At 43.5% G+C, this 288,358-nt stretch overlaps 5 protein-coding genes and 2 long non-coding RNA genes across 10 annotated transcripts in view; 2 read left to right on the plus strand and 5 right to left on the minus strand.

Annotated features, from left to right (window-relative positions):
• The first annotated feature begins 18,075 nt into the window (after positions 1-18,075).
• TRPC5 (transient receptor potential cation channel subfamily C member 5) lies at positions 18,076-196,471 on the plus strand. Of its 2 annotated transcripts, XM_053374135.1 has the most exons (12): positions 18,076-18,711; positions 19,294-19,415; positions 62,909-63,307; positions 111,459-111,980; positions 139,824-140,160; positions 148,140-148,279; positions 156,265-156,587; positions 166,870-167,065; positions 182,791-182,997; positions 184,242-184,283; positions 193,677-193,766; positions 195,126-196,471. In XM_053374135.1, the coding sequence occupies exons 3-12, from the start codon at positions 62,930-62,932 to the stop codon at positions 195,855-195,857; spliced, it is 2,967 nt and encodes a 988-aa protein (XP_053230110.1). In that variant the 5' UTR covers positions 18,076-18,711; positions 19,294-19,415; positions 62,909-62,929; the 3' UTR covers positions 195,858-196,471. The 2 variants fall into 2 exon arrangements, with proteins under 2 accessions (XP_053230110.1, XP_053230109.1); XM_053374134.1 differs by lacking the exon at positions 19,294-19,415.
• LOC128406606 (uncharacterized) lies at positions 191,181-206,914 on the minus strand. Its single transcript, XR_008328537.1, has 4 exons — positions 206,811-206,914; positions 205,801-205,911; positions 198,049-198,138; positions 191,181-191,580 (listed from the first exon to the last, which is right to left on the minus strand). It is a non-coding gene; the product is annotated as an uncharacterized LOC128406606 (long non-coding RNA).
• Positions 206,915-218,183: 11,269 nt separating this feature from the next.
• On the minus strand, positions 218,184-225,018 carry ALG13 (ALG13 UDP-N-acetylglucosaminyltransferase subunit). Its single transcript, XM_053374143.1, has 4 exons — positions 224,833-225,018; positions 222,236-222,398; positions 221,022-221,160; positions 218,184-219,067 (listed from the first exon to the last, which is right to left on the minus strand). Exons 1-4 carry the CDS (start codon positions 224,911-224,913, stop codon positions 218,959-218,961), a joined length of 492 nt encoding a protein of 163 aa, XP_053230118.1. The 5' UTR covers positions 224,914-225,018; the 3' UTR covers positions 218,184-218,958.
• A 25-nt stretch (positions 225,019-225,043) lies between these two features.
• LOC128406605 (uncharacterized) lies at positions 225,044-264,265 on the plus strand. Of its 3 annotated transcripts, XR_008328535.1 has the most exons (4): positions 225,140-225,404; positions 250,524-250,574; positions 257,364-257,457; positions 263,681-264,265. It is a non-coding gene; the product is annotated as an uncharacterized LOC128406605 (long non-coding RNA). The 3 variants fall into 3 exon arrangements; XR_008328536.1 differs by lacking the exons at positions 225,140-225,404; positions 250,524-250,574 and adding an exon at positions 225,044-225,130; XR_008328534.1 differs by lacking the exon at positions 250,524-250,574.
• Positions 240,248-248,434, minus strand: SERTM2 (serine rich and transmembrane domain containing 2). Its single transcript, XM_053374144.1, has 2 exons — positions 247,833-248,434; positions 240,248-241,136 (listed from the first exon to the last, which is right to left on the minus strand). Exon 2 carries the CDS (start codon positions 240,603-240,605, stop codon positions 240,327-240,329), a length of 279 nt encoding a protein of 92 aa, XP_053230119.1. The 5' UTR covers positions 240,606-241,136; positions 247,833-248,434; the 3' UTR covers positions 240,248-240,326.
• On the minus strand, positions 264,266-275,019 carry LOC128406601 (epididymal secretory protein 4-like). The gene is made up of 6 exons (XM_053374142.1): positions 274,849-275,019; positions 273,187-273,314; positions 269,733-269,800; positions 267,825-267,917; positions 265,666-265,767; positions 264,266-264,477 (listed from the first exon to the last, which is right to left on the minus strand). The coding sequence occupies exons 1-6, from the start codon at positions 274,942-274,944 to the stop codon at positions 264,458-264,460; spliced, it is 507 nt and encodes a 168-aa protein (XP_053230117.1). The 5' UTR covers positions 274,945-275,019; the 3' UTR covers positions 264,266-264,457.
• Positions 275,020-283,263: 8,244 nt separating this feature from the next.
• The window catches only part of LOC128406600 (epididymal secretory protein 4-like), a 9,150-nt gene continuing 4,055 nt past the window's right edge, over positions 283,264-288,358 (minus strand). Inside the window, exons 4-6 of the mRNA XM_053374141.1 lie at positions 286,705-286,797; positions 284,546-284,647; positions 283,264-283,387 (exon numbers count right to left, since the gene is read on the minus strand). Coding sequence (XP_053230116.1) covers positions 283,368-283,387; positions 284,546-284,647; positions 286,705-286,797 — 215 coding nt within the window. The 3' untranslated portion in view covers positions 283,264-283,367. The remainder of the gene's footprint in view (positions 283,388-284,545; positions 284,648-286,704; positions 286,798-288,358) is intronic.

Here is a 288,358-nt window from a genome sequence, read left to right on the forward strand (position 1 = left end):
AAATGTGTATAACAATGCTTATATTAGTGAAAGTAACATACAGAAATGCATTACACTGGCAAAATCCTAAATCTGTATGTTTGCATACAAAAAAGGTACACATAAATGAATAGGCTGTAGCTTAGTGGTAGAACATTTGATTGCATGCAGAAGATCCCAGGTTCAATCCCTGGCATGTCCAGGTAGGGCTAGGAATGCCCAATATCTGAAAACTTGGAGAGCTGCTTCCAGTCAGTGTAGAAAATACTGAGCTAGATAGACCAGTGGCCTGATTCAGTATAAGGTAGCAGCCTGTACTCCTGTGAAAATGGACAGATCCATCCATCTCTTGCCTAGGTTCACATCAAACCCCCCAATGTTGTCCATTGGAATCCAGAGTGCTATATATTTTGACACAGCTCAGGTCTGAGATTTGTTTGGAGTAATCATTGTACTTTGTTCCAGAGGAGTGGCTTGAAAGTAATGACCTGCTGAGAAGCATTAAGAGGAGAACATTTGGAAAACTCATCTCTGCGACAAACAACCTGGACCTTCAGTGTGTGTGTGTTTGTGTTTGTTTGTTTGTGTGTGTGTGTGTGTGTGTGTGTTGTCCACTAGCTTCTCTCTGAAGCAAAAGTTATTAATCTTCAAATGCTCAGGAAATGTTCAGTGGGGGGGATGAAAGGGAGAGGGGAGCTTCTGGCAATTACTGAACTCTTACAGCATTTTAGAGTGGAGAAGGGTAATTATTGTCACTCTCCCCCCCCCTTCCTGCTCTCTCAGCGTGCGGACGGAACATTCAATTGAGTTTTGTTCCTTACTAAAAGCTCCCTTTATAATTTTAGTATTATGTTGATAAATGCCAGTAATGAGATGGTATGTGCTTTATTGCTGGTGTTAACGCTCAATTTCTGTCTGATGGTTTAATATCAAAGTATAATTTCTCCCCATTATTTAAAATGAGCATTTCAAAAGGGGGCTTTTGCAGCTCAGCTGTTCTTTTCAAAATGAAATGCACTCTTTGGCATTGTCTGTCACCTTTGCCTTTTGTCCTGTGCTACAGAGCGGTTGGCGCTTGCATTCACCAGGAGGATGACTAATCAAGTCATTTCGCAGCAGTGGCCCTTGGAAGGCTGACCCCCAAGGTGGCTCCACTCACAAAGCCTCAATGTTGACAACCAAATGTGCCGAATGAAAAGGGGGAGGGCAGGGGGAGAAGGAAAATTATCTCCTGTGACCCAGGAAGGCTCTTTCCTTTCACAGGAGTGAGCTGAATAAATGTTGTTTCTTTGCATTAGGGAGAAGACAAAGAAAAAAGACATAAAGGTGGGATTGGTCCATGGGTAGGCAAACTAAGGCCCGAATCGCCTTCTCAATCTGGCCTGCAGACGGTCCAGGAATCAGCATGTTTTTACATGAGTAGAATGTGTCCTTTTGTTTAAAATGCATCTCTTGGTTATTTGTGGGGCATAGGAATTCGTTCATTTTCTCCCCAAAATAAAATCTGGCCCCCCGCAAGGTCTGAGGGACAGTGGACCGGCCTCCTGCTGAAAAGGTTTGCTGACACCCTGGATTGGTCAAAAGAACATCCCTTCAATGAAAACTGTCATGGTGGATATCGCCATTGCAATGAATAGACACCTTCCCTCAGCCTTGGTGCTGCTGCCTGGGCAGGACTTTGGTGAGGGAGATAGATGTCCAGTGCCTCTAAGGAAAAAAAAAAAGACTGGCTTAATGTTTTATAAATAAGTGAAGTAATACACATAGCCATCTAAAAACAATCTCTCAGAAACCCACTGATACCCTAGTTAGTTATTTTAGGAGTATTTATATCCCACCTTCTGACCAATGTTTTTGAGGCACCTTACAATATATTTGAAACACAACAAAACAGATAGTGATGGACCAAGATCATTTACTTGGAAGCTGGCAAGTGGTTATCAGCATAGTTTTGCAGTATCAGCAGCCTTGGATCTGAAGGGGTTAGGTCAAGAATAGAAAATAACTCCTCCAAGTCCATCTTCTGAGCCTTATATTGGTGTAAAAGCAGGCCTCTGAATTCAAGTTCCACTCTTGATAAAAGGTAAAGGGACCCCTGACCATTAGGTCCAGTCGTGGCTGACTTTGGGGTTGTGGTGCTCATCTCGCTTTGGCTGAGGCATTGACTGAGGCATTCACTGAGGGGGCTGGCGTACAGCTTCTGGGTCATGTGGCCAGGATGACTAAGCCGCTTCTGGCGAACCAGAGTAGAGCACGGAAACGCCGTTTACCTTCCCGCCGGAGCGGTACCTATTTATCTACTTGCACTTTGACGTGCTTTTGAACTGCTAGGTTGGCAGGAGCAGGGGCCGAGCAATGGGAGCTCACCCTGTCATGGGGATTCAATCCGCCAACCTTCTGATTGGCAAGTCCTAGGCTCTGTGGTTTAACCCACAGCGCCACCTGCGTCCCTTTCCACTCTTGATAGATGTTACTTAATTGTTTAGCTACTGAATGTGATAGGGACTTCGAGAACTCAGACCTACCTCTTGATTTACCTCCAAACCATCACCAACTTCAGTTTCTTTGCTGGTAGGTCCTATCTGCCAGACAACAGTCAGAATTCCTGTCACCACTAACCCAACCAGTGTACCACTGTGTGTGTGTGTGTGTAGAGAGAGAGAGAGAGAAAGAGATGTGGAAACGTAATTTGTCAATGGCTTCTATATGGAAAAAAAATAATTTGAAATGGGTTAAAGGTTTGACCTCTCAGTGGAGGTGTTTTTTTTCCTGGCGGTGGGGGGGGGGTGTGAGGTGGGGAAATCTACTTCAGAACTTTTATGTTTACAGCTGTCTATTTTACTTCTTTTCTTTTACTTCATCACAAAGTGCACAGTTAAACTATGGAACTCCCTCCCACAGGAGGCAATAATGGCCATCAGCAATGATGGATTTAAAAGAAGACTAGATGGCTACTAGCCATGATGACTCTGCTCTGCTTCCACAGTTGCTGGAAACCGCAGGAGGGGAGAGTTACTCTTGTGCCTGAATCCTACTTGTGGGTAATGGACATCTGGTTGACCACTGTGAGAACAAGATGCTGGACTAGATGGGACACTACCCTGATCCAGCAGGGTCTGCTTATGTTTGTACTTCCACTTGTTTACTCTCCGTGCATTGTTTTTTATTAATTTGCACTGCAATCACATACAGAGGAGGGTATGAACTGTGAGGCATTGGACACTTGATCTTGAAAAGACATATTGATAAGCTGCTTCTGCTGATGTAGCAGGACCAATGGCTTCAAGTTACAAGAAAGGAAATTCTAACAAAACATCAGGGAGAACTTTCTGATGGCAAGAGCTGTTCGAAAGTGGAACGTTCTCCCTTTGAAGATGGTGGACTCTCCTTTCTTGGTGGTTTTTAAGCAGGGGTTGGATGCCCATCTGTCACTGATGCTTTAGCTGAGATTCCTGCATTGCTGGGGGTTGGACTAGTTGACCCTTAGGGTCCCTTCCAACTCTACAATTCTATGATTCTATAATTAACAGCTGAGCCAACTGACTTTAAAACTATTCAAAATAAAAACAAATTTAAACAGACCAAGGAGCTCAAAAACAGCTTTTTTTGTTGACATCTTAAACTGGCAACCTCAGAGGGTACTGCTTGTTTTACAATCCAGCCGGCTCTTGTTGGTAAGCCTCTATATCTAAGTTAACTCCATCCCTACAAGCTGAGACATTTTGTTTGTTCTTCTTCAGACAATATGTCTGCCGTTTCTTCCTCATCTCCATTAATCCTGTAAATAGTTCCTGCGTGAATAAAGCCATTGAACTCCAAAAACTGTAAGTCATTATTCCATCCTAATGCACCCAAGCTACAAGGTCTGTTAACATGCCTGTTTTGGTGCACCTACACAAATCTGCCCTGCCCATCACCTTGCTTCTCCCTATTTCCCTTTTTATTAAGACAGCAGTGATGGTGCTTCTGGGAAATTAGCACTGTGACTCTGTTCCATTGGGCAAGCCACTTCTGCTTACTTCTAAAGTTTCCTTCGAAGGCTGGAAAATGTCATAGAATCATAGAATCATAGAATCATAGAATCATAGAGTTGGAAGAGACCACAAGGGCCATCGAGTCCAACCCCCTGCCAAGCAGGAAACACCATCAGAGCACTCCTGACATATGGTTGTCAAGCCTCTGCTTAAAGACCTCCAAAGAAGGAGACTCCACCACACTCCTTGGCAGCAAATTCCACTGTCGAACAGCTCTTACTGTCAGGAAGTTCTTCCTAATGTTTAGGTGGAATCTTCTTTCTTGTAGTTTGGATCCATTGCTCCGTGTCCGCTTCTCTGGAGCAGCAGAAAACAACCTTTCTCCCTCCTCTATGTGACATCCTTTTATATATTTGAACATGGCTATCATATCACCCCTTAACCTCCTCTTCTCCAGGCTAAACATGCCCAGCTCCCTTAGCCGTTCCTCATAAGGCATCGTTTCCAGGCCTTTGACCATTTTGGTTGCCCTCCTCTGGACACGTTCCAGTTTGTCAATGTCCTTCTTGAACTGTGGTGCCCAGAACTGGACACAGTACTCCAGGTGAGGTCTGACCAGAGCAGAATACAGTGGCACTATTACTTCCCTTGATCTAGATGCTATACTCCTATTGATGCAGCCCAGAATTGCATTGGCTTTTTTAGCTGCCGCGTCACACTGTTGGCTCATGTCAAGTTTGTGGTCAACCAAGACTCCTAGATCCTTTTCACATGTAGTGCTCTCAAGCCAGGTGTCACCCATCTTGTATTTGTGCCTCTCATTTTTTTTGCCCAAGTGCAATACTTTACATTTCTCCCTGTTAAAATTCATCTTGTTTGTTTTGGCCCAGTTCTCTAATCTGTCAAGGTCGTTTTGAAGTGTGATCCTCTCCTCTGGGGTGTTAGCCACCCCTCCCAGTTTGGTGTCATCTGCAAATTTGATCAGGATGCCCTTGAGTCCATCATCCAAGTCGTTGATAAAGATGTTGAATAAGACCGGGCCCAAGACAGAACCCTGTGGCACCCCACTAGTCACTCTTCTCCAGGATGAAGAGGAACCATTGATGAGCACCCTTTGGGTTCGGTCAGTCAGCCAGTTACAAATCCACTGAGTGGTAGCAAAGTCAAGACCGCATTTTACCAGCTTCCTTACAAGAATATCATGGGGCACCTTGTCAAATGCCTTGCTGAAATCAAGGTAGGCTACATCCACTGCATTCCCTTCATCTACCAGGCTTGTAATTCTGTCAAAAAACGAGATCAGGTTAGTCTGACATGACTTATTTTTCAGAAATCCATGCTGACTATTGGTGATCACAGCATTCCTTTCTAGGTGCTCACAGACTGTTTGCTTAATGATCTGCTCCAGAATCTTCCCTGGTATTGATGTCAGACTGACTGGGCGGTAATTATTTGGGTCCTCTCTTTTCCCCTTTTTGAAAATAGGGACAACATTTGCCCTCTTCCAGTCTGCCGGGACTTCGCCTGTTCTCCAGGAATTCTCAAAGATGACTGCCAGTGGTTCTGAAATCACATCTGCCAGTTCTTTTAATACTCTTGGATGCAGTTCATCTGGCCCTGGAGACTTGAATACATCTAGACTAGCCAAGTATTCTTGTACTATCTCCTTAGTTATTCTGGGCTGTGTTTCCTCTGCTGAATCATTTGCTCCAAATTCTTCAGGTCGGGCATTGTTTTCTTTATCGGAGAAGACTGAGGCAAAGAAGGCATTGAGGAGTTCAGCCCTTTCTGTGTCCCCTGTTTGCATTTCACCATCTTCTCCTCTGAGTGACCCCACTGTTTCTTTGTTCTTCCTTTTGCTACGAACATACCCATAAAAGCCTTTTTTGTTGCTTTTAACCTCTCTAGCAAGCCTGAGGACATATCAATATACTTAAGGACATATCAATATCTTTGCAATGCAGTTAACTGAATGCCAGGTTTTTTTGGGCCATGTGTGTGCATGGGAGTGATTAGAGCATAGGAGATGTCCTCTATCTTCTTGTTGTTGCAAATTGGTATAAGCACGTTTGGCATCTTACTCTCATGGAAAGATTAACACATGATAAGTGGAATGTGAGTGGTCAAACTACATCCAATCAATTTCACACAGTATTGTTTTTGTTCCTATCTTTTATAAATACTTTTCTTGAGAACTCATGGCCTCTAGCTATCCAGGCAGATAGTTGTTTTACTTATTGTTTATCTAATCTTAATGCATACCACTGTTTTCTCAATCATATTCTGTAGTAACATATGCAGCACATGAACTCTACCACAGCTCTTTCCTTCCCCTACACAACAGGTGTTTTGCTAGCATGTCTAACCTAACAGTGTTAACACTTGGAAAATTAACTTTGCAAAGATTAAAAGGACTGCATATATCCACCCCACCACCCAGATAGGTGCCCATTTATTTGTTCAGGTCTTGGGCGAATTTAATACCCTCTACTTAAGGACATATCAATATCTTTGCAATGCAGTTAACTGAATGCCAGGTTTTTTTGGGCCATGTGTGTGCATGGGAGTGATTAGAGCATAGGAGATGATGGGTTACTCATTCACCACTTCCTCTCCTAATGGGAAATTTGTTCCCACGGCTAAGAGGCTATTGAGTTTGCACCTACTCTGTGAGAGAACTATCCCTTTGCAATTTATGGAATACAGTTTAGATAATGCAGTGTACACCAACACACACACATGCACACAGTCAGATGCCTTCGTATTTTTAATGAAGTAATGAAAGGCAGGAATTTAAAGAAGGCAGTTTCCCCCATGCATAGAGATCCACTGCTTGTGGAAACTACAATGGTTAAATTTCTGCCTGAGTACAACTGCTAAAGACACAGGACCTCTGCTGTGGGCAGATAGGAAGGTGTAGGGAAGTGGGAAGCTTGGCTATTCTGGATATAATATGAACATAATAAGCAGTGGCTAAAATGGAAGTCCTTAAGGGTTCCTGACTAAGTGATTTCTTACATTTAGATGCCATGCAGCTTTTAGCTGAAATAAAAGTGATTGCAATCATTTTATTATCATCATCAACGTAGTTTAAGCAAGTGGACAATATTTATTCAATGCTCAGTTCTGTTTCATATTTGCCATTAAGTGATTCTGGAGTAATTTAGTCCTGAATGGCTGTGTCTGAATGCAGATGAGATCCTTCCTAAATTTTGCCATTGTAAGTCACCTTCCCTATCTTAACATTTGGTGCTATTGCATTAACAAGGTGCCTCTCTACTGATGTGAGGAGGAGGAGGAGGAGGAGCAAAGATTTGTGTTTGCTCTCTCTTCTCATTGAACATGCTGTCTCAGCTGTTTAATCAGGACAAATACAAACCATGTACACATATCTGGGTTTTCTCTCGTCTCTTGTCTATGGTGTGCTAAAAAAGAATAGCAATTGATGGTTTAGACAGCTTCTATTGCAGAGAGAGAGGTGTCCTTATGTAACTGTCCTTGAAATAAACTCTTATTTAAGGCAGCTTTATAGTTATACAGTTGGTCAGTGCTTTGGGATTGGGAGAAGCCCAAGTATATAATTCAGTATTGTTGTCTCTGGGCCTAACTAGATGTCACACTAAGGAGACATGGCACAAATCCACTTTTCTTTCCTTCTTTCCTTTTATTTGTTTTGAATTTTATTTATTGGTATTTAAAAATATACAGAAAAACATACCCATGACATAATATACTGACAATATAATGACTATAATATACTGAGATAATACAACTGCTTAATCTAAAAAAGAGCAAAGTCAGAAGGAAGAAATATACAAGAAAAGGAGAAATCTAAAGAAGCCGAAAGCCAGAGAAAAGGATAAGAAAGAAAAAACTAAAGAAAGATAGAGTGAAATAAAAGGGCTTCCAGTTCTCTATAGCTACATATGATATTCATTCTTTAAGCCCCAACCATTCTATCTTCTATAAACCAATATTTTTTCAATCTTCAAATCCAGATATTACAAGTTCATTTTCTCTTTCACACAAAAAGTTCATAAGAAATCTCCAACCCTTAACAAATGTTAGTACAGTCATACCTCTAGTTGTGTTAGGTTCATGGAGGAACTGTTAGATCCTCTTTAGGTTCAGTCAGTCAACCAGCTACAAATCCACCTAACAGTTAACTCTCCCAGTCCATCTTTTACTAGCTGCTCCACAAGAATGAAGGATCCCATTGTTGAATTAGCAAGACAAGTGTCATAATAGTTTCCAAGAATGAGTTAGTATAAGAAAGGAAGCTGCTATGTGCCAGAAAGCAAATGGGTGAGCCCCTATCCCTCACTGGTTGGTAGTGAGAAAGACATGGCCAGTGTCTGTGAATCCAAGGGTGTGGATATGAGAGAAGCAAGACCCAGGAGATTGAGGTGGCATGCAAGAATAACAAACCACTGTGCTGAAAGAGGCTAGTAGCATTACCTTAGCTAACATGTTACTTAATGCGGCTGACCTCAATTTCTACAGCACTCTAATGATTATCACCAGATGATTCCACCATATCCACCATCCATAGCTACATTAATTATGAACTTGCAGTAATTAAGCTATTACAGTTAATGTAGCTATGTTGGTGCCATTAAATTAAAGCCTCGGCTGTAAATAAAGATGGAGTGATGGAATGTAAGAGGGTGCTGACAAGACTGGGATGTCATTAAAAAGGAGAGGAGGGGAGGGAAAGCACTCCTGCATAAGCCAGAAGTCTTGGCTTGAAACATTTGTCTGAAAGATGAGCTCGTGTTTTGTGGTTTTGCAGTTTCTAGAAGCCAGATATTCAAAGTGAAAGGAAGTGGGGGAAATCTGTAGTGAGAATACTGTTGTATTTGCTAAAGTGCCTATTAGCCGTCATCACTTCCTCTAAAAGCAAACTCGGCTGGTGAATGCCAACAGAAATAGAGCGTGGTATGGGACCTCTACAGGATTAGACTTATTTTAAAAACTAAGGGAGTATCCCTCCCTGGGGAACCTCCCCCCCCAAAAAAAAACAGTCCAAAGAGGACTAAGCACACTAAGCATATAAAAATGTTGAGTATCAACAGAAAAAGAGAACAGAAAACTGAAAAAATTGTTCTCTAAATAGGCTCACTTCTGCTAGCCGGAGGGGATATGCAACAACAGTTTCTTGCAGGTCCCTCTTGTGACAGCTAAAGAGGACCCTGGTTTTCAGTTGCGGCTTTACAAGTGAATACAAGTTGCTGAGGATGGCTATTTCCTTCACGATCCCTCCTTTAGCTTTTCCTGTAGTGTGGACTCAGTAAAATGCTTTACTTTTCAAAGGAAAATGGTTATGCTATGCTACTGTAACGAGATAGGTGCAAAGGGGAGAGACCTTTTGCCTGTAATTTACTGTAGCCCAGAGGGACTTCCAGAAGCTGGTTATTTCTGGTTTGTAATCAAATTTAGGATTGTACAACTGATCAGTTTGAATCCCAAACTGAATCAGGCCGATTTGTACTGAATTTGGATCAGGTCAAGACAGCTACAGATTACTACAGAATGGGTCAAGAGGACTCAAGTTGATTTGTAGCCCGTTCCAGAGCTCAAATTATATCTGAAAAAGCCAGACAAACTGTCTCCTAGGCGTTGCAATTATTAATTACAACACCATATAAAGAAAATGTGAAACTGAGGCTGGGGGGTGGGTGGGTGGAATTGTCTCACTGAGAGCTCTCTGTTCCAATCCAGTGCTAGAATCTCACCCAACAGTCTCCATTCACAGTGCTTGTGTGTTGAAGTTTTAAAATGCTGCAAGCTCACACTGCCTCAACTCTAGCTATCTCTTAAAAAGAGTTAGGTGGCATTTGTTCAGCTTGTGTTTTGTTTCCTTCACAGTATGCTACCTAAGTAATCCCAGTCCCACCCTTATACTGATAAAAAGTAGATGTTGATGGTATCTTATTATTAGTTATTTAATCAGTGTTACTCTCCTTAATCCTTCCTTCCACCAATTTTGCCCTTAGTTTTTCAGGTTTGGTTTGTGTTTTTAAATAGCTGTGTTCTGTTTTATTTGTCTGCCTTCATTACTGCTTCATCTTGTGTCTGAAGGTCAATAATTCAAGTGAGTACATTGAACACAGGTATATTATACATAGTCAGTACACAAGCAGCACACACAATGTAATATTACATACACCAGTGCTGTACAGACTTTTAAAATTATTATTAAGAAAAAGGGATCTCTCTCCAGAACATAAGAAGAACCTGCTGGATCAAGTCAATGGTCCATCTGCTCCAAGATCCTGTTCCTAGACCCTGTTCCCCGTGGCCAACCAGATATCTGTGGAAAACTTATAAGCCGGACCTTAGCACAAGAGCCCTCTCCCCTCCGGTGGTTTTCAACAACTGGTATTCAGAAGCATTTCTGCCATCATGGCCAGTAGCCTTCAAGAGCCCTCTCCTCCTTATTTTAAATGTGGAAGAGGCCCAAACACAAGAGTCCCAGATTTCTCATTCTGTCTTCTCCTCTATAATGACAAAACATCACAAAAGAGGTCAAGCCCTAAAAAACAGACAGAGGAGTCAATTATGTCTGCAACAGAAGCTTTGGAAAATGTCTTTTTATCTCCCTTGAAAAAAGAGAGTCCAGTCCTTCATTATACGGAAGAGGAGATATTGTGTATTTTAATTAGATCACAAGAATCACTGGGGAAGGGAAACTGCTTGGCTGTCAAAAATATTTTAGTTTGGAAGAAATTATTTAAACTTCAGGACAGGGAGAGTTCCATAAATCCGGTAGAACTCTAAAAACAAAACAAAAAAACCCCAACCTTTGTTTTATATCAATATATCAAGATAAAAGCTGGAAACCAAACATCAATATCTTATAAACAAACAAACAAACAAACAAACAAACTATTCCTTACCTTTCTGGGGCTTGCTATCTTAGCCTAGTTCTCACTGAGATGGTCAACCTGTTTGCTCTTTCTTATGCTTTGTACATGCCTTCAGTCAGGGCTCATCCACACTCTCAGACCCTCCAAGTGCCCCTATTTTCCAAGGATGTCCCTGATTTAGAGAAGCCGTCCTGGTTTCTGATTTGATCCCAGAATGTCCCACTTTTCCTTAGGATGTCCCTGTTTTCATTGGAGAAATGTTGGACAGTATGGAGTTATCCAACCCCTGAGCCGTCTGAAGGCAATCCTGTATAGGGAAGTTTTTTTAAAAAAATGTTTAATGTTTTATTATGTTTTATATATGTTGGAAGCTGTTCAGAGTGCTGGGGCACCCCAACACGATGTGTGGGGTATAAATAGTAAAATTATCATTATGGAATGAAACGTCCCTATTTTCATTAGAGAAATGTCAGAGGGTATTGCACTCTGTCCTGCGATTTCAAGTCACAGGCCCAAGAGGTTTTCCCCTTTTTCTGCCGCTTTCCCCAAGAAAACACAACTGTTTACTGTTGAATTAGAACAAACATCAATCACGTTTTCTACAGATAGATGTTTGTTCTGATTCAGCAGTAAACAGAAGATTTCCCCTGAAAAGTGGCAGGGCAAACATTAAACTTCTCTGACCCAGTGAGTTGAAATCCCTTGAAGTGGATGGGCCCTCAGTATGGTTTGGTTTCTTAGGAAAAGAAAGAGAAATAAAAGCTCGTGAGATCAACTTTTTGGTAAGAATAAGGCAACAGAGCAAGTAAAAAGGCTGGGGCTCCCTGTTCCGTCTTGAGATTTGTTGGTGGCACAAACCAACTTGGGAATGCCAGAGTCACTCTGATTTGTTATTTAGGGTAAGCACAGAGTCAATGCGTGCCTCCAATAGGTTCTGTTCAGCACTCATAATTTTCTAAGTAGTTTAGAGTTTAAATATGAAGCTCCAAAAATGGGTGCTAATGCTGAGTGAATGACCTGTATGTATGCTTCCAATTCTATCACAGGAGGAAAATTCTGAAAAGGCTGAACTCTCACGTTACTTTAGCTCAACAAGGAAGGTTTTCCTCTTTTCCATGTGCTATCCCTTCACTATTGACAAAATATTTTATTTTTGCAGTCAAGAGCCTGCTAACATCTGGAGGGCACTTCCTATAACAGCACCATGTTGCTTACACCTGCTTGAAGAGGGTAGGAATCAAACCAGTGGAGTTCAAATTAGAAGACAGAAGATTTCAGCTAAACATTTGGGAGAATCTCCTGATAGCATGAGCAGTTTGATTGCAGAACAGAGTTCTTAAGAATAAGGAGAATTGTCCTTTATTAAATGTTTTTAACCAGAGATTGGATAGTTACCAATCGGGGGGGCTGTAGCAGCAATTTTTCTGTTTTGGCAGGTGCTTGGACTATATGGTTTTTGAGGTTCTTTTCACTTCTTTATTTCTGTGACCCACTTTTGTTATCACTTTAGGTATGTTTCAATCTCTTATCTAGGGAACTGTCTTTCTTCCTTAGAATCTTACTTTAGTCAAAATCAAAGGTAGCCTGAACATGAGAAAAGGTGAGTCATCCATCTCAAGCAACAGATTTTATATGGCATTAAGGCAGGGGTCAGCAAACTTACCACACCTCGGGCCGGTGTCTCCAGCGCCAATCACACGGCGGGCGGGGGAGCACGTGCCCATACGCATGCGCACACACTATTTCCGGTGCACTTCTGGGTCGGAGGAGCACCAGAAATAGCTTGTGTGCCTGTGCACAGGACTCCTCCAACCCGGATGTGCACCAGAAAAATGCATGCGCATGCGCAAATAACACTTGCGCATGTGCACAAGCTATTTCCGGTGCTCCTCTGACCCAGAAGTGGGCAGCCGTGCAGCGCAGTGCCGGTAAGAGCGGGCGGCGGCAGTGGGCAGCGGGGGTCGCTGTGGGCTGGATAAACGAGTCCCTCAGGCCTTATCCGACCCGCAGGCCTTAGTTTGGGGACCCCTGCATTAAGGGAAGCAGAGTAAGAGGCAGGTAGATCATCCCTCTTGGGTTTAATTCACAGGACATCCTCCTGCACAACGGAATGATTCTCACCCAAGTTAATTTATCAACATGACAGAGGTAGAGGCTTGTTATTTATAAAGAAAATTCTTTTAACAAAAGTTTTTTTGGGGGGGCAGGCAAATGCTCCACTGATGTTTAATGATGAAACAACTGATTTGGAAAGGGATAAGCTTCTGCCTGCTGTTCTTAAACTGACTCCTAAAATCACCTGCTCACATATATTTAGAATGAGCTTTGTACCTCAAAATAAAAGGATTAGACTTGCTAATCCCTAAAAGGTAAGAGAAAGAACAGCAAGCTTTGGAATTTTGTATATTAACATCAGCCTTAGCCTGTGTTAAATATAGAGGCACATGAAAGCTTGTGTATAGCATGGCTAAAATATCCCACCTGGGATGGAACAATGATCGGAGCCATGGTCATTTTAATTCTGGTTGGTTCAGACATACTTTAAACTTCACTGGAGGCTGACTGAGTCAGAAATGATCCATCAAGCAGTGTTGGAGTGGACCAATGTTCTTCAACTTTGGACCCCAGAAAGTGGTAAATTACAACTCCTATCACACTCAGCCATTTTAACTACTGGACAAGGATGGTGGTGGTTGTAGTCCAGCTTCAGGCGACCCTTGGTTGAAGAACATTCGTCTATTCCAGCAGTGTTTCCATAGGGTCTGAGAGGGTCTTTCAAAAAACCTACTCCTTTTAACTGGAGACACCAGGGTTTGACACTGGGACCATATGCTTGCAAAACATATACTCAGCCACTGAACCATGTCTGCTCTGCTCCATTTTATATAAAGTAAGGGGTTGGGCTGGGTACATGTAGGTATCATGTTCCAACTTAGAGCCTCCAGAAGGGATGTGGCTCTTCAGATGTTGTTGGGCTCCATCAGCCCCAGGGATGATGGGAGCTGTAGTCAAACATCCTCTGGAGGGCCACAGGTTCCCCATTCCTGGCCTACAAGATAGGGTACTTCTAAGTTTTACCTGGGTCCAGGCTAATTCATGGGAGATCAGCACCATGGTCAGCTCACTGCCAAACTGGGTAAGGAGTCCTTCTGTATTCAAGGCACCAAAGATTGGCAAGCTTTAAATGTTGTTCCAGCATAGGAAACAGCCAGCTGAGAGCTTAAGTAGTCCTGCAGCCAAGTTCATGTTCCCCTCGTAGTGAGCTAGAAATTTGCCCTGAAGTGCAGAGAAATGTGTATGTGTGTGTATAGGGTTCGGTTACACCCACCCACACGTCCACTTTGGCATAAAAATAAGACACCCCCTCCACTTCCCACTATATACATGAATGGGTCAGATATACAAATAAGCAAACATAGCTACCTACGTCACATCTAATATGTTTCTGGGTATGTGTCTAAATGCATCTGTGCATATTTTCCTACCTCCCCTGACTTACCCTCCTTTGCTAGTTTTCCTCCTCTAGAAACTAAATTTTAAAGAACAGCGCTGAACATTTTTTTCCTGTTCCTCTCCCCTCCTCCAACCATATTCCATTAATTAATAAGAAAACATATTATGTTAAAATTAGGAAGGGAGAGAAAGAAATTCATTGGAATGTTCATGGGTGGAGTGTGGAGCTTTGTTATTTTTCAAGCTGAGAAAAGGGGTTGTGAATGTTCTTTCATTGCTGTTGTTTATTCAACAAATCATCTTTTTTTGGGGGGGGGGTCTGCATTGTGCAGCCTTTTTTTCTGTGTCTTTGCTCACCAAAAACCCCATGACTTCCTGCAACGGTGTGAAAGCAAATAGGTTGTATACATTGAAGCCCTGACCTGACACAAGCACTATCCTCAGCTGCCGTAACGTAAGCTCAACCCACTAACATCTGGAGCAAATTCTAAAGCACCATGTAACTGAGGGAGAAAAATGGAAGCTTCTTTCAAAGGGGGCGGGATGGGAGACAGATTTCAGCACAATACAACATAACATCCAACTTACAAGTTAGACGTTAAGATCTTCATGATTGGACAGAGACCAATCTTTTGCTTATGGCATGTGCATTGATGGTGCAAGCATATATGTGCAATTATTATTATTTTTTAAATTTTGTACAGGGTTGTGGCTACTTGGCAAGTAGAAAGGAAGAGGCATTCATACAGGTGGGAAAGAGTCCCTGCCCTGCAACAAATGGAAGCAGATTTTCATGATTTCATACAAGAATCTCTCCCAGCCATGCCTGGAGATGCCAGGCACTGAACCTAGGACCTTCTGCATATAAATGGATGTTCTACTACTGAGCTACATCCCTATCCCCAATAAATCCTTGTTTCTCAACATATCATTATTTTTAACATATATTTTAACATATCATTTCCAACAATCATTTAACATAACTTCTTATCTTATACAATATTTTAGACTTCCATCAACACCTCTGAAGATTTTCCATTCTTTATCACTTGTTCTGTATTTCTTTCTTAATTTCTCTATTACTTTTAATTATCCTTAACTAATAATGCTTTTCAAAATCTTCCTTGCAATATTTCACAAAGTCCTCCTTACAGAACTTCTTGCAATCCTACTAGCGCAATCTGTTTATCTAATATATCCTTGTTTCTCAGAGGCAAAGAGGGTACTATTCCCCTACTTATACCTAATGATTTATGATGCCCTCTATAATTTCATGATTTTCACAGGAATAACATTGCATTCATTTTCTTTTTGGTCATACCCAAGAGTTAAATCTTCATGAAATGGTTTTGCCTCCAAATTGTCAGCAGACCTGATTCTTAGAACACTTAATCTGCATAGCTAAGTTGGGTTTAGAACTGATTACATGGATACCTGGAGCCAATTTACACATTACATGGGAGACCCATGATTAGTGTTTAAAAACAACACACCCCTGAAAATGCAGTTTCAGAGTGGGGTGGATGACTGAAAAATTAATCAAAACAGTATTGTTCTGAAGGGGGTGCTTAACCCTTCTCCCAAGGCCATAACTGTAATCATAATTGCCCCACTTGCTTTCCCACCTGTAAGAAAAATATGGCTAATCTGATTGCAAAAATGGCACTCAGGGAATGAACTCCACCTCCCTCCAAAACTGCTTCTGCAATCAAATTTCCTGCCTTCTTGCATTTCAGTGTTGTTGGGATATATGCAAAAGCATTTGGAGACCAATCAAAGTGTCTAAGCATAATGTGGTTCTTGGCATGAAATCTATGCAGCTGAAATGTTCTAATTTTCTTGTTAGATGTAGAGAGATTTATTTTCCCAACGTGTGGGGATAGTACAGTAAACCTTTGAGCCCAGAATTGTATTTGCCACATTGCATTTGTGTCTTGAGCCTCAGAGGGAGAAATTATATGCTACTGGCACCACTCACCCAGACGTCAAATGATACTGTGAATAGGGAGCTTAAAGGTCCCAAATACCAAGTGGTGCATGAAGCTTGATGGCAGCTGTGGTGTAGTTCTTTGGTGTGAAGTTTGTTGCTGTCAGCTGCTAAAGTAGTGTGAGCTTATTAAAAAAAGAAGAAGCAGAACCTATTGTGCTTATCTTCACTTATCATTTCTCTGAGCTGATGAGCTGACTTAGGGAAACATGGAAGGAGCTGCTGCATTCTTGCAAGAGTCGAGTTCCGAGTGGTTCTGTCCCTCAGCATCTTTGAGGAGCTCACTTCCAGGGTGCCAAGTTTTTGCTGAGCACGAAACCTTGTTTGCCAGTTTAACTGCATCCTCCTGTCAAGAGCAAGTCTCTCAGCTCAGAGGTAGCTTCAGAACCAAGGTGTACCAGACATCTGCCAGAAACTGCACCTAAGCAAAACTGTGAACAGAGGTTGGGAAAATGATTACCTGCCTGTTACGGAGTCAGGTTGCTGGACCATCTATATCAGTACTGTCTTCAAAGTGATGAACAGGGTTTCAGCTAGAAAGTGGGCATTTCCAGCTCTTCCTGGAGATCACAGGGATCAAACCTGGGACCTTGTGCATAGAAAGCATGTCCTCTACCACTGCTCTAGGGTCCTTCTCCAACTTAAAAGATGTAGATTTTCAGCTGTGCTTTTGAGAGAAAACTACCTTGACTTCATGGGGTATCATGAGTTTTGAGTCTCACCTTTGGTTCAAATGCAACCACTTTCTCAAGCCAGGAGGCAAATTAAGCAGAACAGAAGCTTTTCCTTTGCTGCTTTCATCTAGTTCCAGGAGCAGGTTAATGTCGTGGAGAACAGAGGATTGCAGAAGAGGGCATAGGCCTCTAAACATAACATGCTGATTTTTCTGATTGCTACTTCTATCATAGACCTGCTTTGTTAAGACCCAGAGTGGTGTATTGGTTAGAGTGCTAGACTAGCACCTGGGAGTCCAGGGTTCAAATTCTCACTCAGCCATGAGACACACTGATTGACTTTGGTCACCACTTCTCAATTTACCTTACAAGGTTGTTATAAGAATGAAATGGGGCTAAGGGACACCAGATATTATTGTGTTGAAATCCTTAGAGGAAAGGTGAGATATCATCACCGGCTTAAGGCCTTGGGCATTCAGGTGCCCCTTCCCAGCTTCTTATGAATTCACTTATATTTTCATTTGTGCAGCTGGCTTTGAATTGTTCTGATCTGCTGGTTTTCCCTCTGCTGTCTGTTTCCCCTTTTCTCTGTGTGTTGATTTTTTAAAAATTGCATTTTGATACTCTTGCTTCTGGTCACCTCTGACTTCTTCAAGAATGGAGGGATGGGGGATGTGGTACCCTCCAGATGTTGCTGGACTCCATGACCATTGGCCATGCTAGCTGGGGCTACTGAGTAATGAATGCCAACAACACCTGGACGGCCACAGGTTCCCCACCCCTAATATATGGCTTCCCTTACACAGACACACACCAAAACCAATAACCATCCCCACCTGAATAACCCCTGCTACCCACACCAGGAACCTAACATGATCTTCCTTTTCTTTTTAAATGTTTTGGGCTGTGGTGGCTTTCTGGGGTATGTGGGGAGTGCACTTTAAAGGACTCTTAGCTAAGCGAGGGTTGTGGATATGGGCTGGGGCTTGCAAACAGTCTCTTCCTCCCCTCCTGCCCGAGCGCACCCCCACCCCCACCGTCGATGGCGTTTTCCAGAACCCCGTGAGAGAGAAGCGAGCAAAACGATCGAGAGGGCTGGATCCCAGTCCAGGCGGAGAAACGACTAGTGTGGCGGGGGGTCGTCTCTGGTGGGGAAGAGGAGCCAGCGAGCAGCGGCGGCGGCGGCTGCTGCTGCTGCTGCAGGCGAGACCGCTAGTCAGTTTCGCGCCTCTCTCCCCCACATCTGCTAAGGTGGTGACACGGATCGCTCGTCTTCGGGCGAGAGGGGACGGGAGTCTCACCAGCAACCCTTCGCTGCTCTCTGCTCCCCATCACACCCGGAATCCAGGAGCAGCAGCGGAGGTGGCGGCGGCTGTGGAGGAGATTTGGGATTGTAGCCAATCCAGAGCGCAAAGAAGCGGAGGCTGCGTCTGCCTGACAGCCCCCCATTCATCCTCTCTCTCCCTCCCGCACCTTGTGCCCGCTTGGCTTGGGACCTGGGTTGGAAAATGAAGATGCCGTGACGTCTAAAGGTTGGTTGCCCGATGGGCAAGTTTGGTGGGGCCAAGTAAAGGAGTCCGGTGTAAGAAGGAGCCGCGGGACTCTTCATCCCGCACCTAGCGCTCCTCCGTCTCCCCTACCCACCCCAACGGCCACGGGGGCTGGATTATTATTCCTGTTGTTGCATCCCTGCCAAAGAGGAGCGTGCCTCACCCACGAGGGAGCCTGAGGATCACAGTCCGGATCATGTAGAGCCCCAATTGTTTCTCGCTTAGGTGAGTCTGCTGGAGCTCGAGGGGTGCGAAGGAGGAGGAGGAGGAGAGGGGTCGTGTGTGGACGGAAGCAGTGGGCTTTGAACCCCTTTATGGAGATCTGCTTTGTCTGCCATGAATCTGATCTATGTGTGCTCCGTGGGCTGGAAAGGAGAGCTAAATGTTGGGGTCATGGTGGGGCCGTTTAGGGATGGTTCAGGCTTAGTTAGGGGTACAATATAGGGAGGGAAGGAGGAGCCCCCCTCGTCTCTCTCAGATCATGTGTCTATCCTCGTGGAGCTCCTGAATCTTTAAGGTCTGGGAGCAAAGTCAGCCACAGTCCAATGCTCTTTAAAGAGCAATGGTGCAGACAGGTGCAGATGGATTGCAGCTGAACCCCAAGAATAAGCAGTGGAACCTGGTGCGCACCGACCTGATATCTCATTTCTCTGTGCTCCCCCCCCCCTGCCGTCCTCGAAATCGCACCTCTGTATATGGTGCACAACAAAAAAGAAGGCAGGAGGGAAGGGGTGGGTGACACTACCATTCCCAAGGCAGACAGACCTTGTAGGAAGCATGTTTCTGTTTTGTTTTCTTACTCCAAAGCAAATCCATCTTAATTCAACCGGACTGACTCCCAAGCAAGTGTGCAGAGGATTTACAACTCCTTTAACAGCGCGATCCTATGCATGTCTTATCAGAAGTGAGTCCATTTGAATTACTCCCAGGTAAGTGGGGATGGGATTGCAGCCAACATCTGCCCTTATGGAGCAGCTATGTTTGACCTGGACTGTGGTACAAAAGCAACACTTTGCTTCGTGGGGTTGCACCTTGAAATAAAGGCTGTTGTTGTGGTCTCCAAAAGAGAGGAGGGGGAAAGAATCGTGCTGCTTCACATGTGACTTTGTTTTGGTGCACACTTACATCATTTATTTTGTAAGTGTGCATCCTAAAAATGTAACGTGTGGATGAGATAGAACATGTGTTTGGAGGAACAGGTGCCGTAAGGATGCATCCCTCACAGACAGAAGACTGGGTGCAGAGCCCTGCCAACTGGTCCAACAGCAGCCCTTGATTTGCTTTTGTACTGCTTGCAAAGGCCCTTGAGAAGAAGCCCTCTTTGCTGCTGAAGATCTCTGAAAGGCCATCTAGGGTAAAAGGGACAAGATTGGCTTGGTTTTATGATTTGCTCATACCCTCGCAAGGACCTGGGCTTCAAAACCAGCCTCTCTCTCCCTCTCCCTTTTAAAGACCTGGTATGATTGCTTTCTGGGCTTCCCCCGCCCCTTCTCCCAGGATACTGAGTGCCTCAAGTCTCCCTCTCAGACACTGTTTTGCCCTCAGAGAACTGTAAATCCAACACCTGTCACAGCAAAGGAAGCGGGATGGAAGGGAGGCTGCAGGTCTTTCCCCCTCTCCCTTTGATATGCATGTAGCCAGATAATATGTTGAAGCAGGGAAGTCAGCAGGGAAGTGAATGTGACTTCTTCACCAGGGCACTCTCGCTGCTGCAGCAGTTAGAAAAACCAAAGTGGCCACGCATTGCCAAACTGGCCTCCATTCAGGACAGCTCAGGAGGCTGCGCAAACTTGCAAAGGTGCCAACTCCTTTTTATTACCAGAGAAGGGGCAGGGAATGGCGAGGTCTTAAATCTAAGTGACAGTGTTTAATTTATAGTAGGCTTAACTGTGCGCTCAATTTTTGTTTAATGTGGTGTGGATTTTATCCCTGGTGCAGGTTAATTGCCAGTATAAATACACACCTATATTTATACAAGTGAAGAATGAAGGGGGGGTGCATTTTTAGTGTTTTGTCTCCCTCTGTGTGAGAGAGAAACACACACACACACACACACACACACACACACACACACACAACCATTGGAATCCAAAAGGTAGACATGATGTCATTGGGAGGTATTCTGTGCTCTAAAGGTTGCACATCAGATGCAGGTCTCTTCTTCTCTACCCTCGGTTGCCAGCTGTTCGGCCATTTGTGAGCTCCCCTGACATTTTAAAATGCACACACTACTTTAAGATTGCAAGGACTGTTCACCTCTATTTGATTTCATGATACATGGGATTTAACTGCTGCCCTCTGATGCTTCAACAGTTTCCAAGCATTTGAACTCCTTGCTAGTGTTATTGACACAGATGATTCAAACACGTAGGCTCTTGCTACCAGTGCTCTTATCATAATTGGTGCTCTCTTGGGCCACTTGGAAACTACACGGACTTCTTTTTGTGTCCCAGGCTGAATCAAAAGGGACATTGGCCTGAACTTTATTTGCTGTTCTGCCTATTTCTACTGTTGCCATCAAATCTAGTTTTGTCTGAGAGCCTTTCTGGAGCAGCAGGAGGCAAAGTAAACATTGCATCAGGTGAAATGTAAACCAGACATGTTTAGTGCAGTGTCCAAGTAGTGGTAATGGAGTGGAAAGTTTAGGGGGAAAGTGTAGGGGTTCATTTTCTGTAGATCTGTCAAGGCCACAATATCTGTTTTCTCTTTCCAGCAAAGATTAAGACTTCCCAAGTGACCTTTGGCAAATCTTTTGTTTTTCTGATGCTTTGCTATTTCTCCCCCTGCAAAATTTTTGTTGCCGTACTTTGATGCTGGTTTTCTTAATCATCTTTCAAGAAAACAAAAGAAAACATAGCCAGTTTCATGGGATATTTTTCTATCCCAAGTGATTTCCAGTGTAGTATGAAATTGATATGGAGTAGCATGAAACTGACACATGAAGTTTAGGAAGGGGGTTCTCTACCCCAAGCCAATTCAAATGTTCCCACCAAAGACATGTGTGTCATGTCCGATGAATGGCACTTATACCCTTCTTTGGATCAGATTTTGCTGGAAAAACTACATGGGGCTTTAAACATAAAACACCTAAAATGGGCTGACATTATCTGGGGCAAAAAACGGAACTGAAGGTTCAGCTGGTTTTCTTATAATTTTTTTGGTAAAGTGGCTGAAATTCAGGGACATTGTATATTCCTGTGTAGTTGACAATAAACTAGGATGCAGAATGGATTCCAAACTCATTTTCTTGGAAGAAGGTTTTAAGAGAAGTGCTGTATAAATACAAAACATGCTTACTGCTGATATCAAGCTGCAGCAGAAGCCACTATGCTGTTGATTTCTTTCCCTAAAGCCTGAAATAAAAGAATCCAAAACTTGTACCATTTTTCTATATATGCGGATCTACAAGGGCTTGGAAATTTAGCTTTATTATACTGAATAAAAAAGCACAGGGAAGAAAAGAGACACGTGCTCATTTGTTCTCTTTCTGAATATTCACATCCTGTTCTTTTAATTTGAAGTGCTTAAGTAGTAGGTAAAGGAAACATCATTATTTTCCTTTCAGCTCACCTAATGAGCACTAACTGCATCTATATATGAGAGCAAGTACATGGTTCTGTTGACACAAACATGGGCTCTTCATGTCCCCTCTCTTCTCATATTTTGATTTGCAATTATTCTTGGTTATTGTTGTTCCTCTCACTATGCCAACAATAAATGGATGAGTAAGTTATCAGGGAAATGTAGCCCACATAATTTAAGATATTGTGTTGCACACATATTCCCCATAATGAAAGAGCCCAGGTGTTGGCTTGGTTTTGAGCTGTGGAAAAATAAGACACCAAATTGTTATAATGCATCCTGCTACTGCTATTGATTTGATGTGCGGAAGATCTAGAAAATCTGGACTGCAGAATCTTGGTGCTTTCCTTAAACACTCACTTTGTTTCTATCTCAGGGGATTAGAAATTTGTTTTCCAAGTTCAGCTTCCCTTTGCCCTCTACTTGAAACAGATGATCCTCCTCCCATCAGCTTGGAGCCAGGAGGGGTATTTTTGCTCCTGCATTTGTGATTAGTTTCGGAGGCACCATGAAACCCTCCAGGCTGACAAAGAGGGTAAGGGGTTCATCCCTGTTTTTGTTACGGGCTTTGGAAGTCATCCAACTGCTCCCAGGTGCTCTGGGCTTTCGAAGTGATATGGAGTGGTTTTAACATGAGATCAGGGAGGAGACCCTACTCTTCACCCTCTTGGCAAAATTTGAGCAGAGTTCTTGGATAGCTACTAAGACTAATCCAAAATTGTGGGTCATCACTTTAAATATGTATTTGCCACACACATTAAAAATTGTAGGCTTAATATTGAGGGCATTGGGAATGCTTCCATTTTTTGGCCTTGGAGGGGAAGGGTGGGATATAAATTGAATTAATTACAATAACAACAACAGTAACCAACACCACTGCTTTCCACTTTGTTGGTTTTAAATTAAATTTCCAAACGGGGGCTCTTCCCCAAACTTATTAAACTATGTAAGAGAAGACAAAGGTTGCAAGCCTTCCATACAAGCAAAGTTTCACCTTTATCCGAGTAATTAACATATTTAGTCACTATTTCTTGAAATAGTTTTTTAAAAATGAATTCATCAATTCTATCAAAGTCAATTGTCATGATTTAGTGATTTTTCCATGACTTGTAAAAACTGTTCCTCTACCAATGTAGCATTTGAAGATTCCCAAGGCTTTGCTAGTTCTCTTTTAGAAGCTGTCAATAAATTTGCCACCAATTCCATATCTCCATGTTCCTTGCTGCATAATTTAAAATATTGCATTTGATCCTTCAGGAGATATCAGTTCTTCCGAAGCAACATTTACTAAAAATAACAATGTGCACACACTTATTCTTCATGAATGGCTTGTTTCACATATCCTGAAAAAGAACTAAAATGGAAATGAAATGAGAAAGAGGACTCTTTTCCCCAATCTAATATTTCCCAGAGTAAGGATGAATATGATTTTGCAAGAATTTTCATTATGTGCTCTTTTTTCTTGTACTTTAAGATATGGATAAATTGGCCAGTCTATCAATTTTTAAAAATAGAATTCCATGTGCTTAAGCAAAACTAGAGTGAATATTTGAGCTCTTGCAACAGTTAAACATAGCTATTCTGTGTTCGTGAGTATATCCTCTTGCTTAAAAGCATTAATTAGTACCTTTCTGGATAGGCTGGAGCGGGGGACCTAATCTAGCATTCTTCAGTAGAATGTCCTTGCAGCCAGCAGGCATTTGGAGATCCATTGTGAACCTGACCCTGATGAACACCACCTGTTTATTTGTCTGCCAATCCCCCACAATATTTTTTTTTAAATGTGCCCCAAATGGCTCACAACAAACCAAATGAACAAAAGTAAATGGAAAAATTAAAAGAACATCAAGAACAATTAAAAATAATCACAATATCAACAAATGCAGAGAAAGGGGGCTGTATCTAATGTTAGCTTTACTCCAGAGTAGACCCATTGAAAGTAATGAATATAACTAACTTGGCTTCATTAATTTCAAGGGGTCTACTCTGGAGTAGGGCTAACATTGGATACAATCCTAAATCCACACAATGTTATATAAAACAATACAAACAAGCCAGTCTAATTCAACAGCTTCAAACTGAATGGGAGAGAAAACATTGCCTGGCACACATGTAAAACGATAGAATACAACAGCTAACCACACATCTCACTTGTGAAGTCCCTCCCAGGCTCTCACCTGGGTCTGCTCTCCTAATTACTTCCCCTTCTTTCACTTGCGGAGGTAAATATTGCCAGTACTCCTTCAAGTCATACATACCCTCACAGTTTTTATATTCTTCAATCCCTCTCTTGCTACAACCCTTCCAACACTATCCTCAAGGCAGTTCCTTTGATGAGCCCCAACTCTATCTTGAAAATTAAAGCCCCAATACCACACTCTTATGAGCTGGTCCTGTAGGGCTACTGTCTCTAGCCTGGTGGTTCAGCTTGAGGCAGGGATGAGCAAATCTGTATTAGTTTCTCATTTCCCCCAATCTTCAGTTCGGTTTCCCATATATTTGTTTGAGAATCCTTTTTATATATTAAAAAAGTACACGTGAAAATTCATTTCAGTATAAATAGTCTCTTAATATGCACATTTTGCCTTTAAAAAATGTGCAGAGCAACTCCTCATAGTATAATGCATTATTCTTTCTACTGCATGCATTCCATATGGACACTTTACTTTAGCATGGAGAAGTACATTGCAAAATTTGGAGAAGTGCACATTTCAGACGTTGCCGGTGTTTATGTCTGCGTATTGCTTCAGAAAGTGAGACTTAGGTGGGCTCACTTTTGAATGCAAACTGAGCTGAATTTCTCCCCATCCCTAATCCCCAACTGTACATGAAGGGAGCAGCAGTTCAACGCTCTGTTTTTCAATCAGGATTCATTGATAAAGTATCAATGAATTCTGATTGACAAACAGAATGTTGAACTGTCAGCTATCCGAAATATCATTGAAGATATCAAATAGAGAGCCAGCCGAAAAACCAGCAGGGAAACACAGCCAAGAAATTGAGATTCAGTCTAAAATATTCCAAGTGCCACAATATTCTCTCGCAGATACGCTACTTCAGAATTCATTGTAATGTGCTAGCGGGAGAGGGTGTTGAATGACTCAGATGAATGTAGCTCGGAGTAAACAAACATGTAAATCATTTTTGGCTACAGAGAAAGGGAGCCAGGGGAGAGGGGTGTGTGACCATATTCAGGGAGAAGGCACTTGTGGTGATATGATCTGCAAAGTGTCCCTCAGTTTCAGAGAAGCCAAAAAAAAAAATCATTCTCAAATATTCAGCAGCCAGTGTCCTTTTCGTTTGCAGTTGGGATGTTGGTGCATCTTCTTCAAAAAGCTAGTTGTTGGAAATCACACACTCCACATGAAGCAAACACATTCTGGTCCAGGTTTGAATTCCTGGATGCTGATAGGAATTGGTGGTACATCAAGGTCAATGTCCACAGGCCAGTGTATCCCCCACAAACAACCACCCAGAGGGCAGTACTGTAGTTGATAGGGGCAGAAGCAAATGGGCTTGGCCTCAGCACCTGAGCCAGCCCACTGCGGCTCTCACTAGCTGCCACAGAATCCTTTCTTCTTACTTTAAAGCATATATACCTTAGAATGTACACTTTATAGATTCAGTGTGGTTTAGTGGTCAGAGTGTCAGACTAGGTCCTGGGAGACCCAGATTCAAATCTCCACTCAGCTACTCAGCTCACTGGGTGACCTTATGCCAGTCACTGCCTCTCAAGCAAACCTACCTCACAGGGTTGTTGTGGGGATGGCATGAGGTGGGGGAGAACCTTGTATGCCACTTTGAGCAACTTGTGAGAAAAGGTGGAATATAAATGCAATAAATAAATTAAAAATAAATAATCAGGGGTAAACAGCCTGCGTGTATGGCCATATATGCAGTATTATTATTATTATTATTATTATTATTATTATTATTATTATTGTCCTTTTAAAACACCTTACCCTTTTCTACAACAAAATAGTGCTTTTTTGAGTATCAGTGCATTTACCAACAGGGCAGCAGAAGCAAATCCCAATTTATTTCTATAGTCATGATGGTACTCTGTGTTAAGTGAGTTTATAATGTGAAACTGCACATGCTCAGAGAAAAAACAGTGTTGATGAACTGCTCTTTCTGCTCCAATGCATCAGGGGTGTAAAAACAATTGTAAAGCATGATACAACCAGGAAAGTGGGCAGGAAATGAGAGAAATATGAATTGTGTGCTTCACGACTAAAGCAATAACACACGACCATCTAAAGGATAAGGCAATTAGATTTCCTAGCTGCACCACTGATGGGAACGAACTCTTCTTCCCTCCCACATTCAGACTTGGGCAGTCTTTGTTTCAGTCTTTGCCAGGTGGGAGAAAAGCATAGCCAAAGTGGATCTCCAGGTCTTCAATCCCTTGAGGCCAGGCATGTCCAAAATCCATTTCGGGACCCTAATCCAGCCTGCTGGTCAGTTTAATCTGGCCCCTGTAGCAGTTTATCTCCTGGGGTAAAATCCCTTCATCAAATCTGGCCCTCTTTGAAAATAGTTTGGAGACCACTGAGGCCATAAAGTGCATGCAGCCCCATCAGTTATATGTAGAGCCAGGTAGGGCATTCCTTAGGGCATTTGTCTGGTGGACCATTCATGGGTTGTGGGCTGATACAAGGTGGGTCACAACAGGAACACTACTACTATGTAAATATATGGTAAAAGAATAAGAAATGAGTCTACAAATAAAAGCTTGGGTTAAAAGTGGGCCCTGGGTCTGAAAAGGTTGAAGGTACCTGCCTCAGGGTTACTGTCATGGCCAAGCTGAGAAGCTGCAGTACCCCATCTGGCCACTATCAGGGTGGCACTGCGATCCAGTGAAGATTAGGCCAGTACAGTGGTACCTCAGGTTACAGACGCTTCAGGTTACAGACTCCGCTAACCCAGAAATAGTACCTCGGGTTCAGAACTTTGCTTCAGGATGAGAACAGAAATCATGCTCCAGTGGCAGCAGCAGGAGGCCCCATTAGCTAAAGTGGTGCTTCAGGTTAAGAACAATTTCGGGTTAAGAACAGACCTGTGGAACGAATTAAGTACTTAACTCAAGGTACCACTGTAATTCCTTTAGGCTGCGAGCTGCTTTGATGTCACAGTGAGTAGGGTGCATCACACAATCCCAAGTCATTGTACACATGACTTGGCAATGGTGTACAAGAAACTGAGCCAAAGTCAGCAGCCAGACTCTGCTGGCAGAGTCCCTAGTTTGTGTTTCTTGGTGGCTTAACAATCTAGCTACGGAAAAGATAGAGACTTGCTACCTCAACTGTTCCTCATAAGGCTTGGTTTCCAGACCTGTAATCAACTTGGGTAGGATTGCCATATTTTAAAAAGTGAAAATCCAGACACAAAAGTTGTTGAGTTTTTGTTTTTTTCTGCCCAGGCACTATTTCCGACAGCCAAATCCCAGCTATGTCTAGGAAATTCTGGATGTATAGCAGCCCTAAACTTGGGTGCCTTCCTCTGCTCACCTTCCAACTTGTCAACATCCTTCTTAAATTGTGGCACCCAGAACTAGGCTGAGTATTCTAGGTGTGGTCTGACCAAGACAGAATAGAGTGGTACCATTACTTCACTTGATTGGGACACTATACTTCTGTTGATGCAACTTAGAATAGCATTAGCCTTTTTTGCTGCTGCATCACACTGTTGACTCAGGTTAAGCTTGTAGACCCTTTTCATATATACTACTGGTAAGCCAGGTGACCCCCATCTTATATTTGTGCAACTGGTTCTTCCTGCCTAAGTGTAGAACCTAACATTTTTTCCTATTGAGTTATTTTTGTTAGTTTGGGCCCAGTTCTCCAATGTGTTAAGGTCACCTTGAATCCTGATCTTGTCTCCCGTGGCATTGACTATCCTCCCAGTTTGGTGTCATCTACAAATTGAATGAGCATCTCCTCAATTTTTTCAAACAAGTTGTTTATAAAAATGTTGAATAACAACATGTCCAGGACAAAACCCTGCAGCACCCCACCCATCTCTAAGTTGTTAACAAGTTCACCCACCTAAAGGTATCAATACAATAAATATCTCTAAGCAATGTGCATAACTATTTGAGCCTGCCCAGGTGCAAAGATCCTCAGCTGAGCACCTTCTCACCAACAGACCTCACCACCTTTTGATAGCACAGATCCCTCTGGGTGGACCTATTTTGACCTGAAGTGATGTGCTGCCGAATCCTAGGCTAATCCAAATGGGCCCAGTTCAGTTCAGGATCTGGAATTAAGCTGCATCAAGTGCCCTGCCCAGAGGCTTCCCTGAGGTTATTTGTTGTTTATTACATAACTGAGATGATGTCACTGTGTCAAACTTCTTTTTGGTAATTGCCCTATATATTAGTAAATTTGTGTACTGATTTCTGATCTGTTGACCTTAATGAATGGATGGTGACAATGGTATGGAATGGGCTCAATTTAGACTATGTCTGCAAGGAATGTTTTTTCTTTGCTGCCCAGGAGCATGGCTATGGGAGGCATGTGCAAGAGACTTGCCACAAAGCATGTCTGCACTTCAGAATTTACCACTGCATGATGGTTTGGATCGTCAGATGGGAGGGGGAAAGCAGAGAAAAATGCCATGGCAAAACAGAATCTATGTCTTTCCAAGACTCACACAGCTAGGTAGCTTTTTATTTTATTTTAAAAACTGATTTGTTGGTACTAATCTATAAACTACAATTAATTATCTGTTTAAAAGATGTAAGCCAAACACATGTTTTTACAATATGGCAAAGCAGTTGTCTTAGGAATTAAATCAGCTAAGAAACAAAAATGGAACAAACCCATTCATAGTTTCACAGCTGAAGCAACATTGTGCCGTAATGTAATAATGCAGCTATTCTTACAACTGAATCGGGTACACATGAATTGGCAGTAAAGACCTGCTTTTTTCTAATTTGCTTTTCCGCAACAACATTATGATGTTAGATCCTGAAACCAAATCCTGTGCTGAAATTTTTCCTGTTGCTTTTTTGGGGGGCAGGGGGGATGTGTGACCGTTCATCTCCCTATTAATGCAAAAACAAATTGCACTCAAGAATGATAAAAGGAGATAAAATTTCAGAGATATTTCTCAGGTTATATGCAAGGGTTTTCATGTACCTAACTTACATTTGAGGGGGCTGGGGGTAATTGTGAGTGTCCTTCCTTCCATTCTACAAATCATTTCACCAGTGGTCTGCACATTGCAGGCTTCCTGGGTACTTATGCTTCGATCAAAGCCCAGGGGAAGACCTAATGAGGCGACTTCTCCCATGGGGCTTTTTCAGATCAGGGAGTTCAGGCAGCTTAGGAGTCTTTGGGGTGTTGGATAAATGTTTACTGGAAAGAAAAATATATAGGCTGCCCTTGCCCACCCCATAAAAACAAGGTGAGCTGAAAGCCACACACTGAGCAGAATTCTAAAGTGTCCTGAGACGCAGAAAAAACGAAGTTGCTTTTGCAGGGGAATAAAACCTTCAAGAAACCGGAGGACAGATTTCAGCAAAGCAGTGGATGAAACAGCAGAGAAACAGCACTGCCCAAAACAGCCCTAGGGCAAGATGGCTAATGTGCGTGCTGTCCTTTGCAGACCTTTTTTATTATTTTTGCTAGCCGTTCTATATTGATCCCTAATAAGCCTGAAATGCATAGTGTAAAGCACTAGGATAGGGTTCAGCAACTGGAGGCTCCTAGGGAGCAATCTGGCTCCCTGAGGATCACACGCTTGTTTTCCAGTTGTCAATGCAAATGCGGCAGCTGCATGCTGGGAAGGAAAGCAACCACAAAACTGGCAAATACACAAAAGGCAAGGGTGTGTATGTGTATGTGTGTGTGTGTGTGTGTGTGAGAGAGAGAGAGAGAGAGAGAGAGAGAGAGAGAGAGACTTCAGGTGTTTGCAGTTAAATTGATAACGTCCCATTCGTTCGGTGAGAATCACTGCTTAAAATATGCCCGCGAAGAAGGACCTGTTTCAAAACATGTTGGGACTGGGGGGGGAAATTCACTTGAAGCGCCTGGAGATGTTTTCCCTACTTTGTTATTTTTGTATGTAGGGGAGCTATGGAACTATAACTTGCTTAATTAATTAATTAATTAATTATGCCTGTCCTGGGCCCTATGTTGTTCAACATCTTTAAAAACACTTAGATCCACGATCTCCCTGTGTAAAGCCCTCAAGTTCTTTAAATCAACGAGATCACACAAATATGTGAGATACAGAGGGGGCTATTCTTAAGAGGGAATATAAGTGCCAGGGTGTGTTGAAAGCTTGGTTCTGCATTTTGTGTTGATGTTAGATGTGTGATGGTCAGCAATTAGCCTGAATCAGCTTTTCCAAGTCTTGTCTATCTTCTGCATTTCAGAATGGTGTGTGTGTGTGTGTGTGTGATCTCCTCCTGCTTTCTGAGAAGTCCCTCAGTGACTCTAGAATGATAAGTTGATGTGGAGCAGAAGATGCTCCAGCACCCGTGATTCTATGAGCAACTGGTGCTTCCTGTTCCCCTTCCAAGATGACATCTTGACTTGGTTGCTCCATCACAGCCAGACTACTGTTAGGAGCATACATTCCAACCTGATCTGAGGTCCCAGATTGGCCTGGGTTGATTCCAGAAACACCTAGTCCAACCTGGATCTTGTCCCAAATCAGTTCAAGGATGGGGCTAATCTGGGGCAGATCTTTAAAGCTTGGGCAGGTTCAAAATAGACCTGTCACAATCATGAAAATAGTGAAAGGTGGCACGGTCCAATTTTTTTTGGGGGGGAGAGGGTGGAATGACAGGTGGATAAGGAGTGTAGAACTCTCCCCCTGCCTGATCCTTGATCCCTGCAGCTCCTCTCTGCCAACCAAATGCGCTTTTGATATCAAGGTCTAAAATGAGCACTTGGCATCCTTGACCAGTTGCCAGGGTTCCAGTAAAATCTGGTGATGCCTGCTGTGGCTCATTTAAAGTTTAGATCCAATTTTTAATTCCCTATGGTGCCCCAGTGTAGCATTGCTCCATAAGTTGCAATGGGAACTAGATGCTACCATCTTGCACTACTCAGAAAAGTGTTGCTCTCCACTACCAGGTAAGCTCGCCAGGGTCCACTGATGCAGAGGAGGAGCCACTGCATGACACTTTGCTCAGGACTCCTTCAAATCTGGAGTCAGTGCTGCTGGTATTGCTCTGGTTAAGCAAACACTACCCACAACGTGAGATCAGCCTGTGCAGAAGTGTGTGTGTGTGGGGAATTCTGTACCCCTTTTGTTGTTGCTAAAACCAAGCAGACACCACCCTTCCATTGTATCACTTGTTTATGCAACTGGGGCAAATCATTGTTTATACAAAAGGATCTGATGCCTTACCGTCCTGAGCCACATAAACAGTGAAGCTTTCGATGTTAATTAATTAATTCAGAATTAAAACACAGTTCTGCTAAGTGCTCAGTTATCTGAGGAGTTCTGGCATCGGGCAAAAGGAGGTGATGGATGGAATGCTTTGTCCCTATGACACTCAGATGGTATTAACACTGTTAGTCCCGGCTTAACTTTGCAACGGGTATCTGTAAAATCTGAGTTTGACACAGATAGGCAGGTGCTGGTCAGATGGGTCCCAAGGCAGCATGCATGGTCATGGATGTCCCAGAGGTTGGGTACCAAATCAAGCAAACATGAATCAAGGGTCAGTGGCTGGAGGCATGGTGACAGATCAGCTTGTGGTTAGACACCAGATTAAGCTGGTAAAGGCAAAAAATTGTTCAGAGTGAGCAGTTGGCTTGGAAAGAAAAGTTTTTTATGGCTTGGCAAATCACCATTGGTTTGTGAGGTCAGTTGAGCATCTGCACCGGGGGTAAGACAACAGGGATTGGTCATGGTTCAAAACATACAAACCCTTTACACTCTAAAAGCAGGATCCTTTAATTCCTCCAGAGGCACATTCAATGGATTATAACCTTCAATCCTGCTCATTTTACCTACTGCATGTAGAATGTTTGTCTCAAGTGCCCCACTCAGCCCAAAAAAGATTCAAGATCTGTGGTCAGAAAAGGTTTCATTGTCGCAAATTTAATTTTAAAAATACTTAAACATACTTGAAAAAGACCAGGGAGAATTTTTCTCTGTGCGGCGGGTAGAGTTTATTATGATTTGCTTCTTCTTGCTGGTTGTGGGAAATTGCAGGAAAAGGAATGCCCCCCCCCAACTGCTTTATATTCACAGAGGAAATTCAGAGGTCAGACAATAGAAAGTTAATAAACCATGAAAATACTCGTTGTCAGCATAAGATGTCAAAACATACCAAGTGAATATTTTTATAGCAACAACTTATACCTATTTGGGCAAGGCTAGAAGTGTGGCGGGGGGAGGGTATGAAAATTCATTACCTTGGTTATCAGTAAATGCAAATGATTAGATGTGGCATAGATAAATTCAGTTTACAAAAATGAGTAGGACTTGCAAGCAAGGGGATTTTCACATGGTGCTGGAAATGGGGTGGGCCTTTGTCGTTATTGTTGTTCTTCGATTTGCATTTTCTTGTCTGCAGTTTGAATAGAATGCCAACATACGCAAAAAGGCACGGCCAGATAGAAATTATTTTCCTTCTGTTCCATGTCCACAGTGTTCATGCCACCACACAAGTAATAAGAAGTGGGGGAGGGGGTTAACTTAGTTAATGGTTCTAACCATATGGCTTTTAAACATTTTGTTTGTTTGTTTTATTTAGAGCACTTTTACCCCTCTCTTCAGCAAAAAAGGCTTCCCACAGGCTTACAAGCTAAAACCCCACAACACACAAGGAAAAGGGGACAGAGAGGGAAGAGGAAAATCAAAACCAAAGCTCAGGCACCAGTCTCTGAACTGTTGCTCCTCTAATGCCCAGTTGGCCCAGTTCAGGGGCAGGAGGTGCCTGATGGAGCTGGGCTCTTCACAAATGTGATGGAGCGAGCCTTCTGCTTCCTGTCTCTCCCACTGAGGCAGTCTGGGGGAATGAATGCCTCCAGATGACAGCTGAGGGGAGAGCAGGCCTCTCCCACTGATGGAGCTGATTCTTACTTATTTAATGAAATTTTAGCCCATCCCATATCAGGACCTTTTATTCTATAAAGAAGATAGTTTTAAGAAATGAGACTTAGGAATGCAGTGGTACCTCGGGTTAAGAACTTAATTCGTTCTGGAGGTCCGTTCTTAACCTGAAACTGTTCTTAACCTGAGGTACCACTTTCGCTAATGGGGCCTCCCGCTGCCACCACACCGCCACCGCGTGATTTCTGTTCTCATCCTGAAGCAAAGTTCTTAACCCGAGGTACTATTTCTGGGTTAGCGGAGTCTGTAACCTGAAGCATCTGTAACCCGAGGTACCACTGTATTGATTCTACTATATTCCCATTTAAAAAATACTGAGGCTCAGACTTTGAGTGGCACATTTCACTGATGCTGCACTTTAAAGTATTTGCTTAAATTATCTACTATCTTTATTTATTTGTTTGTTCATTTCCCTTTTGAAAAATAAACCACAGGGCATTCAATCCAGATTGGGGCTGTGGTGCCTGGAGGACCCATAGGGGACTGACTACATTCTTCTGCCCTCAGATTTTGCCGAAGTAGCTTCCCCTACCCCCACTTCAAAATTTGAGGTGCCAGAGAAATTCTTCAGTGTCAGGTTCAGAAAAGGAAATCAGAGGCTTCTTTTAAAGCCCACCTCAAAGGAGAGGAAAGCTTTAGAAGTTTCTAAATCCTTCTCCATCTTAGATTAAAATCTGAGCAGGAAGAGAATTGCTGCTTTTCCTTGGACTTTTTTAAATTTGACAAAGTAAGAAAAAATTAAGAGGATGCAGGAGCAGAAGAAGTTGTTGAGAGGAGGGAGCCTAGAGAACAGTGGATTCAACAACACCCCAAATTTCTTAGCTGAATCTAGCAGTGGAAAACTTCACCTGTATCCCTTTCTCCAGTCTTCATTATATTAGTTCTTCATGAGCAACTGGGTAGACTCCTGCCTGCAGGCTTTCAACTCACTCTTTTTTATTTTCCTCCACAAATTTGTATTTTGGTCAAATTAGAGGTGGGAGAAAAGCAGTTCCTAGGGGAATGTTTCTCCTGATTGCCATAAAGATGAATCTTTTCTGCAACCTCAAGCCTTCTGATCTCAGCAACTAATCAGGCTGGATATATCCCAAGATACATACATCCCAAGAGCAGGGCCCTTCCCCTGTGGCTATAACCCTGAGGATGGGGAGAGAGTAATGAAGGGAGGGAGCTACATGAAAAGGGAATTCAGTTCACATGGGAAGGCGACTCAGAGGCCACCAGTATTTTAATTTTTCATATTTCAAAACACATAGCTCATTTTTAATCTAATGGAAACAAATTAGCATTGCAAATCACAGCAGTCCTTCACAGAGGCGTAGGAAGGTCAGGTGGTATCCGGTGCGGAAAATTTCTTGTGTCCCCCCCCCCCCCCAATTTTTATTTTTATTTTTTGCCTGCAAAAATGGTTTTAGGTTATTTCATATTTTCTTACAAAGGAATGCGGATTCTGGGCCTCTGATAACAAGTAGGCGACTGTGGACAGATACTTAAATCTACAGGATGGATTGTGTTTTGGCTTGTGTTATTTTATTTATATTTATTGTTTATTTATTTAATAAAATTAATTTTAAAAAACCTGCAAAGTGGTGTACCAAAACAAAAAACAAAAAAACACCAGAGCCAGTAAAATCAAGAAAAATTAACAATCTTACTTTAAAACATACAAAAGCTAAAATATTAAGATTAAAATTACTTCAACTTCCTAAGCATCTAGGTATCTACCTAGGTATGCTTGCCTAAAGAAGAATGCTTTTAGCAGGTGCCCGAAAAGAGTCTAGCAAAGGCACGTGCTTTGTTGAAATTTCAGCCTTCATGACATAGGAAAACAGCCAAGTAAATAGCTATTTTCGTGGAGGAGGGTCAATATATTAACTGATATGCATGAAATTTCATATGTGGCTATATAATCCCTAGTGTAGTAAGATAAGACCTTTGGAGCAGGTATTTTAAAATATATATATATTATGAACCACCCTAGTAGGGCAGTAATTGTTCCTTGATAATTTGTCACCTCCCTCCATGATGGCACCTGGGGCATACCGCCCCCTGCCCCCGTTTCCTATGCCCCTGGTCCCTTGTGCAACAATCCTGTGATAAAGCTGAGGCAGGAAGGTAAACGGCATTTCCGTGTGCACTCATCATGTCCTCCATGCACCAGTAGCAATTTAGTTATGCTGGCCACATGACTCAGAAAGCTGTTTGTGGACAAACGCCGGCTCCCTTGGCTTGAAAAGCAAGATGAGTGCCACACCCCATAGTCACCTTTGACTGGAGTCCAGGGGTCCCTTACCTTTACTGAATCAGACCACCTGCCCTCTGGCTCAGTATCATTTCCACCAGGGATGGGGAACCTCTGTCCTATGTGCCAATCTTGACCTCCCAGGCTTCCCCATTTGGCTGCAAGGACATTTTGGGCAAGCCATGCCCACCCACCATACAACAGATGTCATGGGGATAACAGCAGGCCTTTGTTGAAAGTGTGGGGCTTGCCCAAAGCCCACTTTGCGCAACTCCCTAAGCACCCAACAACTAGCTGCACAAAATGGGGCATCAGCGTTAATCAGGATGGCTCTCCCAGCACATCATCCAAGGCAAAAGAAGAATGATCTTCCTTAGCACTGGGCTCAGGTGTGCAGGAGAGCTCTGTGCACTCATGTCCAGTGCTAAGCAGTATTTTGCCCTCCTATTGGCTGAGTTTGGGAGTGCTAGACTTTGGAAGTGCTAGAAAGCTCCCTGCAGGAAGATCTCTGATTCTCCCCAATCTTGGCAGGATTGCTCTCACAAAATCATAGATCTGTAGAGTTGGAAGGGACCCTGAATGTTAAGTTGTGGGTGAACATATCAGACGACACAGCGATTCTTCAAACAGCTCTTGTTTATTCACTGGCCAGGACAGAACTGAACTGAAGGGTTCAGTCAGCTTGCTTATATAGAGCTCCAGTACAATGTAACTGTAGCAGTACAATGTAACTATCCAATCACTGAACGTCACTTTTGATCCCTTATTTGCATAACTATCTACAGTATCCCCCTGCTGGCCCAGGGTGAGAACTTCAGTACATAACACTAAACATCATCTAGTCTACCCCCCTGCAATGTAGGAATATCATCCGCCGATATTGGGTGGAGTAGGGATCCTGCTGCGCTCTGAGCTCAGGTGTGCTTCATCATTAAGCAAGTGGGAGGCAGTGCCACTGCTGCTGTCCACTCACTTAAATGAGAAGCAGAGCAAAAGCCTGCTTGAAAGAAGCTCTCTCCAAGGGAAGGAAGAGGATGCTTCAGAGGGCACTTTGCAAAACCTCTGAGGGAATTTTGGCAGATGGGTGGCGCCACCCATTTGTGAGTCGTGATGTCATGATGGCATCATGTGATTGACAGGTAGACAGTCACACCACCTACCTGTCACATTTAGCCTGCAAGGCTGATTCTGAGAAGGAGCTGGTCTGTGGAGCCAAAAACAATTCCAGCCCTTGATCTATACTCACTGGCAGAAGCTCTCCAGGGTTTCAGGCATGGGGCATGAGGTCAGGGACTGACCCTGTGAAATGCAGAGCTTGTGCTCTGCCACTGAGCTATGACCCTTCCCCAAATAGGAAGTCCACTGATCCATCTAGTTCAGCAGCATCTAGAGCAACTGGCAGTAACTTCCATTGCTTTCAGACAGGCAGCCTGACCTGGACATGGCAGGCATTGAACCTGGAACTTTTTACATGCAAAACAGATGCTCTGTCACTGAGCCACAGCCACCCTCCCCCATTCTCATCCCCATGTAATCTGAATTCATTATGCACTGGACTGGGCAACAAAAGTGTTCTCATCGTTCCTCCCTCCTTCTTTTTTCCTGCCTTATTTTTGAGGAAGGGGATTGCGAAACCAGGAGTGGGTATCAGTACTTCAGAAAATCACAGAAACACAGGGCCTTTGAAGGGTTCAGAAAATGATCACATCCAACCTCGCCAGGGTTCTTATTCATCAATCCCTCCACAAGTTTAACTCACATAATCTCATACATTTCCAAGGGAGTTCCTCTTAACTCAGTAGAGTTAACTGAGCAGAATTGGACCCCAGAGGCTCAGTTCTGCTTTCATTAGCATCAGTGCAAATTGGGAGTAACTGGTTAGATTTTAATGGGGTTTCTACTTGCATTCGAGAAAATAGGACCCAATCTAGTGCAATTAAAGAGTTTAGCCTCTTTGTAGCTGGGCTGATGAAAAGAGCCTGCATTCATCTTGTGGTGGATTTTATGTGCAGCATTAAAAGGAAACTCCAAAGTGGAGGTGCGGGGAATGGGAAGCCAAATTAACTTCAAAAGTTGTATTGAACAGAGTTATTTGCTAAATGTGTGTGGATTTGCAATTAGCAGCATTTTTGAAATGGAGTTGTTTGAAATCTAGCAAACAGGAATCCGATAAGAAACAAAACAAAATGACTCCCACTTTTATTTCCCTCCACAAATTTGCATTTTGCTCAAATGGGAGGGGCAGCTCCTTAAAGGAATGTTTCATTTCATTGTGCAAAAGCCATTGAGATGAATCTTTTCTGCAGCCTCAAGCCTCTGATCTTCTTGCTCATATATAACTAATCATAAAAATGATCAAATAGGAAAGTGCAACTGTATGTGTGTTAATGGACAGCATTTTCTAGAGTGGATTAATAATTCAATCTACATGAAAGCTAAAGAAGAAACCAGGGCTGGACTCCTGTTAATGGTGCTGCAAGCACCCCACTTCTAGTAATTTGGAAATTTAAGTAATATTTATCCAGGTGCCATGTAAGGCAATTTCCCTCACTGACAATGCATTAGGACACAGATTAAAGGTAAGCAATAGGAAAAGGAACTCTGCTTTAAATTTATTATGTTTATTGTTGGACTAAAGCAAATGCATTTCCTACTCTTGAGCTTCTAGTTAATGCATGTGTTCCTTTAAACCACATGAGGGCATTGTTTGTATAGCAATCTAGCCAGCACTTGTTCATATGTCTCTTTGTCTAAGTTAGCTCTACCCCTAAAAGCTGAGCCATTTTGTTTGCTGTTCTCTCCAGACAAGATGTTTCTCTCATGTCACCACTCACCCTGTAAATATTTCCTGCATGAATAAATCCTTTGAACTCCAAAAACTGTAAGTTATTATTCAAATTTAATTCAGCCAAGCTGCAAGGCCTGTTAACAGCTGTGAGCATAAAATGAGACTGACCCAATAATGATCTCCATTATTAATAATAGGGATGAGGTGGATCTAAGTAGTTAGGAAATGCATGGAGATTTTAAAAGAAAATACAAATAGTTATTTTGCCTTCCAGTAGATGGTCAAGTCTGACAGGAACCCAACAGGGCTGCTACACATTAATGTCTCTTTTCAGTTTCTGTGCATTTCTTCGTAGTACACACATTTTCCTGGTGTCTGAATGCAAAGCAGGAGTTGATTATGTAGCGAACCTAGACACATAAGCATGCCTGAAGGATTTGCAGTTTCATGGTAATACATAACGCTTACAAGTAGAGTCACCTTGGTTTCACATTTATCAAGCTTATGCAAGCTCCAACCTTTTACCACCCTGCGACAGAAATGTCATCCTCATTTGTCTGAAGGTGACAAACAAATTGCTTGACAGTCTACAGTGGAAATTGTAGAGGCTAGCCAGAAAGAAGCCCAGTGAAAAAACAAACAAAACATCTTTGAGCATTGTGCAATGCCAGGTGATAAGACAATTCCAGGTGCACAGAGTTTGTTCAGAGAAAGGAACACTCTTTTTAAAGGGGGGAAAAACTTACAGAGAAATTTCTCCACCCAAAGCTATGAAATCAGGATACATATTCCAGTCAGCAAGGAGCACTGTCTGCTTCCCAGGGAATAAAATTTGCAAACATATTCCATTTCTCCTTTGGGAATAACCTGCCAATTTATTAACCTCAGTGATTTAAAAAATGTTAATTTTTAAATCATCGTCATTATCCATTCCTTCAGAGGAGCTCATTTTTTTAACAGTAGCCCTTGGATACAACTGATGTGTGCGTGCATGTGTGCCAAGCTGACATTATGAACTGAATCAGCTAATAGTGTACTTGCTAAATTGTGTGTATCATTAGGTTTGAACTGCACATACTGTATTCAGATCACAGCGCTCATGGTCTGAAAATGTCATAGGAAGCTGTGCTATACTGAGTCAGATCAGTGGTGCACCTAACTCATTATTGTCTACACTGACTGGCAGCAGCTCTCCAGAGTCTCAAGAAGGGAGTCTTTCTTGTCCCCACCCAGAGGTGTGCCTCTGCATACAAGGCAGATGAGCTATAGCCTTTTCTCTGAGCAATTCAGATCCAAGTGTAATTCTGTTAGAGTTCACAACATTGGACTCTGAGTACAAAAGCAATATCAGGTATTTTATTGATGAAAACACCAAGTCATCATCACTACCTAATATTTTTGCATAGCAAAGACAATTCAGATGATATTGCATGTCCAACAGTGTCCCTAAAACACAGTTGCAGGAATGCTGAGGTAGCTCATAATTCTGATCATTAATGTGACTTCTATGGTTCCTGTTTATTGCAAGCTTTGTGTAGCAGGAGAAGGAAGTGTGGGAAGTGTCTTTAAGTAGGGTGGGAAACCTCCAGCCCATAGGTATCACCAGGCCTTGAGTCTATTTTGGTTAGGCCACACCCGTTTGCCCTACCCTTGACATGGTATATGATATCAGGTATGGACAGAAAGGTGCCCATTGGGACTGGTAGGGTGAAAGGCAGAGACGCCAATAGCAGGTGGTGTCAGAGCCAATGACAGGCAGAGCCAACTCACTCTAGTCCCCATCCTCCTCCTCCCTGCTGAATTATACAAAGGCAACACTAGTAAGGAGGAGGAGGAGGAGGAGGCTGACAGGCAGTGCTGACATCCCTGAACTCATTGTTGTCAGAAAGATGGCAGGCAGGTGAGTGGTGGGTCAGTGCCCCATTCACAGTAATGGTCCAACCGTCACTGAGTGTGGGACAGCTTGGTCTAATGGGGGCATCATGCATGGGACCATACAAGCTCTGACAATCAGCAGACCATCAGGGCTTCCATAACCTGCATGCAGCTTTGTTCCGGGTGGCTTTGCTAAATGAGTCTCCTGGTGTCATTGTGCTTTCAGGTGATCGGCAGGGTAGGTGGCCCCACCTACCTGTCAAATTGGCCCACATGGGCTGGAGGAGGGAGAATTGATCTGGCTTGCCAGCAGGATTTAATTCCCCACCCCTAGTCTTTAACCTTTCTCCCTGAAGTTGTACAGGTTGCTTGGATACTAGCAACAAAATGAATTTCCATCAGTTAGCTTGAAAGCACGTTTCTTTTTTGGTTTCTGGTTTAATGTCATTTGCTCAAGACAAAAAAATAAAATAAAAATCAACGGAAGGGCAGCCTTTCTTTGAGGCAATGGTACCAAGTGCTACACAGAAAACAGTTATAGCAGTATAAATAACAAGGCAGAGCTGTAAGAGGTAAATTTTAAATTTGGATAACTTTTGCTTTATTAGTAATTTCCCCTCCATTCTAAAAGGGATCAATGCAGGCACCTTGGCCATAACTGCAGTAAGAGAATGCTAACAGCAATTGCTTGTCAGGTTTTTTCCTGGTCCAACTCAAGGTGCTCATATTGATGTTGAAAGTCCTAAACAACTTAGAACCCAAATAACTGAAAGACCACATCTTTCCTCCAGGACTCTCCTATTTACCTCAGTAATATCCACATTGATTGGCAGTGGCTTTCCAGGGCTTCAGGCAGAAGTTTCTCCCACCCCTACTTGGAGAGGCCGGGGACTGAATCTGGTGTCTTCTATGTGTCAAGCAAAGGCTCTACCACTGAGCTGTAGACCTTCCTCTTATTTATTCTAGTGTGCTGGTGCTTATCTTTGGAGCCCTGCATGCAGCGGTGCCAGGTAACCCAAAGGAATGCCAGCTGCCACATCAGCCTGCCAATTCACTGAGATCATCACCACAGGCCTACCTCCACATCTGCTCCCCTCCCACCTCTGGTGTGTGGTGACTGCCCTGTGTAGGGAATTCTCTGCTTAATAGGCTGTTTGATGCCTAACTTTCCTCCATAATATATTCTGATACTGGAGCTCTTGCAAAGTGAGACAGCTAAGCTAGGGATTGGGGAGGGGATTAGATTCAGTTTACATCTAGGTGAATTTATCTGATTCACACTTTTCTGAAACAATGCATAAAGCACAGCTGTTCTTAAAAATTTGCACTTCTCTGGATTTTGCGGTACAGTTCTGCAGCTAAGAAATGTGCACAAAAAAGCATTCATTGGGGTAAAGTGTACAGATAAATGTATATATTGGTGAAAATAACGTATACAAATTCATTATACACCTTTAGGTGCCAGGTGAAAATGGTCCTCTTCAACCAAGCCTATATTCTTTTAAATGTGTTTCTGGGAGGTGTTGGCAGGAATGGGGTCATTGGTTTGTTTTCTTCTTGTTTTTATCATGTATCTTGTGTGTTTTATCTTGTATTTTTATGCTGTGATTTGCCCTGAGATCTATGGATGAAGGGTGGTGTACAAATTAAACAAACAAACAAACAAACAAACAATATAGGATTCCATGGTGTTGAAGGTAAACAGGTTTGCTTTTATCTCCCAGTTGGATTGTTTGGTTTTACACAACCATCCTCATTGCTTAATTTAGTATCCAGTATAATGATTTACTCTCAGCCTGACTGTTCTACCCGCATATTTTATTTCAGGTTCATTGAACACAGATTTATGTTTTAACCTTCTCTTTGTGAAGAAGTCTAGCTATCACCATGTTTGGGAAATAGTAGGATACCTTCTCTTCCTCAAACACTTTCAGTGTTTAGTTTTGCCTCAATTTTCTGGCAAGATTCATTATCCAGATTAAGTAGAAACTGGTCTCATATCTGATTCCTTTCATGAATCTGTATTTCTGAAATAAATTAGTGAATATTAGACTATTATTTCAGTAGTACATGCAAAAATGGTTGCTTTTTCAATAGCTCTCACTTGTCCTCGTTGCAATAGGTAGGCAAATGTTACTGCCTGTGCTGCATTGTGATGGCATCCTGTCCACTGCCTGATGCAGTGAACAAGGTGGGGTGGGATCACCTAGGTGAGTATTTCATGAAAAAGGATGAGGTTTCAAGAGGAAAGGCATTAGTTGCATTTATATGGCACTTTTATGGGACGCGGGTGGCGCTGTGGGTAAAACCACAGTGCCTAGGACTTGCCGATCGTATGGTCAGTGGTTTGAATCCCCGCGGCGGGGTGAGCTCCCGACGTTCGGTCCCAGCTCCTGCCCACCTAGCAGTTCGAAAGCACTCTTAAGTGCAAGTAGATAAATAGGGACCGCTTTACAGCGGGAAGATAAACGGCATTTCCGTGTGCTGCGCTGGTGCTGGCTCGCCAGCTGCAGCTTCGTCACGCTGGCCACGTGACCCGGAAGTGTCTTCGGACGGCATCGGCTCACGGCCTCTAGAGCGAGATGATCACGCAACCCTAGAGTCGGACACGACTGACTCGTATGGGCAGGGGTACCTTTATATGGCACTTTATCTTGTCTCCATGACTTCTCCCTGTTAAATTCCGAATTATATTTGAGACTGAACCTGCCTGCTGCTGGTTACCTTAGCACATGTGGTTTCATTCACCATCTGGGCAAGACCTTACAAGCATGCAAAGGGAAAGACAAGCATCAAAACCATGCAAATAACACAACTTCTCCCTGCTCTCCCTCCCCCACCAATGTCTGTTTAAGATAATTAGACACATTTATCCTTCCCAGATTCAATGCTCACTGTTTATTTGATATACAATAAATGTTGATGAGTAGAAGGCTCATTTCTGGCTTACATTTCTTGGGGAAAGCAGATACCAGAGCAAAGAAATGGTGTGCAAGTAGTGCAATAATGAACACCTTGAGCAGGCATGCATTGGAACTTAAGCTTAGGCTTAGGCTATTGCCTAGTTCTCAATTTTTTCTTTCTTCCCTATAATAGAGAGCAGTTTCTCACATTTAAAAACAATAGTTAGTCCTGTAATAATTCTTTAATATCTGTGTCAGAGGGTGGGGTTGTATTTCAGGGATACAGCACCTCCCTTGCATGCAGAACATCCCAGGTTTCATCCCTGACATCTGCATTTGAAACTCAGGAGAGCAACTGCCAACCAGTGCCAACCAAACCGGGCTAGTGGTCCAACTTGGTATGGGGCAGCTTCCTATGTGGGACCATTCCAGGTGGTGTCTCTTTCCAAGGTGTGGTGGATCATAGCTGGATGTGGGGCTTTTTTATGGTGACACCATAGTTGTGGAATAATCTCCCCAGGAACACTTTGGTGGCACTTACTTGATTGGCTTTTTGTAGCCCAGTGGAGGCAATTCTGTCATGCCAAGCTTTAAAGGGTTTATGTATTTTATCCTAGTGTTGTGGGAAGAACTCTAGGGGGTATTTTTTTGCTTTGTTTTCGTTCTTGTTTTCAGTGGCGTAGCGTGGGTTGTCAGCACCCGGAGCAAGGCAAGTAATTTGCGCCCCCTTACCCGTGGATTTGCGCCCCCTAACCCTAACCCCCAGGTGTTGCGCCCGGTGCGGCCGGCCCCCCCTGCACCCCCCACGCTATGCCACTGCTTGTTTTTATTGTGTATTTTGTGTTTTTGTCTTTTATTTTTTATCCTGTTAACTGAGATCTACAGATGAAGGGTATACACATAAAATAGTAGTAATAATAATTTGTACCCCACCATCTGACTGAGTTGCTCCAGCCACTCTGGGTAGCTTCCAAAAACAACAACAACAACACAGGGAGACATCAAGCATTAAAAAAAATTCCCTATAGAGGGCTGCCTTCAGATGTAAGAAGTTAGATAGGCACCATTCCTGCTGAGGTTGTTTTTTTAAAAAAAAGATTTTAATTTCTTGAGGTTTTGAGGGCTTAAATTGATGCTTTACATTTTTATATAGTGTAGGTCTCAAACCAGCTTACCAACATACTATATAAAATGTAAAAATGTAAAACGTCAGTTTAGCCCCCACAACTCAAAACCTTAAGAAATCTAAAAAAAGGAAGTAAAATATCTGAAAAGCATTAAGGATGGAAAGACTTCTTGTTACAAAACAATTTTGACCAGGTACCTGAAACTCAGTGTTAGGGAGCATTGGGAACATTTTTGGGTTCACTTACTCAAAACTTCTCTGTCCCTTACTGCAGTTAGGCCTGAAGTGAAAAGGGGAGAGCAGCACGCAGTGGAGGCTGGTCCATGAGAGTGAATGGGGCACTGCCCCAGCATCCACAGTCTGTTCTCCACCAGGCCCCACCTGCCTGCCTTCTTCCTTGAAAGCAGCCTAGCAGGTGGTTCTGCCTGTCGGCTAACTCAGTGCTTTCTTTTCTTCTTTAAAAAAAATGTTTAGGGGTACTCTCATTTACCTACTCATATTGAAATACTGCCCCTCAATGAGGCCAAACTTAGATTCACAAAATGTTTAGGGGTATGCGTACCCGTGTTCCCCCGGAAAAAAGCACTGGTCCTCCTTATTAGTCTCAGTGCTGCAGTTATTGAACTCAGCAGGCAGGAGGATGGGGATAAAACTAGAACCAGTTGGCTCCCCCTGTCACTGGCTCTGGCTCCACCTACTGTTTGCGCATCCTGCATTCTGCCCCACCAGTCTTCGGTCCAGCAACACTTAAAAGTTTTAACAGGGAGAGGTGGGAAATGGTAAGTACCAGTGTGATCCTTAGCACCCTTAAGAATACACAAGTGCCATTGAAAACAGAATCAGCAAGTTAGCGGGTGCAGGGGTTTAGACACGAAGAGTTTTGAACAAGCGTAGTGCTTTCAAGTATTTTCTGGATGTAATAAAAGTGGAGAAACTGCAAAGCCCTATTTGTGTACAGGACAACAGTCTTGTTAACAATGAGCTAAACTGCCTTTGTTAAGAGGGGGAAGGAAGGAAGGTAAGGCTGTGAAAATTTATTTAACTGAAGGTGATTTATTTTAGGGATTTATAACCTAATCCTTCAACATGTTTTCAGAGCATCTCATTTAAATCATTGATTGAATTCACCATGGGGGAAAGACCACTTTAAATCAATGATTTTAATCAAGTTTCCCCCTTTGTGATTCATAAGGCTTTTCAACAAATTTGTGTACCAGTTGGCTCTAGTAACAGTTTTTTGTTTGTTTGTGCTAAATAGAGTTTTTCTGAATCATTATTTCGGAATCTCCGATCTTGCATAATCATGCATATCTTGCATTCAAGAGGCTTGTGACTTATATGAGACAAAGGGAAAGGTACTAAATTAAAATGCAATCTTATACCCACTTATCTAGGAGTAAGCCCTGTTGATCCTGGCAGGACTTACTTCTGAACAGATATTAGCATTAGTATTATCAAAGGTATTTTATATACTGCTTTTCAGGTATCTCACAATTGTGCAGTTTGCACAAGATTATTAGAATAAGCATCATTTTATTTTAAAATCACAATAAACTGGAGAAGACAATCTGTTTGTTTAGAAGAAGCTGCTACTGTGTCTTCTTCACTCCCTGCAAGATGGTTCTGCAGAGAATGGTGGCAGTTCACAAGGCTGTTTCTTTTTCTTCTCACCTCACCCCACAATATGGTTCTGCAATCACTGCAGCAACATGATTAGAATTGTACTCATTAGTGGATGTCTCTTTACAGATGCACTGAGCAAGATCCCAAGACTAACAACACAACTTTATGCATGTTTCCTTGAAAGCTAGAGCCACTGTGTTCATTGATGCCTACTCCTAGATCAGTGTTTGAGGTTTGTAGTAAAGGTAAAGGGACCCGTGACCATTGGGTCAAGTCGCGACCAACTCTGGGGTCGCGGCGCTCATCTCGCTTTACTGGCTGAGGGAGCCCGCGTACAGCTTCCGGGTCATGTGGCCAGCATGACTAAGCTGCTTCTGGCAAACCAGAGCAGCGCACGGAAACGCCGTTTACCTTCCCGCCGGAGCGGTACCTATTTATCTACTTGCACTTTGACGTGCTTTCGAACTGCTAGGTTGGCAGGAGCAGGGACCGAGCAACGGGAGCTCACCCCGTCATGGGGATTCGAACCACGACCTTCTGATCACCAAGTCCTAGGCTCTGAGGTTTGTAGTAGGCATGGGTTAATTTATAGATTTTTTGCATGCAAAATGCATCCTCTGTCACAGAGCTATGGCCCTTCTCCATCTGGAGAACCATAAATACGCTGTCTTTGCATTATGGGCAAAGTGTTTATCCAAGTGTTTAAAGAATGGTGTGGATGCTGGAGTCATCAGAGACAGTTCACTAGGATAGTCTCTCTCACTGCTCACTGCAGCCCTTCATCAACCTGGTGGTCTTCAGCCACATTTAGACTGCAGGTAAAGGCTGCCATACTGAAATGAATGGGAGTTGCAGAAGAACACAGCAGTGCAGTGCCAGGTGTATTGTTCCAGGGTGCTCCTCTTTATCCCAGCAGAGTTCATGCTGGAGATTTTCCTGGAACGTTAATTCATCTGTGTTTTCAGAAAAAAGCATCTGAGATCTTATTTCTCTCTCATTTTCTCCCATCACTTCGATACAATGTGTTGGAATCTATAGGTGAAGGACTGTTATGAGGACTTAAGTCCTATGTTTGCATTTTGTTTTCCTGAATGATTAGACAGAGGGTGCCATATGAATGTGTGATGTCAGATATTATTCTTGTTGCAAAGCATAGTGGAATCTCCTGTTTCTTTTCCCCTGTACAAACATGTTATTGTGTTGGACAAGCAGCAATATTATTTGGGGTCTTTAGTAGGTTATTAATAAGAAGCAAATCCCACACCTTACCCATTTTCTTGTGTATAAGCAGCATTATTAAATGCAGGCCTTTCTCTATCTCTTGGCTGATGCATCTCTTGTGTGGCATTTATTTTGATTGCAAAATTCCCATCCTCAAGTCTTGAGATCAGCATTTTATTATTCTACATAGCTCTGTGATTTCCCTTTCTTTATACCTTCCTGTGAACCTTCAAAACCTCATAACTTTCTGATTTAAGCTTTTATCTGCATTTCCATTTGAATTGTGGTGATGCATTTTGGGCTTGTTTGATGCTGTTTTTTGGGGTTTTTGTGTGTGTTTTTGAAAGCAAGAAACTCACTATGGCTTTGATACTGTTAAAAGGTAAAGGTACCCCTGCCCGTACAGGCCAGTCTTGCCAGACTCTAGGGTTGTGCGCCCATCTCACTCTATAGGCCGGGGGGCCAGCGCTGTCTGCAGACACTTCCGGGTCATGTGGCCAGCGTGACAAGCTGCATCTGGCGAGCCAGCGCAGCACACGGAACGCCGTTTACCTTCCCGCTAGTAAGCGGTCCCTATTTATCTACTTGCACCCGGGGGTGCTTTCGAACTGCTAGGTTGGCAGGCGCTGGGACCGAGCAACGGGAGCGCACCCCGCCGCGGGGATTCGAACCGCCGACCTTTCGATCGGCAAGTCCTAGGCACTGAGGCTTTAACCCACAGCGCCACCCGCATCCCTTGATACTGTTAGTTAAAGACAAATGTTGATCACTGGAGGCTTGATTCTTTCTTGTGTTTTTTAAAGAAAGAGCAGCAGGGAAATCTAAGTTGTCCACTCAGAGCAACCAAGGCTATCATTTTGTGGAAACCCATTCGCGTGAGAACCAGTAAAGGTTGTCTGACTTGGGTCTAGGATAAATATTGGTTGTGCCAATCAAAACATCAATCATTTTCAAAAATACAATGCCATGGTGGATGTGAGCTTGCAAGGGCTTTCATGATGGGAGCACTGTCATGTATAGGCATTTGCTGCATTCTAAATAACAGTGATGCTTCTGAAATGTTCTCATTCAAATTTCTCCCTGGATTTTAAGGTTCAGAATTACCTGGACTTATGTCTGACTTAGATATGATGCATTAGGAATTCCATTTTTTCCCATTCTGTACATGTACACAATATAATTTACTCTATTCAATTTGGCCCCTTATCACTGTGTACACCTGCATTTGTTATGTAAACACTGCCAAAAAAATAAGCAAACTTGATGCAGTTATATGCAACATTGCATGAAAATCATTTTTGTACAATCTTACCAATGCATATGGTCATTTGTTGTTGTATGCATGATTGCAGCAATATTCTTTTTGTGCAGTGTTTGCTAATGTGCAGGATTGCATGGACAATTCATTTTTTTCCAAGGACCACCTGTCCCCATATGAACTGACCAGACCCTGCAATCATCATATGAGGTCCTACTTTATGTGCCTCTGCCATGAGAGGTTTGGAGGGTGGCAACATGAGAATGGGCCTTTTCTGCAGTGGCTCCCCATTTGTGAAATGCTCTCCCCAGGGAAGCTTACCCGATGCCTTCACTAGAAGCTCACCTGAGTCAGGTGAAATGTTCCTCTTCAGCTAGGCTGAAACATTCTTTTAAAATGTTTAAGGGAAAATGGAGTTATGGGTTTGTTTTGTTCTTGCTCTGGTTTTTATTATACATTTTGTGTTTCTGTCTTGTATTTTTATGCTGTGAACACAGATTGGAAAGGGAAAGAGGCAAATGTCAATGCTATTACATTACAGATGTGCTTGCTGTCCTAGGTTCTTTCAGCGGGAAAGGCAGGAAAGAAAATGAATGAATGAACTGATCTGAAAACTCACAAGACTGTTCATAGTTCATTTCTGGAAGATAAAAACTTGTACCACCAAATTGCAGAAGACCATTGTGAATTTGAGGAGGCTTAGGTGGTATGCAGCAATACTCCTTTCATTTCTAGAAATCCTGTGGGCCTGGGACCTTTGAATGGTTCTGTCTTTCTCTTTTAGTATTCCATATGTAATATGTTGAGATGGCACCATGTGGGAGTTTAAGATAGGCTTCTGCCAATCCCATGCTGGCACCTGAAATAGGGAGCACTGGCTGGTCTTAGAAGTTATTTATGTGGGATGCTTTCCAAGTCTGAAGTAGTTTTTCACTTTAATGGGAATGGATGTGCCAACCAAACACCAGATGCAGCTTATACAGCCCCAACAGTATATAAGCCTTGAGACCACCTCTGCTAGAAAGAATCCCAGCATATGTCCTAAACTGCAGAAAATGCAGTCTACTGGCCAAGCTCCAGCTCCTGCTTCTGGAGCCAAGTCCATTGTTCATCAGCAACAGCAAGGTGCCATTGTTTTTTTCCTATAAATTCCTTTCTGTTTGCTGTTTATTTACAATGGCCAGTTTGAAGTTGAAGGGCATGAACTTAGTGAGAAATGACTGCCTGGTTGTCTTGTGTGCTTCCTCAATCATGGCTTTACTTTTGGAGAGAGATTATATTGCTGGTGCAGAACCCCTTCTTTCTTGCAGGAGGTGACAATTAATCTTTGCTGGTAACACAGGGTTAGTGTACTGTTATTTACATTAGGTATTAAAATATCAGAATATTTACCAGCGATAACTGCTTCTTCCAACAACCAATCCAGGAGCTGGCACAATCTGACAGCTTCCTCCTCCTGAATCTCAGTATGGTAATCTTAGAATGCAGCAGAGAGGAGGATGGGGGCAAAACCAGAATTAGTTGGCTCTACCTGTCACTGGCTCTGGTTCCATTGACTTTGGATCTTTCTGCTGCTTGCCCTCTCAGTTCTAATGGACATCAGCCACCATTGGATCATATGGCTAAAGTTTAGAGCATGCGGCGGGGCATGACACCAGCCACTACTGGATAGTTTTGTATCCAAAATAATTCATATCTAAAAAACAAAGAGGGCTGATTGTGGTCCCCCAAATGTTGTTGGGTGCCCATTAGGCTCAGTCAGAGATAGTGGTGATGGGAGTGGATATTTAAATGATGTGAGTGGATATTTAAATGGATACTGCATATTTGTAGCAACAAAGTGTCATCTGGGAGGGGGACAGAAAAATATAGTTGGGACAGGAAAATATACCATAGTTGGCCCCTTGAGGACATGACAAAATGATTGTGACAGTACTTCTTCCTTCTTACAGTTTTTTAAATTCAAATATTTCAAAAACTATAAACCCTTCCAGTAACTTACAAAAATAAATTTGAAAGCTTAAAAACCAGAAATGAAGGATAAAAAAAGGAAGCAAACCCATTAATAGGACTATAATTCACTAAAATTCATGTAATTCTTTTTTCATCAATTCACTTAGAGCAGTGGTTCCCAAACATTTTGGATCCATACCCCCTTTGGTCCCATAAACATATCCCCAGTATTCAGAATAGCAGTTTGCACAACCCACTAAGGAAGATAATAACACAATAAAATTGCAAACAGTAACAATTAAATGCATATTTATTCGAAATTCAGTCAAACCTATTTAGTTTAATTAATTCCACAAAGTCGGTGAACCTTATCCAGTGATATCAGCTTTTCAAAGTCTAATAGCCATGTATACCTCCAGCACCCCCTGCCACCCCCTTGGCTCTTATTAGGTAATCCCACCACTCCCACCACTCTGCAGTACTGCCCAAATGGGAAGCGCTGAGCAGGAATATAAATACATAAATATTTGCTATGAAATCTGGATTTATAGAATACTCTTTTAACTTAGATGTGGCTTCAGATATGGTTTCCTTCAGCTTGTCTATTAAATTAGGTTGATGGAAGAGCGCCATACCATTATAGGGAACAGTTATTACATTTTTTAACAGTAGCAAGACGAATGAATGCTAAGGCATGGAAAAATACCAACAACCTCAACAAACTGGACATAATCAGGAAGTAATGAGAAGAGCTGAATGTAATAAAAAGTATGACTGTGTTATGAAACAAAGATAATTATAATGAAATAGTGGACAAATGGAGGCTGACATCAGGGAATGGACTGCCTCTCAGTGGGAAAGTGCATCCTTTGCATGCATAACATTCCAGGTTCAATCCCCAGCGTCTCTAGGTATGGCTAGGAGAGAAGACCACAACATAAGATCCTGGAGGGCTGCTGCCAGTGAGTGTGGACAATGTTGAGCTACATGGACCAGTGATCTGATTCAGTATAAGGCAGATTGCCATATTTCTATGTTTCAGGAAGGACCATAGCTCAGTGGTAGAGCATCTACTTTGCATGCCAAGTTCGACCCCCAGTGTCTCCTAGTAGTCCGCCGCCTGAAACTCTGGATAACTGATGGCAGTCAGTATAGACAGTACTGAGCTGGTTGGACCATGGCTTGACTCTATAAGGCAACTTCCTCTATTCCAAGAGCAGCTGATTAAAAACAGAGGGTGGTATTGAACTGAGTTTTGCTCTGTAGGCAGGGTTTATTTGTGTCCCGAAGCTTTCCTGAAGAAAACTCATTGTTTTGCATGGAATTGGAACAAATGTCAATTCTCAGAAAACATGATAGATGTTTGTTCCAATTCAGCAGCAAACAGTGGGTTTTCCCAAAAAACCCTTCTCAGACCCATGTCTACAAATCACAGATCCGTGCCTAGAAATCATGACACAAATGGAAGTGTTGATAAGCCCTGAAATGAATGAAACTATTAATTTCAATAGGTTTGTTGGCATACATCTGTCTCGAGAGACAATGGAGTGTGCCTCTGGGGCAGTGTGTGTGGAGGTCCTGGGCTGCACAGATGACAAGGCCCCCCTCTCGGCCAAATCAATGTGGTCCAAAGGAAAGCAGACTGATACATTTGGTACCAGCTTAGCTGGATTGCCCTTAGTCCTAACTCTGCGTGATATCAGCCAAGGTTTACTACCAGGAGAAGGGGTGGATTTTCCACTGCTAAAAGAAATAGTGGCAGTCCTTAAAGATAGACACCCAGTTCTGCCAGCATCTTACCAAGTGCATTTACTGAAATAGCAAACCGCTCAACATGCTATTTGTGAACTGGCAGATGCTACATTTTGATGTCTGCTCCAGCCTGTTTACTTCAGCTTGGCTGCTCACTCAATGTCCCAGTAGGCAAGGGGAGTTGGCAGGGGGTAGGAGGGGGGAGGCTCTTGTGTATCAGATTCTGACTTTCCTTTGGTGAGGCAGATGGCTTTCATCATGTATGAGCAATGCATTTCTGAATCAAAATACATTATAAAGATGTTTCTTGTATGTTATCAAGAAGCGTTAGGGCTGATGGGCTCCACCAGCTATCAGTCATCAGCTGAAAGGAATCAATGAACAAGATAAAATTGGCTTTGCTGCAGAATTTGATAAGGAATTGCACGGCGACACAGGAATCTGTTTCAATGTCTCTGTTCTGTTCACCAGTAATATCAGTGACGGAAAATGTTTTGGCATTGTTGTTCAGGCTAGGGGGCTTTCATGCATGCATCTTGGGTTGCCACAGATTTGACACTTCTGCAAACTGTGGTTTGTGCTCCAGAATATATTGGCTGATATATATATTGCAGTGTTTCTGTCTTCTATGCTGCAGCTAATGATGGGATGCCCCATGGCACACTTTTTTTGTGCCCCCTCTGCGTGGTCAACATGAAGACCAAACTCCCAAAATGTGTAGTTGTTTCAATTCATTAAGTGATCATATAGAATAGGGATCACCAGCCTGGTGCCAGCGAAGGCCTTTGCTGGTGCTCATAGATGTGCACTGGGATGGCTAGCTTCAATGCTTTATTTATTTTTTAAAAAATGGCAGAGCAGTGCAGAATAGTTGCTGGAGCAGCAATGGGTCCTTGCAGTGCTGGTTTGGTTGGTTTAGGAGGATGTTTGATGGTAGAGAGGGAGAAGTGGCAAAGGTAGATTCCCTGCTCACCTAATGGCCCATGCTGTTTGCTTCTTGTTTGCTGCCTGCCTCCCATGTGAACTTGGTGGTGAGCACTTCAATACCCAATGAAGGAGCTCTGTATGTGTTTGGTTGAGAGAGATGCATGGCAGGAAGGGGAGCTATTTGTGTAGAAGGTGTGTTTGTGCAAAAGATGGGGGGGTATGTATGAATGTGTGGTCTGTCAATATGTGTGTTCTGTGTGCTGGGGTGCAATCTTGAATTATCATTATTTTTGGCGGCGGCGGAGGGGGAGGTAAGTCCTGCCCTGCATAATTGATCCCAACATGCAGCACATATACATCATTTGAATGACAATGCCCATCAACTTGGGGGGGGGATGACCCCCTCATATATTTTATTGGGTGTAAAGGGATCTCAACCCCTAATAGTTGGCTCCTTTGTGTGCTGGATGGAGAAGTGTGTGTGTGTGTGTGTGTGTGTGAGAGAGAGAGAGAGAGAGAGAGAGAGAGAGAGAGAGAGAGAGAGAGGTGGCAGCATGTATATAATGTATGCTTTGTGAGATAGGGAGAGATAATAATAATAATAATAATAATAATAATAATAATAATAATAATAATAATATATTTATACCCCCCTCCTTGGCCAGACCCGGGCTCAGGGCAGCTAACACCAGTAAAATTACAATAAAAACATAATAGAAAAAAAACCAATTTAAAATACAGGTTAAAATACAATTTAAAATGCACACTCATTTTAAAAGTATGACTAACACCCACAGCACTTTCTCGAAATTCAAAATGTGCCCACAGGCCCCACAGGGTTGGCAACTTCTGATATAGAAGCATCTTCAGCAGTGGGGTATCATGACCCCTGATTATGGAAGGCCCACCTCTGTGAGGTGCATCTCCATCATTATTTGTGCTAAGGGTAGAATTTAAAGACACTCTTGTCCACCCCAGCTTTTGGTAGTTGAAGGATATTGTTGGGCAACTGTGAAGCTATTAGCTGTGAGGTTTTGTTTTTTTTTAAAAAAAATTCTAATTACCTTTTAAAAATGTATTGCTTTTCTGTTATATCATGACATACTTTGGAAGAAGGAGGGGAAGTATATGTTCTGCCTTCACTGCATTGTTGGAGGCAGTGGGCAGAGTGCTCTTGTGCTTGGATTCTGCTTGTGGACTTCCGCTTTTGGAATAGTGTGTGCAGTTCTGGTTGCCTCACTTCAATAAGGATATTGTGCAGTTGGAAAAGATCCAGAAAAAGGCAACCGAACTGATTAAAAGGATGGAGAGATTCACCTATGAGGAAAGGTTGCAGCATTGAGGTTATTTTGCTTTAGAGAAAAGGCGATTAAGAGGTGACATGCTATAAATTTGTAAAATTATGTCTGACACAGAGAAAATGGATGGAGAAGTACTCTCTCATAACTCTAGAGCTTGTGAATGTTGAATGAAGCTGAATATTGTTAAGATAAAAGAAGGTCCTTGTCAGGGTGCTGTCAGTGGCTCCTGGCTGGTTGACCAGGAAAGTGTAAAGGCAAGGAAAAATTTGTTACAGTCCTTCTTTATTTCAAACTTTAGAGAGAGGCTATAGAACCCAGCCTCTTGGATAATGGCATTGTCCCAAGTGAATCTCTACCCCCGTCTCTCCTACTTCCTCATTCTCATCATCTCCTCTACGGGTGCTGCTATGTTCCCTCTGTCTTTGAGCAATTTGTTCTCCTACTTTTGAGGCTTGTCAGGTTCCGGGAGATGGAGGGTCTGGAATACTTTCTAATGACAACGCTTCAGCCAGCTGCCCTGGCTCTCCCATGATTTCCCAACTTTGCCCCCCATCTGCCTCTGAGCTGCCACCACCCTCAAGCCCCTGTTGCAAATCTTCCTCTTCCCTGGAAGGGTCAGGCTGGGGAGGCTGTCTCCACCATTCCTCCTCTGCCCAGTCCCTGACAATCCTTCACACAGCACGTAGCTAAAACACAGAGCTCACACCCACAGGAAGCAGTGATGGACACAAATTTGGATGCCTTTAAAAGAGGATTGGACACATTCACGGAGGATAAGGCTATTGATGGCTACTAGCCACGATGGCTATGCTCTGCCTCTGCCACTGGATTCGTTAATGCTTCTTAATACCAGCTGCTGGAAACTGCAGGAGAGGAGGGTGCTTTGCTTGAGTCTTGCTTCAGCAAACTCCTCTTATGTTCTTTTCATGGGTGTAGCCAGGATGTTTGTTAGAGGGGCAGGCCTTTTGTAAGAGGGCTATAGGCCTTTTCTTGGGGGAGGGACAGAATCTTAGTTAGCTATGTATTTTTATTTTTATTTTTTTGGGGGGGAGCTGCCCCTCCCTGCTCCCTCCCTTGGCTATGCCCATGGTTCTTTGTATAAAAATCTAATAATCAGAGCAAAATCTTAATGCTTTAAAGTAAGCACTGAGGTTCACTAACCATGGCAAGGTGAAAAATAGTGGCTGCAGGGGGTTGGCACAGATTCAATTGATGTCTTGCAGAGGAGTCAATTTCCACTTGCACCCCATGAGCCACACACTGAGAACTTGCATATAGAAGTGCAAATCTACATCTGAATTACTACGGATCAAGAGTCCTAACGCACAGCTCTAAAATTAAGCAGCAGAGCTGAACAAAGGCATGCCATTAATACTCTTACTTTACAAATGAGGAACACTGAATCCAAGAGAGAGAAATGATTAGCAAAAGGTCAACCATCCCAGAAAATAAACCAAATTAACATACTATTCTTTAACTACTAAAGTAGGGAAACTTTGTAGCTCTATTGCAAATCACCCAGGGACCTACCAATAGATCCCAATATACACCCCCCCACACACCTATGCTTTACAGAAGAGTTTTTCAAGCTTTCATCCTTCAATGAATCTTTTCCACATTGGCTGGTCTATCTTGTGGGACGGAGCTATGAGGCCTCCTGCAACTGGCATTGCTGCAGCTTACCTGGACTGGGCTGGAGCAGGGGAGGACTTTTGTGAGGTTGGGGTGCACAGGCACATCAACTTGGAGTGCTGCATTGGCTCTGCTGGTGTGCTTGCGCATTCCAAACTTCACCAAATCCCTGCATTGTCTCAGCCCAATCCAAGAAAGCTGCAGCAATGCCAGTGTCCGGAGGGCAGTTCTTTGCCTCCTCCCTATCACACAGGATGCTACTGTAAAAAAACAAAAAAACGATCCGTTTCTTGAAATAAATAAGAATACAGTAACCACATTCTGTGTAAAAATTCACCAGGCTGTGGTTCAAATGTACCACTACAATCAAGGCAATTTCATAAGCTCCATAATTTGGGTTTATTTATTTCTTGAAATTTCCTTTTCAAGATTTATACTAGAAGCATCAAAGGTGGCTTGCAGGAAGATAGCAATTGCAGGGGAAAGGGTTTTAAAAGCATAATTACAACAAGTGAGAGAGTCCATAGAATAATTTGCAGCAAGTGTTGGGGGGGGGTAGCACTTGCTCCTAACGGTCTTTAACACCTTTGTATTTATTTGGCTTAATATATCCTAAATAAAATCAACATATAAGCTCTGGTTACACAGTTCTTTTTTATTTTTAAGAATAATAAATCTTTTAAAAAGCTTTTTAAAAATGATCAGGAGGGTGGAGTGGTTCCCCTATGAAGAAAGTAGCAGCATTTGGTTTTTGTTTGTTTTTGTTTAGAGAAAATACAAGTAAGAGGTAACATAATAGAAGTTTGTAAGATTGTGCATGGCCTGGAGAAGGTGTTTAGAGAAAAGTTTTTTTCTCTCTCTTTCATGACACTGGAACTTGTGGACATCTGATGGAGCTGAATGTTGGAAGACGCAGAACAGATGAAAGAAAGCATGGCATGTTTCAAATTCTGAGCCCACTGTGGGTTGAAGCCCTGGATGGTATAAATGCATGCTGGCATGAACATGGAGATGTGGGCCAGAGTGCATATATTTTAAGAAACTCAGAAATGCAACCTATAAAATATGTAGATGCAACCCAATTAAATTCAGCAAGGAGAATGCACCCACTGGGCATACAACGGAGAAAAATTGAGATAATCTTACAATATGGATCTTTTCACTGTTGGTCCCCCCACCCCTTTATTGTAAAGCTTCTGAGTACCATTTTTCTTTCTGGATTTATTTGTTTGACAATTTGAATAGTTTTAAGCCACTTTGGTTGCATGCCTGAATTTTAGGGTAATGATGAAGAGGGGATGATGCCTCATAATTTCCAATAGTCAAATGACATCCACAGATCAAGTTCATCATTATTCTCCTTTCAACATGATGGTGTTCACTTAAGTTAAAAGAATTAGGCGTATGACCCAGAGTCTGTATCTACAGCATTGTGTAACATGCTTACTCCTTACACAAATATTTTAGATGAAAGCAGAAATTAGATTAAAATGTCTGTCTGCAAATCCCTCATTGTCTAGTCGAGAGCAGCCATTTCTGATCAGATACGTAAGAGTCAACGAGCAGCTTGCATAAGTTCCTTAATGTGAGAGTATCTTGGACATTGCATGTGACTGTTTCCACCTAGCATCAGCTACTCGCAGGAGAGAGAGAGAGAGAGCAGCCGCAGGCTATTTTGCAGAGATGAATGAATAATTCACAGCAAAGAAATTCATTGGACAAATTGTGCCCCTTCTGATTCAGTGAGACTCCTCAAGTGCTTCTAGTTAAGCAAGAATGTAAGCAGCGCTGCTTTTGTGGATTTAAGGAGAAAAGAAGAGCCCCATCAAATCAGATCATAGGCATTGATTATCTACAGAAGTGGCCAGTCAGGGAAGCTCACCTGAATGTGGTTAACATCTGACATTCAGAGATACGCTATCTGGAGGCTCTGTCTTCTTACTGCTAGACATACCTTGCTCTATAGATTTGTCTGACTATTATTTAAAGCCACCAGTCACCACCACCACTGTTTGGCCAGAAAGCATTTGCCCTTCTAGATCAATTGGGCCAGGCCACATGTGTGTGAGTGTGCAGTGGCAGACTTGGGTACTATGGCGTCCTGTCCGAGCCCAAAATTTCCCCCACCCTCACCCCTCATGCTGCTTTCCCAAAGCAGCATGGGAAAGTGCTAACTAGGCTTTGGGAAGGAAATGGGAGGACTCTACCCTATCAGAGCCTCATACCTCCTCCCTAAAGCCCAGTGCCTCGCTTACTGGACTGCACCCAGTGCGTGCTCACACAGTCCTAAATCTGCCCCTGGTGTGTGTGTGTTTGCTTTTACTTGCATGAGGCTTGTCTTTTTTGCTGTGCCACCTGGGCCAATATGCCCTTTGATATTGTCTGCCCTATGGTTGAGATTCACTGATGACTGCCTAAGGGGGAAGGCTGCATCTGCCTCCTATGAGCCTAAGCAAGTACCGTATCTTTCTGTGTATAAGATGCCCCCTATTTTTGGGGACTCAAATTTAAGAAAATGGGGGGAGATGGCACAAAGTTGTTGAGCTTTTTGTGAGAACAAAAGCTCAGCCCTTTGAGTTCAGACTTTGGGAGGTTCATGTATCTCCAGCGGCATTCGGGTTGAACCTCGACATGATATCCTTTTATGATTGTGGTAATTTTAATCTGTTTCAGTATTTCAACTTTTGTATCTTTAAAAAGTAGGGTTGTTAATTATTATTTCATGTTTTTGTAAACTGCTTTGAGGTTAGTTTGGTTGTTTTTACAATCAAGTGGTGCATAAATTTATGAAATGAATGAATGAATGAAGTTATTATATCGAGTATCTCTTGCAGGAAGTGTGTGTGTGTGTGTGTGTGTGTGTGTGTGTGTGTGTGTGTGTGTGTTTTAGTTTAGTTATTGTGCTTCATGGGGAGAAGCTGTTCCTTTAGTTCAGTTTCATTTCCCATTCCATCTGTTAACAGGGTTGGACCAGGCAGCCTGTCTATTACAGGGCTCCTTAATATTGAGAAGAGTTTGCGTGTTCAGACCCAGAGACCTTCCCTCTAAATAAAGACACATTTGACTCAAATTTTAGTTTTGGTTTTTGGCAGAATTTAGGCCACAACTTTATTGATTACAGAAAGTTCATGGTTGCATAGGCTCTGGTTCGGCTAGCTCCCTGCACAGCCAACAACAGCAACAGCCAATCAGCCAAGTGGGGAAAATTCCTGCCATGCCCCTGTCCCAATGACAGATGACACACGACGGCATAGCAAGGTCAATCACAAAAGACCCAAAATATAGGGAGAGGTGGGTGGGTGTTCCAATGGATGAGCCAAAAAAGGAAGCTCTGGGTCATGTGCATAGGCATATATTGGTCGCTCGAACCATTTAGACTGCAGCCCATTGGCCAGATTAAGCCCAGCAATGAGGGACCTACCAACTGGGTGTTGTGGCTTGTCCAATACAGTCATACCTTGGGTTACAGCTGCTTCAGGTTTGCGCTTTTTTGGGTTGCGGACCGCCAAAACCCGGAAGTACCAGAATGGGTTACTTCCGGGTTTCAGCAGTCGCACATGCGCAGAAGCACTAAATCACACTTTGTGCAAGCGCCAAACCGCAACCCGTGTGTGCACAGACGCGCAGACGTGGGTTGCAAATGCTGAGGGTTGTGAATGTGCATCCTGGACACATTCGCAACCCGAGCGTCCACTGTATACCCACCCACAACACAGGAGGTCAGTCTCCAGGTCTCACCGCAACACGTGCCCTCTTTGAGGGAGGACACACTTTCCCAAACTTGGGACATCAGTTGTTTTTGGACTACAACTCCCATCATCCCTAGCTAGCAGGACCAGTGGTCAGGGTTGAGGGCAACTGTAGTCCCAAAACAGCTGGAGACCCAAGTTTGGGAAATGCTGATATAGAGCAAGGCAAGAGGACCTTTTTCTAGGGTTGCCATATGTCCAAATTTTCCTGAATACATCTGGAATACTGCAGTCGGCAGGAGTGTCTGGGTGGAAAACCAGGGAAAGTCCAGGAAAATCCAGATGTATGGCAGCCTATGTTGGCAATGCCGTTTCCCCCACCAAAATAGCTTAGAAACAGCATTTTTTACAATTTTGCCCAAAAATCTCAACAACTTTTCTGCCTGGATTTTCACTGTTTGAAATATGTCAACCCTACCTCTTTCATCCTAAGGGCCACAATCACTTCAAGGGGTGTAAAGGTAAAGGGACCCCTGACCATTAGGTCCAGTCGTGACCGACTCTGGGGTTGGGGCGCTCATCTCGCTTTATTGGCCGAGGGAGCCAGCGTACAGCTTCCGGGCCACGTGGCCAGCATGACTAAGCCGCTTCTGGTGAACCAGAGCAGTGCACAGAAACGCCGTTTATCTTCCCACTGGAGTGGTACCTATTTATCTACTTGCACTTTGATGTGCTTTCGAACTGCTAGGTTGGCAGGAGCAGGGACCAAGCAACGGGAGCTCACCCCGTCGCGGGGATTCAAACCACCGACCTTCTGATCAGCAAATCCTAGGCTCTGTGGTTTATCTCACAGCGCCACCCGCGTCCCTTGTTCAAGGGGTGTATGCCAGTGGTAATTGGGGCAATGGATGCAACTTACCTTTGGGTATACGTTGCAGTCATTTGAAAGTCAGTGTTTCCTACACATGCACACACATGAAACACACACTCCCATCTCTGCATCTTGCATCTGGGCAAGCAAGAGGCATTATCATATTTCAGTGTGACACTTTCCAGTCAGGCAACTGCACTTAAGGAGAGCACGGAGCTCAGATGGTGAGGGGTGTGGCCTAGGGAGTGTTTTGAGGGCCAAACATGGGAGCCCCCAGCCACATTCCTGAAATACAGGACTGTCTGCAAAGTAGAGCTTATGGCCCTCTCATGCCCAGCCTGAAATGGCAGTTTCTTTCTTCAGGAATTGGACTGGCTCTGCAGCAACTATCTATACAGCGCAGGATTGTGATAACATGGAACACTGATCTGATGTCAGGTGTTGACTGGCGACAATGATCTCATTGGTGGCATGAATGTGAGAGAGTGGTGTCAACTCCAATGTCCCTAGAGCCGTTTTTCCTCTGTCATTTGCTTCCCGCAAACACTCATCTTACCACCTAGTGGGAAACAAAAATGAGAAAGCTTATTCCAAGGGCACCAGCAAAGAGCAATTCTGCTTTGCCACAGCTGGATTTGTTTAGAAGGATCTATGATAGTCCATTTGGTTTGGCCACAACTTAAAGGAAATAACTATGGTGCTTAAGGACTTAACTCAATACTCCCTGGAGGTAATGATTCCCTCCACCCGTCTTCCTTCCATTGTACAGACTATCTTGCTTGTTGGTCGGGGACCTTTCATTCCCCAGGCGACCTAATGGATACTAAGAATTGAAATTCAATTTTCAGCTTTTTGCTCAAGGGAAGAGCTTATTTCGGTAGGGAGACCATGGGGAGCCAGTGAAGCTTTTCCTTTTCCTTTTTTTTTTTTGTATACTCAAGCCATCTTCAGGTTTATTTATAAATTGAGAAAAGAGAGAAGGTTGCACTAAAAATAATTAAACGTGTCAGAATGCAAATAAAATGATTGCAAGGTCACACAGAGCACACTGGGGAAAAGTCAGATCCGGTTCTTCTGGGGAAAAGTAACAAAAGTAAACGTTTGCTCATTAGAGGCGGACTGTGCTAGAACATGGAACTTTGAAGTCATTAGTGCCCATTAGCCACCTTACACCTGTATCTGGCTTGCTCAGGAGGAGGATCTGCCCCAGCTGCTCTAAAACAAGAGGCACTGGGCTTATGCACAATTTATCCACATTACACTCGACATGGGAGTAGGAATCTGCAGCACTCTGACTGCAAAGCCAGGCTCACTTGAATTGTTATGAGCAAATAATGAGCCAGATTGGACCAGGACTCTACATTAGTCATCTCTAGAATCAACAGTCCTGTGGATCCTGGGATGGCTAGCACAGGGGGTCTTCTTGCTACCGTGCACTTTGAATAGAAAGGAGCCAGTCACCCAAAAGCAATGGGATTTGATGACATTCCATCAAGAGTGAATTGTACCTCTGGGAAAACAGCAGGGCTGTTTTCATGTAAAAACCAGCTGCCAATAAGCTACTGAGCCTGGTTTTGACTACTGCTTTTGACTTATTAAATCACCATCATCATCACCACCACCACCACCATCTACCTGGTCCCTGGAACAGCTAGAAGAGTTACATAAGTGTCTATGTTAATATAATGTTAATCATATCATGTTGGTGTATACGCATGGCCCCATAGCTCAGTGACAGGGCACATGTTCTGCACATAGAGCAGGGGTGGCTAGCCTGTAGACCTCCAAATGTTGTCGTGGGGCTATGGCTCCCATTCTCCCTGAACCTTGCCCCACGCTGTGGCTGATGGAGACTGGAGTCCAGCCATGTCTGGTGGGTCACAGTAGTTAGCCACATAGAGGGTCCCAGATTCAATGCCTTTCATCTCCATTTGACTTTTACCTAAGATCTTGGGGAGTTCTGCCAGTCAAAGTTGGTGGCACTGGGGTATATGTACCAATGTGCTGACTTACTATGGCCAACTATGGCCAATCACCTGCCCATTAGTTTTGTGGCTGAGCAGGAATTTTAACTTGGGTCTCCCCAAGTGATGCCCCAAACTCTAGCCCAGGGAAGGGAAACCTGTAACTCTCCAATGCTGTTGGAATTCATCTCTCATCATTCCTGGTCATGCTAGTCGGAGGCTGATGGGACTTGAGGTCCAACAATTTTTAGGGGGCCACAGATTTGCCACCCTTGCTTCAATCAATGTACTACACTGGCTCAGAATTATTAGTTGTATACACGAAGAACCTCCCCTCTCCCCCTCCACTGCAAATCAAGGGGGTGAATGTGCAATATGGGACACACACACACCAAGGACTTTGTGATGAGTTGTAGCTCAGTGGTAAAGCATCTGATGTGCATGCAGAAGGTTCCATAATCAATCCCTGACATCTTTAGGTAGGGCTGGTAGGTGTGGGTGATATCGAGCTAGATGGACCAATGGTCTGACTCAGTATAATGCTGATCTCTTTGTTCCTGCACAAGATAAGTAACAAATTTTGTAGCTCCATCTGAAAGAACTGCTCTCTTTCTCCCCCCTCCCCCCATTCAGGTCACCCAGTTGTTATGAACAATGGCTCAGCTGTACTACAAAAAGGTGAACTACTCGCCCTACAGAGACCGGATCCCCTTGCAGATTGTGCGGGCAGAAGCAGAACTGTCATTGGAGGAGAAGGCCTACCTCAGTGCTGTGGAAAAGGGGGACTATGCCAGTGTGAAGCATGCCTTGGAGGAGGCTGAAATCTACTACAACATCAACATTAACTGCATGGACCCTCTTGGACGCAGTGCCCTTTTAATAGCCATAGAGAATGAAAACCTGGAGATTATGGAGATGCTACTGAGCCACAGTGTCTACGTGGGTGATGCTCTCTTGTATGCAATAAGGAAAGAAGTGGTGGGGGCTGTGGAGCTTCTTCTGAACTATAGAAAGCCAAGTGGGGAGAAACAGGTATGTCAAGAATGAAAAGAAATGCTGCATATAATTGTTTGTCTAAATTAAATGGAGGAGAATCCTAAGATAATTCTATGAAGACTGGGCCAAGACCCATCACACCAGTTTTCTGAAAATATTGTTCCTTTGTGAAAATGGAATCTTAATTTTCTGCAGCTTTATTGGGGTGGAGAGAGAAATTCTTCCCAAACCTTAAGGCAGTTGTTTCTACTTAATTTAAGTGAATTTAGGATTGCCACTGGATATTTTGAGTCAAGCAGTTTTCAACTATTCTTGAGGGAGGGGAAAAAGAAATTGTCCCAAAATCCAGGTAGAGAGAGGTTAAATTTATAATAGATTTAAGGATGTAGGGTTTGAAGCTGAGGGATCTCCTTTTAACTTTCTTCCTTTAGTGAAGCATTTGTCTGGCGTCCTGTACTTCCTCTTAACGTGAAATAAAGCTGTCCAGCTCTCAGGTATTGCAGATACAGCATTTCCAGGTGAAAGCAAATGAGGAGCATGGGAGGCTGCTTCTGGAGTGTTCAACAGCTGGGAAGGTTTTCCAGATGAGATGTAAAAAGGATAGCACTAGAATTTTATATGGGGAGTGAAATCAAACTCTTCTTAGGCCACAAGTGGGGAACCTCTGGTCCATGGACCAAATCAGGCCTTCAAGCCCCCTCCCCATTTAGGCCAAGACCCACCCACCTGCCCTTCATTTAATATCATATACAGTAGCAGATTGCACAGGAAGCATGAAGGTGGCTCAGCTGAAACAGATCTTGCAGAGGCACTGCAAGATAGTGCTTTGAAAACGGGCTCAGCAAAGATGGACTATCTCCCAACTGCTGGGCCTTGCAAAGTCCATTTCAAAGCAATATCTCACACAGCACTTTGAAAGTGCTTCTCAAAAGTTTTCTTATGGAGTGCTACACACAAAGAACTTGGAACCTTCTTCATGCAGTGCTGATGTCTACCACTGAGCTGCGTCCCTCCCCCATGTAGTGGAGTGGAATTTAGCATCCTAGTATTTGCTGCCTAAGGGCTCACCCAGACTTTCGCTTGTCCCACCGCTTTCCCCTTGGGAAACCTTCTCTTTACCTCTGAACTGGAGTAAACATCAATCAGGTTTTCAGTGGGCTGATGTTTGCTCCAATTCAGGGCTAAGGAGCAGGTTTTCTCAGGGAAAGTTTCAGGGCAAACAGAAAACCACTCAGACCAGTGCCTGGAGAGCACGAGGCAAGTGGAAAACCAATAAAAACGTTTTTAAAGGAAAGGAAAGGAAAGGAAAGGAGGACTTCCGGTCAGCGCCAGCGACTAATGGCGGATTCCCTCTGAGCTCCGGAGGGAATCGGCTCCGCGGGACTGGGTCTTGCCGCTGCAGCGAAGCGGGGACCTGAAAAAATCACAGGCGGTGAAGCCTGTGAACTTGGAGACTCGGTGGGCACCATTTGTGCCCCCCCTGCTGCAAAGGAGCCTTTTTAAAGGCTTCGGAATGGGACGGGGGTGAGCGGTGCGGGGCTGAGAGTCGTCTATCCTTTCCGCGGAGTGAAGCCGCACGGCCATGGCCGGAGAGCGCTGATTTCTTTCTGGATAATTGGACTCTAAAGCAACTACCCGTGAGTAGGTTTAAGCGAATTAATTGGAGAAAATTTTGAGTAATTTTGGCACTGAAACGGGAAAGGTACAAACAGGAAGTCTGCCTTTCCGGCTTGTAAATAGATCAAAGCAAAGAGACTATAAAGCTGTAACTTTGAAAGACGTTTCCTAAAGGCTTAAAATCCAACATCAAAAAAGCGGTTCCCCTCCTGTTTGCAGGAGCGGAGCGGGGAAATCTGAGCATTATTTACCTGCAAGAAGAGAGGGAAGTAAAGATATATACGCTGCCTCTAAAACCTGGGAACGGACTGCCTATGACAGGGAAAGCCGATCAGTGGGAAGACTGTCAGCACGTTAAGAGTAAAGAATTCTGAAATAACTCTGTGAAAGATACAGTGTTTTTAGAACTGCTTTTGACTATAAAGTAACTTTTAAGGACATTGAAATTGTGGCTTTTAAGGGATACGGGGGACTTATAAGGATCATATTTGTTTTAAAAGTTGCAAAGTGAAGTTGGAAGTGTATCTCCCTAGAGGAGACTATATTGCAACAACAATTAAGCCACTAAGCAACCAAGCTTTGGAAAATTCCTCTTCAAAACAAATCTACCAGGCATGAGACTGACCTTGGGTTTTACATGAGAGTGTTATGGCAAATGAGAAAGGGAAGATAGAGCTGGCACAGGAAAAAACTACCAGGTCCGGCAGACAATACAAGACTGATATTACACATCAGAGAAGGGCTTCAACATCCGGAGCAGCAGGCACAGGTGGAGCTGCTGCTTTGCAAGTAAAACCAAAAGCTATGTCATCTGAAGATGTATTGGCCCAGGCACTTGGCAAAATTAATGAATCCTTGGAAAATCTAACCAAACAGGTAGCAGAGACAAACAAACAGGTAGCAGAAACAAATAAACAAGTAGCTCGACTCGAAAGATAGCAGAGGAAGCTAAGGAAATTGTAACTGCCACTCAGGAGAAGATACCACCGGTATATAAGAAACTAGAGGATCACGATCTGACACTGTCTATGATTGAACTACAAGGAAAGGAGAGAAATTTAAGAATCAGAGCAGTACCTGAAAGTGAGAAAGACAATCTGGCAGACTTCCTTACAAAGGAATTTACAGATTTTTGGCAACAGGACCTGGGGAAGGAAGAATTCAAGATAGTGAGTGCATTTAGACTTGGTAAAAGACAAAGAAAGAACAAAGCAAGAGACTGTTTGATTACCTTAAGAACAAAAGAAGAAAGAGACAAAATCTTGAATTTGCACTACCAAAGAACTTTGGAAATTGAAGAGTCATTTGTGGAGATCTTTAAGGATATACCCAAATATATTTTGGATGTAAGGACTTATTACAGAGATCTTGTCGTTCTATTGAGAAGAAACAGAATACTCTTCAGGTGGGAATTCCCCCAAGGCCTATCTTTTAAATACAAAGGAAGGAAAATAAGAATAAGGACAGTGAATGATAAAGACAAGTTTTTGAAAGACCACGAGGAGGATTTACAGAAGGAAGTGGAATCTGGTGAGGAGCCAATTGCATCAGGAAAAGGAATTTTAGACATAGCAAACTTATCATTTGGACTCCTTGGCCCAGGGAAAGACACACCACCGACAGAGGAAGAACAACAATTCGGTGCAGTTGGAGGAAAAACTAAGTAACTCACTATGGCTCTGCAACTTCTAAATTGGAATTGTAATGGACTTAACTCCCCTCGAAAGAGAAAAGGTGTTTTTCATATATTAAGAAAAGAACAATTGGACTTGATTTGTTTACAGGAAACACATGTAATGAGGTTACACAGGAAAATACTTATTAACAAGAGATTGGGACAAGAGTTTATTTCGTCTGATAAAGTCAAAAAGAGAGGAGTGGTGATATATGCAAAGGAGAAATTTTCACAGAAATTAATTTTTAAAGATGAACAAGGAAGATATTTGGCAATTGAAATCCAATTTCAAGGAGAGAAATTTTTTATTGTAGGGGTGTATGCACCGAACGAGGGGAAATCTGAATTCTTTAAGAAGTTGCATGAGATCCTTCTGGACTATATGGACTATAATATAATTCTGATGGGGGATATGAATGGAGTTGTGTCTACAAACATGGACAAGGCACAAAAACAGGTAGTCACCAAAGATGGTAGACTACCAAAAACTTTCTTTGAATTGACTGACAATATGGATTTGATTGACATCTGGAGAACTAAGAACCCTCTGGGGAGAGAGGGAACCTTCTTCTCTGAAGCTAAAATGACATGGACTAGGATTGACCAAATTTGGATTACTAGAGGAATGGCACCAAAGATAAAGAAAGTGGAAATCTGCCCTAAAACTTGCTCAGACCATAACGCTGTAAAGATGGAGATGAAGCAAACAACAACCGGCTCCTTTAGATGGAGGATGAATGACACTCTATTTAGAGATGAAGAAGTATATAAAAAGGCCCCAAAAACTTTGAGAGACTATTTTGAAATAAATATGACTACCAATGTTGAAAAAAGAATAATCTGGGATGCAAGTAAAGCTGTGATGAGAGGGTTTTTGATACAACAGAACGCAATAAAGAAGAGAAGTCGAAATGAGAAAAAAGATAAAATTTTGGAGAAAATAAAAGAAGGGGAGAAAAAACTGAGAGTAAAGCCAAAGTCGCAGGAGATTTTGAGAGAAATAAAATTATATCAAGTACAATATATGGAATTGATGAATCAGGAAATAGAATGGAAAATTAAACAAATGAGACAGAAGACATTTGAATCAGCGAATAAATGTGGGAAACTATTGGCTTGGCAATTGAAAAAAAGACAAAAACTAAATACCACCACAAATTTGGAAGTAGAAGGAAAAGACATACATAATCCAGTTGAGATTAGAAATTGCTTCCAGAAGTACTTCAAACAATTATATGCACAAGGGCCACAGAATGAAATGGACATTGACCGATTTTTGAAAATAAATGGATTACAAAAAATCTCACAGGAAAGTAAACTAATGTTGAATTCTAAAATATCTGACCAGGAGATAGAAGGTGCCATCCAAAATATGCAATTGGTCAAGTCTCCAGGACCGGATGGGCTGACTTCCAGATACTACAGATCTTTGAAAGAGTGGTTATTACAACCTTTGAAGGAAGTCTGCAATGAAATATTGGAAGGGAAAAGGGCACCAGAATCGTGGAAAGAGGCTTATATTACACTTATACCGAAAGCAGAAACTGAAAAGACTCAACTTAAGAACTACCGTCCCATATCCTTATTAAATGTGGATTACAAAATTTTTGCTGATATATTGGCTAAGAGATTGAAAAAAGTATTGATTGAAGAGATTCATAAGGACCAAGCGGGCTTTCTACCGGGAAGACATTTATCTGATAATTTGAGGAATATAATTGACATTTTGGAAAAGCTAGAAGTGAATATAAACCCTAAAGCAGTCCTGATATTTGTGGACGCGGAGAAAGCTTTTGACAATATTTCTTGGAGTTTTATGAAAAAGAACTTACAGGGTATGGGGGTAGGCCAAGGTTTTGAGAATGGTATAGGTGCAATATATTCTGAACAAAAGGCTAAATTAATTGTAAATAACGTGGTTACGGAACAATTTAAGATAGAAAAAGGGACACGACAGGGGTGCCCAATTTCCCCATTGCTTTTTATATCGGTCCTGGAGGTCCTGCTGAACATGATTAGAAGGGACCGGTTGGTTAAAGGCATACAGGTCGGAGCTAAACAGTATAAACTGAGAGCATTTGCAGATGACCTAGTTTTGACGTTACAGGAGCCAGAATCTAGTACTAAAAGAGTTTTAGAACTAATTCAAGAATTTGGTCAGGTGGCAGGATTCAAATTGAACAAGTCAAAAACTAAGGTTTTAGAGAAAAATCTAACATTGATTGAAAGAGAGAAGTTTCAGAATGAAACAGGTTTGACCGTGGTTAAGAAAGTGAAATGCCTGGGGATTAACATGACAGCTAAAAATGGGAATTTGTTTAAAGATAACTATGAAAAATGTTGGATGGAGGTGAAAAAAGACCTAGAAATTTGGTCAAATTTGAAGCTTTCCTTGTTGGGTCGAATTGCATTCATAAAGATGAATGTATTGCCTAGAATGTTGTTTTTGTTTCAAACATTGCAAATTGTGGACAAGATGGACTGTTTCAAGAAGTGGCAGAAAGACATTTCTAGATTTGTCTGGCAGGGCAAGAAGCCTAGAATAAAATTTAAGATATTAACTGATGCAAAGGAAAGGGGTGGATTTGCCCTGCCAGACTTTAAACTTTATTATGAATCAGCAGCGTTCTGCTGGCTGAAAGACTGGCTGCTTCTTGAGAACACAGACATTTTGGATTTAGAAGGTTTTAACAACGTTTTTGGGTGGCATGCATATCTGTGGTATGACAAGGTTAAAGTACATAAAGCATTTAAAAACCATATTGTCAGGAAAGCATTGTTTAATGTTTGGATTAGATATAAGGACTTATTGGAGAATAAAACCCCAAGGTGGTTGTCACCAATGGAAGCAAAAGCTCAGAAAAAGTTCAATATGGAGGCCAAATGGCTGAAATATTGGGAAATTTTGGAACAAGAAGGAGATAGACTGAAACTGCAGAGTTTTGAGAAATTAAAAGATAAAGTGCGAGATTGGCTTCATTATTATCAGATAATGGAGGCTTACAATCTAGATAAGAAAGTCGGTTTCCAGGTGGAAAAATCTAAATTGGAAACAGAACTGTTAGAATCCAAAACTAAGATTTTGTCAAAAATGTATAACTTGCTGTTGAAATGGAACACTCAGGATGAGACGGTCAAATCTGCTATGATTAAATGGGCACAAGATGTTGGACATAACATTATGTTTGCTGACTGGGAACAGTTGTGGACCACTGGTATGAAATTTACGGCATGTAATGCCTTAAGAGAAAATATTATGAAAATGATATATAGGTGGTACATGACCCCAGTCAAGCTTGCAAAAATTTATCATTTGCCCGATAATAAATGTTGGAAATATAAAGAAAATGAAGGTACATTTTTTCACCTTTGGTGGACGTGCCCTAAGATTAAGGCTTTCTGGGAAATGATCTATAATGAATTGAAAAAGGTATTTAAATATACCTTCCTGAAGAAACCAGAGGCCTTTCTCCTGGGCATGGTCGGCCAATTGGTGCCAAAGAAGGATAGAACTTTCTTTATGTATGCTACAACAGCAGCAAGAATACTCATTGCAAAGTACTGGAAGACGCAAGATTTACCCACTCTGGAAGAATGGCAGATGAAGATGATTGACTGTATGGGATTGGCAGAAATGACTGGCAGAATCCATGACCAGGGAGAAGAGTCCGTGGAAGAAGATTGGAAGAAATTCAAGGACTATTTACAGAAATATTGTAAAATTAACGAATGTTGAATGATGTTGGATAGAAATTAAGAGGTTTTTAGCTGTAATGCTTTGAGCGATATGGGGGGAAAAAAGGGTATAGAAATAGGTTAAAAATTACGGATAAGGATTTGCTGAACTAACAATTTGAATTGGAATACAAGAAGGGGAGGTATGAGGACGTCAGGGAAATATGTTATTGAAAAATAAGTATTGTGAACTTTATGTGTTTTTAAACTTTTTTGCTTTTTTCTTTTTGATTCTTTTTTATTGTACTAAATTTGAAAACTTTAATAAATATCTTTTTTTAAAAAAAGGAAAGGAAAGGAAAGGAAACCATTCAGACCCATGTTTTCCAGGCACAGGACAAGTGGAAGTGTGGATTAGCCTTAAGACTGCAGTGTCAAACCCCTTGATTGGGTCGTAATAATACTGTTCACAATGCAGTACATATGTTAGAAGAAAACTCTTCCCCAGGCTTAGGGCTATCTCTTCTCCTATAGACCATGCCTCTGTGCCAGCACCTGGCCTTGCAGAAAGTTAGACCTTTTCCTGGCATGGACATAAGTAGAAAGGAAAATGTCACCTGCTACATTTTTTAATGCCAGACGTTTGGCACAGAAGCTGAGCCAAAGAAAGAGGCACATTTATTTAGGCTTCACATTTTTTAAAGAAGAAGATAACAATGCTTTATTTTTCCAGTTGAATTACAATTCTGTTGCATATCATCCAACTTACTGTTGAAAGGTAGTATTTGTAGGGGAAATGGATATGCGTAAATATTTAATGCAGTGTTTTACAAAAGCAGAGCAGGAAGATGTGCTTTAGTAAGTAACACATAAGCTTTTAAGATCCATTCCTCTATATGCTGCTTGATTTCCTTCCCCCCACTCTCTACCCTACCAGTTTACTACAACAATGGTGTGTGTGCAGTGAATTTTTTCCTCAGCTAGATAGCAAAATACCTTGAGCCAGCCCTGGGGAGAAATGCATTTCCTCATCATTTTAAGTGCTGAAAAGCTGCCATTTCCTCACCACAGAATAACTTCCTTCAGGGAAGAAATCAGGATTCCTTGCAACAACTAGGCAATTGTAGCGGAGGTCGGGGGGAGCCTGGCATACAAATGTGAACAAGCAAATGGACTGAAGCATGTTTAAGTCTCTTGATATTGTTAGAAAAGTCAGGTGCCTGCCCTTCTCTATGTTGAGCGGTGACATGAAGCCATGGGGTCCCAGGCACCCACACGGGGTCTGTATTCCTTTGGAGAATGGAAGACACTGCGGAGACTGTTGCAGCTTTAAGAAATATGGTTTATTCATCTATTTACACCTTCAGTTAGCATGGAGGGAGTCCAGATCTTACAGCATGGCTTGTACCCCACAGCAGTGCAAGCAGCCTTCAGCCAGCCTGCCCAAGATGAATATTAGCTCTTCCTACTCCTCCTTCTTCTACCTAGAAACCCTTTGTTCCCAGACTCCCTCAAGCACACAGTTACCCTGGCAATCTTTCAAACTCCTGTCTCTGTTCACACCTCAGGGCAGGGGGGAGGGGGTTCTCTTGTACTGCGAATGGCCCTCTGTTGTTCTTTGATGGCCCTAGCTCAGCCAGGTTGTTTTGCATAAGCTAGCCCAGAACTTCCTCTTCAGCTTGCATTCTTCCTTCATATCCCAAATAAACAGAATTCTAGAATTTATTAATTTCTAGGATTTAGGGGAGTCCCAGAGCCTAGGGCTTGCCAATCAGAAGATCGGTGGTTCAAATCCCTGCGACAGGGTGAGCTCCCATTGCTCGGTCCCTGCTCCTGCCAACCTAGCAGTTCGAAAGCACGTCAAGTACAAGTAGATAAATAGATACCACTCCGGCGGGAAGGTAAATGGCGTTTCCGTGCGCTGCTCTGGTTTGCCAGAAGTGGCTTAGTCATCCTGGCCACATGACCCGGAAGCTGTACGCTGGCTCCCTTGGCCAATAAAGTGAGATGAGCACCACAACCCCAGAGTCTGCCACGACTGGACCTAATAGTCAGGGGTCCCTTTACCCTTTTAACCCTTAAATCTATAACAACATTGAACCCAAATCAGTCTTGACAACAGACGGAAGGAAGGAAGGAAGGAAGGAAGGAAGGAAGGAAGGAAGGAACTTAGAAATATGCATCAGAACACATTCACTAGGGACTCATCCACTCTTTCATTTGCCCTGCTGCTTTCCCCTGGGAAAACCCATGGTTTAACACTGCATTGGAACCAACGGCAATTGGGTTTCCTGCAGATTGCCATTTGCCCTGATTTAGTGCTAAAAAGTGGGCTTTCCAGGGGAAAGCAGTGAGGCAAAGGCAGACTGCTCAGACCTGTTGCTAGAAAGCATGGGACAAGCGGAAAAGTGCCCGGACCTGTGCTGTCTAGGCAAGGGACAAGCAGAAGTATGGACAAGCCCTCGGATAAGGATGGGGACTCTGTGGCTGCTAAGATGTTGGTGGACTACTACACCTATCATCCCTGACAGCTGGCTGTGCTGGCTGGCGCTGATGGGAGTTGGAGGACCACAGGAGTCTTCCCTGCACCAGCAAATTAGAGAAGCAACAGTATTTTAAAAGAATGTAAAGGCTTGCTCAAGGGTCTCCCCTTAAAGTATAACTCATCCTGTATGTGCATCATGCATGCCTATTTATTATGGTTTAAAAATTAAAGGGCAGATGTGGCTACATGGAAGCTAAGTTGTAGCTTACAACTTGGAAGCATGTACAATATGTGAGACTGTGATATTTCTCTTAAATCCAGACTAAGTTAGTTGAATGGAGATCTCACTAAAATCAACAAGATAGGATAGTCAGTTTGAGAATGCAGGTAACTTAACCCATTTACTGACTTAGAATTTAAACATAGGTGCCTTTGTTTGCCATTTCCATGTGTTCAAGCACATGAACGAATTTTTAAGTGGTTTGCTGAACAATTGATTATGTGTCTACTCAGAAGTAAGTTCCATTGAGTTCAGTGGGGATTGCTTCCAGGCAAGTATGGATAGGATTGCAAGGATCATTATTCTCTTAAATCTTTTTTTAATATATAAAAAAGTTTGAATTTCAGTATTTGAATATTAGTTGCTAATATGCATTTGCATCTGCGCATATCCGGTAAATGTTGCACATGCTATTTTAGTATTTGGTAGCATTTACTAACTGATGTGCAATGGTAGTTAGTAATTAATAATATTGGGTGGCTGTCATGCAACTGTGTTTAGTAGATGACTATATTTTTACTATAACTAACAATATTTAGAAACTGATATGCAGCCTTATTTTGTCACATTGCAATGCTGCTTATTATTTGATAACTGACAACGTAAGACTTCAATTCTAGCCATGTCCACTCACAATTAAAACCTGTTATATTTGAGGATGCTTACTCTCTGCAGGTAAGTGGGGTTGCAACCTTAGGAGATTTCATATTGGTTGTGTGCCAGAACCACCAAGAGATGCCAATAAATTTTTCATTGTGAGAATTTACATTCAAAATGCAAACTAAAATTGTGAAATGTGAAATGTCATCACGATTCTAGCACTGCAGGGAGTTGTATTAGGTGACCCTTTGGATCCCTCCCAGCTCTAAAATTATTTGATTCTATGATTCTAAAATAGCCCCATTCTTCTGCCCATAATGGGCTTAAGTGAACACATCAGGAGAGGAAGGGCTGGAACAAGTGCACTAGCTCCACCCCTTTGCCCTCTGCTTGTTCCCAAGCAGCTGTCTTGCAGTAGACCATGGGTAGGCAAATTAAGGCCCGGGGGGCTGGATCCGGCCCAATCGCCTTCTAAATCCATCCCGTGGACGGTCTGGGAATTAGTGTGTTTTTACATGAGTAGGATGTGTGCTTTTATTTAAAAATCATCTCTGGGTTATTTGTGGGGCAGAGGAATATGTTCATTATTTTCCCCAAAAAATATAGTCTGGCCCCCCACAAGGTCTGAGGGACACTGGACTGGCCCCCTGCTGAAAAAGTTTGCTAACTCCTGCAGACAATCCTCCCTCTTAATCAAGGCTCCTGCATATTTTCCACTACTTTCTATTCAGTTCTACTGCCTGGGTAGGTATAGTGATGGCAACATTACTGGAAAATGAGTTGAGAGTGAGAGAGAGAGACAGAGAGAGAGAGAAAGATAAAGAGAGAGAAAGCGAAAGAGAAAGAGAGAGAGAGAGAGAGAGAGAGAGAGAGAGAGAAAGAAAGAAAGAAAGCGTGCACACACACGCGCGCACACACGAATGTTTGCATGCAGAAGCTCCCAGGTTTAATCCCTAACATCTCTGGTAGGTCTGGGAATGACCCGTACCTCAAACTCTGAGAGTAGCTGCCAGTTACTGTGGACAACAATGAGCTGGATGGACCAAGGGTCTTGGATAGCTCAGTTTGGCTAGAGCATGGTGCTGATAATGCCAAGTTTGCAGGTTTGATGCCCTTATGGGAGAGCTACATATTCCTGCATTGCAGGGAGTAGATGATCCTCAGGGTCCCTTCCAACTCTATGATTCTAAGATTCTATGACTTGGTATAAGGCAGATTCTGATGTCCATGTAGTCAGGGCCCTCAGGCCAGATGACAAGTAAGGTGCAAGCCACAATGTCACTGAGCAGTGATGGATTTAGGGTGGTGCAGGCAGTTCCCCCACCTAGGGCATCAAGCCAAGGGGGTGCAAAATTGAGAAGATACATAATCAATAAGATCCATTTGGGGCATAGGGTCCCATATTGTGAAAGATTACCCAAGTCTGCTCCTGCATTGAACAACATAGCTGGGAAGCAATGTTAGGTCTTTTAGGTAATAACCTGCAACATAACTGAATGCTGGAAAAGGAGTCACAGCCAAACCACTCATTATCTCTCTATGTTAATGTGACTCCAAAGACCTATTAGTCACATTCACATATTAAATCCCCCCCCCCTATGCAACATTGTTGTTGCTGTTATTTAAAATCTGAGGTCTAAACCTATGGAACACAGTGTCCCTTAGGCACTTCCAAATGGGAACAGTTTGTGAATGTCAAACTGTCCAAATCATTCAATATTCCTGACACCCAGAAGCCACCTAGTATTTGTCCCCAGCCCTGTGTTGATCAGACTGGCAAGATAAGCCTAGGAGACACAGCGTCCATTTTGCCTGAGTAGCCATCATCACACTTAGGAGTGGGGGAGAAGCTGGATTTTGTTTGCATTGTAATGAGAAACTATCTAATTTACACTTCTCGAACTATATGAGAACTCAAACACAGCTATCCTTCAAAATTCACACCTCTCAGAATGTTGAGATGCAGTTCTCACACCAACCAATGTGTACAAAAGTATACATACTAGGGTAAATTGTGCAAAAAAAGGCATATATGAGTAAAAATAAGATACAAATGTATATATTAGGGAAGATTGCTTTGCAGGAAATTTGTATATTGCTCAAAACTGATACAAAAATGTGTGTTTTGCTGACAAATTTTCATGAGGATTTTTTTTTAAATTGCAAAAGGAGGTTAACTTAAGATTGGGGTTGGGAAATGAGAAATGGAGAGAACCAGAGCTGACAGATTTATCCATCCCTACCCCCAACGATGGATCCTTCCAAAGAAGAGTTTCTAATTCTATGTTATGTATTTTCATGTTTTTATATTGTAAACTGTCCTGTGATCCTCTGATGAAGATCATTATGGAAATTTATTCACTAATAATAAAAAACCTCTTTGGAGGTTTTTAAGCAGAGGTTGGATGGTCATCTGCCAGGGATGCTTTAGCTGTGTTTCTGCATTGCTAGGCGTTTGCGTGCATTGCAGGGACTTGGCTTTTGCCGTCTCTTCCAGCTCTACACTTATGTGATCTAAGGATTCTATAATCTGTGGAATGTTTGCATTCAGGTCAGTGCATGTTATTATGTATCTAAGTCCCCACATCCTGCTCCCCAGTTGCCAAAATGCACCCCAGTTTCATGGTCTGCAAATGGGACTAAAAATGTGGGAGAAATTCCATTGGGTGTCTTATATGAGCACAACATGACTAGGGATGCAAATGTATGCTTGACAATTTCTGACCCTTCTGCCTATCAGCCTGCTCATCATTTCCCCCAAATTATCAGTTTCCTTTCTTGGAATCAGCTGAAGCATGCTCACTGTTGTGCCAAAGAACTGAAGGATTAACTTTATTTAAACACAGAAGGCACGTTTCTTTTTCATTAACAGGATCTGTGGTGTGTGACATTTTGATAATAGTAGTAAATAATCCAAAACAAGCAAAGGAAACATGTGCCAGTTCATCATAACAACCTTGAAGTAGGTTACATATCAAAAGCAACACCTTTCTACCTCACAGTGCAGCCTGTCTGAGGTCTCCTGTATGGTAACAAGGACTTGGTAGCAGGGAAAATCAGATTGCACACCCAGTAGGTGCTCATCATTACTGCCATCTCTTGCAGGCTCTGCGAAAGCACACAGCTGTGGACCAAGGTAAAGTATTGCAGGGTTATGTGGGATAGCTTCACAAACTGAAAAATTCAGGAAGGATTTTTAAAAAAGGACTTTGCCACAGAGCCCAATTAAACTATGGAACTCAGTCCCATAGGAGATAGTTCTAGTATTACAAGAGGGAGAAAAACTTCTCACTGTCCACTTTCTTCACCCTTGCAGAGCAATTATATGAGACTGAGGGAGGGAGAAGCTAACATGGAGCCAAGCTGCAAAAGCCAAGCTCATGAGAAGGAGGGGAATACATTTCTCTTATTATTATCTTTGGCCGTTTAAATCCTCCCCTCATGGGAAGGAAAATAAGGATGCCATCTCCATGGCTGGTGCATTCCACCACCACCACCACCAACAACAACTATTGTCAAAAAATGGGAGGATTTGCATCCAAAGCCTCCCCCAACCTGTATTCCACCTTTCCTTATTGCTGCTGTCTGGGTTCTACTGGTGCAGCGGCAAGTGGCAGAGGAGAGGTTATTCGTTCCCACAACAGGGCGATTAGCAAGGGCAGACCCACCTGCCTGCTTGTGCACTCCTTTCTCTGGGAGCATAGAGGAAGCTCCACTCTGTCCCATGACTGCTAGGATGCCCTTTCAGGGGCCTTAGGTTTTTGCTGTAAGTTACTCAGCCAGGGGCGAGGAACCTCAGGCCCAGTGGCCAAATGTGGCCATCAAGTCTTCTCCACCTTCTCCACCTCTACCTGAATTTTGCAATGCAGTTCTCCAACCAAGAAATGCATGCAAAAAAAGAAAAGAAAAAAGAGTAGGGGATATACTAGAGTAAAGTTTTCATACAAACAAATGTGTTTATGAAAGTAACATTTATTTATTTATTTATTAAATTTATATACCGCCCTATACCCAGAGGTCTCAGGGTATACATAGGTCTCACAGAACAAAATCAAAATATAAAACCACAAAATATATAATCAAAATAAAAACAACAACCCAATAACTACACCCCCCAAAAAAAACACATTTTAAATGGGCATAGGATGTCAATCAAATCAACCAAAGGCCTGGTTAAAAAGGAACGCCTTTGCCTGGCGCCTGAAGGTGTACAGTCATGCCTCGGGGAAAATACACTTCAGGATAAGTATTTTCGGGTTGCGCTCCACGGCGACCCGGAAGTAATGGAGCCATTACATCTGGGTTTCGCTGCTCGCGCGTGCACAGACGGTAAAAATGACGTCATGCACATGCATGGAAGTGGCGAAATGTGACTCGCGCACGTGCAGACGCGCTGTTGTGTCTTATGTTCTGTTCAGGATGCGAACGGGGCTCCGGAATGGATCTCGTTCACATCCCGAGGTACCAATGAAGGTGCCAGGCGAACGTCCCTGGGGAGAGCATTCCACAGATCAGGAGCCACTGCAGAGAAGGCCCGTTCTCGTGTTGCCACCCTCCTGACCTCAAGGAGGAGGCACACAAAGAACGGGCCTCAGAAGATGATCTCAGGGTCCAGGTAGGTTCATATGGAAAGAGACGGTCCTTGAGTTACTGCAGTCCTGAGCCATTTAAGGTTTTATAGGTGAAAACCAGCACTTTGAATTGTGCCCGGAAACTAATTGGTAGCCAATGCAATTGGACCACGATAGTGTAATATGCTCAAACTGTCCTGCTCCAGTGAGAAACCTGGCTGCTGAATTCTGCACCAGCTGAAGTTTCCGAACCGTCTTCAGAGGCAGTCCTACGTATAATGTAATCTGACCTTGAGGTTACCAGAGCATAGACAACAGTAGTTAGGCCATACCTGTCCAGATAGGAGTGTAGCTGAGCCACCAGCTGAAGCTGATGGAAGGCGCTCTGGGCCACTGAGGCCACTTGAGCCTTGAGCGACAGCAAAGGAGTACCTCCAAACTACAAGCCTGTTCCTTCAGAGGAAGTGTAACCCCATCAAGAGTAGGCGATCTCATAGAATCATAGAGTTGGAAGAGACCACAAGAGCCATGGAGTCCAACCCCCTGCCAAGCAGGAAACACCATCAGAGCACTCCTGACATATGGTTGTCAAGCCTCTGCTTAAAGACCTCCAAAGAAGGAGACTCCACCACACTCCTTGGCAGCAAATTCCACTGTCGAACAGCTCTTACTGTCAGGAAGTTCTTCCTAATGTTTAGGTGGAATCTTCTTTCTTGTGGTTTGGATTGCTCCGTGTCCGTGTCCAGACCAGTCATCTGGTCTAGGGAACCACCCACTAACAGTGCCTCAGTCTTATCTGGATTGAGTTTAAGTTTATTGGATCTCATCCAATCCATTACTGAGGCAAGACAATGTTCGAGGACGTTGACTGCCTCACCTGCAGTTGTAAAGGAGAAATAGAGCTGAGTGTTATTAGCATACCACTGACAATGTACTCCAAACCTCCAGATAACCCAACCCAGCAGTTTCATGTTTTATAAATACATTATATTCATGGAAATTGCATACAAAAATATGTAAGTTAGGAGAAATCAGGGCTAAACACTGGTGAATTTTCATGAGGATTTTTTGAGGGGAGGGGATTTAAACTGGTGTGGAAATGTGGAGAACTGATATTAAAATTGGGAAAAACATGAAACTGAGAGAAAAACTTGGGACTCTGGTGCTTGAGGTGACTCGTCCAAATACGTTATGATTGTTTTTGTACCATGTTGCCACTTGGGCACATTGAAGACAGTTCTCTGAAAAAGTTGCTGCAATAGCTAAGATGATTCACATGAGAGTAACTATAACAACCAGGTGCACCACTTTGCTTGAATTAGAGGTGCTTGACAAGAAAAGGAAGAAGAAATTTTGTTTGTATCTGAAGCCAAGAAATCCATGAGTGAACAAAAGGCCATTTGAGGGGAGCTCCAGAGGTTCTTCATCAAAAGAGTCCTCAGGGCTCACATTATGGTAGATTTCTTTTTTGGAGAGGGGACTTTTAATTTCCAATATCCTCATGCAAAATGTCCCAGGTGCAACATCTCCAAGCAGGGCTGGGAGAGGCTCCTGCCTGAAACCTAGGAGAGCAGATGTCAATCAGGGTGGACAATTATGAGCTAGGGCTTACCCACAGTTACCTTTCCTTTGCTCTTTCCAGACATGGTCTGTGATTTAAAGTTTGTGTCCGGGAGCCCTGGAGTGGTGTTTCCCAAACTTGGGTCTCCAGTTACTTTTGGACTACAACTCCCATCAACCCTGGCTAGCAGGTGCAATGAGATGGGAGATGGGAACTGTAGTCCAAAAGCAGGTGCAATGAGATGGGAGATGGGAACTGTAGTCCAAAAGCAGCTGGAGACCCAAGCTCTGGAGCTCCCCCCATGAAAACCTGTGTGGAGCAAATAGCAACCCACAGAAAACCAAAATTGATGTTTGCTCTGATTGAGCACTTAAGAGTGGGTTTCCGCAGGGAAAGCTTGGGACAAAAAGCCACACAAGCACTCAGACACGGAGCTTTTAAGTGCAGACCCGTGCCTGGAAAGAGTGGAAGAAAGGTAAGTCTAGCACACAATGAGAATATGTCCTATCTTCTGTGTAATAGTGGAGAGGACTCTGTGGTGCCCTTCAACTTTTGAGTCCTAGCCACCTCTTTCTCATCTCACTGGAAGGGCTGTGACTCAGTAGTAGAGAACATGTTTCAAATGCCAGAGGTCTCAGGTTCAATCCTCGGCATCTCCAGGTTGGGCTGGGAATGTTCCCTGTTTGAAACCACGGAGAGTGGCTGCCAGTTAGTATGGACCATACTGAGCTAAATGGACAAATAGTCCAACTTGGTATAAGGCAGCTTCCTACATGGACCTGTTTCAGGTACGGCCACTTTCTGAGGGCAGGTGGATTGCTACTATCGGTGGGGCTTTTCCCCTGCTTGTGGAATATTCTCCCTAACAGTGTTTTCCTGGCACTTACTTGATTGGATTGTTACCGCCAAGTACAGACAGTTTCATCATACCAAGCTTTAAAGGGCTTATGTTATTTTATTCCTGCAATTTATTCTTTTTAGTCCTGCTTTTCCAGCTGCTTCACATAGTTTGCATGCTAATGTTTTAGTGTATAAATGCTGAAGCTCATACTCTTACTTCTTCTGCCTTTGAAGTTGGCCAGTGTTCCACCAACTTTCTGCACATACCTAATTTATAGAACAATCTTATACTCCAGGAGAGGATAATCTTTTTTCAGCCCATGAGTCACATTACTTTCTAGGCAAAAGCAGGTGGAGCAAAGAATCCAAATTGTAACTTTGTACAGCTGGCTAGTTTGTACACACAGGGGTTGGGCCAGGGGTCCAAGGTTCAATCCCTAGCATTTCCAGGTATGTCTAGGGAAAACTGAAGCCCTGGAGAAGCACTGCCCACTTGTGTAGCAAATATTGTTCTGAATAGACTCATGATCTACCCAGCAGGTTCCTATTCTTCCTAATTGGAAGGCCAGCAGGAAGGCAGTGAAAGATCTGGGTGGTATCCCTTGAGTGGCCAGATATAGTTTCTAGTCTGCCAGTTGTTGAACCTGCCATAGACAGCACTCTCCACACTTGGATTCATAGCAAGTGGTATTTAAGAAGCATGCTGCCTCTGACAACTGCTACTTGAATTTTAAGTTATCCATCCCCACCCTCTGCTTTAAGCCACAGAGCCTTTTCTAGCTCACGTCGATTTCAGCTGATAGCAAATGTCTTCATAGTGGTGCTATCAGCATCCTTTTATCTGTCATCAGCAGCAACTTGCCCACGGCAGATGGCTGCAAATTAATATTTGGCTCGCAGATGGGTCTTGGATAAGCAGAATGTCTCCTTCAGAAAATACCAAAAACAAGAATGAAATTGTTTCCAATATCATTGTGTGTGTGTGTGTGTGTGTGTGTGTGTATGCGCACGCACACACTTGAATTTTGCTTCAAAGGTCAATAGGCCCCTTGAGTGTGTCATCTGGAGCTCAGTAGAGAGGCCTGTCCATGTATGATCCGGTCCAGAGGATGCACAGTTCCAAGATAAATGGAGGCAGGATGTTTGTTTTGCAAAGGGTACTACAGGGAATCAAAAGGTGAACTTTGGCAGCCTTATTACAGATAATCCTCTAGCACTTATTAAAAGGAGGGCTTCCATTCAGTCAGTAGTGCTGGGTAACTAAAATCCGACCTTTAGCTTCAAATAAGCTTATTTGTATTGAAAGTGAATCCATCCGTCTTCTAAAAGAATATTCCACAAAGGTATCTGTCTGTTTCCACTTTTCCCTCCTGAACTTCTTCACTGCCAGAGGAAGAAGATCCTTGGCATTATTAGCTATAAGAATATGTGACTAAAGTTTTTAACAAATTGTATTCTACTATGCTGTACTCACAGTGGACCCACTGAAATTAATAGTCCTGTATTAGGCCACATTCACACCATACTGTTAAAGCACTATAATACTATTTTAAGCAGTGATGGCTCCCCAAACTATGGGAGCTGTAGTTTGTTAAGAGTGCTGTGAGTTGTCAGGTGGCCTCTGTTCACCTCCCAAGGTGGTTTAACAATCAATCGTTCTTCACAAGGAACTGCAGCTCTGTGGGGTCCAGATCCTTAATAGCATAACATCCAGCAGGCTCTTCTTATGCTCTTAAGAAGGGTCACCGGGGTGGGGGGTGGGGGAGGAAGGGAGAGAGAGAAAGAAAGAAAGAAAGAGCGCTAGCCTGGTTGCTACAGCTCAGTTTCCAAACAGCCATGCCAACTTCATTTTTTAAAAAATGATGCTGTAATAACTTATGGCTACATATAGTGATAGGCCGTTGTCACTAAATGCTGCCCTGGAAATGGATTTCATCCAATTAAGCTAACAGAAAAAATATAGAAGACCACCTTATTTAATCATCGCTGATGCAACCAGGAAGCACAACTCATCAAGCCTGAGATAAGTTAGGAGACTAAAGATAAGTTAAGAGAGCATTGAGGGGTTTTTTGGTGAAGCACCTGGTAGGCCACAGTAAATGTCTGATAGGCTGTGATTAATTGGGTGAGTCACAGCTTGTGCAGGACTATTTTATTTGATCTGGACAGTGCCAGTTAACAGTAGCTATGAGCTAAGAAATTCCTGGTTCAGATCTTACCAGTGACATGATCTAAGCTTGCCAAATCAGTTACACTTGCCCTTGGTCCCCGCCCCATGGGATAATAACACTGACCTACCTTACAGGCTTGTTGCAAGGATTACTCAGATAATGTCTCAAACACTCAGCTAGTGCTGTATAAATGTTGTGTAGGATTACTTAGGGTTTATCCACATTTACCTTTTCTCTGTGCTTTCCAGGCACATTCCATGCTTTAAAGCTTCGTGTCCAAGTGATCTTTTTTCTTTCTTTCTTTGCTCTTGAGCTTTCTCTGCAAAAACTCGCTCTTTACCTCTGAACTGGAGCGAATTGGAGCAATCTGCAGAAAACCTGGATTGCTGTTTGTCACTCGGACATGGAGCTTTAAAGTGTGGGCCTATGCCTGTAAAAAGTGGGGCAAGGGAAACACATCTTCTCTAACTCTGTATTTCATTTAGTTATGGTACTGCAGAGAATGGGGAGCAAAGGTGCTCAACTCTTCTTCCACACACCTCTTATGTAAAAATTAATATAAATTATCAATGAGGAACTGATTTTGCATCTTTTGACAGTGGCGTGTGCAACAGTTGCCAAGTTTTGGAAGGCTTTTGCTGCCAATAATCTGGTTTTGGTCAAGCCACATCCAGCTTTGTCCTATACCTGACATGATAAATGACGACAGGTGTGGTGGGACAGGTAAGGATGGGGCTTGACTGAAAGCCCCTTGAACAGAGATGATCAGGCATTTGGGAAGTGCTGCAAAAAGAATTTGGCAAACCCTGGGCTAAGGATTCCCAGGGGCAAAGCTCATAAGTTTAGGAAGCACTACAGAAGGAGCTTTGCAGGTTTGTGTGGAATGAAGAAAAAGCTACATTTCTTAAATGTACTTTTTTTTTTTTTACTTTCCAAAAGAATCAGTGTGCATTCAGAGCAGTTCCCCCAGTGCTTTGAATACAAACGGCTTTCTCTGCAGTTTGAGGGGGGAAGTGCTACAAGTTTCAGAGCATTTTCACCTCTGCAGAGACTTCAAAGTGGCTCCCTCTAATCCACCATCAACTGATGATTGGTTAAGGGAGCCTCTTTGACTGGAGCTGGGAGCAAGTCTTCAAAGGAAGCTGCTCCACAGTGTCCTACTTTAATGTTGACAGGTGTCAATCACCTAACACAATCAATGACATTATTAGATGATTGATTGACAGGTAGGTAGTTCCACTGGTCTGTGTTAGCCGACAGCAGGCAGAGGAGATAAATATTTGGCCCTCATTCCTGATATATAGTATTTATAATTTATATAAATGTGTATATAATGCAATATCATGTAACATTATCAATAATTAATACAGTGTTAGTTATTAGTTAATATAATGTGGGGATTAACATACATTGCCTTCAATTATTAGTATGCTGCAGAAATGAGCAAATATTTGGCATGCTTTGTTTAATTTTTTAATACAGTTTATCAGTGTTCTGCTCATACAAAAATGACTTCTAAGCAGCTTAGTGCTTTGCAAGCATTAAATAATATCAAAACTTCGAAAAGTAATCATCACAAGTACTGAAAGGGCAAGCTGTGCCAGCAGCAATTTATAACATATACCTAAGCAGCAACATCAAACATTTATTACAGCAATACTTCATATGGCATCAGGGACAGCTTTTGATTTATTTTTTTTAGCTGTCAGCAGAAACTGTAGGAAGATGCTGTAGACCAGAAGAGGGCAAACCTTTATGCCCTGAAGACCACATCTCCTTCAGGACTGTCTTCTGAGGGCCACATGCCAGAGGTGGGTGGAGCCAAAGGCAAAAGTGGGTGGAGCAATGAATCTATCTCTATTCTTTGAGCTACAACCACAATAAGTGCAACTAAGTTTGTAATAGCTGTTGAGTGGGTGACTAAAGAAAAGTGAATGCCCTTTGATCTTCTGATGGTAGCTTCTTTAACAGCCATTGAATCTCAACCATAGTGGTTGGGGAAGCCCAGCCAGATGGGTGGGGTATAAATAATAATTATTATTGGACAGATGAGATCAAAGTGCATATAAATGTAACTTTTACTTTTACTTAATAGGCTGGATTCTACATCTCTCCTGTGTCCTGCATCTAGGCAAGCAAAAGGCACCATCAGAGTTCAAGGACACATTCCAGCCTGGCAAAAACCTTTGGGGAGATTGTGAAGCAGGCTATGGCCTAGGGGGGAGTCCGGGGACCAGATATAGAGGCCTGGAGGGCCAGATTCAGCTCCATACCCCTTCTGCTGCTGATCTTAGTAGATGGGCAAGAGACCTCAGAATAAGACCTGCCACAAGGGGTCAGTGCAAGAAGATTATAAAATGCAGATCTGCAATGTTTAGTCAATTAACTGTGTATACCAGGGTGGCAACCCTTGGCACTGCCCTCATCTCCCATCACTGAATATGCTGGGTAGAACTGAGATTGACTGATTGGAAGCATATTGTCTTAATTTCAAAAATGTCTTAATAGTTTATCATATATCTTTTAATTTTAAAAAATGATTTCAATACATTTGTACATTAGAGCCGCCCCATTTCAGAAGAGACTTTCTTTCCTGTGTCGAAGAAAAGGGAGGGCGCCTTTTTTTTAAGATGTCACCTAGAATTGTAGAGTTGGAAGGGACTCTGAGGATCATCTAGTTCAACCCCCTGCAGCTGTCCCATACGGGGATCGAATATGCAACCTTGGTGTTATCACTTTGAGCTTGAGCTCAAAGTGATGTGTGTGATTCTCCCCATCACAAGCAGGTGGGGCTGGGAGATGGTGAGTGGCCCAAAGTCACCTTCACAGCTGTGTTGGGATTTGATGCTTAATCTTTCAGGTCCAATGCTCCGATCACTACCACAAACTGCTTTTTAAATTGTTTCATTTGATTCAATGGGAAGCAATTAATTAGCATTGTCTACGTTGACTAGCCTTGGCCCGGAGGCTGATTCCCCTCTTCTGGAGTACAGGATTTCTCCAGAGATCAGGGATGGGCAGAACATAGATCAGGACCCAGCAGCGGACAGCTGGCCAACTCCAAAAGGCAAAAGCGAGAGAGAGATTGAACTTCGCATATAAACACTAAATCATTAGCATACAAATGATGTAAAACATCTGGAAAAGTGGGACTGAAAATAGTAAAATAGCAACATGCAGGAATAGCATAACATAAAGCATTTAAAGTTTGGGAGCATAAAACTGTCTACGCTTGGCAAGAGAAATCCAATGAAGCAAGCATCATCTAAGTGTTTTTAATGAGACTATTCCACTATTGGGGTGTCAACCTCCAAAAAAAGCCCCACCTTTTCTCTACCACGTTCTCTGTGTCATGCAGTGCTATTTTTCTAGAAAAAGAGGTGCTGGAACTCACCATGAATGCCTCCCTCGTTCTCTCATACTGGCAATGGCACCCACCTGAGAGGGGCCAGAACTGAGTTCTGGTAAGTTCTGGCTGAAAAAGAGCCCCAGTGCCGTGCATAATTTTATAGACCTCTTATCATGTTGCCTCTTACTCACCTTTAAACCAAGAAGTCCCAAACATTGCAACCTTTATTTTGATTGCCCCCTCCCTACAAAACCTCCCATCACTTTGTAGCGAATAAACCACAATTATATTTCCCATCTTTTCACCCTGAATTCTGTAGATTGGCCCTTACCGGGGTATATAGGTCAGAGAAATGGAAATGGCTTTAAGGAATTGAACATTCTTCCCCTGCCTAGAATAAAATGATTCCTTAAGAAAGCTGAGTAAAACTTCTGCCCAATTGGATACTTATTAATGATTACCACTGGTACTCATAAAATTGCTTTATTGAGCATGTTTTTCAATTTAAAAGCCGCTTATCTGTAAAATGTACATTGTGTAAAATACAGCTATGGAAAGCATTAAGGGAATCTGAGTGAGTAAGCTCTTTAGGAAGATTAATTTCCAGTCTTTTTATATTTATTTAAATGTACTGTTGGTTCTTTAGTCATTCTTACCAGCAAAATGCAAATTCCCAGCATTTAAATAGCTGTTAACATCATAACGAGCAAAAACAAATAAGGTCTTTTTAAAAAGCTACAACAAAGCACATACATTCTATTTTGTGGCTTTTTAATGAGAGACATCACGTGTTCATCAATATTAAACATTTATAGGCTGAATCACCCCCTTTATCATCAGTACCAAGATTGTTTCTGAAAGGCCCCCAGGAAATTGACAAGAATTCTGCTCATATTGATCCAAAGCAGAACTCCAATGTATAGTTAGAGTGAAAACTTAAGCACGTTGCAGGATTCCCCAAAAAATAGACCAGAGGCAATTGTATTTCATCCAGCACAGTTTACTACTGCTACTGAAGGTAAATGAGCATAATGGTCACAAATCCATACATTCAGGATTGGCACTGTCCATAAGAAATCCAGTTGCAGCAGACGTAACCTTAACTTATAATAAGACTAAAACTTTAACACACAGGATACTATGTACAGACCACCACACCAGAAGGAAAGACAGAAAGAAAGTGAAACTCAGACTCCATCTGGCCTATTACAGTACTATAGTCAGCATAACCCTGAGTGAAAGAGATAACAGAACCAGTTTAAACCAGCTGTTCAGCTTCTCTGAAGGAATAACCCAAACATCAGTAACCTTCTGCTTGTTTCTAGGCAGAATAGAAACTTGCTTGCCAGCTAGAAACTTCCAGCTTGCACCAGCTTGTATCACACAGAGAAGCTTCCAGAGCCCTCCTGAATCAATTAGAATAGGAAAGATCTTTACACATCAGATCAATACTTTCTTCACCAAAAAATGCAAACTGACAGAAATGAGACCAGATGAGCTTTTGGCTAGATTTTCAAAACAAACCAGGTGTCCCAGTCTCCTGAGACAGGAAATGGAGCCTCTACGTTCAGTGGGGCTGGGGGAGGCTGACACTATTTCCAGGGAAAGGGTTGCTCCTATAAAAATGGGTGGAGACTAACATTGTGCGGCAGTTCAGGTGTGTAATATGACAGATAAGCCACATGCCAGAAGCTAAAACACTACCATCCCACCAACAGCTGTTGGAATTAGCTTTGGGCTGCCTCTTGTGGTGAACAACTGAACTGCAGAAGGCAGGCTTACCACAGAAAGTAAAGAACCTTCTGGAATGACTCCACCTACCCAGGTTCACCTTGCTATCAGTAGGGGCAGGGATGAATTATAAAGGGTTTCCTCTTACATCTCAGCCTTCCTCTAGCAATACATTTGACACCAGCTTTGCTGCAGGAGTTGCTGGGAGGAAGAGTACAAGGCACCATCCCAGCTGTCTTGAGGACTCCACTCCAGAGTTTAGCCTTTTCTTCTCGTGAAGATATCCCACAAGACAGCTGAGGTTTAGGATCAGAGCTTTCCTTCTAGATGGGCTACCTTCCCAGGTTGATAAGCCCCATTTGCCCCTCACTTCCCTCTGCAGCATGTGCAGAAACTGCCTCCTTGATTGTTGGACCCACTATGGGTCTTGTCCACTCAATCTGCTGGTGCCTATCTTTGCATGAGGGTTTGAGACCCTTTGGCTACCTCGCCTGACATGAGAAGTAGATGTATAGAATGGGTGTGATTGTGTGCTGGTGGTTGGTAGTCACTTTTGCAGTATGCATCTGAATAATAGTTGCTGAGAGTCACAGGTGGGGGGAGTGCTGTCGCATGTAGGTCCTGCTTGCAGGCTTCCCATGCACATATGATTGTCCAGAATGGGATATTGGATTGAATGGGCCTTTGGTCTGATCTAGCAGGACTTGAACTCCAGTAATTGTTCTTGGTTACTAGGATGAGGGATAGAGGCGGGGTCTGTTTGTGTGTGTGTTTAGAAACTACCCTATTGAATAAAGATAAAATTTACATTCATTGCTCCACCTACTTTTGTCTCTGCCTCTGTCAACCACAGGCACTTGGCCTCCAGAAGGTTGGTATGAGCAGAATGTGACCCTCAGTCTGAAGATGTTTCCCCACCCCTATTCTAGCATGCCGCATGTCTCTAGTCATGCTGTTTGGTTCTGAATTGTGGTTTACCCTCTGATCTTAATTGCTCATCTGTTCTGACCACTGACCTATTTTACAGTTCCTGCTGGTGCTCAACTCATTATTACTCCCAAGAGACTGTAGCTCACAGCCCAACTCTGATGCATCTACACAATTTTTAAGTTGCAATCCCGGGCATATTTGGTGAGAATCAGTTTCACTGAAATACATGCGACCGAATAGTAATCAGTAAGACTGTATATATCTCTTCAAGATTGATTTGAGACTGTCTTTATATTCTTTAAGCTTGCATTATTTTGAGTTATAGTACGTGTTGCATTGAGATATTTGCTGTACAATATACTCTTATGTCATATACAGAGTTGTGCTTGATGAGGCTGTACTGCATGTGTTCCTTCATTGTTTGATACTGAGCTACAGTTCTTAGCACCCTTAAGAAACTACAGTTTCCAAGATTTTTGGGGAAGAAGAAATGTGCTTTAAAAGTGTGGTGTTATGCTTCCTATACAAGAACTGTCCTTGGTTGCTTCAGATGACAGTGCAAGAACCAATGGGTAGAGATTGTAAGGAAACAGACTTCAACTAAGTATCTGGAGGAAAATTATAATGGTAGGAGATGTTCAGATGTGGAACAGTCTGGTGATATTTAAGCAAAGCCTGGATGTCCATCTGTCTGTGATGCTGTACATAATGCGATGTTCATCTTCACTGCAGTGAGTACCAGGTTGAATTAGATGATCACTGTGATCCCTTCCAAATCTTTGCTTTTATGATACCATGAGTCTTAAGACTGTTGTAGAAAAGCAAATACATTTACTTCTCCTGAACTTCTGGCTAATGCATGTGTTACTTTAAACCACAAGAGGGTATTATTTGGCTAGTGATCTAGCCACTCCCTGTTTGTAGCCACTTTGTCTAACTCCACCCCTAAAGACTGAGCCATTTTGTCTTTCTCTTTCCAAACTTGTTGAGACAAGATGTCTGCTGTTGCTCTCTCCCTCATTACTATTCATCCTGTGAATAGTTTTTGCATGAATAAAGCATTGGAACTCCAGAAGCTGTAAATGGTTATTACAATATAATTATAAAAGGTAAAGGTAAAGGAACCCCGAAAGTTAAGTCCAGTCGCGAACGACTCTGGGGTTGCGGCACGCATCTCGCTTTACTGGCCGAGGGAGCTGACATTTGTCCACAGTTTTTCCGGGTCATGTGGCCAGCATGACTAACCCACTTCTTGTGAAACCAGAGCAGCACAAGGAAACACCGTTTACCTTCCTGCTAGAGCAGTACCTATTTATCCACTTGCATTTTGATGTGCTTTCGAACTGCTAGGTTGGCAGGAGCTGGGACCGAGCAACGGGAACTCACCCTGTTGTGGGGATTCGAACCGCCAACCTTCCGATTGGCAAGCCCTAGGCTCAGTGCTTTTGAATTATGGTGCTGGAGGAGACTCTTGAGAGTCCCATGGACTGCAAGAAGATCAAACCTCTCCATTCTGAAGGAAATCAGCCCTGAGTGCTCAGTGGAAGGACAGATTGTGAAGCCGAGGCTTCAGTACTTTGGCCACCTCATGAGAAGAGAAGACTCCCTGGGGAAGACCCTGATGTTGGGAAAGATGGAGGGCACAAGGAGAAGGGGGCGACAGAGGACGAGATGGTTGGATAGTGTTTTCGAGGTTACCAGCATGAGTTTGACCAAACTGCGGGAGGCAGTGGAGGACAGAGGTGCCTGGCGTTCTCTGGTCCATGGGGTCACGAAGAGTCGGACACGACTAAACGACTAAACAACAACAAAGGCTCAGTGGTTTAGACCACAGTGCCACCCACATCCCTAATATAATTATAAGTGACCAAAAATAAAGGATTTTTACTTCTCTCGATCTGATTCATTGACAGCAAAGCAGATCAAAGAAGCAGTTTTCTGAATGTGTGACTTTCCCCTTCCCAGTTCAAAAAGAAAAGAAAAGAAAAGAGCTGTATGCCAGGTTGCACAATATGCATACACTTCTTTAGTCCCTGTTAGAGATGTGCAAACAGACATGTGCTCACCCCGAAAGGCATTTGCATCCCTAGTTCCTATTACCAGAAACTGTATTTTGTAGTCCCTGTCCTTACTAAATCACTGACACTTGGGGAGAGGGCATTTGTTTTGGGTTTGTTTTTGTGGGGAGCTTTTAAAACATGTGCATGTGCTTGAATATTTGTTTCCACCTTCTCCCCCTGTTCCCTGCAAGTTAAATCTCTGAGTGGGGTGGGTGGCAAATGCATCTTGATTACATTACACATGCATGTGAAAGGATACACAGTAACCTAAAAATATCACCGCCTCTTCATACAACCACCTAGTATCCAGATAGCAAATGCTACTGAATGTGTCTGAGTAGAAACGATTCTATAATAAGTAAGCCAGGTACATTTAACAGTCCATTAAATTTTCTTACTTAAAAAAACCCAAAAAAACCTCCTGTTATGGCTGGGTTGCTAATGCAGCATAAATGAATGCAGCATTCAAGAAACAGAATATTTAGCAATGTGCAATAGTGTGTGTGTGTGTGTGTGTGTGTGTGTGTGTGTGTGTGTGTGTGTGTCAGTGACTGCTGGTATAAGAGAAAGGGTGCAACAAGAATGCCCCTAATCTCTTACATGGCACATTGGATGCAACACTGGATCTCTTCTCTCTCTATAGCACTTGCAGTTAATTGATTTCTCCATTACTCTGAATCCTCTGGGGGAAGATTGTGGTTCACCTGCCCTGCATGCATGAGATCCCAGTTTCAATCCCCAGCATCGCTGGGCAAAGCTGAGAAAGACTGTGTCTGAAACCCTAGAAAGACTAGACTAGCCAGTACAGACACTGAAGGACCAATGGCTGCTTCCTGTGTTTTCTACTGAGATGAGCAAAATATAGCAACTAACTGCACTGCTGCGGCAGGCAGGAGAGTGGAGATGATAATTCTGATAGTTGAGGGCCCAATCTGTGATTGGTTGCCTGGGTGCCATTTTCTTCTAAAAGCATCCACGGTACCTCCCTGATTTGGATTACAGCCCTGGAGCAAGGGGTGTGTAGAGTAGCATAGCTCAGTGGCAAAGCACCTGCTTTGCATGCAGAAGGTCCCAGATTCAATCCTCTGCACTCCTAGGTAGGTCTGGGAACACCTTCTGCCTTGGAGAGAGATGCTATCAGTCAGGATAGACAGTTCTGAGCTAGATGGACCGATGGTCTGACCCACATTCTTACAGTATGTCCCTTATTGTGTGGGGAGGCTCATAGAGGAGCAAAGCCTTCTTGTTACGAAAGCTACACTAGACAAGTGTGTGGGGAAGCTGGCCTGAGCTGCTCCTTGGTGGGGCAGAGCTAAAGGCAGAGCCCTGCAACCCTTAATATTCATGCTGTCTCTTCGTGCCTGTGATGCCTGAAGGGGGTTCACTTTGAAAGTTCAATAGCCTTCCATGTTGTGTAAGCTCACATGCTCTTACATAGGCACATAAGAAAAGTCCTGCAGGGTCAGGCTAATGGCCCATCCAGTCCAGCCTGCTGTTCTCATAATGGCCAACCAGATGCCCATTATGGGAAACCTGCAAGGTGGACTTAAGTGCAACAGCAACTCTCCCTGCCTGCAGTTTCCAGCAACTGGTATTCAGAGGTATACTGCCTCAGACATTGGTGGGAGAACATAACAGAAAATAACACTGTAGCATAACTTGGGTTATCCAAGTTAGTGTCCATCACTGTCTCCTGCAGGAGTGAGTTCCATTTTTCTATTTTTTTATTGCTATATGCACAGCATCCACACTTCCACTTGTGCCCTGCCTAGGAAGCACAGGTCAGGGAGTTTTTCTGCTTGACCCTCACTTTCTAGGCATGGGTCCAAGTGGTTTCCCCCTAACCCTTCTCCTTTTGTAGGAAAAACCGCTCTTTAGCAATAGAGTGGAACAAATGGTAATTCCGGGGGGAACCTAAATTGTCATTCGGTCCAGTTGAACACTAAAGAGTAGTTTGACCCAGGGAGGGGAGAAAGTAGTAGGACAAGAGGAAGTACAAATAAGCCTGAAGATCTGTCAGGTAACTGGAGTCCTGCCTGCCCCCCCCATTTTCTTTTTATTTACAGACATTTGCACCTGTGTACCAAGGATGTAGGGACGCGGGTGGCGCTGTGGGTTAAACCACAGAGCCTAGGGCTTGCTGATCATTAGGTCGGTGGTTCGAATCCCCACAGCGGGGTGAGCTCCTGTAGCTTAGTCCCTGCTCCTGCCAACCTAGCAGTTCAAAAGCATGTCAAGGTGCAAGTAGATAAATAGGTACCGCTCTGGCGGGAAGGTAAACGGCGTTTCCGTGCGCTGCTCTGGTTCGCCAGAAGCGGCTAAGTCATGCTGGCCACATGACCCGGAAGCTGTACACTGGCTCCCTCGGCCTATAGAGTGAGATGAGCGCCGCAACCCCAGAGTCGGTCACAACTGGACCTAATGGTTAGGGGTCCCTTTACCTACCAAGGATGTTCCCCAAGTATTTAGAAATATCTCTCTCTCTCTCTCTCTCTCTCTCTCTCTCTCTCTCTCTCTCTCCTCTCTCTCTCTCTCTCTCTGTGTGTGTGTGTGTGTGTGTACTTGTTTCATGTTCAAACTGAGAGGCCATCAAACAGCATAATTTTCTGTTACAGTGAACAGCAATAATATCCAAACTATGCAACAGAGAAGTTTATTTTAATAGGTGGTTGTTGCTGTTGTTGACAGATGTTAAGAATCCGGTTTTGGGGCACTGAACTCTTTTTACAGCCTTAACAGCAAAATGGAGTACATACTGAAAAGCTATTTTCAGCTATCCGGATTTATTTGAATGTGGTCCCGTCTGCTGTTCCTATTTTTATGTTACCTCCCCCCGCACACCCCACTATCTCTGCATTACATAAAAGAAATATAGCAGAGGGCTTTAATAACTGGAGGAGTGGTACTATAAAGCATGAAATTTGTCACTGTAATAAACTTCCCTAGTGTGTTTATTATAACAACCACTAAAATTAGAAATCATGAGCAGAAGAGAGGGTTTAGCTGTTCTGTTGCTTTAAAGCATAAGATGAGGTGCCTGCCACTTTGTAAGCTATGGGCCTTGCAGTGAAATGGAATGAAATCCCGCAAGCCATCCTCTTTATTAGTCAGGAACTTCCCAAGTAAGGCATAGAGGGAAAGCACATAAACCTAATGGAAAATGTTAAACTGAAGTTTATTATGATTGGTCCCCTTTGGCAGTGGAGGCCGCTCCATCCGGGCAAATAGAGTGTCGTCCCACCAACTTCAGTCTGCCCTCTGTCAGCTCCACCTGTCCTGCCGCCTTCCTTGCAACCAGCCTAGGGAGCAGCACTGTCCATCAGACTTCTTACCCTGTTAATGTGTTCTTTGTAGCCTGGTTTCTGTGCTCTGAGCTTCCACACAGACCTCAAAGGCTTCCATACAAACCTCACATAGAGCACATTACAGTACAGTAAGCCCATAATGAACAGACATTTAACTTGTGTACATTTAGCTTTACATGCTTGGCAAAAAAAAATTAAAAGGAAAGGGGATGGGCATCTGGGGCATCACCTGCCATTGAACCCAATGGTTTTTGAGTATACACAATTTTGGCTTTAGACACGATCCCCGGACTATAGCTCCTGCATAAATTGCAGGCTTACTGTAATTCAGCCTTGAGGTTATCAAAGCTTGGGCCACTGTGATCAGGGCATTCCTGTACAGAAATGACTGTAGCTGGACAAAGCAGACAACAAGGCCCTCGTAGTGCTAGAGGCCCCCTTTTGTGTTGCAGTCAGCAAAGTCTCCCTTTTGCGCCCATAAGAAACTGTTGCAATTTGTCCCTAGGTCCTCCCCAGTGGTTGGAGGGAATGCTCAGATCAGAAGGTCCTTTCATGTGGCACTTCATTGCGTGCATGAATTTAGAGAACTCCAAATGCTGAAAATGAGTGCCATGTGTAGAATGGATCTTCTAGGTAAACAGACTTTCAAATCTGCCCTACTTTACAGAGAAACACCCTCTATTTCAAGGGCTGTCAAGTGGTCTGACCTCTAAATTAAAGGGATGCTCCACTGCAAGATTATTTTGTTTTAGAGAGAGAAAATGCTGTCAGTGGCTCCCAGCTGGTTGCCCAGGAAAGTATAAAGACAAGGAAAGGTTTCTTACCATCCTTTTTTATTTCAATATTTACAGAGTGAGGCTCTAGAACCCAGCCTCTTGGAGAATGGTGTTGTCACGAGTGAATCTCCATCCCCATTCTCTCCCACTTCCTCATTCGTCACTTCTACGGGTGCTGCTACGTGTCCTCTATCTTTGAGCTCTTTGCTCTCCTACTTTTAAGGCTAGCCGGGTTCTGGGACATAGAGGGTCTGAGATGCTTTCTAATGACACAATGTCAGCCAGTTGCCGCTCTGCTTCTGCCTCCCATTCATCCTCTCCCATTATTTCCCAACTTTTCCCCTCATCTGCCTCTGAGCTGTGCCCTCCTACAAACCACTGTTGTAAATCTATGGTGTCTTATTCTTATTCCTCCTTCTCCTCCTCCTCCTCCTCCTCCCTGGAATGGTTAGGATGGGAGGTGGTCTCCCCCATTCCTGCCCAGTCCCTGACAAGAAGCAGGCCATTTGCCACTGGCATTCAGTCAGTGGAAGCACACATGTCGTCTGATAACAGTCTTCCCCACTATGCATTGTATTTCAGTTGAAATTGTAATAATTATTTCGACATTTGCGGTGATACATATAAATTAGCAAAGGAACATTTACCCAAATTTGTGTTGTCCTCTTTTTGGTGATGTATTTAATTCTTAGGGTGGTGCGTAATTGGCCACCCTATTTCAAATGTTGATGTTGCAGAAGGATGAGAGTGACTGGGTGACTGGGGTTAGTAGTAACTCTAGGGAATATGGTCACATTCACACCATTCATTTAAAGCACTCTAATACCACTTTTAATGTTCAGGGCTTCCCTTCAAAGAATCTTGAGTACTATAGTTCATTGTGGGGACTGAAAGTTGTTAGGAGAGCCCTCTCAGAGATAAAATATCTAGCACCCTTAAGCTACAGTTCTCAGGATTCCTTGTGGGGGCAGTGGAATAATATTCCTTTAAATCAGGGGTCAGCATCCCTTTAAAGGCGTGGACCGGACCACCATCCCTCAGACCATGTGGTGGGCTGGACTATACAGTGGTACCTCAGGTTACAAACGCTTCAGGTTACAGACTCCGCTAACCCAGAAATAGTACCTCGGGTTAAGAACTTTGCTTCAGGATGAGAACAGAAATCGCATGGCAGTGGCAGGAGGCCCCATTAGCTAAAGTGGTACCTCAGGTTAAGAACAGCTTCAGGTAAAGAATGGACCTCCAGAACGAATTAAGTTCTTAACCCGAGGTACCACTGTATTTTGGGGGGGAAAATATGAACGAATTCCTATGCCCCACAAATAACCCAGAGATGCATTTTAAATAAAAGGACACATTTTACTCATGTAAAAACATGCTGATTCCCGGACCATCCATGGGCCGGATTGAGAAGGTGATTTGGCCGCATCCGGCCCCCAGGCCTTAGGTTGCCTACCCCTGCTTTAAATGGATGTGATCTTTGGACTGGATCCACAGGTTATCTGGGTCTTGGTCTGCTTTATTGAAAACCAAGAATATGTGCAGAGCTGTCTTTCTAAGATTGATTGATTGCTTTTTCATCTTTCATAGCAAAACATGATGTGTGAACAAGGTCACAGTTCTTGGTACATGTATCTGCTTCATAGCTAAGGCTGCTGTTTCTCCTACAGCAAATAATTAATATGGCTGTAGCTGAAAAACGTGAGCTAATTTGTTTAAATGCTTGCACATTTATGTCCTAATACAGATAAAGTGAAGAAAACATCATAATTGCTAAATGACACCCCCCCACACACACACACAACAAACAATCTGCTTTCATTCTGATGGACATGATCAGAATCCAAGATTACTGGAAGACTCCAAGTAAGGAATATGTCACATCTCAGAACCCTTGATTTAAACATATCAGGAATAGCCAATGTGGTGCCCTCCAGATGTCTTGGACTACAATCCCCATCACCCTTAGCAGGCAAGGTCAGTCATCAGGGATGATGAGAATTGTAGTCCAGCTACAACTTGAGGTCACCATGTCAGCTAGCTCAGTTTTACGTTATCTCCAGTCCCTCTTCTATTTTTTCCTACACTTTGATTGCCTTTCTGACAGTTGCAATGCAGTATGCTAGCATATTCAAGAAGCAACCCAGAGCAACTCCAAAATCACTGCTGAAGTGGAGATAATGAGAATTTAGACCCTTGCGTGCGTATTTGCAACTCAGGTAGTAGAGAAACTGTGTTCACAGTCTGAACAATAAATAGATATGACATCTTTTGATCATGTAGTGCCAGTACATTTCTTAAATGCACAAATGAACAAAGCATGTCCGGGTGAGTTCTGATGCCATTGTCTGATGCCCTGGGTACACCTGATACATCTTTCCAAAAGTATACCTCCTCTCTTAAACACTTGTATAAGCAGCGAAAGTAAAGCGTAAGCAAACTAGTTAATATGAATAGACAATGTCTGGTCTCTTTCCCAACTTACTTTCCACATCATTCTTGCACCATCGTCGAAATCTGGGACAAAAATAGTTTATTCTTTAAGGATTTATTTTAACCCACTTTAAACAACGCTTTAAAAATGCAACTATTGTAGGTTGAGCTGCAAGCAGTGAAGCTACCACTTCACATAGAGCCAGTCAATTTTTATTCTCAACACACCTATTTGTATTAGTATCTTGGCTCCGAGCCCTTTGTCTGCTGTATAAAATCTAGGAGAGAGGCCCTTTTCTTTGAGTCCCACCTGGGGCTGAGCTCACAAATGGTTCATTTTGTCTTTTAGGTTTTTTTGTATCCTCCTCCTTTGGGGGGAAAAACTGCAAGGGTGAAAAAGTCCTGCTTCTGATTTGATTCTGGTTTTGTATCCTGGTTTATAGTAAGCTAATCGCTTACATACTGCCCCCAAAAGAGTGTAGATGCACCAGTAAAAAGAGGGCGAAAAAGGCCACAGATTTGCATAAATTGTAGCTATGTACATGCAGGTGTATGAATGCAGATTTAGGAGGAAAAATTGTCAATTAAAAATAAATTCAATACATCTCACTGTAGTGAGGAAGACAGTAGCCAGACCTCTCAATCTGCTGCCCAGGTGCCAACTACTTTGAAACTTCAATTCTATTTCTACCCTCCATTCTTAGGGCTTCTGAATCTTTAAACTAGGCCATGCCTTACAATGAAATCACAAGGGGTTCCCCCAAAGAATCCTAAGAACTACAGCTTGTTAAGGGTTTTGAGAATTATAGCTCTGTCAGAGGTAAACTGCAACTTCCAGGATTCTTTGGGGTGAGCCATATGCTTTCAGTTCAATATGGTTTAAATGTGTGGTGTAGATGTTATCCTAGATTTGGATTAGATAGCCGTTGAGGATGCCTTCAGTATAGGACTGACCACTAGAAAGTAGAATAAATGAGCACCCTTATTTCTTGTCAGATGTAATGGGGGACTGCTTTAAGTAACCCTTGAAGTCTTTCATTACAACGTGTGATAAAAGAGAAGAAGGCGCAGAGGGGAGTATATGATCACAATGTTCACTTTTAGTCCAATAAACCATGGTTTGTTGGGCTGAGATTGCTATGTTTGATCTGGACTGAAAAGAAAGAAGGAACCATACTTTAACAACATAACTCATTTAGATGCCACAGATTAGTACATTGTTTCCTAAAGCTACAGTTAACCACCCAATGTAAACCTTTCTTGAATTTTAAGACTCCGTATATACTGATAGATTAAGCAGCAAGATCCAGTTCTCAAAATAGTGATCCAAATGAGTACAGATGGCACTTGCTGTTCCTTGATGGTGTAATGAATGGAGCAACCTTGCTTACAAAAGGGCATAAAGAATCCCATTAGACCCATGGACTTGTTTCAAATGTAATGCCAAGCCATGGTTAGGCACTACACATACGGACTTTCAATGGAACTTGGGCTCATACACATACCCCCTTAGAATATAGGCACTTAGAGACTGCTGTTGTTGAATGGTATGAAAATTGTTTAAATAAATATACAAAATTTAAATAAAAGAGGTGATTTCCTTGTTTTGAGGCAAACCATTGTTTAGTCATTTAGTCGTGTCCGACTCTTCGTGACCCCATGGACCAGAGCACGCCAGGCAAACCATAGCATACCATTTTGTTTTATCCTGCAAGTCAGGAGTGGTCACCAGTGTTTGATTCTGGTATCCAATCCTGTTTGACATAGCAAGCACAAAACATAGTTTGCTAGTGTGGTTGAAACAGTAAACCATGAATTGTCTCACAGAAGCAAAGTAGCAACAGAATCACCATGCATGAATAAGAGTGGGTGTGTGAGATCTCGAGGCTCCTTTAAGGCCCATTCTCAAATGCAAATCTTTTAAGGGAGTAAATCTGTACTCAGGTAAGGTATCTTTAGGTTTTAGTCATTAGGCTGTTACTCGGCACAAAACGGCACAAACATGAGTCTGAAGCCTGCTTGGTGTCTAACAAGAAATGATGGTGTGATCACACCCTTAGCTTGCTATGATATCATTTTGAACCCCTCTGGACTCAGTCATGTGATGTGTCAAACTACTTTCAGAGAATAAAGATGAGTGTGATAATAATAAACCACTTTGTGTACAGATGGCAGAAAAATAATAATTGAACGCAGAGCTGCTAACATTTCTAAAAAAAAGGTTTGTCCTCTTTTTTTTTTTAACATGAGATCTGACTGTGTCATTCTCTGAAGGTTCCTGCTGAACAGCTCATGTCAGAAGAACTGGCAAAAAGGAAATCTTATTCAGGTCATTCATTGAAAATAACCTTGGGAGAACTGTGCAGTTCTTGGAGTAAAATAATGTATTCCTCTGTCTCTGTAAAAAGAAAATGAAAAAGAAAAAGAAAAAGGAAAAGGAGCTGCCCTAAACACAAGCTAAACCTGTCAGAGCGGCATGGATCTATGCTCTGTTAAGAACCGAGAATTAGCAATTTACAAACCATGCTTTGTCAGATGTTGTGTTATCAGCAAAGGCTTTTTCTTCGTAATGATGGCTTTGCAACCAGGGGAGTCATTAACTGAAAATTGTGTTTGCAAACTGTCAAGGCATGATATAAAGCCCTCAAAAACACCAGAAGTATTATAATTTTTGACCTATATGCTGTCCTTACTTTATTGTCATGGCCCCAACCCTAGGATTTTACTGTGTGCGGTGGACGCCTCTGATGAGGGCAAGACTCAGGCTACCTTTTTGAAGTCAGTATCTTATTTACTGTCCTACTGCCTAGATGCAGGAGATGTGCCCTGTGCAGTACGTCCATCTTGCCAACCTTGCAGGACAGAGACTGCAAAAGCTGGCAAAGTGCTTTTAACAACTCCACCTGCTCCTCCAGGAAGGCAGAGTGAACTAAATTACAGACCTTGTCATCCCTTATAAAACTTTAGCTGGGTTTAGCTCCATGCTGAGACAACATCTTCTGGTAACTACCATAGGAGGAGAGAATTGAAGCCAGCAGGGCTCATTTGGAGCATCACTGCAGATGGTGACAGCAGTCACGAAATTAAAAGACACCTGCTCCTTGGGAGAAAGGCGATGGCAAACCTAGACAGCATCTTAAAAAGCAGAGACATCACCTTGCCAATGTATAGTTAAAGCCGTATAGTTAAAGCCATGGTTTTCCCAGTAGTGATGTATGGAAGTGAGAGCTGGACCATAAAGAAGGCTGATCGCCGAAGAATTGATGCTTTTGAATTATGGTGCTGGAGGAGACTCTTGAGAGTCCCATGGACTGCAAGAAGATCAAACGTATCCATTCTTAAGGAAATTAGCCCTGAGTGCTCACTGGAAGAACAGATCGTGAAGCTAAGGCTCCAATACTTTGGCCACCTCATGAGAAGAGAAGACTCCCTGGAAAAGACCCTGATGTTGGGAAAGATTGAGGGCACAAGGAGAAGGGGACGACAGAGGACGAGATGGTTGGACAGTGTTCTTGAAGCTACAAACATGAGTCTGACCAAACTGCGGGAGGCAGTGGAAGACAGGAGTGCCTGGCGTGCTCTGGTCCATGGGGTCACGAAGAGTCAGACACGACTAAACGACTAAACAACAACAACAACAGCATTCTGTTTTCATTTGCCTTTTTTTAGGAAAGCTTTTGTCAAGACTTCTCTTGCCTTTGCCCAACTTTGCCTGCTTTAACTTGGTTTTGTCTGACTTGGCTAGGCTTTAGCTGCTGGATCTGACCTTTCCTACCTTGCCCATTTACTCACCTTGACTTGTCTTCACCTACATGCTTCTCCTGTAAGTCTCTAACTTACAGCACTCGGGGAAGACAAAAGAAAAGAAGACAAATATGCAGCCATACAATCGCCTTAACTAACAGGGAAGGAAGCTGAAAAAGGGAAATGGATTCCACTGAAGTCCAAGATTAATGTTGTAGTAAAGGAGTGCCTTCAAACTGCTAGGTTGGCAGAAGCTGGAACCGAACAACAGGAGCTCACCCCGTCGCAGGGATTTGAATTGCCAACCTTCTGATCGGCAAGCCCTAGGCTCTGTGGTTTAGACCACAGCACCACCCACGGGGTGAGCTCCTGTTGTTTGGTCCCAGCTTCTGCCAACCTAGTAGTTTGAAAGCACGTCAAGTGCAAGTAGAGAAATAGGTACCGCTCCAGCGGGAAGGTAAACGGCATTTCCGTGTGCTGCTCTGGTTCACCAGAAGTGTCTTAGTCATGCTGGCCACATGACCCGGAAGCTGTCTGCAGACAAACGCTGGCTCCCTCGGCCTATAGAGCGAGATGAGCGCCACAACCCCAGAGTCGTCCGCGATTGGACCTAATAGTCAGGGGTACCTTTACCTTTTTAAAGAAGTGCCATGTCTTTTCTGACCAAGTAGAGGTTCCATTTAGAGTGCACCACTTCCCCCTCTAGCCCCCAAATGTGTCAGATCATATACAATGGGGGTGCATCTGACATGGAATAACTGCTGTTATAAACAATTCATTATGCAATCTTATAAGCATCTGCTCAAAAAGAAGCCCATTAAGTTCAATAGGAGTTATTTCAGCATTGTCTGTATAGAACTGCAGTCTAAGGCTACAATCATATACCCACCTACAGTGGTACCTCGCAAGACAAAATTAATTCGTTCCGCGAGTTTTTTCTTCTTGCGAGTTTTTTGTCTTGTGAAGCATGGTTTCCCATAGGAAGGCACTGAAAATCAATCAATGCGTTCCTATGGAAACCGCCTTCATACCAGGTCCGGGGACAGTCTGTCCCCCGACCTCTTCTGAAGGCTGGGGGGGGGGACAAGGGCTTTTCTTCCCACCGCCAGCCTTCAGAAGGCTGTTCTGAAGGCTGGCGGTGGGAAGAAAAGCCCTTCTCCCCACCTCCCGCCCCGCAAGCTCTGGGGACAGGAGGGCTTTGCTGCTGACCGCCAGCATTTTAAAAGCCCCCGGGACAGCGGAGACTTCTCCGCTGTCCCGGGGCGATTTTAAAATGCTGGCGGGCGGCAGCGAAGCCTCCGCTGTCCCGGGGCGATTTTAAAATGCTGGCGGGCGGCAGCAAAGGCTTCACTGCCGCCCGCCAGCATTTTAAGATCGCCCGGGACAGCGGAGAAGTCTCCGCTGTCCCGGGGGCTTTTAAAATGCTGGGGGTCGGCAGCGAAGGCTTCGCTGCTGCCTGCCAGCATTTTAAGATCGCCCGGGACAGCGGAGAAGTCTCCGCTGTCCCGGGAAGGCAGGCGGGGGGAGCAAAGACTTTTGCCCCCCACCGGCCTTCAGAAGAGGTCCAGGACCTCTTCTGAAGGCCGGTGGAGGGCGAAAGTCTTTGCTCCCCCCCGCCTGCCTTCAAAAGCCGTCGAGATAGCGGAGAAACGTGCTGCACTTCTCCGCTATCCCAGGAAGGCAGGCGGGGGGGGGGAGCAAAGACTTTTGCCCCCCACTGGCCTTCAGAAGAGGTCTTCTTGCGAAGCAAGCCCATAGGGAAATTCGTCTGGCGAAGCACCTCGAAAAACGGAAAACTCTGGGACTTCCGGGTTAGCGCCAGCGGCTAATAGCGGATTCCCTCCGAGCTCCAGAGGGAATCGGCTCCGCAGGAGTTGGGTCTTGCCGCGGCAGCGACGCGGGGACCCTCACAAATCACAGGCGGTGAAGCCTGTGAACTTGGTGACTCGGCGGGCACCATTTGCGCCCCCCGACCCGCGAAGGAGCCCTTTTAAAGGCTTCGGAACGGGGGGCGGGGTGAGCGGCGCGATGCTGAGAGTCGACTGCTTCTCCCGCGGAGTGAAGTCGCATGCCATGGTCGGAGAGCGCTGACTTCTTCTTGTGAACAATTGGACTTTAAAAGCAACAACCCGTGAGTAGTACGGAAATTGGATTTACAAAGAAAAAAATTTTTTGAATTAGGCACGATCGGGGAAGGCACAAACAGGAAGTCCGTCTCCCCGTCTTGTAAATAATCTAAAGCAAGGATCAGCTAACTAAGGTCGAGAGAATTGTTTCTTGTTTATTGGATAAAAGACATTAATTTCACGATTTGGCAGTATAAGTAATTTTACTGGAGGATAAGAGCTAATTTTGGGAGCTGAAGTGCCACCCCCCCGGACCCGGGAGTGATCCGTGAGAGAGCCTGTTAAAGAGGTATTGAAGAGTTTGACAGCTGTCAAATTAGCTGTCAAGGCTGAAAAAGAGAACTTTGTTTCTGTTGTCTCTGCTGGTTATATTTGTTACAATTTGGTTATAATTTGTTGAAAACAAGGAAGAACTGATACAAACTAACTTGACTTTTGGATTTGAACTGGAAGGAATATTAAGTAACCAAAATCCCTCTAGAGGGGGTTTTGGGACATTACAAGAATGGCTGAAGGAGGGAAAATACAAGCTAAATTGGACAGAGTTTTTGTTCTCTTGGGAAAGTTACAAGGCCAAATTGATGTTTTGGCTACAAATGTTGCAACTCTGGATTTAACAGTAAATAAACTCATTGAATTTGATAAGGACTTGACTCAGGAAGTCTATGCAGCTGGACAAGAAGAGAAACATGAGAACTTTGAGAGTGTGGAGAAAGAGATATATGTTGTTCCTGAGGAAAAGGAAGGAGGAGCTGTAATGTTGCAGCTTCTCCGAGATCTGGTGTTTAATATTAAGGACTATCAAAAAAACCGGCAGAGAGGAATTGAGAGAGAATTAAGAGCCTCGGACGTGAGATCTCCAGGCTGATAGTAGATCAAGACTGATGGACATTTGTTGGGGATTGAAACCGGGAAAGGGGGGGTGGAGTTTGGGGATCCAAAGGGTGCATAATTACAATCTGTTTTTGCTTTTATTCTGTTTTGTTATTTGTATGAAAATTGGGGAAGTTGTGGAAGGGAATTTGGGTCGACTTTAGAAAAAAGTTTTAAGAATGAGAACTGATGTATAAATACTGATGTTTATAAGGTAAAATTGTTTTTTTTTAAAAAAGGAACTAATTAGAAAAAGGTTAAAAATTGGGGATAAGAACTTGTTGAACTAACAATTTGAACTGGAATATAAGAAGGGGAGGTGTGGGGAAGTCAGGGAAATATGTTATAGAAAAATAAGGACTGTAAACTTTATGTGTTTTTAACTTTTTTTGTTTTTTGTTTTTTGACTTTTTAATGTATTAAAGTGGAAAATTCCAATAAATATCTTTTTTTAAAAAAAGAAAAACGGAAAACTCTTTCTTCTTGCGAGTTTTCCGTCTTGCGAGGCATTCGTCTTGCGAGGTACCACTGTACTAGGGAGCGTGCACTATTGAACTCAGTGAGCTTACTTCTGCCTTGCATGCAAAAGGTCCCAGGTTCCATCTCTGCCATCTCTAGGTAAGACTGGGAGGAACTCTTGCCTGAAACTCTGGACAGCCACTGTCAGTCAGTGTAGATGGACCAAAGGTCTGACTCATACATCTATGTTGCTAGATATGTATCGGATCATGCTGCAAATGATGATCTTTATCAGACTTGCACATAATCTGAAAGTGCACCAATGTATCACAACCTGATTGTTGTCTTGGCCTTTGGACTCAGCTGAATTACACACTTCTACCACTATTGTATTTCCCCCTCTCCTCAAATTCTGAAATGACCCCTCTGCTGAGAAGTCTCTATCGCTACCTATCTTCCCCTGCCCCCATATATGGACAGACAAGGTCAGTCTATTAGTTAAGCAGAAGGAAACAGGAAATATGACAAAGGATGAATAGACATAATAGCATGGGTTATTGTATGTGGTCTACCGCAAGCCTAATTACTCTCACTCAGAATTAGAGGGTGAAAAAAACAGGGCACAACAGGAAAGAAAATCATATGGAATCCTGATTCATTAGGATCTACACTCTGTAGGACTGACAGCACATGAAAAGCAATTGAAATAGGTCTGCTACAATGAGTGGGGCACCGCCCACCAACCTCTGTCTGCTCTCAGCCAGCCAGCCTACACCTGCCTGTCTTCTAATTTACAACTGATCAGTGGGTGAATCTGCCTGCCATTGGCTCTGTCTCTATCTATTGTTGGCCTCCCTTCCTGTCTTAATGGGCACTAGCCATCCCTAGTGGAAAGAGAGCTGGGCTGTGTACTAATCTTGCCACCCCTGTTGTTGAATCCTCTGCTGTCCATGCACAGGCAGAAGGTCTGAAGAGAGGGGAAGCCTACCCAAACACATTTACAGATGGCTGTTTCAGTGAGCTGGAACTAGAAGGACAAATATGTCAGGTTTTTGTTTTTGTTTTTACATTTCCCCCCTATATGCATACAATAACCATATGAAGTAGGCTATAGATGGGCAGACTGTTTGAGAACTTTTCAAAGGCTTGTGAACAAGGCAAGTTTTGGCTTATGAGCTTCTTAACCTTCAGTTCATACCCTAAGCCACTATGCTTCAGAAGTTCTCAATGGGCCCTCCCTCTACCCCATCAGCTCCAAAGCAGTCACAAACAAGCTCTGTGTCAGAACACTTTTCCTGGACCTTTTTTTTTTTACAGTGTTCTACACATCCTGTGAAGACAACCCTGGAGTGTACCCTATGGGGTAATCCAGCTAATCCTGACTCTTTCATGAATGTAATTTAATTATACACATATTTCCAAACATGCTATTTAGTGTAGAAAAAAGGCAAGTGTCTTGACTAACTGCCTAAAACCATAGAGCACTGGAGCCAGGTATACCACAGTAGGGATGAAGTTCCACATATAAAGAGCCACTACTGAAAAACGTCGTTTCTGGTTCCTCACGCCACATACCTCAATATGTGGAGGTAACATCATGAGACTTTCATCCACTAATCCTCGAACATGAGCAGGTTACTATGCAGAATATGTCCTTGCAAATATCGGTGTCCCAAACCATTTAGGTCTTTGAATGTCAGAGTAAGATTCAGTACAGACAAAAGGAATCACTTCTTCTTGTAGCACATGGTTAAGCTAGAGGATTCATTTCCACAATGTGTGGTAAGGGCCACCATCTTAGATGGCTTTAAAACAGAATGAGACGAATTCAGAGAGGGTGATGGTTCTGTTTGTGGCTACCAGTCATGATGGCTGATCCTTCAGGATGCAGAGACCCCATCCAGGTGCTTATGGGGAATGGCAAGGTAAATGGCTCTTGGGGATTCTGCGGAAATGCCATGATTGTATTTGTTGTCATTTGGTTTTAATATTATTTATAAGCAAGCTTGGGAATTTTATACCAAAAGGTGGTGATAACGGGTAGATTAAAGATCATCAGGTCCCCAAAGGGATTCCTAATGCTCATTTGTATAATTGATTTGGAGGGGATTAGACAAATTCATTGAGGGTAAAGCTATCAATGCCTACTAGCCCCAATGGCTATGTTCCACCTTCACTGTTGGGTGGCAAGATGCCTCTGGATGCCAGTTTCTGGGGATTGCAGGTAGGGAGGGTGCTGTTGTGCTCAGGCTCTGCCTATGGGCTTCTCTTGGGCATCTGGTTGGCCACTGTGAAAGCACGATGTTCTACTATGATGGGCCATTGTTCTGACGCAGCAGGGTTGTACTTAGGTTCTTATATGTTGTATTTTTAGGTGTACAGCTAAAATGGGTGAGGAAACGCAGGCACTTCTCTTCTCAGTGATTCAGGTGCTGAAGTGGGATGTTCTGCAGAAGACTCTCCATAGAATGTACACTGGGAGGTGCATCCAAATGAATGTAATGGGAGTAGAACGGCAACACCTGAACATTCAAATATGCACCTGAATGTGGATCAAAATGTGAATCCAAACAAGCATCCCATTAAGAGCAGTGGAGTAACTAGATGCAATCTGTACTTTATTGTACATCCAATTTCCACGCCTTGGAAATCAATAATATATCTGAGGAACCTTGAGTTTCAGCAGCTAGTCAAGGCTGTGGGGAAACGGGAGGGGAAACCAATGAAATAAAGGAACAGGTCTTGCACATCCCAAGTCTCAGCGATTTATATATTTTTACTGATAAAATAGCACTCTGCTGCCACTGAGATCTTTTTGACAATGCTTCCCATGAAGTACTTTTGACAGTCACAAGGCAAATGTGTGCAGCATTCACCTGCAATTAGTCACACTTCAAGGAGATGCGGCTGTTTGGTTGGAGAGATCAGGTAATGTGCTGAGCTCTGTGGATATTTGTCGATGCTGGCAGAAAACTGAACTTGCCAGGTTACAAAATGGAATTGCTTGGAAAGGTTGCTGTGCGCTTACGTTTCAGCATTCTGAGCACCAGATGTCGATAATAAGGCCACAACAGGGGATGCATTAAAGCCTCAGCCTTAGCTGCAAAGTACATTGATAGCTTAATAGCACAGTATTGTGGTGCCGGCAGCTTTTAGACTATTTACATCTCGTTCTCTTTCAAGCGTCCCTCCCTCCCCCTACCTTTTAAAGTAGAGGTGTTCAGGCAACAATTCCTTCTAAATAACAGCTTGAACTTAACACCAAGAGAACAATAAGAGTGTAAAAGGGCTGCGTAGACTTTTTGATTGGCCATTTCCCCATGCGCTGTGAAGCTTCCAGTCTGATAAATCCCAGAGATATTTTTAACACTAGAACATGCGGACATCCAGTGAAGCTGAATGTTGGGTGGTTCAGGACAGACAAAAGAAAATCCTTCTTCATGCTGAGCACAGTTAAACTCTGGAACTCGCTCCCAACTTGGAGGGCTTTAAAGGAGCATTAAACAAATTAATGGAGGAGGAGAAGGTTGCTAGCCCTGATGAATGTGTTCTACTTCCAATGCTGGAGGCAGTATGCTTTTGAATACCAGTTGTTGGGAACTGCAGGATGGGAGAGACTTGGGTCACATCCACACCATGCATTTAAAGCACTCTTAGACCATTTTAACAGCAATGGCTTTCCTCAAATAATTCCAGGAACTGTAGTTTGTTTAGGGTGCTGACAGTTGTTAGGAGACCCAACACAGGGATACAATTCCCAGCACCCTTATCAAAGTCCCAAGATTATTTGGGGAAGCTGTGATTGTTGCAGTAGATAAGAGTGGCGTAAGAGTGATCTAAATGTAGAGTGTGGATGTGTCCTTGTTCTTTGCTGCCCTGGAGAGCAGGGCTAGATCAAATGGGCTTAACGTACAAAAGGATAGGCTTTGAGTTGAACACTGGGAGAAAGTTATTGATGCTAAGACCTGTCCAAACAAAGCAGGGCTAGGGAACATGTGGCCCTAAATATGTTGCTGGACTAGAACTCCCACCATTCCTGACTGTTCACTATTATGGCTGGGACTGATAGGAGTTGGAGTCCAACAACACCTAGTACGCCAACAGGTTTCATAGCTCGAACCTAGAAGGTTGATGGACTCTCTCCCCCTGGAGGTCTTTATAGAGGGATGCTCTAGTTTAAGATTACATGCCTTGGGAAGAGGGTTGGACTGGATGGCCTACAAGATCCTCTCCAACTCTGTGACATTTTGGACAAAAAGATGAATGGCAAAATGTGCACATTATGCTCCCTAGCAACAGACTATAGAATTACAGGTGCTTTTCATAGTGCATTGGATTTCAGTATGGTTCTCTCTGGAGTATTTAGAATACCTCTTCTCCACAGTATTACAGGGATAATAATCCCATTGTAGCAATACTACTACTACTACTACTACTACTACAACATTAATAATGCATCCCATGGAAAAAAATGGATGTATAAACTGGACTCCAGTATAAGATAAAGCACCACCTCATGAGCACCTGCCAGGACTGGCATTTTGAACTCCGAACTCCATATCTTCCCTGTTCTACATCATACTGTCTCTGAACTTTGAGCTGCCTGGTAATCAAATGTCTCTTAATTTCATCAGCTACTTCAGACATTGCTTCTGCTTCTGTCAAATCAACTTAGTATTGACTGAAGTGTTGAGTGAATATTCTACAGTAATCCCTTCAGGTCTTCAGGTGGCTTGGTGTTGAGATGGCTAGAGGCCCAGGCTGTTGTTGGAAGGTGTTGGGAACTCAGTCCAACCTCTCTGGAGGCATATAAAGTTGGTATAACATTATCGATACTGGCAGAAATGAGCGGTGACTGAAAGATGAGTCTTATGGGAAGACTTCAGTCTGGAGATTTTGTACTTCCTTGGCCTGTGTGAGTGGCCTGTTAGTCTGCAGTGTACTTGGCACATTGGTCCCATTCTTTCAGTATCTGTTTTAAACCCATGGCGTTACTAGGAATGCAGAAATAGCTAGCTCCTAAAGACTTCTCTTTCTCAAGTTACCGCTTCCCTTTTTTGGCCAAAGTGGATGGAATTTAAAGGCACGGGAGCCTCTCTGGAGTGGACTTAGCCTGCAAAATGTTAGACCAATAGGTCCAGGAGCTTTTTGTAGCGGAAGTAAAAGGAATCTACTTTCCATCACTATCCTTTATGATAGAGGGAGGACTTTCCTTTTTCTTACCTCAAAATAATTAAGAGGTGGCTAAATTCTGTGTATTCTTGTATGTATTTTAAAAATAAATAAATTGCAGCTTCACACCAGCTTTTGGTTTGTGTCCAATCACAGACCTTACAATATCAGGCTATCTAAAACACTGCCTATAATGTTGTGAAGAGCTCTGGAGTTAAAGAAGAGGAATGTAGGATATAATAATAATTTAAAAAACCCCAACAGCCTCAAATACAGCTTTTAACAGTTTTTTTAAAAAAAACCTTTTGCTGCTTGGGTTAAACAAAAAACAAAACTCAGAGCTTGACAGTGTTCTGCAGGCAATATTTGCAACAACCTCACTTATTGCAAAGCCCATAGGACCTACACAGCTATAATATATAGGAAAGTTCAGGGCTGTATCAAGACAGAAAAGTGCTGGAAAAGAGCAAGCCTGTGACTTTGGCGATCTCAATCTGACTCGGGGGCGATGGGGACGGTATAGCTTTGACTTGAAAGAGGAGAGACCCTTAAATTGAAGTGCAGGCACCTGACACGGCACAGAATGCAGACCACTGGACAGATGATTTGTAGAGTGAAAGACTAGGCACCTACAAGCACCATTCTTAGTTATTGCCAGCAGCATTGTTAAGTGAAAATAAGATGTTGGCTCCAGTAGGAAAGTATGGCCACCATCTCTCCCCACAGCAATGCTGAAAACAATGCTATTATCCTGACATAGCATCTTCCAAGGGAGGCATAGTACGTAGGTATACACGAATGCCAGACAACTGGTGTTGCAGCAACTGAGCTAAATAAATAATGCTTTTTTAAAAAAGAAAGAAAGGATCTATGCCAACTCCAGTTCCTCTGTGCCCCCAAATGTTTAGAATTTCTCTTCCTTTCTGAAAAAAGACCACAAGTCACACTCTCCTGCACATACACTTTTGAAGTCTGATCATGGGATCCTAGGCATGGGGAGCCATTTGGACACCAAGGGAAGCAATGTCTGCCTCTGGCCCACATGGGTTTTCATGCTTGATCCAGTCAGGATAGTGGTCTGCAATAAGGCAAAGGTCAATGGTTTGAGGGGATAAACTCTTGGTGTAATTTTTCATTAAAAGGAGTTCTGCAGGCATTCTTAGGATAGTGCATGTGATTGTGGTTTTGAGAATACTTAGTGGTACATGCAACCTGAATTCTGGTTTGTAAAACTAGTCCTTGCTTAATGGAGCTGAAGATTAACACATTATTTTCTATTCTGTTGAGGTGGACAAATATGCTATCATAGCATATTTTCCATTTTCTGAGAACATTTTCCACCTCATCAGAATAGAAAGTAAGGTGTTGATCTTGCATTCAGTTCTGTTCTCTCCATTGGAGATAATTCTGGTGGGGAATTGCTAATTTTGTAGCCAGTTTTGTTTATCCTATTTCAAAATGAGGCTGAACCTAGAGTCTGTTTCTTTTTAGTTGTTTTGGTTTTGGTTCCTGGGGACAGACTATCCAATTAATGAATGAATTAATTAGTTATTCTAAATTTATTAGATGCCTGATAGCTATTGCTCTCTGGGTATCACACAGGAAAATACTGAGACATAAAATCACAAAACCCAGCACAATACTATATGTCCTTTATATCTTTTTGATGTCCTTTATTATGTATGCTCCTGATCTGCCATGATTTATACGGTTTCTGGAAGAAAGATCTTAACTCATTTATTCATTTTGTGCAGGTCCCCACATTAATGATGGACACTCAGTTTTCGGAGTTCACCCCTGATATAACCCCCATAATGCTGGCGGCTCACACCAACAACTATGAAATCATCAAGCTGCTAGTCCAAAGACGGGTCACGATCCCGCGCCCGCACCAGATCAGATGCAATTGTGTGGAATGCGTCTCCAGTTCTGAAGTAGACAGCCTGAGGCATTCCAGGTCAAGGCTGAATATTTACAAAGCTTTGGCCAGCCCTTCGTTGATTGCCTTATCTAGTGAGGACCCGATCCTGACGGCCTTCCGGCTGGGTTGGGAGCTGAAGGAGCTCAGCAAAGTGGAGAATGAGTTCAAGGCCGAGTATGAGGAGCTTTCACAGCAGTGCAAGAGGTTTGCTAAAGACCTTCTGGACCAGGCACGGAGCTCCAGGGAGCTGGAAATCATCTTGAACCACAGGGATGACCAAAGCGAAGAATTAGACCCGCAGAAATGTCATGACTTGGCAAAGCTAAAGGTAGCAATAAAGTACCATCAGAAAGAGGTAAGGGCTGTTTTCCTACTTGGGGATGGTCCAAAACTCTATGCATATGTCATGGGCTAGAAGAGCCTTCCCCAAACCAATACCTCCACCCTGAAAAGATCTTGCTAGACTCCAACTCCCATCAGCACCTGCAGCCTGCATGGCCAAGGTTAAGTAGTTATATGAGTTGTGGTCCAGTAACATCAGGAGGGCACCAGACTGGTGGAGCCAGCATGTATTTCCAGGTGGGGTGTGACATGTTCTTTTAAAAAGAAAAAAGAAAAAGGATCCCAGGGCATCTTACATACAATCAGTAAATGAAGAGAGTGGTGGTCTACCATCAATAGATATTCCCTGGGCAGATTATAACAAATGTAAAGAAATTTATGATTTCGAAATTTACAATTTCTTTGGTTTATTGTAATGGTTAACTTGGGATTCTTGCTGTGGTCTTCCTGAGGAAAAAGTCATAGTTAATTAGTCTATGCACAGAGGGGAAATGGAGCCCGCCTCCAACCGACTCCTCACTCGCTGTCTCCATCTACCTTCCCTGCCACACTTCTGAATTTACCACCTGTGTGGAAATCTGCTGTGAGATTGCTGAAGGTCATAGTGACTATAAAAATCAACTCAACAGCTGAAGCTTACACCCTCGAATGCTGGGGAAATTAGGCCCTGGGTGATTTAAGGAAAAATCTATCTTCTATCCATGCCTTTTGGCATTAAAAAACTGGCTTCTGACTTGGTTCTGGGGTGCCCCATCTGGATAAAGCATCATGTTGCAACAATCATGTATGCTTGGTGGGTCTGTGACTCAAATGGTTCGTATGATAGTGAGGCAAGCTACTTTTGTTATCCCCCCCCCCCCCCCGTGAAACAGAATTCCTTAGTGTCTTTTGCTTCTTAAGCTATGTTTTCATATACAAAGGGTCCTATTTGGCTTTATAGTCTCTTAATAAAGGATTTGTCATTGTATATTGGTGTGGCTTCTTAGGGTAAGCTTTGTCTCCATATCTGGCACCTACTGAGAAACTTGTGGGCTTGGGGACAAGAAGTGGCTCATTGACTCTTGTCTGGGTGAGTCCCAGATCTGTTCTTCTGTGTCCAGAAAGGTGGCCAGAAACAGATCAGTGTCTCCCCAAACTCAAGAAGTGTGCATGCAGACGAAAGCACACGAAAGCACACGAAAGCTCATACCAAGAACTAAAACAAAAAAATTTTTTCCTTCCAGTAGCACCTTAAAGACCAACTAAGTTAGTTCTTGGTATGAGCTTTCGTGTGCATGCACACTTCTTCAGATACCAAGAACTAACTTAGTTGGTCTTTAAGGTGCTACTGGAAGGAATTTTTTTTTTTTGTTTTGACTATGGCAGACCAACACGGCTACCTTTCTGTAACTCAAATTTGAGGGACAGATTTGGGGAATTTACAGGGTTGGTGGCAGTTCCACTAGTCAGGGTTGGTTTTCCTTGGGCATCATTTGGTTAGCTGGCAGCATTGAAACAGTAGACTCAGCTATACAGCTGGAAATAAAACATTTTGAGTGTGTTTTAAGTGCAATATACTATGTGGCATTAGATAGCAATGGTGAGCCCTATGGTAAATTCAATGTGTTTTTAAATTTTTTTTAAAGCATTTTCAGAATGGTTTTTATATGTATGTAGATTTCACAACTAGCTTTCTGTAGAGGGGAGTAATACTCCCTCCTTTCTCACAGACTCGCAGGCATGAGATAGAGGCAAGAAACACTTATCAATATATTCCCACATCCTGGGCAGAATTTCATTCAACCCTCATTTATCTATATTTATTTATTTATTTCATTTATATTCCCACTTGTTTCCCCAAGGAGTGCAAGGTGGTGTACATGGTTCTCCCCCTCCTCATTGATTCCTCACAACAACCCTGTAAGGTAGGTTGGTCTGAGGGGCAATGATGAGCCCATGGTCACCCAATTATCTTGATCGCCTAGTGGGAATTTAAACCCTAGTCTCTCTCATGTCCTAGTCTGACACTCCAACTACTACCCACACTGGCTCTCTATACAAAGCAATATAATAATAAAAAAATTCAAACTAACATGTAACAATAAAAGACAGACTCTGTCCCCCACCCAGCTCCAAAATTGCAACGGATATAGCCTAAAACAATGTACATGACCTAGGTCATAAGTAGGCAAACTAAGACCCGGGGGCCGCATCCAGCCCAATCGCCTTCTAAATCTGGCCTGTGGACTGTCCGGGAATCAGCGTGTTTTTACATGAGTAGAATGTGTGCTTTTATTTAAAATGCGTCTCTGGGTTATTTCTGGGGCATAGGAATTCGTTCATTTTTCAAAATATAGTCCGGACCCCCACAAAGTCTGAGGGACAGTGGACCGGCCGCCTGCTGAAAAGGTTTGCTGACCCCTGACCTAGGTGAATAAAAATATATTCACCTGAGGCTGAAAAGGCCATAGAGGTGACAGGCAAGCCTCTATGAGGATGCTGTCTCAAAGCAATCTCTGCCCCTAAACTAAATGGGAGTTGCATATTCAGACCCAGAAACCTCCCCCCTCAATAAATTCACACAAGACTTAAATTTTGGTTTTTGGCAGAATTTAGGCCACAACTTTATTGATTACAGAAAGTGTGTAGGCTCAGAAAGTGGTTGCATAGGCTCTGGTTTGACTAGATCCCTGCCATGCAGGTAGCGCTGACCCAGGGTTCCAGCATAGGCCAGCCAAGGGTGAACACCTGAATAAGCGGAAAGCCGGGAACAGGCTATCTCCACCACCCAAATGCCCCCCTGGACTCAGACACGGGCACAACCCCCTCTCAGGGGTTGACCAAACCAGCTGAGTCCCTGGATTCCTTTAACGGAATACCCTTCACATAGGAATGGCAAGAGCGTTCTCCCATCCCTATCACCTGAACCAGAGCCTATCCGCCACACGAGCCCTGCGCTTGCCACCAACCAATCACGCCTGTAACAAATCCCTTAACTCCACTGATATGGCAGTCAGCCATAAATCATTCCCAATCACAGACAGGTGAACCGCATCAAGCCCATAAAGGGATGCATATTGGAAGGTAATGCCCAGGTGACGGATCACCATCCCGCCCAAGGCCAGAACCTTCTTGGCCACTGTGCTCTGGATGCACCTCCTGGCCCTCTCGGTGGCAGCTGGGCATCGGTTTCCTCACCACTCACGTCGCTGCAATAGTTGTGACCAAACATTTTGAGTCCAGGAAGAGCTGCCTTCAACTCTTCCAAGTCCTCCTGCATGCGGGTCCGCAGGCTCAAGCTGGGAGCTTCCGGCAAATCGTTCTTTCCCAGCTGTACCACCATTGCCGCAGGCGTGCCTTCCCTAGACACCTTCACCCGCACTGTTGGGAGAAGCTCCTCCCAATGCATTCCTCATCTGGATATCCAGGATACGCACATGTGGTCAGGGAGCCCGAGCCTGTGTCCAAATCCAGACTCCGCCGCCCTCCTGCTGGCCCAGTGGACAATGCAGTCCAGACTGAAAGGCCTGCTGCACCGAGACACCCATATGCCTGGGATGACCCCCAGGACTGGCCGGGACCGGGATCCTGGAAGACTGAAACTGGGGAAACATAGCCCCAGAAGGACCCAAAGCCTCACTCCCCTCACTCACATCAGAGGGACCAGGGGCCTCATACACAGTAGAGGGAGAGGAAGCGTCAGGCTGGGAATAAGCCTGCCTCCCAAACTGCTGTGCCAAAGACTCAAGCTCCGAATTAAACCTAATCAGAACCGCAGGCCAATATTGGCCATAATAGCACCCAAGCGAGCCAGCATTTGCTGAGGAACTGCTGGGGCCTGGGCTGAGTGAAGGGACTGAGAAGGGCCTCTAATTACCCTCTTCGAAGGGAGAGCATGACTAGGATTCCTCTTAACAGGCATCCTGAATCTCACTTCATGCAAAATAATAGCAAAGGAAACACTATTAACAAACTCAATTGATAAAATGGCACGGGGGGGGGGGACTTCCTGGCCCCTAAAATTTCCCCACCAGCAACTCAGAGGATTATAATATTCAGCTTGATGAATTTGCCACAGCAAGCCTAATTCCAAGCACCCCAGTCTGCAACACAGACGGAAACAGCAGTGAAAAAACGCTGCCCAGAAGAACCAGGGGAAGCAGGGAGCTCAGCAGATAGGGAGAGCGCAAAGGCAAAAGCTGTGGGATTGCACCCTGCAGAACACAACAACCAAGGTTGATGTTCTCTTGGGCAAATTAAAACAAAACTAGTCGGTAAGCTCCGCAAGGAATAAGAGCTGCCTAAGTGACCAACCAAGGGTGGCGCTGTGGGATAAATCACTGAGTGTAGGACTTGCTGATCAGAAGATTGGTGGTTCGAATCCCCGTGATGGGGTGAGCTCCCGTTGCTCAGTCCCTGCTCCTGCCAACCTAGCAGTTCAAAAGCACATCAAAGTACAAGTAGATAAATAGGTACCGCTCCGGCAGGAAGGTACACGGCGTTTCCGTGCGCTGCTCTGGTTTGCCAGAAGCGGCTTAGTCATGCTGGCCACATGACCCGGAAGCTGTACGATGGCTCCCTCGGCCAATAAAGCGAGATGAGCACTGCAACCCCAGAGCCGGTCACAACTGGAGCTAATGGTCAGGGGTCCCTTTACCTTTACCTTTAAGCGACCAACCAGGCAGCGAAAAGCTCTGAGACCAGAGCTTGCCAGGGGCCGAAGGGCCCATGGGGCAAAGCCCCTGAAGGGGAAGTGAAGGGGAAGGAAAGGAAAAAAGGGGTAAAATTAACAAAATGGAATAACTTAAGATACATTAAATAAGGAATAAATAAGGAAAAATATCACCAGAACAATCGTCGCAGGTAGATCGCTCTCTCTCTCGAACCATGATTATATGGTTTGACAATTTGTTATGTTGAAATTGTATAATAAAAACATTTTTTTTAAAAGAATCCCTTTGGGGACCTGATGACCTTTAATCTATCTATTATCACCACCTTTTGATATAAAATTCCCAAGGTTGCTTACAAATAATATTAAAACCAAATGACAACAAATACAACCATGGCATTTCCGCAGAATCCTCAAGGGCCATTTAATTAAAACCACTGCACACTAATTAAAAGCCATTAAAAGCCTGGAGAAACATAATTCTTTTTGACCTGGAGCCTAGTAGTAATTGATCATGGCATCACACAAGTGTGATGTCCATAGCTGATGTGCTTTGACAACAGTCACATCCACTCTTATGGACCATTTTAACGGTCATGGCTGCCCTCAAAGAATGCTAGTGCAGCCATGAGTTGTCCACAACTGAAGTGGGATTTGAACTGCAGGTAAACTATTGCAGTCCATATCAAGATACTGAATGGCTTCAAATACACTGTAGCTAGAGATAACCCTCACAGGCTCAGATAGGAGCTTCAAGGAAGAGGCATGTATTAGGAGTCTGAGTGCTCTTTCATTTCTGATTATAAAATGTTTGTTTGGTGCAGACCTTCTGTTTGTGTCTTCCCCAGCTGTTAAAGAGTATTGAATGCACATCTCTCTCTCTCTCTCTCTCTCTCTCTCTCTCTCTCTCTCTCTCTCCTGTACAGTGCATGGAGCACAGGAAAAACTGCTATCCCATCAGTTTACTCATAATAAGTAGTGGCAGGTGAGGTGGTTCAGGTGGTGCAAGGTGAGCTTGGCATGGTGCAGTGCATTGCAAAGGAGCCACTGTGATGCTTCTGCTGCCATGCACTACACCACACTGAGTCTCACTCCTCCCTCTCAGTAAGTACCAGTGCTCACTGTGCTGGGAAGCCAGCAGAGCAGCCATGCCCCCACCCATGGCACCTCACCACCTGCTATTCCTCATAATAACAAGTAAAATGAATATGCTTAATAGTGCAATCCTATAGGGTCTACTTAGAAGCAAGCCCTGTTAAATTAAATGGGAATTAATCCCGAGTAAATGCATATATGTTTGCAACCATGGTTAATTTATATAATTTATTATCTCAATAATTGGTGCCAGCCACTAACTTAGATGGCTTTTAAAAAGCATTAGACACTGTGTGAAGGTTGGTGTTGTAGTGCTCCACTTGAAGACTCCCTGGGTACATCTGACTGGCTGCTGTGAGACGCAGGATGCTGGACTAGATTGTTGCTCTGGTTTGAGCCAACAGGGCTCTTGCATTCTAATGGAGGTGTAAATAAGCAGGAGAATTGCTATCCCTGGTACAAGGAAGTGGTTGGGGCTCAGAGCTTCTCAGAGAAAGCAACATGCCCTCTGAATGATTCAAGTTATTTCAGCTGTAACCCTCTATAATTCCTTCCTTGCCTGTGAGCAGATAGAGACTGTTGTCACCAATGTGGGAACAATTCCCTTGGAGGTGCAAGATCTCTCTGTAGCTCCAGATCTACGATTAGTATCCAATTAGCATCAATTGTTTTGAACTTCAGTCAGCTCTAAGAATGTGTGAGAACATTCAAATGCACGTACAGAACATGGCCAGATGGCGCTTCCTGGTCACACTTACAGTTTATTCATGTCTGTGCAACTGTGAAAACAAAGAGTAATTATTCTGAAGTGCTTCTGAACTGTAGACCAGGTATTTAAGATCAGGTTAAATATATGCTGTACGGCTTCTCTGGGACTTCAGTGGAGTCTGAAAGATAAAGTGTAGTGATTCAAAGTTCAGGATCTCATGGGGTGGGACTTAGTGAAGCCCAGGGAAGTGGGGTCAAGGGGTGGCAGCCAGTAGGTCAAGGGCATCTCAGCATGAATATGGGAGCAGAGGTAATAGCGAAGTTGTCAGTCAGGGCTCAGCCCTACCCAGACCTCATATCTAAGGCATGATGAAGAGCAAGGGCAACTGGATCCTCCACTGATCTCCACATTGCCAGTGATACTAAGAAGCCACTGGGTCTGGCCATCCTTGCCCCAGGACTGGAGATCCTTACTCCGGTTGCCTGGGCTGGCTGTCAGAACCACCACCGTCCCCGTACTCATCACCCACAGAAAGGGCAAAAGAGATGATGAGGAAGGGACAGGACAGTGAAAAGAGGGAGCAGCTGAAATGGCTGAATGCGCTCCTTAGGCATCACATGTAGCATGGATGAAGACATACCTATAGATGGGGCATGAATTAATTCCACTTGTATTTTAATGCAAGTTCATCAAATCTGCATTTCCCAAACCAATACATGAACCTAAATGCAGCTCTCCTTTGAAATTTACACTTCTCCAATTTCTGCAGCCCAAGAAGCCATATAAAAATGTGCTTATTAGTGAAAAGCACATGAGAACATATTTATATTAGTGAAAACAGCATACAAAAATCTACTTTGTTGAGGGGGGGAGTTTCCTACATAAATGCAAGCCTAGGCAAAACAGTGTACAAAACTGCTTATATTATGAAGCATGTGTACAGAAACACATATGAATTTTCACACAAACTTTTTTTAAAAAGGAAAGATCCACAAATGTATGTGGATATGGAGCAAACTGAACTTGATTGGAAACATGAGAAACTGAACTGAAAGATTTGTTCACCACTGTCCTCAGATCAGTTTCCCAAGGGAACAGCCTTGGAATGAGGGAACAGGGACAGCTTTGAGGGGCAAAACTAATTCATCCCCTTAGAGTTAAATGGTTTGGGGGAGTTGATTTGGATATGAAGTGTGTAGTGATTATGATGGGCCAGGGACTTTATTGATTCTAGTCCAGAGTGAGGATGGAGTTTGCCCAGAGACACTTGTCTCTTGATAGGAATGGTTGCCTGGTGAAAATAGTGATTAGCTTATTGCTTGTTGCAGGTCTTGTTGAAGTTGTGATCTATGTCACCTGAGAGCTTGTGCCTCAACTCTTTTTTTACCTTTGTCCCTGCAAAACAAAATTGTCCAACAATAATGCTAACCAAAGCATAGTGCATGGATCATGTTCTGCTGGTTCCTCCCCATTAGGCATCTGCCAATCTGTATCTATAGTATGGTGTTCAGCTCTGGGTGTTGTAGTCCAGGATAGCAGAACTTCAAGCCTGGGGGCCAAACACAGCCCCCTAGGACTTTCGCCTCAGGCCACACCCATCACCAGTCCTGCTTCGTACCTTCCTTGAAAGTTCTTTCGCCAGACTAGAATGGGTTTTTGAACTCTCATAATGCTTCTTGCATGCCCAGAAGATGGGTGTGTGTCCAAGGGAGAGTCTGGGTGTCCAGACTTTGTCTGAGTTGGGTGGAAACAGCCCCAGATTGCCCCAGGCTGCTTGGGAGTAATCTAGGGCTATTAGGGTTTGGGACCTCAGTGGGCAGGGAGATGTCAGTGGGAAGCAGTCACACTGCATTCCCCTGCAGGGGCTGTGCTGGAAAAGCAAAGTGCAGAGTGCATAACAGACCCTTCAAGTGTCCCTATTTTCCAGGGGTGTCCCTGATTAGAGAAGCCGTCCCAGTTTTTGATTTGATCCTGTAATGTCCCTGTTTTCCTTAGGACATCCCTATTTTCATTGAAGAAATGTTGGATGGTATGGTAGGATGTCTCTATTTTCATTTGAAAAAATTTGGAGGGTATGGAGTTATCCAATTCCCGAGCCATCTGAAGGCAATCCTGTATAGGGAAGGTTTTTTTTAAATGTTTAATTTGTTAATGTTTTTACATATATGGTGGAAGCCACTTGGAGTAGATGGGAAACCCAGAAAGATATAAATAGTAAAGGAATATTAATAGTAGAATCATCGTTATGGAATCAGATGTCCCTCTTTTCATTGGGGAAATGTTGGAAGGTATGGCATAGCCCTAGAACACATCCCCTTAAATATGCCCCCATTTCATTGGATGCCAGGATTGGACACTCACCCTTCCTTCCATTCTGAGGAGAGGTGAGGTACAAAAGATTATTTCTGTGAGTGAGCATAGTGGTGCTTGATGTTGGTGTCTTTCCTCCCATTGTATATCATGGTACTTAATAGAGAGGGGGTAGACTCAAAACATTTTATAGCACTTTCTATTTTTCTGCTCTGTTTCTGCCCTTTTCTATTATGCCCCTTCCTAAAGCAGCCATTTTGTGCTATGCCACACCCCACAGCAGCCATTTTGTGAGTGGTGCCCATAACACTTCCTCAAAATTGCAGTGTGCCCACTGGCCCCAAAAGATTCGTGACTTCTGCATTATCATATGCAGCATCCCTGGCAAGACTCATTGGGGCAGGGATTCACCAGGGACAGGAATGAGGGACTGACCTTGCTACAAAGAAATATTTAGAGGAAAGGCTTTTGGGTTTTCTTTCTGCTGTTGTTGTTGTTGATGCTGCTACTTAACTGAATGTTTTGAGTCTTGTGCTTCTAATGGTTTGTTAGTTTTTATGCTGTTACCAGTCTTCTGGCACTTTAGATCCACAGGGAGGATACAAATAGTCAAATAAATGAACGAAAACACTTAGACACACGGGCACAAAGGTACCACCATGTAGATCACAGCCTGTAGCTGTGAAGTTCATTTTGATCTGTTCAGCACGACAACCTATTATTACAAGGCAATTTATGTTATTATAGCACATTTTCAACCCAAACAGCAAACACTTTCATTTTTTCCAATTGCAAGACCCAAACCAGTCTATGGCTAGGCTGGTGGTTGCCTGCTTGTCTTGGTAGAAAATGGCAGCATGTCAGAATTCTTCTGCTCCAACTTCAGCACAAACATCTACTTAGGTAGTAAATATTATTATTATTATTATTATTATTATTATTATTATTACTACTACTACTACTACTACTACTACTACTACTACTACTATTACCACCATTGTTTTTGTTGTATTAAAGCACCAGCAATGATGCACATCGAGTTTTAAAAAGTTTTGTAAGTTGGAAAGACAGATTCCCTATGCCCATGCTGTTTCTTTATCATCTAAACTTCAGCAGTGATGGAAGAGATGAGAAAGGAGAAAAACAGACAAACAGAAAAGAGCTATGGGTACCTATGGTCAGACTGCCCCGGGATTTCAGAATTCTGGGCCAATGAGATTTCTCTAATGACAAATCAGACTATCATTCCCTCTCCATATTTGACGGTTTTAAATTTATTCTCTGAATCTGATTAAGACCTTAAAAATAAGTTCTTTTCTATCTGTCTGTCTCATTTTTTCTTCTCTTCTCTTTGTCGCTTCTTATTTCTGAATGTTCTTAGCCTTGACCTACTGAAATTCCTCCGCCCCCATGAAAGATGTGGAAAAATAACTGCTTTTTTCATAAGGGTGAAGGGTTCAATGGAATATTTCAGATGGAATTTAGCAGCGCAGCACTTACAGACCCTCTAAGTGTCCCTATTTTCCAGGGACACCCCTGATTTGGAGAAGCAGTCCCAGTTTGTGATTTGATCCCAGAATGTCCAACTTTTTCTTAGGATGTCCCTATTTTCATTGGAGAAATGTTGGAGGGTATGGAGTTATCTGACTCCCGAGCTGTCTGAAGGCAATCCTGTATAGGGAAGTGTTTTTTTTTAATGTTTAATATCTTATGATGTTTTTATATTTGTTGGAAGCTGCCCAGAGTCGCTGAGGCACCCAATAAGATGTGTGGGGTATAAATAGTAAAATTATCATTATGGAATGGGATGTCCCTATTTTCATCAGAGAAATGTTGGAGGGTATGCACTTATAGCAGGATAATTTTTAATGTGAGGGTGGGAGTCTTACAAATGTAATTCGCTTATTTTCTTCTGTGAGCTTTTGAAGGATATATTAACGAACTGCTGTGTTTTACCACTACAGACCACAGCAAAAGACATTTAAAAAGTGGGTTGCATCTTACTCCCTGGCTCAAAGCAATGACAAGTCCTTGGCTTTCCGTCAATAAACCCGAGGGTTATTTTTGTGCGTGAAAGACACAGTGCGTGCCACAAGAGTTTCTATTTCCACATGCCCTGGACTCATTCTTCATGTGTCACTGACATTTTTAAAAGCCCCCCCCCCCTTTTTTTAAAAGTGGACCAAAGTGCTCCATAGAAATTCTCCAGCTTCCCTCATGGTCTTTGGGGGATGCTGTACTGCCAGGAGTAGTGCCACACTTGACAGATTCAATGCACCACAGAGCTTTCCATGGAATAGCTGGCAAGACTGTCCATATACTGCTAGGGAATATATTTCTCTCTGGTGGTTTTTGTCTACTTAAATGTCTCCAGCAAAAATTATGGCTCAGGTATTTTATCTTTGGAAGTAAGTCTTGAAATGTGCTTTGAAGAGGGGAGGGAAGTAAACCGGGGGGGGGGGAGAGAGAGATTGAAAGCAGCAAAAATGTATAAAAATCCAACAAAATTATTTGGTTTCAAACTGATGTTGTTGCTGTGCTGCCGCTTGAAGTCAGAAATGATATTTTACTCTGTAATCTAGCATCATTCACCTCCCCCTCCCCAATACCCATGAGGCATCAGAGAGGAAGCACAATTCGAGACTGGAAATAATCCAAGGCATATTTGTGCAGGAGTACGATAAAGATTTATCTCAACTTTGATGGAACAAATAAATACATTAAGGCAAAAGGGCTATCTTACTATATAATATTTTTGTAAGGAAAAAATAGTTGTCATGCTACAGTTAGTGTGGCTGCCAATGGGTGGCCACACCAACTGCAGCATGACAGCACAACACAAACAGCACCTCAGCAGCACTGGAGGAAGAGGAGAAAGAAAGGGAACACAAAGAAAGGCAGTAGCTGTGGAACTGCCCAGGCCAGTGAGCAGCCTAGGGGACAAGGAGGAGGTATTTGGGAACAGGCAGGCAGATAGTGTGGGGCAGGTTTTTCAAGCCTTCCTGCTCTTCCCCTTATGTTGTTGTTGTTGATGCTGCCGCTATAAAAAGACTCTCTTCTTCATTGCCTTCTCGACTACAGATAGCAATGGTCCTGCAGGAAGGGGAAAAGGAGAGAAAGGCTTTCTCCTCTTCACCCCTTCTCTCTCCCATCAATGGTGACAGTGACAGGGGGATATTAGTAAACTGTGGGGTTTGGGATTGGCAGTGGGGTGCATAGTTAAACCATGGAACTCACTCCCCCAGTAGGCAGTGAAGGCCATCAACTTGGATGCCTTTAGAAGAGGTTTAGACAGATTCATGGAGGAGAGGCTATGGACTAACCATGATTAAGACTGGACAATATATTAATATATCATCCAAAACCGGTTTGGAGTCCATATCATGATATCAGTTTCATAGTGTTTGACCTGGCAATATATTGTGAATCATGATGTGTGTGTGTGCGCGCGCGTGCTCATGTGCATGTGTGTGCACGCAATACAAAAATCAAATGGGGGGGGGGGAGACTTGTGAAGCCAGCTAATGCCTCTACAAAGCTCCATCCTTATTTCAGACATTGTCATATATTGTTATATCATGGTGTTTAGCTGGTGAAATATCACAATGATGAAAACCAGTTATCTCCCAGCCCTAGCCATGATAGCTATGCTCTACCTCCCTTGTTGGAGAAAGCACTGCTTCTGAATTCCATTTGCTGGAAGCCACAAGAAGGGAGAGTGCTTGGGTCCTGCATGCAGGCATCTGACTGTGAGAGCAGGATGCTTAACTACATGGACTATTGGTCTGTCCCAGCAGGCTCTTTGTATGTTCTTAAGAGAGAAAGGGAAGGTCAAAAATAGCTGGTATAGAGGGTGGATTAATGAAGAAAGTGTGTGTTGATGCTCAGGGGCTGTTGAGCATCTATTGGAAACATAGAAGAGGGTCTTTTCTATCTGTCTGTCCTTTGAAATCCAATTAAGTAAAGCAGGTAATATGAACACTTCAAACATAGCCCTGTTTGCCTCTTTTAAGAATATTGTTATATGCCACCCCAATCTCCACAACTGTGATCAATTCCAGAGGTTTCAGGTACTTGCCTAGGGTTTGTGTTTCCTTTGGAAATGAGGCGCAGCAGAGATTGTGGTGTCTTTATGATATATGGTTTATTTACACGTATATATATAACTTGAGACTATGATACAGGGGATTCAAACTTTACACTCCAAGAGGGTTTCATAGAATCATAGAATCATAGAGTTGGAAGAGACCACAAGGGCCATCGAGTCCAACCCCCTGCCAAGCAGGAAACACCATCAGAGCACTCCTGACATATGGTTGTCAAGCCTCTGCTTAAAGACCTCCAAAGAAGGAGACTCCACCACACTCCTTGGCAGCAAATTCCACTGTCGAACAGCTCTTACTGTCAGGAAGTTCTTCCTAATGTTTAGGTGGAATCTTCTTTCTTGTAGTTTGGATCCATTGCTCCGTGTCCACTTCTCTGGAGCAGCAGAAAACAACCTTTCTCCCTCCTCTATGTGACATCCTTTTATATATTTGAACATGGCTATCATATCACCCCTTAACCTCCTCTTCTCCAGGCTAAACATGCCCAGTTCCCTTAGCCGTTCCTCATAAGGCATCGTTTCCAGGCCTTTGACCATTTTGGTTTCCCTCCTCTGGACACGTTCCAGTTTGTCAGTGTCCTTCTTGAACTGTGGTGCCCAAAACTGGACACAGTACTCCAGGTGAGGTTTCATTTCTCCCATAGCTGCAGTCATGGATTCAAACAGTCAGCCCACTTTGTGCTCTTCAGCTTGCTGTGTTTAACAGACTGCCACTATTTTTCCTCCAGCCCATATCATCCCCAACTGCAATCCTAAAACAACTGCCCTCCTTCCAGCTCTACAAACTCTACTTTAAAGGCTTTGTCTTTCTAACTAATTCTGAGTTGTGGGAGGAGCCACCCTCATTTGCCCTATAGCACAGAGCCACTCACTTTCTCACAGCTAACGATCAATCTTAAGCAGGCCATCACCAGGCTGGCTCCTGGCTTTCGTGTTAACATGCTAAATCCCGTGTATGGCGCCCAGGAATTAGAAAGGGGTTCCAGGAATTAGAAGGGGAGCCTAGGCACCCCACAACTTCATAACAACATGATCTCTTGATCTTAGGGACTTTAACTAGTGGAGGAAATAAATATGTGTTCACAGATGCACAACCAACTGATGAAACAAAAGGTTTTGTACTGTGCTGAAATTGCCTTATTTTTATCCACAACATGCATAAATATATCACAAGCAATTATGTCCCTCCCATCTTGTAAATAATTCATCAAATGCCCTTGGTATATTTGAAATTCATGGTGTGCATCCATCCTGTATAGGGACAGAGCTTCCAGGACCTGAAAGGCAGAGAGATACTGAGCGTTTCATTTTGAATTTTGACATTTATAAACAATATTCTACCAAAATCACTGTAGGGCATATTGTAATATTTCCTGTATAATTAATTCTCTGCCAGTTGCATAAAAAGGCAATTTGCCTTCTATGATATATGGAAGCTTTTTTTATTTAACGATAAGTATAAACATCATCTATAAATGTAATGCCTTTCCTTTCCCATTCCTTGCAAGCTATCTTTTTACACCTGAGCTAAATAGTACTATTAATGTATCACTTCGTAAAGGAGTTTATGACTTTGCAAAGTATGTATAGATTTAATACTGTACTAAAAGATCACTGCAGGCAGCATGCCTTTGTTAGGAATAAAATGCTAAAGGGGAGAGACATCCCTTGCAGGGAGTATGTGTTGAGAAAGTCCTCGCCCCAGGGTGCTGCTTCCGGTCAGAGTATGTAATACTGAGTTAGATGGGCAATGCTGTAGCTGAGTGGTTGAGCATGTGCTCTGCATATATGACAGGAAAATTCAGGAAAGAAATATTTTTATGTAATGATCATAACAGAATCACAGATTTGGAAAATACCACAAGGGTCATCTAGTCTAACCCCCTGCAATGCAGGAATCACAACTAAAGAATCCAAGACAGATGGCCATCCAATCTTTGCTTTAAAACATCCAATGAGGGAGAGCCCACCACTTTCCAAGGGAGTTTGTTCTGCTGCAATGATAATCCTAAATTCAAATCCTTTGTGAGGAATCAAAATATGGGCTCCCAGACCCAGCCGCTGCTGAATAGGAGCTCCAGGGCAGGCTTCAGCAGTGGGTCCTGCCATTGCACTGGGTCCTTGGCAGTTACCCATGGTTGCCATCTGTTGACACCAGGCTTGTTTGCAAATGCAAAAGCATTTATTAAAATAAGCTTCAGAATGATAGGTTTCAAACAAAACAAAACAAAAAAAATATCAGTGAAAGTCCTTTCTTCTGCAGCCAAATTGGAATGGTGATCAGGATCATCATTTGCAAACGACAAGGAGACACAATGATCTCGTGGCTCTTCTCTTTAGGAAAAGGGTGAACCAAGGAGACTGATTCATCAGAAGCCCATTAAGGATTTCGGTCAGAGGAATTGTTACAATTCCTGGCTGCTGCAGTAGTGGAGTTCTCATTGCTGCCGGGTGTTTTTCATTTTGTTTTGTTGTGTGGGGTTTTTTTTGGGTTTTTTTGTCATAATCCCCTGTTGCTTCCGCACCCCACCACCCACACTGTCCTCTTGCAATGGCCATCAATCTGTCATTTCACAGTTATGATTCACCCAGCCCAAAATGAGACAGCATGGACTCCAGACACGGCGAGAACTGCTTACCCATTTTCGGAGCCATGATATCATTAAGTGCTTTGTCCATGGGGGACAGAAAGGAGGAAGAAAACTAGACTGCTGTCAACATGATTGCTGGTGTTAGTAATGGCAGGGAGGAAAGAGAAGAAGGTTGGGTTTTATTATATTCACACACACACACATTTAATGCAAGTAGTGTCAAGAGGAGAGGCTGTAGGTCAGGGCAGAGCATCCACTCTGCATACAAAAAGCCCAGGTTAAATCCCCAATAGCTCCAGGTAGGAGTGAAAATGCCCCGTGCCCATAACCATGGAGAGTGGCATAGACTGGCTGGATGCAGAGGAGGAAACCCCCAAGGAACCCCCAGGGGAAGAAGGCTCAGAACCAGGGGATTGGTGGTGGGATGACAATGAGTTGTCAGAAGGAGAAGAGGTAACAGGGTTTAGTGAGCAGGAAGGGACTGTGGCAGAGTGGTCCCAGAAGCAGAAGCAGGGGGTGGGGGTAAAGAGGCAGTCTGGGGGCAGGTTGCTGAAGAATCCAGGGAATCATCCCTGCTGTGACCAGCTGCCCTTCCTCCAGTCTCCCAGATTACATAGAGGAATGAAGAGTGCTGAGCCAAGAGAGACAAGACAAAGGAGTCTCAGGTTGCTGGACCCAGGGGAGGAATCTTAGAGGACAGTGGGAAGGCAGTGACCCTCTGTCCTTGCAACTGCTTCATTGGGGCAATACTTGCTGGGAAGGGTCACTGTGACCACTAGAACTGAGCTGTTTTGTTTCTTTGAATATAGAGTTAACGTCACTTGACATCAGGTGCTTTATTGTTTAACTTCTGACCTATGCCTGACTCCAGCTCCTGACAGAGAGCCACTGCCAGTCAGTGTAGGTAATATGAGATAGATGAACCAATAATCTGACTCAGAATAAAGCATCTCCATATGTTCTTATCTTGTTCCTGTAAAGTAGTACAAGATGGTAGAACAACTGTTGGAAAAGGGGATAGGACTGGGAACTCTTTTCTCTTTGCATCAGTCCAGGACCTCTTCTGAAGGCCGGCGGGGGGCGAAAGTCTTTGCTCCCCCCCCCCGCCTGCCTTCAAAAGCCGTCCGGGATAGCGGAGAAACGCGCTGCGCTTCTCTGCTATCCCGGGAAGGCAGGCGGTCGGGAGCAAAGACTTTTGCCCCCCGCCGGCCTTCAGAAGAGGTCCAGGACCTCTTCTGAAGGCTGGCGGTGGGCGAAAGTCTTTGCTCCCGACCGCCAGCATTTTAAAAGAGGTCCCCGGAGATTTCCCTATGGGCTTTCTTCTTGCGAAGCAAGCCCATAGGGAAATTCGTCTGGCAAAGCACCTCGAAAAACAGAAAACTCTTTCTTCTTGCGAGTTTTCCATCTTGCGAGGCATTCGTCTTGCGAGGTACCACTGTAATAAAATGAGCATATGTAACCTGGCATGTGCCCAACTGCTTATTCCCTGACTATACAATGTTTTTAGAGATAGGAACAGGCCATCTCCCAGTGGGCCTCAACATGCAGCCCAGCTGCTGGCCTCATCATCTGTCCCATTTGAGTGGTGGTTTGGGGGCCTCATGGGCCACAGGGCCCTGGACCTGAGAGGCACCCCTGTCTCTGCTAGGGATGGGTGAATCTGTCAGTTTGGCTTTCTCTGAGCTCCCTTTTTTCTCCAATCCTACCCTCAGTTCCCCACATTTTCACAACAGTTTACAATTTAAAAAAAAAATCCTCATGAAAATGCATCAGCATTTTAACACAATTTTACCCTAGTTTCTCCATTTTTGTGTGTAATTTTGCCTGGTATACACATTTTTGCAAAGCAATTATCCTAACACAATGCACTTCCTAAGCTAGTTCATGTGATATGTGCATTTCTATGCATACTTTACCGCAGCATATGCATCTTTATACACATTACTTGTCTGGAGAACAGCATTGCAAAATTCAGAAAAGTTCCAGATTTCAAAGGACGGGTGCATTTTGGTTTGCGTATTGTTACAGGAAGTAAAAATAAGATTTGCCTTTAAATGCAAACTGAATCAAATTTCTTCCCCATCTCTAGTATTCATCTACCTTTTCTCTTTCCTCCTAAGATGAACCAGCATGAAATAGATAGATATTGGCAATAAATTAAGGACATTTAAATGCAATCACAACTGTAGAAATTTAGGGCCTGCAAATTCCCATATTTGGCTGAAGATATTCATTGATGGTGGAACCTTCCCAACCCTATAAAGATAAGATTCATTTACTTGCCAATAGCCTATACTGCACTGGCTTTTGAAGCAATTTGCTTTAAAAATTGAAAAAAGGGGGGAGAGAATGTGTGAGTATACAATGGACCAAGTTGAGCTTACAGTGGTACCTCTGGTTAAGAGCTTAATTCGTTCTGGAGGTCCATTCTTAACCTGAAACTGTTCTTAACCTGAGGTACCACTTTCGCTAATGGGGCCTCCTGCTGTCACCACACCGCCGCTGCACAATTTCTGTTCTCATCCTGAAGCAAAGTTCTTAACCCGAGGTACTATTTCTGGGTTAGTGGAGTCTGTAACCTAAAGCATCTGTAACCTGAAGCATCTGTTACCCGAGGTACCACTGTATTACAAAACTGTTGCAATTGTAACACAAGACTAGATGCAACCTCCATGCCCAGGAGTAATATACCTCTGAATAACATTTTTTAAGCAGCAGACACAAGAGAAGACTATCATCTTCTTGTCCAGCTTGTTGGCTTTGTGGAGATAGCTGGTTACAATGCTAGACATGATGCTGGAAGAGATGGCCTTTGCTCTGCTCATTCGCATCCACCTGTTAATAGTCAGCAAATGTTACTATCTGGATAGCTGGCTACAGGAAAGATGGAAGTGGAGCAGCACTCTCGAAACCCATGAAGATGCAGGCACAATGGAATCCAGAACTACCTGCCTCCCCCAACCTGGTGCCCTCTAGATGTCATTTGACTCAACTCACACCAGCACTAGCCAGCATGGCAGGGATGAAGTTCTACAGCAATAGTTCTACAGCATCTCAAGGGCACCAGGTTGGGAGAAGGCAGATTCCCATCACGTCATCTTCAGGATTCAGCTTTTTTCTCAGGTTCTCCGGGGAAGGACTGAATCTCAGGATCAGGTGCCATGAGGTTGTATCCAACAACAACCATACTCGGATTAGACTCATGAAATTAATGGACATGGCTAACTTAGGGACATCAATTTCAGTGGGTCTATTCCTAAGTATAGGTAAAGGGACCCCTGACCATTAGGTCCAGTTGTGAACGACTCTGAGGTTGCGGTGCTCATCTCACTTTACTGGCCAAGGGAGCTGGCATACAGCTTCCGGGTCATGTGGCCAGCATGACTAAGCTGCTTCTGGCGAACCAGAGCAGCGCATGGAAACACCATTTACCTTCCCGCCGGAGTGGTACCTATTTATCTACTTGCACTTTGACGTGCTTTCAAACTGCTAGGTTGGCGGGAGCAGGGACGGAGCAACAGGAGCTCACTCCGTCGCGGGGATTTGAACGGCTGACCTTCTGATCGGCAAGCCCTAGGCTCTGTGGTTTAGACAACAGCACCACATAAGTATAATTGAGTATAATTCAAGTAAAATTGAATGCAACCTGGGCTTTTACCACTTGGCTGATAGCAATTTTACCATGCAGTCTTCCTGCCACTCTCCCTGCCCATCATGCTCCACCTTGAAACTGGGAGAAGCAGTATGTGGGGAGCAGGGGGGAAGGGGGGGAATCAGAAGCAGACTTCTACTGGGACAGGATATATGTCCATCAAGTCCATTATTGTCCACTCTGACAGCAGTTTCCCAGAGTCTCAGGTACAGGTCTTTGCCATCACCTGCTCCCTTATCCTTTTAACTGGAGGTGACCTCCTGCCTACAAAGCATATTCTCTTCCTCTGAGCTACACTACCTTATCAACTCTAGTTCATCCCTGTGCATGTTAACACATACATGTGCATGCACCCCAAAGCATCATTTTCAATGTACAAGAAAATAAGGGCCACTTCCTTGGTATATGGGAACAATTGGAGCACATGCATTAGTAGAACATGTTGTTCAAATTCAGAGAGGGTCAGCCTCTCTTTCCTGTTGGAAGGCTAATGCATAAGAGGCTGCCTGCTGTGATTTGTGAGTCAGTTCCAAGAAAACAGTGTTTTGAGAAAATATTACAGGAAACAACAAGGTATTGGGGCAGAAGTATTCAATGATGTTAGCCTTCATCTCATTTAAATAGCAAGCAAATGGGTTGTGCAGAGTTTTCAATAGCACTCGTGCTTCTTTGAGCAATGCTTTCAACTGTCATCTTCAGGAGTGAAGAGTGCTCATTTTGTTGATATTTTTTTAATTTTATTTTTTTGGTAATTTAGTTAAAGAATAAAAGGAGAATTCCCTGGATGCCTAGTTCCAAATTTTTGGAGCAGGCACTCTTTGGTGAGATAGAGCACCTTAAGAAATTTAAAATCACAAAACATGCAACAAAGTAAAGTGTGGAAATATAGGTTATTACACATTTAAAATATCCTCTTCTAGGTTCTTTCCAAAGTTCCCCACTTTCCTTAGCAAAGAAAGAGACCACACTTTTGGTAAGTTAAAAATGGTTTACTTACAAACTCTTCAAATGTCAGATTCATGTGCTTTTCCATACAGCACCAAGAAAAGACAGGCAGTACAACTTAGTTTCAAAAATGGTAAGAGCTTCTAAATTATGTGCATAGAAACACAAAGATGGCTTGCTAAAGCCATGCAGTCTGGTTCTTTGAGAAACCAGTCCCGACATCCATAGTGGTTTGTTCAAATTGTGCAAAAAGGCTTTAGTTAGCTACATAAGCCTGACAAGATAGCTTACACTATGGTCTTAACACCTTCATGCATTAATTAGAGTTAAGCATGTTGGATAAATGAGGCTGGATATATCCCACTTTTTTTGTTTTAAGCTTTAGGTCAGTACTCAGCCTTAGCTCTAAAGCTATGAAATCAGGGAAGTCATTATGGTCTTCATTATTCTTTGCAGTCTTTCCGCCTCCGAGGAGCCATTTTCACACGTTACAAAACACTGTGAGGCATGAAGGACTCTAAGGTAGATTAATACTTTCACAATTGATGTGTGTAATGCATCCTGATGGCCTCAGGGGCACACAAAGCATTTGGCTTGTCTTGGAACAGTTTGAATAAGAGGAAAGGACCATTTGTTATCCACAATTTCAATACCAGAACAGTGTATGGAAGGAAATATTATAAGTTTCAGATAATGAGGAGATTTTGAATAATGAAGGTTTAGGCTTATCACTTTTTATTTCATTTTAAAAGAAGTATATGCTGCTTCTAATTAAAATAATATCATGGGAAATACACAATAAAACAATGTAATACAAAACAATATTTCAAAGACAATTCAATGTACAGTAAACACAACCCAATAAAAACAATATATAACATTTATGGTAGACAGGAATCATTCATTAGTATCAGCGGGCAGAGAAAGCTTAGGGATGAGCAAATCTGTAAATTTAGTTTTTCCTCAGTTTCTCTATTTTACAATACTATGTTCAGTTCTCTACATTTCCACATCAGTTTGTGATTTTTTTTTAAAGTCCTCATGAAAATTCATAGCATTTCAGTAAGAATTTGTCCTGATATGCCTGTTTTTTGCATGCAGTTGCACGTTTTAAAGAGCACCAGTAATAAAAACATAATAAAAAGCATAACTACAGACAATATAATAATAAAACAGTCATAATAACAACACACACACACACACACACACAGAGAGAGAGAGAGAGAGAGAGAGAGAGAGAGAGAGAGAGAGAGAGAGCGCCTTAACAGGCCATATATTATTTAATGGCCAAAGGCCTGAGTAAAGAGGAATGTTTTTGCCTGGTGCCTAAAGACATGTAATGAAGGTGCCAGGTGAACCTCTCTGGAGAGAGCATTGCACAGTTGGGGAGCCACCACAGAAAAAAACCCATTCTCGTGTTGATACCTTCCAAACCCCTCAGGGAGGAGGGACACAGAGAAGGGCCTCAGATGACAAGCACAGGGTCCATGACGGTTTGTATGGGGAGAGGCAGCCCTTAAGGTATTGAGGCCCTGAGCCTTTTCAGATTATATACCCCCGATTTTCACTTCCCACTGTTCATAGCCTGGCATGCCAGATTTCCATTTAAAAGAATCACTCAGTATCTTACCCAAATTCACAATCCCTAGGTCACAACTAAGAAAAGCTGCATATAAGCAAAAGTTTTACAGGCTCTGGATTCAAGATTCAAAACTTGCTCATTTCTGTTATTACCTAATTATTACCAACACCAGTTCTTACTACTCTCAGGACTTGTTCACACTTCACTTGCCCCATTCCTGGAAAGCATGGGTCCAAGTGGTTTTCTATTTGCCTCCCTCCCCTCTGATTTTCCCAGGAAAACCCGTTTTTTACCGCTGACTCAGAACAAACAACAATCTGTGGAAAACGCAATGGATGTTTGTTCCGATTCATTAGTAAAGAGTGGCTTTCTCCAGGGGAAAATGGCAGGACAAGCAGAAATGTGAATGAGATCTCACAGATTTTCCTCTAATCAGTCTTATGCCATGCCCTGGCACCTAATTATTTGGTCAGCATTACTCAGTTCATCTCAGCAACTGGTCTCTCAGGAACTTTCGCTTCCCTTTTTCTTCTCCTAACCCTTCTAGTTTCACTTTGCAATTCAGCCTTCTCCTTTGCAAGCTGTCAGGGACTGGGCAGATGAAGAATGGTGGAGACCACCTCCCCATCCTGCCCCTTCCAGGGAGGAGGAAGAGGAAGACAGTTTAGATTTACAACAGGGGTTTGCTGGAGATCACAGCTCAGAGGCAGATTAGGGGGGAAATTGGGAAATAATGGGAGAGGAAGAGGAGGAAGAACCAGAGCAGCAGCTGGCTGACACGTTGTCATTAGAAAGCATCCCAGACCCCCCATCTCCCAGAACCCAGTGAGCCTTAAAAGTAGGAACGCAAAGAGCTTGAAGATAGAGGGCAAGTTGCAGCACCCATAGAGGAGATGATGAGAATGAGGAATGAGGAAGTGGGAGAGACGAGGGCTGGAGATTCACTCGGGACAATGCCATTATCCAAGAGGCTGGGTTCTCTCTCTGTAAAGTTTAAAATAAAAAAGGATGGTAATAAACCTTTTCTTGTCTTTACACTTTCCTGGGCAACCAGCTGGGAGCCGCTGACGGCAAGCACTTAAAGATGTAAGCAATTAAATCAATCTTGTAATAATCCAACAGTCTCCCTGAATAGTTCAATTAATAAAACCATTGCTCACATTTCCCCCTCTCTGACTTTTCCCAAGTCTAAAGTATGTAATATTATCCTATGCCTCTATGAAATTGCCATCCTATATCCTATGCAGAACATATATCCATCTGCCAAAGTATACTGCATACCACCTATAAAACATTTAGCTCCAAGATTCCAGCAATATCACCAGCATACTGAAGAGTCTGCCTAATTGCCCTTCTTTAAAAGATATCTCAGAAACTAAAAGTATCTGAAGGGCAGGGCTCGAATGATCATTGGTTGTTGTTTTTCTATATGGCATGGTTTTATTTCTTATATGAAAATTGAGGTACACAGTCACTCTGTGTCAGCAGTACGTGTAAACATTTGGCTTATCTAAGACTTTATAAAACCTTTATTCTTAATATTGATGGAGCTCAGAATTGGAGAATACTTTCATTTTTATATAGCTTTATTATTTGTAATGGGAAGCTTTGTATGAGTTAATACATTATTGTTATTCCCTTGGTGATGCACTGCATCTTTGAACTTTTCTCGTTCCAGGCTATGGTGCTTTATGGTTTACATTTTAAATTCTTTGCTTTCTTTATCCTTGCACTTAAAAAAGACAAATCTATTTTAAATTAAACTGCATACCTCCTAGAAAATCCTTAACCCAAAATTCCAAAGGCATCATCAACATACGGAGGGTACCATTCTCTGTGGCTTCTCTGTAGAGGGTACCATTCTCCCAGGGGCTTCATATAGATGTTAAACAGCATTGTGGATAAGTTGATTACCTTCAGCACCCCACAGTAGAACTACCAAGGGGTCATAAAAATCACCCATGGTTGCTCTCTGAAACCAGTCTTATAATAAGGAGAGAAGGCACTGTAACACAGTGCTTCAGTCTCCCATCCCACAACAGGTGGTCCAGGAGGATACCATCAAAAGCTGATGAGAGAGCAAGAGTAACAGTTTTGAATTCCCCATGTCCCTCTCCCAGCAAAGGTCATCCATCAGGAAAACCAAGGCCCATCCCACCCCCAATCTGGGCATGAACCCGGAGAGAAATGGATCTCAATCAGAGATTGAAAACCCCTAGTCTGTAGGCCAGATTCAGCCTTTCTGGCATCTTGATTTGTCCTGCCCTGCCCTACCTAACTGCACCTATGATATAATACAATGTCAGGTGTGGGGCAGGTAAAGTCACATCTGTAGAAGAACAATCAGGAATCTGAAAATGTACTGAATTTTAAACCTCCTTATTCCTAGTGATTCCGTTGCAGTCACCCACCATGGCTTTGCTTGCTTCACCCATTGTGTTTTCATAGTTTATAAATCAGGGAAGTAAGACCCTGAGAAGTGTCACAGTCTGCCAAATGATAAGCAATATATTGAGCTGCATATTACAAGGTCTGTGCCTGTGTTTGCAAAGATCTTCAGCAGCACCAGAAAATGCCTCCCCCCTTCCATGATTTTTCAGCTCCCTTTCGCAGAGAATGTTCACTTATTCATAAACATTCCCTCACTCTCAGTTGCTCTCAATTTTATCAAAGTGATGTCACCACATGACCAAATATGACAGGCTGTGTGGTACTCTGAAGTTACCCTGAAGGAACACGTGGGAGGAAAACTAATTGCAATAGCAAGTAGGAGAAACCATTACTCTAAGCATGACTTTTTAAATCATGAATATTCACACAGAAGGACATTACTTGCAGTGGGGTAGTACAAAGCCACCTACTAGACCAGTCCTACCCAAGTGAGTGCCCGCCATAAGTTTTGCTCAACAATTTCCATGCACTATAGCCAACATGGCCAATGACCAGGAATCATGGAGTCCACCCAGTCCTAAACACTTGGATTCTGAGTTCAGATTTGCATAACCACAGGCATATACACAGATCTCACAATCCCTATAATGAACCTCTTTTTGTATGCACCTACAAGCATATGTCAAGGAGGGGACCTGTTTTCTAATGAGCCCTATGGTGATCCTTCCATGTATGGTCATTGCATCTGCAGAAGGATGAATCATAGCCTAAGGCTGGTGGTTTTCTGTTTTTCATATGAGAAAAAGGGGTTTAGGAATTTCTGGGTTAACAAAATTATTGATTTCTACCCCAAATTTCATTCAGTTAAACTATTGTGATGGACAGTGAAATATTATTTTCCTTATCCTTGATGTTTTTCTTTCCTTGCTGTAAAGTGTTGTTCGGGAAAATTAAAAAGATAGAAAGATAGAGAGATACAGACAAACATTACAAAACTATTACTGGATTATACACTTTAATATATTTTCCTTGATCTTGGTTCTTGAAATTGCAAGCATAAGAAAAGTGTTGTGAGGGGAGCTGAGTTTCCCTATAATTTTTTGCCCAAAATGTCATGGCTTAACAGATTTGCCTAGCCTTCTAACTCTGCCTGATAATAAAGAAAAGATGGTGCTGGTAGCTGCTTTGATACAGGGTGAAAGTACATCATCTCCTCACTGCTGATTATTGAACATGTATAATTAATGCTTCGTAATTTCATTGTCGCTTAAAAGAAAAAGAAGAAAGGGCTAGGGATGCAAATGTAACTGTGACTATAACAGAATGCAGTTTGCCCAAAGCATGATTGATGGAGGAAATATAAAATGAAGTATGCTCAGCATTTTTTAGTGCTTACGCTATGTCCTCCTTATTTCCTCTGCGCAAAACATTCAGCTTATAGTGAAGCCTGACCCATATGGCAGATTCATGTGGAGAATAATAGATGTGATGTTTGCAGTCATTCTTCCTTTTCCAGGGCAAATGAGGAAAAATTATAGAACAGTATGAAAATCATGTTCGGAACTGACAGTGTCGGGAATGACACCAAAAGCATCAGCAGCACATTGGCTCATGATCACAAGAGAAGAGGCAGGGTAGTGGGGTGATGCCATAGTATTTTCAGGTCTGTGGCTCTGGGGCCAGCGCCAGGTTTTATCATTAACATGACATACAAAGGCTTATTTCAAGAAAGAACTGTGTGTGGGATCATAGGTTTGTCTGAAAACACACCCCAACTCTCTAAAGCTCTTTCCCTATAACCCAAAGGCACGTGGCTTTGATGTGGAACAGAGCAAGCTGTCTCAGACTTAGTCAGACCCAAGGTCCATCTAACTTAGTATTGTATACTCTCCAGGCTCTCCAGGGTTTCTGAAATGGGACACATCCAGCCCTACTTTGACATGCTGGGGATTGAACCTGGGACCTTCTGCATGCAAGGACCACTTAGCTGTGGTCATTCTTCAGATAGAGAAACACAGAAAGCTTCCTTGTACTGTGTCAGACCATTGGTCCATCTAGCGCAGTACTGCTTATTCTGACTGGCAGCCATTTTCCAGGGTTTCAGGCTGGGGTCTCTGGCAGTCCTACCTGGAAATGCCAGGGATTGAACTTAGAAGCTTTTACATGCGAAGCAGATGCTCTACCACTGAGCTGCAACCCTTTACCTAGTGCTCAGAGGCAGTGGCGTAGCGTGGGTTGTCAGCACCCAGGGCAAGGCAAGTAATTTGCACCCCCTAACCCATGGATTTGCGCCCCCTAACCCTAACCCCCAGATGTTGCGCCTGGTGCAGCCGGCCCCCCTGCACCCCCCACGCTATGCCACTGCTCAGAGGAAACAATCTGCACATGCTCATGTTCAGCCAGCCACATGAGAGGGCAGAAGCTTGCTCAGAGCCCCACGTAAGATCATAGAATTGTAGAGTTGGAAGGGACCATGTGGGTTATCTAGTTCAACCCCCTGCAATGCAGGAATCATTTGCCCAACATGAGGCTCAAACCCACAACCCTTGAGTTATGCTTTACCAACTGAGCTATCCCAGCAGTCTATGAGCTGAGTGTGGAGGAATATAAAAGCCCCCTCCTAGGGGCCCGCTCTAGGTCAGCCCCCACCCCCAGGCACTGTGTCAATGACTCTGAGATTTTTTAGTAGAAAAAGCAAAACTGGAAACGCTTCTCATAAGGTTGAAATAACCCTGCTTAGGTTGCCTTTGTGCTGGCTTTCATTTTATGGTGATTTCATGCACTCTTTTTTCTTTATTATTATGCCCTTTGGTTTAAAAACAATGTGTCATGATATTTAAATGAAAGCCTATTGCCAGTGACGGCCCAGAATCATGCAACTTAAGTCAATGGAGGATGTCATTTAATGACTAGAGAGCAATCCAATTGCTTTCCTGCTGTGATGTGCACATTTAGTGACTACTGCTGTTCTTGGGGGTGGGGCATTATCACTGCTGCTCATAGCACCTTTTGGTACATTTTCTCACTAAGACCAAAATAAAAGTTTGATTAAAAGTTTAAGTACTATGGTTTTGGTTTGGTGTTTTTTCTAATGGCTCTTCCTCTGGGTTAGCACAAAGTAGAAAAGGAAGCAAAATCTTAAAAGGATTTCCTGCTTGAAATATGAACCCTCTTAAGTTTTAGTAGCAAAGCCAAGTCTGTAAAATGAAATCATTTCACTGAGGACAGATGCAGGGAGAAGAATTGTAGAAGAGTCACATACATCTGCTGTTGCGGGTGACACAATCTAGGTGGCCATGTGTCCTGCTTTACTGAGTACCGTCCTCTATTTCAAGAGCTGTCAAGCTCAGTCCTACATTGGAAAAGGGCTCGTTGGTTCCAGGAAAGAACTCTAAGAAGGGAAACCTAAACCCCTGAAGCTGCCCATCTGTAATTAGCACTTGGACAACAGACTGAGCTGGCACTCAGTAGGTCATAATGCCATCCATACTGGAAAAGGGGCAGTGGGGAGGTGGGGGGGGGAGAAGAAAACAATGCAGGCTGGAGTCTCTGCCTACATGGGCATCTGTGTTGTAAACACATCCAACACATGGAGGAGAGGACTATAAATGGCTACTAGTCACAATGGCTATCCTCTGCTGCCACAGTTGGATGAAGCAATGCTTCTGAGCACCAGTTGCTGGAAACCACAGGAGGGGAGAGTGCTCTTGTGCTCATCATCCAGAAAATCTCTTCTTTCATTCTCGTGCTTATCCCTTGCTTTCCCTCTTTGCAATGTTTCTGTCTCAGATTCTCCCTTTCTCTCTCCTCTTTCTTTCTCTCCAGTTTGTTGCCCAGCCCAACTGCCAGCAGCTGCTAGCGACGCTTTGGTATGATGGCTTTCCCGGATGGCGGCGAAAGCATTGGGTGGTCAAGCTCTTGACATGCATCACCATTGGACTGCTGTTTCCCGTGCTTTCTGTGGCCTACCTGATTGCCCCTAAGAGCAGGCTGGGACTGTTCATCAAAAAGCCATTTATAAAGTTTATCTGCCACACTGGCTCCTACCTTACCTTTCTCTTCATGCTCCTACTGGCATCGCAGCACATTGTCAGGACTGACCTCCACATGCAGGGACCTCCTCCAACCATCGTTGAATGGATGATCCTCCCATGGGTTCTAGGTAAACTACTGAATGCAAAAGCATGTGAGGGTTGATGGGATCTGCATGCAGATTAATTTGGTTTGGGGTGCTGTTTCCATGCAAATAGGTGTAGCACCATAATTTCCAAATCAGTAGCTTTTGTCTCTTCTGCGGGTGAAAAATGGTCAAATAGTCTCCTGGATTTAGCCTTTCCCCCCTGTTTTTGCTACCAGTTTGGGATGGGGCTGAGGGAAGAAGATAGGTATAATTTTTTCCTTTTCTTTTCCTCATTTGTCATTAGTTTGTGCTTCTGATTAGGGTTAGCCAGGTGGTACAAGTGAGTTAAAATATTTATAGGGGCAGCAGTGAAATGGTGTACAGTACAGTTTGTGAGGCACACTCTGAACTGTCACACCTTGGGGAAGCACTGTGACAGAGCACATGTTTCACAATCAAAAGGTCCCTGGTCCATTCCCTCACAGGTAGTAACAGTGGGTAATGAGTAAGATCTCTGGAGAGCTTCTGCCAGTCAGAGGAGCCAATGCTGGGCTAGATAGCTTATATCTGAAGGGAGGATTTAACGGTGCAACAGAATGCCCTAGATCAAACCTGTCTTTGATTTCTGAGCCTGAACACATGGCTGCAAGACAAGAGAAAATAGCTATTTACAATCTATGAATTATTTAGCTTGTTCTCTATGTTTATTCAAATGTTATTCTCATTATTATTATTATTATTAATTGTCAGGAGTGGGGAATTTGTGGCCCTCTAGATGTTGCTGAAATACAGCTCCCATCATCCTTGACAACTGTCTAATAACACCTAGAAAACTATTGGAGTCTGCAGATTTTTAAAGTGCCACCAGCCCCCTAAATACAAGTCTGTATTTGGGAATGGAAATGAGCCAAGGTATTTTGAACCTGGGATGGGAAACCTGCAGCCCTGCAAGTGTTGCTGGGCAATCCCCCTCAGTCCTAAGCTATTGGCCAGGCTGGCTGGGACTGATGGCAGCTGGAGTCTAGCAACATATAGAGCACCACAGGCTCCCCATCCCTTCTTTAGGCAAACAGATACTGCATTTCACCACATAATGATTGCATTTCTGGTGCCTTTTTTTTCCTTTCCAAAAAGGAGGGATGCAGTGAATTGCAGGTTGGAGGCAGAGGAACAGATTGGGGATGGGTGGCAGAGGTGGTTGCTGCTTCCCCTCTTTGTCTGGGTCCCAGAGCACAAGCCCAAGGTTAGCGGCAGCAGTGGCAGTGGCAATGGCAGCAGCAGCAGCCTTAGCAGCCTCACCTCCTCCTGCTACCTCTGCTCAGGCAGGTGGGAGTGAGCAGGCTTCTTGGCTGGGTCCAAGCCAAGGCCAGAGCACACGGTGAGAGCCAACGGCACTGGCTTAAAGCAAGAGCCCCATGGCCAAGCTGCCTCCTTGCCTCTCAACTCCATGCGTCGCAAGGTGGCGGCAAGGGCAGCAGCAGCCCAGGCCTGGCTTTGCCTTGCCTTGCCTCCTCCAGATACTGTACCTCCACTCAGGACCCAGACTCCCAACCTCACCGCCTCAGGAGCCCCCATGTTGATCCCCATCTCGCCTCACAATTTCCCCTGTGACTATTATGTGGGAAATGCCCTGGGACCGATTTTAGGGTCTGAAAAAGGGGTGTGGTACTATTACAAGGTGGCAACCAGTATGCGGTAAAATACGGTTGATACATTTGCACAGGTGCTGTTTCCAAGGGCTGCACCTAGAAAACCAGCTGCCAAGAACATGAGAGCCATGCTGGATTGGCACAGTGGCATTCTGCTTTCACAGCACCCATCCAGATGCCTAAGAGAAGCCTGCAAGCAGACTGTAGGGGGAAATTTACTCCCCTTTGTCTCAAGCTTTCCCTGTAGGAGATTTTTTCCTACAGGTGCATCCTTTGTAAACAGCCCCTCTGCAGATGGATGGAGATCATCACACTCACTTAAAATAACTCATCATAATAATTCTCGCAAAGGTCAAATAATGGAACGATAATGGATGTTGTTTTAACTAAAGCTCAAAAACATTTTACTGGGTGAGCTGGATGATTCATGTGGGCAAAGTGGGCTTTTTTGTTTTTCCTTTCCTTCCAATGATTTTTTTAATGTCCACTTCAACCTGTATGCAGCACTAGTCAAATGTTAAGAGTGAAAAGCTAAGCTTTCTCAGGTATGAAGTGCTAGATGGTGACATTGTCTCTTTTTGTCCTGCTGTTCTATATAAGGGGATTAGCTTAATTAGGATGAGCCTGGCAAATAAGCACGCTTCCATAAACACACATATTTCTTCGCCTCTTTCAGGTTAAGCTGCCCTGACCTCAAAGCAGCTGTGGGCATATAGGAGAACTCAAGCTATGAGGAAAACATATCCAGTCATTAGCTCCTGGACTATTAGCATCATGGATGATTAGCAAGCTTTCAGCCTAAGAAAGAATGCTCTCCCAGCATTATTAGAATGTTCCAGCAGCGGCACTTTTATTTGGTGGACATAACAGCCAGCCATATATAGATTTCCAGCTTATTTCATGCACTTCACAAACCCTTACGCAGGAAGCACAGAGGGTCGCTAGACATTTTGACAGATTCAGTCTCCTTGCTGCTACACTAAACTACATCAGTGAAGAAAATGTACTGTAGATTGTGGCTGCAATTTGATGTCACTATAAGCCATAGTCTGTTATGACAGGAACATGCCTAGCCGTACCATGGCTGCAAAAATAAGTTAAGAATGCCTATGAGTCTCTACTTTTGCTATGAAAGAACCTGCCTGTGATTAAGAGTCAGGCTATCAGGAGCTTGTGGGCAGGACTAGTAAACAGGGGTGTTTGCAAGGGCATTTAGTAGCGGAGTTGGAGACAGGAGACCCCAAGGTCTGCATCATGGTGCAAGAGGCATGAACAAGAGGCATGAACAGTGAGGGAGCTGCTTCAGTGACCTGCAGCACCTGTGCCACGTTTGTTTTCTCGCCTGAGCATGTACAAAGGCACAGATGATGCAAGTGTAAGTTGGTTGCCTGATCAGCTTTACGGGTAGATACAAGGGGAACAACTATCTTGAACCTGGTCCTTACCAGTAGGGCAGAACTGGTTTATGAGGTAGAAGAGTCTGAAACCCAAGCCCTTTGATGAACAGTTAAGGGAGTTGGGTATGGAGAGAGGTGATATGATAGGCATCTTCAACAAGCTAAAGTGCTGCCACATGGAAGATGAAGCAAGTTTGTTTTACGCAGCTCCAGAGGGTAGGACCTGAACCAATGGATTCAGATTACAAAATAGTAGATTTGGATTAAACATTAGGAAGAACTTTCTAATGTTAAGAGCTGTTCAACCATGGAATGGACTGCTTCTGAAGCTGCTAGGATTTCCTTCCTTGCAGGTTTTAAAACAGATGTTGGATGACCATCTGTCTGAGATACTTTGGCTGTAAATCATGCATTGCAGGGGGCTGAACTAGACCGGGGTGGCCAACTCCCAAGAGACTGTGATCTACTAACAGAATTAAAAACTGGCAGTGATCTACCCCCTTTTGGGGGGTTCAGGTCAAAGTTGTTGAACTTTTTTTAGGCAGGAGGAAAGCCCCAATTTTTGAGGATTCAAGCCTAAGCTCAAGGGAGAAAGGGGAACAACCACTCATCAACAGATTGCTGCGGAAACAAACAGCCTCACTGAGTAAACTCCGTCTTCCGTTCTGCAGATCGTGCAACAATGGAGGGCGGGATGAGGGGGCAGGGCCGGATTCTTTTTTTACCAGCGCTAAGGAAAGGGACCTAACGATCAACCATGATCTACCAAAACCTCCCGGGGATCTACCAGTAGATTGTGATCGACCTGCTAGACATCCCTGGACTAGATGACCCTTGGAGTCCTTCTAAGAGTCATCTAGTTCAATGCATTTGATGCATTATTTTTAAAACAGAGTTTTCCAGCTAAGTTGTATACAGAGTAGACCCACTGAAAGTAATGTATCTAAGTTAGACATGTCCATCAATTTCAGTGGATCTACTCTGAAAAGGACTGATGTTGTCTGCTACACAGAGTAAAAGCATCACATCATCACTCAGATTTAGTGATGCAGCCAATCAAATATGTGATGGCACTACAAAGCCAGTTCAGAGTGAAAACAAAACTTCACTCTGAATGGGAGAACATCTTCTCTCTGTGTCAAAGCCTCATCCACACACACAGATATCCCTGAAAGGTTAATTCTCCCAACTGCAATTAATCTCACATAGATCTCATGGGACCTAGAGGCAGGGGCAGACCTGCAGGTTATTTAGGTTGGCCCCCATCAAGGGTGCAGGCCCAGTGGGGCACAAAAATCCTGTCTTTCCACTCTGGATTGGAGTGGCCAGGAACCTTCCCATCCATGCACTCCCTGGGCCACTCCTATGCTGCTCTGGGCAGCTGGACAAGGTTCACAGGCTCCTCTGGGTGCCTTGGCAGAGGAATCCAGTTGCTGTTATGGGACTTTGCAGCAGTCCTGCGGGCCCCTCAGTGGGCCAGTGGCAATATTAGAAGTGTGAGCGGAGTGCCCTGTAGGGCTTAGAGCAAAAAAAGACAGAGAGAGCAGGAGGAAGAAAAAGGAAGGGAGGGCGGAAGGAGGCAGAAGGAAAGGACCAAGCAGAGAGAAGCAGATGGACTGATGGAAGAGGAAGAGGAGGGGAGGAGCAAAGGGAGTCATTGTCATAATGTGAATGGCAACAAAAAGTAAACTCCTTTAGTTTCTTGTCCGTGGTCTCTCCCAGTTTTGGAGGCACCGATACATCTCCTTGTCAAGGGTGCAAGGGAGCCTAGGTCCGCATCTGCCCACAGGCAAGTTGAAATTATGAATAAAAAGACAGGTTGATTTAAAAAGAAAAAAAAGACAAATCATTGCATTGTATTCTTACAGCTCAGCTGCACAGCTTCTAAAAACGAAGCTGAGAGTGATTATCTGAGTTGAAACACCAGAACAGCGGGAACTAGTCATTGCGTAAAAGAACGTGCTCACAGCACATGCTTGCAAGCAGGCTCCTAACTAGGTAGTATTTCTTAATGCCCCTCTCTCTGTCTCTGCCTTTGAGTTTAAATTGTGCAAAACACCTCTGTGGAAACAAAAGGGATTACAGGGAACAAACAAGCAAAGGATGAATTGGTTGTAAATAAAATGATGGTGCTTCTTTTGTTTCGGGTGTCTTCATACTGTTTCAATCTTGTCTTTAACAGTCAAAATAAATTTAAAAATTGTCGAGTAGCACCTTAGATCATGGCCACTGGTCCCATCACCTCCTGGCAAATAGAAGGGGAAGAAATGGAGGCAGTGAGAGATTTTACTTCCTTGGGCTCCATGATCACTGCAGATGGTGACAGCAGCCACGAAATTAAAAGACACCTGCTTCTTGGGAGAAAAGCAATGACAAACCTAGACAGCATCTTAAAAAGCAGAGACATCACCTTGCCAACAAAAGTCCGTATAGTTAAAGCTATGGTTTTCCCAGTAGTGATGTATGGAAGTGAGAGCTGGACCATAAAGAAGGCTGATCGTCGAAGAATGGATGCTTTTGAATTATAGTGCTGGAGGAGACTTTTGAGAGTCCCATGGACTGCAAGAAGATCAAACCTATCCATTCTTAAGGAAATCAGCCCTGAGTGCTCCCTGGAAGGACAGATCCTGAAGCTGAGACTCCAATACGTTGGTCACCTCATGAGAAGAGAAGACTCCCTAGAAAAGACCCTGATGTTGGGAAAGATGGAGGGCACAAGGAGAAGGGGACGACAGAGGACGAGATGCTTGGACAGTGTTCTTGAAGCTACCAGCATGAGTCTGACCACACTGCGGGAGGCAGTGGAAGACAGGAGTGCCTGGCATGCTCTGGTCCATGGGGTCACAAAGAGTCGGACACGACTAAACGACTAAACAACAACAAAGCACCTTAGAGACCAACTAGGTTTGTTCATGCACACAAAAGCTTATACCCAGAACAAACTTAGTTGGTCTCTAAGGTGCTACTCAACAATTTTTTAATTTATTTCAACTGTGTCAGACTAACACGGCTGCCTACCTGAATCTTGCTTTAACAGGTTGTGTTTGTCTCCAAAAAGAAAGATATAGTGGGGCTCTTGGTTAAATTGCGGAGGGAAGGCATTGTTTCATAGCAAAAAAAAGTATTTCCTTCTTTAAAAGGGGGGAGGGGGAGAAAATATGAAATGCCTCCTTCTAAAAAAGGAGGGAGACGAATGGAAAGAACAGTCACGTTCCATGCAGACGGCATGGCAGTAACTATAGTAACAATTCTAACAATGATTACTCGCAGTGAATGTAACATATGGGGTTCTTCATCAGAATCCACTCCACTGATTTGTTTGAACAGGCAAAAGAAAAAGAAGAAGAAGAAGAAGATTTTGGTAGAAAAATAAAACATTCCTTAACCAGTCTCAGCAAGATGATGATACTGAAATCACAGTTCAAAAGAAACTGAAAGATAAGATTTTGTTAAGTTTTCATGAGGCCAGGATGCATCCAAAGATGTTTCATTAGTACAAGGATCTACATTTGTACAATGAACCTTCCCACCTCCCTCTGCCCTGCCACACGCTCCTCGGGTCTGTTCTGGGGGGCTCCCCCAACCCTCTGAAGCAGATCCGTAGAGGGCAAGGGATGCACAGAGGGAGGAGAGCATGCAAAGTTTCACAGGGCAAGCAAAAATCATTGCACAAATGGAACAAGTGCAATGGATGCCTCTCATTGATTCAACTCTCTCTTTCCCTGTTGTTTAGTGACCATAAGGAAATGGAAGGGTCCAACATGGCTGGGTGCCTTTTCTTTTCGTTTCATTTGCTTGTCTTGTTCATTGTTTTTTCTTGCTGGGCGAATGTAGATAGAATTGATATTATATTTTCATAAAGCTCAATTAATGCATATTCAGGCCTGTAGTGATAGGATAAAAAACAATAAACTGGTAGTGGCGCATCATATCATCCCCTTTTTGGGTCTTCAAATTCTAAGCAGAATCAATGTTTGGAGGGTGAGCAGACACTCCATTTAGGAACACAGGAGGCTGCCTATTTGGTCTATCCAGGCCAGGGACATTCCCAGTCCTTCCCGGAGATACCAGGAATTGAACCACGGACCTCCTGCATGCAAAGCAGATGCTCTACTACGGAGCTATATAATAATTTGCACACAAAAAATTAGTGCATGAAAGTCAGGGAGGCTGATGAGTAGTCCCAGTCTCCCTCTTTGCATTGACTCTGCATGGAATTTGATGGGGCTGAAAAGGGATATAAATGGACACACAGATATGGATGGCGTGCAAAGCTACGTTACACAGAGCTGGCTCACTGAACTGGCCCATCTCACCATCCACTGTCCCTCTTTAACTGGCAGAAACTCTTTAAGGTCTTAGCTTGGCAGAGGCTTTACCAAGAGAAGGGACAATGACTCAGTTGCAGGAACTGAGCACCAAAGGCTCGCTTCAGCATGGTCCACTGTCACGTCTCCAGTGTGCAGCCTGAATGCCAAAATGGGGAAATCAAAAGCCACTATTATGCTTGGGTCAAGAGGGGTGGTATGAACAGTCTCTAACAACTTAGGAAAGAGACTGTCTCTAATAAAAAAGGAAAGAGATACCTCCCCCCCCCACCTCCAAATAGCCTTTTTCAAAGTTAAACTGAATTTTCTCAAAGCAAACTGCTCTTGCTGCACTTCCATCTTAATATAAAAACGGTTAAATGTACGCTTCTTCCAGGGGCTTTTAAGCCTTTTCCATTTGAAGCGGCAGCTCAGCTACTTATGCTTGTACTAGTCCTTCCACATCAAGCCATATTTCACATCCTGTCAGAGCAGACTATTTAAAAGCAGCATCATTATGTTTTTTCAGAAACAAAGGAGTGGCAAGAGGGGGTGGCCGAATCTTGCTTCTGAGCCACTGTTTTTAAATAGTGTTTTCACAATGTCCTGTTTACTCTGCTTTGGTGGCCAGTGAACGTGTCTCATGGAAATGAACTCTCTTTCCTTAGGTTTTATCTGGGGCGAAATCAAAGAGATGTGGGACGGAGGCTTCAATGAGTATGTTCACGACTGGTGGAACCTGATGGATTTTGCAATGAACTCTCTCTACCTGGCAACGATCTCTCTGAAAATTGTTGCATATGTCAAGGTATCATTACCCTGGAGCATGTGTGTGTGCACTCGTTAGCACTGGGGTGGCTAAACTGTGACCTGCAAGTCATAGTTATGCTCTTAAGGGTTTTTTGTAGCTCCCCCATAGCCTTCCCCCCATTTGTCATTTTTAAATTAAAAATCACTTACTTTAAAAATAACAATACATGTTTTTACTGACCACTTCCATGTGTAAGTAAATGCCAAAAGCGTCTTGTGACCCCCTTCAAATCTTTTTTTTTTAAACCATCCACTTTTGCAACTCTTGACATTGAGCCCCAAAAAACATTAGTCTGCTTTAGTGTCAGGCTTCTCCAAGATAATGGCTTTCTTTCTCTCTCCCTGCCAACCTGTGGGTCCCCAGATGTTGTTGAACTACAACTCCCATCACCCCTAGCTAGCAAGGCCAGAGCTCAGGGATGATGGGAGTTGAAGTCCAACAACATCTGGGGACCCACAGGTTGAGAACCGCTGGAACACATCAAATTCTCTGTGAATTCTATGATTCTATGATTACATTACAATTTGGGGGTATGATCAAGTTCAGGCATTTCCTGTTTGCATATCTGGAGTCTTGGGGATGTCTGCTTCTTCACCCTTTGAACTTTTTGACACAGACTCACCTCTCCCCCCCACCCCTTATTGGCCTCATTCATGGTTCTTAGCATCTTGTCTGCACTTGCACTAACCACATCAAGCTCTTAACCAGGGTTTGCAAACTCAGTTAAAATAAATGCTGATTTCAAATCCTGATTAGTGCTGGAATCCTATACGTATATGCTCAGACGTAATCCTGATGCATGTGGGACTTACTCTCAGATGTATAGTATTGTGGTCTGCAATGTGAACTTGGTTGCCATCAAATGCAGCTGTAAATGATAAACTATGGCTAGGGTGGACTTGGAAAGTGAGGATGAATGAGTAACCAGTTCCTGATCCGACACCCACTTTGCAAACCATGGTTTTCAAGAAGCCAGTGTTACATGCATCAGAAATGTATCTTGCTTGTGCACCAGGTGCCCAAATAAGGATTTTTCTTCTATCCCAAGCAGCTGTGTCACTATCGACATGTATTGATGATGGTGCAAGGTGGGCAGTGGTACAACTGCATTTTAACAGTTTTAGAATTTAACAATGAAACATCAGAGGATTGAAGCACCAAGAGATCAAAGATCTGAAACCATGCAAGTCAACATTTATTAGATAATTGTGGAGTTTGAGCACCAACCTCTCTTCAGAAGTCAAGGCAGTGCTCACCTGACCTCCTATCACTGGTATCTCTGCACATTTCCAGGAGGGAGAGGGGAAGCGGCATGTTGGCTGGGAGGGTGAAACAGTGCAAACACACCTGCAGGCTCCACCCTGGTAGAGCATCTGCTTTGCACTCAAGAAGATCTCACATTCAATCCCTGGCATCTCCAGGTAGGGCTGCCTGAAATCCTGGAGATCCTCTGCCGGTCATTGTAGGCAATACTGAGCTAGATGGGCCATTGGTCTGACTCAGTTGAAAGCAGCTTCCTGATTTGATTGTGGACAAGCCTGGACAGAAGGGATGCTGTAAAACAGTAGTTGCATTTGCTGAGTCATGGCTGGTGTGACAATGCATGTTTCTCACTGCAGATTGATTGGGCAGTCCTGGGTGTGTGTGTGAATGTGAGTGGCAAGAGCCAATAGAGGCCAAATTGTCTCAAGTCCATGCCATATTTGGACCTTCGTGACAGATCTGTCCTGCATGGGAAGCAGATGTAAAAGTGCTTCACCAAAGGAAATTCCAGTGGGCCAGTGCTACTCAGAAGAAGGCTTATGTTCTTGCCATGGCCGATGAAGACCAAATTGTAGCTCATGCTTGAATTGGCAGTTGGCAAAGAATCAGGTGCATGATTAGACATTAGAATATTCTCAGAGTTCTCACACCTCTTCACATCCATAACAAGAAATCTCTTTCCAATGCCAAATTTTCCTTCCTCCATGCACTTGCAGTGAGGATGCACTTGCTGCACAGTTTCCTGCTGAGCAAAGTCAAAGGAATCATATACTTCAAGTGCATATGCAGAGTGACAGCCAGGGATGGCCCAAGACATTTTGGAACCTGAAGCAGACCTCAAAATGGCATCCCCCATCTCTGCTAGGGAAGAAGGGGTAAGGGAAGATCTACATCAGAAACAAGGGGCAGGAGAGAAAGGAAGATCTACATTTAGATCTGCTGCCCTGGTGGTTCCTGCCAACTGAGGCAGTTTCCTTACCTTGCCTCATGGGTGGGCTGGCCCTGCTGACAGCAGAACCAAGCTCTTAGGTACCAGAGCTCTGCTCTTCACACATCAATCCTTTCCAGACAGTACAAAACTTGCAGCATCCAGATAAAGATGGGTCCTCTGAGGAAGAGAACAAAGCTTGAAATATGTCAGGGTTTTCTATTGGCTTGCTTAATTTTGGCCTGTTCCTTTCTTTTGCCGAGTCTTCAAAACCTCTCTGGGGACTCCTTCACTGGTGTCCTAAGTAAATAAGTAAATAAATGTGTGAAGAAGATGGGAAAATGCTATTGGGTGACAGAGAGAAGGATGAACTGCTCAACACCTGCTTTGCCTCTTCACGAAAGGAAAGCAGTGCCCAACCCAGTGATAACAGAATAAGCGATGCAAGGAGGGAGCTGCAGCCCTAGATAGGAAAAGAGGTGGTAAGGAAACACCTAGCTACTTCAAATCTCCAAGGCCTTGTGAGCTGCACCCAAGGGTACTAAAGGAGCCTGTGAATGTAATCTCACAGCCTTTGTCTGTAATCTTTGAGAATTATTGGAGAACAAATGAGCTCTTCAGAGGCACACTACCTGGAGGTAAACCATAGCCATTGTGTCCCAAAATAGAGGACTCCTTGCAATTAAGGACTGCCCTCTTGCCAGCCCTTTGCAAAGCAGGACATTCAACATCCCTAGCCATTCACCATGCTGGCTGAGGCTAATGGGAGTTAGAGTTCAACAATACCCAAAGGTCATCAAACCACTTTCCCATGAGGCCTGTTGCATCACTGGACACATGCAAAATATTGCTGTTTCAACAGTGAGCAACAGTCTCAAATTTCAGCAGCACCTTCTGCAACGCCAAAACTTGGAGCCCCCTACATTTTGCCTTCCATTCTACCTCATAGTTGTGCCCCTCCCTGCAGCTACCCCAAGGCGCCATGCCCAGTGTGGCCAAACCAGGCATGCTCCCTTAAATCTGCACAACCAGTACCTCATGTGGCAGAGATGGGCAGCCTAGCAGGAAGGGCTTCCAGTTGAGAGCACACCGTGTGCAAGCCACTTTGACATTCACTAGTATTTGGAAAGTTGCCTTTAATGATTTGGCACAAGATGGCCAGAATTGCTATACAGGACAAGAGAAGGATGCATCATTGATTTTTGATTTTTTTTAATGACCCAGTTAGAATTTGCCCTTGAAGATGCTGAATGATATAGATCTGGCCAATTAAATTACTTTGTCAAGTTATTCTTCTCAGGGGCTTCAGCACAAATGTTGGCTAAGAGCCTCATGCTTTGTGGGAGTTTGTCAAAGAAGCTAAGCCATATCTGGCACCCACTGCTTCCCTTGGGCAGCTGTTTTCCAGGCAAACTCTACACTCATAGCTTCCAGTTAAAGGTCTAGTGAAGAGTTAAACATGAGCATTGTAAGGGCTTTCCACAAATCAAGTTGACTGAGTCTCTCCGTGACGCTCGTGGATGTCTAGAACAGTTTGAAATGTCAGAAGCAATCAGAAGCCATGCAGAAAGGCATTTGTGCAGGACTTCAGTACCTCTGCACTTCGGGAAAAATTATCCTTTTTTAAAAAAAAGAAAAGAAAGCTTTACACAATCCTTGGTTTCTATAAACCAGTTTAATTTATGACATTTTTCCCCAAAAGCATGAAAATTCTATTTATGTAGCCTGCAAACGTACAGACACAACTCCAATTTAAGAGGCAAGCAACAAGTATTTACTGTTGGCTTTTATTGCATGGAGCCATGCAGCAAAATAAGTCCTCAGTGTAACACCAGCAAGCAAGCCACATTATTTTCTTCTTGCATGCACCATCACCACTAGGTTCAACCTGAAGCTGTTTCACAAAATGACACAGTGATGAATAAGACCTGCAATTTCAAAATCACTTGGCTGTCATACAGCAGGGGCAGACCAAACACACTGCCCTCCAGGTGCTGTTGGACTACATCTCCTATCATCCTGACATGGCTGGGGCTGATGGGAGTTGTAGTGCACAACACCTGGAGGATACTATAGAGACATATTGGCTAGAACATGAGGCAGAGTGTGCCATGGGGTTCCATGTTTGCCACACCACATAAAGCAAACACCATTGGTTTGGTTTGGCATTTTGCTTGGCTAATTTGTTTTTTGTTTTGTTGGTTTACTTGCTTGGCTTCAGGCCAGTTGCCATAAAAAGCAAGGGGCAAAGATATTCCTCACTTCCCCTCATTCTGTACACTTCTGATGATGCTATCTAGTAGGCTTTAGACCCAGACTCATCAAAACCCACTGAGCACCTCTTTCCTCGGTCCTGCCACCAGGCTCAAAGTGCTTAGATACCACTAGTGGCTTTTCCCAAATGCTCTGGGACTCAACTGAGCACCCCTTAGTCTGAGGCTTGGGCATAGCCCAATAACAAGGCAAGGGATGTGTCTTACTTGATAGAGCACATTTTGCTAATTTGGTGCCCTCTAGATGCTTTGAACTCCCATTTGCCTTAGCCAGCACAGCCATTTTGGCTGGGGCTGATGGGAATTGTAGTCACTGGGAATCCAGCTTCATCCTCCTCCCCACCCCCTTTGGCCCAGTCCACTTCACCCCCCAACCCAACCTGCAGATCAAAGTCCTGCTCCAAGTCATTGTCTAAGGGAACCCATTGGCCCAGGCCCCCCAAGTTGGTGGCCAAAATTCCACTCTCTGTTTATTCCCAGCTTTTCTGGAGCACTTTGTGGGGACAAACAAGGACAAGTAGCCCTCTTGGCTGCTCTTAACCCTCAAAATCATGGGATCCTGGGTGACCTTGGCTGCTGTAGCCAGTACAGGGACAGGTCCCTAACCCACAAGACCATCTTGACACACCCAGTGGTGTGTAACCCAATGGGCAAAATCATTGGGGGGTTTTATATCAAAAATTCAGCAGAAGCCAAATCAGCAGGAGCTACCTACCACTGGTGGTGCATGCATACCGCCCTCTAGCTGCTCCTGCAGCACCTCTTCTTCTGGCACCTCCTCAGGCACCAGCTGGACTTTTTGGGTATCCACATGCACATCCAATTCATCTTCTTCCACAACAGGCTCCCAGGGAGCAGAGAAATCAATCAGAAGCAGCTCTTGATTTCCAGCCAGCCAGCTCTTCTCCGCAGCACTTACCTCCTGCACCCCCTTTTCCCGTGGAAAATTAGCAGCACTTCCTCATCCCCAAGGCATCATCTTTCCCCGTTCACCTACTGACTGCATCTCCCCAGACAAGGCTCTCACCTCACATGGAGTCACACTTTCTTAGCCATGGAGGCTTTCCCACAACTTTGCCAGCAGCTGGTCTGTACTATCAAACTGCTGGTTCTGCTCCATTTTGTCAGACACCTGCCCTTGCCACTGGATCATTTGCTCAAGCTGCCAGCTCTGCTGTTCTATCATCAGCTTTATTTCTTCCAGGACTGTTGCTGCTTCTTCCCCCATTTTGGCTTCAGGTGCATCTCGCTCACAGGCCTTTATGGTAGTGAGATGTGGGCAACTTACACCCGCCAGGAGCAACGCCTCATTACTTTCCACATGTGCTGCATCAGGAAGATTTTGGGCATCATATGGCAACACAGAGTCTCAAACAAAGATGTGCTCTCCCAAGCCCACATCCCCAGAATGTTCGTATTCCTGTCTCAGCAACATCTATTCTGGCTAGGTCATGTCCACAGAATGGAAGAATGAAGGCTCCCCAAGGACATTTATTTACATATATATAAGCCTGGGTCTACAATGAATTGGAAGCTTCCAGCTTCTCCCATAGGTGTCGTCCTGAGTTCAAGCAGACATCAGACATCCTGCCTGCTGCTCTGGCTTTCCTGCTCACATAACTCCTAACTGTGCACTAGATTGCTTCTCCACTGCTTACCAACTGAAAATCTTTTCCTGTAGAGCACAGCAGGGCAAACTGCAATCCTGAAACTCTCCTCCTAGCCTTTGTCTTCTACTCAGGGAGTTCTACTCAACTCCTAGCTCAAGGAGGGGCTTCAACCATTTTCCAGCTGCCACAGGATCTCTGCTTTGCTAATTGCCCATCTCTCTGCCCTTTTTTTGCTTAAGGACTCAGACATTATCAGGCTGGCCTGGACACAGGAAGCTGAGCCTCCAGCTATTAAGGGTCTGATTTCCAGTTCAACTCTCCAAGCAGTGATTAAATTCTTGTTGTTGTTTAGTCGTTTAGTCGTGTCCGGCTCTTCGTGACCCCATGGACCAGAGCATGCCATGCACTCCTGTCTTCCACTGCCTCTTGCAGTTTGGTCAAAGATTAAATTCTAGCACTTGCTAAATCCAGGCACCCACAAACCCTTAACAGTATCTTCTGCCTAGGATGAATCCAAAGAGGTGAGCCCAAGAAGGCCGGTGCTGCATCACCTGAGAGCTGTCCTTTTGCTGCTATAGAACATGCTCAGCCAGAACTCTTTGGCTGTATGCTATTGGTTCCCCATAATCTTTTGTGAAACTGCAGGGGCTCCTCTGATGCACCTTGTGCTTCACACCCCATAGCCTTTGCCCATGCATATAGCCAATGGGAGTCATGTGGGGCTACTGTAAACAGATCAGTACATCCAGCTGGAAAGTATGCTACTTTGTCTTTTTCCTGGAATAAATTCTATCTTCTAGGGCCACATTCTGTCCCGGGCAACCTTTTGGGGGGGCTGCATGCTAGTAGTAGGCAGAGGGAGAGGCAAACAGTGGGCAAAGCAGGAGATGAGATCATTACCTTTTGTACATTCCAGCAACACAAAAAACAAGAGAATTCTACATACATGTGCCTCCTCCATCCATGCAACCAAAAGGCATCATAGTTCAAAGACAAAGTCTGGCAAAAGCACTCAAGGAAGGTGAAAGAGTTTGGCTAAGGGAGGGGCATGGTTTGAGAGAGTCCCAAGAGCCTTCTCCTCCACAGATTTGTCTAATACTCTTTCAAAGCCATCCAACAACTGAATAACTGCACTATGGGATGGAGTACTTACTTTTGTCCATCTTGACTCTCCCAACATCAGTTTCATTGGATGTCCCCAAGTTCATATTATGAGAGGAGAAATTTCTCTCTCTCCCCACTTTCTCTACTCCAGAACTGTAGATATAGGGCTCATCCACACTTAGCTTTTGCCCCATGCTTTCTAGGCACAAAAGGAAGTATGGGGTGAGCCTTTATTGTTCCAAGTGTGGCCTCACTGTAGATTTGTACAATAGCGTTATGATACTGGCAGTTTTATTTTCAATCCCTAGCCTAATTCTCCCTAATGAAATAGGGGGGTAGACTGTCCTGCAGTGAAGGCTGGTTGTTAGGAAAATTGGGCAGTGCCTTACCAAGCTCGGTCTACCCTCAGCCAAACCCCAGCTGCCCAGCTTCCTCCTTGCAACAGATCCAGAGGGTGGCACTGGCTGTCAGCTTTCTCTTCCTCCATAGTCTCAATGCTATCCTTTGTGGAACTCAACAGAGAGGAGTAGAATGGGGACAAAACTAGAATTAATTTCTTCTGGCTGTCTTTGGCTCTGGATCCACCTATTGTTGTTGACCTCTCTGCCTTTCACCGGACAAGTCCCAAAGAGCATCAGGTACCAGTGCTCCCCTGCAAGAGTAGCACCTTCTACTCAGTGAAAGTTAGCATGCATGTGTACGTGTGTGGATAATGTTCTGAAAAGTGAAATGATATCATTTGACGTGTTGACTGCAACAATTCACCTGTATTCCTTTCCCCCCCTTCCCTATTATTTCTTGCAGTACAATGGTTCCCGTCCAAGGCAGGAGTGGGAAATGTGGCACCCCACCCTCATTGCAGAAGCCCTCTTTGCAATATCAAACATTTTAAGCTCCTTGCGTCTCATCTCCCTGTTTACAGCAAACTCTCACCTGGGACCCCTGCAGATCTCTCTGGGACGTATGCTGCTAGATATTCTCAAGTTCCTATTTATTTACTGCCTGGTGCTGCTGGCTTTCGCCAATGGACTGAACCAGCTTTATTTCTATTACGAGACCAGTGCCTCGGAAGAACCCAACAATTGCAAGGGGATCCGATGCGAGAAGCAGAACAATGCCTTCTCCACGTAAGACTCCTTGCCTCTCTTCTGTTGGTTTGTTTTCCTTCTTCTTTCTGCTCCCTGAATGCTGCTGTTTCTCCCTGCGGTGGCCTTGGCATGCTGGCCACTGCTCCTGCTGGTGTTGCAAAAATTCCTTTATCTATTCATAGAGGAGTGTCAGTCCATTTGTCAGGGGTTATGTAAGCCTGGCCTGAGTTATCTCAGACAGACAGTCTGCAGAAGGACAAAGCTGAACCTGAGCTTTGCAAGGGACTTGGCAAAGCAGCCGTCAGGGTGACAGGACTTTACACCCTGGCGCTATAATTCCCGTTGTTAGTATTTGCACATCACAAAAGAACAAAGCTGCAGGGACTCTCCAAGGGCTTATTCAGGGAGTAAATGCTGTCCTAAGTGTTTCCAGCGCTGCTCTTCATCAGGACTAAATCCTTAAAATGGTATATCCATTGTCAGTTAAATCACCATAACATTCCTGTTACTGAGTCATGCAAAGAATACAAAATTGCTCAAAGGAAGTTGCCCTTTAAAAATCAGAGTCACTGTGTTTGACATTATAAGCTGTTTTCTTACAAGGGATCCTGGTGTGCTGTTCCTTTCTTAAAAGCTGTATTTTGTAATGTTCTGATAAGAACATAAGAACCTGAACCCTGCAGGATCCAGCTAAACTGGCACACTTCCCCTGACCAAAGAAACCCGAAGTGGAAAGGGAGGAGGAAGCATTCACATCCGTTCATGTAAAAATCAGACAGCACCTGCCCCCAATTTATATGAGAATAGCATAATAACAATAACAGTGATACTACTACTACTACTACTACTACTACTAATAATAATTTATTTACATGTCACCCACATGACTGGGTTGCCCCAGCCACTCTGGGCGGCTCCCAACAAAAAATAGTAAAAACACAAATACAACATCAAACACTAAAAACACAAGACCGAACCTGGCTGCCACCATCTAGCTTAAGACTGTCTGCACTGACTAGCAGTGGCTTTCCTGAGTTCCCAGTCCCACCTGGTGATGCCGGATATTGAACCTGGGACTTTCTACATACAAAGCAGGTGCTCTGCCATTGAACATCAGGAGAACCTCATTGCTGGATGAGGGTGCCCATTGAATCCAGCAGACTTTCCCTACTGAGGGCACACTCTCCCTACCTGCCCTGACCAGCAACTGGAATTCAGATGCATACTGCCTCTGACAGTGAAGATAGAACAAATCACCCTCATTGATATCAGCCATTGATCCTCTTTGTATTTAATCCTCTTTTAAAACCAGCCAAGTGGTTGGCCATCACTATATCCTGCAGTAGTCAATTCCATAGTTTATGCAGTGTGCAGAGAAGGACTTTCTCTGCACCTATGCTGATTCTTCCAACATTCAACTTCATGGGGTTGCCCCAAGTTCGTGCACTATATGCATTTCCTGTTTAGCCCTGAGTACCTGCAGCTTTGTTCTCCTGGGATGTTCTTTGCCACTGCTGTGGCAAAAGCTCTTCTTGGGTTGATCAGTATTTGCATCAGCCTCGGCCACACTATTTTGGGTCAACTCAGGTATGCAGGAGCAGATGAGTAAACAGGCTCCGGGGACAATGGCATATCACATTGAGGGCTCTTTGTTCTTGGTCCAGGAGCCCATTTCCCCTTTCCTGCTTTTCTAACCCTATCATGACCTGGTGCAGTCAGAGGCATGCAGCCTCAGGAGATCAGTGCAGGTAGAAAAGGAGCCAAGGTCCAAATGCAGTTGGTGGTGTCTTAAGAGAGGATAGTGGTCTGATTCCAAGGAGGATTCCTTTCCTCAGAGACCAGTTTCTCCAAGTGGGGAACCAAGCATGGAACAGTAGTAGTTATAGAGGGCTGCCCAGGCCACCTGTCTGACTGAGAAGACAGGGTTGTAATACGGCAGCAAGGATAAGGTTGGAAGCTAGAGCTGTGCACAGCCCCTCAGATCTGCCCCACAGCTCTGATCTGAGGGCCCCCAATCAGGCCACCCATTCTACCCCCAAAGCAGTTAAGGTCAAGGGGCTTACTAAGGTCTTTCTAAACCCCATATGGTTGGGAGGAGGTGGGTAAAGGAGGAGACACTATGTCACCTTATTCCCCTGGCTGTGTGGGTTCTGTGGGGTGCTGCTCCTTAACGAGTGGCTTCTCCGCATGTGGGGAAGCCACTCGTAAGGATGAAGCAACCAGCAACACGCAGGATTGAATCTTCCCAATGACCAGGTGATAAGCAGGAAGAGTCTATCCTGCAGGATGCTGCTTCTTCATGAGCAGCTTCACTGCATGCAGGGAAGGCATTTGTCAAGGAACAGCAACTGGCACTGCACAAATTGAAATGTGAGGATTCAGTCTTGTGTGGTGCTGCTTCAGGGGGCAGGAAGAAGGAGGGGACTGACAGAAAGGGAAGGTTGGGTTGCCCCCACCCCTGTCTTAACCCAACTTGGTAGGCCCTTCCATTTCGTGGTTTCTCCTTCCCATCTCTGCCTAAAACCCTGGCCTCCCTGAAAACCCCAGATCTCTCTGGGCCACCCGACACAGCCTGTAGTGGTATAGGACTGTCTCAACCCAACTCAATTGGTGCCTGGATCCCTCCAAATTAGCCCAATGTGGCTAGGACCTCATCCTAATCTGTTGTACAGCCCTACTGGAAGCATCTACTTCCCAAGAGTTTTCCAGGTGGTGGCAGGGAGTAAAGCCAGAGTTAAAGAACCCAGGCCTTGCATCTCATGACCTGTAGAAGCATCTTTCAGTTCCCTGTCCATGAGACCCCACACTTGAAAATCCAAAAATGTGTGATTTATTAATGCTGTTTCTGTTCATGAAATAACCCTTTCTTGACCTGGCTGCTTGATCCCCCAAAGTAAAAGCTATGAAACCCCAAATTTGATATTTTAATAGTTTCACCATCTCACAACCCTCAATAGGATTGCCAACTTTTGAGTTCTGGAGTATGATTATATTATATTATACTAGATTTATATAGAGTACTGGGGCCCAAGGAATGGTCAGGGAATGTAGCCATATACTTTTCAGAACCATAGATCAATTCCAGAGCATAATGTTCTTCAGAAATATTTTGTAGAAGGCGTCAAAGGCTGAAGAACTGGGAAAAGGCCACAAGCTTGTGAAACTTGTTAATAAAAAATCATTTAGTAAGTTTCACTGTGCAATGGCTTCTGCTGCCATTTGCACACACGCACAATTCCAAGCATGCCATCTGTATTTTCTAATTGCCCCATTCACATTACTTATCCAGGTTTTACCTTCTTTTATCTCCCTGTTCCTTCCTTTAAGAAAGTGGTGGGGAACCTCTGGTCAATGGGTCAAATTAGGATCAATAGGGGTTATTTCCTCCAAACAGTGGCACTCGCCCCACTGCCAACATCTTATCTGTACAGACATGGCTCAAAAGGAACAGTTGGGATCCTTAAAGTGTGTTCTTTGGCATGTAAGATGCTGACAGCAAGCCATGTTGGGATTGGTTGCAGTACAGAGTTTCCAGTTGGGAATCCATCTCTGTCCTAAGCAGAGCTTGCTGTAAGAGCTCCGTCTGTGCAAACTTTTAAAGGTAAATTTCAGAAATCTTGCTCCATCAACCTGCACTAGTGACCACACATCAGTGCTACCAGCCAGGAAGGCAAAAGGCGGCAAGTGGTCATATTCACAGGGATACTGATTCCCCACTTTCCCCCCTGTAGAGCCATTTATACATCACTGTCATGCCATAAGCCGATTACCTAGCTCTGAAATTCTAGAACCACACAGATGCATCATCATTATCTTAATCACCATCGCTCACAGCAGCATTCATCTAGTTCTTCTCCTCCTAAGTGCTTTACATGCATTTTGGGTTATCCTTATAACAACACAGTATGGTAGTGTTGGGACGCAGGTGGCGCTGTGGGTTAAACCACAGAGTCTAGGATTGCTGATCAGAAGGTCAGCGGTTTGAATCCCCGCAATGGGGTGAGCTCCCATTGCTCGGTCCCTGCTCCTGCCAACCTAGCAGTTCGAAAGCACGTCAAAGTGTAAGTAGATAAATAGGTACCGCTCCAGCGGGAAGGTAAACGGCGTTTCCGTGCGCTGCTCTGGTTCACCAGAAGCGGCTTAGTCATGCTGGCCGCATGACCCGGAAGCTGTACGCTGGCTCCTTCGGCCAATAAAGCGAGATGAGCGCCGCAACCCCAGAGTCGGTCACGACTGGACCTAAAGGTCAGGGGGCCCTTTACCTTTACGGTAGTGTTATGCACTCCACACTTCCATGTTCAAGTTTAAAAATTCAGAGGTAGAGCCTCAGAGTTTTGTTTCCTTTAAATGAGAGTTGCCTTCATAATCTCTACTTATTTGCAAACATAAAAGCAGAACCCGTTGGAAGCAAGTGGGCTCCCAAAAACAAGCAACACAACCACCAATCCAACATCAGATTCCCAAAGAGCTGCAGCCGAGCAAAACTGGGTTCAGTTTTAGCCAATACCAGCTGAAAACTCTCAGCCTTCTTTCTCTGCATAAATTCAACCAATCTTCTCCCTTGGTTGCTCTCTGTCCCTCCTTACAGACAGCATCATCTTCCAAAGGCTAGAGCCATCAGGGAACATGCATCTCTCTTGATAAGTCCCTTGTCACCCATCATGTTTGTCAGGCAAAATGGCAACAGGCCCATTCAGGCTAATCAAGACAGCCAACCTTATAACACCAGACTAGAAGCATTATCTTCACATTACAGACAGGAGCTGGGGGCAGCAGGATAGATAGTGGCTTGCTTAAGGCCGCCCATTGAGTCAATGGCTGAGCACAGATTTTAACCAGGGATATGCAGCTTAGAGTTTATGTATTCAGTTGATGGATTACAGTATCTCTGTCTCAAAAGCCTATATTGGTCTTGTTGTGCTGAAGCAGTCCATCGGCATTTGAGTTTTCTGTACTCCAGCAATCTTCCTGGAGACCTACATTTCTGGAGAAGATGCTAGCTCTTACATGTACCATGAACTCTTGTACTGTGCTGCCATAGAGCCACACGGCTTGAATCCTGACATTTCATTATAACTATAAAAAGCCATTTTCGTATCTCCAAGAAGGGCGTCAACACACAATAAAGAGCTTAAGAAAATGTACGGTGAACCGCTTGACAGCAACAACACTCAATGACTTGACGACAGCCTTTGAACACTCACAAGCCAACTTCGCAAACACAGGAAAACTGCCGCATAAGGCAATGTGAGGGGGCTCAGACTCTGGGGAGGGGGGAGATTTGTCGGAAACAAAGAAGCAGCAGGGGGAGACCATTAGAGTGGCAGTCTCTTTACAGGCGAGGAGAGCGTGTGGCAATTGCATTTTTGTTGGAGCCTCGCTTCAGAAGCTCACTCTACCTTGTCTTAAAAGCTGAAACAGTCATTATTAACACCCCTGGTGCCAAGTGACATTTGGCTCTTCGAACAGATGCTCAGCGTGAATAACTTGCTAAGAACGGGCAGCCTGCGAAATAAGAAATTATATCTGTGGGCCGGTGTGAAGGAGCGGCATTGCAATGGGTTTGAAATCGGCCCCCAATGCCACTTTGAGTTTGCTACATTTAAGTCACCCTTAATGGACGAATGCAGCTGAGCAGCTTCCGTTGACTCCTCTCGGATCTGAAGAGTAGCAGCTAATAAGCTCCAGTCTATAAGAGACCCAGGCAAGGGCTCTTGTTCCTGTTTGCACAACTTGTTTAAAATAGGACACCGTCGTACTCTTTGTTATTGCTTCCCGAAGGATAGTCTTAATCCTTTTTTCCTTTCCTTTTTTTTTCTGGAGAGATCCACCTCCTGGAACAGTAATATTCTGTCGTGACAAGCAGGAGGTCAAACCATTAATAAATCTAGCTTTATGGTCTGGCTTTCCTGTTCTTGGCAAATTCTCCCTTGCTTTGATAGCCCATCTGCAAAATATATTTGCAACAGAGCTGTGGGTCAGAACATTAAACACACAGGGACGTCAGAAAGCTATAATGTCACATCTAATCTTCCCTTGGCCATTCACAATGAAGGGCAATGCTTAAGCCAGTTTTTGCCAACCTGGTGCCCTCCAGTTATTTATTTATTTATTCATTCATTTATAGTTTAATTAAAAGTTTTCAACATACAATAAAAAGCAGAAACAAAACAAGAAACAAACAAACAAAACAAAACAAAACTCCCATCAGCCCTGGTGGGAACTGTAGTCCAAATCATCTGGCAGGCACTAGGCCAGTGAAGGCTGGTTTAACCCATAATAGTGCTACATCCATTGGCAGAGAGGAAGTAGGGGACTGCTGAAAATTATAACATCTAGCCTCCTCTTGGCCATCCATTGCATAAAGAACAGGATGGTCCTGCATGCCTCCTTCCTTCCACTGGCAGCGGAAGTAGGGGACTACTTCACATTTAATCTCCCCTTGGATACCTGCAACTTAAAGAACGGCTCTTAACTCACCGAAGTGCTGTGTGTCTCCCTGCTTCCATTGGCTGAAAACTACCTTCTGATTACCCTGCGGCCATCGTCAACGCAAAGGACAGCACTTAACCCATTAGAGTGCTGTGCATCCTCTCTGTATCCATTGGCAGCGAGAGAGTGAGGAACTGCACATTCCAACAACACAGGGACAAGGGTAAAGATATGGTAGGATTAAAATGTGTCCTTGCTGATGTACTTCCAGTCATTGATTGCTGTCATAGGTTGGTGGCAGTAGCAGGAAAGAATGGGCAAGCACCCCCTCTGGAAAAAAATTACTCTTCCTTTTCCAGAACATTATTTCCATCATAGTTTTCCTATGCAGAGCAGGGTGTCCTCCTCCAAACCTACTTTAACCTCTCTCTTCTTTTCCTCCACCTTCCTTTTTTTGGTAGTGCCATCCCTGGTAATAGGAAGGTCCTGCCTTTCCCTTCACACTATTTTTGTGTGTGAAGTGTGGCGGATAACTGGAATGGGTTTTGTTCCAAGGCCAGTAAAAAGTAGAAGCTAACTGTGCTATTGAAATGAGATCTGACAGTCACTTTGCTCTGGGTATCTTTAGAAGGCAGCTGCAGTTTTATTTTATTTTTTCCCTACTGGAAGTTTAGTCTGTAGTTCCTGTGCTAGCTAAATAGATCTGCTGTGAACTCCTCAAAATGTACTTGCGTTTGGTCAAATTTTGGCCAAATTCTCCCATTTCATTGTGTCTCCGTTTTCCAAGTGTTAAGTTAAGGGCCAAACTGCACATTATTATAATTGTTGCTGTTGTTATTTCTTTACTGTCCTTCCTCCCATAGCAGCCCAGGGTGGTGCAGTACACAGCAACACTATAATGAAACATCAAAAAGCATCAATGGAAACAATGAAAAACTTCCATTTTTAAAACAAAAATTCCAAATATACAGATCAAAACAGATTATTGCTACTATTGTTTGTATTTGCACACTACAGGACAGTTTAGTGCACACCAATGCTAAAATGAAAAGATCACCAATCAACAGCTCAAAATGTCTAAAAACTGCCTATTGAAAGCAATAAACCCAAATTAGCATAGAACACCATACCATCTGCTGGATCCTACGAGATACTTACATACAAGAAGTCTGGACAAATAGGCATGTGTTTAATTGATGTCTGAAGTTTATCAGTGTGGTGGACAATTACAGTTCCCTAGGAAGGGAATTCCACAATTTTATTTACTTTATTAAATTTGTAACCCACCCTTCATCCAAAGATCACAGGGCAGTTCACAACATAAAAATACAAAATGAGAACAAAAAATACATAATGAAAAGAACCCCCCCAAAAAAACCCATATTTAAAAGGATATAGAATGTTAATCAGCCAAAGGTCTGGTTAAAGAGAAACATTTTTGTTTGGCACCTTAAGATATATACTGAAGGTGCCAGGTGACCCTCCCTGGGGAGAGCATCCTGCAGGGAGAACAGGGAGCAACTGCAGAAAAGGCCAATTCTTGTGTTGCCACGCTGCAGATCTTTCTTGGGAGGAGGCAAGCGATCAAGGGCCTCAGATGAACTGCTCAGGACCGCAACATCTCAAGGACCTCTCCATATGAACCTACCTGGGCCCTGAGATAACCACCTGAGGCCCTTCTTCATGTGCCTCCCTCAGTTCATAGGGTGGCAACACGAGAACAGGTCTTTTCTGCAACGGCTCCCCATTCATGGAATACTCTCCCCAGGGAGGTTTGGCTGGTGCCTTTGTTATAAACACAGCTTTAGGTGCCAGGCAAAAATGTTCCTTTTCAACCAGGTTCCTTTTCAACATCCAATGCCCTTTTAAATATATTTTGGAGGGCGGGGTTATTGGGTTATTTTGTTCTTATTTTTATTATGTATTTTGTGGTTTTATTTTGTGGTTTTATGTTGTGAACTACCTTGAGATCCACGGGTATACAGTGGTATACAAATCTGATAAATAATAACATGATGGTGATGATGATCGCAATTGGGGTGCCACCACTTGAGAAGTCCCTGTCTTGGGTAACCACCTCACAAGTCATAGATGGTGATGGAACCACAAATAGTGCTTCCCTACTGATTTCAAATCACGGGCCAGTAGGTAGTGGAGAAATACTTTCTGCCAAGTTCATAATGCAGCACAGTGATAGTATTGCTCCCCCCTCCCTTTAAAGCAGAGGTGAGGGAAAACTCTGAATATGTTTATAGCAGTGGCACTGGGGGAGGAGCATGTAACTCTCCCCCAGCCCACATACCCTGTTCTTGATGAAAACAGGCCTCTCTTTGAAGCTACAGAGGGATATTTCAGCATTAAGAAGGAGAATAGGGGAATACATTCTTTGTGTGCCTCCTCCACAAGAGGTCCAAAGGGTGGCAACATGAGAACGGGCCTTTTCTGCAGTGGCTCCCGATCTGCAACATGCTCTCCCCAGGGAGGTTTGGATGGTGCCTTCATTATACACCTTTGGGCACCAGACAAGAACGTTCCTCTTTAACCTGGCCTTTGGCTGATTGACATGATCCAATGCTCTTTCAAAATGTGTTGTGGAAGAGGGGATTATTGAGTTGTTTTTGTTTATATTTTTATTATGCATTTTGTGTTTTTATATTGTAGTTTTATGTTGTGATCTATGGGCAAAGGGTGGTATGCAAATGTAACAAGTAAGAATAATAAAAATAAAAATGTATCAGTTGGGAAACAATGCATGGGAAAGAGCTAACTTCCCCACCCCAGCACTGATAGATTTTGGAACCCCTATTCTGCAGCTGCTTTTAAATAAAAACACTGGGAGCTCTTCTGAATAATGGACAAAGGAAGAAGTAGAGAAGGGACAGGCTGGCAATTTGCATATTCTTCCATGGGTCTTTGGGGAAAGAAGGTAAAATATCTGGTTATCACATAAGGACAAGGATGGAGGAGAACTTTATTTTAAATGAATTTATACTTGGATATATAAGGATATTTAAGAATTTATACATGGATATATATAAGGGACGCGGGTGGCGCTGTGGGTTAAACCACAGAGCCTAGGGCTTGCCGATCAGAAGGTCGGTGGTTCGAATTCCCACGTCGGGGTGAGCTCCCGTTGCTCGGTCCCTGATCCTGCCAACCTAGCAGTTCGAAAGGAGAAAGTGCAAGTAGATAAATAGGTACCACTCTGGCAGGAAGGTAAACAGTGTTTCCGTGCACTGCTCTGGTCTGCCAGAAGTGGCTTAGTCATGCTGGCCACATGACCCAGAAGCTGTCTGCGGACAAACGCCAGATCCCTCGGCCAGTAAAGCGAGATGAGCGCCACAACCCCAGAGTCATCTGCGACTGGACCTAATGGTCAGGGGTCCCTTTACCTTTACCTATACATGGAATGTGGTGGCTCCAGTCTCCTTGAACTTTGCATGCATTAGGTGTACTTAGGGGTTGGTGAGGTTAGCTCCTGGCAAGGGTGCAAACCTGGGTGTGTGTGCAAAAACCATGCCTCTCTACTCTGGCACAGAGTGGCTAGAATCCAGCCCTGGTCACCCCTCCACTGTTCGGGGGGGGGGGCTAATACATCTCCTTGCCAAGGGCACAAGGGAGCTGAGATACACCTCTGATTGTCAGGTGTGTTTAAATTAATTTGTCAGGTGTGTTTGATTAATTATATGCAAAATTGAGAAGGTTGGAGTTGCCATTCAACAACATCTGGGGAGCCTCGTATTCTGCCATCCCCGCTTTAAAAGAACTGGAGTATTCTCGAAGGCAACAGCTTTGATCCTTAGCATGCCTCTCTCTGTACTTAAACTAAATAAACGAAGGCTTTAAATGTCCAGCCAACAATGACAAATGTCGCACTCCTCTTTTACAGGCTCTTTGAAACTCTACAGTCACTCTTTTGGTCTGTGTTTGGTCTGCTGAACCTCTACGTCACTAATGTGAAAGCCAGGCATGAATTCACAGAATTTGTTGGGGCCACCATGTTTGGCACGTACAACGTCATCTCCCTAGTGGTCTTGCTAAATATGCTCATAGCAATGATGAATAACTCCTACCAGCTCATAGCAGTAAGTCAACTGATGGACTTTCTTTCTGATTTTCTTTGAAATATGCATTTTGTGTATATATGTGTGCCTGTGTGCAAGAGGGACAGAAAAGTGAGATTCTGCCTGGCACCCAAGATACTTCAGCTGCTGGTTGGAGGCAGAAAAGTCACCACCACCCTTAGGGAAACAAGAAAGTCTGCATTCTTTATATCCCTTGTATCCCTTTGTAACATTGAGCAATTGACCCTTGAGAATCACCTGACTTCTGAAGCAAAGAGTATCACGGATTGCTGTTGCAACCTGCAGCTGAGAACGATTTATGATCCCACAATCCTCTGGCCAAAAGCAAGAAGTCAAATAGGACCTCATAATTAAATGTATGCAGGGCTGGCCAAAGACATTTTGGTACCTGAGACAAACCACAAAATGGTGCTCACTGCCTCACCAGAGAAGAAGGAGTGAGTGGAGATCTACATCAGGAATGTGGGAGGGGAGTGTCAAATCAACCTTACTTGGCAGTTGAAGTGGGAATCAAAGGCCATCACAGGGCACTCTGAATAATGCCAGGCCAGTACAGAGCCCAGGAAACTCCCAAGGGCAGGTCCCATCATTTGTTCCCTGCAGCGGGAGAAAATCAGCAGCACCTCCTATTCGTTGAGAGGCCACTGTAGAGGCGGAATCAGGTGGGGTGCTGCTGAGGTGGTGACACATCCAGCCTTCAAGGAGCGTGCCACAGCTCTTGTTACTGCAACAGCAGCAGCAGGCAATGCTTTTCTTGGAGGCTGGATCTGTTGCCCCTATGGATCCTGAGGCAGTTGCCTCACGTTGCCTCATGGGTGGGCCATGTATTTATATGTAAATGTGCAGGTAGAATATGCTGGAAATTCCCAGCTCATTTGCTGTGTTCTCAGATGACACTGATCATTGCAGGGGATTGGACTAGATGATCCCCAGGGTCCCTTCCAATTCTACAGTCTTATGTTTGACACATCTTAAAAATGGACAAAGAGAGATGCATTAGAAAAAGAGAGCTTGCTGCCGTAGGTACCTCAGCCACTGGTATGAGATGAGGTTTGCATCATTAATTACAAATGCCTACCAGTGATTTGAATGCTGCTCAACCACCCACTTAGCACCCGTCTGCCATGCTTCAGGCAGACTACTGGTTCTCTCTCTCTCTCTTTCACACACAGCACTGCGTGAATATTCATGTGTTTATCTGTTCATTCATTAATGTATTAATTTAACAATGGAGAAGGGAAATCAAAACCAGGGATTGAGAAGAGGTGTTTTTTCATGACATCACGGAAGTCCTGCCAGTCAGTGCTGATTACAATTGACTTCTGTTCTGGGGATTGAGAGTGTCTTGTTTGTTTTTTGGTAAGATCACAGAAGGTCAGTGAAACAGTGCTGCATGCAGTTGGGGCCTCTTATTGGATTAAGGGTGTGTGTTTCTTGGTAACATCACAAAAGGTAAGCCGATCATGGCAGCATGCAGTTGGCTTCATTCTAGGGATTGAGGGTGTTTCTTGATGACATCACAGAAGATCAGCCAATCAGTGATGTGGGCTTCTACTGCAAGCCCAAAGATACGTGCTGGTTGTTTGTTTGTTTTGGGGGGTTTTTTTGCCCACCATTTGCACTTAGAGAGGAGTAGAATATATTTGAACTTAACACAGTAAGACTTGCTTCTAATCCGTTATCACAGGTATGTTATGCCAGGCTTCTTCCTATTATGAGTTTCTATACCAGGGGTCAGCAAACTAAGGTCCGCGGGCCGGATCAGGCCCAGTTGCCTTCAGGATCCAGCCCACAGACTGTCCGTGGATCAGCGTGGGGATTCTGTTCCTTTGGGCTACACCTTTTTTTTCTATGCCATTCCATTTCCCCCCTCTCTCACACACACACCATGGTGGCGCCTCCTCCCTCCCTCCTCCTGGCTTCTCCCTGCCCTGCCTAGAGGAGGAGGGGGGCTGGGCTGAGCTGGCTGAGTGCCATTTTAAGCAGCCCCTCTCCAGAGCCAGCCCTTTCGTGCTACTCATCTTCCCTCCGTGGTGGCCGCCACCCTGGTGCTCCTGTGGGCCAGAGAGTAGAGCGGATGAGCTCGCTCTGCCTACCCACAAGAAACAACAGTGGTGGTGGCAGCAGCCCTAGGGAAGGTAAGTGCAGTGGCTGGGGGTGGGGAATGGGGAATGGGGAGGAGGACTACTTGCCCTCCCTCTTCTTCCGCCCCCCCCCCAGTGTTGCTTCTCCGGCCTGCCACAAGGTCTGAGGCTAAAAAAAAAATTGCCGATCCCTGTTCTATACCTACTAAGTTGCTTCCTGGAGGTGCTGCTAGTGCAGGGGTAGCCAATGGTAATACTGGGTGGGACTGATGGGGAGTTGAAATGCAACATCTGGAGAGCATCATGTTGGTGAGCACTTGGGTAGAGAGAAAGAATCAAAAAGCACCTGGTGTGACTCTTCCCTCTTCCTTACTATATGATTTTAGACAAGCCTCAGTCTCAGCCTTCCATCTGCAATATGGGGATAACAACACAAAACTCCATGATAGGATGGTAATTTTAAGGCTATTGCTAAGATATTGTGATAATGCATTTTCTACATGCTAAAAGTTATATATTATGAAATTTCCAATGAAATTCCAGAATAGCAAGCTTGACTTCATTTTCCTCCACAAGCTAGAGAATAGGAAGGAACATGAGTCTTGCAAGAGAGCTACCTGATGAGTTGTTCCCTAAAACCATCCTCATTTCAATGCCTGACGGCTTGCTTGCATACCTAAATGCAGAACTGGGCAAGGCATTCTGTACTCATGGTGACTTTGGGCATCTGGCAGGACTTCAAGAACAGACAAAAGAAATACAATTCTCCCTCTCTCCCTCCATGTGACCTGGAAAGAGAACCTGGCTCTGATTCATTATAGCCCTGATGTTGATGTATAGGCAACCCTGAAGAGATGCTAAATCTTGGGAGAAAGATTGTTAAACTCTTTAGAATAAAACAGAACATACACATTAAGCCTCTGTGGGTTTTAGACCTTGTGGAGTGATGATGGAACGTTATCCCTACTTAAGGAATAACTGCAAAGGCACCAGTCCACATCTGTGTCTTTAAGGCAGGGTAGACTAAGTGGTATCTGTACAATTTTACTGGGCGTACTGTCCTTGCACTAGTTAGCAAACTTAAGTAGTTACTTGGTCTGATCTTCCCTGTTCTGCAGTGTCACCCTCATAATGGGCAAACAGAGTACTGCAGATTATCAGCTAATCCTGAACTGAGTGCATTATTAGCAGGAGCGCCCAACAAGACCAACAGCGGGCACAGCAGCCAAGAAAGCAGTTTTTGCATGTGCTGTAGAGAGAAGTGAGAGGCAGATGGAGCTCATGAACCTGGAAAGGTAGCCCATCTAGAAAAAGGAAAACCCTGATCTGAAACCTCCGCTGCCTTGCAGGATATCTTCCAAGAGAAGAAAGGCTAAGGACAAAATCCTACACAAATCCGGAGTCCCTAAGATGGTTGGGTGCTACCTTCTATGCCACCTCCTGGCAGCTCCTGTAGCCAAACGTATTACTCTGCTTTCCTTTGGACCACACCCAGTGAGGCTGAGGGTAGGGGGACTTGTCATCTGGGCAGCCCAGGACCTCCATACACACTGCCCAGGCTTGCAGACCGAGGGGGTCACTTTGATGCTGCTAACACAGGAGTTTGGCTTCACCCCCAGAGGCACACTCCATTGTTCTTTGAGACAGATGCCATCAACAATATGTGCACATATTTTCCCATTAAAAAGAACTCGAAAGCTTATTCCCTATTTAAAGCCTGCCCTGTTTTGCCATTGTCTCCTAGTTCCGCATACTAAGATCTTTTCACCTAATGGCTGTTTGCCGGTTGCACATTGTAGTGATGGCACAGAGCAGCTGAACAAGACCCAATAAGAGAAGCAACCATAATAACCCCTGCATTGCTTAAGGGGAAAGGCAGCTTACTGAACTGCAAGATTTTTTCTCTCACTCTCCTTTTTGGACAAAGGCTATTTTAAACTTCAGTAGCCGTCTGCTCCCTTCAGGGCACCTTGAAGCAATGTAATTATTGAGCATTTCACTGCACCAACCTGTATTTATCTTCCCTTCTCAGAGAATCAAAATACAATCAATATTCAAATACAGAAATCAGTGGCTAAGAAAGCAAAATGCCGCCTTATGCCGTGCTTCAGTGTAAACTGATACTGAGGGGCTTAGTCAATCAGCTGAGATCACGTCCTGTAGTAGCAGTCCCAGCATCAGGATATCTCCTCACTGTGGACTTATCCACATCTAGCTTTTGCCCTACTCTTTCCAGGCACAGGGGCACACTTAAAATCTCTGTGTCTGTGTGGTTTGTTTGGGTTTTTTTCCTTCTCTGCAAAAACTTGCTCTTTAAAACTCAATTGGAACAAACGTCAATTCAGGTTACCTGTGGTTTGCCACTTGCTCCGATCAAGCTTTAAAAAGTGTTTTTTCACAGGGAAAGATCCAGAACCAAAACAAAAAACACCCTCAGAAACAGAGCAGGGTTTCCTCATCTGTAAGGATGGGTTTCCTCATCTCAATATTTTCAAGGCATGACAGAAATAGCTTTGCATTTTGAACACAGATGAAAATTGTCATGATGTCTAAAAGGACAGTGGGATTTATCTCCATGTGGTAGGGATGGCCAAGTGAATCTATTACTCATCATCAGCAACAGTGCGCGTAATGATAAGCCTTCCGCAAGACTGAAGGCATTATTCCTTGATGTCTGGTTTGGCAACATGGGAAAGGGTTCTCTACACTCCTGGTTACTCCACAAATTCTAAGTGTGTGCCTATACTCATTCATAAAAATGCACTTCTTTCAGTGTTACCAACTGCAATGGATTCAGTTGGGCATTTTCTTTCTTTAGTGGCAAAGACATCAAATATGACATTTGCTGCAGTGCACCTATGGGGAATAAATTTGGGCTCTCATAAGAACATAAGAGCCTGCTAGATCAGGCCAGTGGCTCATTTAGTCCAGTATCCTACTCTCACCGATGCCCATGTGAAGCCCATAAACAGGCCACAAACACAACAGCACTCTGCCCACCTGTGATTCCCAGGAACTGGTATTCAGTGGCCAATGCCTCTGACGGCTATTGTAGAAGATTGCCGCTGCAGTTATGAATTTGCCCAATCCTCTTTTAAAGTCATCTTAACTGGTTGCCATCACTGCTTCCTGGAGGAGTTAGTTCCATAGCGTGCTGCCTTTTCTTTGTTAATGCTTTCATTTACCACACGTGTTTGTGTCTATTTATGAACTGTCTGCTTTGAGCGCTTTGGCATCTCTTAAACTGTTGGAGGGAATTTTTTAGTCTTCTCAGAAAGCTAAATCCATGACTGCTGTTTATAAATACTTTTTTGGCCCTTTGTAAAGCAGGTTGCAGGAACTGGAGAGTTGCGGGATAAGGAATTAAAATATGCTGTACATGCTAAACAATGGAAAATTGTTTAGAAACTATAAGGAACGTTGCTTTAGATTTGTAACTGAGACCGCTTCAGCTAAAAATTATGTTTTAGGTATATCTGCACAGGAAGGCACTGTCAAATACATATAGATACTGAAAATGCCTCATTGGAGCAGGGGATGTTGGCATGTCCAGTGATACATTCTTTTTGCTTTCAGTATCTATTTTGTATTGGTGAAATCTTTGATATTTGCAGATGTTCAAGCACTTTTAAACTATATTCCTGTAGTATGGATGTTAATAACACACTAACAAAAGTGGATTCTGAATGGCAAAAATGACATAAGGAGAGCCTACTGGATCAAACCACTTCTGGTCCAGCATCCTGTTCTGTGGTGGCAAACCAGATGCCTGTGTGAAACCCACAAGCAGGATTCGAGCACAAGAACACTCCTTGGCCATATAGTTTCCAGCAACTGATATTCAGAAGCATACTAAATCTGACAGGTAGAATGTAGCCATTGGGCTACATTCTCCACCCTGACTTTGTCTAAACCTCGTTTAGAATCATCCAAGTCAGTGGCCCTCACTGTTTCTATCATGTACTTAGGCAAGGCTTTCTCTTTCTCTCAGACTACACACACACACACACACACACACACACACACACACACAGAGTGAGGAAAACAAAACTGACCTTCCTTGCATGGTTGTTATAAGGACTGCAACAAATTTCTATGGACCCTTGAGAGCACCATACAAGTGTTGAGTATTATTCATTATCCGTGCCCAGAGAAGTGTGACATGTTCAGAGGCTTCTAGATCCCTTTGTGCTCCTGAAGAAACACACACACACTTCATTCTTCCTGGTACTATCCAAGGGGCACACAAATTTTAAAAAACAGTTAGCAGGTTCATAATTATATCCCACATACTCACCAATGCTTTTGACGTGTGAGTGCTGCATTTGCCTCCAGAATTTCCTCTGGGGCATCAAATACATGTCAAGCTACATCCTGAGCAATGGAAAGGTCTCCCTGTGCAATCTGGCTCTGCATACCTCACTGGAGTCTAAGGAGGCTTAATTGTTTCCCTGGGAGCATGAGGACGTCATGCATGTGATGATGAAGAACTGTCTCTTTCCTTTCCTTTTCCTTTTCATGTCTTTAGCCTAACTATATCTCACCTGTGGACTTGAACTGAGCTTTTAATATTCATGGACTGTTTGCTGAGCAACCAAATGCATCCAGGGGATGCATTTTGACTTTATACACTTGTGTTTTGCTTGAGCTCCACAGGGATAAGCAGATATGAGTTCTCTCTCTGCCTCTCTCCAACTCTTTTATCAGAAGTGGCCAATTGTATTTTATTAATATCTGGCATTGTTTCCAGGTTATGAAGCACCTCAAGCAAGAAACCTTCAGTAGGTCCCTAACCTCATTCCCCCGTCCCCGTCCAAGCCCAACATGCACACACCACAGCATTGCCACCTCCTCATTTTGAGAACAAGAGCATAGAAAGTTACTTTTATACTGAGTCAGATCATTGATGCTTCTAGCTCAATATTGCCTCCACCAGCCTCCCCCAACTTGGTGCCCTCCAGATGCCCTGGACAACCACTCTCACCAACCCCAGCTGGTGGAGGCTGTAGTCCAGAACATCTGGATGTCACCAGGCCAGGAAAGGTTGGTCTACACTGGTTTGCAGTGGCTTTCCAAGGTCTCAGAGATGAGACATTTGAAACCCAACCTGGCAATGTCAGTAATTGAACATACATGCATAGCAGATGCTCTACACCCTTTACTATTTTTGCTGCCTGTTCAATTCCCCAGCAAAGTGGTGGGCAAACAAGCAGAAGAGCAAGTGGTGGTGAAGAAGAGCAACAGCTGTCCCTTCTCTGGGAAAGGGGAGGGGGCAGGTGAAGGTGAGTGCCAAGAGTCCATCACTGGCACATCCCTGCATAGAAGGTGCCCCCCAGGTGTTGCTGCTTGCTGCATCTCTGCTGGAAGAGAGCATTCAACCGTGTGGGACCAGCAACACTAAGTGCCCAACATCTAAGTTGAGCGTAGTCAGGCCTCTGTAACATGGGAGACAGCTAATGGCACTCCTCTGGGGATTTGCAGAGAAGTTATACAATGCTGTGTTTCCAGTACTTTTTCCCTTCCACTTTCCTTCTTGCAAAAGTCCAGTTTTAGGGGGAAGTGGGGTTTGTTGTGCAAGAGCCCTAAATCAATGTTAATTGTAAAACCTGAATTTGTCAGTACACAATTGAATCCTACCAGAAAATAGCATCAGTCTTCAATGCTTTAGCAATGTGCTCCATAGCCTTTTAACAAGGCAGCAGAGGTTAAAGATCAGAGTTTTCCTTCTTTTCCTAGATGAGTTACCTTCTCAGGTTGACAAACCCCATCTGCCCTCACTTCCCTCTACAGCACAAGCAGAAACCACATTCTTGACAGTTGGACCCACTATTGGGGGGAAAAGATGAAGAACAAGAAAAGATAGTGAGAGACGTTCACCCTAAAATGCTGATGAATTTTTATGATGACTTCTTTTTAATTGCCAACTGTTGTGGAAATGTGGAAAACAAAACTTAAAACTGGAACAATGAAGAACTGAGAGAAATGTTACAAATAAGAGGCTCTTTTGGTCCATTTTTAGCTGGTTCTTTAGGAGAAAGGAAAATTAGACTTAGAGAGACTCAGCAAAACATTTTTATTGTAACCATTAAAATCACAGTCCCTAGCACACGTGCGCGCACATTCTTAGTCATGCTCACCAACTCTACACCAGTAGCTGATCAGGCCATGACAAGAGGACGGATGGCAGGCATTGCAGCGCTGGGAACATGGTACACCTTTCCACTGGAAAGTCCCTTCTTTATAGACTTTCAATCAGACGTTCCAGCTCTGGTGATTCACCACCATCTGTTCCTTGTCATAGTTGTTCATCACGTTCCAGAGTTCATCACATCATCATTAGTCAATCTTGCTCAACACCCGTCCTTTGTTATCAGCCTGTTCGTATGTCAAGTCTCAAGAACTCAGCACTTCTTCCCCACTTCACTTGCCCACAAGTCTTAATGAGACTCCATTTTAGAGTGGTGTTCTTCAGCCTAAAAACAGGCCTACACTCATTCCTTCATTCATACCTTAAATGTCTAATGAATGTGATTGTTATACTCATTACAGGAACCAGTATTGTCCAAGATTTGCTCATCCTTACCAACATATGCCTCAGTCCCAGAATTAAGGTTGAAAATTCTCCAGGTTAAGCTGAAATTGTGGAAGAGTAGAACACAGGACGTGTTGCTGAACAAGAAGCAAATGAAATAGAGGGACTCTTCTCCCCCTAATGGAAACTCACTGATAGCTCTTCTTCTGCCATTTGTGCTTGTAGCAATAAATTTCCTCTCACAGATATTAAGGGTGCTTTCCTCCCCGCCTGCGTGAGATGGGCCCAACCTGCTTGCATAGTTTATATGCCAAGTGACAGGCAAAATGGCATCCCAAGAGGCCCCTTTAATGACACGGTGGAAGCCAACGTAGCCAGAGGAAGCAGCAGAGACAGCAGCCTAGAGCATCCTCTCATCCTCAAGTCAGACCTGACAAGCAAAATTAACGTTCTCTCTTGCGGCTGAATTAATTAAGCAAAATAAGATATAGAAGGCAAGCCAGCCCCTCCTTCATGCTTGCATTTTCCTTCACAACCTTTCCTTCCTTCTCTCCTAACCCTGAAAATCAGATCTATATAATTAAAGAGATTCGCCTGGGAAAGTGGCCAAATGCTTAAAAGAAATGCTAAAAATACAATCGACAAGCGGCGTTACTCTGCACCAGCTATTATTCATGATGCTCGCCAGGGTTGCAGTAATCAAGGTGCTCGGGAGGTAATGGCACTTACAAAAATTTGGTCTGGCTACTGAGTAGCTGATGACCACAATGTTCAGGAAAACAAAAGACTTGGCAGTTTGCAATAAGACTCATAAGAAGAGCCTGCTGGATCAGGTCAGTGGTCCATCTAGTCCAGCATCCTGCTCTCACAGTGGCCAAACAAATGTCCATGGGAAGCCACAAGCAGGACCTGAACACAAGAGCACTCTCCCTTCCTGTGGTTTCCACCAACTGGCATTCAGAAGCACTGCTTCCTCCATTCAGAAGAACTGCTTGCCTCTACACTTTTTTTGTCCCAGCACTTTCCCCTCGAAAACCCACTCTTTAATGCTGAATCGGAACAAACAGCAATTCCTGTTTTCAACAGTTTGCCCTTTGATTCAGTGGTAAAAAGTGGGTTTTTGAAGAAAAGCACAGGGAAGTGCTCAAACGTGGCCCTTTAAAGGGTGGGCATGCACCTAAAAACACGACACAAAAGGAAGTCTGGATGAGCCCTCCAGAGTGAGGGCATGATCTCTTCAGTGCAGGATAACTGCCTTAACTCTCATGCATTTTCAACATGTAGTTATCAGTGTCTGCTTCTCAATCTCTTTCTCCCATGGAAAGGAGAAAGATCCTGGAAGATGCTAGAAAAGTATAGTGTATAGTGTATTTTAAAAGTATAGTGTATTTTAAAATGGGGTTTTAGAGTTTTTAGGGGTTTTTGAATGTTTTGTGTAGTTTTTATGTAGTTTTATGTAGTTTTGTGGTAGTTTTATGTAGTTTTATGTAGTTTTCAATTTCATTGTTCCGCAAGGGACAATGACAATAAAGATATCATATATCGTATATCGTATAAAAGAGGATAGATTAGCCATTCCCCATATGTGATTGCATGCTCACCAGCCCCAGCCAGCATGGCCAATGGTCAGGGGTGATGGGAGTTGCACTACAAATACCTGGAGGCCACAACTCCCTTGAAACATTAGACTGGGGAAAGAAGGATGGAAATAGGCCTTTTGCCTTCCACCTTTTGGATTTAAATTGTTTCTCTGGAGACACTGAGGGCAAAGCCCATGAAAGATCCGGTCAAGTTCTGAGCCTCGATGGTCCTATGGGCAAACTACTATCAGGAATTTGCTATAATGAATGGACACTCTTATCTGACAGAGAAGGGACAGTGATATAGAGAAGATATATTCAGCTAATCTATTTCTCATATGAAATTCCCTGCTGGTGCTTTCAAAGCACTGCTTTTTTTTGACCTGTGACCTTCACAGTGCTCTGATTTATCTGGATATTGCAATCAAAGCAGAACACATTTGAACTGAATTTGGACAAATCAAAGAGCCACTTCAGGCTTCTCCTATCAGGCAATTTAATAGAAGAGATTTTTTAAAATCCCGCTCTATTCTACGCACATGCCTTCTACCAGAGGTCCTCATTAGCCGTTGTTTCATTTAACAGGACCGTTGGCTGCATATGGACAAATCTGTCAATTTTGACTTCTCTCAGGTTTTCATTTTTAAAGTCTTAGGTTCCATTCAGTTCAACGCATTCACATAGTAGTCTGCCTTTTAAAAAAAGATACTCAAATATTTGTATGCATTTTAATTACATTTCTCTCAAGAAACACCTTTCACACACTTTCATACAACTACTAATACAGCATACACATTTTTGCAAGCCCTAACAGAATCCGTTTTTGCATGTTACTTTCATTAATCAATCCATTTCCCCTTACTACATTTGTGTCCACATTTTTTTCAATAGTAGACTGCATGGCAAAATTCAGGGAAGTGCTAATTTCAAACAATAGCTGTGTTTTGCTCTTCATATTGGTTCAGGAAGTGCAAATTTGTTGGGTTCACATTAAAATTTGAATTGATACATACCTTCCTCCATCTCTAGTGGGGTTTGGGGAGGCTTGTTTTGTTTTTCATGCTTTTCATAACCTTAATATTCAGCTACAGAATGCATATAGACAAGATGTTGGGGAACTAAAGCCCAAGAGAACCGGAAAGGTTACAAAATACAACATGTGGACAATACATTTAGAAAACATTCAAAATCCTTACAAAATGGGCAGCACTGATCTTTCTGTTATTTTTACAAACTAAAATTCAGATATCCTTCCTTTCTTATTTTGAGGGTGCCACACTTTGGAATGTTGGAGAATTCCATGAAAATAGAAATGGGAGCAGAAATTGTCAGGAATGGGAATCTATTCAGTGAACAAAAATAATATTCGCTGTTGTTTTTGCTTTCAGTCCACAAACAATACAGGATTGATTATGTCTTTTCTCCTTTTGCATTGCATTTCCTCTGCATTAAAATGAATGGGGTGGAGTAATTTACATAATTTGTATAATGAATTCAATATGCTCCATAATTTCACCACAGCAGACAGTGAGATGAATAATGTAGATTTTAGCAGAAGTGGAAATGGAAGAATGGAAACAGTGCTGCATGCAATCAATACAGGGCAGAATGGGAAAGGATTTCTTCTACATCCCTACAACCCCTTCCCAGTCAACAACCTACAGCCCCCTCCAAAGCAAGAGATGCATTTATTTATCAACTGAACCATTACCGTTGCCATTGTCATGTGCAAGAATGGGGGTGCATGTGCTAATAATACTTTCAGGAGGCACCTGGCTTAATTTTTGGGAACTAAGAACATCTATACATACAAATATTCCCCCATGGAATTCTTTGCATAGGCTTTAGTCTACTTTGGAGCTAACCTGTGACTGAGGTGGTGCTGTGGCTCCCATCTCATGGCAAAGGCTCAAGGTACAATGGTGGTGCACATTAAGATCCATCCAAAAGCCCAGAGTTCTCAGCTACTCAGAAAAGACCCCTGCCTAATGCGGTCTTCACTGCTAGAGAACTTGAACTTGACTTCCTGTTTCAGCCCATATCTTTAATATGTATATCTGAGTAATATGTATAGCTGAGTATATAGGCAAAGTATATAGGCAAAGTAAAAGGCACAGCAGGTGAATTGTATGGCTAAGCACAAGATGAGATCTTGTTCCAATAAGCGGCATGCTCCTGTCTCTTTTATTTGAAGAAGTGGGTGGGCACAAGCCTTAGCATGACAGTTGTCTTGGGACTGGGCAAGCAAATGGACATCCCTATAAGTGGGTTGGGCCTGCGAGATTTGTTCACACCAGCATTGTCCTTGGAAATGGAGGTGGAGTCAGTGCTGACTCAGTATCCAATTTACTCTCAGGTGCCTTCCCAGAAGGTAGAGACTCCTTACAGACAGGAGGAGGAAACTATGGCAGCTCCACTTAGGAGATACCTGACAAGAGGTGTCCAATAACACAAGGAGGGATGCCTCTCTGCTCACCTGCTTAGACCTTCCAGGGGATGTCCAGTTGCAACTACCTGATCTCCTCCCACTCTGCCTCAGGATCTGACTATTCCTTTCATGATATCTCCACAGGGCTGATGACACTGTCTGACGCTTTGGAGAGCTATTGCCAGTACAAATTTACAAATAATCTTTATCTACCCGTAGGCAGAAAAGATACCTCAACCCAATATCTTTTCCCCTGAAAGGGGAAAAAACAAAACATTTTGAGAAGGAGAAATCACCTGCAGGGAAAGGCTTAAGTATTCCCCCTCCTTACAGCCACTGCAGATTTCTAGCCCCCTGCCTCTTGACGATGGCATTTGAACAAGTAAGAAACCATTAAGACAAATCATGTGAGATGAACTGTGGGTCTCCAGCATCCTTTCTAGGTTGGCCTTCGAGGACAAATCATGAGATAGGTGTTGAAAGCATCAGGGACAATCAGAGTAGCTGGTTTGACATTTTGCACACTTGGAAATCCAATCCAAGTTGGCTCTTATGAACTTTATTCTTTCGATAAAAGAAACCTACAGTTGCAAAAGCAAGGGAATGGGGAAAATTCCACTACAAATAGAGAAGACAGCATTAAGAGTCAGGGATTTGCTAAAGGATGTATTGTGAATTCTGCTGTCATTTCTTCACTATGAAGGAAAACAGAGGAGAAATTAGCATGGTTTTTTTTAAAAAAATGTAACAGACTGACTAACGCTGTCCATTGTTTATGACTGAAAGAACTAAGATAAAAATATCTGAGTGACAACTAGGAAGAAGTGTGGTGATGGTGAGGGGACAGAGTGGGGATGTGGTCAGCAGGAGCTTGGAGAAAGGCCTCTAGAATCAAACCTTGGGATGATGATAAGGTCACCACGGAAACAAGCCCATAGTGCAGAATATGTGCAGTAGGTTCAATGGTTGTTGTTCTTTTAAAATCAGGAAACTGAGCAACCTTTACAGAAGGAAGTCAGCATGTATTTGCCCATGTTTGAATGCTAAATAAACACATGAACTATGGAAGGGATGGGATAACTTTCCCCCCCTATTGATAACCACAGTCCCTTGGGGGCCATCTGTTGGGTTCAAGACCTGAAAGCAAGGGGGGCAGGAGCCAGCCATGTGTGGGCTCCTTCTCCTCTCTCTCTCTGCTAGCCCTCCTCCCACTCTTTCTCTGTCACCTCCTTTCCCACCTGCATGAAATTAGTCCAGGGATTGCATACAATGACTGGGAGCACTGCAAATCACTAACTGCTGATATATGACATATAATGCATTTGAGAGGATAGGGTACATCTCACTGTAACAACAAATGTTTAATGTTGCAACATGCCCTGGCGCCTTAGGGCAAAGGGCAGGTAATTGACAATAATAACAGCCATAATTCAGCATTGTTCAGAGAGTTGTATTCTCCCATTCTCCCATGCTGTGGAAGCTGTCATGAGAACCATCTGCACCACAGAATTTACCACTCCTAGTGGAAGGATAATGCAAATGAAAGGGTTGGGCACACATGCAACACTGCAACATTATATGTATGTATGTACACAGTGTCTGTACAAATGCTTCAAGATGTTTTGCATGTAGTGTTTACCCACACATATTAGAAGAACACTGCAAAAAACTAATCATCGTATAACCATCTGTACTGTCACCTCAATATTGCTTTTTAGCAGTGTTTTATCAGTATTAACATGTGCATCAGTAATAGAGGGAAGTAAAGACTGAAGAAATGAAAGAACATAAAACTGCAGCAGACTGGTAATTTACAAAAAACAACAACCCTAAATGCATTCGTTTCACTTTAAAACACGTTCTTGCAGAACTGTATAAACTTTTGTTGAAATTTGAATCAGAAGAAAAAGGGTTAATGGGTGCATGATTAAATGGGCAAAAAAGGAACAGTTGGAACATATGTGGAATAAGGGGTTAAAATTTACATTTTTTTATGATCATAAAGAGAAGTTTTATAAAATGTTGTTATCGTTGGTACTTAACTCCTGAGAAATTATTTAGAATGTATAAAGATGTTTCAAATGTTTGCTGGAAATGCCAATAACATGAAGGAACATTTTACCATGCTTGGTGGATGTATAAAAAGGCTACAAAACATTGGATACAAACACATACATTGATACAGCAGGTTTTAAAGGTTAATATTCAGTTGAAGCCATAACTTTTTCTTTTAGGGTTAATGGATACACAACTGGAAAAGGACTATGAGAGATTATTTCAATATATGTTCACAGCAACAAGACTGTTATATGCCCAAAGATGGAAAGATACCGCCCTACAAACTATGGAGGAATGGCTGATAAAATTATAGGATGGCAAAATGAACACTTTTAAGTAGAGAAAAATCATTATTGTCATTTATTAAGGATTGGAAACTTCTTATGGACTTTTTGCAGGACAGAGAAAATGAATTTGTAATATCTGGATCTGAAGACTGAAAAAATATTGGCTTATAGAAAATAGAATTGTTGGATGTTAATGAGTGAATACTATGTTTAGCTTCAGGACAGAGAACCAGAAGTCTTTTATCTTTTTTATTTTTTTTCTCTCTCTCTCCTTTCTTTCCCTTTCCCCCTTTCCCTTCCTCTTTGCTTCCATTCCTTTTTAGATTAAAATTTAAAAGCATTTATTTTGGGTATGAACTTTGGTATATCTTTCAACGAGTTATCAATAAAAATAGATTTTAAAAAAAAGGAAATCAGGCTAGGTAATCTGGAACTCCGCAGTCAGGGGGAGATAGTGGGTTGAGGAGAATTTCAGAAATTTCCATATGTTGTGGATTCCAACTCCCATCAGCTCCAGCCACCCTGGCCAATAGTCAAGGATGGTGGGAGTTGTATTCCAACAAAATCTGGAGGGCACAAGGTTGGGAAGGTTGTGGCTTTCATTATGTCATATACAAGCATAACCTCCAGGGCCATTCTTAATATTCAGCCAGAGAGGTTGTTGTACAGTAGCTTAGGGTGTGGGCAATTCGCTGTCACCAAAAGCTGATAACAACTTTGCCGCTATTGTTTTCTTGACTTTCTCTCCACACCCAGGACCACGCAGATATTGAATGGAAGTTTGCACGCACCAAGCTCTGGATGAGTTACTTTGATGAAGGTGGCACTCTGCCACCTCCTTTTAACATCATCCCCAGCCCCAAGTCCTTCTGGTATCTTTGCAAGTGGATCCACAACCAACTCTGCCCGTCTCAGGACCCAGAGAATGATCAGAAAAAGCATGAAAACCTGAAGACATTCACAGTAAGGAGACAGTTCTGAAATCACTCTCAGGAAACTCTGCTTTGTCATTTGGTTCTTTGCTTTTGAATGGCAGGATGATGTTGTAAGTAGGGATGGGGAAGAAATTTTATTCAGTTTGCATTTAAAGGTGTATCTCCCTAAGATGCAGTTTATGAAACAATATGAGAACTGAAACATAGCTGGTATCCGAAATCTGCAATTCTTCAAATTTTGAAAGACAGTTCTCCAGCTCAGTAATGTGTACAGTAATGCACTCATTAAGGTAATGTGTGCATAAAAATGCATATATTAGTGTACATAACATACAAAATGCAGTGAGGTTTAGTGGTTAGGGTGTTAAACTAGGACCTGGGAGACCAGGGTTCAAATCCCCACTCAGGACTTTTCCAAACCTAACTTTTGCAGGGGTCCACACTTTAAAGCTTTGTGTCCGAGCACTTTTTTTGCCCCAGATCTTTACCCACAAAAATCTGCTCTTTAAAGCAGAAGTGCAACAATCACTTGCTCTGATTCAGTGGTAAAAAGTGGGTTTTTGCATGTGAGCTGTGCCTGGAAAGAGAAGGGCAAAAGGTAAGCAGATAAGCCCTCATTTTGGGGTAGCTTGCACCCAGTTCTCCAATCTGTTAAGGTCATTTTGAATTCTGATTCTGTCTTCTGCAGCATTAGCTACCCCTCCCAGTTTGGTGTAATCTACAAACTGGATGAGCATCCCCTCTGTTCCTTATTCCAGGTAGTTTATAAAGATGTTGACCAACCATGGGTCCAGGACAGGGACCCTGTTGTGGCACTCCACCTGTCACCTTTGCCCAGAATTAGGAGGAACCATTAGTGAGCAGTCTAGATTTCAGCCAGTCAACCAGCTACATATGATGTGAACACTGGCTTCATTGGCTTCAAAAGGGAGGTCAGATTCAGAGGCTGTATACACACACACACAGCCCTGTTGTGGGAGGACCTGACTTTTGAAGAAGAGCTGTAGCACAGTGGGTGGGAGGACATCTGCCTCGCATGCAGAAGATCCCAGGTTTAATCCCCTGTCTGAAACCCTGGAGTGCTATTGTAGACCAGACTGAGGTAAGTGGACCAATAGTTGTGCCTCACCTTTACGTGTACCCAGGACTTCCATCAGCAACTAGCTAACTAGTTCTCATCCAGTGGGGCTCTTTTTGACAAATTGCTTACAGCAAAAAAGTTGAAAATATGATGACCACCTGTTTAATATATATGCGCCTCTTTCATTTCAGGAACGTCATGCTGACAACTTGATTCAGAATCAGCACTATCAGGTAAAAAACATTCATTGATGAAGCAGTTTATTTGCATTTCCTTGCTCTGCATTGAGCTTAGAGCCAAAGAGTTTCTTTATACTTTGCAAAAAAATTGGGTGTGGCCTGCAGATTTTTAAGAACTTCCCCCTCCCCCTATTTAAATGACAAATCTAACATGCGCAGCAACACCATATCATCAACTGCTTTAGAAGCATTTCTCTGTTCCAGTAGAGAATAGTGGGGTCCTGCAAAATAATAATAATAATAATAATAATAATAATAATAATCCAAAGCTCCCATGGGTAGGCAGAATGAGTTCCCTCATTGTTTAGATCCAGGTTACGACTTTCTGTTATACTTTCTTTTGGCATCCGGTTACAACTACAAGGAGTATTCTTAGTTCGTGAGAGTTAATGCAAAAGTGTGATGAGATTCAGTTTGCATTAAAATCTTAGTGTTTCTAAAATTAGACTGTAGAACTGAGTATGTGCAGTTTGCAGCAGGTTTCAGGTCACTTGGTTCATTACATCTCTTTACCCATGTGCATTGGCAAAACACTGCAAAAAGCCGTCTGGCTGTGATCATGCAAACCGCAGAGGCATGTACTGGTAAATAAAGAAGTATTTTTTTATTATAGCAGTCTAATGGTGCAAACTCAGTGGCCAGGAAGGAGCAGGGTCCAGGTGCTCTTGCAAGACAAAGGAATAGCAATGATTTATCAGGTTTGAGAGCAAGGCCGAAGACTCAGGAGGACAAGATTAGTAGCAAGAGTTCCAAGCATAGCTGTCAACTTACAGATTTGAAAATAAGGGACCAGCAGCCTCAAAAACAAGGGATCAGCAGCCAAAATAAGGGATTTTCTGGGCACAGGTATGTTCAACTTCTGAACCCCTCCTAGCCAAAGGCAGAAAGCCCATCCGGCAGCCAAATGAAGCCTCATCAATAAGGGACAGCAGCGGGACATGGCACTGGGAAAAGGGACTGTCCCGCCAAATCAGGGACACTTGATAGCTATGGTTCCAAGACTGCATGGGAGCTGCAAAGCTGTCCAAACAAGTTTCCCCACCTTCCATGTGCACCTTCTGCACAAACCCTGTTGAATGTACCAGAGTCGTGCTATTAGAGCAGGGATGGGGAACCTTAGGCCCATGGGCTGGATGTGGCCCTTCAGACCTCTCTACCTGGTTCTTGGGACTCTCCCTAAGTCCCTCTGTCTTCATGCCTCTGACCCCGATCACCACTGGTATGTGGTCCTTGAAGGGTTCCCCATATAGCCTCAGCATACAGAACAAGGCCTTGAGGACTTGAGTGTTTTCCATCATAGTTTTTTGCAACCCTAAATTGCATTTGTAGCCTGTTTGGCATCGCTAATTCTTCCAATTAAAAGATTTACTAAGATTAAAGGATTTACCATCTCATCAGCTCAAACACATTATGCTAGATTTTTGAAAATAACCACTGAGATATCAGAAGCTCAGATACACTTTTAGATGTGGCTCCTTCTCTCTAGCTGCAACAGGTTGGAGTCTAGCTTTTGCTTGTGGAACAACCTAGGAGGAACAAAACGTCCATCCTGGCCTGGCCTGTTTTTACTGTTACTCATGGACTGTATCTGGAGGAAAGGCTGTAGCTCAATGGCTAGAGCATCTGCTTTGAACCCCAAAGGTCCCAGGTTCAATCTGCAGCATTCCAGAATGGGAAAGGCTCCCCATGTGAAACCCTGGAGAGCCACTGACAGAGCTTAGTGACCAATGGCCTGACTCAATATAAGGCAACTTCCTACATTATTTTGCATTCAAAAAGCAACGCTTGAATAGGGAGAAGTAGAGAGCGACAGGTTGTGTGGGAAATAGTTTGCCCCTTGCTTCTGGGTCCTAAATAGGGTTGCCATGTCAGGTGCATCCCAGACCCTAAGATTTCATGACCCAAAACTGAGACCTAGGAATGGCCACTGGTGATGGGCCCTGGAAACAGAGGTTAATTGGTGGTGAAGTGTAGGAGGGAAGACACACACAACCCAGAGTATCTGTGCTGTAATTGACAGGGCTAAGGCTTGCAAGCAGCATGCACTGTCTTGCTTTTTATCAAAGGCACTCCCACCCAGTTGGAGGGGGCCAGGCAAACTGGAGATTTCAGGGACAACCTGAAGTTCCTAGCCACAGTATTTAACTCCCTACACTTGAAATCCTGAATGCTGAAATATATGTGGCGAGATGTGGCAGCTGGATCCTGAGCTCCCCCACTCCCTACAGGCCACTCATTAAAAATACTCTTACTGAATTTTAACAGATACAATACATGCAAACAAAACTTGGCAACAAATTAGGATTTACTGAAATAAGACGTGCTCTCTTTCTACAATAAAGAGTTTTGACTAACATTTTGTGCATTATTTATAATCCTACAATATGAAAACATGCTGTGCACCAATTAGTTTTACAAATGCGAAACCTGCAAATAACCTCTCCATAAAGCACCTGGGATAGTGGTTATTGTAACAGAACTCCAACTCACATATGGCAAAAAGCACCCCAAAAGATTTCAAATTTGTCCTTTTTTTGCAGCTCTCTGCAGGCCATTTTGACAGGTAGTCAGATGCTCACCTGGCAGTCATCTGGCTTCACCAACATCAGCAGGCGATGGCTCATAGACAATTACAACAAGCCCCATTTGGAGCATGGACTGGGACCACTGTACTACTACCAACCGCTGCAGGGCTTGCTGTCAGCAACTTAAAGCAAGCCCCACTTTGGGTTGGAATCAGGCATACTACAGAGTTCGCAGTTAAGAACGCCTTTATGTAGCTGACCATCAAACAGCTGATCAGTTCTGACAGGAAGCCTTGCCTATCAAGGAAGGGCACTTTAAGGCTCCCAATTGTTCCTTTCTAGTCATGTCTTTACTTGATTGCTGGGATGTGGGTGGCGCTAAGGTGTAAACTACTGAGCCTTGGGCTTGCTGATTGGAAGGGTGGCAGTTCAAATCCCCACGACGGGGTGAGCTCCCATTGCTCGGTCCCAGCTCCTGCCGACCTAGCAGTTCGAAGGCACATCAAAGGGTAGGTAGATAAATAGGTACCACTCCGGCAGGAAGGCAAATGGCGTTTCCGTGCACTGTTCTGGTTCACCAGAAGCGGCTTAGTCATACTGGCCACATGACCCAGAAAAACTGTCTGCGGACAAACATTGGCTCCCTCAGGCAGTAGCGCCACAACCCCAGAGTTGTTCGCGACTGGACTTAACTGTCAGGGGTCCTTTACCTTTACCTTTTTTAGTCATGTCTTTACTTGATCCGTGAACTCACATCACATCATATGTGAAGCAGATGGGTGTTGTTTGCAGAAAATGGGCTTATGGACCAAGTTAGGATTTCTGCAATGTCTAATTTGGAGCACAGGCTATAGGTTCAACATCTACGGCCATAAGATGTGATAAGAGATAAGGATGGGGAAGAAAGTCTTTACAGCTAGTCAATCTGGGAATGTAGCTCATCTAGAAGAAGGAACACTTTGATCTTAAACCTCTGCTGACTTGCGGGATATTTTTAGGAGAGGAAACGACTAAGGAGTAAACGTTACACAAACCTGGAGTTCTGTCCCTAAGATGGTTGGATGGACCCTTGTTTGCCTCCTTCCAGCGACTCCTGCAGCCAAGCTGATGCCAAACATATCACTCCACTTTCCTTTGGAAATATGCTAGGATTACATTCTGCTGCTTAGTTTCTCACAGACCTTTCACATTAAGACTAACAGCCTTCATATTTGCACCTAATTCAGCCCATTAATCAGTTCTCATAACTAATTAATCCATATTTAGAAATATGTAGGATCTAATTATATTTCAAATCATATTTCTAAATATATTTAGAAATATATAGGATCTAATATATCTCAAGGATAAATATCCAGCATATATGTTTAAACTAGAATTCAATAGATATTAACTATATGTAGAAACTGTTTCCCAAACAAACACTATGCCTTAAAACAATAATTATAAATAATAATATATAAATAACAAAGATATCCCCAGTACATGTTGGTTATTGAAAGGGAAGAAATAGATGTAAAATCAGAATCAATGTTGATAAAAGGGAAGGTATGAGATTAATGAAAGGGAGAAAATACAGAAAGTAAGGGGGAAGGGGGGAAATAATTACAAAACACACGCACTCATGCACACTCACACTCACTTGCTTATATGAAGCAACAAAAAGGGGAAAGAAACAAGACTAAACTAAGTAAGTGGGACTCTTAGTAAAAAAAATGACTTAAAATGAAAAGGTGGGAAAGAAAAAAAGAGGATGGGAAGGATAAAAAAAGGACTTCTTGCTTGAATCCAACTTGTAACAGCTCTCTCCTTTTAATAATGAAAATTATGATTCATTCATATCAAAAAGAAGACGAAGAAGAAAAAATGCTGTTGACATCATTCTAAGATGGTAACCAAGGGGGGGAAGGATTTCAGTTTCTTATTAGCCTTAGTGACTTATTTTTATTATTTAGCTAAAGAAGGGAAAAAGAAAAATCAATGAATGCTATAAAGTCACAGCTGTTAAGAGAAAAAAAGAGAGAATTGAAAATTGGACATCATAAAACCTGGATAAATAAAAATCTTCTTGTGCTCAGTTGGTAGCTCTACTTGGCAGACTTTCTGCAGTTAGTGCTTGGATATAGGCTTCTGCATTCTTTGGTACTGTAAATTTGTATGTTTCCTTGCCCCTTCTGACACAGAAAATAGCAGGGAATCTGATGTAGAACTGCAGATTAGCTTCTATTGCCAAGCATCTTGCTTGGAGGAAACCACATCTTTGATCTGCAAGTTGTTTTGTGGATTCTGGAAATACAGAGATTTTATTCTTCTCCCAAATTAGTGGCGTTTCTGAGGACCATTCACATGCCATTCTTATAACTCTGGTTTCAGAGTTTCTGGAGAGTTTCAGTTTCTGGAGAAACGGGGGGGGGGGGCGCTTGTCATCTGGGCAGCCTAGGACCTCCATACACACTGCCCAGGCTTACGCCTTGAGGAAGTGACTCCAATGCTGCTAATGCAGAGGTTTGACTTCACCCCCAGTGGCACACTCCATTGTCTCTTGAGACAGACAGATGCCAACAAAACCCAATTTACACTTCTGAAAAACAATGCATGAACCAAAAAACACAGTTGTCCTTTGAAATCTGCACTCCTAAAGCATGTGTATCAAAGGAAAGTACATGAAAATACATGTATTGGTGGGGGAAAAGCATATAAAATGCATTATGTTAAGAAAATTGCTTCTAATCTAGTATATTAAAAGAAAGACACAAAAATGATGGTAAATTTTTCTGAGGACTTTGTTATGGCGAACTCAGGCATTAATGTGTGGCAAAGTAAATTTAAGACTGGAAAAGTGAGAAACCTGAGGATAACTGACATATTCACCCACCCCTATTGGTAGTGCCAAGGTGACTTTTTAAAGGGTAACATAAATTCATGGTTGCGCTTCGAGGCCCCCAAGCCCTTCCCCTGAAAATAACTTCAAACTGACATGTAATTTTAGTTTAAGTTATTGGGCAAAATTCAGGCCACAACTTTATTGATTACAGCAAAGTGAGCGGTGTTGGCTTAGGCATTGGCAACAGACTATCACTGACTCCTGCCTCTCCGGCTGGAAGTCTGAAAGGGTAAACACCAAATGAGGGAGCAACATCGATGAAGACAAACAAAGCTCACCCCGGGGTTCCTGTGGTCCTGGCATGGCCCTAGCCCCTCAAGCGGACTTCGGACGAGATCCAGGACCCCCAGATTCCTTTACCGGAATACCCTTCTTCATGGAGGGGCAGGTGATGGCCGCACCTCCCCTCCCACACACTTCAATAAGCCAATGCCTAACCGCCAAACCTTACAAAGTTGTGACGATTGCTAAGGGGGTAGGCAAAACCCAAGTGGCTACATCCAATCTGCCAAATGGAAAAAATTCCTACCCAGCCCCTGCTCCAAAGCAGGTGACCCAATCCAAAGCAAGGCCAAAGCAGCAGCACCTAAAACGAGGGAGGGAGGGCGGGTGTTCGGCAGCGTGATGCAAGTACCCCCAGTTACGCCACACCGCTGCTTTTATAGGCCCCAGGAATTACGCCAACTGCCCCAATTGGCCCAAACAACCTGGCATGATCCTGGGGTCCAATGGTTAAGGCTTGGGCCATGCCCGGCAACAACTCTCCCAGCGGGGGTGACTTTGGGGTCCATGCGCAACCAAGACCCTTGTTAAGGAGGATCCCATATATCAGGTGACATCAATGTCAATACCTAAATGGCACTCCCATATTCAGGGTCAGGATGTCTCTACTACAGAATTTTTCAAGTACAAATGTGGGTCATTACCTTAATATCCTGCTTACAGTGATGGACTATTTGGATGTTCGTCTCATCCAGCAAAAATATACTTATCTTATGCTCAGAACATATTCCACACCTTTCACAATTCCACTCCTATGCAATTTTATTCAGAAGCAAGCCCAACAGATTTTGATAGCATTTGCTTCCTAGTGACTGTACATATGATTGTTGCAGCCTCAATGAGTGTGACTTAACAAATGCAATAAACTGTGCTATATCCTAATGTAAATTAAAGCACTTAGTTTGCATAGTAAGTTCATTTGACAAAGTAAACCAATAAGATAACTGAAGGGAGAAATCAGTTTCACAAAAAACTGTAAGCATATTCATTAATCATTTATATTAAATTACTTAAATCGCTCTAATAATCAAGGTTTTTTTAAGCTTGTATAATAATTTTTTTTTGCAGTACACCCAGTTTATTTATCACTAGACTCACAAATCAATTAGGCATTTCAATTAATGTCCATCCCATTAACTCGACAGCCCTAGTTCAGTCTTTACTTGCAAGAATTACTGCAGTTAATTTAGCATGTTTAAGGTGACTTACAACATGAAAAAATACATAACTACAACACAGGAAAAGTAGTCATAAACAATAAATAAAACATTAAAAAATACACACAGCAAATCAAAAAATTTCCACGTAAATCATATGATACAAAATAAAGATATAAAAATTAATATCAATAAAAGCAATAACACACATCCTCAACAAAAACCCATAAGCAATTCCCCAGCCCAAGAGTCCATTCAACAGCCTCAGCTTTTGTAGCTGGAGTCAGTCTTGGCCCTGCCCTTCCAGGCCTGGTGGAAAAGGGCCTTCAAAGCAGGGGGCAGGTCTTCCAGGACCCACAATCAAGATGGTCTCTGGCTCTGTATGGTGTCCCCTTCCAGTATACCCATTAAGTGTAGAAGAACACAGAAATGGAGAACACTTCCTGTATGGGTAGATAAAGATTTCCAGGATAACTCTGGGAACACTTTCATTTTTCCAGAGATCTTTCCAAGGGCCACAATTGTAAGACGTGTAGCTGCTCCATAAGTGAACTCTTATGGAAGAAATAATCTATTCTTTGTTTTATTATTTAAAGTATTTTTAGCCTGCTCTTCAACAGGGAGAAGGGGTTCCCAAAGTGTCTTACAACAGTCAGTATGAAGGCCAGAGGTCCAAGGAGTTGTAACATGTAAATGACCTAACTGAAAGGGACTACTGCATATCAGAGGCAGCCCTACACAATAAATTAGGTTAACATAAAATAGGTTAACATAACATAACATACAGCACTTGGTTCCAAGTGACCCACATTAGACCTTTCATGAGCTCTGTACTGTCCAAGAGGTAAGGCGTTCATTCCCAAACCCCATTTGAATACATGTGCTTGCAAACCCCAGGGCAGCTGAAAGGCTCAGAGTAGCAGTTATACAAACTGCTTATTAATATCTTTGTAGTATCCTCAGAAGGCTTGAGAGGAGCGTGGGAGGGAGATACAGTGGACACTCGGGTTGCAAATGTGATCCGTGCAGGATGCACGTCTGCAACCCGCAGAGCCCGCAACCCGCAGCGGTGCGTCTGCGCACGCGCGGGCTGCGATTTGGCGCTTCTGCGCATGCACAAAGCACGATTTAGCGCTTCTGCGCATGCACAACCACTGAAATCCGGAAGTAACCCTTTCCGGTACTTCCGGGTTTTGGCGGTCCGTAACCTGAAAAAATGCAACCTGAAGCGTCTGTAATCTGACTGTATGACTGTATAGGGATACAAATAGATAAATCCACTTGGTCCTGCCCCCTTATTAAGACAATTTCCACCAAAACACAGGAAGCCTCCTTCAGGGTTTTCCTAGGCTAGCATCGGACCCCTGTTTGGCTGCTACATATTCTGAAAGATGTTGGCAAGCTTGTGGTCACAATGATACTTCCATTCATATGTGGTGGGAATGTGAAAAATTATCAGCAGTCTATATTCACAAACCATTCTACAGAAACAAACCTATCTCTAACCAAAGACCCAGAATTATCTCTCTTGACCATCAAAAGTGATATAAATCCCACCCTTGTACACAAGGAGCTGCTAGCTCTCCTGCTAGCTGCAGCCAGCCTTGACATCCCCAAACATTGAAAGTCTGCATTAGGACCCTCTAGGGATGGAAGGCTTGAAAGGGTGTGGGGTGTTGCCTTGCCTGAGCATTTGACCTCTCATAGGAGGATACTAAGAGGAGTTATGAAATGAGACCATTTTGTAGTAGATGGGCACAGCTCGGCTGGGCAGTCTAGTAATGTATTTCCTTCGCAGCTCACTGAACACTAACAGAGGTAAACAGGGCTGAGCTTTTCCCCACTCATATCATCTGTTCCACTTCTTTTCACTGAGCATGCTTTTCTTTCCAATAAAGCAAGCAATACAATTTATGGCTACCCAGCCATTTAATCTATTATTGCTAGTTAACCGCCTAGCATGGATCCTAAGATCAGTTAATGTACATTCCCAACAGGAAAGTCTTTCCTGCTTTCCCCCTACAGCCAACTGTGCGATTATAATTGTGGGCAATTATCCCCTCCACAAGGAGGAGAATTCTGCAACACTCCAGAGTAGCTTCTCGGGAGCACAGATGGCTTCAATGAGCAGAGGGAGACGAACTAAGAAAACAAAAAGTTAAATAGCATGGAATAACTTTAGAGTGATGCCTTCTCTGTGTGGATTGTCATAGGATGAGTTAGCAGTGAACATTCCTCACACACTTGAAGACTATGGATTAGTGGTGGAACATTTGCTTCACATGCTAAAACTTCTAGGCTGATTCCCGTATGTCTCTTCAGAGGAGACGCTATGAATGCCTTTCACTCTGGAAGGTGTCATTGGTGAAGGCTCTTTAAACAGGTTAGAAAACAGATTATTTTTTAATTTAAAAATGGGCATTCCAGATGGATTTGGACTTCACATCTGAATTACATGAAAAGCAGAAGAGGGATTGAAGCCTTGTTTGTGGAAATTGCCTTCCAAAGGAATTAGGTTTCTTGTGCTTTTTCATTACAGGAAGTGATCAGGAACTTGGTGAAGAGATATATTGCAGCAATGATAAGAAATTCAAAAACCAATGAAGGATTAACCGAAGAAAACTTTAAGGTAATGATATGATACTGTCATTCCCCACTTAGTGTATTATGGCAGGCGCAACATAAAAATTGTTTGACATTGTAAATATTTGCAGCATGTTCCTATGCATATCAACTCAGGTGTTAAGTCCCACTGAGTTAAATTAGACTCGCTCCTAGATTATTGGGTATTGTCACTTAAATGTCTTCCATTTTTTATAATATTTGTTAGATGGGTTTCTCACAGCAGGACCCAAACTGACTCCTCAGCTAAGAAAATCCAATGAAAAGATTAAAAAAACCAACAGATGAACAGGGGGAGAAAGATTAGGATTTACCAATCCCATCCCTTTAAAAGAGGCCTTCAAAATAAGAACCAAAAATCTGTGTAAAGAGAAAAGTATTTGCCTGGGGAGATAAATCCCGGGGTATAGGCGGAATAGGGAACCTGATGGGAACAGGCAGCACCTTAGCAGGCTCTTAGGAACATAGGAAGCTGCCTCCCACCCAGTCAGATCATTGGTTTATCCAGCTCAGACTGCCAGCAGTTCTCCAGTGTTTCAGTCTCACCTGGCATCTTTGGGATGCAATGCATGTTCTCTGCCACCACATCACAGCCCTCCTTCCTAGTACCTTTCAGGGCTGGCTCCAATATTGCCATAGGCTTGTGTATGCTTTACCACCTACTAGAACCAAGTGGTGGCTATGGGGAGGAGGCAAGGAAGGCCCTGTGAAAATGTTAAGTGCTGATCATGGTTTGTGTGCATGTGTGTGTGTGTGTTCTTCTAAATGTTAATCTCCTCCCATCAGCTCACAACCTGTGAAAAGTTAAATGGTTTGGGGATACTAAGGTTGCAGATACCATCTCACAAGAAGGTTTGTTTTATGCAATGTAGAAACTGGGCATTTAGTGTGGTGGTACCTAACTTTTGGAACTCTCTCCCATTACACATCAGACAGGTGCTGTCTCTTATTATCTTTTTGGTGCCACCTTTTCCACAAGCCTTTTTCAGTTGAGATTTTTATCCAGTCTGTTTCTGAAATTGTGAGACATCTTTGCTGGTCCCAGGTACTCTATCCTCCCCAGCAAGATTTGTGCATGAAAGACTAAGGAAGTGCATGGTTAATGTTCAGATGAAGGGGCTAAATCATATTGCAGATTTTCTTTTCCTCAACAAAAACTGCTGAACTTCTGTTCCTGATTCTAAATAATGAAAAAGGTTTGTTTGCAATTCTTGTACACAGTGATGTGGAAAAATTCATTTGCATAACTTTGAACTTTGCATAGCTTCTCTCAGGAGAGTTCAAACTCTCTCTCTTCCCCCACCCCCATGACAGATAAATCTTTAGAGTTTAACTCATTTTTTCCCTTCCCTGTCTCTCACCCTAGGAATTAAAGCAGGATATCTCTAGTTTCCGGTATGAAGTCCTTGACCTCTTAGGCAACCGAAAACCCCAGCGGAGAAGCTATTCCACCAGCAGCACAGAAGTCTCCCAGAAGGATGACGCTAATGAGGACACTGCTGGAGAAACATCCAAAGCGAAGAGCGTTCCTTTTGGCACAGCCAACAAGAAGAAAGATTTCAACGTGTCGGCTCTGATTAAGACTATGTCTGGGTTCGAAATGGTCAGCGAGAAGCCCAAAAGCAATGGGATCAACAAGCGCTCCTTCATCCGCAATGGAAACAGGGTCCAAAGGCTCTCTAGCTCCAAGAAAGAGTCCTTCAAGCGACTGGGCCTCCTTTTTTCCAAGATGAATGGCCACCTCCCAGAGCCAAACTCAGAGCCCATGTACACCATCTCCGATGGGGTCATCCAGCCACACCTCATGTGGCAAGACATTAAGTATTCTCAGATGGCTAAAGAGCGAGACGAGAACTGCTCCAAGAGTGAAATTAACCTCAATGAGGTGGACTACAGTAGGAACGTCAGACATACGGGACAGAGCCAGTGCCCTGCGGTTTGTTCCAGTTCCCTTCACTGTGCTTCCAGCATCTGCACCTCTAATTCCAAACTCATAGACTCCTCTGAGGACGTTTTTGACTCGTGGGGAGACGCCTGTGATTTGTTTAGGAACCAATGGAAAGATGGACAGGAGGAACAGGTTACCACTCGCCTATAAGTACAGCTATTCAGTAACCTGCTGCAGAACATAACTATTACTAGAAACTGTTTGCTATCACAGATTATTCATAGTTAGGAGGTCTCCTCCCCCCCCCCCCGGCCTGCCATTTTGTCTCTACTGATGAGTGCAGAATTCATATTGTTTTAGCGGCATTCTTAATTCAAATGGCCAAATCCTTTGAACAACACACAAAAATCTATATAATACATTCTAAGGTTGCTTCATACAGGTTCCTTTCTTTCTTCTCCTGCAATCTCTTTAGGATTTATATATTTTTGTTACAGAACACTGGAGAACCTCTCAAGCATTTGCTTCTTTTCCAACCTCACCTTGGTTAGTAGCTCTGCTTTGTGCCATTTTACATTCCATTTTTTTCTGGCCGTTTACTGCTCACTAGGATCAGCAGATGCTCAGTGACTTAGATGGAAGTCAAGAGCCAGGCTGAGACTACAGGCAAGGCTAAGGGTTCAAATATATAATGAGCTTTTCGCTTTCAAGCAATACAACTCCCCATGATTTCAACTCAACTGTATGTCTTTTATTAAGGTTGCATATTGTTTTCTTATTGTAAATTATTACCACAATGAGTTAAAGCTGAGTTCTGGAACTTACTGTTTTCATGCATCAGATGTTTTTCAAAATATTCTGTTTTCTCATCCCTCCGCGTGCACCCCTCCATCCGGATATAGTAGTATGCCATTGCAATTGTCCCAGGGAAATAGCAAACCCTCCCCCCACAAATGCTATTCAGCATGTTTGACATCCAAACACATGTCAATATTTTACATAACAATGGGGTTAGTGTGGATTTAAGCAAATATACTTCATTCACACATCCTAAAACAACATGTGAAACAAACCACAGCCATCCTTTGAATTTTTTGAAATCTCCAACCAAATAATGTGTACAGAATGCATATACTAGGGGAAAGTGTGCATATGAATTCATATATTAGTGAAAACACTACACCCAAATGCATTGTTTGTGGAAATTGCTTGCAAAAATACGTGTATTAGGAAAACTTGCATACAAAAATGTGTATTAGGAGAAATATGCACTAAAATGCTGAAAATTTTTAAAACTTAAGAAACTGATGTGGAAATGTGAATAACTGAACTTTAGATTGAGGAAAAAATGAGAAACTAAAACTGAGAGCTTTTCCCATCCCTAAGCTGACACACCAGCATTTTTAGGCAATGAGCTAATCAGTGCATCCAGAGCAGAGGACCTCTTGCAAGTGATTATTATTATATTGCATTTGTTAGTCATTTTATACCACAAAAAAAAGTTTCAAAGTGACTTAACACCAAAATAAAATACACACAATTTAAAAACAAAGCACAATACCAAATTCCTAAAATGCTCATCCATGAGTACAATAAGGACAAATCCTGCCCCACTGAAAGAAAAGCAAGGCAACCAAACTTAACCAACAGAAGCCTGAGGAAATGAAAATGTCTTAGCCTCGTGCCTAAAAACTAACAATAATGGCACCAGGCACATTTCCCTTGGGACAGCATTCCACAAGAGTTGAGGGCACCACCGAAAAAGCCTGTTAGTGTGTCATTAGCTTCTGTACCTCCCTTGGATGAGACACATGGAGAAGGGATTGACAGTACAGTTTTGCCACACACAATTTCTCAGGTGTTATATGAAACATCATATTCCTGTGTTCTGATTGCACAGCCCTGGATTATAATATTTGAGCCTGGGTTGAGTACTGCTGTTAACCACCTCACCCCTAGATAAAAGGCTTTTGGGATGGGGAGGAGAATACAAACCTAGCACATTTGCAGCTCCTGCTGTGACTTATAAAAATTGAATTGTCAGCAGATGACATAGTGGTCCCTATCCAGAGAACTCACAGATAAAGAGTTTTGTGCATACACACATGGGAAACAGAGAGAACCCCATAGTCCTCCCAAGCAGGGCTGGAGCCCCTTGATTAGCAGAGGTCATTATATTCTCCTTCCAGCAATCCCAGGGCTATATTTTGCCACCCAAATTGATCTACTTCATGAGATCACACCTGTAAAACAAAGTGTCTGCTATGTAGTACTGACCATTTCACAGTTAAGGAGCACATGTGTTCAGGCCCAAAATCAAATAGAGAACTTTAAAGCAAGGATTCTCTGTTTCATACGAACTGAAAACTCACCCATTCATAACTGTGAGCAAACATCTTACCTTATCTGGATTAACACTTGATAAGGCTTCTGAGTGGGGCTATTGGGAGTTGAACTCCAAAACTTCTGGAAGGCACCAGGTTAGTGAAGCCTGTGATGGAAACAAAGTTCAGTGTTATTCAAAATCAATTCCTTACCCCCATTGTTTAGCAACTCTATATAGTGGCCTTCCAGTCCCAGAGATCTGCCTTTCCTGAAAGTTGCATGGCAAGCTTGCCTATATTGCTCTCATTGGGTAGGTTTGCCAAAGTCTTTCAGATGACTGCTCCGTTTTGAACCATTCATTGCATTTATCAGGAAAGGAGTCAGATTCTGTGCTGGCTTGTATTCCTTGCTATATTGATTCTAGAACAGCATTTCCATTCCTGGATATTTAAAGTGCTTGTTCTGGCGCAGTAGCTTACCCTTTCTGAACACTGCTATTCACAACAATATTCAGCTGACGCACTTACAACATGGGTAAAGTTATTGCCATGCATCCTTCTCCAGTTCTGCAAGCTGTGAGAAGCTCCAGGGCTAATACCTCAGGGTTTAGTTTCCTTTGGACGAAAGCACACTTGAGGCTTCAGGTGCCTTTGTAATATTTGCTTTATTTACAAATATGTAAGCAGAACATAGTGAAAGCAAACAGCCTCCTATAAGCAGCTGCAAATCCTGCATCAGATCCCCAGAGGACAAATTGTTCAGCCCTACAAAGCTGCATCTCCCAGTTGCTGCTAGAAATGCTCAGATTTCTATTTCTCCCTCTGTCCAATTTAAATTGCCAACTGGATTTTGTCCTCTTTCTGTTATTCTCACACCCTCCTGCAAGCAGAAGCCACCCCTGTAGGTAAATTACCCATTTAGGAAGGAAAAAACATTCAAGGTATGACACAAGGCTAGGCTACACCCAACACACACACTTCACCCCATTGACTGCTGCTTCCAGGAGTGGGGAAACTCACCATGCAATATTCATATATTCACACATTTTGCATTACTAAATATGACTGAGGGGTGAGGCACCAGGGAACTGGAGGGATCTGCAGCTTCCTGTAGCAACCAAAATGCAAAGTTCTGAGTAATACAATTTCAATAGCCATGGTAAGAATGACACCAAATGTTTCAAATATCCATTTTAGTATTGCATCCCAGGATTTATCATTAGCAAACACACCTTAATGGGATTACAGTGTTGTCTGCAACAATTTCTTAGACTAGCTTGATAACAAGATCAAACACGTCCAATGTTCAACTTCACTGCAGGTATGTGGCTTTTCTTTTCTTTTTACATTCTTCAGGGAGTAGGTCTAGTAGAATAGGTTACAACAATCTTGCATTACTTTTGCATTAACAGGAATATTTAGAGTTGTCTGCATTACCATTTTCCATTTTCAAAAAACCTACCAGTTTTTAAAATAGGGATGCCCCATTTAATAACAACAGCAGCAACAACAACAATAACTTTATTATTTGTACCCCACCCATCTGACTGGACTGCCCCAGCCAACAGGGGCGGCTTCCAATGTATATAAAAACATAGTAAAACATTAAACATTCAAAAAAATCCTATACAGGGCTGCCTTCAGGTGTCTTCTAAAGGTTGTATACCTACTTATCTCCTTGGCTCAGGATTCACATAACTCCATACCCTCCAACATTTCTCCAATGAAAACAGGGACATCCTAAGGAAAAGTGGAACATTCTGGGATCAAATCAGAAACCAGGATGACTTCTCTAAATTAGGGATGTCCCTGGAAAATAGGGACACTTGGAAGGTCTGCAGTCAGTGTAGGCAATACTAAGCTAGATGGACCACCTGTCTGACTCAGGATTAGGCAGCTTCCTATGTTCCTATGTTGATGAGCATCTGGGGGCTGTTAGAACTGCAGATGAACAGCTGGAGCATAGAAGTGGAAGGTACACTCTCTTTCTAAAAATGGCAAGAGATCAAATTACAAGAGCACTATTCAAACCAGTCCATCTCATCTAGATTGTCCACCTGTCATGTATGGTCTGGTCTGGATTCAGACCAGGCCCACGTCTCCCAGCCCACCAATATAACTGTTCCTATGGTGGTCATTTTCACAAAAAAACATAATCTGGTGGAATACAATGGTTAATTTCCTGCTTAGTCCAATTATTAGATAGCTACATCCTTAAACTCTGTGCATCTATTATAAAATATACCCAACTGTACATAACATCTTTCAAGCTAGAATTTGGATTAGGAACATGGTATATTACTTAAAACCAAGTCAAATCTGTCAGGGATAATACTGTCTACACTGATAGCAGTTCCCCATGGTTTCCAGACAGACCTGCTTGCTGATATTAGGGAACTGAAACTGGCACTAAGTTTCCCCCTACAAAGCATGCACTGTACCCTTCAGCGACAAACCTTCCTATGATACAGTTTATCTAAAGGTATCTCAAAATCTCTTACTTCCTGAAGGCCAAAACCATCTCTTCTTACTGTTCTGTTGTGAACAGCCCTGTGATCTTTGAATGAAGGGCAATATACACATTTGAATTAATAATAATAATACCCAAGGAAGAAAAAAATCACCTCCACAGCAACTGTGAATGCATAACATTTGACCTTTCAGGTCACCTGGTGCTGGCTGGGCCCCAAGAGCTTTACCTGGCAAACTAACAATGCATTATATGGGTAGATGAATCTTGCAGCAGTCAGAACTAGTTGTGGATAAATTCCAAGGCATCTGAATTATTAAGCACCTCACTTCTCAACAAAAACATCATGCAAAACCGAACCAGCCGAGAGGCTCAGAATGCTGTTGCTCCTAGATGTCAAATGAAGCATCTTGATTTTTTGGTCCAGGAGCCTTGCTCAAGTATCTGCAAAATCTAGAACAACTCTCTCCACACACATTCTAATTTTTGCAGCAACCCACTGCAAAGTTATATTTAAACAAAAGAATTAGTGGGCTCAGTGTAGTGTGTAACAAGAAACTAGAACAATTTTTCATGTCTTTCATTAATTCCATGTTTTCAATAATTAATTTCATTTAATTAATTTCATGTTTTTCATTAATTCCAGAAATTAATAAATGCTGTAGTCTAACAGCAAACTTCATGCTCAAGTTTTAAATAGACCATGCACTCTGCTGGGATGTGAGGAACATTCATTGTCAGATCTTACTCATCTACTAGGTAGAAGGCAGCAGAAACTGGCTGCAGAGCTCAGTTCTTAAGGAATCATCTATAGCTGCTAAGTACTGAAGATGCTATCTATTGTTTATTAAATTTCTATACCCCGCTTCATCTGAGGATCACAAGGTTGTTTACAATATAAAAACACAAAAACACATATCATTTTTAAAAAAAATAGGTTGGTAGAGGAATTTTTGGCCATTTTGATTTTGGCAAAGGAGGAGCCACTTCCTGGGCAGGTTTGAATGATGGACAGACACCATAGCAGAAACAAGAGGTTGTGTTTACATAAGGACTTAGGGAGGGGGTTGGGCAAGGGATGTAAGGGTAACTTACTCAGGGAGGTAACAGGACAGATGTAGAAGAGCCTGTGTGTAATCAGATCTGGGACATGCTTAGGAATTTGGGAGAGGATATGGTCAGTTTCATCAGCAACCTAACTCTGTGTTGAGAAATGCATTGGTACTTATGAGGATGGGGGAAGCAGAACAAATAGCACAAATAGCCCTCCCCTCCCACACATCCAGTTCCTTTGATTCCAACAGCTTCCCCAGCAGCATCCACTGGGACCCACACTGAGGAGCAGCTGAGAGTTTCACAGGACCTTCAAAATCTTTAACAGAGGGGCCTGGTTGTTTTGGATGCTCCAGGGGTTGTGGCTTTGGGAAGTCCTAATCTCTTGTGGAGACCCACAAAGCGGTCTCCCATTGGGAAACCAGTTACTGTAACCCAGTAATTAATCAATATTGGAGCATCTGTAAATGTTTTGAATCCAGCTTGGGTAGACAAAGGAAAGGATGCAGGAACAACAGTCAACCTAAAAGGGTGGTGAGTTTCATGGATATTCTTAGCCTAACCTACTTCCCATGGACTGCAAGAAGATCAAACCTATCCATTCTTAAGGAAATCAGCCCTGAGTGCTCACTGGAAGGACAGATCGTGAAGCTGAGGCTCCAATACTTTGGCCACCTCATGAGAAGAGAAGACTCCCTGGAAAAGACCCTGATGTTGGGAAAGATGGAGGGCACGAGGAGAAGGGGACGACAGAGGACGAGATGGTTGGACAGTGTTCTTGAAGCTACAAACACGAGTTTGACCAAACTGCAGGAGGCAGTGGAGGCTGTGGCATGCTCTGGTCCATGGGGTCACAAAGAGCCGGACACAACTAAACAACAACAACCTACTTCATGGGGTTGTTGTGAGGCAGGGAAATGGGCAGGGAGAGCCATGTACACCACATTTACCTGCTTGGAGGAATGTTGAGATTTAAATAAAATAAATGCATACTTTAGTTTAATTGTAAACTCTAAAACCAAGGCATTGTCCTGGCACAGAATTGAAGGAAAGGCCACCTTGGCCTCTGCCACTAGCCTGATGACTATATACGGACCACTGGAAAGCTGTTTCTGGGAAGAATATAACAGCAAAGGAAAAGACAAAATGGCCCCATCCGTTGCCCAAAGGGGAAGCTGCAGGGAGCTTGCTTTCCCACTCACTGCCAAAAAAGAACAATGTGCTCTCAACAACCACCTGGCCTGGGTCTGCAGACCTAGTTTAAAATCTAGAGACAAATGAATGAAAACACCACATAGGCATGTGTCCTGCAAACCCACAGATATTTAAATTCTTCAGGCGAAGTTGCACTAAGGCAATTCTGTACAATATCTTATCCAGAACAGTGAATTACAGTATAAATACAGCTCAACTGTATACTCAAACTTGTCCCAGTAACTATAAAACAAAGCTGACACCAGAGTCTTGCTGCCACTTCTGTTACTCTGAAGCTTCCTAAAATAGGAAGGACGTAGGTTTTTCTGCACCCCTGCTAGGGATGGGGAGAAATTACCGTAGATTTAGTTTGCATTTAAAGGCAAGCCTATGTAATAGACACACAAACAGGAACACAGCCAGCCTTCAAAATTTGCACTCCAAATCTTGTACTTTTCTCCATCCAAGTAATGTGTACAAAAGTATGTATACAGCAAGCCTGCAACTTATGGGCATTTAACTTGTGTACATTCAAGCTTTAGGTGTTTGGCAAATTAAAAAGGGGGAAAGACTTCCAGGGGTGGGTGGGAAGACTTTGACAACCCCACTCACCATTGCACCTAATGTGTTTTTGACCAAATGCAATGTTGGCTTTACATGCAATTCCTGGAACGCGGCCCCTGCATAACTGTACTAGGGCAAAGTGCATAGGGTAAAAAAATGCATCTTAGTAAACATGCAAAAATGCATTATATTGGGAATAATGGGCTTTGCAAAAAAATGTATTTTAGACAAAACTGCATTCACAGATAGGTGCATTAGGCTAAAATAGCACTAAGATGCTGATGAATTTTCATGGGATTTAAAAAAATATTATCAAACTGATGTGGAAATGCGGAGACCTGAACTTATGTTTGGGGAAATAAAACCAAAGGTGACAGACTTGCCCATCTCTCACCTGCTCTTTCACCATCCAGAAAATCCAGATGAATTTCTCTTCCAGGCTCCTTCACTCAATGAGACAACCAGACTAATTTTGGGTTGTAGTTTTTTAAATTTGCTGCTTATTAGTGCACTTTAATCCCCAGCCATTAGTGCAGTAATTCCTTCCCACAATATATAGACTTTCCCGTCCTCAATATAATAAATCATTATGTCAAATGAAACATATAAAAGAAACACAGGAATGCTTGGCAACTGGAAATTTCTTCTTTTACGGATAACTAGTTGCGCCATGTGGTGCCCTGGATGTGACCTCATTGGGAATGGCATGGCATTCTCCAAGAGGGAAGGTTCATGGTGCAAATGCATTACCTGGTAGCTGGCACCATGCTGTGGTACAAAAATAGGGTTCTGGGGTTCTTCAAAAAAACTAGACTATGAGCAGGAACTTGCGATTCTGACAAGGATCCTGCACCCAGGAGTGAGAGAGGCAGGGGAGAGAGATATTCAACATATAACAGTGGATAGTATTTCTCAAGCCCTTTTATTTTGTAAAAGAAGCTGATAATTAAGAAAAGCATTGGAAAACTATCTACTTTGTCACCAGAGATACAAACTGATTAAATAGCTTTTCGTTGATTAATTGCCTAACTTTTAAAAGTAAAACGTTCATGAAGACGCCAAAGAGAAATGTGGTCTATTATCAATTAACAAAAACTACAAACCAGTGTTAGAGACAGACTTCAGGGTTTCTTACATCCCCTAAACAGCCTGAAAAAGACACGCAGACTCTACTCCCAACTCCCCCTCATTAAAAATCGCCTGATGGATAAGCTAAATTTGGTGAATTTATCTGATTCAGTCTTGTAGCCCCATGCACAATGTATTGTAATTTGCATAGCTGATAAACATCAGTAATCATGGTAGTTAACATTCCTGCCAAAATGTGTATTTGCAGAATGACTCACGGTAGAAGCAAGGCACTGGCTTTATTATTATGATTATTAGGCAAAGCCACAAAATTAGATTGTTTTTAGTAATGGCAAAGTACATAGCTAATACCCAATCTAGTCACCCCAATGATTTAACGGCTCTATGCATTTTAAGGTGTGCCAACTTTTCCCTTAACATACATTAAGAGATATTTCTTTGGGTCAACTGCTGCCCAGTTGCATGGATGTTTCTTCCAAAGATTTTCTTGTTTTCTTTGTCTTTCCCCACACCCCACACCCCGGCTATTACTCTTGATATAAAAAGCTGTTTTCTCCTCCCAAAGGGGAAAAATATGGATAGTCTTAGAAATCAGAAACTAGCAAGAATCTTAACTGGATAATACAAGTGGGTCTCTAATCCAAAGTAATTACTCCTCATAATTAGCAAAGTCTGACTGCTCCATTGTGTGTATGGTAAAGGTAAAGGGACCCCTGACCATTAGGTCCAGTCATGGATGACTCTGGGGTTGTGGCGCTCATCTCGCTTTATTGGCCGAGGGAGCCGGCGTACAGCTTCCAGGTCATGTGGCCAGCATGACTAAGCCGCTTCTGGCGAACTGATTACCAGGTTTACCCCTGGTCTTAGTGCTCCCAAGATCAGCAATGCAGAATCTCAGGCTCCTCTGTCCAGTGCTGGGGGGGGGTGTCTCTCCACAGGTCACCTTTCCTCATTACCCCAGTCCCAGTGCTTTTGTCCCAGCTTGAACTGTGATCATGCCCCTTTGCTTGTCAAGAGCGAGAGACAGAGACAAAACCAGTGACTTCTGCATGGCTGGAATGTAGCCTACTGTAGAAATGGGCACGCTGATTGTTCTACCCACCTTTGCCTCTATCCCTGCCCACCACTGGCATGCAGCCCTTGCACCTAGATCTTGTCCTAGAGTAATAACAGTCCCCAGTTTACTAGGGCTTAGCTGTGCCAAGACAATGAGAAACACACACCCTATACGCTACCTTGCTTAAACTAGTTACTCTGCCCATTGAGAAAAGTCTTTCTAACAATCTTTGGTGGAGAACCAAAGCTCTGAGCACTTTTACATGCATTGAGTAAGGGAATGTGCTGTGTCAGATGAGAATGCCAATGCTTCTGCATCACTGCATACATGCCAATGGAGTTACAGATATTGACCACACGTTCTGCTGTCCACAGGGATTTCAAGAAAACCACTTCCCCCTACCTTTAGTGGGAGCCCAAGGTGCAGATGAACCAAATGGATGGAAAGTGCCCGTTGAATGGAGCGATGGCATGTTGCCAACATCACAGGTTCTGAGCAGTTCTGGCGATAGTGCTTTGAAGGTCAAGGCAAGAAAAACAAGTTTTAGATAGATATGTGATTGCAGGCTAACTCCATTCAACAGCTACCCAAACTTTGCTAGTGAGTTCTGTTCCATATTATAGATTTGCTCTATAATATGCTCCGTTACTTCCGGGTTGCCGCGGAGCACAATTCAAACACGCTCAACCTGAAGCACATTCAACCCGAGGTACGACTGTACCCCATTGCTCTCCTGTTGGTTTAGGACCACATGAAAAGTTCCCTCAATCGCACAATGTGAAACAAGCCACAGAGGCAACAGGCAGGGTGCATACACATGAGAAACATGAGGGCTACATCAGAGGCCAAGAAGCAAGTCAGCGGCTTATGTCCAAGAACAAATCAAAGCAAGACTGATGAAACTTGTTGCTTATATTTCTTATTAATTTATGTCACTACTTTCTAATGTTGTTTCATGATTACAAGGTAATGTTGTTTGCTTAGTAGGATATATTTTATGCACAGAAACTATTTTTTATAGCATTACTGGCAATAAAATTAAAATTCTTGGGTTTTCTGAGAGCAGTTTATGTGCTTTTTAATCAAACGTAGATTTACCAAGCTAAATGTTGTCCAGTCACATAAATACTAGCAGATTTGAATTCCTCACACCCCAAACCACATTTTTAAGACCCCTCACTGAAGAAATTTGCAAAAATTAAGTTTCACTGCCTAGAATGGCAGTGCCCTACCCCAGAGAGGTTTGCTTGGCCCTTCAGCCAAGCCATCTAACAAGAGTTGACATTTGCCCAACCCCTTTACCAGAACTGTCTTCTGAATAGACCTGGAATCAAAATGTGATTTTAAGGAGGAAAATGGTGTAGAAGTATCGAAATTAAAACTGAAGTGATTTTTTTTAAAAAAGCACTTACTTAAAGGCCTAAATTGTAGAAGAACTGCACAACTTTCGGGTCTGAAGAGGATGCAGTGATTAGATATCCCCCCAAGTACATGAATGAACAAACAACTGCTTCAGAGATCCAGTGAGGTGCAATGGTTAGAGTGTCAGATTATGATGGTGGAGTCCCAGGTTAAAACTCCTACTCAGCCATGAAGTTCACTAGGTGACCCTGGGCCAGTTACATACAGTGGTACCTTGGGTTACATACGCATCAGGTTACATACGCTTCAGGTTACAGACTCCGCTAACCCAGAAATATTACCTCGGGTTAAGAACTTTGCTTCAGGATGAGAACAGAAATTGTGCAGCAGCGGCACAGCGGCAGCAGGAGGCCCCATTAGCTAAAGTGGTGCTTCAGGTTAAGAACAGTTTCAGGTTAAGAACAGACCTCCAGAACGAATTAAGTTCTTAACCCGAGGGACCACTGTACTTTCTTTCAGCCTGGGATCCTAACATGATTATATGAGCCTACATGTGAACAAGGAGGCTTTCCTAAAAAAAATTAAAGTGGAAATAAAGATGGAACAGTACTTGTGGTCACTTTATTAATCTAATAAAATAAACTCAATGGCCCCCACACTCTGTCCTACATTAAACCAAAAAAAAAAAAAAAAAGATTCTCTCACTCCTTGATAAGATAAGATAGAGGGAAATAACTATACACAGAAATGCTCTTCCAATCGTCCTCACACACCCCACCAGCAGCAAAGTGAGGGCTGTGTAGAAAGCGATTAGGCAGCAATAATTTCACTAGGTAATTGTTTTGCTTTTACAAAAAGGGGAAGGCAATTAAGAAACTTATCTGAGGACTTAATGGGAAAATGCACAGGGAAGAAAAGTAGGATGACCCAAATGTATAAATTAACCCGAAGATGGAGAATTAAAAGGAATCTCAGATAGTTCTGGGCCAGCAATTTGGAAACTGCTATATTGGGCATAATCTGGTGCAAAATGTATAACTCAATTAAGAAGATTTCCTGTGGCTTGCCTTTAAGAAAGCTGGAGCCAAACTATGGGTACCACTGGTATATAACTCTAGCAAGATTAAATAAGGTCTTTAAACACTGATGGAAGAACTCAGTATCAATAACTTGTCACAGATTTAAATGTTCTCTCTTTGATAGTGATGCCATCATATTCAGTCTTGCTGGGTTCAAGGGATTTGTTTCATTTGTTTGTTAGATTTTTATACTGAACTATTGGGAAGATAATCATCAAGGTCAAAATACTATTCAAAATCTTTTTATAGCCACATAGGTTATTCTTTGGTTAGCTCTGGAGGTCTGTATCAATAGCAACTAGAAAATTGGCTTAGTAAAGTACTGGACTACACAGAAACTGACAAGCTGAAAAGTGAGAAGGCAGGAATAGATTTGGGATCTTGGATTGGAAAGAAATGAATTTTTACAAGGTGTGAAAACAATGTGTGATAACCAGTGTTAATCATACTCAGAGTAGACTCACTGAAATAAAAAAATGTAACTCAATTCAATGGGTCTACTCAAGAGTATCATCTAGTTCAATATGCCCAATAAGCAGAGAATCTCCGTGATGAAGGCAATCAATAAACTGTTTGGATTGCTGACTGCTTGTGCCCAACATATCCAAAGCAACCAAATTCACTCATTTTCCTTGAACTCACTGACTGTTTTTCCTATCAGAAATCAATCTCTGCCCTGGATCCAGAAATTAAGCTCTGGTAATCTGTGGTTTCCTTGAGGAAATATTCTCCGCCCAGCAGAAAGAAACCGTTGAATAGTGGGTAGACATGGCAGACGACACAGCGATTTCTCCAAAGCAGCTCTTTATTTTGTAAGCTGGAACAGAAAACTGAACAGCAAACAGCTCAGCCGGCCTGCTTTTATAGGCAGCCAGCTATCAACATTGTAGCAACAACAACCCAGGGTTTCCCGCCTAAAATAACTGACGTGGACCTGAGTGAAAACTATCTACAGTATCCCCCTGCTGGCCCAGGGTGAGAACTTCAGTACATAACAGAAACCATTGGTGAATTAAACCACTATAAACTTGAAATTTATCTGAATAATAGGATGTGTGAACCAATATAGGTGCATTGATAAACAGAGTTAGATGGGAAGCCTTATTCTTAATGTGCTCCCCATTTCTAAGGGGCAAGAAGTCCCAGGGAACACCGGAAATTCATGGTGTATAATAAACATTTTGTTTACAAACACAGGAGCAGAGCATATGAGAAGCACATCTGCACATCTTCAGCAGTCTGCCATTTCATAACAACTGCATCCAATTCGCAGGGACAGCCCTTACCCCCTGCAATTGTATAACCTTTAGCCAAATCCCATATTCAAACCAGCAAAACTGACTTCACAGAGGAAAGCAGCCGCTGCTTTCCCCCTTCTTTATTTAGTGAGTTCACGGGAAAAGGAAGAACCTAACAAGGAGAGGGAAGCAGCTCCTGTTCATGGTCTCCAGCCCATGCTACCTTTCCCACAATGCCGTTCTGTCTTGATCTCGCATTAATCTGCAAATTCTCCTTATGCAGACACTTGCATTTAACTGTACATACTTTTTAAAAATGCATACTTTTCTCCCAAAATATCCACTTTTAAATGTATTTAGTGCTTTTCCAGCTGCACTGGCTCCCAGAGGAGTACAGGGTCAGATTTAAGGTGCTGCTTTTGACCTTTAAAGCCCTTCACGGCCTAGGACCCTCGTGCCTACGGGACTGCCTCTCCCGGTATGCCCCACGGAGAGCCTCAAGGTCCATAAATAGCAACACCCTAGTGGTCCCGGGCCCTAAGGAAGTTAGATTGGCTTCAACCAGAGCCAGGGCCTTTTCAACTCTGGCTCCGGCCCGGTGGAACGCTCTGCCTCATGAGACCAGGGCCCTGCAGGATCTGATTTCTTTCCGCAGGGCCTGTAAGACAGAGTTGTTCCGCCTGGCCTTTGGCTTGGAGCCAATTTGATTCCCTCCCCCTCTTCCTTTTTTCTTTTTCCTTTCTCCTCCTGTGAAGAGGCTGCATTTTAATATTTTAATGTTTCAATATTTTAATCTTGTATTTTAATCTTGTTTTTAAGTTGTATTCATTCAACTTGTTTTTATTATTGCTTGTTAGCCGCCCTGAGCCCGGCCTTGGCTGGGGAGGGCGGGGTATAAATAAAAATTATTATTAGTATTTTAATACATCTGAATACTCGGGAAGTGCTAAGGCTGGCAGACAACTAAGCTGGAATCCACACTGGAAAACGTAGATTGGTTTTTTACTGGAACTCACAAGTAACAAGTTCTTCAAGCGCTTCAAGGGGTTATTAATTTGTTTGGCTTTGCTTTGTTATATATTCTGTGTTTTCAATTTTGTATTTTTATGTGGAAGTCTGATCTTTCGCTACGCTGTACAGATCTAGCCTCATGTTTTGATGTTGTGAACAGCCCTGTGGTCTTCAAATGAAGGATGGTATACAAATTTAGTAAGTAAAATAAAAATAAATACTTCCCACACCTAAAATTGTCTCCATCCACCACCCCTCCCCAAATTGAGTTTCTTACCCTTGGGCAGGTTGGGTGGCAGGAGTGGAGAGGAACAATAACTCCCTCTCTGTACCCAGCAACACAATCAGATTGAACAGAAGGTGGGTGATACTGGGAAGGCACAGGAAGAATTATGTATATTTAAAAAGAAAAGCATCAACTCAGGATGATAAAGCATACAAGTCCATAAAACAGATCCTAACCCATATGCACAGAATATCCTTTCAAAGCCCTAAACAGTTTAGGCTACCTGAAGGATGGCTTACACCCCTGACCCTGCTTGTGATCTGAAGTCGACATCTGAGGTCCTGCTTGGGCGCTCACTGGAAACATCAGCTGGTAAGTACATAAAGCTGTGTTGGCCCTGCATTGTGCAACTCTTTCCCAATTAGAAGCCACTTGGCCCCTTCATTTCTGTCATTAGGGCAGGCCTTTATTTAAGGAGAGGAGAGGAGCTTTGATACTGCCTTTTCTTAAGTGGGCTTAGGTGATCTAATTAGGTTACTCCCATGCATCTATTTGTCTGTATCCACTCAGTGCTTCACATTCTGCCAGGTGTTGTATTATTTTTACCAGGGCTTTTTTCAGCAAGAACTCAGTTCCGGTACCTCTCAGGTGGGCACCATTACTAAGAGAACAATGGAGGCATCCACTGTGAGTTCTAGCACCTCTTTTTCTAGAAAACACCAATGATTTTTACTTTGTCTTTCACTGCTAAGAGTATAAATCCTAAGAAGTCACGGTTCAAAAAACAAGGAGGTCGGCATAGTTTTTAGCATATGTGCAGGGAAAAGAACTTATTTGAAAATGCGGGAACGGACCTCGCCACTGCAGAAAGTCAGTTTTCACTGGAAACAAAAAACCTTGATGGAAAATGTGGCAGAGAAATGACTGACAAAGGAACTATTCAATTCACAGCCGTTTTGCCTACTTGCAACATTTCTCCTGAAAATGCATATTTGAAACTTGCCAGAAACAAAAACATCACTACAGCACCATCCAGTGGCTAAAAATATGCACACACACAAAATGATGGGCAAGAACCAAAAAGCAGAGGGGATGTGCTATAGTCAAGATTTCTTACATCCAGTGCTTTCTTTTCTGGGGGGGGGGGGCAGAGGTACGCATACCCCTAAACATTTTATGAATCTAAGTTTGGCCTCACTGAGAGGCAGTATTTCAATATGAGTAGGAAAATGAAAGTACCCCCTAAACATATTTTTAGATAAAAAAGCACTGCTTACATCTGTTCCTGTAACAGTAGCAGTAAGTACCACCACCATACACAATAATGCAAGGAGGGAATCATGGTTTGGATATACAGTGGTACCTTGGTTCTCGAAGGGTTTGGCTCCCTAACAAATTGGCTCCCGAACGCTGCAAACCCGGAAGTCTTCCAGTCTGCAAACATTTTTTGGAAGCTGAACATCCTACACGGCTTCTGCTTTACTGCAGGAGCTTCCTGCAACCAATCAGAAGCAGCACCTTGGTTTTCAAACGTTTTGGGAGTCAAACGGACTCCCAGAAAGGATTACGGTAAGTTCGGAACCAAGGTACCACTGTAAAAAGGTAAAGGTAAAGGGACCCCTGACTGTTAAGTCCAGTCGCAGACGACTCTGGGGTTGCAGTGCTCATCTCACCTTTCTAGCCGAGGGAGCTGGCATTTGTCTGCAGTTTTTCTAGGACATGTGGCCAGCATGACTAAGCCGCTTCTGGAGAGACCAGAGCAGCGCAGGGAAACGCCGTTTACCTTCCTGCTGGAGTGGTACCTATTTATCTACTTGCACTTGACGTGCTTTTAAACTGCTAGGTGGGCAGGAGCTGGGACCGAGCAACAGGAGCTCACCCCATCGTGGGGATTCAAACAGTTGACCTTCTGATCAGCAAGCCCCAGGCTCTGTGGTTTAGACCACAGTGCCACCTGTGTTCCTCAGGTACCACTGTATTCATAGCTAAAGCTTATGGAATGGAAATGAGCAGATGAAGGGATAAGGAGAAGTAACTAGAACAACCTGTGGCCTTTCAGATGTTGATGAACCACAATTCCCATCACCCTTGACCACTGGTTGGGGCTAGACTCCTGTTTCAATTATGGTGCTGTTTTTAATGAGGTTGTTTCATTGCATGTTTTAATTACAGGTGCTTATATTTTAAACACACACACAAATATACCCTGCCCCCTCCATCAAATTTTCACAGTACAAAGTGATGAGAATTGCACTCGGAAATGTGAGATAACAATTGATTGATACTTAGAATCATAGAATAGAATCATAGAATCATAGAGTTGGAAGAGACCACAAGGGCCATCGAGTCCAACCCCCTGCCAAGCAGGAAACACCATCAGAGCACTCCTGACATATGGTTGTCAAGCCTCTGCTTAAAGACCTCCAAAGAAGGAGACTCCACACTCCTTGGCAGCAAATTCCACTGTCGAACAGCTCTTACTGTCAGGAAGTTCTTCCTAATGTTTAGGTGGAATCTTCTTTCTTGTAGTTTGGATCCATTGCTCCGTGTCCGCTTCTCTGGAGCAGCAGAAAACAACCTTTCTCCCTCCTCTATGTGACATCCTTTTATATATTTGAACATGGCTATCATATCACCCCTTAACCTCCTCTTCTCCAGGCTAAACATGCCCAGCTCCCTTAGCCGTTCCTCATAAGGCATCGTTTCCAGGCCTTTGACCATTTTGGTTGCCCTCCTCTGGACACGTTCCAGTTTGTCAATGTCCTTCTTGAACTGTGGTGCCCAGAACTGGACACAGTACTCCAGGTGAGGTCTGACCAGAGCAGAATACAGTGGCACTATTACTTCCCTTGATCTAGATGCTATACTCCTATTGATGCAGCCCAGAATTGCATTGGCTTTTTTAGCTGCCGCGTCACACTGTTGGCTCATGTCAAGTTTGTGGTCAACCAAGACTCCTAGATCCTTTTCACATGTAGTGCTCTCAAGCCAGGTGTCACCCATCTTGTATTTGTGCCTCTCATTTTTTTTGCCCAAGTGCAATACTTTACATTTCTCCCTGTTAAAATTCATCTTGTTTGTTTTGGCCCAGTTCTCTAATCTGTCAAGGTCGTTTTGAAGTGTGTTCCTGTCCTCTGGGGTGTTAGCCACCCCTCCCAGTTTGGTGTCATCTGCAAATTTGATCAGGATGCCCTTGAGTCCATCATCCAAGTCGTTGATAAAGATGTTGAATAAGACCGGGCCCAAGACAGAACCCTGTGGCACCCCACTAGTCACTCTTCTCCAGGATGAAGAGGAACCATTGATGAGCACCCTTTGGGTTCGGTCAGTCAGCCAGTTACAAATCCACTGAGTGGTAGCATAGTCAAGACCGCATTTTACCAGCTTCTTTACAAGAATATCATGGGGCACCTTGTCAAATGCCTTGCTGAAATCAAGGTAGGCTACATCCACTGCGTTCCCTTCATCTACCAGGCTTGTAATTCTGTCAAAAAACGAGATCAGGTTAGTCTGACATGACTTATTTTTCAGAAATCCATGCTGACTATTGGTGATCACAGCATTCCTTTCCAGGTGCTCACAGACTGTTTGCTTAATGATCTGCTCCAGAATCTTCCCTGGTATTGATGTCAGACTGACTGGGCGGTAATTATTTGGGTCCTCTCTTTTCCCCTTTTTGAAAATAGGGACAACATTTGCCCTCCTCCAGTCTGCCGGGACTTCGCCTGTTCTCCAGGAATTCTCAAAGATGACTGCCAGTGGTTCTGAAATCACATCTGCCAGTTCTTTTAATACTCTTGGATGCAGTTCATCTGGCCCTGGAGACTTGAATACATCTAGACTAGCCAAGTATTCTTGTACTATCTCCTTAGTTATTCTGGGCTGTGTTTCCTCTGCTGAATCATTTGCTCCAAATTCTTCAGGTCGGGCATTGTTTTCTTTATCGGAGAAGACTGAGGCAAAGAAGGCATTGAGGAGTTCAGCCCTTTCTGTGTCCCCTGTTTGCATTTCACCATCTTCTCCTCTGAGTGACCCCACTGTTTCTTTGTTCTTCCTTTTGCTACGAACATACCCATAAAAGCCTTTTTTGTTGCTTTTAACCTCTCTAGCAAGCCTGAGTTCATTCTGTGCTTTAGCTTTTCTGACTTTGTGTCTACACGTGCTGGCTATTTGTTTGAATTCCTCTTTGGTGGTTTCCCCCCTTTTCCATTTTTTGTACACATCCTTTTTTAATCTTAACTCAGTTAAAAGTTCTTTAGATAGCCACCCTGGCTTCTTTAGGCACCTTCCATGTTTCCGTCTCATTGGTATTGCCTGAAGTTGTGCTTTTACTATCTCCCTCTTAACAAACTCCCAGCCATCATGAACTCCCTTTCCTTTTAGTATTACTGTCCATGGGATCTCACCCAGCACTTCCCTAAGTTTTATGAAGTCGGCTTTCTTAAAGTCGAGAAATTGAGTCCTAGTATGCTTGGCTGCTCCTTTCCGCTGTATAGTAAACTTCAGAAGAGCATGATCACTCGCGCCTAATGATACTTCCACTTCTACCCCACTAACCAGGTCATCAACATTGGTTAGGACCAGATCTAAAATGGCTGTTCCTCTTGTTGCTTCTCCCACTTTCTGGACAATGAAGTTGTCTGCAAGGCCAGTGAGGAATCTGTTTGACCTTATGCTCTTGGCTGAGTTTGACATCCAACAAATATCCGGGTAATTGAAGTCCCCCATTACTACTATCTCCCTTCCTTTTGCATGCTTGGCCATCTGTTCCAGGAAGGCATCATCTATGTCCTCCGTTTGGCTTGGGGATCTATAGTAAACTCCCACAATGAGGTCACTGTTATTCTTCTCTCCCTTAATTTTGACCCAAATGCTCTCACTTTGGCTTTGAGGTTCTAAATCTTGGATCTCTTCACAGGTATACACATCCCTGACATATAACGCCACTCCTCCTCCTTTCTTGTCTGGTCTGTTTCTCTGAAATAGATTGTATCCCTCCATTATTACATTCCAATCGTGGGACTTATCCCACCAGGTTTCAGTGATGCCTATTATGTCATATTTAGTTTGCTGTACCAAGAGCTCAAGCTCATCTTGTTTATTTCCCATACTTTGTGCATTAGTGTACAGACATTGAAGTCCATTAATCATTCCCCCGTGTCTCTTATTTAAGGATTTTTTCCTCCCACCACTAGGTCTGCGTGCTGTTTGCTCCATTCGGTCTATGACATTTGGATGATCATCTTCATCAATTGATAGACTCCTACCTTCAGGAGCACTGTCTCCCTCCCCCACATTAGTCAGTTTAAAGCCCTCCTGATGAGGTTTCTGAGATTTTTTGCAAAAACATTCCTACCAACCGTTGTGAGGTGCAGCCCATCGCTTGCCAGAAGTCCATCTTCAAGAAACTGCATTCCGTGATCTAAGAATCCAAACCGTTCCTGTTTACACCATTTGCGAAGCCAGTTGTTCACTTCCACTATTTTTCCCTCTCTCCCTGGGCCACGTCGTTCAACTGGGAGGACAGATGAGATGACAATTTGTGCATTTAATTGCTTCAATTTCCTGCCCAGAGCCTCGTAATCTCTTTTGATCTTCTGGAGGCTATTGCTTGCAGTGTCATTGGTTCCCACATGAACCAAGAGGAAGGGGTATTTGTCAGTGGGTTTTATGATTCCTTGCAGTCGTTCAGTTACATCTTGGATCTTAGCCCCGGGGAGACAGCACACTTCCCGAGACATCTTGTCAGGCCCACAGATCACTGCTTCTGTTCCCCTCAGTAGGGAATCCCCTATCACCACTACACGCCTCCTCTTAGGTCTGGTCGGGGTTCTTCCGTGAGCTGTCCGTTCCAAGGTCGCCTGCACATTCCCTGAAGACTGCCTTTGCTGCTCGTCTTCATATACCTGATCGACTGTAATGAGGGAGAGATCCTCAAATGGAGTCTGCTCTTCGTCTTCCATGCTAGGGGAAAGGACCTCAAAGCGATTGCGTATTTCTAAACAATCAGAGCGAACCCTGGGCCTCCTACTTCTTTGAGTCACGTTTCTCCATATATCTGGCTCCTGTGTTGGTGAACTAGCCTCCTTCTCAGGGGAGTCCCCTGTCTCCTCCTTGGTGGAGACGGTGTGCTCTGTTGCTTCCAAGAAGAGCTCCAGCTCACTAATTCTTTGGAGCGTAGCTACACGTTCCTCCAGTTGCTGGACTTTGTCTTTTAAGAGGGCAATCAACATGCAATTGCTGCAGGTAAAGCTGCCTGCAACCTTTGGCAAGATGGCAAACATTGCGCAGGAACCACAGGCGACTGCAGCTGTTCCCTCACCCTCCATCTTGAGAAGGTGTCGTTGGGGGTGACTACAGCGGTCCTCCATCATAAAAAGCGTGAAGACAGGACAAATAAATCCCCCCAAATAAACCTATATCTCCCCCAACAAACGTTTGAGACTAGCTCCCCTAAATCTTATTAAGCATTCATTCCAATTCGTTTATAACACACAATATGACTCCTGCACAGACTTTAGCAGGCATCTACACTATGACTTTAAAGCACATCCAATGCACGTTTAAAGCATGTGGCTCCCCTGCAAAATATGGGAACTGTAGTTTCCTGCTAACATAGCTACAATTCCCAGCCCCCTTAACAAATTACAGTTCCCAGGATTCTTTAGGGGAAGTCATGTGCTTTAAATGTGTGTTGGATATGTTTTAAATGTATAGTGTGGGGCTGCACTTTTCTTTGCCGGGCACACCAAGGAACAGGGATGCTGTTAGGACTCCAAACCCCATCAGCCTCAGCTAGCATGGCCAGTGGTCAGGGATGATGGGAACTGTAGATCAACCACATCTGGAAGGTGCAAGCTTTGCCACCCATGCCCTAGTAGTTCTCATATTGATCAAGCCTCATGTTATTTTATTCTAGTGTATATTTAATGAAAAGCAGAAAGGACCCTCTTTTCTTTAAATTCAGTGGACAAGCTTCTTTAGAGCAAATAAATACAGCAGTTAAAGTGGCCTTCAGCAACATGGTGCATCATAACGGGGGGTGGGCTTGGGCTGTGATCTTTGATGAGGGTGTTACAAGCAGGTCCTGGTTTTCATCTGTGAACTGTTGACATCTTTCCTTTAAGCAGTAGATAGAGCTGCATGATGTACTTCCGGGTCATTTTCTGCAGAAAACTGCCAATCCGCGATTGGTTTGCACTGAAGGCTTGGCTAGCTGAACTCAGGCTTAATGTTCACATTAACATGAAAGCTGGTAACATCATGAAAGTCACAAAGACTGAAAACATTTATCTTCTGAAGACTGCAGGTGGATTCAGATGACCTGTTACAAACTCAAGGGGACAGGGTAGATATAACACAGCCCAACTATGGTATGATATCAGTATTTCCCTCATCTTTTCTCCTTGGATCATCTCATTTAGCTGTGATTCCTGCATTGCAAGGGGTTGGATTAGATGACCCTTGGGTCCCCTTCCCGTTCTGTGATTCTATTATTCCTCCTCTCAGTTTCAGAGCCAACTGTGCGAAAATTCACTCTTAGCCATAAAACTGAGCAGTTACATAAGAGGGTTAGCCCAAAGTACAGTATGCAACCGCAGCTGGAAGCAGGGGTTACGCATGAAATTATGCTAACCTCATCTGTCATGTTAAAAGCTCAGCAGATGCTGGCACTTAGCACTTCTTTCACAGACAACCACACGCAACATGTGGACATTGGAATGCAGGGCTAGCCCTTAAGGTGAAGGGCAGGTAAGAGGTCAAAATCAAATAATGTTAAAGTCAGGGCAATGGCTCTGAGAGCTCTACAGGTGAATAATGCATGAATAAGGCTCATGCCTACTGCTAATATATATTTAACAGAAACAGTTTTCATAAGAGATCTTACTAATCTTTATTGAGCTTCCACTTCAGGTACTTATAGAGGCTTAATGCTGATGTACAGGTAACTTGCAACTTACACTTACTTAACGTATGTGCTCACAGCTTTAAGCACATTGCCAAAAAATAATAATAGTAAATTAAAAATGATGCAGAAATGGCACACAGAGTGAAAAAATGAAAGCCAGCAGCCTTCACTGAGTGTGTTTGGGTGAAGAGGCAGATGGAGAGGGTGCGGAGGAGGCCATGGAGACGAGTAATTTTTTTAATGGTTTTTAAGGGGTGTTCTGGCTTTATGTGATTTTGCTTATGCGCACGATAGCCAGGAATATAATCCCTGGCATGTTAAGTTGCAAGTTACCTGTACGTTATAGCCCCCGTCATCAAATCCTATTCCCCCAAGCATTTTCTTAACCAAATTGATACTGCCTGCTAAATGGTTTATGGCAAAGTAACCTCAAGCAAACTCAACACTGAAACATAATCAAAAGTCTAAAACCTGAATGACATTGTGCCCTATTTGAAATAGGGCTGAGCAAAGAAGTGTGTGTTTAGAGGTGGGCAGGAGGGGGGATTTTTGCTACTGCTTGCTTCCTGGACCACTAAGGCCATGTCAAAGCTACAAGTCAGTGAATTGGTTTTCTTTTGCTGCAAAGCAGTCCATATTTTAATTTCATTTGCCACTGCAAGCACACATGTATGTTGAAATTATATATACAGGAGTAATTTCAAATGTGTGAGCTTCCTTTTACAGCTGATTTATTCAAATGCCAATTACTTTGTCCAAGAATGCAGCAAATTTTTCTGGCTGTCCAGGAGGAAAAGGCTTCAGGGTTGAAAAGTCTGATGTTTGAAGTGTCTTCAGAAGGGTCCTATAGAAAAATAACCCCCAAAAAACACCCCACACACAAAAATTACGATTTTGGAAGAGGTAGTTCATTCAGTTCTTTTACCCTTATAAATAGCCCTGCAAGATACAACAGATTACATTATAGTGACTTGCCCAAGATTTCCTGATGAGCTTCCTGGCTGAGCAAATATTTACCGTATAAGACTCACTTTTTCCCTCCTAGAAAGTAAGGGGAAATGTGTGTGCATCTTATGGAGCAAATGCAGGCTGTGCAGCTATCACAGAAGCCAGAACAGCAAGAGGAATTGCTGCTTTCACTGCGCAGCGGTCCCTCTTGCTGTTCTGGCTTCTGAGATTCGGAATATTTTTTTTTCTTGTTTTCCTCCTCCAAAAACTAGGTGCGTCTTGTGGTCTGGTGCATCTTACAGAGTGAAAAATACGGTAATCCCTACACCCAGACTAGATCCACTACACCATGCTGGACCCCATGATCAATTTCACAAGCTTTCCATGAGCTGGATTTGCACATTACAGCAGATGTGCAGCTACCATTTTAAATAAATAAATAAATAGTAGTCCTGCTTCCCTTCTTCCTAGTAACATCCAGTAACACAAAATGTGAGATGCCACTCCAATAAGCTGCAGGTTTTCCTGCCTCTGAGTGCCACTTCAGTGGCAATGATACTGTATCATATATTTTGCACTGCTAGTCCTAGGTGGAAGAATGAAATGTGGAGGCTGCTTTTTTCAGTGGTAGTTCTGCATCTACTATAACATTTCAGAAGAACACAGAGCAGAAAAAAACGTTTTGCTTGCTTGTTTGGCTGCCTTGGTTTTTTTTCCCTAGAGAGAGGAGAAGGAAACTGAGCAGGAGTTTTATTTATTGAAGGGTTGTCTTCCAACTGCTGCTCTTTCTCACATATCCCCCTAAATACACACCCAGGTGTTAGGTTCAGCAGAGGAGGCCATCTTGGTAGTTCCTCTGCCTTCAGAAGCTTGGGTGGTAGTGGCCTGGGAGAGGGCATTCTCTGAGGCAGTCCCTAAGCTGCAGAACACCCTCCCCACAAAGGTGCTTCTGGTATCTTCGTTATACAGCTTCCAAGTGTGAAAGTCAAGCTCAGGAGGCTGAGGTGACCCTCATGAAATCTCAGCTTCTAAGTCCTGTTTCAGTGTTTCATGGATTTCCTTACATTTATACCCCCAGCTTTCTTCCATTATGAAATCTAAAGCAGCTTACATTGATTGGTTCTCAGGCGGTCTTCCATCCAGGCACTGACTGTAAGCAGGCCTACTGAAGTTCTGCAAGGTAGGTGGGGGCTTATGTACCTTCAGAGAGCTAACCAAGAAGGGGTCTTGAAGTCTCAGAGTGAGTACCCAGCTCCTGCACAACAGGAACTGTATGAACATGCTTCCTACAACATCCCCTCCTTGGAGTCCTCCTCGTCTAGGTCAATGGAGTCATGACACCACCTGGACTCTGCTTCCAAAGTTAACGAAGAAGGGATCTCTGTAAGGATCAATGTTTATTCCTTGAAGCTGGGGCTCTGGCTTTAGCTAGAGAATGCAAAAAGTGCTGTATCTTAATGGCAGGACAAGGACTCCTCGATTGTGAACATTCTTCTTCCTGCCAAAGTCCATTGGTTTGAGACATGCATTGTTGCTTCCTTGCTTCCAGGAAGGTCAACATGGATAGTTTGCAGAAGGGCAACTAAATGGTACTGAAGAAGAGCCATGCCTGCAAGTTAGGGGGAATGAGATGCACATTGCTTTAAACAGCCTCTGCATCAGGTAACTCAAGAGCCAGTAAATAGGGTGATTAAGATCTGCAGCACTAAATTGATTCAACAGTTTTTGTAACTTTGTGTTGTGAACTGCCCTGAGACTTATGGCTGTAGTACGGAATACAAATTTAATAATAAAGTAAGTAAGTTTGCAGGAAAGCTTGCAACCAAAACAGTGTTAAAGAAGATCAATACCTGCAAGTGCAGTAAAAGAGATGGCCGTCCCTGCACAGCTGCCTTGCCAGTTCTAACTGGTGATTGTCCATAAGCTTGTCATTTACAACTACCAGTAGTGGCTTCCCTGCTTCCAATACTTCCAAGCAGCTACCAGCACCTGTAGTAGGAAAACAGCAATGAAGAATAACTAAATTACCCACCCTTCACGCTAAGATCCCAGGGAAGGTGACAACAATCAAAGCACAATGCTAAAAACAGTTTACAACAACTTACAATCAGCGAAACAAGTGTTAAATCTCAAGTGTCAAAAGCCAGGGCAAAGAGGTGTGTCTTCAGCAGCAACATTCAATTTCACTTAGCAGTGAACAAGAATTCATGCCATGGACCACCAGGGCTAGAAATGCCTATCCAGCAACATCTACCTTTTAAGGGCTTTTGTTCCTCTGAAGACTGCCGTTGTCAAACATCCATACTCCCATTAATTTGATGTATTTAACATTACACTGAGGGGCATAAAACACATATTAAGGAAGCAATCCTGTGTTTGGTGGAAGGGTGGCTAAGAGCCCGTAAGATGCTGCAGACCTCGCTCTCTCCAGACAAAAGGCCCCTCAGAAGAGCACTGGGCCAGATCTGGGGAGGCCTTTGATTCACCAAATTAAAAGCCCCATGTTATCCTGACACATGGGATGTGAAACTATGCCAGCCTTGGAACCCTCACTAATGTGGTGGAGTGGATATAGCACAGCTGGTTTAACATCCCATATGTGGTGGGATATGTAAACATCTGCAGCCATTGTGGAAGAGTTTTAATGGAAATAAGCAATACAAGTGACTCCCCTTTTATGCAGGGATTACGTTCTGGGCCCACACGTGCATATGCAAAATTGAGTAAAATGTAGAGCACCCAGGAGAGTTCTCCTTGCTCAGGAGAAAATGCACCTCAGATGCCTCTGAGGAGGGTCTCCTTGCAAGCCAGAGGCTTGTTGAGGGTGCTTGGCTGACATGCAGGGCGGTACATTATAGACTGCTCTGTTTATAAACAGAATATTAAGCTATCAAAATTAGGTCATGCAAGGGAAGACAAGTGATTTACACTACCTTTTCACATAAGGGAAACACTTCTCTCCTGAAACCTCACTGACATTAGCCAAACAGAGTGAGCCATTTGGTTGAACTTAAATCTGTGTTGATGCCAATCAAGACTTTTCTCATTGAAATAGAAGTTTTACCTGCATGACTTATGACTAGATCGGCTGTTTGCACATCTTCAGAGAGTGAGTTCTTGAACCTGAACACTTCCAGGGTAAATGTAGGTGTGCTGGTTGAAACAGGGCAAACTGTGCCCCTGCCAACCTGAAGGACAAGTCTGCTGTAGCCAAGATCCTGTAAAACCTGTAGAGGGAAAGGAAATTACAATCAGGCTTGGTACTGACTTAAGTTAAAAGAAGAGAAGAAGAAGAAGAGTTTGGATTTGATATCCCGCCTTTCACTCCCTTTTAAGGAGTCTCAAAGCGGCTAACATTCTCCTTTCCCTTCCTCCCCCACAACAAACACTCTGTGGGGTGAGTGGGGCTGAGAGAAGTGTGACTGGCCCGAGGTCACCCAGCAGCTGCATGTGGAGGAGTGGAGACACGAACCCGGTTCCCCAGATTACTAGACTACCGCTCTTAACCACTACACCATACTGGCACATCAGATCACATCAGTGTGAGCTAATTTGCCCCTCCAAGTACATAAAGCCCAGCCAGAAGCAAAAATATATAGGAGCATTTGGCAACTTATCATTGTGCTTATATCATCTTGGTGAGAGACAGTCTTTATGTTTAAACAGTAAAATGAAATTAGTGTACATCACGCATGATAAAACTGTCATTTGCATTAACCTTAATTAGGTACTTAATGCAATCTTGTATCTGTAACCCACATATTCAATATCATTTTCTGTGGATTACCGTATTTTTCGCCCTATAGTACGCACTCTTCCCCCTCCAAAAATGAAGGGGAAATGTGTGTGCTTCCTATGGGACGAATGCAGGCTTTCACTGAAGCCTGGAGAGCAAGAGGGGTCGGTGCGCACCAACCCCTCTCGCTCTCCAGGCTTCAGGAAGCTATCCGCAAGCCTTGGGAGCCTGGCGGGAGTTCCTGGACCCGTTCTGGGGACTGGACAGCCCGGCAAGCTCCGGGAGTGATGGTGAGGTTGAACGCAACCTCGCCGTTGCTCCGGGACCCATTCTGGGGGCTGGGGTTGGGGGAAGCTCAGGCTTCCCCCGCCCCCAGCCCCGCAAGCTCTGGGAGCGATGGCGAGGTTGCGCAACCTCGCCTTTGCTCCCGGACCCCCAGCCTAAAAACGAAGCCAGGACAGCGAGCGGGATCCATCCCGCTCGCTGTCCTGGCTTCTTTGCTCTTTGGGACTCAGGGGAGAATTTTTTTTTCTTCTTTATTCCCCCCCCCCCAAATAAGTACGCCCTATGGGCCGGTGCGCCCTATAGGGCAAAAAATACAGTAGTTACTGCTTGCCTTGGACACTTTGTATTGCAAGCAGGGTAGCTATGCAGGACTGGGACAATTTGTGTGCAAAAGTGCAAGTTTCCCCATAATCCCACTACATTCTTAACGGTGGAGATTTTGCTGTAAGATTGTACTGGTCTCTTACTAATCCTATGCAGAATTAAATTCCATTTATTCCACTAGGCTTTGGTGCATTCATCCCTGCATAGATGGGAGGCTGCTGCTCGACCAGGCAGATTCATATTTAAATCAAGGGCCACACAAGCACACACAGGGTGATAATACACTTCTGATATTCCACCTGTATCTGTTAACTCCCATTAAAACAGAGATGGAAGACCTGTGGCTGCCCAGATGTTGGACTGCAGCTCCCATCAGCAGGCCCATGAAGGAGAGGAGGCAGCCAGGTACACTTGCCCTGGGGCTCAGAGGGCTAAGTCACCCACAGAGGCCCACCAGGGATTTTGGAGTTTATTCTAAGACTCCTGTCCTGTGCCTCAGACAAGCTCTGCACAGTCTTGCCCATCAGCCCCAGCCAGAATGGTGTATGCCTGAGAATGATGGAAGCTGAAGCCCCCAGGGAAATCTGGAGGGTCACAGGATCCCCAGCCCTGCATTAAAACAATAAGAGTGCTTATTTCTGGTGATAAACGTGGCATGGAATGCACCACTGAGGTACATTCCACCAGCACTACCACCCCCAAAAAGTACAATGGGAACTGTTAAGGGTGCTCAGAGTTGCTAGAAGACCCCACTGCCATGTTCCCCCTCATGGACCTCCAATTTTTAGAGCGGTTTACCCCTAAATAATAATACCCCTACCCAGGAAAGTCTAGCTCTGTGAGTGTGTACGTGTGTCTCCCAATAACACTCGGCGCCCTTAACCAAAGTGCTGCTTCCAAGACGTTTTGCGGGAAGAAGCTATGCCTGCTTATAATGTGAATGCACAGTGCAGTCACCTCCATGGATCACTATGGAATTTACTTCTGAGTAACCCAAGCTAGAGGACGGGCAGGAATCATCCTGCACCTTTGTCTTTCTTCACCTATCACGTTCGCCCCCACCCCCAATATCCTTCCATGCAAAGTGCGGAGCAATACTGGGGTTCCCTTTCTTATTGGAAGCAACATTCCAGACAGGGACTCAGAAAAAAAGCAAGACTCGCAGAACTCCTAGAAGACGCCGGATGTGACGCCACGCCGGCTACACGCGCCGTTTCCGCCCGTCCATCGCTCGCCTCCGGCGGTTGCCTAGCGACGGCGGCCAAAGTCGGGAGAAGCGGGAAAAGAGAGGGTGCAAGAAGGTGGAAGAGCCTCGCCTGCAGAGCCTCCGGAGCCGTCACGGCGGCGATGAGGTCGTCGAAGCTGGTCGTGCCCACGGTGACAAAGGCGGACTTCATGGCCGGCGGAGAGGCGTCGTGACCATAGGGAAGGAAAGCTAGAGCGGAGGTCACGTAACGTCTTGGATGCGAAAAACCTCCCCACGCACCAGAAAGCCGGCGCCCTTCTGAAACGAGCAGTATCTATGGTAACCCCAGTATGCTTTGCGAGGGGGGCTGAGCATGGAAAAGTCGTCCAGAGATAGGAAAGTGTAGAGAAACGCATCTTCTTGTTTCAGTGGGTAAATTCAAGATCGTTTACCATTCTTTTAGACGCAGTTTGGCGGAGACAAAAGACGGTGGTAGGTAGCGGTTAGAGTTTCTGACTAGGAATCTTACAGGTGAAGGGTTGGAATCCACTCAGCCAGGAAATTTATTGGATGACCTTCGACGCCACTCACTGTTTCTCTTAGCTTTACCTACCTCACAAGGTTGCTGTGAGGATAACAATGAAGAGTGGGTAGAGCCATTTGGAGCTCCTTGGAGAAAAAAGAATTGGCCAGGTTTGACAGGTGGGCTGACCATCTCTTTGGCAATCGCTCATAGCTGAGTAAGATTGTCTTCCATGAACACGGTTTTAACAGTGAGTCCGTAAGAGACTGTGGAGACTAATTCTGATCCACACGTTCTTCCACAGTGGGGACATTGGTTTCTGAACGGGAGTTGATCATGGTTGCCAAACGTGTCTTCCACTTAGCACATTTCTCCCTTGTGTCCTGAGTTTGAGCATCCATGACGCCTTTGGTCAAGACTGTTCTCCAACTGGAGCGCTCGCAGGCCAGTGTTTCCCAGTTGTTGGTGTTAATACTACATTTTGTTAGATTTGCCCTGAGAGAGGCTTTAAACCTCTTTCGTTGACCACCAGCATTACCCTTCCATTTTTAAGTTCGGAATAGAGTACAGTGGTACCTCAGATTAAGAACTTAATTTGTTCTGGAGGTCCGTTCTTAACCTGAAACCATTCTTAACCTGAAGCACCACTTTAGCTAATGGGGCCTCCTGCTGCCGCCGCTGCACGATTTTTGTTCTCATCCTGAAGCAAAGTTCTTAACCCGAGGTACTATTTCTGGGTTAGCAGAGTCTGTAACTTGAAGCGTCTGCAACCTAAAGCGTCCGTAACCCAGGTACCACTGTAGTTGCTTTGGAAGACGATAATCAGGCATCCGCACAACATGACCAGTCCAACAAAGTTGATGTTGAAGAATCATTGCTTCAGCACTGGTGATCTTTGCTTCTTCCAGTACACTGGTTTTAGTTCACCTATCTTCCCAAGTGATGTGTAAAATTTTTCGGAGACACCGTTGATGGAATCTTTCGAGGAGTTGGAGATGGCGTTTATAAGCGGTCCATGTTTCACAAGCATAAAGTAAGGTTGGTAGTGCAATAGCTTTGTATACAAGCATTTTGGTTTCCCTGCGAATGTCATTTGGGAGAAAGCCGCACTCGCAGAGCTGAGGCAATGCTGGATTTCGGCATCAGTGTTGGCCCTTGTGGAAAGATAACTGCCCTGGTAGGAGAATTGATTGACACTTTCCAATGTCACACCACTGAGTTGGATTTGTGGAGCTGCAGAGGGGTTGTTTTTGTGCTTGTTGGTACAGCACTTTGGTTTTTTGGATGTTGAGCGATAGGCCAAGCTTTTCGTAAGCTTCTGCAAAGATATTTAGGATGGCTTGGAGGCCATCCTCTGAGCATGCACACACTACATTGTCATTATCATACTGAAGCTCTATGACAGAAGTTATGGTAACCTTGCTCTTTGCTTTCAGACTATTCAGATTAAAGAGCTTTCTATCTGTTTGATATATGATTTCTACTCCGGTGGGGAGTTTCTCTTTGACAAAGTGTAGGTTAAAAGGTAAAGGTAAAGGGACCCCTGACCATTAGGTCCAGTCGTGGCCAACTCTGGGGTTGTGGCGCTCATCTCGCTTTATCAGCTGAGGGAGCCGGCATACAGCTTCCGGGTCATGAGGCCAGCATGATTAAGTCGCTTCTGGCGAACCAGAGCAGCGCACGGAAACGTCATTTACAGTGTCAAAAAGCCTTAGTCAGATAAATAAATGCCATATACAGTGGTACCTCGGGTTACAGACGCTCAAGGTTACAGACGCTTTGGGTTACAAACTCCGCTAACCAGGAAGTGGTTGCTCCAGGTTAAGAACTTTGCCCCTGGCTAAGAACGGAAATCGCACGCCAGCAGTAGCGGGAGGCCCCATTAGGGAAAGCACACTTCAGGTTAAGAACCGTTTCAGGTTAAGATTGGACCTCTGGAATGAATTAAGTTCTTAACCCGAGGTATCACTGTACAGGGGTTAGTTTTGCTCTCTGCATTTTTCTTGAAGATGTTGAGTGGTGAAAATCATGTCCGCTGTCCCCCTAGAAGGTCGAAAACCATTTAGGGATTAGGAAGGGTAGCCTCGGATATTGTTAGAAGACGGTTTGCTAAGATCCTTTCAAGAATTTTGCTGGCTGCATCTAATAAGAGCCAGTGTGGTGTAGTGGTTAAGAGCGGTAGTCTCGTAATCTGGGAAACCGGCTTCGCGTCTCCGCTCCTCCACATGCAGCTGCTGGGTGACCTTGGGCTCGTCACACTTCTTTGAAGTCTCTCAGCCCCACTCACCTCACAGAGTGTTTGTTGTGGGGGAGGAAGGGAAAGGAGAATGTTAGCCACTTTGAGACTCCTTAAAGGGAGTGAAAGGTGGGATATCAAATCCAAACTCTTCTTCTCTTCTAATAAAGAGATGCCTCAATAGTTTCCGCAATCCATTCTATCACATTTTAAAAATAGATTGATAATTTTGGCATCCCTAAAGGCTGCTGGGATCTCTTCTCTTTCCCAGATTTTTCCAATGAGCTTGTGAAGTTGTTGTGTAAGTTCAGTTCCATCCACTTTGAAGACTTCACCAGGTATCCCATCAGGTCCGCTGGCTTTGTTGTTTTTCATTTGGTTAATAGCTGTACACAATTCTCCCAGATTTGGAGATACTGCAAGTTCATCTCTACTTTGTTTTTGTGGAATTTGTGAGAGGACCTTAACAGCTATGGGGGAGTTGCAGTTAAAGAAATGCTGGTAGTGTTCTTTCCAGCACAGTGTAATAGCTTCTTTATCTTTTAGAAGTGTGGTACCATCTGTTGAGTGTAGGGGGCATATGCCATGAATTATTGGCCCATAGATGGTCTTTGTGGCTTTAAAGAAACTTGGTGCAGCATGAGTGTCGGCTAAGTGCCAGATTTCTTGAGGGGTTTTTTTTATCAACCAGGTGTTCTTTAGTTCTCTGGTTCTTCTTTGAACCTCAGCCTTAGCGTTGGCATAGGTTTTTTAATTAGTGGCACAATTTCTTTCTTCCTTTTCTTGTCAGTAATGCGTTAAATCTCACTGTCATTTTCATCAAGCCGGTCCTGGTGTTTCTTGGTTTGGTATCCAATAGTTTGTTCACAGGCTGCAATAATGGATGTTTTTAGCTTGGTCCAGTGTTCCTTGATACTATCAGGGAACTCCAAAAGCAGATGGTCCTTAAGAGTCATTTGGAAGCAATCCAGTCACCTATCAGGCACCTGACATCACATTTTCCTGACATTTCATTTTCCTTGCCTCTGTGGTTTGAAATTGAACACTGGACAAAGGAACAGCACTTTGCAACACCAACCATCATGGCTGCTGTTGCAAAGCCACCACGCTAACAGCATAACACAGTAAATAAAAATCAAAAGTCAATGGCCTTTGAAAGTTGTGGAGATATATATATATACTTTCTCCCCTTTTAAAAACAAATGTGCAGCTGCAAACAGCTAATCGGTTATGATAAATTAAAGATCTCTGGACAGAAAGTACATAATTTTATCCATCCACTAGATGACAGTATTTGTACACAAGGATAAATCCAAAACCAGCAGAGGTACGGTAATGTTACATGGACCAACTGAAACATCACAAAATAAAAATGTAAAAATATAAACAAGTAAACCTTTACTTCAGAATAATTATTATTCAGTCTAAATGTTGTTGTTTTAAGATAGATTTGTGGGGTGGGGTAAGAATCTGAATGAAAAGTTCAGACTGCAGACTTAATAGAAGAAGTAATGTTCACACTGAAGCTGGTCTAAACACCCAGTGGCAGAATAAAGTAAACACATTTTTTCAGTCCTCCCTGATGTTAATTACAGTCATACCTCGGGTTGAAGTAGCTTCAGGTTAAGTATTTTCGGGTTGCGCTCCATGGCGACCCAGAAGTAACGGAGCGCGTTACTTCCAGGTTTCGCCGCATGCGCAGACGCTAAAAATGACGGCATGCACAGAAATGGCGAATCGCGACCCACGCAGACGCGCAGTCGCAGGTTACGCTATACTCAGGATGCAAACGGGGCTCCGGAACGGATCCTGTTCGCATCCAGATGTACTACTGTACTCCCTGCAGCTAGAAAACTAGTACCACAGGGAAAGGGTTGAGTTAGAATCCTCCTTTCTCTCCAGATATGCTAGTTTTCTATTTCCAAGTAATTTGAGTGGGCGGGAGGGAGCTATCATAAGCAGCATACCCCAATTGTAGCCTTAAGTAGTATCATTACCACTATTTCCAGTGTTTGAGTTGTGAGCGCATTTGCTTAGCCGTGCACAAGTGGGATTTAGTAGCAGGCTTGAAGGAACCTCCAAGTTTGCAGAAGTACAGAAAACCTTAAAGAAAATCAAGTGAGTCGGATGAGAACTGAGCATGCTCGCAGGTCACAGGGTGCTGGCTGACTGTTGAGGGGCTGGGGGCTGGAATGGAGTGTTCTGTGGGAGGATATGATGGCTGGCTGGCTGAAACAGTGAAGAAACCCAGGACTTATCCCTGTTGCAACATTTGGCTGTAGGCAGGGCTGGCTCACCCATGAGGCAAATTGAGTCAACTGCCTCAGGCAGCAAGATCCATAGGGGTGGCAGATTCATTTTTAAATATGTGGACTGAATCAAATTCCTTCTCTATTCCTATCCAGTAGGTGTGCATTGCTGAACTGATCATCACAGTCTTAATACACCAAGTGCATGAAAAATTATTTGTTCCTCTCTGTTCATTTGCCCTGCCACTGCCTCCTTATAGCTTAGGTAAGGAGGATTGATTTTCAGTGCTGGTGTTCAGGCTGCAAATGTGTGCAAAAGTTAATTCAGCTCTTGTCATCATACTCTGAAGAGATTGTTCTTGTTGCAGTGCATCCTTTTAAAACTGGAATGAAAAGTGACAGTTCTTGATTCAGATAGAAGCAAATTGCCCTCTATTAAGGTTTAGAGCTTGATGCAGTTAGTTATGGGGTTTTTTTAAAAAGCAAGTCTCATATGTGCATTTTGGGTTCTGAATTGGCAGCTATGAAGAAAATGTTATTCCACAGAACAGCAACTGCTCACGTAGCAGAGCAAAGTTAGCCTAAGACAAAGTGACAATCAGTGCCTTTCTCCCTTGACCAGATTGTGAAGCCCACAGTGACCCTATTATCTGTCCAACATACATTGCGGTATGCAGTCTTATATGTTAACTCACTTGTATTTTGGGCTGTCCTGGAGTGGCCATAGCTCAGTGGTAGAGAACATGCTTTGCATGCAGAAGGTCCCAGGTTTGATTCCCCACAATGTTAGCTGGAGTTGGGAATGCCCTCCATCTGAAACCCTGGAAAGTTGCTGCCAGTCAGTGTTGACAACACTGAACATAGACTAATGTTCTGACTTGTTATAAGATAACTTCCTGTGGTCCTGTGTCCCATCACGTATCTCAAAGAGCAAGTCTAAGCCTGGGTAAAGCCTGTAGAAGTGTAGCCCAAGCATGGCTGACCTGTGGCCATCCAGGCAATTTTGGACTCCAATTCCCATCAGCCCCAGCCAGCATGGCCCATAGCTAGAGATCTGCACGAAGGTGGTTCAATCCCTGGCATCTCCAGGGAGGGCTGGGAATGTCCCCTGTCTAAAACCCTGGAGTGCCACTGCCAGTCAGTTTAGACATCACTGAGTTAGATGGATCAATGGTCCGACTCATCACAATACAAGGTACCTTCTTATCTTCCTTGGGGCGTGTGGGGGTGCTATCTGTATGTTGGCTTCTGTATGTAGAAAGAGGAGAGGGCTCAGTCTTGCCCTTCGCCTTGGACATAAAATGTCTTACCCAGACCTTGCCAAAATGGTGCTTGGGACAACTTTTGAGCAGATTCTCTGAGTATGATTCCTTCCTTTAAAAATGGGAAAGGCCAAAGACATAGCAAAGAAAAAGATCTGTCTGACTTCGGGATTAGTAGCGCACAGTGCACTGCTGGGGATATATGTCATGTTCCTTATTGTTTTCTGTTTGTAAACAACTTGCCCCAAGGTGCTAATTAGTTCAAGTGTTACATACTGTGATGTGTGTTTGTTTCCATACACAGACCGTGGTGGTCAAGGTGAGTGAATCCATTTAGTTCAATAACATTACAGATTCTATGGTGGCTTGTCAACGCTGTTGAAGCAATCTTATTTTGCTGGCCGTTTTGTCCCAGATCAGGAGCTCTGCTCTTTCATCAGAGTTAAGATCCTTAATTCTTCACCATGGTGCTACTTACTGCTGATGTACTAAGCACAGTAAATCAAACTAAATAATGGTGCATTACTTCAGCTTTTGGGAGAAGTACCCTCTCTTCTGTGTCTCTTCCGCATTCATTATCCCATATAAAATTTGCCTTGCATTTCTGTCAAGCAGATGCACACCATGCTGCATTCTAAACTGCCTTCTTGTCTGCGCATGGATCCTGTGCAACGTACTTTAAATGCCCTTCAATTGCATGGCTCCCTCCCCATCTTTCCCCTCTTAAACCCCAACACATCTCTGTCTGTGACCCTCTCTTATCCTGCTCCACCAGCCTCAAACACTCCTTTCTCTCTGAAAGCCCCTTGCAGTAGTTAAAAGGTAAAGGTAAAGGGACCCCTGACCATTAGGTCCAGTCGTGGCCGACTCTGGGGTTGCGGCGCTCATCTCGCTTTATCAGCTGAGGGAGCCGGCATACAGCTTCCGGGTCATGAGGCCAGCATGATTAAGTCGCTTCTGGCGAACCAGAGCAGCGCACAGAAACGTCATTTACCTTCCCGCCAGAGCGGTACCTATTTATCTACTTGCACTCTGACATGCTTTTGAACTGCTAGGTTGGCAGGAGCAGAGACCGAGCAACGGGAGTTCACCCCGTCGCGGGGGTTTGAACCACTGACCTTCTGATCAGCAATTCCTAGGCTCTGTGGTTTAACCCACAGCGCCACCCGCGTCCCTACCTTGCAGTAGGTTACAGTTACATTCACACAATACATTTAAAACACTCTTTTACACTTTAGCTGACCCCTCCAAGAATCCTGGCAGTTTGGTAAAGGGAACTGCGAATTATTAGGCAACCTCTCACACAGCTACAGTTCCCAGCACCCTTAGCAAACTACAGTTCCCGGGCCTCTCCATTGGCTGTTGAAGTGGCATATGAATGCTTTAGTAGGGGTGTCACCATTGTTGTTATAACCATCTTGTTCCCATATTGTGGAAAGGCAAGGTAAATGTGTTAGAACTGTGCATACTCCAGCACAAGGGTAGCCAACGTGGTGCCCTCCACATGTTCCTGGACCTGGACTACAACTCTCATCAGCCCATAGTTAGCATGCCCAATGGCCTGGGCTTCTGGGAGTTGCATCATGTTGACTACGCCTGCTCCAACAATTGTTTTTAATCCTGCATAAATGTAGCACCATCAATGAGCATTCTGCTTTACATCAAGTGTCAGGCAGATTTCAGGATTGCAGGGTCTGCTTTGAGCAGTGATCTCCACCAACCAGGCTTGATGCAAAACAGTAGCTGAGGGTGTTAGGGGCATTAGTGCACCCCATGTATTATGCTGTAGAATAACCTTATCCAAGTATTAATCTACATCTGTGTGATGGCAGATTGGAGAGACTAATGCAGAACTAAAAAAAAAAAAAAAACAGCATCAAGGCCTACTCAAAAGCAACCAATTTATACTCCCATTTCATAGGCTAGGAACACTGAGACTATGTAATGATTAAACAAAGACACCAACAAAGAAACTAACTTGCAATTTTATGAAACAGAAAGTTGTGCCAGCACCCTTAAGCATAAAGTTCCAGTTTAAGGGAAGGCAACAGTGAGGCTCAAAGAATAGAGAGTTTATCTATGAATCCGGCTAGTAAGCTTGCATAGGACTGTGTCTTAGTTGTTGCTCTTGTTGCTCTTGGACTCAGGGGGAAACTGCTTGTGATCTACTGCAAATTGCCCAGAGATCTTCCAGTAGATTTTGATGTAGCTCCTGCCCTCCCCGACCAAAAAGAAAAATCCCTACCTGAAAGAACTAAGCTGATGCTTTATGAGAGAATCTTCCCCTAGTTTGGCCTCTCCCATTAAAGTGGCTGTGATGAAGAGAACCATGATATTGTCTCTGTGGATTTATCTGGCACAAATGAGCACCAATTACAGTGTTTACTCACCACTGGGGGTTTAAGCCATCATTTTGTCTAATTATGGTGTGAATGGCACACTGAAAAAAGCCATCCTTCTTTAAAGAACAAACCCCCCAGGAAATCCTTAAAACCTTGAATACCAATTATAAAACAGTTCCCAGCCTGCCCATCAGAGAAAATATGTGCCAACCCAGGATCACCTTTGTCCCCAGGTCTATGTGAGCATCACTTGAGCATAAACAAGGGTCCTCCAGATTGGTTCCCCCTCCCCTGTGTATTTTGCAACATGTTATTGATGCAAATAATAGTTTATTAGAGATAGATTTATACTGGATCATCCACACACCATTCTGCTTTATTAGTTGTTCCATGTTGCTTCTCCAAAGCTGTTTCATTATTGCTGTCTGATGGGTCACCATCTATTTATTTATTGAATTTATATCCCTCCCTTCCTCCCCAAGGAGCCCAGGGTGGCAAACAGATACACAATTTAGAAGCAAAGACAAAGTAAAACATTATAAAACTGTCAGATCAGGTCTAAAAATGATTACAATTAAAAACATTGAAAGGGAGTTATCATTAAAAAACATTCTTCCATTCCATGATCTTGCCATTGCCAGGAACAGTATTCCTCAACCTCCAAATGCCTGGGTAACAGGAATATTTCCACATTCCTACTGAACATCAATAATGATGGAGACAAGTGCACCTCACTAGTGAGGGCATATCACAACCGGGAAACCACATCTCAAAAGGCCCTGTCATATAGGTCAGTGGCAATGTACATTTCATTCTGCAGAAAATCTGCCCTGCAATAGAGTACAACCAACAGTTCAATGGTAATTTACATTTACCTGGTTAAGAAGCCTCCAGAATCTTCAGTGAAAAGGTTCAGGTAGCCTGTACCCCTGGAGAGCTCCTGTCAGGCAGAGTGGACATGCCTGTGCAACATTTCCTTATTATCCATTATTTATTTAGAGCATTTGCTTCCCACTCTTTGGCTGAAAGTGGCTTTAAAAAAGGTAAAGGACCCCTGACTGTTAAGTCCAGTCGCAAATGACTCTGGGATTGTGGCACTCATCTCACTTTACTGGCCGAGGGAGCTGACGTTTGTCCGCATACAGTTTTTCCGGGTCATGTGGCCAGCATGACTAAGCCGCTTCTGGTGAACCAGAGCAGCACACGGAAACTCCATTTACCTTCCCGCCGGGGTGGTACCTAATTATCTACTTGCACTTTGATGTGCTTTCAAAGTTCTAGGTTGGCAGGAGCTGGGACCGAGCAACGGGAGTTCACCTCGTCACGGGGATTCGAACCGCCAACCTTCTGATCGGCAAGCCAAAGAGGCTCAGTTGTTTAGACCACAGCGCCACCCGCATCCCTGCCAAAAGTGGCTTACATGCACTCAATTAAAGCAAGACAGCCCCTCCCCTGAAGGCTTTTTTTAAAAAAAATTAAAAAAACACAGAGAAAGGAATAGAGGTAGGAAGGGAAGGGGGGTGGAATCAAACCCGGGAATGAATTCGTCAACACTTGTTGAACACAGTTAACGGGCAGTGGTCCTTGATGGTGCTGGTGCCCCAGTAAAGATGATGGAACGAGCCTTCTGCTTCCTATCTCCTCCACCAGTGACGGACTGTTTCTTCATGGCGCCCAGGGCAATAAGACAGATTGGAAGGGCACGTGCCTATTGTGTCCTCCTCACACCACCCTGCCAGTGTCCCTCAGAAAAATGTTCTGGATCCCAGCAGCCCCCCCCCCAAGCTACACCCCTGTCTTCCACTGAGGCATTTCTCTCTGCTGGGGGTCAGAGCTAACCTGCTGCCTTGGGTACAGCCTCTTCCTACCCAGGACTCACCTTTAAAGCAAGCATGTATTTGAGGACCCATTTCTTTTTTTCTTTTTAAACCAAGTGTTTGTATGGTGGTAGTGCTGTTCTTGCGACCCAACTTACTTCAGGTCACTCCCTAGTAGTGGCCCCAACTTACCAGTTGAAGACCAGTGCAGTAGATGTTGCCATCTTGTCTTTCCCTTGTGCTGAAGTAAGATTCAGCTTCCCGCTTGGTTGGCTTCTGTCTGTGAGCATAACTTTATACTTCCTCTTAGGCAGAAAAATAGTTTGTTGAACCGAAGTGAAATGATCCAGAAGGCCTGCAAACGTCATCTTGGTAGTCAGGATAACCCCAAAAACTAATGAGTAGTTGTGGCAAGAATGAGCTCATATATCTCTATGTCTCCTTGCTTTGATATATGCTAACTGGCTTGCTTTGATACTATGCTTATCTGTGCTGTGCTGTACTATGCTTATCTTAGGATGCTGGGCTCTAGGCCTAGAGAGGGGAAACGAACCAGGTGTGATGGTAAGTTCTGGGCAAACTGAGGTATCCTTTTCTGTGCATAAAGGATTTATGAATGTTTGCTTGGGTGCGGACAAGTAATGGCGACCTCTCATTATTACAGTGCCCATCCTGCATCTGTAAAGGAAGTAAGGCTCCTTTCTGCCTTACTCAGAAAATACACCTGACACCCTCTTACAATTCTCTACCCACCTACTCCCCCTCCCGCCCAGATTGGTTAAAATTTCCCTGTTAAACGAAATTCAAACCTTGCTGCCAAGCCCATTTCTGATTGTTTGATTCCTTTTGTGGGGTTGTATTTAAATTATATTTTAAGCTGCCCTGAGTGATTCCAAATGCATTGGAAGGGCCAGGGCAGGGTGTGTGTATGTGTGTCTACATTTTGCAAATAAAGAATTGGTAGAAATGAACAACAACAAACTGTCCCAAAGGAAAGGTGAATGTTCTTTGGAACCATATTGTGGATTCCCAGTGTAAGGGGATTCCCACCCTATCACCTCCTTGGAATATACATAAAAGACTGGACTGAAGAATGGACCTTGCCCATATACAGATCAAGGGGCAATATTGGTCCAGGTGCCTGGAGCACTTGGTTGACTTTTCATCCCAACCTGACATTCCCCAGTGTGGTGTTTCGAAGGCTCATACTATGCAGTGACCAACCTCCCCTAATTCACTGAAGGACACAATACATTAGACAGGAAAATATAGATATTTATAATGATAAATAGGATTGTAATTTCTCACAATGTTAAGCATTAATCCTGCATACAATATATAGTTTAATATACAGTCAGGTTTTTTAAAATTTACAATAGGGGGGGAAATCTTACAAGTAATTCTCTGATGGTTACAGTATATGAAAAAGAACTCATTGTGTTGAACACCTGCATGCAAAGCAGATACTATGGCCTTGGCTTTCTTTCAGTGTTTTGGAGTGCTTAGGTTGCACAGAGATAATTGCTTATCCAAAGGGTTGCATAAAGCTGGTGCTATGGATATAAATAGGAGCAGCTGTATTCTAGTAGTCCCCCACCCCATACACAATATTAGCCCAAACTCCCAAGGGAAAAGTAACACCCCATCAAGAATGAACCATGTGTGTGTATTAAAAATAGTGGTTGAGGGGAAATTAGCATTTAAAGGCAAACTTGCCTCATTCAAATTTTCCAGAACAATAAGCAAACCCAGTCATCTCTGAATTTTGCAATGCAGATCTCCAGACAAGTAATGTTGTACAAAACTGCATATACTGCAGCAAAGTGTGCATGACAATGCAAATATTAGTAAAAAATAATATACACAAACATATTAATTTAGGGGAAACTGCTTTGCAAAAAAAAAAGTGTATTGGGAAAAATTGTATACAAATGTGTATATTGGGAGAAATTCCCACTAAAATGCTAGTGAATTTACTGTATTTAAAAAATACAGTAAATAAATCACAAACTAATATGGACATGTGGAGAACCAAACTTAGGACTGAAAAAAATGAGAAACTGGGAGGAGAAACTGAAATGGACAGATTCACCCATCTCTTGTTTGAAAACAAAACAAAACACACCATCATTTCCAGAGCATTGGATGAAACATGGTCTTGTTATTGTCATAAGCAAGAGTGTGTGTATGACTGCTAATTTTAGCGTAGCTCAGGTTTGGGGAATTTGCACTTCATGGAGAGAGGGGAATTGGCAGATGAATGCTATATAGTAGAATACCCTCTGGGATTTTATTTCTAGGCTAGATTGCAAAATGGAGCTGAGATTAGTTCATGTCCCTGAAATGTTACACACCTAACACAGATGGCTTTGCAGATATCACCTTCTAATGAAAAAAACCAAAGAGGACTGCGTTAGCTGATTAGTTAGTGTGATTCATAAGCACACAGCTATACAGATGGATTCTGTTGCTGCGTAAGCTTTAGGTGCTCACTCTGAAAGAACATTTAAAAGAGATATGCTTGTATATTGGCAATAATACCTCTACTCACCTGCTAAGAATAACCTCCTGAGTGCTGCCCCCCAAGACCCATTATAGTTGAAAGACTTTTCTCCACCTTGTATATTCATTTATTTGGCAGTGTCAAATTTTCAGGGTAGGCATTGCTGGGTGCTTATTTATCAGGCCCCATTTCCCAGAAGGGACCCCATTGCCCACTTTTAGAGTCCGCAGGCTCTCCTCCTTTCCTTTTTGCAGGCACTGCCCATTCACTTTGTTCAGCTTGCTTGTCAGCAAGAGCTGACTAGTCTTGCACTTTGATGTCACATTGTGTTTTAATTTTTTGGAAGCTGCCTAGAGTGGTTGGGGTAACCCTGTCAGATGGGCGGCATATAAACAAATAAATTATTATTATTATTATTATTATTATTAATTATTATTACTACTACTACTACTACTACTACTACTATTCCCTGTGTCTGTTTTTATGAACAAGGTCCACACAAAAGAACACATGGAAAGGGAGTTGCAGCAGTAGCAAGGAGGAATGTCAGTTGTGGGGGCAGAAGGGGCTTCAGCTCCCTTAATATTTCTAGGCAGGAGGCTGAGCCTCCCCCCAAAAAAAAAATATTGAGGGGGCCGCCATCCCCCGCTGCCCCCAAGCGAGCGCTCACACCCAGCCTCAGCTGTGCTCCTGAGCCAGGTCTGACCTGGGCAGCAGAGAGAAGCAGGAGCATTGTAGCTGTTTATTGTTTCCAGTATCAGAAGTGGCATGCCAAGAGGGTGGGGTGGGGTGGGGATCACAAGTGGGGAGAGTGCTGTTGTGCTCATGTCCTGCTCATGGGCTTCCCATTGGCTGGCTACTATGAGAATTGGGTGCTGGATTAGATGGGTCCTTTGTTTTATCCAGCAGGGCTGTCCTTTCAGAGGAAACCACAAGGCACCAATTGGTACCATAGTCACATCAAAAGCCAAGAGGCCTCAAAGATTTGGGGAAGGAACCTGAAATAGAGGGAATAGTATCCAGATGGATTAAAGAAAGGGTGTATTTTAGCATTATTATTTTTCAGTTGGAGCCAGTGCAGGTTGCCGAACTCATTGATAGATTGACAAATTAGTGTCCAAAAGTGTGGATGTTATTTTTGCCAATCCAGAGATCCTAGTGCATAGGACACATACACAACAGTTCCTGTTAATTTTAGTGGAACAAACTAATCTGTCCAATGGGGATTGGCTCCTGCAGTTTAAGTGAACCAGGAACTCATTCTTTAGAGTTGTTCTGGTCTTGGAACAGAATGCTGTACTGGAATGTGTATATTGCAGGAAAGCTAGATTTTGCAAATCACTTGAGAGAGAAATATTTAGGATTTCCTTGCTTTCCTGTGGTGAGCCATGCAGAATTACCAAGCCACTGTTCATGTTAGCAGAGACAGAATCTCTTTGGGTGCAAAGATGACCTTCAAGAATACATCACTCACACTTTAGTTCCTGTATTATGCACTGGTTCTGGTTATAACCAAGAAAAGCTATGAAGCTATATAGTATTTAATCTTGTGGTTAATGCTCATATTGCTTCTCATGCTCTACTGAAAAATTCTCCTGCATTTCTCCCAAGAAATTAAAAAGAATCTGTGGGGAGATTTGTTTTGTTTTTGTTGCACTTACCTTCAAGGTGGCCTAGAGTTGTTTGTGAGTGTGCTTTATATCACTCTACAAATCATCTCCCCAGTAGTCTGTGCTCTGCAGCCTTCCTGGGTGCCCTTCCTTACAAGGCCATGACATCATCAGCTGGGCTTTTCTTAAGGTATGGGAAGGTGAGGAGGCTGCCCACTGTGCACCTGACAACTGTTGTTGTTTTTAAGTGAAGTCTTTGTACTTTTAAAGAAATCAGTGTGGAAAGGTTAAAAAGGAAAAATATCTCTTAGAAATAAAATCTGTAAGCACAGCAGTCTCAGGTACTCAGTAATAGTTTTCCTAGGTTTCCCATGCTTCAATTAAAACCCAGAAATAAGTCATGAAGTAGTTTCTCCCATGGGGCTCTTTCAGAAGCACAGGCAGCTAGGGAGGCTGCAGAAGCACCGAGAAGTGTTTATTGGAATGAAAAGCTCCCATACCACCCAAGGGTGTCTCAATCCTACAGCTACCAGAATTCTGAAGAAGTGCTCAAGTGTCCTGAGAATGAGGCAGATAAACCTGCAACCTCTTTCACAGAGGGAGAAATAGGCAAACAGGTTTTGATACAGTGCTAGTTCCTTCTATTGCTTTTATTCATCGTTAAGTCCAGGAGTCCTCTATTTTCTCCTGCAAAAAAACCAGTCACCTGGGCTGTTTCGGAGAGCTCTTACCAGTCCAGAACGATGAGTACAGAGCCAGATTATACCAGCTCATTATAAAGCAGCTTCATATGTCTATATGTAGGTTGTTTGAAACCAAACATCACAGCACATGCTGCTTACAGCTCTTAGTGTCAAGCTAAGCTTGCTGGATACTTGTCTTGCCATTTTCAAGGCAAACTGAATTCTATGTAGAATCACTGAGTTGGAAAGGACCTCAAAGGCCATCCAGGCCAACCCTCTGCCAGTGCATCCCTCAAGGCTGTCCAGAACTTCCACTCCACACGCTCCACTATATGAAATTGGTTTCTCATCGCAGACAATCTTTTTTTTGCAACCAGTTGCTTCCCAGCCTCCAGCCCACTAAGTACTGGGGATCCTGCCATGCATTTCAACATCTGTAAACTGCTGGATGTTCTCGGTGCTCTCTGGAGATGTGGTAATAGGGGAGATGACGTGTTTCAGACGCAGGAGCATGGTGAAAAGTAGAATGAGTAGGATGGCCAGTAGGGTCAGAAACAACCCTACATACATATACAAGTTGGAGTATTTATCTGCATTTGCCACTCCTGTAGCCAGGGTTGGGGGTGGGTGGGCACGACCAGTAAGATTTCCACGGAATCTGAAATAGACCTCAGTCATTTCTTACTCAGGCCTTTTCCATTTTCTCTGTTCACTCATGAATTCCTTACTTCTTCTTTGATAGTGTCTTAAAGATTAGATTAGGAGGTAATTCATGCATCAATATTGGATGGGCTGAAGTCTTTGCCTTGTATAGAGGAATAGTTCTCATCAAAGGGTCATCTTCTCACATGGCTTTGCCTAAGGAAATAGCAGAATCAATCAAAGGTTCCTTCTGGGTGGTGGTTTTTTCCTACTTTTTAAAAAAAACCTTCCTGGCTGAAAAATATTTGTGTTTTCTTCAGTAAGGAATAAACGTCTCAATGGAGTTTGGGGGGTAAGGATCTCCTACCAACAGTGTCACCCAATGGCTCACAGATCCATGAGTTACCTTGCAAAAGTCTGCTTTGGTTACTTTTGGAAGCAGACTCCTGTCTTCACTAGAAGGCAAACATCAGTGACTATATTCAGAAGATTAGAGTCTGGTCTTTTTCCACTTCCCACCTTCAGATGACCAAAATGACAGCAGTACCAGTAGCCAACATGATATTTCTATAAAGATATAAAAAGACAGAGAGAGAGACTATATTATTAAGCAAACTTTCACATAATCTCTTTGATTGTAGAGAATCTCTTGGTAATAAAAGGAAAATTATTGCGATGCCAAAATCTGTACTCGCAGTTTCTCATAAGTTCTCTTCCTCTGCAAATAAGGCTTCAATTTATCTGCTTCAATCTCACAGTAATTTTAAAATTCCTTTAGAACTTCCTTCAGCCTTGGGTTTTGAGCTTCCCTTATCACTGCAATGTGGCCAAAGGCTAAATATTTGTCCAGTTCTCAGCAGGTTCCCATGCTGTCCACAGTTCCTGATCTGAGAAAAATGTCTAGGAGGAGTTTTCTCAGGGTATTTTTCCCATGAGCTTTGACTGAAGCATGAGCACCCTAGGAAAGCCTGTTTAGCGCAGACAACAGGAGGGATGATTTGCAGAATGAAAGGGTTGCATCCAACCAAGTTCTCAGAGTAGGCCTGCTGAATTTAATGTCCTTAATTTAGCAGTCTCCATTAACTTCAATGGTCTACTCTGAATAGGGCTAGCATGAGATACAACCCAAATAAATCGCACTTGCAGCCACCTCTTAGCCACCTCAGCAATAACAGAAGCACACCCAAAACCCTATACCCAATCCATTAAAATTTTACTGATTGCCACCCCCACCCCCCACCCCGTTGGATGCAATTTCTTCTCCCATTAATTGGTGGAAAATCAGGGGCAAGATTTATTGTTCACTTTTTCTTTTAAAGGTAAAGGGACCTCTGACCATTAGGTCCAGTCGTGGCCGACTCTGGGGTTGTGGCGCTCATCTCGCTTTATTGGCCAAGGGAGCCGGTGTACAGCTTCCGGGTCATGTGGCCGGCATGACTAAGCTGCTTCTGGCGAACCAGAGGAGCACACGGAAACGCCATTTACCTTCCCGCCGGAGCGGTACCTATTTATCTACTTGCACTTTGACATGCTTTCGAACTGCTAGGTTGGCAGGAGCAGGGACCGAGCAACGGGAGCTCACCTCATCGTGGGGACTCGAACCACCGACCTTCTGATCGGCAAGTCCTAGGCTCTGTGGTTTAACCCACAGCGCCACCTGCGTCCCTCTTTTTCTTTTGCACTGCACTAATTAAAAAATATAGGTTGGCTGGCCAAATTCCAGTTCACACTTGAAAATGAGCACATGTAGGAGGGATGGGATCACACCCATTGTCCTTGCTCTTGCACTCTTATGTGTATTCAGCACACATATAAACTGTTCTGTGTGTAGGCTCCATACAAATGGTCTATTCCCCCTGTCATACTGACAGAACCCATGGATGTACAGTCTGTACATGTATAAGCTTTTGCAGATGTTTTTATGAATGTCTGTCGGAAGCAGGAACAAAGATATGCTACCGAGGAGTTCAGCCTTGCTGTCCTTTTAAAAATGCTCTTGAAGGTTAAGCCCAGACTTGGAACACAAAGAACAAAGTTATAGTTTGAACTTGTGACCCTCCTTAGTGCATAAACCAGGAGTGAGTCTTGGCAGTAATACATGAGAACTCCTGTACGTAATAGTACTTTGATTATTTGCCTGGTCTATAACACAGTTAAGTCATCCAAAGCACAATCTTAATTAGCTAATCTAGCCCTGCCAGAGAAAACTCCATTTGCCTTATTTAACACACTGTTAAACACATTCTATACGCACGGAGTCAGCCATCAGCATCCTTAAGCATTCTTCAAGGCGTGGCTCCTCCAGCTCAGGTAGAGAGTACTATACTGTATTTACTCTCTGAGATCTAGCAGTGCTTAGATATCTAAGGACTTGCATAGATAATTGAATTACTGTCTACAACATGCAGGTTAAAATGGCATAAATAAGTATACCCATTTAAATATGGTGATCGGACTACAAATCACACAGAAGTTAAGTAGAGACAGCAAACGGGATCTGCAACAAAAGTTTGCAGTATTGCTCCCTAACAGGAGCATGCTTGAGTCCTTTTCAGAGTTGCAGCCAGCCATGCCTTTCTCCATGATACCCCAGCTGTGATGGGCTCAAGCCAGCTCATTCACATTCCTCTACACCTTAGCTGCCACTGAAAATGGTCAGTTGACATTAGGTGGTAGTTGTTGTTGTTGTTGTTGTTGTTGTTGTTGTTGTTGTTGTTGTTGTTGTTTCAGTACTTCTGCAAACTTCAAGGTTCCCTTGAGCATCCTGGTGTCTCCCTCTTGTTTCACCTTACTAGCAAAGGGGTACTGAGTTTACTATTGGAGGAAGCAATTGGATCCTATTGAATATCATGATATGGGTTGCAATATGGAGAGGTTAAATGTGTTTGCAAGGTTCAGGTGTTTCTGTACATTATAAGCACATACAGTGGTACCTCAGGTTAAGTACTTAATTCGTTCCGGAGGTCTGTTCTTAACCTGAAACTGTTCTTAACCTGAAGCACCACTTTAGCTAATGGGGCCTCCTGCTGCCGCTGCACCGCCAGAGCACGATTTCTGTTCTCATCCTGAAGCAAAGTTCTTAACCCAAGGTAATATTTCTGGGTCAGCGGAGTCTGTAACCTGAAGTGTATGTAACCTGAAGTGTATGTAACCTGAAGCGTATGTAACCCTAGGTACCACTGTATATCAATAGAGTAACTAAGGTAAATACATTGGTAAGCATAGGTAAGAGCCAGTGTGATGTACCGGTTAAAGGGTTAAACTAGGGCCAGGGTTCAAATTTCCACTTAGCCATGAAGCTCACTGGGTGATCTTGGGCCAGCCACTGCCTCTCAGACTCACCTACCTCACAGGGTTGGTGTGGGAATTAAATGTGGCGGGGGGGCGGGGAGAACCACCTTGAGCTCTTTGGAGAAAAAGATGGGATATAAATGCAATTAATAAAAAAAAAGAAATTAGAGGAACTAAGATGAGAGGGAGGGGTGAGTTTGGAATGCTGATAGTGAGCGGTGATTGGTTGGGAGTTTTGAAAGAGAGTTTGAATATTAGTCTGAGAGGGTTTGGAGTCGAGTTGAGTTGACAGCGGAGTTGCATTTGGGGGTGGGTGGTAGACTGTGTGAGAGTTGGTGGCGGATGTGAAGCAGGGTTAGTCATCTAATATAGTATCAGTATTATAGTAGCTACTGTTGTATATAAAATAAAGCAACAAATAAGATAAACAGATTGAAACCATGTGCTTAGGTACAATCCTCAATCGCACAGCCGTTGTTTATGATTCCTCTTCCATAAATTAATTGCTTTATACCACATGCCTCATACTTTGCTAACATTAGGGGAATTATTATTATTATTATTCCCCACCCACTTATTCAGATAAATATAATTTGGGGTGGAAGCAGGTTATAGAGTTACCCATAAGAAACACAGCTCAGAGCCATACATCTTGTTAAGAGTGAGAAGTGGTACAGGGTAGTTTTGGGTGGTGGCAGAGCGCCCCCTGGCAGAGGAGGGTGTGTGGCATGACAGTGGTGACTGTCTTCTGCAGCTCTTTCTGCTGAAAAAGGCAGAGTTCACATCAAATCCTAACAGACCATTTTTGGTAATGAAATAGTATGCGTCACAGATGTTACTTCTGAAAATTAGGTGGCATTATGTTAAAGTTATTAACCTGAAGTTCATGTGTAATAATCAATTACGAAACAAGAGCCCCAAATTAATGAGCCTCTACAAGGCACTTCTAATAAATGGGAGAGATTAAGGAGTGGAGATAATTCAATGAGGCTGGGAGTTTAGCATGGATGCCTGTGGTTCATTTTATGCTCCAGTCTTAAGAGTAGTTGCTCAGTTCCTTGCAAGGGAAGAATCTGATTTGCTCACAAAACTATGTGTGTGCATGGACTTCCTGCCTTGTCTTCTGTGTCAGGGAATGCTCTGTGATGCAGGCAAGAGGGAATCTTCATGCAGAACACCTCCTGACTTTTAGAAGATTATAAGGAATGCCACAGGGGAGGCTTTACACATACAGATCAAATAAATTATGGGGGAGTCAAATCGATTTGAATGAATAGACTCAGCTGAAAAGTCTGTGCATGCTTCCTTGCACAAGTGCTTTCTTGTTTTCTTTTGCCGAAGAGCCCATTTCTTTGCATACAATAGAGTTTCTTTTTGTGAACAGTAAAGTTCTTGTAGGGAGCATGGTAGGGCTGCAGATAAACCCACTCTGCAAATGTTCTTTTCTGCAGAGGAATCAACTAGATCAGAAGGGCCAGGGGCAGAAGCCATAAGGGTGCTGGATCCATCTGTTAAGAGTTTGGGTGTAATTCTTGACGCCTCCCTTTCCATGGAGGCGCAGGTTACAGCAACAGCCAAGGCGACATTTTTCCATCTTCGCCGCATTAAGCAGTGGTCCCTTACCCTTCCCGCCCTGATCTGGCCACAGTGATCCATGCGACGGTCACCTCCAGACTTGCCTACTGTAATTCGCTCTACGCGGGGCTGCCCTTGAAACTGTCCCAGAAACTCCAGCGGGTGCAGAATGCTGCAGCGAGGCTCCTCACGGGGTCCCTGCCATGGGAGCATATTCACCCAGTGCTTTACCAGTTGCACTGGCTCCAGGTGGAGTATAGGGTCAGGTTCAAGGTGCTGGTCTTGACTTTTAAAGCCCTTTGTGGCTTAGGGCCCTCATATTTATGGGACCACCTCTCCTGGTATGCCCCGCAGAGGACCTTAAGGTCCATGAATAACCATAGTTTAGAGGTCCCAGACCCTAAGGAAGTCAGACTATCCTCCACCAGGGCCAGGGCCTTTTCAGTGATGGCTCCAACCTGGTGGAATGCTCTGTCCCATGAGACTAGGGCCCTTCAGGATTTAACCTCCTTCCGTCAAGCCTGTAAGACAGTGCTATTCCACCTGGCCTTTAATTTGAACTCAGCCTGATCCTTTATTTCCCTTCCCTTCCTTCCCCCTCCCCTTTTATGAAGATTACCCGCTCTGAGACCCCACAGCTAATTCTCCCCTGACCTCCTCGCTGGCCCAAGTAGGACCAATTCAGCCAGCTAGCCCTGGGGGTTATCTAATGCTTATTTTCCCCAAATTGATTTCTGAATTTTGAATTTTATTGTTATTCATGTTTTTATACTGTATTTTATGCTGCTTTTACAATTAAGTGTTTTAAATTTGTTGTTAGCCGTCCTGAGCCCGGTTTTTGAACTGGGAAGGGTGGGGTATAAATAAAAAATTATTATTATTATTATTATTATTATTATTATTATTATCCAGACCCTGTCACCAATACTGAGCCAGAGGCAGAGTCTGTTAACCAGAAGTGCCTTGACCCACAGACACTCGCCTTGGAACCCTCTGAGCCAGATCTCCCAAGGACAGTATAGCCAAATGTCCTACTTTGCATGAGGAGTGAGGAGTCCAGGTGTTGTTGGACTCCAAGTCCCATCATGCTTGACTATTGGTCATTCTGGGGCTGATGGGAGTATTTATTTATTTACTTATTGTTTCCGTTTATAGACCACTTGCTACCAGAAGATCTTGAAGTAGTTTATAGTGAATAAAACACACCCACATTCTAGCGGTCCCAGTGTTGAACTCGGAAGAGATCCAGGTTCAGATCCTCACTCACTTACGAATCTCACTGGGTAACCTTGGGCCAGCAACCTTCTCTCAGTTTAATTAACCTCATGGGCTTGTGAGGATAAAAGAGGAAGAACTATGAATAAATACTACAACATGACACCTTTATCCCATATTCGAAGATTTGTGGATCTTTCCACAAAAGTAATCCTCAGTTAAGCAACTCACTGGATGCCTAACTCGATAGTGAGAATGCAGAACCTGCAACCCTCCAGCTGTTGCTAGAGTCCAACTCCCATCATCCCCAAATGTTGGCCACACTGGCTGGGGCTGAAGGGAGTTGGAGGCTTCCTTCAACATCTTCTGGAGGGTGGCAGGTTGTCCACAACTCTAAAAAGCTTTATAAAGATCACAATTTCCTGTGCTCCTGAACTAATTGCCCCTAAATGCCCCTACATACAAATGAAGAGGGGAGATATGATTCCTGCATTGCAGGGTGCTGTAGTAGATAACCCTTGGAGTCCCTTCCAACTCTACAATTCAATTTATTTATCCCCAGCTCTAGAGATTGAATAACAAGACTCTTCTTGTTAGCTAAGCAACTGCAGTAAACATCTTTCTTGCGTTTACAAACAAGTCAGCCTATCTTGTCTTATTTTCACCAAGCACAAACAAATTAACCATCTTTTTAAAAGGATCACTTTTAGCATTTTAGGTTAACTCAGATTGGGATGATTTTTAGAGTGGACAGCATAGTATTATTGTGAATATTTGTGGAGCTAGAAATTAAGTCAGTACTGCTTGCAGAAAAAGTTAGTCAAAACACTCTGCTGCTGTAGCATTTAGTGTCTTTTTGAAGGCCGCCTGTTCCCAAAACAAGCTGTCTGGGCTTAATCTGACTACTGAAATCAATACTTTTGCTTAGCTCATTTGTAGCACACATAATCTCTTTACTTCCCCCTGAAAAAGCACAGACACCAAGAAAATTGATACCTCAGTGCATGCTTCTTCTTTTTTTAAAAAAAGAAACCATCAATTGGAAGTACTAGCTTTCCTTTTTTTGTTGGCAGATAGTCTATTTTCTCCTTTCATATCAAATGCATAAAATAGCACATTCTTCTAACTAAGCCTTGGCGCAGAGATAAAAACAGTTGGATTTTGACAAATGCAGCCAATTACCTTTCATCGTAAGCAGGAGCAGAGGAGTGACCCCTGAAGACACCTCCTTGGTAGGTGTACCCTAGATTGCTTTCTGCAAGGTGTCCTGGAAACATCCCCTCTAAGATGCAGGTGCTTTGGAAGAAAAAGAGACCAGCTGTTGTTTTGTCGCTTGAGCTGGAAGACTAGGCTTTCCAAGGAGAAAGTACACTTTCCTCTTGTCTCCTTTGCACGCCAGCGTTTTGCATTGTGACAGGCAGAGGGGCGCTGCTTAATTCCTTAGACGCTAGTTGATGGTCCTGTTCTCACTGTGCTGCTGATGGTTTTCCTGCACTGGTGAGACAGATCCATATATCTTCTGGATGGCTGAACCACAGCAGCCTCCGTCAACCGTCTCTCTCTCTCTCTCTCTCTCTCTCTCTCTCCTCCTTTTGCTTCTATAGGCAACAGACAGAGTAAGCTGGGAAAGGTATCTCTCCAAGCGCAGCTATGCTTCATCAGTAGGGAGAGAGAGATGTGGAAAAAAAAGAAAGCTGCCAACAACACTAGATAGCAAAGTTTCTATAAGCCTTTTTTAATTCCTTCCATGCTGCAGGCTGGTCGTTTTCCCTCTAGGCAACCAGCCACAAAGCAGAGGCTTAGATTTGAAGGCAATGATCACTCTCTCATTATGATTTCTTTTATAAAAACAAAACAAAAAAGAGATTTTAAAAAAACATTTTGTAGGATTGGAAGCATTCTTTTTAAATATATAGTCAAACAAGGCATGCAAATCAGGATGTTTTTCAGGGTTACACCCCCACCCGCAGGGCTTTGAAAACCTTCAAAATAAAGTAAGTGCAATACATCACAGCCAATGATATTTGTGCCATATAACTTGCAAGTTTCCTCCCCTTCTGTTTGTATGCAGTCACATTTGACAGAATGAAATCCTGGTTGCTTTCAGGTGTAGAGCCATTTTCAGCTACGGGGTTCCCAGTTTACTGCTATAGCATGCAACTGGGTCAATAGGAAACACCCTGGGGAAACATTAACAGACCAAAAATGCCCACTACATGTAGACACCTATCTGGACACAACCCATTGGCCTGGCTTTGGGGAGGGGAGTTCAGAAAAGACTGGCCCAAGGTATTTTGCTGCATGAGAGAAGGGGAAACAAGTAGGGCATGGTGGCTCTGGGAGTTGGCAACGGACCCTGGCAGGACCCTCTGCAGGTGCCCAATGATGCTGACCATCAATTGGAGGATGCAGGAGACAGAAAAGGAGAGGAAGGGAGGAATGATCCTTGAATGTTCTGAAATGTCATTACATATACATGCAGATGGGTTACTGTGGGAAATGAAAAAGCCAAGGATTGCATTTGATAAAAGGCCAGAGCTCAGAGGCCAGAGCATCTGCTCTGCATGCAGAAAGACCCTGCTGTCAGTCACTATGGACAATACAGGGCTAGGCAGACCAAGAGTCTGACTCCCTGTGTCCCTATGAAATACAACATGGTATCCCCTCCCATTCTATGTGCAAAATCGAACCAGACTGGCACTAGAATCTTATTTCAACACTGGCAAAATGTGATAATGATATCCCACATCACAGCTGAGCGCAACAGGCTAGCGGTAGCTTAGGGGACTCAGGAAGAATGGTTAGGGGCTGCTGCCACTTCTACTATCTATTGCCTAAGGTAGGTGCCTCATCCTGCCTAAGAGTAGGACCAGACCTGCTTTCAGAAGTAAGTGACTGGCTCAGCCCAAACGTCCTGCAGAGAGCAGGCGCACCAAAGCACTGTGTGATTTCCTACATAGGAGACTCATTGCTCCCAGTTTTATTGGGAACTAGCTGAGATTTAGGTGGTATCATGATGCCTGAGGTATTCTTGTTAACATGGAAAAGAAAAGAAAAAAGAGGTTATGTCACAGAAATCAGAAAGTAAAAATGATGCACCTGAAGGAAGAAAATGCATTCTGTACAAAAGTGACACATAATGACCATTTTACCATTTTACATTAAAAACAGACCAATCCAGGAGTTCTTGTTCACAGTAGGCAATATGTTTCCCACAGTAAAAACATAGCAGCTCATTGGAAGCTAGTCATATCACCTGATTCAAAATCTCTCTTCATCATCAGCCCAATTGTCAGCAATCCATATTTCATATGGTAGGTGCTTCTACAAGTATTTATCATATATTTATTACATTTACATCTCACCATATATCCAGGGAGCTCAAGGTGGCATGCATGGTACTTCCTCCCCCACATCTTACTCTCACAACAACCCTGTGAGGTAGGTTAGGCTGAGAGAGAGCCCCAAGTTAGCTAGTGAGTTTTATGGCTGAGTGGGGATTTGAACCATGGTCTCCTATGTCCTAGTTCAACACCCTAAGTACCCCTACACTGGTTCTCATTCAGTGTGGTAGCCATCCTGTAGCTTCCTAGTGCTGGCAAAAATAAACCACTCCTCAGAATTTATTCATTTTTTAAAACTACGACATTTTTCAGAAGATTGACTGTCATCAACAGGCAACCTTTGGAAATGATTTTCCTTCACTCACAGATTCAGTTCAGTGGTTGGATGGCTTTTTAGAGCTCACAGATTCCTCAAGGAACAAAGCGTGCCAGCTGATATGTTTGGTCTTTTGGGTGTCCATCTGTCATATTCTCTCTCTCTGAATATAATCAGCCTTTCCTGATGAATTTTTGTTGCCATTGCTGACAGACCTGTATGGTGATTCAGGAGCAGGAATACTTCAGCACCCACTTACAGCCAGTAAGTTGGTTGAAAGATAAGTACCATTCTTCTTTCCTTAATTCAGCTGAAAACCCACAGTTTCTACCCACAATGATAGATTTGTGAGTTCCAGAAGCCTTCAGTTGTGTTTTCCTGGACATAGAAGTAGAAACAGGGTAGCCACCTGTCCTAACATATGGAGGACAGTCCTTTATTTCCACAAAGTGGTTTAAAGGAGTACCGTATTTTTCCCTCTATTACACGCAGATTTTTTCTCCTAAAAAGTAAGGGGAAATGTCTGTGCGTGTTATTGAGCGAATGTGTGGTCCCTGGAGCTGACAAGCGCGAGTGAAGGCAAAAATCAGGCAAATATCAAATCGTCTGGAGAAGGGAAGCCTTGAAAGGAGGAAGCTCTGCCTCAGGTTCTTACTGCCCACCTGCTTCTGTTTCCTTACTGTGTTTGCTCAAACAGAACAAAGAGCAGAGAAAACCCCTCCCCTCCAGGCAAGCAGAGTGGAAAGCAGAGCGTCCTGCCTTCTAATTCCTCTCCGTGCGTCTGGGACTCGCAGGCAACATGCAGGTTGGGGGGGGGGGAGAGAGAGAGAGAGCTGGCTGGCTTGTGGGGGGGGGACTTTTGCCTTCCTTTCCTCCCTCCGGTAAAACCCCTCTCCTGCATTCTTAGCCAGCTGCCTCTCTGCACACCCCTTTCGGTGCTCCTTATCCTTTCTATGTTTTTCCTTCCCTCCCTACTTAAAACGTGGTTCCAATCACGGATCCACATGGATCCTCAGGATCTTTGCATTGGGTCACCCCAAATTCACCATCAGATCACATAGCATGTCCATGGCTACAGCCTGCACCAAAAAAATCACGCACCCACTGTTGCCTGGGGCTGCAATGGTACAAAAACGTGGTTACAAAGCATGGATCCACATGGATCCTCAGGATCTTTGCATTGGGCTACCCCAAACTCACCGTCAAATCACATGTCTGTGGCCGCAGCATGAAGCACAAAAATGATACATCCACTGTTTCATTCAGAATTTTTTTTTCTTGTTTTCCTCCTCTAAAAACTATGTGCGTGTTATGGTCAGGTGCGTGTTATCGAGCGAAAAATACGGTAACTGTAAGCTACACCAGGAGATACTGTAAGACTCACCAGGAGGTGATCTGACCATGACACAGGGACTGGTTTAAAGTCCGCCACCTTCAGACCACCTTCTCCTTGCCTGCTTGAGAAAATGAAATCCAGAGTGTGCTAAACTACATATACTGCTCTGATGAAATATTGGGATGTTCCCATGATTGTCCTGAGCTACTCCAAACAATATGGCATTGGTGTGAATGTTGACATCTCCCAAGACAAACAGTCCTCCTTAGTAAATTATTTTATTGAGTTTTGGAAAACAAAATGAACATAGAACAATGTAGACAAAGTACATTAAAGCAATGTCTATAACCTCACTTGAGGTGGTACTACAAAAGTTCATATTGCAGAATATCAGAGGAAGTATGCAGTGAGTCAGAATATAAGAGAATTTAGAGTGTGTGTCCAATATAATGGGAGCCAGTGTGGTGTAGTGGTTAAGAGCGGTGGGCTCATAATATGGTGAACCGGGTTCGCGTCCCCGCTCCTCCACATGCAGTTTCTGGGTGACCTTGGGCCAGTCACACTTCTCTGAAGTCTCTTAGCCTCACTCACCTCACAGAGTGTTTGTTGTGGGGGAGGAAGGGAAAGGAGATTATTAGCCGCTTTCAGACTCCTTAGGGTATTGATAAAGCAGGATATCAAATCCAAACTCTTCTTCTTCTTATAAGCAAAAGTTCTTAGGCAGAATTTTGGCTATTTAGATATACCCTCCACAGTCTAACCTGAGACATTGAAGGTTGTAGTAAATGTCCGTCCTTATTTTATTTAATTATTTCATTTCATAAAATTTATACACTGCTTGATTTTAAACAAATAAACTCAAAGCAGTTTACAGAAAGTGATTCTTATCCTTGTTATAAGAAATAAAAGGCCGGAATATTGCATCAAATTTCTCTTTTTTTAGTTATTCCTCAAACCACATGATTCTGGTAAGCTACTCTTTCTGACAATGCCATATTTTATCCAGACAGCCTCTTATAGAAAGTCCAGCCAAATTCCAGTGACTGGCTATCTCCAATTGTGATGCTGCCAGCAGAAGAACCACCACATCAGGTTGGCTTAGCTGAGGGTCATCAGGAGATCAAATAATTAAAAGCTCTAGTGCTGGATCTGTTAGGATAATACTGCCTGTGATATCTGATTTTTTTTGTGCAAATACTGCCACCCAGAAGTAAGACTAACAGTCTTGATGTCTTTAGCACCATGCCTGAGATCACCTCCATCACTTGTACAAGAAGGCTGTTGAGCATGAGGAGCACTAACTGATCCCATGGCAATAAATAGGCATCTGAAAGTATCCCCAAAGACTGCACTGTCACAGTTGTAACCTTATTGGGTTCTACAAAAAAGAAACCCAGGCATCGCTCATTTATCTGGCAGAGTGCTGACGAGATTGAGAAAAATTGCAACCAGATACATATGCTCACACTGTTTGTTGCAAATTGTTTTTTATGCTTTGTTAATGTATTTCCCCACCTTCTGAGCAGGGCTCAGGCACTGCACTCTGCGCCTTCAAATACAGCTTTCAGCATAGCTGCAATTCACTGAGGTATCTGTGCAGCTTCCAGGTCTTTGGCCTCTCTTGCTCTTCTCTTTCAATGGTTTTGTTTTACAATCTCACACAAAAGCAGAGCCTCAAATGTTTGTTTGGGAGGCTTCTTTTGCTGCTGAGAATCTTACTCTCAAGTGAGAATCACAAGGCTTTGAGGCACTTACATCCTCAGAGCTGTAAAATACGTCAGGTCAAGTGCTGTGTTGTAAACAAGAAGAGACGTCATTTGGCAGAGCTGAGGCTGGGAGAGATCTTTGCCCAGCTTGCAACCTCAGTCTCTCCTTGTGCCGATGACCACCACCCCCAGATGCCCCCAAAGAGAGCTGGCGCATATTCCTCACGTCACCAAGGAAGATTCTTAACAGCAGAAGCTAAACCTGGCATACACAGGGGTAAGGAACCTGTGTTCCTCATTGCATTGTTGGACTCCAGCTTTTATAAGCCCTCACCAGCAGGGCAAATGGGAGTCCAACAAAATCTGGAGGGATACTGGTCTCTGATTCCTGGTATAGACAGTAGCCATAGATCTGTCAGCTGTACTGGTTCCCTGTTGTTTTCCGGAATCAATTTAAGGTGCTTGCTTTGATATCTGAAGCACCAAACATCTTAGGACCAGAGTGGTTAAATAATCACAGTCCCTCCAAGTATCCCTATTTTCCAGGCACAGCCGCAGATTTATAGAAGCCATCCCAGTTTCTGATTTGATCCTGGAATGTCCCAGTTTTCCTTAGGACACCCCTATTTTGATTGGAGAAATGTTGGAGTGTATGGAGTTATATGACCCCTGAGCCAAGGAGATAAGTAACTATACTACACAACCTTTAGAAGACATCTGAAGGCAGCCCTGTATAGGAAAGTTTTTTAATGTTCAATGTTTTTATATATGCTGGATGATGATGATGATGATAGAACAGGACATCCCTATTTTCATCAAAGAAATGTTGGAGGGTACATAATCAATCCCACTTCCAAGGGAACTCCGGGAATTGCAGCTCTGTTAGGGGAACAGGCCCCCACTAAGAACTCTCAGCGCCCTTAGCAACTTGGATACAGGAAACCTTAAGGACTGCCTGGTTCCTAATATCCCTGCCTGATCACTGAGATCTTCTGGAAAGTCACTCTTAGCAATTCTTCATGCCTTGGACACTCAGCTAAAGGAGCTGTATGTTGTGCATTGTGGTCCCAGTTTTGTGGAACTCCCTCCCAGATGAGATGAGACATGCCCCCTTCCTGTTAAAGCTCTGCTGTTTCATGAAAACTTGTCTATTTTGGCATGTGTTTTAGGTAATCTTTTCTTACTGCATTCCTTTTCTAACACCATTGTATGCTGCTTAGAAACTACAGAATATAAATGTTTGATATAAGTAAGTAAGTAAGTAAATAAACACATACCAATGAGATCTGTGGGCATTTTGCATTTTTGAAACTCAGTCTTTCAGCATATGGCAGTGTCACTGGAATGTCACACGGACGTTAAAGCAGGGCAAATTAATTAACATGAATTTATGGAGTGCTCTTTCTTCCCCAGTTTGTATATTCTTTCATCTCCTGGTTGTTAGTATTAGATGTAAATGAATCCCACAAGCCTTAGCAAAGAACAACCAGAATCTTCAGGTTTGGACTAGTTTCAGACCAACTGGGTTTCCTGTGACCTCCAGTATGACCCATATATCAACCCAGACTTGATGGAAAACTAAGCCAGAAGCATTTCAGACACAGACTGCCCTTTGACTATCCAATTGTCCAGGAGTCATGGGTTGAGACAACTCTGAATGAAGCTTACAGTAATCTTCCCTGTCCCGCAGTTGAGTAATTTCTGGCTAATACCATATGATTTAATTCTGAATATGCCTTTATATCCAAACCCCATAAAAAACCTGACATTAAAACACAGACTAGTGTGTGCCCAAGTATTGTATCTGGAGGACTTAGATCTATACTTCTATATCTGTTTATTCTGTGTATGATACTTTTCCTTTAAAGGCTTTGAAATAATTTTATCCTGTTCTACCAGATTTCATTAAGTGCTAGCAGCCTCATACCCAGTATTGCTCAGGAATTCTGTGAAAAAGAAAAATCAATGAAGTTGTGAAATCAGTGGTTAAAATCAGTATACCTTTGAAAGGTTCAGCCCACCATTTTGATTAAAAATGGCATCCAACTGTCTTCTAAAAATAATAAAAGTCTCAGGAGCCGTCTTGAAAAAGTTGGTTATGACATCTCAATATATGTCTAAGTGCATAACAGGCAGAGAACTTTCCAAAATACCTAACAGGTATTTATTACTTTCCCTCCTACTTCCAAAGAGCTGGATCATCTTCCCAACAACCCTGTGAGGTAGTTTAGGCTGAGAGATACCGACTGTGTGTAACCTTTAATTACCAGGGTTTCTTTTTGTTTTTTGTTTGCAGTTCTGGAGATGGGGTATCTTACTGCTCAAAGCTTTCCAATTAGTGACTCAATGCCAGAACTGAGAGCCATACCCCTTTAAAATCTAGTAGTTCTAACCCTTACAGAGAGTAAACCTTTTCATGTTTAAGAGAGTTTGAAGGCTTCTCCCCTGGTGTGTTTTTTATATTAAGTCTGCCTCTTAGCTGCCAGATGTTCAGAAAACACCTTGTAGGCCCTTTGTAGGTGGTGGTGGAAGAAATGACTCACATCTCAGAAACTGATTCAGCAGGTGTGGATTCTACTATCACCTTTGTGATAAGAGCATCATGCTCCCTCACTGCATTCTCGACCTTTACTACACCTCTGGATCTCATGTTGCCATTATCTACCTGGCATTTCTGTTTAGGCCACCCTCTGACTTGTATCCAAGGTAGCACAAATGAGAGACAGTGTGATGCAGTGGTTAGATACCACTAGGACCAGGACCTGGGTGACCAGGGTCGCAAATCCCCACGCAGTCACGAAGCCAATAGGTGACATTGGGCCAGTTACTGCCCCTCAGCCTCACCTCCCTCACAGGCTGGTTGTGGGAATTAAAGGTGGAGTGGGGGGGGCGGATGGACTACTGAGCTCCTTTGAGAAAAAGGTGGGATATAAATTCAGTGAGTAAACAAAATATAAAGTGGGGGTTCAAACAATCATCTAGTTGGTCGCTGTGAGGACAGAATGCTGGGTGAGGTGGCCTGACCTAGCAAGCCTTGTGTTATTTTCTGGATCTTGAATAGTTGGGAAGGCAGGTCTTTCCATTCTCTTCCTCATCCTGCATCCAGGGCCAGCCTGGATAAGGCAAGCTAAAGCAATTGCATCAGTTTGGCAGGTTGGAGAAAGAAAGGAGAGGCAGCAGATCAGGGCCTGTGAGGACCTCCGCCACTTCCTGCGCCATCACTCCTGACTCCTCTGCCCTCCCAATGCCAAAGCCTCCTCCACTGCCACCTCCCCCTCCCCACTGCTGCTGCTGCCTCCCACCCACCCCCTCCTTTTGGTCCCCTTTTTCATATAATTGGGGAGGCAGAGGAGTCCGTGGGACAGGGGATGAGTCAGTGGCAGCAGATGGCAGAGAAGGAGTTTTAAATATGCAATGGCTTTAACTATCTTCATATATGTGGATGTTTTATTTTTTCCTATATTGTTATACTACACCTCAAGAGCAATTTAGGACTGGTGACGTTGCTATCATCTCCTTGATCAAAATGCTCAGGCAGCTCTTGAGATGTATAATGAAATCAAGAAAGCACCCTAAAGAAGAAGCATTCTTGTACAGTGGTACCTCGGGTTACAGACGCTTCAGGTTACAGACTCCACTAACCCAGAAATAGTACCTCGGGTTAAGAACTTTGCTTCAGGATGAGAACAAAAATCATGTGGCAGTGGCGCGGCAGCAGCAGGAGGCCCCATTAGCTAAAGTGGTACCTCAGGTTAAGAACAGTTTCCGGTTAAGAATGGACTTCCAGAACGAATTAAGTTCTTAACCTGAGGTACCACTGTAATAACTTTAGAGTTCAATAACTTTAGAAAAGGGTCTCTTGTAAGGAAATTACTGCAGTCACTGCCGTGGTGGCAATGGGTGACTTCAACTACCCTCACATACACTGGTTACATATGTGTTCCAGCAGTGCTGTTTTTCTAGAAAAAGAGGTGCTGGAGCTCACCAGAAACTTCTCCCTTGTTCCCTTAGAATGGCAATGGCACTCACCTGAGAGGTATCGGAGCTGAGCTCCAGTGAACACTCTCTGGGAAAAAAAGCCCTGTGTTCCAGTCATGGCAAAGAGGTAAGATGCCTAGCTCTTCAGGTAGGACAGAAACAGGCTTCTCCCTGAAACCCTGGAGAACTGCTGGAGGCTATAGAGAGTTTAGCCAGGGATAGCCAGCATGCCCAATGATCAGGGATGATGAGAGCTGCAGTCCAACATCATGTGGAGGTCACCACATTCCCTACCCATGGCTTAGGCAGGATTGAACTAGATGGGCCAGTAGTCTTGTTCAGTATAACACAGCTTCCTGTCTTTCTATCTGGCTCAGTAGTGAGATTTAGACAGAGCCAAGATGTGCTATTTCTGAAGACAAATGAGAAAGGTTTGATGGTGCTCCTGTAAAAGTGGGCATGTTCTTTGCATTTCATAAAAGGGAAACAGAATAATGCAGAGACTGGTGGCTTCCAGTGGCATCCGTTAGCATTCAGTACCTTTGAAAAGCAGGTACCAGTTTTTCTGGAATCCTCATAAATTAAATCAGCCACAGAACCCGGATAGGGTTGCATATTCCCTCAGTACTAATTCTGAGCAACCTTCACGTATCTCCAGCCACATCTGCTTCTCATGTGATTTCCAGCATAATTGCAAGGCAATTAAAAAAAAAGCCCTGTGGGCTTCTCTTTGCCTCTTCTTTGTGGCATGACCAGCACTAAATTTAACCGCATGATACATTCCTAGCAAAACAAAGCCCCTTCATTGCATTGGAACAGGCAGAAATACCAAGGTCTGCAGCTCCTGATGCAAATGTAATGGGAATGCTGAGCACCCTTGCATGTAGGGCAGTGTGGTCCAATGCGCAGGACAAGGGCCACATGCAGCCCTTAAGGCCTTTTTTTGTGGCCCTCTGCAACATTTGATGCCCTGCTCCCAGCTCTCACACTACCTTCCCAAAGCCGGATAAGTGAGGTGCTGGGCTTTGGAAAGGAGGAAGGAGGGTTCTGAGAGGGGCCTTGAGACCTCTTGCCTCCTTCCCAAAGACTCTATTCCACAATACAACGTTCTGAGAGGTGATATGATAGCCGGCTTCAAATATTTGAAGGGCTGTCACATGGATGATGGAACAAGTCCGCTCACCTTTTCTAGGAAATGGAGCCAAGACTTTAACTGTCCAAGCTGCAGGAACAGCCTTCTTTTCAAAATGTTTATTTTCCATCAATCCATGCTCAGGTTTCTTGGTTAAAAAGGCTTTGGAAGGATGGCATAGACTTAACCTCCCAGCTCCTGACAAGCACAACCTATAACTTTTGACATTCTAAAGCAGATTTGGAAAAAGCTGCCGGCTATTTGCTGGTCCCGCTTTGAGTATAGGCTAAGGTTACCAGACATCCCCATTTCCCGGGGACAGTCCCTGGATTTACAAATCAGTCCCCTGACAAAATCCATCTATATAGTAGGAAGTTGAAAAGTGTCCCCGGATTCATTGAAAAAAATCTGGTAACCTTAGCATAGGCTCTTCAGGGCAGCATATTCTGTGGCATTCTTTGGAGCACTAAGAGTGGGGGAATGTGTCTATGAGCAAAACAGACCGGGCCAGGTGAGACAGAGTAGTCTGGAGCTATGTGATATTGCTGTTACCCAGGGGTCAGGAAACTTTTTTATCAGGGGGCCGGTCCACAGTCCCTCAGACCTTGTGGGGGGCCGGACTATATTTTTAAAAATATAAATACCCTGCAAACCGGTCCCACAGATGCCTCCGGACTTGGAGGAGGAATGCACTCTGCACGTGCTCAGGAGCGTGTCTTGGCAGCGCCCATTCACCGGCGTTGTTGACGAGCAGCAGCAGCTCCATTGGCCCATAACCACGGAGCTCCCAGATGGCGTGCACCACGCGCTGCTGCCTGTTGTCCGAGGCCAGGTCAGCGAGCAGGCCACGCACATGGAGCACTGGGCAGGCGGTGTGCAGCTTGCCCTCCAGCTGCTCCAGCGCGGCCACCGAGCGCGCCACCAGCAGCAGCGCCGAGCCAGGAGCCAGGCGCACCAAGCTCTGGCTGAAGCCCCGCAACACGCCCGTCACAATGCCCATGGCACAGCCCAGACCCACCGCCTGCCAACCAGCCTCTCCATCCATGGCTGCACCAGTTTTACCTCAGCTCGCAGGCGACAAGGCTTTGGATTGGCTGCAGGAACTTCCTGCAGCCAATCCGAAGCTGCGGCAATGTCACTGCCCACCCAGATGCTGTGCCAGTGATGCGGAAGTCAGTCCCTGCACAGCGAGGCATCTACAGCGCACGGGGACTGACCAAGCGGGTGGCAGCGTCCGCAGGCTGGATTTATTAGCTTGGGGGGCTGCATCCGGCCCCCGAGCCATAGTTTGCCGACCTCTGCTCTTACTCCATCCTCCTTGTCCATTAACATCCAGGCATCCAAAACAGACCACCTAGCCAAGGGTGCTGCCATCTGCCTCCCTACATTTGGGAGTGCTGGCCCATGCCCTGTTAAGGATGATAGGTGATTTCTGCAGCTGTGCCCCCGATGTTCAAGGCCCCCTTTTCATTCATGAAGATGGATCCCCCCCCCCCCCGGTCAGGCATCAATTCTCTAGTCTAGGGTCTTGCGTAAGGCAGTTGCCGAGTGCGGCCTGCAAGCGCAACAGTTTGCCACGCATTCATTCAGAATTGGGGCAGCCACTATTGCCTGGAGCTTGGGTGCCTCTGCTGAGGACATAAAGACCATGGGCAGATGGCAGTTGGAGGCATACAAGAGGTATATACGTGGTCAGAAACAATAACTTACACACTACTCTATCCTAATTTCATTCCAGGGTCGTCTAGCAAGAACATTTGGATATGCGGGCACAGTATTGTGCATTGGGCACAGATGCACTCCATCACCACTGGCTTGGGAGCTGCACTCAGCCTCCCAATGGGATTCATTGGCTGAGCCGCCACGGCATGAAATGGCAAGAGTTTATGCACTTGATCATGGCGAGAATCGAGTCACAAGGGCTCCTGTACACCATCATCCATTTGGGGGAAAACAATTTGGGCCAACGCAAGGGAATTGACTTAACGTGGGCTATAATCAAAGACTTGCAGATGCTGCACAACTTGTACTCCACTGTATGCCTTGGCTGGTCCAATATGCTTGAGTGGCATCAATGGCGCAACCCTGACCCAGTGGGAATCAACTGTGCAATTAAAGGTAAAGGGACCCCTGACCATTAGGTCCAGTCATGGCCGACTCTGGGGTTGCAGTGCTCATCTCGCTTTATTGGCCAAGGGAGCTGGCGTACAGCTTCTGGGTCATGTGGCCAGCATGACTAAGCCACTTCTGGCAAACCAGAGCAGCGCATGGAAACGCCGTTTACCTTTCCGCTGGAGCAGTACCTATTTATCTATTTGCACTTTGACGTGCCTTCGAACTGCCAGGTTGGCAGGAGCAGGGAACGAGCAACTGGAGCTCACCCCGTCACGCGGATTCGAACCACCGACCTTCTGATCAGCAAGTCCTAGGCTCTGTGGTTTAACCCACAGCGCCACCCACATCCCTAACTGTGCAATTAGGTGCCGCATATTGCAGTGGGGTGGCTGGGTGATTCAGCACCCCAATATTAAATTCTTGGAAGAGACTCTGTTTAGGCCTGATGGCATGCACCTTTCCTCCACAGGAAACGATATTAGGTTAGCAGACATTGTAGCAGTTATCAGGCTTGGATGCAGATGTAAGTGGTTTGGCAGTAAGCATTTTCCTCAATTGGTGGTTGGACATCGGGGCAATCCTTTATCTTGGATGGAGGGGTGGTTGTAGTCTCCGCCTGCCCCTCCAAACACTGGGGTATCCTGCTAAAGGGATCCAGGGGGGAGTGGTCATGTCTGTGTGCCCAGGCAGGGCCAGGGCCAATGGTGCTCCCCCAGACAGCGGTCCCTGCAGGGGTCACCCTATTTGATTTAAGTGGAACCCTCCACCTGGACTGACCAACGTGTCACTTCCGATGGGCAGGCTGGAAGTATTTTAATTGATTTGTTTATTTGCAAATAAATAAAAGGAAAAGAAATAATCTGATTATTTATTATGAAGGGAAAGTAACAGATAATCCGAAAGAAATTAGGAAACAATTTATAAAATATTTTACAGATTTATCCCGAGCAGGACTAGAAAAGAAAACAGAAACTGAAAGATATTTAAGACAAAGTGCCAAAAATTCCAAATTAAAAATTAACAATATTAAATGCACCTATTAATATCACAGAGCTCTCAGATGCCATTAAACAAGCAAAAATAGGTAAAGCACTGGGGCCAGAAGGATTAACAGTGAAATATTATTTAAAGAATTGCAAAATTATCTAATTCAACCACTACAAAATGTTATTAATCAAATTATAAATGCAGGACGAATACCAAAAACTTGGAAAGAGGCCTTTAATTCCAAAGCAAGGAACAGACTTGGAGGAGGTTAAAATTACAGACCAATTTCATTATTAAATAAGGATTATAAATTATTTGCAAATATACTAGCTAACAGAATGGAAGGCACCTTGCTAGAAATAATTCATCAAGATCAATAAGGATTTCTTCCAGGAAGACAGATGAAAAATAACCTAAGGAATATAATAGATATAATTGAATATTTAGAGGTAAGGAATGAAAAACAGGCGGCCATGATGTTCTTTCCTCAGCATTGACTGTATGGGAATCTGGGAGCTGGAGCATCAGTAGAACAAACAACCTTTCAAAGCAACCAAATTAGTTCTCTTTCTCTTCTTGTCTCTTTAAAAAAATATATCAAAAAATCACAACACTCAGCTCTCTGTTTTTATTTTTATCTCATTAATGATCACAGAGGCTCCTTCTTCAGCTTAGTTATTGAGTAGATGAGGGCTTCCCCCATTAACAGAAGCTCTGTTATACAGCAAAATGCACAAAATAAGAATTGTTTCACATGCTGCTTTTTGTTCATTCCTGGTGTTTCACTCTTTGAGATTGCTCAGCAATATGCTTCCTGGTTCTTCTTCAGGCGCCAGAGCTGCCAAAATCAATATATAAAACAGCCAGTATAGCAACAGTAACATGTAAGGCCCAGTGAGTGGACATTTTACAGCATTGTTCCCCAGAGACTTCATTAGGCTCCTTTGCCACTAAAAAGACAGGAGCTACTGACTGCCCAGCTGCCAGTGAAAATAGATGCTCCACCCAGTATTGACCAAAATTTCTTGTACTATGTGGTGCTGGTTGCTAGGTAACATGCACTAAGGTGTGGGACTCTCCCCCACGATCACCATTAGAGAACAATAGATGGTGGAACAGCAGTTCTCCATCCAAACAATATGTATGGAAATGCATATATAAGCAGATGGTGTGCATCGAACGTATATGAGAATGGCATTATATTAGAAAAAAACAGCTTTCATAAATGGAGATGGTGCCATTGATGTGGAACTTCAGGTGCAGGGCTCCATTGAAACTCTCCCCAGGCCGTGCCACATCCCCAACCAGACTTCTTAATGGTCCTAATTCCCACTCTTTTCAAGTGCTTTTGCATGGCTGGAATGTATTATCAAATGGTGATATTGCTTCTTAATTGCCTGGATGAAGAAGTAGTGTGTGTCTGTGTGTGTGTGAACCTTAAACCTCTGCTTGGCTGGATTGCAGCTTAATTCAGCGTTTTTGGTGGTCTGAAGATCCAGACTCAAAACACAATGGTAAAGGTGATAACAAGATGAGGGGAAGTGGCACATCCCTGCAATGGCAGTCTGTCTGTCTCAATAGATCAACTTTTAGGGAAGGTGCTCTAGCCTTTTGATCATTTTAGGTATCTTGGATAGAGATAATGTTTTCTGACTTTTGCATGGCTGGAATGTAGCCTAGGAAGCGACTTATGCTGAATCAGACCACTAGGTCCATGAAGCTTGGAACTTTCTTCATGGATTCACAGTGGATCTCTAGAATTTAAGGCAGGGGGCATTCCCAGCCCTACCAGGAGATACCCAGTGACTGCACTGTCACTTTGCATTTCTTAGTACAGAAAGTATTGATCTGATGTGTAGAGGTCTTTCCTATTCTGATTAGTTTCAAGAGGGTTCTAGAAGGTTTCTTCTCTTTGTGAAAGCAAGTTTTCTTTCTATGTGAAGAAACAGGAATAAGGTTTTTGTTTGGGTTATTTCTGCTGGGGAGCTGAGCTACAGTTGGCTTAAACTGGTTCTGTTATCTTTGTCAAGATTGTGCTGATTATAATAGTAAGACCAGGAGGAGCCTGAGTCTCACTCACTTTCTCTCTCTCTCCCTCTCTTTTGTTTTCTTCCAGTGTTCTGTTTTCTGTATGCTGTAGTGTTGTTAAGTTTTAGTCTTGTTATAAGTTTTTGTAAGTTTTATTGTAAGTACTGCAACTGGATTTTTTATGGACTGTGCCAATCCTGAATGTACTGGATTAGTGACCATTATGTTCATTTGCCTTCAGTAGCAAGTAAAAGCTCTGCTGGATGAAGTACAATTGCCTCTGGTCTATTTTTGGGAACTCTGCCACGTGTTTGCGTTTTTTCCTCCCCAGACGAAGCTGGGGTGACACCCAGGTCCTTCTGCATGGAAGGCAAGAGCTATGGCCCTTCAATACAAAGATGCTCTGGTCACTTTTGCCTCTGGCCACACCCACTTTTGTGTGACTGACTGCAGAGAAACCACAAAGAACTGAGAATTCCTTTAAGATTATTTTTTTTAAAAAAAAAATATTATTCAAGCTATAATGGCAACTTGTTTTTTCTCTCCTTTTTTGCATTTTACATATCGTGCAATTTTTCCAATTGTGATTCTGTTAACTGTCTTGCAGTGTCACGAAAGACGGCATATAAATTTGCCAATTAAAAATAAATAGATTAAAATAAAATTGAACACATTTCTGTCTTTGATGGTTTTAATTGGTTTTGATGGGTTTTCAATACAATTAAATGACTGACAGTGGCATTGATACACCATTTTGTTACATCTCTAGGGATGTAATCCAGTTGATTTTCTTTCCAAATGGGATGGTTTTACAAATTTGAGCCATATTTGCAGTCACACACAACCCCAGGTTCCAGGATTTAACTCATGCAGCCGGGCATGGAGCTGTGGAAGAAAAAAAGATAATGTCTCATAGGAAGATGTGGAATTGGGACCAGGGAGCAGAAACCTGGTAACTAGCTAATAGGGACACTCTAGCTGTATGGACACCTCAGCGCTAATATACATGCTGATTCCTTCATACTCTTTCCTTGTAGGGAAGGTGCTGTAGCCATTTGATCATTTTAGGTGCTCTTTCTGTACAAAGAAAGTTGGCTTAAAAGAACCAGCAACCCTTTCCCCATTAATTCACAGGCAGGGTTGGAACCACTGCTGAAGCCCACACAGGAGGAGGCCCATTGTAAGACTTTGCCGGTTCTGCTGCTGGCTTTTCACCTGCACTCTGCAAGTGGGTGAGTAGCAAAAGGAGCAAGGAGAAGAAAGACAACCTCCATTGCACACCTCCGCCACGCTCATTCTAGGAGGTAGTGCTGATTGGATCCAGAGCGAGAGGCAAGCAAATGAGCAGCAGGACCAATGGTGCAGAAGAGGTAGGCCCATTTAGGAAGGGGAGCACATAGAGAGCATGTTTCTCAAGCCTCCCTTCCCCAGAAAACACCCTAGAGCCAACACAGCTTACACTGCTGAGAGAAACAAACACAACAAACGCTACAGCCTGGGACCAGGATATGTTGAGAGATGCACTTCCCGTGAAGCTGTTTGTGCTTGATCAGATCAATGGCCTCACCTCTGCTTTCTGATCTACCTCAGTCAGATGCCTGATTGAGGTAAAGGAGGCGGGTCTTTTATATTCAAGTAGCCTGACTCTGGAATGCCCTGCTGGACAGATTTCCCTGGATTCATCACCAGTTGCTTCTATCAGGGCTATTTGGATTCACCTGTTCCATTAGACATACTACTCTTGATCAGGTGATGGCTGATGCAATTGAAGATTTTTAAAATACAGTATATATTTTTATCTGCCTTTCTTTTATTTGGCTGTTTGGCTGTTTTTACATATGTTGTTTAATGCAATGTTCCTTAACTTAATCTAATTTGTGTGCCATTTTTAGAAAGAGAAGGAAGGAAGGAAGGAAGGAAGACAGAGAGAGAGAGAGAGAGAGAGAGAGAGAAAGAAAGAGAAAGAGAAAGAAAGAAAGAAAGAAAGAAAGAAAGAAAGAAAGAAAGAGAAACTTCACCATTATTTACCCCAAATTGAGAAATAATAGGTCATAAGATGACAACTTCTCTTACCAGATCTGTGTAGATAGATAATCTTGTCCGCTGGCAAATCCAGGGATTTGGCGACAGCCTTGTATATGGCTATTATGTCAGCTGATGGTTCTGGTTCCCTAGCTTCAGACCCCAAAAAGATGTCACATTAAGAATTAGGATGAGGAAAGAGAGGGGGAAGGAACAGACATATTTTGGGTTGGGAGCACATAGTTAAAGAGGTATAAAATAAAGCCTTATTTGCTGCTATCATGATTGAGTGAAAGATTAATAAATATTTAACAAACTTAGTGAGAATCTAGTGAGCTTCATAACATGCAACTTTCTGAACAAAGCTCACAGAAAGCCATTTAGGTTATTTATCCTGCAATGTTAATCTGTTATAACCTTGGTTTGAGTACACAAAACCTGCATAATCCTGAAACCAATCATTCATTGTTGTGAGTAGTATTATTATGACCTACCACAAATGAATGGATACTGGAGACATTCCTGGGGTAAAAGAGTATGCCTTTATGCAGAAAACATGTCTGACAAAATGTAATGGTATCTACCATAATCCCAGTTTCAGGGACCTGTTTTTATAAGTAGTCTTTCATGTTTTAATTCTATCAATGCTTAATTGTTTTTAATGATGGCTTTTTCCTATGTTTTTTCTTATTTTTAATTTGTAAGCCACCTCGAGTCTCTGTCAGGGAAAAATGTGAGGGTATAATTAATTAATTAAAGCATGGGATTTGCCACCAAAAGGATAGTAAAGGGACCCCTGACCATTAGGTCCAGTTGCGGATGACTCTGGGGTTGCGGCGCTCATCTCGCTTTATTGGCCAAGGGAGCCGGCATACAGCTTCCGGGTCATGTGGCCAGCATGACTAAGCCACTTCTGACGAACCAGAGCAGCACACGGAAATGCCGTTTACCTTCCCACTGGAGCGGTACCTATTTCTCTATATGCACTTCGTGCTCTCAAACTGCTAGGTTGGCAGGATCTGGGACCAAATAATGGGAGCTCATCCCGTCACAGGGATTCAAACCACCAACCTTCTGATCAGCAAGCCCTAGGCTCTGTGGTTTAACCCACAGCACCACCCGCGTCCACCAAAAGGTTGGACAGCTTTAAAAGGGGAACATGGACAGCCTTAAAAGGGGAACAGGCCAATAGAAAGTACCATTTAACCTACCATAACAATGCAGACACAATGTATAATAGCGCATAAATCTGTTCTAAAATATCTTGCTGTGCTGGCTGAATATATCTTTCAAATGCTAACTGTACCACAGCACTAAAATACAAAGGGTTGCTCACAACCTTGAAATCCAGGTGATGCAGATAGTGTGGAGCAGACATATTTCTGAAAACAGGTCAGATGCATTTTAATTCATAAAATCTTCAGTGGCATATAGTTTATGAATGGCTTCTGCTTGTGCGTGAAGCCAATTCATATAATGTATTATGCTGCTGAATATTCAGAATTTGAGAAAAGTGATCTAAAGTTCTTTTATAATGCAGCAGTGTCCAAGCCTCTACAATTCACATTGATTCAAGATGATGCTCAGTCCATCTTAAGTCCTGGATCTGCTCAAAAACTTTGGCTATGTTCTCCATGTCATTTTTCTCCAGAGGTCATAGAATCATAGAACTGTCAGGTTGGAAGGGACCCTGGGGATCATCTAGTCCTACCGCCTGCAATGCAGGAATATGCAGCTGTCCCATACAGGGATCAAACCTACAACCTTGGCATTATCATCACCACACTCTAACCAACTGAACTATGGAGAATGTTTTGTAACAATGAGGGCTAATGAGCAGTACTAGCTGAAGCACTGCATTAGCACCACGACTTCAAGCAAGTTCCATTTTCTTAGATTTTAGCTCATACACTTCATTCAAATGAATGTTACAAAACCAAATGCTGCCATTTTTCTTTTTAAAGAAGAACTTGGGAGAAGATCATTTGAGTGGAAATGAAGAAAGAGACATATTTTCCTCTCCCCAACCACTTCATTTCCAGTTCAGATTGCACTTCAGTGAGTGGAACATTTCTGGTGGGTCTAAAGAAAAATAACCACTGTATTCTTATATTTTTAGTTGGCAGGTATACCTGACACATGCAATAGCACACACTCCTTGCAAACACACACACCAGTGCACTCCCCCCCCCATCCACAATGGCACATACTATAAAGATGAAGGGCCTTCATTATTGTTGTGTCAACGAAAACCATGTGATATCTGCTGTAATCTGCTTTCACGAAATATAAGGTGCTCTGCCCTAGATGTGAAAAAGAACCACAAAAAATATCCTTTAAGGGTGCATATATCGCTTTTCCCTGTACAGTTGCTAGATCTGATAGGTATGTAGCCTTTTGACTAAATAGAAACCTTATGAGTTAAATCTAATCCCCAATTAATGCAAACCCTTTGGCACAATTAAAGCTTATGAGGGAGTCTTAAAGCTCGAAAACTGAAATATAAAAAGAACTTACTCAGTTCAATTCCCAACAAGTTATTTTATATGCTCATTTTAACCATATGAACACCTATTTATTTATTTATTTATTTATTCATAAAAATTGTATATTACAATTTTATAAAGCAAATAGCAAAACAGTTTACAGTGGTGCCCCGCAAGACGAAATTAATTCGTTCCACGAGTTTTTTCTTCTTGCGAGTTTTTTGTCTTGCGAAGCACGGTTTCCCATAGGAATGCATTGAAAATCAATTAATGCGTTCCTATGGAGACCGCCTTCAGACCAGGTCCGGGGACAGTCTGTCCCCGGACCTCTTCTGAAGGCAGGCCGGGGGAGAACGGCAAGCTCCGGGGACACAGGTGAAGGGGCAGCGCTCCTTCGCCTCTTTCCTCGAACCTCTTCTGTAGGCAGGCGGGGGGAGAAGGACTTTTCTTCCCACCGCCAGCCTTCAGAAGGCTGTTCTGAAGGCTGGCGGTGGGAAGAAAAGCCCTTCTCCCCCCACCGGACTTCAAAAGAGCTTCGGGAAGTCCGGCGGGGGTCCAAGGGATTCCCTCCCAGCCCGCCCCGCTCCGCTGAAGTTTAGAGGGAGCCTGTGGGGGAAAACTCAAAAAAAAATCAGAAAACCCTTTCGTCTTGCGCGTTTTTTGTTTAGCGAGGCATTCGTCTTGCGGGGTACCACTGTACAACATTTTTCTAATATGTAGTTAGACTCACTGAACACACTGCACTCAAGTATATGCATGTTTACACCAAATAAGTCCTATGCCCAAGTGAAAAACAAGTAAGGACATTTGTATGTTGCCCAGCTAACTCTTCCAAAACAAAGGAGAAAAGTACCAGAAGCGGGGGGGGGGGGGTTGTACAGGAACCCTCTAAACAATGAAAATTGTACAAGAAGTTATTTAAAAGTAGGCAAAACAAGACTGCATGCAAGTTGAATAATATACATGAATAACTGGGATCTCCTTGACTACGTTGTTTCATGCTTCAGAAGAACAAAATGGCATATCCTCATTTGATTTTTCAAAACTGTGTTGAACTATGTCCATTTAAATAGTGTAATACAATAAATAACCTTACCCATTTGAATGTCCAGAGACAGCCATTTAAAGCATGGGCCTCAAGAAGGGCATTCAAGATGTCTAGCTGCGCTGGATGCCTCTCCTACCTTATATCCTTTGGAGTAGGGCGGTCCCATGAAGAACTGATTCTACTACCACCACCACCACCACCACCACTCCTGTATATGGGCAAAGACTTCATCATGCCATGTTTGGTTTGGTTTTAGTTTTTAAACGTTTTATCACTTTTTGCAGCGTCCTCAAAATGTTACTGGAATCAAAATGCTGACAACCCATATCCCCTCCCCTCACTGAATCCGTATTTATCACTTCTCAGAGGAATCCAAAGTTTAAAATGTCTCTTGCCAACAACCTATCTGTGATTATCTCAAGGACCGAGTTGCAATATTAAGCCCCCATTAGGAAGCCCTAACTGGTGAGGAGGGAGGTAGAGAGAGCAGAGGTGGTTTGAGAACAGATAGGTTTCCCATGGAGGTGGGTAAAATATTATAAATTCCCTCCAGCCTAAGGGAGGAATGAGCCACTTGAAATTACCTTTTGTATATATTCCAGGCTTCTCACCCTGAATCAATCGAATCACTACCTCTTTGCATTCATTATCTCTGGCAGGGGGAAAAAATATATAAGATCAGAAAAGTGTCTGCAACAGGAAACATCCTCCCACCCCATCCATGCCTGAACCAACTGAAATTCTGGCCTAGGGAATCTTGTGAGTCTATGTAGGGAAATCCTTGCCAATCTAGTGCCCTCCCAATGTTCTAGACTAAACATCACTAGCCCCAGCCGGTATGGCTGCATGATACAGAAACTAATAAGAACATGACTGGACTGGTTGGGGTTGATTGGGACTGTAGTCCAAAACATCTAGAGCAGCCTTTCTCAACCTTGGGTCCCCAGGTGTTTTTGGCCTACAACTCCCATCCTCCCTGACCACTGGTCCTGTGAGCTAGGGCTCATGGGAGTTGTAGGCCAAAAACATCTGGGGACCTAAGGTTGAAAACCACTGATCTAACTTCCGGGTTGGCGCCTCCGGCAATGGCGGAGCTCCTACGATCGGGAGGAACTTGCTCCGTGAAAAGCAGGGTCTGACCGCCACGGCGAAGGCAGAGACCCATTGAAATCACAAGCGGGAGAAGCTTGTGACCCTGGGATTCAGCTGGCACCTTTTGTGCCTCCCCTACTCGCGGGGAAACCCGGTTTCGGGGATCCGGAGCGACGTGGGGTGAGTGGCGCGGTGCTTCAAACTGACTGCTTCTTTCACGGAGTGAAGCCGCATTGCTGTTGCCGGAGAGCACTGACTTTTTCCTGTGGACAATTGGATTTTAAACAACTACCCATGAGTAGAACGGAAAATTGGATCTTTAAATACCTTAATTTGGCACCGAAACGGGGAAGGTCTTAAACAGGAAGTCCGCCTTCCCCTTTTGTAAATAGATTAAAGCAAAGACGTTATAAGCTAAAGTCTTTGAAAGCTTTTGGCAAAGGATTAAATTTTCATCGGTCAAAACTACAAAACCCCCCTTGGAAGCAGGAGAAGAGGGCGGAAATTTTGGACTTAGCGAGCCTGCAGGAGAGAGTGAAAAACCAAATTACCACTGCTCCGAACCTGGTAAGGGCTGCCAGAAAGAGTGAAGTTTTGGGAGAGTTCATTGACTGTGAACAAAACATTTTTGACAGCTAGTTAAATAAAAGAAAGATACTGTTTCCATTGTCCTCTTCTGCGTTTAAAAAGGAGGAAAAGTAACTGGAAATTGAAACTATTATTATGGCTTGAATTGTGTCTGAAAGGATTGATACAAGTGGAGACTGTTTCCCTCCAGAGGGAGTCTTTGAAACTGTCACAGGAGTGCAACTGGGGAATCACCAGCTGCAAGATAAGTAATTGTGAGAACCAGAGACTGACCTTGGACCACTCAAAATGTTGACAGGAGAAGCCATTGTGACGGTATTATGCAAGATAAGCTACTCGCTGGAACAGCTTCATAAGAAGACGGATGACATGTCTTTTAAAATTGACAACTTGGATCAAAAAGTGACTAATTGGAGTCAAAAAGTGAGTACCAACACAGAAATAATTCAGGATTTGGTACAAGAACCTACTCTGGCAGGACAAATTGTGGAGGAGAAAGAGGAAGCTGTGGTTGTTGAGCCTAAAGTAATACAAGCGGGATCCTCAGTCTTACAGAAGCAAACTGAGGATTACAAGTTGAGGCCTTCTATGATTGAATCTAGAAAAAGCCAGATTTTGAGGTTTGGATCCCGGCTTGAACGGAAGAAGGAAAGTTGGAAAGATCCCTCTATGCAGGGATCAACTGACTTTTGGGACATGGACTTGGGTCTGGAGGAGATTCGAGTTCTGGGGGTCTTTGGATTTGGAGGAATTTTGAAACATGTCATGAAACATCTTATAGACCTCAGCTTCAACTATGGAAATTTGGCTGACCTGCCTGGAAGGAATAAAAGCATTGTTAGGTTGGAGTCTTCCCGAGATCTGCTCTTTGGCATTAAAGAATATGAAGAAGACCTGCAGAAGGGACCTGGAAAAGAGTTAAGAGCCTCGGACATAAGATCTCCAGGTTGATATTTGGAATTGACGGAAAGGACTGGCAGAATCCGAAACCAGGGAGAAGAGATGGTGGAAGAAGATTAGAGAATTTAAAGTTTATATATAGAAATACTGTAAAATTAATGAATGATAGAAAAATGGTGGAAAGAAATTTTATGGCCTTAGCAGAAATGTTATAAGGAGTTAAGCATATATAAGTATTTTAATTTTAATGATAAAAAATATGTTAAGATATTTATAATATGACAGAAAATAGAGAAAGATGGAAAGGATTTGCTGAAACAATTAATAGAAGTGGAATACAGAAAGGGAGGTGAGAGGAAGTCGAGGAAACAAGAGAATGAAAAGATAGTGTATGGAAAAGGTGTGATATATATTTTTAAATGGTTATTGTTTTGTTTTGTTTAGGCTTAAGGTGGGTTAGGGTTTTGTTTAGTTTAGTTTAAATATGTTTAGGTTGTGTTTTGTATTGTTTATACATTGTATTGTATTGTATTTTTTCTTTTTTTGTTTTTTCTCTTCTGTCTTTTTTCTTCTTCTTTTCCTTTTCTGTAATCTTTAAAAGTAATAAATATTATTTTTTTAAAAAACCACTGATCTAGAGGGCACCAGGTGTTTCTTGACTATGAAGCTCTGAGATGGTTCTACAGCAAATGGAATGCTCTTGAGTGTTCTTGCTACTTTTGGGCTAAGTTCTTGGGGGTTGGGTGTCTGGTAGAGCGTGAGAGTCCAGAGCACTTACATTTCAAGTGATGAGTCAATAAGTCCAATCCACTGTGGGAAATTGCTGGGCAGGGCCCTGGAGAACTTTTCTTTGGCATGTTTGCGCAGAGTTCTCTCAGAATCAGGCATTAGCCCAGCAGCATGCTGATGTCTTCTGAGGCCTTATTATGACAGGCTGGTCTGATAGCTCTTGAGAAGGTGTCAAGCCAACAGACAGTGTACTGTACATTATCTAAAGGCCTGTTGCCCTATTCTGCATCTGCTTGCTCTTACACGAAGGAGGTAAGAAGGACAGCCTAGAAAGTGTGTGTTCTGAGCCTGACAACTCCAGCAACATCACATCCTCTGACCTGGAGGGTCATGGGGGGGGGGTCTCCAACTCTCCAGGTATTGATTCCTTGCCCAACATGATGGGCAACACAAGTAGCTGCCTGGGGAATAGAGTTCTGGAGACTGTGATGGCTAATGGGGAACCCCACACAGAAAACATTTTGCCATCAAAATGTAAAGAGAAGGATTCAGGGGTGGGAGGAAGGTGCATGAACATATCTTCTTGCATAATATTCTGTCCCTACAAACTTGCAGAATTGCAGCTGTCAAGACTCTAGAATTTTAGTGATTACCCCACTTCGAAAAGTGTATTCATGAATCTTGAAGCACAAAGAAAGGTAGTGATCAAAGTAATCCAAGAGAACTTACTGATAAGCCTCTGCTACATAAACCATTTCTCCATTGTTTTCAGGTTCCACTGTAATAAGATATCTGTTGTAATCCGTTAGTTCACCTCTATCTATCACCAGTGCAACGAGAGTCCATCTTCCAGCCAACTAGAAAAAGAAGTTGGTATAGTGTGTTTTTTTCAGAAATGCATGCAGGGAAATGATCATCTTTCCACTTGCATCAGTCCAGGCAGCAATGCCCACTCTGTTTTCCCCCCCTTTCCTTAAGGCACCTCGACTAGTGTAAGATACCTTAGCTTGGAAGAATCAGAGGATGCAAACAGAACTCTCTCACATAGCTTATGACCTTCTTGGATCCTCTGTGCAAAGGGAAAATGGCGTCACTGATGTGGTGGCCTGTTTTAGGATTTATGTATTTTTCAGCCATGGCAATAAAGGGAATTTTTACAGCTCTCCAACCAGAGGTTGGTAAGGGCCACTGCGTGTCACTTATCCACTAATCTCTCTCTCTCTCTCTCTCTCTCTCTCTCTCTCTCTCTCTCTCTCTCTCGTGTGTGTCCTGCACACATACACACACAGCACCACAATTTCAGTGTCCCTCCCTCTTTCTATCACAGAGTTTACATTTACTGGAAATGTGGTCTTTTTCTCTTCCCAGAAAAAATATGTGAAAAGCGTAAAACTGTGTTTCTACTCTTCTGCATCACAGCACTTTTACCCTTCACATTATAGATAGGTTTTCCTTTGTTTCAGTTGTGTGTTATTTGAAAAGCAATAAAGATTACTGTGCAATGATGTGGAGGAAAATGCCATGTAGAAGCATCTCCTTCTGACATCATGGTGTGGTTGCGTAGCAGAGAGAAGAGAAGGGAAGAGAAGAGAAGAGTTATTAACACTGGGCTTCAGTAAAGCAAATAATTTAATATAATATCGGGCGACTGAATAATTTGGCCACAATAAGGACATTTTATCCATGGTATGATTATTTTCCACCTTGACATTTTGGCACCCTATTCTGCAAAATTTAACAATTCCAAAATACAGACACACTTTCACGTTCGCAAGATTGAATATACTGTCTACGACTGTACTTGAGGGTCAATTTCAAAAAATTCCACTGGAAAAATGGTTATGTCCAGGTGGAGAAGGCAGTATTGAGTCAGTGGCTCATGTACTTGCATTCTATTTATAATGATTTGAGGACTGAGGTTATTATTCCTCTATTATTGTCTATGTCTGGTCGCTTAACCATTGCAACTGTGTCCTTTCTTTTAGATGATCAAGATGACAGCAAAAACTGCAAGGTTTTTAGCGGGGGCAATTAGAATAAGATCTATTATTTGATTATTGATGTAAACCTCCAAAATGTATTTTGTATAGTTAAGTTTTTACCTCTTTCTTCAGTACATTTTATTTTATTTTATTGCTATGACTAGTGGCTGATGCAATAAAGATTCTTCTGATTCTGATTCTACCTGATCATTCCCCTACTTTCAGGCAAGCAGCCAAAGGCAGGTGGGCATTGTGCCCCAAAATTCAAGGCCCCCAAATGGCAGTGCCAAATTATTGCCTCGCTATTGACTTGACGCCTTGAACTGTTGCAGTAAAAGGAGAAATTGAACACTTATCTTGTTGCCACAGTCCTGCAAAACTGGCATTTGTAAGGCACAAGAGCTGTTACCTTTTGAACATCAAGGTCTGGCTGAATGTTGATGCTTTCTGAAGCTTGAAGCAAGTATAAGGAAGTCAACACCAAACTTAACAGCACACCTGTCATCCTTGCAATGGGCTCGCCTTTGCACCAGATTTCTTCCTTCCTTCCTTCCTTTCTTTCATGATGGCTCTTTATAACCTTCAAAGTTTATCTAAGCATATCCACCTATCCACCTCTTTGAAGCTAATTATTCACAGGGAAACAAGATAACCAGGTTATTTTCAGAAGAAATGGTTTCATCAGTACCCATATTCAGAAAGCTCTAGCAGACCATGCACATCACAGCTTGTCCCACCGGAAATCTGAAGAGTCAGTCTGTGACTGGAGCCCACTCTATGAATGGAGGGAATATTGCCAACTTTCAGTGTGTGGGGGTAAAAATGCTCAGAACTCTGAAGTGGAGTGGGCTTACTTTTAATGATGAGGTGGCCAAGGATTCTCAGCACACCCTCTTTTTAACAGAAGAAAGCATTGGTACAAATGCAAGTGGTGCCTAGCTTGCCATCAGCAACATGGAACTATTCTGATTTGTTTTATATCTTTATTTTGCCATTTACATGCTTATTTATAATAGGGTTAGATGTAGGGGATGAGTGGTGTCAGCTTAAGTGCAGGGCTGGCGGGCCCATGAGCCTTGCTGAGGCAGTCACCTCAGGCAGCAAGCTGGGGACAGTTGAGAGGGCTGGCGGGTCTGAGGAACCTCAATCGCTGCCTGCCCACTGAGAATCTTCCCTTCTCTTCTGCCCCAGGGAGCACACTGCTCACACCACCTTCTCTTCTCCAGCCTCATTTTTTCTCCCCTGCCTTCAGCACACTGGGGTTTCCCCAGGCCGCCTCCAGTCACTTCATGTGGAGGAGGAGGATGTGGGTGCCATTTTCCATTTTGCCTCAGGCGGCAAAATGTCATCTGTCGGCCCTGCTTAGGTGGGTATTTAGGTAGGTAGAGTATGCAGGTTGTTGTTGTTTCTAACGTATCTTACTAGACACAAATTTCACAATGTTAAAAATGCAAGTAGAATTTAGTTTGCATCTATTAATATTCTGGGATGAGGGCCTGGAGCCTCCCATACATCCTTGGCCCTCTTGGAGGTCACAAAGCCTAGTGCTCCACTCCTTTGCTGAGTCCAAACTCCCTTTTGTGGTCAGCAGAGTGACTGTCTCCACCACCTACTGAGCTGGAGAAACCCAGATGACTATCCTTGTATCGTTTTATTTGGTTATAGCTACACAGGACATGTGGGGTGAGAAAATACTTCTGTTGTACTACACCAAGACACAGTATTAAGCATGTGTTTGTGTCAGTCTCCGCAGACACTCTACACCTGCCTCTCAGACACTGGTTCCAACTAAGACCATCGCATTCCTCTGCTGCCCAGCTTTTTTCTGCTTTTTTTCCTTTTAGCCCTTGATGCTTCCAGGACATTTTTAGGAGCTTCCTCCCTCTATATGGAAGGCAGGGTTATCCTTAAAAAAGTTATGCTGAGGGCGCATTTAAATCCTGTAAATGCTTCACTTTTGTTTTGGAGGGAATGTTTGAATCCCTTCATGTGATGTGTCATAGCAATGAATGGGGCTTCACACATGCACATATATAAATTCACACACCAGAGATACACCACAGTATCTCTGTGGAGAACAGGTCGGTGTTTGCGTCTGCATAAAAAGAGGCAATTTACTGGATCAGAGCAAAGACCCATCTAGTCTGGTGGCCAACCAGGAAGCCCAGAAACACGAGTCCACTCTTGCTGATTGCCTTCTAGCAGGTGGTAGAATACCCTGAACCAGGGTATTCTATATAGCCATAATTGAGAACTGCCATGGGCAGTCATCTTCTCCCTACCTCAATGAATTTGTGGACTCTTGCTTTCCAAGCCTCCAAGTTTATTGGCCCCATCACAGTTTGTGCCTGTGCATTCCACAAAGCAATTAAGTACTACATGAAGAACCTTTTCCATGGTCTGTAATTTCCCCATCAACAATAGTGGATTACCCAAAGTTCTAGTATTAGATGCAAGAAACTCCCCCTCCAACCACTTTGTGTTCAAGCCCTTGATCATCTTGGCTGCTGCCTTCGTGTTCCTTTTAACTGCAGAGATAATACATGAAATTGTAAGGCTTTGTTTGCAATTAGAAAGTTTTAAATATATTATGCCACCCACATTTCTGTTCTGTTTCTTCTGCAATGAGTCCGGGGGTGCCAACTTGAATAAAATATTTGGAATGGGGTAAGTCCCATCCTAGGGATGCGGGTGGCGCTGTGGGTTAAACCACAGAGCCTAGGACTGTGCGCTGCTCTGGTTCGCCAGAAGCGACTTAGTCATGCTGGCCACATGACCCGGAAGCTGTACGCCGGCTCCCTCGGCCAATAGAGCGAGATGAGCGCCACAACCCCAGAGTCGGCCACGACTGGACGTGATGGTCAGGGGTCCCTTTACCTTTACCTAAGTCCCATCCTGCACAATCGATCACATGCATGCAAATGGTATCATTTGAACGGCAATGCCTATCAATTTGGGGTGGGTGTCTGGACTCCTTAAATATTTTCTGGGGGGTGGGGGCTGAAGGGACCACGGCCCCTAAGAGTTGACTCGTATGAATGAGTCCCTGTCTTCTTTAACACCCACCCACCCACCCACCCACACACACACACACAAACAATAACATTTCTGGTATTTCTGATTAAAGGCCTCCTTTCCTCCTCCTGATCTGTTCCAGATCCAGGCAACTCCAGGGCTTCAGAAGGAGGAAGACTAATAAAGTTAACCCCTAAGGCTTAGAGGAAGCTAAGAGGAAGCTAAGCCAACTGAGGTCTCTGCCCCCCTCAGGTGGGTGTCATTGCCATTATAAGAGAACAAGGGAGGTGTTCATGGTGAGTTCAGGCACCTCATTTTCTAGAAAAATAGCACTGGTGATAATAACAGTCCAAAGCAGAGTGATACAAATAAATTATCTAAAGAACAAAACATAGAAACGCAGTGAAAGTCGGGGAGAGAATTTTATTTTGAAAATGTTCACAAGGTTTTCATGTAAACCCTCCTCCTCCCAAAGTGGCCACCTGGGCCACTTATTGTATCTCCTCAGTGAGCGGTGGTTGCGGCCTGACTTGGGGCCTCCCTCGCTGCTCAGACACAACACACCATTTTGAGCGCAGCACGTCTCCCTCAGCTGCCGTGGGGGCTCAGGGGTTCCCGCCAAACCTGCTGATTCAAATGAGCCAATCCATGGCAGCCTTAGGGCTGATGAACAGACCTGAGAGAGGCAGGCTTCACTCAGGTCTGCTCAGCAACTATAATTCCCAGCTGACCCTGCCCTCCTTGTTGCAGCAATCCCATTGCTAAGGCAAGTCAGGCGGGGAAGCATGTCACTTAGAAGTTCAGTTATGAGGCACTAAATGGGAATAACATTTAAAAGATACTCAACGGTATACTTTCGAACAGGGGAAAACAGCAACAGCAATGTTTCCCAAAGTATAGTGAGGGGAAAGAGAAGAAACCTTTGCTTAATGTGTGTGTGTGTGTGTGTGTGTGTGTGAGAGAGAGAGAGAGAGAGAGAGAGAGAGAGAGAGAGAGATATTAAAGATGACAGGAACTAGAACCACCTTTGCACAATAAAGTGAGGAGAACTGGTAGTCAGCAAACGTAGAGAAATGCTATACATCAGACAGGCTGGGGTCGCAAAGGCAGCTTGCGTCCATAAAATAAAAAATGGTGGTGGTGGGGAATCAATAAGTAAAAAGGGAAGGTTGCACAGCCGTGTATGCACAGAGAAACATGGTTTTTAAAAAGAGACTAGGGCAAGGCTACCAGATTTTCTTCAATGAATCCGGGGACACTTTTCAACTTCCTACTAAATTGATAGATTGATTTGTAAATCCAGGGACTGTCCCCGGGAAATGGGGACGTGTGGTAACCTTAGACTAGGGAGGACTTGTGAATAAAACTAGATTTATTACAGAACAAATGGGAGTCATTGAGCAGAAATAAGGAGTTGTTGTATGACAAGACTTTACCATCTAAGTTTCCTTATATCCAGGGTTGCCAGATCTCCAGGGCTGACCTGGGGTATCCAGGCGTTAATGCACCATAGAGGCTTGTTTAGGTCATGTGTGTCAATAGCTGCTTCTCTGAATGCTGCGGCTGCTTCAACAGTCAGTTCTAGCCCAGGAGACTCAGGTTCTGTGCACACTTCAATTCGTCCTGCACTTTCTTAGCACTTGTATCACATCAGTAGCACTGAACCAAAAGTTTTTCATTTATATTTCAATACAGAAACACAGAGACACAAAAATGCTTTTTTACCACTATATCAGAATGAACAAACAAAGCACATTAAAACTTGAAAAGAAATTTGGTCCCCTTCCTATCTGATCCTTTTTGGGGCTCTGGAACAGAGAAACACACACTTTCCCTTGTGGCACATTGTATGGCATTCCTCTTTAATCTCTTTCACCTCCACACCTTCAGTCTCCATCCATGCCTTGAGTAAAATTCAAGTTGTCTCCAGAGCCCATGGTTGTGCGCTTCTGGTTCTCTGCCCCAGACACTATTTTCTTTAAAACGTGTCCCCCTTTTGCACTGACATGGGCATTGTGACAAACTGCATACACGAGAGAAAGCAGTTTCTCTTTCCAGTGCCAATGTGTGTTGGATGTGTGACCACAATGCAAAAGCAGAGAATGACTGGCTATTGTACAACATCCAAAATTGTCCCTGCTTTCTTGGGTGCAGGGTTGGTGTCTTGTGCCACAGCCACCTCAAACTTTCTATATTATGGGCTGTGTGGATGGTCTTCCTTTAATGGCAATTAAATTATGGTCTATTTTTAACTTGTGCTTGCTGGACTCCCACTTGAGGGTTCCAGAGAAGTGATAACGGTATGCCTTGGAATGCCAGTTGCAAGAACATGGGTGTGAAAGGACTATTGCAATCATGTCTTGCTTGCATGATTGGGACATCTGGCTGGTCACGGTAGGAAACAGAATACTGGGCCAGATAGACCTCTAAACTGATGCAACTGGGCACGTCTTATGTGATTATGATGGTTGTTGTTAAAAAACCGGAAAGGAATTTCCCCCTGCTCCGCAGGTTTTGCCTTCCCCATAGCAACTGTCACAACTTTGGTGGTTTTAGGCCTTGGGCGACATCCTTTAATCTATCTTCCCTAAATGGGGGGTGGTGTGAAGTGGTGACTCACCCCCCACCCCGTGCGGCAGTGATTCCAGGGTTCCCTGTTAAAGGGGTTTGTGTGAAGGGAGTCACTGGCCATACACTGAAAGGTTGTCAGTTAACTCCCCTGGGTTGCACAGAAAAGGGCCCTGGCTTGCTGCGTAAACAAACGTCTTGCAGTGCCCCCTCCCCGGATCCAATTAACCCTGATGTGCCTCAGTCCCCTGGCTGGGAGGGATACACACCCAATGCGTAAGCCAAGGTCTTCCTGAAAGTGTTAATAAAGTTGTGGCCAATGTAAATCCCATAACACTTCATGAGTTATTCATTCCTTTTGGTGGTCTCTCAGGGGTCCGGGGGTCTCCGCCTGGGCATGCAATTAGCACTGATAGAAAAATTAACCACAAAACCACAAACTTTTTGGTAGCTATGATTGCATGTGGTAACTGGAACTGCCACACAGTTGCAAACACAGCAGTTTAAGGAATGTACACTCCAAAGTAATCTTACCTCACATCTTTGCAAAAGGTGGGAGGGTGCTTTTTTGTTCTACTAGGTTCTTGTATTGTAACTTGAGAAAATAATTTTAAAATCTTTTCTAAAAACTGTGTCAAATGACTCTTGTTGGTCTTGCTGAACAGTTTCTTTATGAGCCAGAACCCAAATGCAAAGACCGCTGACTAGTTGGCTGCCTTGGGAATGGTAACTGTGAGTTACACACAAGGTCGCTATGCAGCTATCCAAGACTCCAGAGGCTAATGCTCTGAGTCAAAAGGGAGCCCAGAGCAAGATAGCATGGCTGTCCAGGTAAGCAACTCAGAGGTGTTCTCTTCAGCGCAGAGGGACTGGCCTTTATCCTGAGGGCTTTGCTTTCTAGAATTTCAAGCCATAACACTTGTGGAGCCCTTTTCACAAGGACAGAGAAGCATTGGATAAGAAGCATCAGCTATCACAGGAGGGAGAAGAGAAGCAGAGGTTGTGCTTTGTAAAGAAGAATTGGCTTGCAACTCTTGCAGAGGCCCGTCTTTTCTCTCTTTACACATGTACATTTACATCTGTGATATTACACAGGTGCTGTTGATAGGAACAGCAGTCAAAGTAGATGGTGCACAAGGGGACAATTCCAAAAAAATATAATAATAATCAATGAGGGCTACAACTTTAAAACAGAGTTTTAATGTGCAAAGGAGAGCAAAAATATCAGTTCGCACAAAAGTGCTATAGAAACCTAAGCCTGGTGGGGCAGTGTAACAGGACCACCATTTTGTTTCTTCAGTGGTAGTCCTGCCTGGCTTGGGCAAAGTCCCACACACCCGGAAAAAGAAAAAAATGAAAAAGAAGGAGATTTGGCAGGATTTTATCTTAATGCCCAATTCCCTTTAATTCTGCGACCTGAATTTGTGTGTATGTGACTGAACCCCATAGGTAATATAATAATAACCTGGAAATGTCCCTAATTCGTTCTCTGAACATCCATCTCTGACAAATAGAAAGGGTCCCTCCAGAATGATGCAATTCCACAATGTGTCATTGGCACAACAGTGCATTAGTGGTGAATTTGTTTTTGACTGCCCATGCATCCTTCTGCTTTACTAATTGTTCTGTGATGTTTCCCCAGCCTTACCACATTATTACCATATGGAGGGACACAACAAAAGTGGGAACCCCCCTAAAGAGTCTCAGAAAACTTGTGAGATGAAAATTTACAGGATTTTAACAGGAAGTTGCAGGACATGCATGAGCTGGAAACAAAGGAGTACATGAGCCCCAAAACATTTGCAGAAGCAAATGCTACTGATAGCAGGATTGAAAAGAGTTGTGAATATTAAATAAGAAGGACGTCCAGACAGTCCATAAGAAAGATAAATGTTAAATTACCATAGTCCTTTCACAGAATATGCAGCTCTCATAGAAAATAAAAAAGGAAGGAAAGACTCTTTAGTCCCTTTTCCAATGAAGGTGTAAACGTAGTGGTGTAGACCACTTGGTCTACCCAACTGCCCCTGCACCTCTTTTCAGTATGCCAGCCAAGGAGTGCAAAAGCACTGGGGTCATCCACATTTGTCACCAGACTGCTGTCTTGTGGGTTAGATGTGCAACCCATAAGGGAGTCTGCCGATTCTTGGCAGTACGAAGAAGAACGACATCAAAACACCAAGTTGGGGGAGAGAGGTTTTCTGTCAAAGCAGCTGCTCCAATTGTACCACTGATAACCCAGTCTGGCACAGCTGAGTTTCTCAGGCCATAGCCCCGGGGTAGGGAATTGGAGGAATGCTGTTGACATATTCTATCTTGATTTATTAAAATAAATTTTATTAAGGTTTATAATGAAAAATTTAATATATTTTCTCTATTTTTAAACTAACTAATAATTTTATCTAGATACAATAAAAACATGCAAAGTGGTAGGGGGTGTGTGTGGAGAAATTGAGGAGGATAAAGAAAGAAAGAAGGAAGGAAGGAAGGAAGGAAGGAAGGAAGGAAGGAAGGAAAGAAAGAAAGAAAGAAAGAAAGAAAGAAAGAAAGAAAGAAAGAAAGAAATTAAAAGAGAAAGATAGAAAATTAAGATTCAGAAAGTAAAGAACTTCCAATTCTTCATCTGTCTGCTATATAAAAACAATATTCACTTCATCCAACCCAATATCACACCCACCAAACATAGTATATCTTTTAATAAAAAAATTATTGATATTTTATTAGTTTTTTCAATTATAAAGTAATATAGTGGAAGCTTGGCTCCCGAACGCGTTGGGAGCTGAATGTTCTGGCTCCCGAACAAACAAAAACCGGAAGTTATTGTTCCGGTTCTTTGGAATGTTCTTTGGAATGTTCTGCAGGAAGCTGCTGCAGCCAATCAGAAGCCTTGCCTTGGTTCCCAGACTGTTTCAGGAATTGAACAGACTCCCAGAATGGATTAAGTTCGGGAACCAAGGTTCCAGTGGAACCATTCCACTGTAAAGTGATACAAAGAGAAAGAACAAAGAACACAACACACAACTGTGTCAATGGGGAAAACATTATATTAAGATATAAAAAATATATATCAGCCTCTTTTGGCTACCACTGTTTTGCAGTGTCACGAAAGACGGCATATAAATTTGCCAATTAAAAATAAATAGATTAAAATAAAATTGAACACATTTCTGTCTTTGATGGTTTTAATTGGTTTTGATGGGTTTTCAATACAATTAAATGACTGACAGTGTCATTCTGTTACATCTCTAGGGATGTGATCCAGTTGATTTTCTATCCAAATGGGATGGTTTTACAAATTTGAGCCATATTTGCAGTCACACACAACCCCAGGTTCCAGGATTTAACTCATGCAGCCGGGCATGGAGCTGTGGAAGAAAAAAAGATAATGTCTCATAGGAAGATGTGGAATTGGGACCAGGGAGCAGAAACCTGGTAACTAGCTAATAGGGACACTCTAGCTGTATGAACACCTCAGCGCTAATATACATGCTGATTCCTTCATACTCTTTCCTTGTAGGGAAGGTGCTGTAGCCATTTGATCATTTTAGGTGCTCTTTCTGTACAAGGAAAGTTGGCTTAAAAGAACCAGCAACCCTTTCCCCATTAATTCACAGGCAGGGTTGGAACCACTGCTGAAGCCCACACAGGAGGAGGCCCATTGTAAGACTTTGCCGGTTCTGCTGCTGGCTTTTCACCTGCACTCTGCAAGTGGGTGAGTAGCAAAAGGAGCAAGGAGAAGAAAGACAACCTCCATTGCACACCTCCGCCACACTCATTCTAGGAGGTAGTGCTGATTGGATCCAGAGCGAGAGGCAAGCAAATGAGCAGCAGGACCAATGGTGCAGAAGAGGTAGGCCCATTTAGGAAGGGGAGCACATAGAGAGCATGTTTCTCAAGCCTCCCTTCCCCAGAAAACACCCTAGAGCCAACACAGCTTACACTGCTGAGAGAAACTAACATAACAAACGCTACAGCCTGGGACCAGGATATGTTGAGAGATGCACTTCCCGTGAAGCTGTTTGTGCTTGATCAGATCAATGGCCTCACCTCTGCTTTCTGATCTACCTCAGTCAGATGCCTGATTGAGGTAAAGGAGGCGGGTCTTTTATATTCAAGTAGCCTGACTCTGGAATGCCCTGCTGGACAGATTTCCCTGGATCCATCACCAGTTGCTTCTATCAGGGCTATTTGGATTCACCTGTTCCATTAGACATACTACTCTTGATCAGGTGATGGCTGATGCAATTGAAGATTTTTAAAATACAGTATATATTTTTATCTGCCTTTCTTTTATTTGGCTGTTTGGCTGTTTTTACATATGTTGTTTAATGCAATGTTCCTTAACTTGTGTTCCTTAATTTGTGTGCCATTTTTAGAAAGAGAAGGAAGGAAGGAAGAGAGAGAGAGAGAGAGAGAGAGAGAGAGAGAGAGAGAAAGAAAGAAAGAAAGAAAGAAAGAGAAACTTCACCATTATTTACCACAAATTGAGAAATAATAGGTCATAAGATGACAACTACTCTTACCAGATCTGTGTAGATAGATAATCTTGTCCGCTGGCAAATCCAGGGATTTGGCGACAGCCTTGTATATGGCTATTATGTCAGCTGATGGTTCTGGTTCCCTAGCTTCAGACCCCAAAAAGATGTCACATTAAGAATTAGGATGAGGAAAGAGAGGGGGAAGGAACAGACATATTTTGGGTTGGGAGCACATAGTTAAAGAGGTATAAAATAAAGCCTTATTTGCTGCTATCATGATTGAGTGAAAGATTAATAAATATTTAACAAACTTAGTGAGAATCTAGTGAGCTTCATAACATGCAACTTTCTGAACAAAGCTCACAGAAAGCCATTTAGGTTATTTATCCTGCAATGTTAATCTGTTATAACCTTGGTTTGAGTACACAAAACCTGCATAATCCTGAAACCAATCATTCATTGTTGTGAGTAGTATTATTATGACCTACCACAAATGAATGGATACTGGAGACATTCCTGGGGTAAAAGAGTATGCCTTTATGCAGAAAACATGTCTGACAAAATGTAATGGTATCTACCATAATCCCAGTTTCAGGGACCTATTTTTATAAGTAGTCTTTCATGTTTTAATTATATCAATGCTTAATTGTTTTTAATGATGGCTTTTTCTATGTTTTTTCTTATTTTTAATTTGTAAGCCACCTCGAGTCTCTGTCAGGGAAAAATGTGAGGGTATAATTAATTAATTAAAGCATGGGATTTGCCACCAAAAGGATAGTAAAGGGACCCCTGACCATTAGGTCCAGTTGCAGATGACTCTGGGGTTGCGGCGCTCATCTCGCTTTATTGGCCAAGGGAGCCGGCATACAGCTTCCGGGTCATGTGGCCAGCATGACTAAGCCACTTCTGACGAACCAGAGCAGCACACGGAAATGCCGTTTACCTTCCCACCGGAGCGGTACCTATTTCTCTATATGCACTTCGTGCTCTCAAACTGCTAGGTTGGCAGGATCTGGGACCAAATAATGGGAGCTCATCCCGTCACAGGGATTCAAACCACCAACCTTCTGATCAGCAAGCCCTAGGCTCTGTGGTTTAACCCACAGCACCACCCGCGTCCACCAAAAGGATGGACAGCTTTAAAAGGGGAACATGGACAGCCTTAAAAGGGGAACAGGCCGATAGAAAGTACCATTTAACCTACCATAACAATGCAGACACAATGTATAATAGCGCATAAATCTGTTCTAAAATATCTAGCTGTGCTGGCTGAATATATCTTTCAAATGCTAACTGTACCACAGCACTAAAATACAAAGGGTTGCTCACAACCTTGAAATCCAGGTGATGCAGATAGTGTGGAGCAGACATATTTCTGAAAACAGGTCAGATGCATTTTAATTCATAAAATCTTCAGTGGCATATAGTTTATGAATGGCTTCTGCTTGTGCGTGAAGCCAATTCGTATAATGTATTATGCTGCTGAATATTCAGAATTTGAGAAAAGTGATCTAAAGTTCTTTTATAATGCAGCAGTGTCCAAGCCTCTACAATTCACATTGATTCAAGATGATGCTCAGTCCATCTTAAGTCCTGGATCTGCTCAAAAACTTTGGCTATGTTCTCCATGTCATTTTTCTCCAGAGGTCATAGAATCATAGAACTGTCAGGTTGGAAGGGACCCTGGGGATCATCTAGTCCTACCGCCTGCAATGCAGGAATATGCAGCTGTCCCATACAGGGATCAAACCTACAACCTTGGCATTATCATCACCACACTCTAAGCAACTGAACTATGGAGAATGTTTTGTAACAATGAGGGCTAATGAGCAGTACTAGCTGAAGCACTGCATTAGCACCACGACTTCAAGCAAGTTCCATTTTCTTAGATTTTAGCTCATACACTTCATTCAAATGAATGTTACAAAACCAAATGCTGCCGTTTTTCTTTTTAAAGAAGAACTTGGGAGAAGATGATTTGAGTGGAAATGAAGAAAGAGACATATTTTCCTCTCCCCAACAACTTCATTTCCAGTTCAGATTGCACTTCAGTGAGTGGAACATTTCTGGTGGGTCTAAAGAAAAATAACCACTGTATTCTTATATTTTTAGTTGGCAGGTATACCTGACACATGCAATAGCACACACTCCTTGCAAACACACACACCAGTGCACTCCCCCCCCCCATCCACAATGGCACATACTATAAAGATGAAGGGCCTTCATTATTGTTGTGTCAACGAAAACCATGTGATATCTGCTGTAATCTGCTTTCACGAAATATAAGGTGCTCTGCCCTAGATGTGAAAAAGAACCACAAAAAATATCCTTTAAGGGTGCATATATCGCTTTTCCCTGTACAGTTGCTAGATCTGATAGGTATGTAGCCTTTTGACTAAATAGAAACCTTATGAGTTAAATCTAATCCCCAATTAATGCAAACCCTTTGGCACAATTAAAGCTTATGAGGGAGTCTTAAAGCTCGAAAACTGAAATATAAAAAGAACTTACTCAGTTCAATTCCCAACAAGTTATTTTATATGCTCATTTTAACCATATGAACACCTATTTATTTATTTATTCATAAAAATTGTATATTACAATTTTATAAAGCAAATAGCAAAACAGTTTACAGTGGTGCCCCGCAAGACGAAATTAATTCGTTCCACGAGTTTTTTCTTCTTGCGAGTTTTTTGTCTTGCGTAGCACGGTTTCCCATAGGAATCCCCGGACCTCTTCTGAAGGCAGGCCGGGGGAGAACAGCAAGCTCCGGGGACAGAGGTGAAGGGGCAGCGCTCCTTCGCCTCTTTCATCGAACCTCTTCTGTAGGCAGGCGGGGGGAGAAGGGCTTTTCTTCCCACCGCCAGCCTTCAGAAGGCTGTTCTGAAGGCTGGCGGTGGGAAGAAAAGCCCTTCTCCCCCCACCGGACTTCAAAAGAGCTTTGGGAAGTCCGGCGGGGGTCCAAGGGATTCCCTCCCAGCCCGCCCCGCTCCGCTGAAGTTTAGAGGGAGCCTGTGGGGGAAAACTCAAAAAAAAATTCGTTTTGCGAGAAAGGCCCATAGGAAAATTTGTCTTGCGAAGCGGCTAAAAAAATCAGAAAACCCTTTCGTCTTGCGCGTTTTTCGTTTAGCGAGGCATTCGTCTTGCGGGGTACCACTGTACAACATTTTTCTAATATGTAGTTAGACTCACTGAACACACTGCACTCAAGTATATGCATGTTTACACCAAATAAGTCCTATGCCCAAGTGAAAAACAAGTAGGGACATTTGTATGTTGCCCAGCTAACTCTTCCAAAACAAAGGAGAAAAGTACCAGAAGCGGGGGGGGGGGGGCTGTACCGGAACCCTCTAAACAATGAAAATTGTACAAGAAGTTATTTAAAAGTAGGCAAAACAAGACTGCATGCAAGTTGAATAATATACATGAATAACTGGGATCTCCTTGACTACGTTGTTTCATGCTTCAGAAGAACAAAATGGCATATCCTCATTTGATTTTTCAAAACTGTGTTGAACTATGTCCATTTAAATAGTGTAATACAATAAATAACCTTACCCATTTGAATGTCCAGAGACAGCCATTTAAAGCATGGGCCTCAAGAAGGGCATTCAAGATGTCTAGCTGCGCTGGATGCCTCTCCTACCTTATATCCTTTGGAGTAGGACGGTCCCATGAAGAACTGATTCTACTACCACCACCACCACCACCACCACCCCCCGTATATGGGCAAAGACTTCATCATGCCATGTTTGGTTTGGTTTTAGTTTTTAAACGTTTTATCACTTTTTGCAGCATCCTCAAAATGTTACTGGAATCAAAATGCTGACAACCCATATCCCCTCCCCTCACTGAATC

The sequence above is a fragment of the Podarcis raffonei genome, chromosome Z, assembly GCF_027172205.1.
Source record: "Podarcis raffonei isolate rPodRaf1 chromosome Z, rPodRaf1.pri, whole genome shotgun sequence".
Taxonomy (NCBI): domain Eukaryota; kingdom Metazoa; phylum Chordata; class Lepidosauria; order Squamata; family Lacertidae; genus Podarcis; species Podarcis raffonei.

Excerpts from the sequence above, each read along its gene's own strand:
- TRPC5 (XM_053374135.1), top strand. The coding sequence starts at position 62,930 with ATGGCTCAGCTGTACTACAAAAAGGTGAACTACTCGCCCTACAGAGAC. Across the intron at positions 63,308-111,458 it reads AGCCAAGTGGGGAGAAACAG|GTCCCCACATTAATGATGGA; the intron begins GTATGTCAAGAA and ends CATTTTGTGCAG. Across the intron at positions 140,161-148,139 it reads GATCCTCCCATGGGTTCTAG|GTTTTATCTGGGGCGAAATC; the intron begins GTAAACTACTGA and ends CTCTTTCCTTAG.
- ALG13 (XM_053374143.1), bottom strand. The coding sequence starts at position 224,913 with ATGAAGTCCGCCTTTGTCACCGTGGGCACGACCAGCTTCGACGACCTC. Across the intron at positions 221,161-222,235 it reads TCTAGTCATAAGTCATGCAG|GTGCTGGTAGCTGCTTGGAA; the intron begins GTAAAACTTCTA and ends TTCCTACTACAG. Across the intron at positions 219,068-221,021 it reads CTCTTTTACTGCACTTGCAG|GACCCTTCTGAAGACACTTC; the intron begins GTATTGATCTTC and ends ATTTTTCTATAG.
- SERTM2 (XM_053374144.1), bottom strand. The coding sequence starts at position 240,605 with ATGACTGAGGTCTATTTCAGATTCCGTGGAAATCTTACTGGTCGTGCC.
- LOC128406601 (XM_053374142.1), bottom strand. The coding sequence starts at position 274,944 with ATGACAGGTGTGCTGTTAAGTTTGGTGTTGACTTCCTTATACTTGCTT. Across the intron at positions 269,801-273,186 it reads TATGTAGCAGAGGCTTATCA|AGATAATGAATGCAAAGAGG; the intron begins GTAAGTTCTCTT and ends TCCCCCTGCCAG. Across the intron at positions 267,918-269,732 it reads GCCTGGAATATATACAAAAG|GGCAGAGCACCTTATATTTC; the intron begins GTAATTTCAAGT and ends TTTCACATCTAG.